This window comes from Tripterygium wilfordii, chromosome 4 (genome assembly GCF_013401445.1).
Source record: "Tripterygium wilfordii isolate XIE 37 chromosome 4, ASM1340144v1, whole genome shotgun sequence".
In the NCBI taxonomy this organism is placed as follows: Eukaryota; Viridiplantae; Streptophyta; class Magnoliopsida; order Celastrales; family Celastraceae; genus Tripterygium; species Tripterygium wilfordii.
In genome coordinates, this window is record NC_052235.1 from 15,834,641 (window position 1) to 16,108,100 (window position 273,460).

Consider the following 273,460-nt stretch of genomic DNA (forward strand, 5'->3'; position numbering starts at 1 on the left):
GTAATCAGGACCGACGTGAACGGCTTTCAATGACCCTCATTGTAATGGCAGGACTTCATATTTCTCGGAAAACGCCAGTGAATTGCTCCAAGTCGCCAATACTTCGGGAGGTTAAGAAGAATAAGATGTTACGATCCTACAACACTTCGCTTAATTAGATGTGGAAAGGAAGTGTAGAATATGAATGAGGTGAAACTAATAGGATTAGTTGTTGGACCGGGTCGTTAAATAATGACTCATATTAGAAGTATTACCTAAAAGCTCTAGGAGACTTTAGGAAATGAGAAGTTGTGAACTTCCTGCGGTGGTTACTACACTCTCCTCTCGTAAGAAACTCTAGGAAATGAGAAGTTGTGAACTTCCTATGGTGGTTACACTAGTTGAGCATACCAATCGAGCACAACTTCTTATGGTGTGACCGGGGCTTCCTATGGTGGTTACACTAGTTGAGCATACCAATCGAGCACAACTTCTTATGGTGGGATCGGGGTGGTATTACTGATGTATTATAATTGTATTTTCAACTAGTGCGTACCAATCGAGCACAACTTCTTATGGTGGGACCGAGGCAACTGGCCGTATTACATTTTTGTATGGAGTATAATTGGGTGGGACCGAGGGTGCGGTATTATTGATGTACACTACTTGAGCGTACCAATCGAGCACAACTTCTTATGGTGGGATCGGGGCGGTATTACTGATGTATTATAATTGTATTTTCAAGTAGCTAGGTAGTTGATATATAAGGGTTACAAACCCTACCCATATATACTAAGCAACTTCTTATATTGAAAAGAGTCACAAACCCTAAAGACGTAATAAATTGCCTAACCTCGTAACTCCGCACTTACAAAGGAAGAAGATGGAAAGGTTGTTGGAAAGATTGTCTTTTCCATTCTCGAAAACCCAAAAAAAGAGATCAAATGTTAACAGAAAACAAAATAAGAAGACCGAAACTTTACTATCTACCACTTTAATTTGTCTATGATAGAAAACATCAATACAAACCCAGAATTATAATCCAGTTTGGCAGCTAGAGAATGCACTCCGGAGGAGTAGGCTGCAGGTGTGTTTTGAAAATATGTCTACCTTCATAATCACCATAAAAATGAGCGATTCTGGTGTCTTGATCAACAACAATCTTGGACATAACCATCAAGGGCTGACGGAAGAAGGTCCAGATGCCAATACCAGTGAGTTGAGAAATTACCAATTGTGTCTTTCCTTGTGATTCCTTCATCTCCACCACCCCACTGATGATTTTGTTGGAATAGATGACAGTTATGTTAAAAGGTTGAGGGCCAATGATGGTATCGTCATACCGAAAAACAGTAATACCCTGAGGATCCAAGAAATCAACGGAACAACCACTCTCTAATTCTATCTCCCACCACCATTGAGGTTCATCACCCAAATCATGAATATTGCAACTCAAGGACTTGATGTTGTTTGGGATAATTCCTGTCAACTGCTCCTCCAACTTCATACCTTGTCCTTGGGAGGTTGAGAATAATAACAAAACAAATAGAGATCAAGACGAGCTTACACTTCTCCATTGTGAATCTAAATACAAATGGAAAGATGAAGACGAGCATACGCTTCATATATATTGGGGATTCCGAATCCTATTGCGAAAGAATTTGGTAAAATCAGAATTTCGATCGAATTCGGACTCTTTTTTTGGATGAACTGATCAAGAACAGCGCAGGAAATTGTTCCGAAAGCCCGAGAGAATTCACTGTGGCCCAGTTTGTAGCATAGAAGTCCATTATGTTCTTGGCAATTGGGCCAGCCTTCAGCCCAACGGAGGTTTTAATACGCTGAATTTAAGAGATCCCACACGTCGGATTTGACTCAACTATTAGATAAGAAATTTCTACACATACGGGTTTGATGTAAGTCTAGACCCAACCATAATGGTATATTTAAAAGCATTAGGTTACTAAAATAAATAAATAAATAAGGACTTCACTATAACATAATAATATTTTATTTGTGTATTGTAGCAAAAAGGGAAAAAACCATAATTAATAACTTCCTATAACAACAGCATTAGTCACCAAAAGTTGGCAATAAATCCTTTGCAAATACACCGCCCCTGCATCCAGATCAAAACCCATGTTATAATTTTGTTAGCGATGATTCCAATTACAGAATGTCATATGGATCTGTCGGGAAAAAAAAATACTTTCTTGATGCATTATCAAATCAGCTCCCCATCTAAGATTAATGCTATTGTTGGAAGCTCTGTCATCTATTCTCTCACATTCCCTCCATAGCACAACATATCGATGTTCTCACACCTAAAGTATCGGTTCAATTTCCATCCCACTAATTCATGAAAACAAACATGTTATACTCGTTTAAAGGTATAGGTGCGAGTGTAGTTCCAGTATCAAGGATACTCCACCTTCATCCTTTAGAGTTGGTTTAAACTCATCAGGATCTATTTCAAGCCTTTCCTTTCCAAGGGCTAATCGGTTATAGTTGTACAGGTGATCTGTAACACTACCAACACGATATGAGAGTTGATTAACCAACCAAGGCCTTGGGGAAGCATTGCCAAACCCAAAAACTTCAGCCCAAATACCTTGCTTTTTTGGTAATTCTCTCTTATGCAGCTCATAAGCACATTGGACACCACAACAATGTCTTCATCAGTTGCTTGGAAGCTGAGTTGTTACACATGCCCCGTCGATTTGAATTTGTAAGAATTGCATATCCGTTCAGTCAATCGTTATTGACTAATCATGGATTACGAAACGACACAATTGTAATTTAATAAAATTGAAAAAAAAGCCGAAATAAATTACTATTTACATTTCTCTTCTTTCTTCTTCTTCATTCTTTTCCTTCTCCCGTGAGCACCGCTGCTACTCCACATCAATTTTTTATCCAGCCACCAATGAAGCCCACAACCCCACAAACTTCTTTCAACCACTTACAGCTTGAGGCACGTCGAGAATTGGTCAGAAAACACGTCGAGAATTCGCCAGAAAACAAGCTTGAGACCGTGGACCACCGGACAGAAAAGGTGGCACATCCACCCAACTCTGGCGACGGATCAACACATAGGGGTATTGTAGAGGAACCCAGCAAAGCTAATTTTGAGTAGCTAAATCTCATCTTTGCAAGAAGAAGATGCTAGAAACGGTTGCTATTAAAGAGAGGAGAGCTCCGTGACTTCTGAGCTTAGCTCTTTTTCGGTGAAGATGAATAAGCCAGATGAGAGGCTAGGCTTACCGGAGGAGTGGGAGTGGTACTGTTATGGAAGGATAACTAAATTTTTTGAGTAAATATTATTTTCTTTGGTTTTTTTTTTCAATTTTATTAACCTAAAATGTTGGCGTTTTATGTTTTTTAAGTCAAATGACGGGATGATTTACGATGCAACGAAATCAAACCATAAGAGATCCAATTCCTACAAATTCTCAAAACGAGAGCTGCATGTAGAAATAACCCCTAACACAGAGGTGTTTGTGATATTTGTCCAAAAATTGTCCACAAAAAACAAGAAAAAGAAAGAAAAAAAATCAAAACTTGCAAAAACAAGAAAAAGAAAAGAAAAAAGATCAAAACTTACGTTAAAGAGAAGATGAATATTTAACTATAACATAATACTACTATCTATACTTTGATTTGTCTATGGTAGAAAACAGCAACACAACCTAACAAGCTACTTGACTCGTAGTTGATTCGTTATGCACTGCGGAGGAGTAGGCTGTAAGTAAGTTTCTAAAACCAGTCTACCATCATCTTCATCATAAAAGTGAGCGATTCTTGTGTGTTGATCAACCACAATCTTAGACACAACTATCAAGGGTTGACGGAAGAAGGTCCAGATCCCAATCCCAGTGACTTGAGAAATTACTAATTGTGCTGTTCCATTTGATTCCTTCATCTCCACCACCCCGCTGATTTTGTCGGAAAACATCACAGTTGTGTTTTTAGGTTTATGGCCAATGATGGTTTCGTCATACCGAACAATAGTAATACCCTGAGGATCCAAAAACTCAATGGAACAATGATTCTCTAGTTCTATCTCCCACAACCATTGAGGTTCATCACCCTCTTCATGAATACGGTAACTCAAGGACTTGATGTTGCTTGGGAAAATACCACTCAACTGCTCCTCCAACTTCATACCTCTCAACTGCTCCTCCAACTTCATACCTTCCTCCAACTTCATACCTCTCAACTGCTCCTCCAACTTCATACCTTGGCCTTGGGAGGTTGAGAATGATAAGAAAACAAGTAGAGAGATCAACACGACCATACCCTTCTCCATTGTCAATCTAAAAACAAGTAGAAAGATCAAGACGATCCATACACTTCTCTACTATATATATAGTAGAGATTTCGAATCCTAGTGAGAAACAATGTGATCAAATCAGAATTTCTTTCGAATTCGGACTCTCTTTTTTTTATGAACTGATCAAGAACAAGGTGCAGGAAAGCCCAAGAGAATTCATATGGGCCGAATTTGTAGGATGGAAGTTCATTATGTTCTTGGAAGTTGGGCCACCCTTGAGCCCAACGGAGTTTTCAATTTTGTGAATTTTAGCAGTTATAACATATAAAGGAAAGGAGAAGAGAAAAACATAGAGATCTAAACATAATAATAATAATAATAATATCTACTTTTATTTGTCTATCGCACCAAAACAAAACGAAACACAAATCATAATTAATAACTTCCTAAAAGGATATAAGGCACCCAAATCATGATTAATAACTTCCTAAAAGGATATAAGGCTATAAAAATATGTCAGTGTCAATCTTTTGAAGATGAACCATCCCTGCTTCCAGATCAAAACCCACATTATAATTTTGTTGGGCCATGATTCCAATCACCGAGATCTTCCTACCATCCTTTAGTGGACGAACAGACATGCAAAAGTGATCTGAATTTGCCTGTAAAAACATACTTTTTTCATCCATCGCTAAATCAGCTCCCCCAGCGAAGTGGAATGAGACTCCTGGAAACCCAGTCATCTCTTCTGTTACATTTCCTCCATAGCACAACAAATTGATATCTTCCTCACGCCTAAAGTACCGGGTCAATTTCCATCCCACTACTTCATGAACTCCTTGTTTGAGTATGTTATACTCACTTAAAGGTATAGATGTGAGTGCAGCTCCAGAATCAAGGATGACTCCACCATCACTAAACACATGAGGATCTATGCCAATACTTTCCTCTCCAATACTCATACCTTCAAGAGTTACAAAGTAGAGGTTTTTCCTCTTTTGTATAGGCGTTGGATCACCGTTCCCCGCATCACCAAGAGCCAATCGGTTGTAGCTGTATTGGTCATCCGTCACACTACCAACACACAGTATGAGAATTTGTTACGTAGTTGATTAACCAAGGCCTTGGGGGAAGCATTGCCAAGCCCAAAAACTCCTGCCCAAATTCCGGTGTTCTTTTGCTGATTCTCTCTTCCGCAGCCGATGAGCACATTGGACACCACATCAATGTCTTCATCATCAGTCAGTTGCTTGGAAGCTGAGTTGTTCCAAGGCCAAAGTTCCTTCAGTTTTACTGTTATCCATATATTCCATGCCATAGCCACATCTTTGTTGAGAGTCGCATCTCGCATTACCGAACTGTATACAAAGAGGATCGTTGCAAGAAAACTCCTTATAAGTGGAAGACTTTGAAGGGTCAAATATAGGATATGACTGTTGAAAACATTTCTGGCATGGCTCGCATTGAATCCATAACAGGTAGCTGCCAGTGTCCAGAATTGCAAACTGTGGAACTGGAGGCTGGCCTACAAAAAAGCTCACGCTGAATATACTATATTTGCTGTCGAGAATAAGATTGGTTTGGACACTGGCCTTGGAATCCAGGAACATAGAACGAGCGATTGCATTCCTCATGAGACGTTCTGCACGATCAGAAACACTCCCTGTGGAATTATGGAAAGGTGACAGAATAGAATCATGGTGAATAAGCTTCATGACCAACGTCTGAGGTGGTGATGTGTTGTTTGGGGTGGTGACAGCAGCAGCAGAGATGCTCAAAAATAAAGCTGCAAGTGTTAAGAAATGAAGGCAATGGACTGCAGTTAAACTGTCCATGGTTGATATCTAGGCAATGAATGATGGTCTGCTATTTGAAACAAACAAGAGATGAAATAAAGATGTTGAATGCAAATAAATACAGAGGATGTATATATATGAATTATGAACACACTTAAAACACACACAATGAATGGAAGACCTACTACATTCACACCAAGGGCATGGATTGGGAGAAGTAAAATAGATAATTAAGCTGTTGAATCACAGCGAAGCAAATATTTGGGTAAGGTAACCCATGCTAAAGGTGCTGGTGCCTAGATGAAAATAAAAAATGGATGGGAGAATTTGGCTACTCATGCTAATGGTGCTGCTGCTTCAAATTGCATGTTGCAATTGCATTACTTAGTGGACAACACGTAGACATTAGCTCTCCACCTATGGAAATCCAAAATCATTAGAAGGAAGCAATCAATCAGCCACTGACTTTAAGTTATGTTGTCCCAAATTCTGGAAATGACAATTATGTATATATAGATACCATCCTGTTTCATTATGATCCAGGAGTCCGTGAGATTTAATTTTTGGAGCATTGTCACAAGCCAGATTTGTTGCTCAAGGAGGGGAGGGCATAGTCAATCTTGCCATTCCCCCCTTATAAATGTTCGTTTTATATCTACAACACCCTATCAACACAGCTCTGCCATCATCATATGCCTGGAAGCTGAGTTGCTATAAGCACTGAACCAAATGGAACCCAAAACCTTACCATTCTCAAGAAACAAACAATCCACATGCTCAATGTTGCACTGTTCTTTTAAAACAATCTCTCTGTGTTTACCTATGTCGTTTGTCTACCAATTCATTCTCAGTCAATATTTTCTTAATAAAGTCTAGCTGTAACCATTGCAACCTACACGAAGAAAGTTTTTTGCTTTCATACACAACTTACACCTAACTGCTTCTAGAAACACACAAGGATAAGCAAAAAGTAGCTCTTTATAAATTGTTTCTAAAAATTTAATCAAATACCATTTGTCAAAAAAACAAAGAGAAGCACCTCAAAATTGAGATGATAGTGCTTCCAGCTCAGTAAATAGTATTACCATATAAGATACAGAGCAAAAAATGCAGGAAAAAACGTCATGTCTTCAAAAGATAGTGTTCTTAAAAATGTCAATCATCATGAGTGCTCATGAATCCACCAACAAAGCCAGCTCCATTACAATTGCCACATAGAATGTCCTTCTTGCCTCTGCATGGAGGAACATATATCATGATCTCGTAAGCCGTATGAAAAGAGACCACTGAGATGTTCCCAAACTCATAAAAGTGTGTTTAAAACCAATACAAACAATAAATTTTTGACAGAAGGTGTTTGTGTTTCTTTGGGGTTTTTTTTTATTCATTCTCTCTTTAAGCAGATAAAATGTTTGGCATTGAGAGTGAGAGAATATGGATGTTAAAGGCAATATTCTTATGATGTTTATTCAAGTGGTACCATGCAATATGTGAAAAAAATACTAAATTTTCTCCTAATTATCAAGAAAGTTTTCTATAAATTCTGTCCACCAGGGAGGAAATAGGCTTTGATGGTTTCCCAACTCTGACTATTCTTAACCTTAAAATCCACCATGGATGCTAATACACAAAAGTAGGCTTTGATGGTTATGCTGATGGAGATCATACCTAGATGGTATGTTACACTAGCTCAAGCCTCAAAGTTACATCCAAGAGAAAACGACAGAAAAGGTCCCACTTATGTGGGGAGAGCAGTTTAATGTGCACACCTGCAAAGCCAACACAGTCCACCAGCTTTAAACTGTCCATTGAAGTGGTCGACTGAATTAACACCAGCTCCTTTGCACTGAGAACATAGCACAGCACCTGTTGTTTTGGATTGCATGATAAAAAACTATGAGCTCAAGTCTTGATAGTAGCATTTACACAAAGGAAATAAAATTTAAACCAAGTACTTTCATAAGCTCACGATGAAATGAATTGCTATTTCACTAGAAATATTAATGACCCTAACAAAAAGTTACAGGAAACAAGCACAAAAGTAAATTTGGAAAAAAAAAAAAAAAAAAAAAACAAGTTACAAAAGCAACGGCAGAATGACACTGATTAGCGCATAGCCTCATAAACAAAGAGTTAACATCAAAGTCAAGTATAAAGAAAAATCTACTTCTAGTTGAATGAGGAACCAATCTCTGGAATAAGAGAACTTGAGAAGAAAAGCAAATTAAGTTTACTCTACAGTATCAAACAATTAGCAATGGAATTATTGTCAGTCTTATCAATTGGAACAAACAGATCGAAGAAAAAGAACAACAGTGTAAATTTAACTTACCATTTCCATCACAATCTTTGCAGACTATGCTATTTGGCTTGGAAGTTTGATTACTGTTCGTAGCCTATAGAACCCAGATCAAAACAGCTTTAGTTTCATCTAAGAATGTATTAATTAAGTATCCACAGTAATTATTACTGAAAAATAACATTCCCTTTTATACCTTAACCTCCAAAGTCTGAAACTTTGTAGCTTTAGAGTGCTTGGATAACTCATTTGCTCGAAGAATCTTTCTCTCAATTGAAAACCCAGTAACAGTACCTGGCTAAGCATCAAATTTCAGTTCAAAAATAGTTTGTCAGCTAAAAAAATATAAATTGGGAAGAGACAAGGACCTACCTGGCTTGTTTAGGGGTTGAAAGGAACAAACAGTTGATAAAAATAGGGAGTTAGCCATTCAAAGCAAGTTTTCTACTTTTTCGAGACAATTTGACTCGCAAGCAGATATGGTGAAGGGTGTGGATAGAATGCTTGCTTCGTGTTGATCGTTGGCAATTATCAAAACCCACAAGTGGAAAAACCATATAAAGGTCTTGCCTTCTATCCCCAAAATGAATACCGAAATTACGATAGACTCCCCAGAAACGGCATCGTTGTGTAATGAAGCATCGAGCATGTGTTGTTTGTTGGGTAAGGTATTCACGGTTCCTCAAGTGAATTCACACGTCATTCTGGCTTAAGAAGAACAAAAATAGAGAGCAGCGAAATTGCTTTGGGGAGGGCATCAGAAGAAGAAATCGAGAATGGCAACCGCTGCTCTCTTCTCGGTTTCATCCCAGTCAACATGAGATGAGAGGCTGTATATATAATCTGCATATAATGGAGAAAGAGGTGGAATAATTTTTCTTTTTTTCTTCAGTCTTGGATTTTAGGAAGGTTAATGGTATTGTATTTGAACCCTTCAAACAAATGAAGATAATGGACTGCACTTTCATGCATGAAAGATGCTCGAAAGGTCTTCGATTGAAAGATCCTTCCAAAAAAAAATGCACTTACATAACAAAATTAGTACAATGTTGTCTCGGAATGGACAGAGTCACTTAAATCCATTAAATTCAGCTGCTCTGAAACATGAAGGAAAACCTCCACTGTACTCTATTGGTAAAGTATGGAGCTTTTGGGTTACAGGGAATTTCATTTCTATTAATAATACTGGAACTGTTCTTTGTTATAGAAAAAAAATCAAACAATCAGTGCCAGTAAGAACCAACCAGATTGCATTTCATCGCCCAAAAAGAAGTGTCGACAATGCAGGTAGTTTCTGATTACCATGATGAATTTAGCATGCTTCATCAATCAGTCCTTGGTGCAATGGGCATCTGTACCATGTTGGGTGCAATGGTTGTAGCCAACAGTACGAAGGAATTCTCGGATTTCTTTGGCGCTGCTGTTGCTGGCTTGCAACAATCGCTCATCCTCCTCATAGATTAGGTACGGGGCTTCACTTTTTTTCCTTGACAGTAACTTTTTGGCTCCCTTCAAGACATGGTATTCCCACCCTTGAACATCTATTTTAAGCAGCAGCACAGGCTCTGATTCAGGAACTACATCATCTAGAGGGATAGTCCTTACTTGAACTGCTACTTCTTCATTGGACTTGAATGCCAACTTTGCCCCAGTGGCTGAAACAGCACTATTGTCAAGTCGACCGACCAACTGTTAAAGGAGAAATCGTTAACAGAAAGTTCATAAGAACTAGGTAATCTTTGATAGATGAGGAGGAGGGATATGTGTTTCACAACTGTGTGAGTCAGAAACTAAAGGGGCTAAACCCCTCGATAGCTGCATTCAGAACTTACACCATGCACCCGCATGGCACTCAAACACAGAGCAAGTGAAAGTGCAAACTTAAACATGCCTCCTATCATGTTATCATATAGTTGCATAGCTTCAAAGAATAAACATGAGCTTTGTCTTGATCAAGAAAAGTACAGTGAATAGCATTTGTTCCTTCAAACATCCAGTGTTCAGGCCTTAATTTCCAGATCGTTCCGGACTTCCTAATGGTTTTACCAACTCTCTGCAGGCTTTGTTCTCAGATCACTAATAAGTAATAACTTCAAATGGAGCAGCTAACAATAATACCTCTATCAGACAAAACACCATGCTTTCAAAAATGACTACTTTCCCAGCAAAAGAAACGAGTTAAATTGAATTGATTATGAAACTAATTTTCGAAAAAGAATAGCAACATCTAAGCCAAACTGCACCATCTGCTTGTAAATCGGTTATACTTCCTAAATTCAAACAGGCATTGATACTGATTCACCAATTAATACACCTTAAAGAAACCAACAATTCAAGCTATTCATCCCTGATGAATTGTCGGTTACCTACTGAGATCCCAAAAACACCTCCTTTATCAATGCAAAATGAAGAACCAAAGGACCAAGCCCAACACTATTCAACAAATCAGAATTGCTGAAAGTAGTAATAAGTCATACTATTTACCTTATAAAAAGTAATATTCCCGGTGCGATCAGAGGCGGCGGCCTCAAACACAGTAACCAGTTCGGCAACCCTATTGAACCAAATCCCATCACAAATCCGCTGTAGATTCTCGAAAACTGGTTCAAATGCCAAAACCCTGAACCCCATTGCGGCCGCTGCAAAGCTCGCCATCCCTAAATTAGCTCCAACATCAACTACAAACCCACCATCAACACTCCTACCCTTCTGACCCCGAATCTTCTCCAGAACCTCCTGAATTGTGGCGGAAATGTCTGGCTTTCGGAAGAGCTTTCCTTTGAGGAGGCGCACGATATTCTTATGGGGCTTGTCGGGTAGATTTCCGAGGTCGGCGAGGGAGTAGAGGAAAGGGTACCGTACGTTCTCGACGAGATTGGCGACGACGGGGTGAGCTTGAGGACAATTTAGGCAGTTAAAGGGAGGGATTGGGAAGCGATGAGGATTCAGAGAAATATAGGAGGTTCTGGTGGTGGTGATTGCGTTGGAGGTGAAGAAGAGGAAGGTTAACAGGAGGGAGAGAGAGGTGAAGAGAACAATGGTGAGCGTCTTGAACCACGAGAGCTTTGATTGTTTGTAGTTGTTCAATCTTTTCCAGGCATTTGCCATGGAAATTGAAATATGAGAATTTCCGGGGAAGTATCGATTTTTCCAATGAAATCAAAGATTTGGATCTCAGTATAGAGAGAACGAGAATCTTCACCTCACTATTCCGGAGTTTCAAGCAGAGATTGACCCCATTGAGTGGTGGCATCTGCTGCTTTTACTTTAGTAACAGCGCACCCCTTATATCTACCCAATAGTTTTTGCCACAAGCGTATATCACAGTCCACACCGTAATAAATTAAGGATCCGTTTGAACCTCTAGGATAATATAATTTTTTTTTTATCCAATGTATATTTTAATCCTCATATAAATTAATGTATAATCTAATTCTATCTGATGTTTGAAAATAATATGATATTAGATTGTATAGTATAAGATTTGAGGTAATATGTCTGAATCAGCTCCAATTAAAGTGAAAGTGAGAGTTTTTTTTGGTTATTTAACATGTTATTTCTTATACTAACACTCCATATAAAATAAAAATGAGTTAGAGGTGTTTAATATTATATAACCGACATCATATAAGAATCATTTTATATAAAATTATACTATCCCAAATATTTTAAAAATCGCTCAAACACCCAATAAATTCATTAAAAGATAATTTTATCCTATACGGAGTCTTATCCGCTCATCTAAACAAAGCCTAATTGTCTTCATTGTGGGTAGATTATTTGTTCAATCACTTTATAGCTTATTCATGCATGGAAATTTAATATATCATAATAGATTTAATGAATCTAGGCATTAAACTTTTTTCCTAAAAGTGCTTGTCCTACTTTTCAATTTTTTGCCATTTGACAAGTTAAAGTCAAAACTCAACACGCGACATGCTATTCTTAGTGGGTATTGAACTAAGAACATTTCAATCATAAAGAGATTCAACACTAAACTATTAAACAAGTGGTCTTAATTTACAGAAAACATGGAGCGATTTGATCGAGGGAGATGGCTGACATTAACTCTAACACTGACGGCATGTTAATACCCAACAATCCCTCAGACTTTTTTTTTTTTTAGTACAAATATAAATACAATATACGACACCATCAGATCGAGTACAAATACAAATACAATATACGATACACCATCAGATCAAGCCTAGAAAAGTACAGGTGTCAACAGACCCCACGCAGGAGGCACAAACCAAGCCCACAGGGGCCGACTAAGCCCACACACCTCCTTGTAAATATTCAGGAGGAAATGAGACTAGAACCTATGACCTAAGTCAAGGACATGCAAAATCATTGTCACTCAACCAATGGTTTTACATTTAAAGATAAAACCACTTTTACATATAAAGATAGAACCTAAAATGGTTAGTCACTGAACAAATAATACATGATCACATACAAGTTATACTCTATTCTATATTTATAAAACCATACCAATGCCGACACACTTTCAGGTGGAGAACATGTCATTAGTGTGAACTGAAAAGTAAGCTTAAGTCATCTCAAACAGCCAGCTTTAGTATTGTCGTTTCTTTGAGTGAAGTTACAAGTCTCTTGAACACCTTCAGATTGTGGCATGCTTTATCCTGAGAAGACGAGCAACAACAATCATAACAAGTAAATAACTGAGCACAACACAAACAATTGATCAGTGATCCCTATAGGTAGGCAAGTAAGGTTTTGACACAGCAGCACCACAAATGAGCTTTCGGGTAACAAATGCATTCAACTTGATCTAACCTATCTAGGACCTTAAAAAATATATGATTTGATAATCCTTTGAAAAGATTCCCGATTCTTTCTCAACAACAGCTCCTTTAGTAAGGTGGAAAGAGTTGAACAACGTCAACATAACTTATTCTTTCAAATAGCAGATCCATTTACATATAAGTGAAAATAGCCTATAAACATTAAAGCAGGCAGCTGCCTCTCTAATGAATTCATTTAAATGAACTGTAAATGAAATTTAATAGTCGTAGCTAGTAATAGATTGTATGACTATGCAATTTCTGGTACGCTTAAACATTTACAGCAAAGTCAAGTACATCAACATATCCTCAGAACAAATGGTATGTGACAACATCATACCACCCTAACTAGATTGGAAACGCAAATACACCACAAAAAAGTTACATACATTCAACCCAATAAACCACAAATGAACTAAATTGGCATACAACAGGAATATAGACTATATAGTAGTATCAAAAATGTAGGACATGGATAATTCAAATTCTCCAGTCCAGTAGCCACTCTGACTTGAATTTCAATGTAAACAAGGGCTCTTAAAGTTCAATTCTGCTTATGAAGTTTGATTCCTCCCAAATTAAGAAACATACATTTGGCTGTGTACTGGCAAAAGAATAAACTGCTATGCAACATACCTCGCTTAATAACTCAAGTTGTTCTAAGGCTGGAAGCAACATCCCACATAACACAGAAATGTCCTGTTCTGATTCCAACCTGGAGGTATTTGTGAGTGATTTCATATTTCCACCAGGACTTGATATAGATCTGCCAAGAGAAAGTAGACAAGCGGGAAACTATTTTTCATAAAAATGTCTTATCCAGCCTTGGGTTAACTCATAGCCATGGCTTCATGAGTAACATGTTATCAGCGCAAGTCCGCAACAAGAAAGTATTTGTCATAGCTAACAATAAATTTTTTATGCAAGACTTGCACTCAACACTACAACATGCAACCCCCAACAATGAGGAAAACCGAAACCAAAAGTGTTGAAAAGAAGCAGAGGAAAAGTACCTATCTTTAAAATGTATGATGATGATATTTAGCAGAAATTCTGCTAGTGGAAGTAATAAGGTAATTAATTGATCTCGATTGCCAGCCACTTGGCACATTTCAACCATTGCAATATACCTCCTGTACAACACAATTGGAAAATGCGAAATAATGGGTGATATGCATTGAGACAAATATAACATGGATAAATGCATTGATTTAGCTGTTAATAAAATTAATTTAATTGCTGGTGATATACTGACCAGCAATAACTCACTATAACAAGAAAATGATAGCGCTCCAATAGTAGATAGAGCTAAATAGAGAACCAAGAACTCAAAGACTAAAAATAGCTCTAAAGGTATCTTTCCAACTAAATTATCCGTGGATATCCATGCGAGAATAATATTGTTATATACCAAAGCTGACTTCAATTATAGGGGAATCAAACTTATGAGCCACAAATTGAAACTTTGGAAAAGAGTTGTAGAACAGAGATTGAAATTGATATCTACGATATTCGAAAGCCAATTTGGTTTTATGCCAAGACGATCCACAATGGATGCGATATTTTTATTAAGGGGACTTCTAGAAAAATATAGATATGCATTTTAGACTTCCCTTCCCAATCAGCATTAACTGAAATTTGCACCTATTCCACTACTTCCAACTTTAATCCCTTTGAAACTCCACTGAACTTGGAAATCAGGAACCAAGACAATCCTATAGACAAAGCCATCTACACTGTAGCACCGTCATTGTTTCAAAATACTCAAGCTATATAGCTGGTAATTTAGAATCTTTATACTCCTTATCCAATTAACATCCTACCGTGAAAGATGTTTGGAGGCATTTTGCTTTTTATTTGGGGTTTCTTACAAGGTTAGCTGGGGAGGTAGAGCAACAGCATTTTGGACTACAAATGAAATTAAAGATCAACTTCTTTCCTCTGCAGATTTGTTCCCTCTGTAATCGTCTGGGTTTTACAGCTACCAAAGAACATATATGGTTTTACTTCAAAATGTTTCTGGTCTTTTGCTTCTCTTTTCCTTCACTTGGATGACTATTTAGGTAAATTTTTTGTAATCATCCAGGATCTACTTTGTAACTACGCCATTTGCTCTGCTACAAGTGAGGATGACGACAAAATTTTAGGAAGCACAACCAGACTCTTCGATCCATATGGGAAATTTAGAAGCATAAAAAATGATCCACATAAAGATAGTGGAAACATCCAAAAAATTTCCCCCTCTTTTTCAAGGCATGAACAATACTTAAATAATCTAGGCTTATTGGGCAAATAGTTCACAAAGTACTTCCTAAAAAACATGCAGAAAAGGGCAAAGCAATAGCCCGTACAATTAATGAGAGGAAATAAACGAGGCGTAATACCTTTTCTGTATATCATCAGATGCAGAGCCATAATCTTGTCGAGCACACATACGGATGATCTCATCAACCTCCTGTCTTGAGAGTTCATTTATGTCTCGGATCTGCTAAGCCAAAAAAACTTAGTTCTAACTCAACATAGTAACAAAAATAATCAGAGAAGGAAAATGAAGAAAGAAGACATATAAATATTTAATTAATATATCTGAGATGTCGCTGCACCTTATTCAGTAATAAGAATTTCTCCTCAGCTGCTCTTTCAAGCGCAGATGTGACGGAACTAAGAAGAGAAACAAGTGACGTCAATGTAGGTTGTGGAAGTCTGGCAGGAGCATGGTAATCAACAGGGCTGCCTGAGACCTATAAGAACGCATGTTTGTAAAAAACAAATCCTTTTTATTTATGAGCAATGAGACAATCAAAGTTTTGTGCACCTACCTGTAGCCTGAGAGATTTCTTTGTGACCAGAAAATATAGGTAAGAGCTTAGGCTGAAGCATAACCGAAAGGAATCCAGTTCTGACTTCCTCTGATTCTGATCATTTCCATAAAACAATGGGGAAAATCATTGAACACGCAATAAATGCACCCAGATTACGTGTAAGTAAAATCTTTCATTTAAGCTTGTGATGAGACTTGAGAGTACCTCAAGAGTTTGTCGACGCGGGGAAAAAGCAGGAGCCTCTAGATCATTAGGGAAGAGAGAAAGCATCATTGCGAAAAGCCCTTGAACAAAGCCAAATTCATCATTCTCTTCATATGCCCAAACCTGCAAAAGACGAGGGGAAATGTAAAGTTTTGCGCAATCTAATTCAACATTTGAAAGAAGAGAAAGAAAAGCTGGCTGACATAAGAAATGGTGTGACAATTATGTCTACGCAAGGACAAGGAAAATTTAGAGGTGACAAACGACCGCAGAGACTAAACAATCATTGTTTTAGCTGTCATCTGGCCAGTTTACAAGTCCCAGAGTCCAATCGATTTTTGTATTGAGATACTGATGTAAATAAAGAAACAACGTAAAGGAATTTTCCTGAGATATCAACTAGAAAAACTCTACCTGATTCTCTCGACTAGTTATCTCCAGTAGATGTTTTGGAAACATAACCAACATTTAGGTGAAATTTGGTAAGAAATTAATGGCTTGTTTGAAAGCTACGAAATATATGAATGTTCTAGTGTTTAGAACTAGAAATAGGTCGTCTTTGTATTCAGGGGGTATGCAACATAGGTCTGTATTTGTGAAAAGCTCTTTGTTTCTAAGGTATTCCCTTCTCAATTTAGGACCAGATTCTGATCTATTACATCTGTCCAAAGAGGTGGACTCCTCCCACGCCCTCAGTCTGTCACCCCTACACTTCCGAGTTCCGACCCATCTTAATCCAATCATTACCCAAAAACCAGATTTCCTGGGCTGCTTCTGTTTAACCAGAAGTCTGGCTGCATCAGATACTTCTGTCGTCTCATTTCCAAGTTCGCAAATGCCAAAGCAAATCAAGCCTGGACTGCCTCCACCCTCCAGAAATGGAACATAGAAACCCAAGTTCTTGAATAGAATTTACCTTGCTAAGTACACCAACAGAGAGATTAACCTGCTCCATCGTCAATTCATCAGCTTCAGAAATGTCTTGGCGAAGAATTTGATCAAAGAGCAATTGATGTCCTTTGACAAAATCTATGACTTCACGAACTATTTTATTCTTCACCTACCAAACATGAAGGAAAAGACATGAACAGAATGAAAGGGGGGAAGGAGACAACAACAAAGGAAAGACAGAGAGCTAACAATATATAAAAAAATGCAGTGACCCAACCAATAATCAGTAAGTAGTCCATTTTCGATTTGTCCTAGGTCGATGGTAATTATTTTTGCTTCACATACGAAGCTCATTCCAAATGGTCCAATGGAAAAGAAACGGATTTTTCTATCAATAGCACATTAACAATCAGTTCCTAACAAGCGAACGTTTGCAGTACTCCATTTTAATGCTCAAAAATCTCAACTAGACTTTTCATGTTGAGCGGAGGAATATAAGACATTTTCTTTAGGCAATTTGACTTAGTAAGAATCGAAGCAATCTGAAAAGAAGAGAGAAATCTAACCTCAAAAATATCAGAAGTATCAACCAATGAAGTCAAGGAAAACACCAATCTAAATATAAGGGTTACAATCATCCGCTGTCTCTCAACCTCCATAGCAATATCTCTTCTAAATTTCGAATCAAATCGCCTCAAACTTCCCTGATACATAGATTAGCCTCAGTTTGTGCAGAAAAAGGGACGAATTGGACTAATTAGCACATACAGAACGTTGATCACCTGCCAATTGACTGCCTTGCACGAAGTAACATGCTCCAGTGCACCCATCGAAAACAAAATCTGGGCCCCAGATTTGCCATACTTGTGGCTAATCCTCAATAGTAGAGCAAGTTCGGCCTCAAGAGTACATGCTTGCTGCAACGACTCCAGTGTATGCCCACCATCCTAAGGAAAAGCTCAGAATGTTTTTATTTCAGGAAAATAAAATACATAAAACAGATAACCTAGAAAGTTGATAAAGCAGATTACTCTAGATTGTCATACCATCACCAATTGGTCATTTCTAACGAAAGAAAATAATTGAAACCCAATTAAATCCAATGCCTGTGTTTTGTGTCAGTGCCATATCTACACATGGAAGCCCCATACAGAAAGAAGGTGACAGAGTGAGGCTGTCAATCTTAAAAATATGTGTAGTCACAGGCTTCTCCAGACCACAAAATACAAAAAAGGAGAATGAACAAGTTGAAGGACAAGATTCACAGCAATAAGGAAAACATATTCAGCCCTACCAGAAGGATCACTTGAACATAGAGAAAGGGTAGAAATCTTTGAAAAGAGTCTCAGTGCAAAGAAAATAACTGATAAAACATTCCTGGAACGTTAAATTGAACCCCATGTGGTATGTGTAGTATACCAGTGAATCTACTCTTAGTCCCTTTAGCTTGTCCACCCAAGCAATAAGATAAAAACTACATCATCCAAATGTATGTCGTATCAACTATTCATCAAGAAATTTTGAAGAGTGATATACTAAAAATTTAGGGAAAAAATGTACTAGGGCATGCAGTCTCAATAACATTACATGCAGAAAGCGAATTTCAAAATTATTCTTCACAGCTCAAAAGTTTTTGTGAAAAGGAACCTGAAGGGAAATGTTACTGATGTTTGTAAGGCAAGACCGCAAAAATCCCCTAGCTTGAAGCTGGCTTAAGAAATATCTCTCTTGATCAATACAAATTATTGCATCCAGAACATAGAGAGATATTGTTTTCCCTGGTTCACTGCCTTGATTTGCATCCTTTATCACCTGAAGATTTCAATGACAGAAGACAATAAGTCGAAAGAAATAAAAGGGGAAACAGTAAAAGAGGGTGGCTTTCATATTAAATTAAAAGAAATAACTAGCCAAAACAATCAGACACTGGACTTAGAACAATCCTATCTTCAGCCTAGTTGCTTAGTTTTCACCAGCTGCCACCCCTTGATAAGCAAATTACGTTGACACCATCCCAAAGATGTCTAATCTTACCTCACTGGCCCACCTAAAGTCCTTTCATATTCCTTCTTAGTCATTCATTAAGTGTCTCATCTCTAAAGCCCACCCTTGATTTGCAGAAATGTGGGCAAAAGGACAGAGCCAGTAAATGTATTCATATATACCATGTGCTTCTAATGACCAAACTACTTTCTAAGATTTTATTTCCCAGCATTCTACAATATTGCAAATTAAATATTCAACAGCAAGAAACCCACCAAATCCAAGATTGCTTGAGCCTCTTTTCTTAATATGGAAAAATTGGCACGAGCCAGCTCTGCCTGTTCTCTGTCAATCTGATGAAGAAGGAAAAAGGATCATACTTGATTAAACTTCTATCAGTGGTAAAATCCTAGGATCTGCACTAAGGGTCTAGAACAAACACACCTTCTGAAGATCTAGATCTCCACCATCTTGTTCATCAAGCAACAAGAACTGCAGAACTGTTGTTGGGACATCTGGATCAAGCGTATGCTGACAATACTGAAAATAGCTAAGCAGCAATGCGTATTGGCTGAATTATAGAAATCGAATGGTCAGGTGACAAGAAGATGCTAAGGAGCAGACAATCACCAAAGTCTCCAAAAACAACTTATACCGTCTCCTTAATGCTTCAGACGATTCATGTCTAAGTATTGCCATAATGAGCTTAAACAGTATGGAGTGGCATGCGCCATTTGACAATTGCTTCACCAGGATAATATCAAGACATGTGACACTGTCAGAGTTTAAACCACCCGGGCATAAGAATCTTTCATCGCGTAGTTTTGCCATGCAAGTAAGTGCAACCTACAAAATACAGTAGACAGCAAGATGCATAAAGCAGCATAGCCAAGCATGACTAAAATGATGCACCAAGCCCCAAAGTGCAAATTGAGTGCATACCTGAGTCAATACAAATGCCATCCTCAAAGAACAATCTGGAGAAGCAGAGGAGCTAAGAGAGACGTCAAGAATTCTGCAATGATCAGGCCTGCAGTTAATTTTATAGAGAAAACCACATCATAAATAAAAAATAAAAAATAAAAAGTAGGTAAGATGATGAGGGTCCAACTGATATAAAATCTCAGATCGATTCTCGAGTGTCGATATTCTTCTAGATACAGAAACCTAACAATGAAAGTAAAGATCAATCAGCATAAACCAATGAGAAAAGGTTAACAAAATGGAAATTAGAAATACAAAATGCATCCAGAGTTTTTCAATTTCATATTACATAATATGTTAAAATGACTAAAAAGTGAATAAGAAAGAAATCAATCCACATAAATCAATGAGGAAGTTTATGGGAAGAAATTAAGAGTGCAAAATGAACTCAGAGAATTTTCAATTCCATATTACTAGCAATGCAAAAAAAAACAGACCTCAACAATCTGTGACCATCCAGTTAACATATGAAGTTGGGCCGCATGTTCCTCAAGGTTCCTATTGTATCTCCAACCCCATCTCAACAACTGTTGAATCGTCTCCCTCACGTCATTCAATTCAGCCTCACTGCCAACGTTGCTTAGCAGAGGATAAACAGAATTGAATTTCTGAAACACCAAATAATATCAGTACTAGCACACCCGTGTGGAAGTTCACAACTTAATGAAATGATAGACCCAAATTTTTGGGAACTCAAATTACATGAGACAACCTGCCAGAGTGTGTCACGGAAGCACGGAAGGTCAATTAGGCGATCACCACGTTCTGAATAACAATAAATACCACCCTTTCCGGAAGAAATTGGATCCCTGAGTATTTCTTCTGCCTATAGAACAAATTAATCAAGAGCAGGGAACGTGAAACACTACAAACACAACTTGAAAGGATTGCAGTATTACCAGTGAGCTATATTTCGTATTAGAAACAAACTGAGAAAGCTTCGTAGTGGCGTCTGGTGTTCTGAACTGAAGAATCTCTAGCAATTCTAACACCTGAATTTGAACAAAATACGGAAAATCAGCATACTATTTGCTCTAATTCAAAGCTTTGGTGCTCTTGTATCAATCCACTTGACGCTATATGTATTGCCTCCTTGTAACTTTGGTGCACGGTGCACCTGCTTTGGCGCCTTGTGAATAAAATTCTTCTCGAATCCAAAAACTATTTTATAAATGAACAAATGTGTACGTCCATATGAGATTTTCAGAGTGCTTCTGCAACAGCCAACCAGGTCAATCTTTGCCCATTAAATAAAAAAGAAAAAATTGCAGGAATAAGTTTCCTGAGAATTATTTTTCCCGAGAGTCTCAGCAGGAGTCATAAATGCATTTTCTAATTAAATGTCAAAATTGGATATCATCCAACATGGTACTACACGTTGGTCTACAGACACACACATTGGCCACCACATGTGCAACATCTACACTAGTTTCCATAAAAAAGAAAACTGAAAATTGCAATTTGCAGGAATATCATCCACCATAGTAGTACAAGTTGGTCTAAGGCCACAAACATTGGCCACCAAATATGCAATATCAACACTAGCTTCCACACAAAAAAACACACTGAAATTTGCAATAATAAAAATAGGTGAGAATAAAAACAAGAATCACTCATTCTGTTTTTCCTTTTTCCCTCCTCCCTTTAAATTCATAACATGAAACATGCAAAATTAAGAACAATACCTTACTCTTAATGACCGCTCTGGCTCCAGCCTGATTCACACCATTTTGAGGAATCATGGAATCAGATGCGAAGTGACCAGTTCCAATTTCAAGTCCATGTCCAAAAAGATGCGTGAATATACTCTGGCATGCTTCCCGGTGAGCTGAGCTACTTGCATGACCAGCATGCAATTCAATAGCTAAAAGCTTCAACAACCACGCTCTCTAGTGCACGCAACAATCCATAAAATTAGATCTAATATATTTAATAAACACTTACTCAAACCAGACAAAAAGTAGCATGAATCAAAACATGAAGTCTAGGTGTAGAAGACACCAATTCAGCCTAGTCAAGATGCATAATTCTGGTGAACAGAAAAGGCACCAGCATGAAAGAGTATCTTCCATGGAATTGAGCATTACTCCAATTAACAACCATGGAGAAGGAAACACCACAAAACCCGAAGCAATAATATTCATCCCATTATCACATTAGCACAAAGATATGCTGAGAACTTGAGGAAAAAAGCAATTTTTAACTAAAATCTAATGTCTATACCTAACATACTATAGCATGACATTGCTGGTAAGTCCCAATGAGTCATAAGTTGTCAACAAAAGTGGTCTATATGACTCATTTTCTAACGAAAATAACAGTCATCAATGTCTGTAATAGAATATCGTGATTGTTTACCTCCACTTAGTAAGTTAGTATATTAAAAAAAAATGAAGCTACAACGCATCACTGACCTAGTAAATCCTAAAAACTCAATCATAAGGAACTTCACAATTGAATATCATAAAATACAGTTGGGGTATACCTGATGCAGAGAACTGATGCGAAGTGCCTGGTTGCTATTTCGCTTAGGAAGAGGAGCCACACCAATTGTGCCAAGGTGCTGTTGTCAAAATAAGTACATTATGTGGGGAAAAAAAAAAAAAGAGATTCAAAAAATGACAGGAGCTTCAAAATTGTGAAAATAAATAAATCACATTCGTAAATAGCATTCTCATTGAACTTGAAATCTATATGCAGGGAATACTGTACCTTCACAAAGAAAACATATTTTTGATTGCTCAACAGATCCATGGTGGGACCACTTGTTAGTGGATCCAAGCACAACTCATAAATCAGCTGCAAAAGGCGAAGGATATAAGAAATTCCAAACCACCACCACCACCACCACCACCACCAAAGAAAGAAAACAAAAGAAAGGTATAGAATGAGTATTCGCATCCCAGAATTATAAACAAGAGACACCAGATCAGAGACTGTCTAACCTGAAAACCAAACTCATGAAGAAGTGCATTAACTTCTGGCTTTGAAAGCTTATCCAGGATTTCAAGAATGACCTTCAAGCAACTGCATGTGAAATTAATGAACATTAGACCACACAAGCATTGATCCACAGAATATGAACAGATTTAACAAAGTTATAACAAAACCTGTAATGGAACTTTGGCTGTAAAACTGTTCTCTCAACTGGGGTATCAAGATCAAACTTAAGCAGTAGATGTGTGATATTTGGTGCTGGCCGACTAATGTTATTTATTAGAAGCTGCAAAATATAGTAGATAAGCCAACATACAAAAAGAAAATGCCAAAAGCTACCCGTTATTTGGTGAAGAACAGTACGAGTAACCTGCATAATCAGGACACCAGGATCATCATTGTTGTTCTCTATAATCTGACACTCTTCTGTACGTAACTCAAGGCATGCTGCATAGTCCTCAACCAAACTGGTTGCAGCATTGGATTTTAGAAGCAACTGTACAAGCCCAACTATGCGAGAACTGTCACAGAGAATAACGGAGAATTATAGGATTTCACAAGGACTTTGCATTACAAACATGCACATGCAAGCATGAAATGATGCACAGGACTCCACCAGTCTACTTGATAAGTGATAACCCACAACAACACAAGAGACAGGCAATAACATATTCACATGCACAAGAACAAAGCAAAAAGAAATAGAGCACGAGAGAGAGAGAAGGGAGAGAGGGAGGAGGGAAGATACAAGCCAATAAGCATAGAGCTAACAAGCAGACTTAAATTAAATCAAATCTCAAACTATATCTACAAAATCACAAACTTACAAAAAAAAATTATAGTACCTTAAGATGCTCATGATTTTGATTGAGCATTGCTGAATTTGAGGCAGGAAATCATATCGGACATACTCTAACAGAGAAACAATTTGGTTATGATCCTGAGACAGAACAACATCCAAAGGCTGCACAGGAAGAAAAACCATGAAGTGAAAACACAATTGAATGTGGATTACTCATTATGTGCAACAATCAAACCTTTTTGCAGATCATGCATGATGCAGTCAAAAAAAATTCAAATAAGAGAGCAAAATAGTGTACTCAGATGGAAAAACTTTCATTCCAGCAACAAAAAAGGATAGTGCAGATAGAATCTGTCGAAACAGAAGCAATCAAAGGTGTATACTCAAGGGCCAAGGCCATCTGCCAGCTACATTACTTTGTTCGATCTTACTATAGCAGAAAATGGTTCAACATTGTTGAATGTAAAAGGAGGTGAGCAAGATTATAAATATCAGATTATTTTACGAATATTTCTGACGTTTTCACCTCTATCTTGTCATTTTCACCAATGACAAGTGGAGGGATAGCACCAAAAAATAAAATTTTGCTAAGGTTAGTACACATCAAACACTAAGGAAAAATTGATTCAATTGTACATGGACCAAATGGACTGAGATTTAAGAAAGCGGTTTCCAATTCATTAATTCACCTTGTCCACAGGTTATCAAACTTGACGAATATTCTACTCAGTTGCACAGTGTTCGCAGTTTTCTAAACCAACTCAAACAAAACTTTGCCAAGCAAAATTTTATCTCATTGCATCAACTCGATACGACAAAAATAGTCCATTAAGTTCTATTACCTAATCACTAAAAACTACACTAACTACTTGAAACTACAACTTAGATGTCAAACAGTCCGGCAAAGATTTGGCCAACAAATTTTCAAATTTCAATAGAGTCACCTCATCTATCATTTTTCTCATAAAAGACAATCGGCCTAGAAAAACAATGAGAGTAAAAATGAACAGCCTTCCCATTTACAAAAAAAAAAGAAGAAGCTTAAGAAATATGAAGTATGGCATGTCGGTTTCTCAGATGAGGAATTTAGAAAATTATCCTTGGCAATAATAGTCATCATCCATGGTAAGAATTTCAGATAAAGTCCAAACTGTAACTAAGAAAACTATGCAGCAAAGGGAAATAATTACCTGGTATAAAGGACGCCAGTAATCAGAAAGTAGTAAGTCCTTCTCCATGATAAGGATGATAATTTCCAAGGAAAGCTGCACAGCCTTCTCTAGAAATTGCCCATATGTTTGACTAGTTCGTTCACCAATAATTGCATCAACGCCTTGTGTAAGAATACCCATGATATTCCTAAAAATAGTTTTGCCACTCATGAAATCCTAACAAGAGATGGTTAATAAGAATTAGCCAAATTAATCAAATACAAAACAATCAGAACAGACTGATGCATTATCAAAAGACATGAGGTTAACCTGAATCTATATTTTTAGCTTCGGATAAGTTCAAGTCACAGGGCTTCAAGATCACCAAAATTAAAAAATAATAATAATCAAAATTATTTAAATTAAATCAATCAAGGAAAAGGGGTTCCGGAAACGCATACTCGTATTTAATATCTATCATTTCAAAGAAAAGATAAGATCAAACTTCGATGAATCCCACGTACTTAAAAGTTAAAAGACTGAAAACATTGTCATAAGCCATACCTGCAAATTATTCTTTTCTGATGTAGGACACGATTTAGAATATGCCTTTACTTATTATGTCCTTTTGTTATGGCAAATAAAAGCTGTTCGATTTGTTTTGCGGGTATTTTAATTACTTTGTAGAGAAGTCTCGGCTTATTAAAAAAAAGTTTCACTTCGAGAGTTTTTTTCCCTTTTCATTCTAGTGAATTCTAAGATTGATTTTCCTTGAGGATTCAAGGAGCCTCAGGCGGATTCAAGGGTTTCATCTAACTAAAACAATACCTAGTATATTTCACAGGTTCATTCTGCATCAGTTAGTTACAACCATAATCAGGCTTTAAAATTCAGCTTGAACTGCATATAAACTAACCAATACCTTCAGCAACTCCAAGACAGGGAGCTGCATCTGTAACGGAGTTTGGTATGCCACGGCAGAAACCTGTGATTGGTCGACAGCGCTGTCTATGTCCTCATCTTGAATGTCATACATGTTCAATACCCTGCATCATAAATCAAATGGAATTATAAATCCTTCTGTATTTTATATATAGAATAAAAAAAATTAAATGATTCAGAAGTTGACCTATCATCTACCAGATCTGAAGTTCGACTATTTACTTCATCTTTGAAGTTGAACTATCAGCTTTATAAATATTTTTCTATTCCAGAAAAAGCATTGAACTATAAACCACAGTATAAGAAAATTAAAGTTTTTTCAAACAGAAAAGCAAAACTCCAAAGAAAATGCAGCTTTTCATCTACCCTGTGCCGCATGACAGGTTCTATAATAGATGCAGTTTCGAATATTTTCTACACGAATTTAAAAAAAAAAAAAAAGAAATCAAACCCACAGGTTGAGATTTTAGGATTCTCACATATGAAAATGCTTCAGACAAGCAACAACCAGCTTCCATTTCTCGCAAGGATCTGCATATGCTCTTTGAGGAAATGGCCCGAACACATGATCACAAATGAATCTAAAGATGCCAATGAATCTGCCAGAAAGCACTCAACTTTACATCAGAAATGCAAAGAATAAGAAGCTGATACAAAGGAAACAATAATTGAGCCAAGGATCAATACCTACGTCCTCTATCGCTTACATCTTTTTCCTCAGCAGTAAGAGCATTTAACAGATTAAGATAAGAAATCGTTGAGGGATACTGTTCCCGCCTTGATTCTATTTCATTCAACTCAAACTGCATATCATAAACCTGTAAAAAATCGAGCTTTAGCATGATCAAACCAGCGAATTTAAATGAAAGAGGCACACCTTGCAGACATTTCATAGCAGTTATACAAGCATTTTGACCAGGCTTCGTGCAATGCAATTGAATTTTTCTATCCTTGACAAGTTTTACACAACCCAACACCATCAACTAGTCAATTTTGAATGGCCATCGAAGTGGTTATACAAATATATAGACCATACAAACAAACTGTCTCAAAATCATGCTTGCACTCTCAAAGTGGACCAAGAGAATCAACATTACGCATTAATAAATATTACTTATATACATAAAAGAGTAACTGGGTTGCGGAGAAATTGAAGGTGGAGATTCTAAGATGATTACTGAACATTTAAAATGGCGACAGAAAGAAAGCATTGAAATACAGTTTTTCTGCCAGCTTTTCATACCGGCCATTTATGTAATTTCAGTACCAAGGTTAATGTAAATATGGTGTAGGTCAGAGATAGCATTTATGTAAATTCTAATCGACTTCTTCCACACAAGAGACGAGTATGTTAAGAAAAATGTAGATAGAACTTAGAGGTGTAGCAAAGAAAGCATAGAGCAAGCGAAAACATCACTTCAGGCACCATGTACAAGACCAAGTGATGCAATCCTAGATGCAGAAATTGAGATAAATGAAAAGAAGTGGAAAACCTGATGGAATTAAACAAGAACTTCATAAAAATACAGCAACCAGAATCCGAACAGACCAAATTGTCTGGTTATTAGCCAAGTGACAAACTAAGTTAAATCAGGTAAAAACAGCAACACTCAAACAAGCAACAAGAAAGGACACTGAGGGAGCAAGGGGAAAGATAAGGAAGGCAAGAGAAAGGAGAAAGCTGTGAAAGGGGGGACAGAATAAGGTAGAAACACATAGAACTAGCAAGGACCAGCAGTAGAAAAAAAAAACAGGGAAAGAAGAATTAGGAACCAGCAGCAAGGTGGTAAAGGAGGAGAGTTGTGGCCAAGAAATACATCAACATAGTGATTGGTGGTGAAAAGATAAAGAATAAGGTAGGGAAAGAAAGACACAGTAAAGAGAACAAGGAAAAGGGCAGAAAGAGAGGTGAGGAAGGCTGCAGCAGAAAAGGCAGCTAGCACGAGAAGATTTCTGGGAAAGCTCAGCAATTTTCTAACCTCCACAAAATAGTGTTTTGAGAATGCTTTTATATGTTTGAGATGTCTAACCCTAGCTCCCATGACAGGTGTCACATTCTAAGTGGCTACATTTACTTACTTGAAAGCAAGACACTTGTCCGTAAACAAGATGTAGACAACCCCCGCATCATAGGTAAAATATAAATTAAAAATCTTAGCCAACTAAGTAAAATAAAAACACAAAACAGAACAAAGACAATCATGGGAATCATCTACGCTACATCACCGAGTGTCCAAAAATATTTCATATTCAATTCAGCCTCAAAAGGAACAAAACTTAAGGTGAAGAAATTTGGTTCCTCTCTATTGCATAAGCAGAAAGCTGTGTGCTCAACTGTCTAGGTAGGAGGATATACAGTATCCAATGTGCATAACCGACACTTGTCATCATTATCATCAAAGCTTTTATTCCAAATCATTTGGGGCCGGCCATATTGTACCAGTCACAATAAAAAGTATCCATTGTGTGGAAACAACATGAACCAATCAAGACAATTCAGGTACTAAATGCAACTTCAACCCCTTATGGCCCACCTTAGACGAAATCAACAAGACTATGTACAGCATATCAAATGAGCCCAAGGAACAAGTCCAAATAGGGAATAACAGATTAACAGGAATAGGAAAGGAAGCAAATGAAAAAAAAAATGACATAATCTCTACGGAAATTAGTTTTTTTTCAAATGGTTTCATCCACCAGAAATAAATGAAGACGATGCAGACAAAATTAACCTGTCCTGAGATCGGCTGTGAACTGTTTCCAACAACTACAGCCAGATCATACTGCTCAAGAAATCTCCATATAGTATCTTTTAGGACAGGAGAGACAGTAACGAATGTAGCTATTGCATTCCGCAATGCACCCTGTAAAAAACATGTGATGAGCTCAATTACACAAGTGCTGAAAAAAATTTCAAAAACTTCCCACCTTTGATGGAAAGTAGAACTCAGGTATTCTAAAAGGACTTCCCCCAAATAAAGCTGCATACTAAAAGAACCATCAACCTTTAGATAAGGAGGCACATTTTCATAACTTAGAAGCTTGAATAATGGTTCAATATCATCAAACCAGTTCTTTTTTTCATTGGGATCGCCATTTTCCATAACCTGCAGCACGTGGAAAAAAGGGCAAATCAAGCATTCACTTCATTTTAATGACACTCAAAAATAATTATATATATATATATATATAATTTAAAAGAAAAAGGGAAAAAAAAAAACTAACAAGTAAAGAAAGGCCGCAAGAGAGGGAGAAAGAGAGGTTTGTGGTTGGCAGACGGCAGTGCTTGAGCAACGTCGGACAAAAAGGCCCAAAAGAAACTAAAGAATTTCACGCCAATAGCATAATAGCAACGGAGCAACCCCCAGACTAAAGGGAACATAATGCACATATTGCAAGAAAATACTTGAGCATGTTCATAGAAAATAATGCCAAGTCAACTGCAATAATGTATCATCATTAAAAACATAATTTGACATATTCTATAATCACCACAGAGTCCCTTTGAAAGATCTTTAAACTCACTGATTCAGTGAAAACTATGTGTACATGTTGGGAGAACTGAAATTTCAAAAAGAAGGCTGACAAGATGAAAAAGAGAAAAGGCCGTTCAATTACTCTATAGATAAAAGTGGACATGGAAAACATAAATCATCAGGATTTTACATGTACTCAACAAAAGAAAAAAGATGGATGCAGTGGAGTGCTTTTTTTTTTGAATTTGAAATCACAATTTAAGGTTGATAATGTATTTTTAGGGTTTGCAATAGATGACTTCTGCAGGGAAAAAAGAACAAGAAAATCAGATGCAAGGTTGAAGATACATTGCCACAACTGTGCAGACTGCATAAGTAATAGATATGAACGCATAGACCTTGAAAGGATTTTAAAATGTCAGCAATCATCATCACAAGAAACTACAAGAAAATATGCAAATGACTATCATCATCACAAGAAAATATGCAAATGGCTTACCAATCAAAAGTAAACACAAACAGGCCCCTCAATAGAATTTGAAAAGAAAAAACTGGTTCAAATTTTGAAAGGTTTTAGTCAAAACCATATTTTCAAAATCGTATCAGAGAGCGTATCAAACCTTTTGTAGAACATTCAAGTAAGCAACAAGTGCTTTTGCATCCCCCTCTTGAAACTCTGGTAACATGGCCCCAGCAGTTTGAAGGGATTGTTTGAACTTCTCGTCATAAATTGATAAGCAATCAAATAAAGTACCCCACCCAACAGAGCGGAAAGCTTTACCCTGAAGTAACTCATAAACCTTAGAAGCACCTTCTTGATTGGATGCCTGAAAGGAAAATTGCATCAATTTAAGCTTAGTCACACACAAAGAATGAAGCATATTTTGCCAAGAATGAACAGTATTCAAGCACAATTCACATACCAAGGTACTTAGCATTTCCAAGAAAGCCACTAGTGTTTGAAAATTAGTATGATCCTCTCCAGCAAAATTCACGAATGTCCACAAGTCATCATTCCCAGACAACAGATCTGGTTCCTTCTGAAAACATTACCAATAGCAATGACATTATAAGAAAATAGACACTGCACAAAAGGGGGTAACAAGACAATGGATAAAGACGTACAATAACTAGGACATATCCATTACATTTATCTTCTACAGAATCGTTACTCTTTCAAATCCTAAATTCAAGAACTCTAAGTTCAACTAAACTTCTGGATTACATGAGAGAAGCCCTGCCCAGCCAAGGTATTCGTGAACCAAGCATTGAATTTATAAGGGTCTCATCAAACCCACTTTTTTAAGAAGCATCGGCAAAAATAAATTGAAGCAAAACATATTCTTCCATGTTTTTAAAAGTCAGATGAAACAAAACAAACAAACAAAAAACCCTAACTTATGCCCCAAAACAAATAGTTTGACTTGCGGATTTCGGTAGAATATGCTAACTTTCCAATTGATCAAACAAACCTGATAAACCTCACTCACAAACTTCAGCAGAGAGACAAACGGTAATGGTCCACTTTCAACAGCCGTTTCAGATTGCAAGCTCGCATCATGCATGATATCATGTGCGCCAGCCATACGATATGAATTAAGCAAGCTCATAGCCTTCTCCTTTGATTCTCTAACCTGTAAACAAGTATTATATCAGCTTGTCAAGATGACATCACAACGCACAAAGTATATAATTCTTAGGGATTATATGTCTGCAAGATTCATTTTAGTAAAAGCGCAAACATCAACCAAGTTGACTGCAAAAAAATAATAATAATAAATTGGGCCATTTGGGTAACTTAAGATAGTTAGCACAAAAAAACTTAAAAGTAACAAAATGCTTTATACTTCCCATTCATATACTCTCATCAAGCACAGTAATCTTTTCTCATCTCCACCCAACTTTCCTACTAACGTCCTTTTGAGCAATATAATTTCATTCAAAGCTGAGGCATAGATGTATAGATGAGATTATGAGAATATCAACACCAATTTACCATTGATAATGAAGGGACTAAAACGTTAAAGGGAAGGAGAAGGCGCCAATTAGGTCATGCTAGAAATAAAGTCAATTGAAGTAAGAAGCACGATCTCATCTAAATCCTCTCAATTACTATGCAGATTACAAAAAATAGAAAGCTCCTGGACATCACATAATTCATTGCCAAATTGCAGTTACATATTGCACCCTATAGAATTCAAAGATAAAATGGAAAAGGCAACTGACCTTGTCCCTAGCAAGAGGGTGTGACAGGAAGCAAGTGATCAGTTTGTGCAGATAAGCATTATACATGTGGATCATATCCTCATCGTCATTCTACGGGATAGAAAACAAAGCAGGAATGAAAGAAAGAACATGTCAATAAATAAGTACACACAACCAAGCACAAGGATCATCCCCCCAAAAGTAAATGCATGTTTTAATAATCAAAGCTTGGGCACACTATCAACCAGAAATATAAGGTGGGATGGGGGGGATAGAGTGATGCTGACAGCATGCAGACAGACCAGAGCAATGCAGTGCCTCAACAACTAAAGTACAGTACAAAAAAAAAATTTAGCCTATAAGGTATATCGGTGCAATGATGGCATTTGGCAAAGCCCAAGCAGATGATAGAAGACAAAATGAACAAAGGACTTTCCACCATTTCGAAAAATACTAAAATGTGAGAAACAAAGGCCAAATTGATGGTTAGTCATTGTACACACTACACGGACGTGTGCAGAAAATGTAGCACCAAAATGCAGCTTCCTACAATTTCTTAGTGCCAAGGGTACATTCTTGACTGTGGTTTAGACCTTTAGTTCAAGTAGATAATTTTAGCATGTCACTTCAAAGTTCAAACATCCACTAAAAAGTGAAACTTATTGACAATGAATCATAACACCCAAACTTTTGAGTTAATATACTAGTTCAGCCCACCTATTTGGGATGTAGCAATACAAATCAAGAGTTTGGTTAATATCACTAAATTTCATTGATTTACCCATGAATGAAGTAGGTTAAAATCACGAACCTGGTAGGCTGAGGTACAAAGAACTTTATCCATTAAAAACTGAAAGACATTGTTCGAGAAAATCATATCCAGGCACGAATATATGTAACCTAAATCATTTGACGTTGTGCTAGCAGCCGTCCCATCATGTATTAGTATCAAATGAACCGCCCAAGCAAGCCTTACACAACCAATGAAACCCTCCTCAATTGGATCACTTCCAGAAGCCATCACCTTAAAAATACAAGAACATCATAAACTTGTAGCTATTCCAAGAACTCACATCATAGAAAAATAAATATGGATAAAGTGAACATTACATATCTTACAATTTCATGGAATTCTTTCCTAAATGAAGCGTCTTGAGATAAAACGGATAATTTATCAGGTGCCGCACTCAGAGCGTCTGATATAAAATCAATGACAAGAGAAAAAAGGAGACTAAATGTGATCTGCAAAGAAAAAAGGTAAACAACATGACATGACAGCAGCATAACCTTAAAACACACAAAGGCAAATAGAAAGTGCACGTCCGAAACATGACTTCAGAAAGAAAAATCACAAGGATGCACATACAGAAAAGACAAAATGGCAAAGTTTCCCTCCAAGGCCAAGCTCCAAAAAAATGGTATAGAGTATCCAAGGACATACCTGACGCTTTATAATGTCATTGCTCTCACTAAGTTCAGCAGCACTATCTTTCAAAGCAGAAAAGGCATCCTTTACATCTTTTGGACCTGTAGACAGCAATTTCTATGAATCTTCTCAAGAAAACACAAAAGAAGCCACTGCATACTGGTCAAACGTTTCTTCAAGACATGGAATAATTTGTCCAACTTTAACACACAAAAGAATGCAGCTGGCTCGTATGGCTATTCTTTGGTGCTTATGGAAGGAAAGGAGCAAGAGAACGTTAGACAATATAGAATCTTTTGTTGTTTATGTTCTTCTTGAGAGTATTTGTTCTAATTAAAGCTTTGGTGCTCTAGTAATAATCTTCTTGAGGCTATATATATTGCCTCTTTGCAACCTTGGGGCACCTGCCAGGTGCCTTGAATAAAATTATTTTCCAATCAAAAAAAGACAAAAGAGTTATTTATCCATGTTTTTCATTGAGAAGCTCAAAAAGGTGGCACTAAAGTAAAGGGCACCAGGGGGGTGGTGAACCCCAAACACAGTCCAAAATACTGTCTACACTCTACAAGAGATTGGTTCTATCACGCGATCAAAGAGCTGATTTTCATTCATACCACTTCAACAATTTAAAAAAATAACTAACGAGCTCTAGGACCCAACTCCTTAGGACTTGAAACAAGAAAAGGTTTGAATCCCCTCTCATGCTGATAATAATAATTAGAAGAAAAAAAAACTATTGAACCAAGTAAGGGGAAAAAAGAAACGCCATCTCCCCTTAATAATATCAAAAGAAGTTTTTCTCCCTTAAAAAACTCTTCAATTCCTCTCTTTCCATGCTATCCAAAAAAAGCCGAGGGAAAGGAAGATTTAACATTTTTCCTGTGGTTGGCTCCCTTACAAAAAGCCAAGCAAATAATTCTTCTTTAACAAAATCAGTATGAACCCAGTTCATCCCCATGAGGGCAAACGGACGAACCTCAATAATCCATTTACACAAGGGTAATATCCCTTACTGATTCTCCATCTTCATCGCAAAGAAAACATCTATTTACCACTTAATTTCTCTCTTTTGAAGGTTGTCAAAATTCTACTTCAAAATTAAACAAGCAGACAAAAGCATGCAGAAAAATAGCTATAGCTACTATCTATGACCCAATCAAACATCAGAAAATAGTTTGGCGCAGAAATATAATGCCTAATACAAATGATCTCATGTCAATAACCAGATGGCAAAACAAACTTCTGGAAAATGTGTTTACAGCTTACTTGTCCGCACAACCAGAACAGAGAGGACAAGGCAATGTCCAAGTATCAGTCTTTCCCTACTGACCACAGCTCGCCGCGCAACAAGAGCACCTCGAGCATCAAGGACATAATTCTCACAAAGGGGCCCGCCTAAGCCAGCTGGTTCGTCCCGATTGAGTGCCTAAAATCAAAAAAATACAATCACCGCTGGAAAATTTAGAGAAGACCATTACTACAAAGCTTAGTAAATACAAGGCCAAAATCAGAAGGTGGTTTTTATTTTCAAGCAAATGCAAAGAAATCAGCACAAGGATAAAATATTCAAAAGAAGGTATTTAGGTAACATTTTATACCCAAAAAGCTTATTTTCTTGTTTATTGTCATTACTAGAACAAAGGAACATAACATATTTACCAATAACTTGGCAAGCAAAGATTTTCCTAGCAGATTCTTGCTTCAGAATCATTTCACTTCACATAATTGATAATTGTACACAATATCCACTCTAAAACCTGTAATACACCTATCCTAGGATACCTATCAAATGAGGACTTTGATTTTTCTTTATATATCTTTCTGTAACTCTTTTTAGTAGGCCCAAGCTTCCTTGGTAGACCATTCCAGTGTAACATTCGTCAATGAGCAATTTTCAATGCATCGTCTATCACAAAGAATGTATATTTTTCTTCTATGTGCCTATGTGGTATTTGAACGCAATGCCTATCAGATCCTACCTCACCTTCTCACAATACCAAGGGCAAGACACGAATAAATCTATTAAAATATAACCAAAACATAACTATTGAAAAATATAAAGAGAAGCAAGATTACGATAACCTTACAAGCATACGTTCATTCTGGATTAAACAAAGAAAATGACAGGCTCAAAAAACTTAAGGGAACATTCCAGAAGAGCAACTGACAGTCTCTCTCTATACGTGAAGGTTTGTATAAGGACACTATTTAAAATGGAACCAATCAGATTTATAATTTAGTACCACTATACAATGTGATCTCAGCTGTTATGTGGTTGTGATTATATTTGAGGAGCACCACTTGCTCAATTGGTCAAGCTCCTGACCACCCAACCCAAGGGCAGGGGTTTGAATTCCCACCCCTGTTTAAAAATCAAAAAGAATGTCATGATTATATTTAATATACATAAGGGGGGAACAGATTATGATAGCATGATTCCTAATATTGAATGACTATAATCCTCTGCATCTTACATACATCATGCACATTGCTTCAATCAGGCATGCAACATAACATAGCGCCAGTGCACAGTCTAAAAACAAAAAAGACGCACCTCAGACAACTATGATTCTTTGCATAAAAATTATACTATTAGACCAAACATTTACACAATTCCAAGACAAACGATATCATTCCCAGAGCATCATTTAGAACAGGATCACTTACCATGGTAAATCATGATATAAAAATATAACAAATTTTTAAGTATAAACCTTTATCAGAGACATCAATTGCTGTCTAAGCCCAGAATTGATAAGATTCTCCAGAAGATTCTGGATGTCAGCCATAAGATCAGGTTCTTGCCCTGGATCAAGCACAGCAGCCTGCCAAAGGAACAGTGTACGAATTCCAAAAGAATCAATAAAATCATGAACCAAGTATTAGCAAGAAAAATAAACAAAATCCTAAGTGTAAGGGGGGAGAAGTACTCTTAATAACGTATACAAGGCTGTTATTAAATCGCGCCTCTCCATATACCAGAGCCCAGCTGCTAGGCGTAAAATGTCCAACGGTTCTCTTCCCATTAAACCCCACTAAAGAAAAGGAAAGTTTTTAAATGAGAACGTGATTCACAGATATAGCTTATCAGCCAATGTGAAACTGAGATAAACAAGAATAGATAATACCTCTTGGTTGGCAGAAACAAGCAAACGAACACAATCAATTTCATTGAGATGCAGATCATCACTCAATTTCAGGGCCTAGAATCCACCACAACGCCAATCATTAAAGAAAACGTTCTACTACAAATGACTTAGGAACACAGACATAATATTGTTGTACGTCATCAAAGTAGTAACAACCTTGTAAAAACCAAAAAAGAAATATAGTGGAGCATTTCGAATTCAACAGACCCAGCAAAAGCTATGGAAAGTGGTACATTTACTTGCAACTCACAAGGTAAAAGTTGCAAAAAGATAAATCCACAAACTGGGGAAACCCATATGCAAAGAAAGAATTTCAACAAATTCAGGACTCAAGGGCTTGGGTATGCATGCAATTTAACATCCAAATTAGCTAAACAACACATAAGAGCAAGAGTGAGTCAACAATGTGGGTTTATTATGCCCCATGGTTTCAAACAACTTAAAAACACAAACTCAGTCATCTTGATTTAATTTGCATTCCCCATCTCTGCCATGAAATAATAAGACAATATTGGTTAGAATAAACTCACAATCTGTATATCCTGATCGTCAAGTGATATCGGTGGCGAATCCGGCAGCCTAACCTCTCCTGATTGCACTTGCGAACGGTCTGAGGGCTTCGGAGGCTAAAGAAACAGAACGAAAAAATCCAGATATCCATTGTTTGCATACAAGATTGAAGGTATTTGTCAAAGAAAAACATAACTTATTACACTGCCCAAATCACAAAATCATCCTAAAAGATTCTAAGTGCTTCATTGTTTCTTACAACTGCAAAAATTGCATATATAAGAGAGGATTCACCACGGAAAACAATCACAATAACCGGAAAAAAATAATGAAAACTAATTACACGACTAGAACTAGTCTAAAAACAAAACCCTCGAATCCATCCAAAAAAACACTGCAAGTTCGTCGCAGTATCTTAACAACTTCTCAGAAACCACGGTGAAGCAATATTAAGAGAGACGTTTACCGGGTAGGAGAGAAGGGACTGGAGGGAGGAGTAGGAGCTTCGAAGTGCGTGCATAAGATCGACCTTCTGCGCCGGTGAGGGAGGCGACGGGCCAAGGAGAGTGGATTCGATCGTTGATAGGAGTTTCCTTGGGGACACCATCGCGGATTTTGTGATTCTGATGCTGCTTCCGCAACCCTAACAGAGAAAGCTTGGAAACAGGAATCAGTAAGGGCGGGAAAGAGGAGCAGAGGAACAACACTGCGTGTGTAGAGGCCCGTTAAACCCTAGAGGCCCCCTGTAGTTATATACGAAAAGGATTTTTCAAAATACAATGTGGGAAAACGGTAATAATACGTGACCGCCTCTAAGGGAAATTTATTTGTCTTCTTTTTTTCCTTCTTTTGCGACGAAATATGAATTCCAATTTCCAAACGGTACTCCACATTGAATGGAGGTCTTTTGGGATCACTTTTTAAGGGTCTCAAGTATTATCCTAATATTAATATATGACCGCTTCCGAGGGAAATTTATTTGTGTTCTTTTTTTACTTTTTTACGAGGAATTATGAATTTCCAGCTCTTCTTTTGTTTCATTTTTTTTTTGTCTTTGAAGAATAAAAGAAACATCATAGCTACCATTACGTTTGATTTTTAAAATTTGTTTTTTTTAAATTATTTGCTATTATTTTGTTTTGTATTTGTAAATAAAGATTTGTCAAAAATCCACAACCCATATATGTCAATTATATTGTTCGCTTTGTATTTTAGTTATCATAGATATATCGGATTATCCTCACGGGTTTATTCCTCCCAAGCCCAGCAAATGAGTTAAGCCCAACTCACTAAGCTTGAAAAAATACCTAGTTAATAACAAATAAGGGATGAGCTTCTCCTTATTAAGGGTATTATAGTCACCAACAAAGATTTAAGGAATTTCAATTATAGGAGGCTAATTACACACATTTGATTCCATTTTGTCATTTTGTCATTCCTTTTTTTTTTGGTACTTCGTCATTTCTCATTTTTTATTTCTTTAATAATAATATATATTATTGTCACGACAACAACTATGGAATATTATTTTAATTTTTAAAATTGCACCACATAAATAATAAAATTATCTACACCTGATAAAATATATAACACATGAGGCAAGTTGGCTTAAAAACATAGGTTTATCAGAATATTTTAAGTTTTGTTTGGCACAAGAAATTGTTTTGGTAATTTCACTGTAATTGATTCCATTGTTTTTTAGAAATACAGCCTGAATAATACAAACCAATATTGTTTTTTTGGACAAAAAATCCGCACGACTTTGTCATTTTTGAATCGTTGCCATTAATTATTATGCCCAAAAAATGCGAGGGACTATAGTTTTGCTTATATATGTCACTCGGTTGAATTATGCTAATTCGATATGTGATAAAGTTTTTAACACTCATTCGTGCTTGTGCGTTGGGTCATGTCACTCTCAACAAATGAACATGTAGAGTTCATGTCCAAATGGATTGAGTTTTGATCAGATAACATGTTAGAAAATTCAACCCAAATACTACAAACCAATATTGTTTTATTTGGGTCAAACACCCATACAACTTTGTTTTTCTTGAGGTTGCTATGCCCAAAACACAAACCGATTGTGTGCGAGAAACGGAATCTTTATTTATATATCATTTAGTTGAATTATGCCTGAGATCAATTAACTAACATTCTCCCTCAAATAATTTGGGTCCAGAACTGTCGGATAAATATAATAATAATAATAAATTGTCTGTTTTGTTTCAAGAGATAATAACAGGCAATATATGCTGATACGCCATCCAAGAGAGCTTCACAAAACTTATATGCTAATAATATCCTGTATATAAAGCAAGAGAAGCCGGCCCTTGAGCTTCAATACATATACAGAGAGAAGCAACATCATCCTGGTGAGAATATATATATACATATATATCTATATATGATCATGGAGGTGAGTAATAGATACACAACCATCAAGACCCACATAGACGGCGCACCAAAGGAGTCTGATTTCGAGCTCAAGACCGCACCTCTTGTTCTGTCAGTCGAGCCTGGGTCCGGTGACATTATTGTCCAGAATCTCTATGTCTCCATAGACCCTTACCAGCTAAACCGCATGAAAAGTCACAGCTCCTCCCACACACTCTCTGATTACTCACTCCCCATCACTCCTTGTCAGGTAATTGAAGTTTATGGAGTGGCAAAGGTTGTGGTTTCTGGGAATTCTGAGTTTGATAAGGATGATTTAGTTGTGGGAATGATTGAATGGGGAGAGTATAGTTTGATTAAAAGTGGTGGAATGATAAGGAAGTTGGATCCCATGGGGTTTCCTCTGTCTCACCATGTTGGAATACTGGGTAATTAAATCATTTATTAATTCAAAAAAATTTGTTATATTGGATTTACAAGTGAAGTGTTCATATGTATGTATGTATATGCAGGACTTACTACTGGATTGACAGCCTATGCTGGATTCTTTGAAATCTGTAAGCCTAAGAAAGGGGAGAGAGTTTTTGTATCTGCTGCTTCTGGTGCAGTTGGAAGTCTGGTTGGTCAGTACGCAAAGCTGTTTGGATGCTACGTCGTTGGCTGCGCTGGAACCAAAGAAAAGGTTAATTAATTTACAGAGTTCTACCTTCCTTGGCCAATCTTTTAAATGGGTCTGCGAGAGAATAATCTCGCTTTCATCCTTGGATACCTGAAATAAGAACCAGTCAGCAGGTCCAACGGCCGCCATGATGATGGCCGGAGATGCTCTGACGCTCTAGTTAATCACTGGTTTTAAGTGGTGTTATTCCAGTAATCAGGAATCCATCCCACATTTTCCCCTCCTCGGGTTCGGGTTTATATAGTGCCCTTTCAGGAATCTCCCTTGATCGATTCCCCATTTTTAATGACTGATTTTAAGCCGATCCCATGCCTTAATTACGGGATCCTCATAATTTAGATAGTCTTGACAGGGACATGCACCCGCGTTGGAATGATTGATCAATGATTCCTCAATTTCTCCATTTTCATTACACAATGGAAAACTTCCTTTGAAATTTTCTTGGATTACAGGTAGCATTGCTGAAGGAAAAACTTGGGTTTGATGATGCATTCAACTACAAGGAAGAAAAGGACTTGAAGTCAACTCTCAAGAAGTCTGAAGACAACATTTAATGACCAAAACGACAATGAAAATATAATCAAATTGGGCTAAATTTAGTTTTTTTTTTTTAACAGGTACTTCCCAGAAGGGATTGATGTATACTATGACAATGTGGGTGCTGAAATGCAAGAAGCAGCGGTGGCTAACATGAACATATTTGGAAGAGTGGCTGTTTGTGGAGTAATATCTGAATACACAAACGATGGAAAGAGAGCTGCACCAAATATGCTGGATATTGTGTACAAAAGAATCACAATTCAAGGATTCTTAGCCGCTGATCACATGAACCTGTGCTCGGATTTCATTTCAATAACTAGTGATCACATCCGTACTGGCAAAATCCTGGCGCTTGAAGACATATCGGATGGGGTGGAGAGCATTCCCTCTGCTTTTGTGGGACTATTTTGCGGTCATAACGTCGGAAAGAAAATTGTACGAATTGCGCAAGAGTGAGTCTGTGAGGCTGTGAATGAACCGCGCGACGCCATCCTGTGATGGGCATCTTCTGTTCACTCTTGTCTTTTTTTCAGTTCTTTGTCTTCATGCACAAAAGTCGCTTCTCTCAAGAATCCAAAGTATGCTGGCTGGCAACGAATTTACCAAATAATTATATATCTTCAATTATTCTTATTATTATATTTGCCAAGTGATGGGGCGCATGGATACTTTAGCAATACTCATTCAATTGAATATATTCATCCAATTTCAAAAAACAAAAATTATGTTTTGTAATTTCATCATCCGATTAAAGTTTATGAATTTATAGTTGATTTTTGGATACAAATCATCAGGGTGAACCTAGTCTCTCGAGCATATATATGGGGTTGGGTTTACACAGAAAATATAAAACTTACATGATAAAAAATATTCGTCGGAGTTCCCTTGAAATTTTTTTTAGTTATTTATTAATCATATCTTCAAAAAGTATGAAAAACAACATTAAAAATCAAAATATGTATTGGGTGTGCTGTTGTCAAATCCAACCCATGATTGCATTGAATGGTGGAGATCAGATGGAATTGCTGGAATAATTCTAGCCCCCTAGCTCCACTGAATCATTGGAAACAATTGGATGGCTCAAAATACAAAGAAATCATGAATATTAATTTTCATTATCACTATTATTTTTACAGAAGAAAAATTCAAATAATCAAATGCAATATGAAGCATAAGAATTTCTGATTGGAATAATATTATAGCATAGCCAACTAGGAATCAAATCCATCCTTTTACTTTAAATCCAAAACAATTTTGGGTTCATTTGTTCTTTAACATATGAAAAGGAATTGATTTGGCATAGTATTCAGTCTAACGAAAAAATCAAATTCTAACATGAAAAAGACATAATTTTAGACGGTCGAATATAAACTAAGACACATTAGAATTTTAGAACACGATAAATTTGATTTTTGTCACAAACAGTAATATATTCTTAGATTTGTTGGAGACATTTATAATTAAAACAATAAAAAAAAAAGATTTGGACATGGACATCCAAGCAAACCGGGGCAAAGGTTATAATCACAACGTAGCTCTCATACAAAATTACACTCATAATTGGGACCCACTCAGACTACTTGATCAAACGATAAATACCTTCAATGATTTGATCAGACGGCTGCAAAACCATGACTAAACTAACACATTCTTCTTCTTCTTCTTTTTAAATATAAATATAAAGGAGGGGAATTATGAATTATATGTTAGTGCTGGTCTCTTTAAAACGCATTATTTTTCGCACTAATGAAGTGCTCCACCTAACTGAAAGGAACCAATAAAATAGCTTTAATTTATTTCTCTATCTCTATCACTTCTTTACCTTTCTACACAGTGATCCTGTGTAATGTGCACTCCACCATATATATAACCACTTTGCTCATATCGTGATAGTCTAATGGTAATTTTTTTTTAGTATCAAGTGGTATGACTTGAAAAGCTATGAATTTGCATAGTTTTATTATAAATAATATATTTGTAGTCATGCCCTAGATTTTTATCCACTTTAACTCACTTTACCTTATTCTTAAGTAGGAATTTTTTGTACACTCAAGCCTAATAATCCAAATTTAAACCTCTATCAAATATTTAAAGAACCAATTTATATAATTTTTTTTCTCGATTTTAATTAAAAAAAAGTTAACTGCACGAAAAGAAGCCGCGTTAAAAAGAAGAAAAAGTGAACAGCTTTTTAACATTGACTTTGGGGTTGGCCCTTTGTTTTAGATTTTCAAAATATAAATGCAATATAAAAAACTCTTTAATTTTAATTTTGTGACTTTTTAATTGAAAATCTAAAATCCCAATATACGTCGTTTATTCACAAAAAACTCTTTAATTTTAATTTTTAAAATGTAACATTTTTTTTTGAAGATAAACCGTAACGCATATTTTGTAGGGCCCAGCTGATAGGGGACACCGAAATTCCTCCAGCTGTTCAATTGCCGGTCTCCACTCCCTAAACGACACGTGTATAATCGCAATTACTGTAAAAAATATCAGCTCACTTTCCTTTTTCTCACTTGACTCCTAAAGGAGACCAGAGTCTTCTTCTTCTACTTCTCTTCCATGAACAAGCTCTGAAGCTCTAATGGAACCCAGTAACACCAAAGAAGGAAAGCAGCAGCAGCAGCTGCTGCAGCAACAGAAGAAGAAGAAATGGTTCCTTTTGTTAGTACTCTCTCTTTTATTCTCTACTCTCCTCATTCTCATCTCCATCACCACTACCTCCTCTTCCGTCCCTTCCCAGTACTTCTATATCTCCAGAGCCAAGAAGCGCCACCAGAATCAGATAATCCCTCATTTCGTTGAGTCTAAGCTACACATTTCTCCAACTCTGCGCGACCCAGTTCCTCGCCTGGCTTACTTGATTTCGGGATCAGTCGGGGATGGGGATAGCATTAGGAGGGTATTGAAGGCGCTGTACCATCCGCGGAATCAGTATGTGGTGCACCTTGACTTGGAGGCCTCAGCGGAGGAGAGGCTGGAACTGTCAAGGTGGGTTTCTAGCGAGCCGATGTTCGTGAAGGTCAGGAATGTGAGGATGGTTGTGAGAGCCAATTTGGTCACATACAGAGGGCCTACGATGGTCACCAATACACTTCATGCTGCGGCGATTTTGTTGAGGGAAGGTGGGGAATGGGATTGGTTCATCAATCTGAGTGCCTCAGATTATCCATTGGTGACTCAAGATGGTATGTGATTTTGATTCATATAATTTGTTTCTTCAACAATTGGATTAACTGCAGTATTGCAACACTAATGCGTATAACTTGGTTCGTTTGTGTAATTCTAGCTCTATGTTGCTATTTGTAGGAACTGATTTTTTATTAATTTTGCTCATTGTTCCTTGCTTCTGCTTTTGATATTGGTTATTTTTAGGAACTTCATCCTTTCTGCAACACCTTGGTGCTCTAATAAATCTCTTTTCCATTCAAAGAAATAAACAAATGAAATTTTGCCTTTCCCGGTTTTTGGTTTAGTTGTTGTACTTTCGAGAATTGGCTGTCTTGTTGTAGCCAATTTCAATATTTCATCGAAGACTTCGTTTTTTTATGTCCTTATTAGCTACAGTTAGGTGGTTTCTTTGAGGATTGAGTGTTACAGAAACCGATTTCATCGATCACTTTGTTTGACTGTTTCCTTCTTATTAACTACATTGGTTTCTTCCTTTTTCTTTTGTTGTTTTCCTTCGTTTTTTTTTTTTTTGGAAGTTAACTGTGTTGCATAAACCAATTTTATCGATGATTTCAATTGCTTGTTTGTCCTTATTGACCGTGTTGAAACATAACTTCAAAAAGTTTCACCAAATTATAATTTCACGAAGTAAAACAAGAAAATACACCCATTCTCACCTTGAGTTTCGATTTTATCATACCTCTTCTGCTGCTCATACATTCAAAAAACTACTTATTTACTTATCCAAATCTCTATTGTATTTCTAGGCCACATTTGTGCAGTTTCAGTCATATTAAAGTAATGTCAATTTACATCAAAGATAATCAATGAAGCGTATGACAGAAATTCTCTTAAATGGTAACCCTAGAGACAAATGTTAATATGTCTTCCTCCTCTTCCACTTGCTCCACCACTACCACCATAAATATCACTGCTAAGAGTCTAGAACCTTCACCCCTATGCTAAACATTGTCCCGTTGAAACTGAATAAAGACCTACCAATGCTGGGAAGCTCAGGTGGTTCCATTGAAACTGAGTAACGACCTACCTCTGTGGAAAGCTCAGTTGGTTCCCTATTCCTTGGTCAGGATATTTTGGCTACCTAGATGGCGCTATTGATGCTCTGTCCTCCCGTGGTGAATGCCGGCTTTCAATTTTCTGTTTCTGTGGCTGGATTTGTGACTGAAATCTTCTTTGACTATGACTCGAAGTTTCCCATAGTTACCATCTTGTACTTTACATTTTTGCTCATCACCTACTGAATTAAAATCGATTTCTTGTTTAAGAGGTGGGTTAAATCTCAGCTTACTTAATGGTAATCACTTTTTATCTGGTATTTGGTGGTCTACCACATGTGCATATACTTGGGGAGAAAACGGGGCCTGGTGGTGGTGATGCTTCTAATATTTTGCTCTTAATTTTTATGCAACAGATTTGCTTCATACGTTGGCGACTGTTCCCAGAAACCTTAATTTTATTGAGCATACCAGTGACATTGGCTGGAAGGAGTATGCAGTTCTTCCCCTCATTTTCTTATTGCTCTTTTGTTATTAGTTCTTTTGTCTTTGCTTTTATTGGGAAATTAGTTTCCAAGTGGTGCAAAATATCTTGCTAATTGAATGCATAAGTGCCTAAGAAACGAATTCCTCAACTCCTCAGGCATCAGAGAGCCAAGCCTGTTATCATTGACCCGGGGTTGTATAGCCTGCACAAATCAGATGTGTTCTGGATCTCAGAGAAAAGAAGTGTGCCTAGTGCCTATAAGCTGTTTACAGGTGAGTGTTTTTGTCTTTGTCCTCCTTGTTTTTTGTTAAATACGCATAGCTTTTTCCCTATAAAAAAAATTGCCATATGTGATAGTAATGTTTCTAGAAATTCAGGTTTTTGTCATGTTAGATTATCTGGTTGTTCTTAACTATTCCTAATTGCAATTATTGGGAATTGTGATTGATAAAGTAATACAAGAGAAGTATCAACTGTATCAGTAGAAACTAATTATGCAGAATTTTCATGAATTGAGGACCTTCCCCTTTGGTTGCCATGTGCTTCTTTTTTAATACCAAGGATTTGAATTGAAGGATTTTGTTTCCTTGTGAATAGGGCGCCTGCTGTAGACATCCAACAGACTACAGTAAGCCCATGTGCATATTATAGATTCGACTACGTTTTAATCATGACGTATGCTCATTAACATCCTTAGGTTCTGCTTGGATGATGCTCACTCGCCCATTCATCGAATATTGTTTATGGGGTTGGGACAATCTTCCAAGGATTGTCCTTATGTATTATGCCAACTTTCTTTCTTCTCCGGAAGGGTATTTCCACACAGTCCTCTGCAATGCTGAGGAGTTCCGAAACACAACAGTAAACCATGACCTTCATTTCATATCTTGGGACAACCCTCCGAAACAACACCCGCACTTTCTTACCGCTAATGACTACCAAAGGATGATTGACAGCAATGCACCTTTCGCTAGGAAATTTGGCAGGAATGAGCCGGTTCTTGACAAGATTGATTCTGAGATTTTAGGTCGTGATGCTGATGGATTTGTGCCGGGTGGATGGTTGAGTGGTGAAGGGAGTTTGAACGTAACTGGCCCTAATTATATCATAAGGAACACCACTGTACTTAGACCAGGTCCTGGTGCTGAAAGACTTGAACATCTCATTAAAGGTTTAGTTTCAGCAGAAGATTTTCATGCAAAGCACTGTATCTGACACCAGAGGCCCAGTGATTTGATTCTACTGCGTTGGTGGGAACTCCATGTTGTTCAAGTGAATGATGGATACAATCGATTCTCCATTCACCCAATAACACGGTGCTACGAGGGCTGCTAATGGCACAAGTAACACTGTGCTACGAAGTTAATTACTAAGAGGGGAGCGGAAACTACTTCCCGTCCAGAGTTGATGCTATACCTATACCTGTTTACCCTCGACACAGTATTTTTGTAGTTCAGTAGCTGATGATGTAGCTTGTGCTTTGATTTGTTGACATAGTATGTTAAATATCAACAGAGCTTGCTTGATTGATTATTTGATGTGCTCTGCAGTCTGCATTGTATACCTTAATAAAAGAGGAAGACTGATATAGCCTGTCAGATTCTATTAGTGCATTGTACGCTCAGGAAGTTGAGTTGGTGTTAAGAGCGACTCCTGTACACTCCCTTTGAAACCTCATTGAGCCGGTATTATTGATTCTGTGAAGTTGACATATTTCTTGAAGAAAGCTACATGAAATGATAAGTACACTTGTGTAAACTCTATTCAATCAGCATAGAAGCATAAAATTGGTGAACTATTAAATATTTTAACTGGAAAGATTGTATAGAACAGTCGATCTAAATGATTCTTGATTGTTATATATGTTTTTATCACCTCCAATGATATTAGCTTTGATTCTGGGTGTTTAACTTCTTGAAGTTGATAGTTAGGGCAAATATGTTTGTGTACTGTTTTTGGTGGCAGATACTAACTCAAAACAATTGAAGTTAGGCATCCAATGCAGAAACATGTTAGTTCATTTCTCTGAGTTCTGGTGTACATTTTAGACCCATAACCTTCCTCTTTGCCATAAAATCAAACCTTAATGAAAATCGTCGATACGATACGAATAATAAAGTAAGCAAAAGAGTCTGTAACACCAATTTCACCACCAAACTGAAAACTAACACTTTGATTTCTTTGGAGGAATTTCAAGTTCACCATTCACTTTCTGAGAATTCTCCCCACCATTCACTTTATACCTTCTAGAAACTACAAGATACAATCCAAAATTTAGGGAGGACAACACTTACACAACCAGAAGCCAATTGAAAAGATCCAATCTCCACTTGTGCCCACCATTTCTTCCTGTAACTTTGTTTACTATCATGACCAAAACACTGCTGAAATAATAACCAAATGCAACGGCTGTGAGGAATAGGTCGGTTGCCTCATTCCTTTTGGGTAGTGTGTTATGAAGAAATCAAGTCCGCCTGAGTACGTGAAGCCGTTTCCAATCCCTGCCAATACAAATTGTGGAACCAACCAGAAAGCACTTATTGGTAGTGTTGATGAGGTAGTGACTCTATTGCCTTCGATAACAGAGAATCTTTTTTCCTTCCACGAGTGCCACAGATACCATTGCTGTTATGGACGTCCCTAGCAAATATCCTCAAATTTTCCAAAGACTTGCTATGTCTTGTCAATATAGACGAGCAAAGATTCCAAAGAATATTTATAGGCCCTATTGTACATGCAATACAAACTGTTTCTTGATATACCTCAAAACATAAGTGCTGTTCTTTTAATATTCTTGTAGATCCTAAAATCTGCAATCAATTTGTTATCGTCGATCGATGTCTATGACAACCCTGCAAGATCAAAGGAATGAAATTTGGACACCGGTGTGGTGTCGGCCGAACAAGCTCCGACGGTCAAGTAAACCTTTGGATGCATATTTAGGCTGATCTAATTAGGGCTTTCGCTGGGCAAATACATATGTTCAAGTATTTCGGGTCAATGGTTTTTCATCCATACAATTCTCTTTAATTCAGAAATGATGACAAGAAAAAGAAAAAGTCAATTCTGAAATCAATGAGATTCTATTCTACAGGAACTATTCTCTTTCAGTTTCTCCATGATGTTGGTGGATCAACAGCGATTGGAAAATTATCACCATTTGACTTAAGGCATGCAGAGGCATGATAGGGATCATATCCATACAAGGTCTGAGAAACTCAGAACACAAAATAACTGTCCATTAATGAAAACCCACTTGACTAAAAACTTCTGAGAGAAGACACACAGACAGTAGAAGATACAAGAAAGTTAAAACCAAGTTGTTTCTAACTTACATATTTTTAGAAAAACATAACTATAGTGAGTCCCTAACACTGCCCCTCAGCAGTGGACACATTACCAAGAGTCTTCATCTGCATTTCAGGTCTGGGTTTCTGTGGTTTGTACCAAGCAGCACAAACAAGGAATACAACAAAGTTTATGGCACTTAGAATAGCAAGAAGCCCATAGAAACAATCGAGCCTTCCACGGTTAATGTTATCTGCTAACCATCCTTCCCCTCCATTGCTTCCTGTCACTTTCTTAACAATTGATACCAAGAAGCTGCTAAGGAAGAATCCGAGCGATAGAGTAGTGAGGAAGAGGCCAGTACTCATTGTTTTCATTCCTTTTGGGGATTGGGTTATGAAGAAGTCAAGCTGGCCTGTGTATATGAAGGCTTCACCTGAACCCACAAAGAAGAATTGTGGGATTAGTAGGAATACACTTATTGGGAGAGTTGATCTGTTGCCATTCACTGATTTCGCCACGGATAAACGTTTTCTCTCGACTAGTGCGGCTGCTGCCATTGCAAAGGATGACAGCACAAGGCCAATGGCAATTCTCTGAAGATTTGTGAAACCTGTTGAATAGAAATTAATGTATTAGGCACACTGTTCAATCAGGTACATGTATGTGTATGCTTTCATTCTGTGCTTGAAACTTTCTTTCCACGGAATCAATGATTAGGCTAATAGATACCTGGTTTGCCTTTCCATTTTTTCCAGAAGGGCATGATCAGGCGGTCGTAGACAGCGAGAGTGATCAAGATTGCTGCAACAAAGAAGACTGTGAGAGATCCTGCAGGAATTTGGAAGCTCCCAATTGACCTTTCCATTGTAGTTGCTTGCTCCACTGAGAAGGTGATCATCTGTGCATAAGTAGTCCAGAATATGATGGTTGTAGCCCAAATTGGTAGTAATCTTATCATCATTTTCACTTCCTCCACTCTTGTCACAGAGCATAGCTTCCATGGGTTTGGTTCATTTTTCTCAAAATCTCCTTCTGCAACTATAGCCGCCTTGTCCAAGCAGCTATAACAAGAAAGAAGAAAACAACATGAGCCTAATTGGGTCAATGAAGTTCTGAATCAATGATATTAGAGCAGGAGACACGACAAACTTACTGGAACTGATCTGTGTGATCAATTCTTGAAGCCTCAGGAGAATCCTCATATAATGATCCAACACTGAAAGGGAGATCCATGCTCCTCTTTTTGATTGAAGCTGCAATAACTTGGAAAATTTGAACTATAGGACTTCCCAAGCTTTTCTTGTATCTATACCTTTTAGTCCCAGAGAAGAATACCAGAATAGCAATAAACATTGACACAGAACAAATCCCATAAGCCCAGCTTCTACCAACTTCATCCTGAATATAAACGAGCACAGTGACCGCCATTAGAGTTCCCAGGCTAATCAAGAAGAAGAACCTGTTGAAGAAATAGGCCATTTGAGCCTTCTCCTTCTCATCTTTCTCATCGAATTGATCAGTTCCAAAGCCTGAAATACTTGATTTCAGGCCACCAGTACCTAATGCAATTAGATACAAAGCTAAGTACAGAATTCCCATTTGGAATCCATTTGCTTGTTTGCATACTGAACCGTGACAAGGCGGGGGGCGAAGCTGTGGCAGTTTGGTTGTCATTGCTAACATGCCAGTACCCTGAAGCATATATATATGTATCTAACCTTTAAAAATTGAAGAACTGATTAAAGCTGAGAAACATTGAAGTAATGATTGAAGAAGATTTAAGGTTACCATGACTTGTATTATGGCAAAAATGGCAATGGTCTTGTATCTTCCTAGGAAAGAATCAGCAAGAAAGCCTCCTAGCAGACACAAGAGAAAGGCTGTGCCCATGAAATCAGTAACAGTATTGGCTGAAGCAGCACTTGGAAGATGCATTGTTCCAACCAAATATGTCACAAGATTCACTGCTATTCCCATAGTCGAAAGCCTCTCACATATTTCGATCCCTGTGAGAAGATTTCAAAGTAAGAAATTAGAAATCCTGCAATCCAAGTTGTAACTAACTTTTACTTGCTGGTCATCAAGTAATCAGATATTGAGCAGCTTTAATGGTGATTTTTCAGTACTCTTGTTTTGTTTCCTTTTTTAAATATAATATTTGAGTATTTTTAAGGAAGGATGATAATCAACTTATTAGTGTTCCTTTCTAATTAATCAAATAAAAAAAAAGTGTTTTTTTTGTTTATTCTTCTGTTGGGGTGGGTGGGGAACTGGGGAATGTTAGCAGAAAGTGAAGCTTTTCACATCGAATAGTAAAGATATATAAGCATATTGGAATTCTCATGCATTAGAAACCAAGATAGAATAATTTCCATCAACTCCAAACATAAAAGGACATCAATGTTTATCATGATATTCAAAAGTTAAAAGGGACTTGAGTTCTCTCATGGGTCCCTTTCATTTTGTCCCCATTCCTCCCCCTCTCCCACCACCATGAATAAAAATAAAAAAGAAAACAAAAAAAAAAGGTATTAATAAAAAAGAAGAAGATTGGAACTTGATTTGACTAATATGTAATCATAAGTGTCATGTTTTAATACTGATTCTGTCAGTTAGCCATGTTTACTTCATTGCCATATTCAAGAATCATTCAACTCTGCATGCATGAACTACCTAACACTTAGTTCAGCTTACTGTTCCTTCTGCTCTTCTCAGATGAACCAGTAATCTGCTTATTAACTTAGTTGGAAAGGAAAAATTAAGTCTTCAAGGATGCTAAAAAGTGATCAAAATGAACTGATAAGGGAGTTAAATACAAACCTAGAATAAGTGCAGCAGGCACCCAACCACCAGTCTTGGACCTGTCAGCAGGAAATCCTTTGTAGTCAACAGCATCAGAAACTGCCCAACCCATCTTCTCATCCTGAATGGAATGAAAAGAAAGAAGAAAACTTGTGAACTTCCATTATTATTGACCAAGTAAGTAATTAAGCATCTATGGAGCACAAAGGAGAAGCTCAATACTAACCATTTTTTCTTGACTGAAGCAGGAGAAGGAAAGTAAGAGCTAGAGAATATGCAGTTTAAAGATTCTCTTTGTTTTCTCTTCTAAAGCTCACAAGTACTCATGTGTTTCGGGAGCTTCTCCTTTTATAGACAAGGAGATCTAACTAATGTTGAATTTAAAGTGACCCCTCCACTATCCCACAATTGTGACAGATCACCGATAGCTCTAAATAAAGGTGCATGGGGATTAGGTTTATCCCATTTGATTTCCATGGTGTGGAAGATTCTAGCTAAGTTTGATTAATGTAAATGTCTTCTTCTTTCTTTTTTTTTTCTTTTTTTTTTTGTAACTTTTTTCCTTTTTTAAGACAAAATTTGAAAGTTGATGTTGATTGAGGGGAAGGCTTGAACATATATGCTACATCCAATAGCATTCATTTTCAATCACAAACTCCTCTCTTTTTGTAGCAGGAAGGATAGGTTTTTGGGGTTGTGATCATCAAAGCAATGTGAACCGTACACCAACCCTAATTTTCTACAATGTTTTGTAAGTGCTTTTGATACCCCACAGAGCAAATACTGAAACTTTAATTTGTTTGTTTTCTAGATCTGTATGGACAAGGAAAATGAAATGCCAACAACAATAACTATTTTTTCATTTTCTTCTTTTTTGCATATTTTGGAATGGCCACAAGAAATGTGTTTGTAATGATTCATATATGATGTGCAATTACTTTGGCTCTTTGTACACAACTTCGAAGTTGTGTATATCTCTCATTCTTTGAAGTGTCAATTTTCCATGAAGAAAATGTTACTCTGATATAAACAAGTGGAGTAGATGTCACATTCAACAATACTTCGCTATGATATCATGTTGAAATATTTAACAAATACATATACAACGTTTCACAAGCACCGCAATAAAATTAATAAAAGGCACTTAGGTCTACGGTGAAGATCAAGTTAACAATTGAATAAACGACGTTTCTCATTGTTTTTAAGACATTTCCCGAAGTGCCATAATCCTTCAATTTAATGACGTTTGTACTCGAGCACCGCGAATACATTAATGATACCTTGTATTAAGAACATTTCTCAAAGCACCAAAAAATATATTAACAACACTTTATTCGTTTTTGTCAAACTTTTGAAGTGCCCAAACATACTAACAATATAGTGCTTTTAAGGTTTGTTGGTGATACATCGACCCCGCAAAGCTTTATTATTCATGGGCCACATTATCAATGATATTTAGGCCCATAAAACACGTTCATGCAAGAGAAAATGAACTTTACTTATAAGTCATCCGATTGAGTTATGCCAAACCGATGTGTTGAAGTGTCAATTTCTATAAAGAAACGTATCGCCGACCTTATTTAATCAGAAGAGGTGGGTGATGAAGAACACCTGCAGCAATTATTGACTAGTTGTCATCGATCACCATCTGACAAATTAAGGTCCACAAGCGTAAGAAGAAAAAGAAACCAAACTCTGTAATATATGGATGGATGGTATGTGTTTTTTTTTTTTTTTTTTTTTTTTTTTTTAAAAAGGGCTTAGCCCGGAATTTTATTAATCAAGGAAGAGAAAAAGCCTCTCTTCGATGGCTTACAAGAAACGAGGGGGGCATGAACCTGACCTCGGCAACAAGAAGAAAAAACACAGCAATGACATAACCAACCAAACAACACCAAACAGAAAAACCACTGAAAACCTATTTTCTAATACGAAAAACTGGGATCCCCAACCTATCCATTTGGAGCAAACCTTTAACAGTAGGAGGGAACCAACCTATCCAGCTGGTATGTGTTCAATGTTATACAGAGCTAGAGATTTGCATTGCCAGGGAGGACAGCATTTCTTGAAACATATTGGTTCTGACCATAAGCAATAATAATTGAATTGGTCATGATTGATATTGAGAGTTGACAAAATCATCTTTATCTCTCTTCTGTTGTGAATTGAAAGTATATGCTTATAAGTTATGATGATATGTATGGAATCTCATCAAAAAAGTTCTCTATTTCTTTAATATTTCAATGCATGACAATATCTCAACCACCCAATTATAGATATGGGTTTAATTTATACTTTATAGATGAATTGAATCCCTAAAGCCCTAGATCCTAAATAAATCACAAGCCATTCACTTTAACATCTTATTCATAAACATACTCCTCTTATATATGAAGAAAATTATGATTTGTGTTTGAAGTATACATACATATACATATACACACATGTATTTGTGTGAAGTAATTATGATTTATGGAATGTATGTACCTACAGACACCACTCAACTAAAATCATACCCACCAGCCACTACAGCAACATGCAACATGCAACATGAAGAAAATGGTCAAAGAAAAGACCCATAACCCCATTATTAAGTCCATATAGATAATTGTCTTTTTTTTTTTTTTTTTTTTACTTCTATAGACTACAATATATCTTTAAATCCTTTGACTTTCTCATTTGCATATATATCACATCTCTTTATCCAAAAAAAATTCAGATGGGTTACAAAAGTCTATGGAAATCGTACTTTCATAAACTCTTATGGAATGTATATATTTTTTTACTATTTCAAGTCATATTTTTTTAGGTTTTCCTCTTAGTTTCCTATTCTCTTCTATATAATTTTTTTTTAATTCTTCTCATTGCCTCACCACTCTCTTTATGTTATACATGCGCATAACATCTTAAATAGTTTTCTCGAGATTTATCTTCAATTTGTGCTACTACTATAGTTGCCCAAATCTACAATTGAAGAATAGTACTTGAGACGGTTTTTGGCGCCTACAACTCCTATCTTAGATCTAATAATTTTATTTCTTACTTTATCTTCTCTCTTGTGACCACACATCAAAAGAAACGTTTGTTATACGACTCGGTATATACTTTATGACGTATCTCTCCCATAATCTTCTTTAACTTCTTTTCAGACACCTTTGTACTTTTCATAACTATCATCGTCTCTATCATTATGTAACTTCCTATAACATTCTCTCTTTTTTTGATAAGCATGTAACATTCACTTTTAGTCTATTAATTATTTTTTAACATCCTCATTCTTAACTACCACCTTATGATTCAGATCTGTAATGTTGCCCTACCTTACATATCTCGATATATATATACACACACGACATTTGTTTCTACACAAATGGTGCCAAGTGTAAAGCATGACTAACCTTTTTGGCCTGGTGGAGAAATATTTTTTGCTAATTTATTTTAGCTTGATACAAGCAAAACCAAGTTTCCATGTTCCCCGGCCCATGCATATCATCAAAAGCCATAAATTTAAAATGCAAAAATTTGGTGTTATGTTTCATAATTGATAATTCCCACCTGTCCTTTCCATATATATATATATATATTGTCAAGTGTACAACCTATAGTGCTTTCAGATATGATCAGATATGCAATATATAAAATATTTTGTTGAATTAATTGTAAAATATGTAGCGTACAATGAACTATTCTAGAATAGTATACAATAATATTAGCACTATAGATTGTAAGATGTAACTCTTCTTGAGTTCTCAAACCTTAGCTTCCACTATTATTAGACTCCAATCTCTTTGAATTACTCACATATTGGGTTACCCATTGAGAAATTAGACCATATGTTTGGGTTTGAATTTCCTGTGTTAGACGATATATTAATTTATTGGCTTGAATCACAAAGTAACGAATTATAGACACAATAATCATCTATGGATAAGCTACAATTTTTATTCTGATTTTACTTCATTTCATCTGGCATCTTTCTGTCAAGCAATCACGTCCATCTCACACAATTCATACATACATATATATGCTTATATATGAGATTGATTATGTACTATATTCAAGTTGGTTTTGGTTGAAATGCAAATGACAATTAAAATATGAGATTGTGCTGCGAAACAGGAAGATCTGGTAGCCAATAAACAATAAACAATATATTTTTATATATATATCAAAGATCTCTTTAGTGGGTGATTAATTAAACATAATCGTATTACTTAACTGATTTTGTTAATGTTATAGCCTTTTTTTCCCCAAAGTTTGTGGCATGTTTGGAAAAGTTGCATACAAACAAAATCTTGTTATAATTAATTAAGATTTAAAAGTGATTTACATGACGAAAAGAGCCTCCAAGTGTGGCTTATGCGCATATATACATAATGATGTTCAAATAATGAATAAGTATATACTATATATTATAATTGCCTTCTTGGTTCATGGAATCTAAACAAATGAAGATTTAGATTGTTAATCCATTCTATTTTTTTCTTTCCCTTTTACGTTTTTGCCTCTAATAAAGACGTATAAAAAATGTCAATCAATACCCTATAAGTGTATCATGTCTGAATCTAATTAGAGTTCGTGGTGGTGGAGGAATTAGATGGAAAAAAGAGGAATTCTAGTTATAAGATATCTAATGAAACAGTATTTGGAATTGAGATCTCATTCAAAGAGAAAGATCTCAAACATCTTAAGTTTCTTTTTGTATATTATATGAATAATCCGATCCATGAGGATCACGATTGAGAATTTTTGATCGTCTTTCTCCGAGGAAGAGGTGAAAGATAATCAACTTGAATTCAGGATGGCTATCCGAAATTGTAGTGAAAGACTAGATTTGTTTTATGATGTTTGGCTGAAGAAGAATCATTCTAGGAATTTTTGAGAGAAGACAACGGGCCTATCCAAACACGGTTCTTAGTGTTATACTAATGGGCTTTTCTCAGCCCATGATATAAGTGGGCCATTGTTGGACTCGGATGATAATCAAAATACATAACGCGAGATTCTGCAATATCCGTCGTTGCTTCACTTGCTTGCGGTGCTTTAGAGGGCTTTGGCTTCTCTCTGTTACGCAGAACTGTTTTAGGGTTTCTAAAGCCACCAAACCAAATTTAGGGTTTAAGAGGAACAATAGAGCTACTAGATCGAATCGACTATGTCCAAAATAGAAGGATATAATACGTGCCCACCGGATTGCACGTGTCTTAATATGATTCGAAAGGACACGTAGTTATTATACCAGAGTGCATTCAAACTGGGAGGAGGCTGCATAGACAATTCCAGCGTTCGGGCTTCGGCAGAGAGCAAGTAACGCTTCGCGTATTCGGAATTTCAAGATGGGAATGGGATGGATTGGACAAAAAGTGGACTCTCTCAAATCAATCAAGATCAGGCAGCATCTCTCTCAAGCGATCAATATTGGTTCTCTCTTTTGTTTTTTCTTCTTTCAATTTCTTCATTTAATGTTGTGACTTTGAAATCACGAATTATGTCGATTTAGCCAATAATTTTTATATCGATTTTTGGCTCTGTTGTTTTTTTTTTTGGATTTTTGTTCATATTCCGTATTTGGTTTGTGAATTTGTCATTCAGGAGTGATATTTACATTTGCGCTGATGATATGGAAGGTTGTGATGTGCATTACCGGTAGCCAATCACCGATCGTTGTTGTGCTCTCCGGAAGCATGGAACCTGGCTTCAAAAGAGTGAGCTTTTCAGTAACTAAGACTTTTCTCATTAAGGGGCCTTTTTTTTTTTCCTTGGGATAAGTCATTGCCTACAGGCAATGATGGCATCTTTGCTGTTTGGCCTTGGAAAATTGAGTTTGTAGTTAGATTGCTTGTTCAAGATCACACAACTTTGCTGATGCAGTGTGGCTCGAATGATGATTATATTGCTATGTATTAGCACATGATGATTGCTTCCATGTTTTCTATTGTTGGTTAGTCCAGAGATCTCTGGAAGAAGTCTGTTTTCATTTAATTTCACGTCCATTACTGGCATTAACTCATCAGAGGAGCTTGTTGCTTTTCAGTGTTTATTATAATCTGTAACCATGGATGGCCTTGGCATCCATTGTCAAACACTGAACACAATTTTCTGCTCAGAATGTGCTTTTTTTTTTGCTCACGTATTTTTCATATAGTGGAGTCCCGGACTGTTAATTGCTTCTGTCTGCTGTCATGTGTTGTTTCGACTTTGCATCTGCATCTTGAAGTCCATACCTGATACCATTGCTAACACAACCCATTTCTTTATCGCAGGGTGACTTATTGTTCTTAAACATGGGCAAAGAACCCATTCGTGCAGGAGAAATTGTGGTGTTTAATCTAGAGGTACATTGTGTTCATTCCATTTTGTAATTGTCTTTGTTATCCTAGTTTATCTAAGTTCACTTTTAATATTACCCTCCAATCTTGATAAATATTCCCTTTCCAGAGTTCTTGTAATTGCGTGACCTGCTTTTTGTCTAGATAATGTTTCCACAACTGGACTACTAATACCTAATTTGGGGTACAGATACAGCCATAATGATGGAAAGGATGAATGATCTCTCTATTATGCCAATTATTATCCAATTGAATTGCTTCAATTTGTTCCTTGCCAATTAAATTTGGTCACCATAGTCAATGGCAACAAAAGAATTATGAAATATAAATGCTGTATAATTTTCTTCACTATTAGTCAGAGAGAACTTAATTTTATCAACATGTTTCAAGCAATATTTTTTTTCCTTGTAATTAGCATCCTCTCTTTTCTCCGTGATTAGGCATTGTACTCTCGCATTGATATGATGTTGAACCCTTGCTTTCTTCCACAAAGATACTATTAGCCTATAGCCTCATTGCCTGATCATGAGTTTTTAGTCGAGATTCTCAAGTAGTTCAGAAAATAATCCAGCCTTGTATTGACCTGGAAATTCTTAAGAGGAAAGACATGTACATTATGTAAATGACATCTTCATAAGCTTAGCTACATGGACCTCACAGCTTCTGTTTGCCCACTGTGCATTACGTTCTCCAGCATGCATCTTTCTCCATTGTGTCCTGTTACGTACCTTTTCAATTCCTTTTCTCCTGAGTTGCAACTGATATATTTATATTTCATATAATTGTTCTTTCTTTGTTAGGGAAGGGATATTCCAATTGTACATCGAGTTATTGAGGTAAGATTTTGTGGAATTCTATCTTTCATATATCCTTTTATAGTTTTATGCAATCTCAGTGTCATCAAAATATGAAAAACTGAAGGGCACCATTTTGTTAATTGTGTTGCACAATTTGAAATTTGGTTTCCCATGGGAACTTTCAACTGTCATTTTAAGCATTGGTGGAGAAAGCCTTATTAAGATCCTAAAGCTTATATGTTTCTGAAGCTTATGTCTTTTTGTGCAATAGGTCCATGAGCGTAAAGATACTGGAGAAGTTGATATTCTCACAAAAGGTACTGTGATGGGCATATTATGTGGTGCAATGTCACCAAGAAAAAATATTACTTCCACTTCAAGTAAAGTAACTTTTGGGTTGTGGTTGTGACCAATTTTTGCAGGGGACAATAATCCTGTGAACGACAGGGGGATGTATGCTTACGGTCAGTTGTGGTTGCAGCGGCAGCATGTCATGGGGAGAGCTGTGGGGTAATTAAACACATAATATTTGTAAAACATATAGAACAATACTAATGCATCTATTATCCATATTTCTTTAGTGTTTGTCTCGTACTAGTAATTTCATGCCATCTCTAGTATATTAATAACTTCACTTCTCCTAATCATACACTTAATCATCTTGATCCATTTGTGAGAACTTCAATTAATCTTTAGAACTTTGCCTGTGCAGGTCGGTGCCTTACGCTGGTTGGATGACCATCATCATGACTGAAAAGCCCATTATCAAGGTCTCTTTTTTGATGGAATTTAAAGACTTGAAAGTAGATGTTGATTTACCATTTCCTTTTACTGGAAAGTTGGTATGTTTCAATCACTTACTAACCCTTTACTCCCTGTCTGTTACAGTACGTACTTATAAGCGTCTTGGTGCTGATGGTCTTGACATCGAAGGATTAGGTAACAGATTTGAACTTCAAGACATAACGGTGAAAAAAGTTAAGACAAGCTTAATCCCAACACAGAATTTCAAGATTAAGAGTAGACACTTCCAATTGTTAAGACTGTTTATTGGAATGAATAATTTGATACCAGATTACATGCACAGCGTCTGCTAATTATAAATTTTGGTGAAGGAAGTGTGTTGCATTTATCTTTTGTCCCAAAAATATGAATATGGTGAAGCTTGCTTGTAGTTGTCCTTTCTTGCTCTGTATCTTTTCTACCACTGGGAATATGGCTCCAATTGAAAGAGAGAATTGAAAAATAAGCCCTTCTCAAGTTCAACTTTTAACTTGAAAGATAACAACCAGAGAATTATATACCCAACATAACCATTAACCTGCCACCAACCTACCTGTAATCATAGTATCAACGAAGTAGTATGACCAAGAAAAACAAATTTTCTTTCAAAGTGGTGCAATATGGCCGATTTCTCTCATGAACTATTCCGCAGCACATCTACTCAAAGATACTCAAATATAGATGAACTGAAAGTTTGATCAGCTTAGCAAAGACTACATAATCAGAGTCAATGTACTAAAACCAAAGCCTATAAGTTCAGACAGTGACCATGGGGAGGCGAGGAGAAGAAATAACTGTTCTTCCTCTATAAAAGGTTTCACAATTTATCACCTTGATGTTTACGAAGAAAATATTTGAAACGGTAAATATGGACATTTCATCGACATTAAAAAACCTCCCTCAAAGCACTTTCAATTGAAGAGCTCGAATACATTCTGATGCTAATTATTTTGAATGGATTTCAGTATTCTGACAACTCCTCACCCCATCTCAGAAATACCCCCAAACAAGTACAGGAGATCCTCTCCCCTTTCCTCTCCTTCCAACACCAACAGTCCACAGTGAAATTCTCATCCGCATGTATAACCTAAACACCTCTCAACTTATATGTAAATGACAAAAGCTTTATTCAACTTACATACCAGCTCATAGAAACAATGTCACTTAGCGACAAGACTACCAGCGACACATAAATGCAAATACTTCAATATAGGCACTACTGAATCTGAAAATGAAATCAGTTTATACATAATAGTAGAGGACATCATGGCCATACTACTATGAACAACAATTGACATGTATAAATTCTCTAATTACCACTAAAAGCATTCCCATTATTGCATATGATAGCAGATATTATATAAATAATTCTGCACGAAAATTCAAGGTGCATCTATAACACACCCAAGTTTCTCGAGAAAAAATATAAATGCCAAGTGGATGAAAGTAAGAAGAAAATCCATCTTTGATACATCCAGGAACCATTAACTATCATCCTTCATTTCTTGTTGCAAGTACATACCCTTCATGTGCTTTGCAAGAAGATCATGTGTTGAACATGCACTCTGCAAAAGTGTAAAAAAAAAGTCTGAACAAAAGCTTCCAAGCATTCAACAAGAGAAAGTATGATTACATGCATAAAATTAATGTCTGATTAGGCAATTTGAAAACCACAATAAACTCTTTCCCTGGTACACAAAACCATAATGCATTACTGGACTATGTAGCATCCAGAATGTAATATGAAAAAAACTTACGCATTCAGAAGGACCTTTGCCAAAAATGGACATAAACCCCAACAGCATATCAACTGTATTTTGTAAATGACGTAATAACAAAGCAAGCAAAAAACATAAAACCTCCGATGATGTGGCATAGATAAAAATGTCCAGGGTGTCTAAAACCCAAATACCTATCTTCCATGTCATAGCAAATATACATCCTATCATAGGTCTAAAAACAAAATTGTATAACTAGACTTATTTTATTAGGCTGACCCAATCAAGAGAAGAGTACACAACTCATCTTCAATGTTCATAAGATATAAAGTAACATTGACAATAAAAAATCAGAAATGTAAATTCCACCTCAACCGAAGTCATCAAGCAGCAGTAGCTGACTGATATTGCTGCAACATGTTACAGTGAGGCGTCTCCTTTATGAATCCCCACTGCTGCCTCTGCAACTCAGACCGACAGTTCTGTGCCAAAACAGAAACATAATCCCTCTCCACTTGTCTCTCAAGATTCAAACGTTCTGCAGTCCCACGAGGGTAATCCTGCTCGAACTTGGTCGACTTAACATAGAAATTCACTTCCCCCTGCGTGGTGAACTTGTATTCATATGGATACACCCTTGAGAGTGAGTAGATGGGTTCCGAAGATGGCAAAAAGTTCAGCAACAAAAACAGTATCACAGGCAGCAACTGAATAAGGGTGCGCATATTGAAACCACCAGACCCCTGATCACCCGTCCTGTGGCCCATTCCTCCCCCGAAGTTGAAAGTCCTGAACTGAGCTGTTGCAGGAGGCATTCCACCACCGAAGAAGAAGTTCCTAAATATTTCATCAGCATCAAAATCGGTGTCATAAAATCCGTTGTAACCCTGTCCGGCATGCCTAGTTGTGCGTCTCTCAAAAACAGGCTCTTCAGATCCAGTTACATCATATTTCCTCCTGTTCTCTTCATTGCTGAGGCACTGAAACGACTTTGACACCAACTTAAATGCCTCTTCGGCTCCTGGAGCTTTATTTTTATCGGGATGAACCTTCAGGGACAGTTTCCTGTAGGCTTTCCGTACATCCTCAACAGAGCAATTCCTCTCCAGCCCTAAGATCTCGTAGTAATCCTTCTTCTTCTTAATCTGCCTCACAATAGTTACCTGCTCCTCAGTATACACTGCCGAGGATGAAGAAGAAGATGCTGATGAAGCTGATGCGCCATTCGGAGTTCCACGATATCGAACAGATGGCTGATCGGAAGGTTTGGTTGAAGTATCAGCTTTCGGTCCAGCAGAACTTGCGGATTCGCCATCAGACGACTGGTTCTCGACCTTTGACAGAAGATCGTCGATGGGGAGACTGGGATCCAGCCGGCGAGCTTTGTTGAGAAACTTCGCCGCTCGACCTCGATCGCCGGAATCGATGGCGTCCTTACCGATCTTCAAGCACTTCAGAGCGTCGTCTTTATTTCCCTCCATTCCTGCACAATTCCGGAAATGTTAAGGAAAAACAAAAACCCTAGAAAGAAATTCCAGGGAATCAACGCAAAATCGGAGCGTAAGAATGTCGATTTATGAAATCGAATTCATATATGTCTGAATCTCGGAACTGAGAGAGAATTGAAAATAAGAAAATGGATTGCGAGTCAAATTACTAGTGCTTCGTCGGGAGAAAAGATTAGGTTTTGATTCTCCCCTTTTATGATTTGGGGGAAACTGTGTAGAGATATCGCGAGTAGAATTATAGAAAGAGAGACTGACGTATCTGACTGGGCTTGGCCTGCCTGAATGGATCCATATGTTGGGCCAGTCTTATATTCAACTGAAGGGCTAGAAGCCTCGAACTTAGTTGGGCTTAATAAGCCTAATTTTATTGGACTAAGCCTAAAAGTTTTTTATGGGAGCAGAAGGTTACCTAGGGCTTCGATGGGCTTGGCCTGATCCGGAAAACGCACTCCACAGTCCACAGTCCACAGTCCACAGCTTCGTTTACCTAAAAGCAAACGCATGACGCGAACGAGAGAGGAGCCTGGAAAAGAAGAAACCGGTGATTGGAAGTTATGGAAGATATGGAGATGGAAGTTCAGAGAAAGCAGTTTGAAGTAGACCTTGGGCATGTTTTGGCCTTTGATTCCTCTCACCACTTCCGCTCTCCTCCTTCCAACTGGTTCGGACCCTGTTCACCTCTCCCTTTGATTTTGTGTTTGCTTCTGTTTCTGTCTAGTTTTCATAGAATGTGTTAGATTGTTTTGGGTGCATTTGTATTAGTTTTTTGTGCTGTATCAGCAAACTGGAAATTGTTTTGCTATTGATGTTCATATACGATTCCACTTCACTGTATGTAAACACCTTTAAAAGAGAAAAAGAATGTACTTTTACCTGTGACTTGGGATTTAGAAGTAAAGTGAATAGGGTGCTGGATTTTGAGGTTCACGACCATGTGCGTGTGAATGGAAGTTCTTTTGTTGATGCAACATCTTTTTCTTTTTCATTGGAAAGATGATGTCACATTTCTCCAAACTCTTACAGAAGGGAAGTTATCTATTTTGTCCAAGCTTTGATGGAAGATATATTGCCTGCTTCTATTGACTGACATATACATTGCATGATACTGATTTTCATCCACCATGTAATCATTTATCTCCCTGTGGCTTTTGTTATTTGTAATTTGTTTGGTACTTTATGTATATTCAAAATATGAATTATTTTCTGGAGAATTCTGTAAAAGAGTGTGAAAAGCCTCTTCTTATGTGGCTAAGGAAAATAAAGAACAATTGAAAAGCTCATCAGCAGCCCAGATTCTCGTTGCATGTGAAGTCAGGAACAGGAACTGCTTACTGTGATGATGTTAGGCATCTATTAGTTATAGCATGTGTTTCTGTTGATTTAAGTTCATGGAAGTACTCCTCTAATTAATTAAAACTTTTAACACTACTAGTAGTAGAGTGTAGTAGTACTATTATATTATAACTTTATGATTGTTGCAGCTATTAAACATATCATTTAATTTCTCTCTTCATATTTGTAGGGAGGAGTTGGTAAAGGAATGTCTACAGAGGGGCACTGAGCTAGTTCAAGCGATTGCAGATGGTGTTTTCAGCTTACCTTCTACTGAAGACGTAGATGGTCCCCTTGTGAAGTTGCCACCGCCAACAACAAAACTGCCTAGGGAAAAGCATGTAAGAGCTCTTCCTCTGATAATGACTCATACCCTTGTGATTTTAGTCCGCCTTTAATGCTTGTTGACTAATGATTGGTGTGCTTCACACCTGGTATTTAAGGGAAGTGTAACCTTTTCATTATAGGTGTAGAAAATTAAATATTGCTGGTACTGCCTAGCCTCTCTTCTGTAGATTGTTTTGGTGAAAATATATTTCCAGCTGCTTTTATGGTTATCACCGCTGAAAGTGATTTTTTTCCTAGAACTGCAGCTTTGGGATTAATTTCTGTCACATGTGTATAGATCCGTAAGCCTTAATTGTTCATCATCACACCTCCTCTCTTTAACCATGTTTCCTTTCTTTTTCTAAATGTAGTGTGTGGAGGAGAATGTTTTATATATTTTGTTGCAAGCCAGCATACCAAAATCTGGTTACATATATGCTAACCCCCAACATTGGCAATTTCTTTCTAAAATTATTCTTTCTAAAATTATTGTTTGTATAAATTTATTCATGTACGCGTCATAAGCATGCTTGTTATAACATATAGTGCTTTTCAAGGCTAATGCGTCAAAAGGTTTTCTGATACATTTTTGTTTAGCAAACATATTAGTCGGGATGGAAATGGATATTGGGGGAGTTTCGGAGTGATGGATTCTATACTCTTCCAAAATGAAAAGTTATTTATTTATACCTATACATGACCTCTAGGCTCAGTGGGTGGTCAGACGTTCAACCACACTAGGTGCATATGTAGGGATGTTGATACTGAAAATATGCACTAGTCACATCTGTGTTCATCATTTACAGGATGTGTTTGATATTTTTACGTTAATGAAGGAAACCTAAGTTGATTGTGAAAGTACTAAGGATACCTCGAACTGCATGAATATTTATTTATTTTGTTTTGTTGCCAGCGTTCTCTTAAATAATTTTCTGTTAATTTTTGCCTTGTCAGAATAAAAGGTTGTACCTGGTTCAGAGAATATTCCTATATCTGTTTACCTTTACATTTCCTAGAACTCGACTTGTCAGGAGTTGGATAAGTTTATTGTTGTTATTATTATTATTATCATTATTTGTTATTCAAGCTTCGAATGAAAATTTATTTGCTCATTATTTTTGCATTCAGCTTCCAAGGCCTAAACCTCCAACAAAATGGGAAGTGTTTGCCAAAGCAAGAGGTAATTATTTCAACTATTGTCTTATGTGCATGAACTGTCAAAATTTTTGTCTGGAAGATCAGTCTTAGAAAATCTAACAAAGTTCTCGTTAGATCTTGAATTTTCCCCCCGAGTCATTAGTCAATTAAGATAAGAATTTTGGATTTGAAATTTTCATTTTTTGGTATTTAGTCGCAAGATATCTTACTTTCTGATTTTGCATTGCTGCGCTGCGTCAATATACCTTGCAGGTATACAGAACCATAAAAAGGACAAGGTTGTTTGGGATGAACAAACTGGCACTTGGAAGCGTCGATATGGACGTGATCGCGTTAATGATGATGAAGACATACCCATCCTTGAGGCCAAGGCGACTGATGGTAAAGTTCTCTAATAATTCCTTTTTGCCTTATACTATGTTCTTTTCACCGATATTACTTTAGACTATTTTTACTTGGAAGAATTATGGACTTCCTGGAATTAGGAGTACATGAGATAATATAACGTTTGAACTATAACGCCACAGCAGTGAGTTCTATGTTAAATAAAAATCTTTCTTACTCATGGTTATGACTCTTGGCAGAGCCAGGGCAGGATCCTTTTGCTAAAAGACAAGCAGAAAAGAATACACGAGTTAAGAAGCAAGAGAAGAATACGTTGCAGAACCTGAAAGAAGCTGCAAAAGTTGGCGCCTTGCCAAGGTTTGCCCTTTTCAGACTGAAAGATTTTTCAGACATGTTTAATGAGCATAAATTTTGCAAAGCATGAAAATATCCATTCACAACTTTTATTGAATGAGCATACTATTGACTCTTTTCAGTTTGTATTTGAAACATAAGAAATCCATCGACTTTAACTAGCTACCTACCTATATTTTTGGATGGCCCGTTGCATGCCAACCTAATGAATGGTTTATTTATAACTTCACCATTTTAGCACGAGTGCATCTTTGAACTCACACGTGCAGTTCAACATCCTTGAGGAGTGCTCTATTACCTCCCTCTCTCGCTTTCTCTCTCTGCCACTTTTTCATTTTTTCTTCGAGTTTTGGCACTTACCCGTTTCAAACACCATCATTTTTTCCTGGGGATTTGTTGCTTACATAGTATGATTGCACAAAAAAAAAAAAGCCTTGAATAATAGCGTCCTGTACCATTAAAAAAATAGTGATCAGATTGCTACATAATCTGATTGGTATCTGCTGCGTTTGTCGTTATGCACAAAACAAACAACATAAAGGCTTTTTCATATCAGTTTCTAAATATATTCTACCATTAATGCGACATGAAACTGGAGTGAAGAAGTGAACTCTTTCTTGCAGCCATGTACAACTAGCTGCTACAACGTTGCCAATAACAGGAACCCAGGCTGCCACAAAGAAACTAACTAAAGATGAACTTGGGAATGTCGCCAGTCTTGCTGCAACTGCCACCGCAAGTGGTGGCAAATTTGATAAGAAATTGCCTGGAGAAAAAGCTCCTAAAAAGCAAGGAAAGCATCGCAAGTTTTGTATTCTACTACCCACACATATGTTTCTGCGTAAATATATAACCTGGATAACCATGATAAAGTTTTATGATTTTTCTTTTTGTTCATTTGCTTTTCAGTTCCTTCCAGTTGTGGAAGGTTCAGGGATAGGCACACAAGAGAAGGAGCAAACTGATAAAGTACTGAGCAAGTTAATATCTAAGAATTCTCATGAGATTCTCAACGTTAATAAGGTAGATATGATACCTGCCTTACTATTCGTCTGTTTGTTACTTATGGAATTATAAATCACTCAGCATCTGGTTCTGTTGTTTTGGGAACAGGCCGTTAACATGTACAATGTGAAGAAAGAGAAGAAGCGGAGGAACGATAATGAGAAGTCTTCAACTTCAACTAGGTTGAAAACCAAAGCCAAACCCATGAAAGGAAAGAACAAATCTCTTAAGAAGCCTTTGAAGGGAGGTTCAAAAGGTGGCTTGGCTAAGAAAGGGAACGCAAAATAATAGTGTAGACAATGTTTAGTTGTGCTAAAAGCATATTAGTTTTGGCTAGGTTACTGCGTTTATTTTGATGGTGAAAGGAATCTTGTTGCATTGTTCAATCTATCCTGTCAGTCCATAATCTGCACCATTATTGACTGGTGTTGTTTCTGTCTCTCTCAACCATCTCCAGCAAAGTTTTTGTTTTTTTGGTTTGAATGAGAATGGTAAAAGAGTATTTTTCATCTCTCAAGTATTGGTCGGATTTCATTTTCATCTCTTAGTTTTTTTTTTTCCTCTTTTTCATCCTCAATCATGGGAAAGTATCATGTTTATCCCTCGAATAAATCCGGTCATTGAAAAATTTTACGTGGCATTATATTGTTCGTCAGATCAGGTTTTTCCCAACCTCAATCTCACTTAAAAGGATGAAAATGATATTTTTGAATAGTTGAGGGATGCAAATGGGAGAAAAAAAAGCTCAGAGACAAAAATGAAACTCGTCCCATAGTTGAGGGACGAAAAATATCTTTTTGCTGAATGAGAATAGTATACATGTGCATTTCCTTGTCAATGGCTTGGCCACTTCTCTCTCCTGCTCCAACAAAACCTATGAAGAAGAAAGTGAATTTTTTTTTGTCTTGACCCATTTCACATTTTACACATCATTTTTATTTTTCTTTAATTCAAAGACATGTCAGATAGTAATTGACATGTCAACTATATTTAACGGCAATTTGGTAAAAGGGTTAACGGAACCCAAACTTAAAAGTGCAGGGACTTATTTGATCCAAAAAAAAATTCAAAGGCTTTTTTGATCCAAAAGATAAAATACAAGGGCTAAATCCATACTTATCCCCTCTTCACTTCAAAGGTGCGGCCTTTGAGAGCAAACGTCAAGTACTTGCTTGCCTCCTCCTCCTCCTCTTCTCCGCTTGTTCGCAGAGGAGAAGAGGATACTTCATCTTTCATCTCACTGTCTTACAACCTCTATACATGGTGAATATATTCTTGTATTGTCTTGTCCCATACTATATTCCTTATAGTAGTTGTAGAGGTATCTGACTATCATATTCCCTCAAAAAATCGTTTTTCGATGCATTTGCGTAAAATTGACTCTTATATGCAGCAAACGTCTATTCTTAGTCATAGTAACACAACTGATTCTGGGTATACTGAGAACCGATAGAGAGCAGTTTCAGGGTTGCTAATAATGGGTAAAGAGAGTTCACAAGTTGCTCGACATGAAAACAAAGATGTGGTGTTTTCTAGTTCTGGCATTAAGCTTCAATGGTCTTGTCAAGATGGAAGTAATTTTCATTCTAAAAGCCTGTTTGGCAGTGTTACTCGGGTTGGGGGTGGTTTGGGGCTTTCTCCTCATGTGCCAAATTCGGTGGAGAGTGTTACAAAGCTCCCTGTTGCAGATTCACTGATGAAATATGTGGTTGTACCTGAGTCGGGTTTGAGGGTTGATAAGGTGCCGGAGTTGGTGTTAAGTGAGGCATTGAATGGTGAAGAGCTAGAGGTGGTGAAGAATAATAGGAAAAAGGGCGGTATTAGATTGAAAATTAAGATAGGAAATTCATCGTTAAGGAGGTTAATCAGTGGGGCAATTGCGGGTGCTGTATCTCGCACAGCTGTTGCTCCTTTGGAGACAATAAGGACTCATTTGATGGTTGGGAGCTGCGGGCATTCCACTGGGGAGGTGTTTGACAGTATCATGAAGAGTGATGGATGGAAGGGTTTGTTCCGTGGCAATTTTGTTAATATCATTCGTGTTGCACCAAGCAAGGCTATTGAGGTTTGCATTCCAGATTGCTTGCATTTAAATTTTCTTTTATGGTTACTAATACAATATGTTAAATGCTAATTGCTCTATTGTTAATTCAAGACAACCATTGGTTGGTGGAATGCTGTTTTTCGCTGGAATAAGATACGACTCCAATTTATGGTTTAAAATATCTCTTATATTTCCCTGGTTTATTGGTCAATTCATTGAGTTCTTTGATCTAGTTCTTCTGGCTGACTGTTATCTTGGAGTCCCAACGTTAAGTTATCTGATGTTTGATCATTGTGTAAGCTCTGCATCTCCTTCAACAAATCTTCCTGCTGCCATTTTTCACGGCGTCTTGCACAGCCAAAGTTTCTCTAAGTTGCTTTCCAGAAATCCTATTTTCTGTTTGCTGTTCTCACCAACATATTAGGAAACTTTGATATCCCTGATGATCTCTGGTGACTTCAGTAAATCATTTCATCTAGTATAAATGCTTTAAATCTTCACTCTTTTCTCTCATCCCCTTCCAATTTCCACCCTCTCCATGTTACCACTAAGAGCATGTAATGGCTCCATATGTCTTGTATACATCTTTGTTTCGATAAATTTCACTTCACAGTCCTTTTCTCCCCAGTTGCAGACATATAACCTGACCTGGTAATGAATCCTCTTACCTGCCCCATGTTACAGGGACTACGGTTCAAAATAACATCTTCATACAAAATGCAGTGATATTAATTGAAAATTGCCACTTTCAAGCTCCCATTTTCAGTGGAGTATGGGTGTAGCTAATCTTTATTTTTCTATTTGTGATTTATAGCTTCTGTGTATTGATGTTGTCAAGGTTGTGTAGGTTTCCAAAAGTTGAAAGAGCTCTTTCTATCTGTTGAGAAAAAAGGTTTTAAGTTTATGAAAGTCTGTCAAGGTCCACTCATTACAACCTCTCTATTCATTCATGAGAGAATTCAAATAAGGTTGTTATGTTTCCTAATAATATGTTTCATTTAGTCAAGGAACTATTTAAACATCCTTTTTATGGAATGTCTTCTATGAAAAGTCGAAAAGGTTCAAACAATTATTTTATTTATTTTTTTCGCCACAAGCTGCTTCCCCTGTCTATTTCAGTACTTTGAACTATTTTTTTCATTATTGTTGCAGTTTTAGCCAAAAAACATCTGGAAATGTACCCTAAATTCAACACAATTGAGGCTTTTGATAATATCTGATCTAAATATGTTATGTTACTAAGCTTTTAGTGGAGGCATTCAAAGAAAAACCTTTATATTATCTGATGATAGATGTTATATTGACAGTGAGTTACATCTTTCCGCAGTTGTTTGCTTACGAGACAGTTAAGAATCATTTGACACCTAAACCCGGTGAACAGCCCAAACTTCCTATTCCTGCCTCTTCTATTGCTGGTGCTGTGGCAGGAGTCAGCTCAACCTTATGCACATACCCTCTTGAATTACTTAAAACCAGAATAACGATCCAGGTAAGCTCAAACCTTGAAAGAAGTAAGTGAATTGTCCTCCATGTTTATTTTTCCTTATAGGATTACCGGATTTGATAATTAAAACTTTCTCCTGATAGCAGAGAGGAGTGTACAAGAACCTTTTCCATGCGTTCTTTAAAATTGTAAGGGAGGAGGGACCAGCAGAACTATATCGAGGCCTCACCCCAAGTCTCATAGGAGTAATTCCATATGCTGCTGCTAATTATTTTGCTTATGATACAATGAGGAAAGCTTACAAAAAGACTTTTAAAAAGGAGGGAATTGGAAACATCATGACCCTTCTAATAGGAGCAGCAGCTGGTGCAATCTCAAGTACAACAAGCTTCCCCCTTGAGGTGGCTCGGAAACATATGCAAGCCGGTTCCCTCAGTGGTAGACAGTACCAAAACATGCTTCATGCTCTTGCTAGCATACTCGAGAATGAAGGGCTTCTAGGTCTTTATAGAGGACTGGGGCCAAGCTGCATGAAATTGGTTCCTGCAGCAGGCATTTCTTTCATGTGCTATGAGGCATGCAAGAAGATACTGAGTGAGTAAGCTTGTGGTTCATTGAGAGAGGTTGGAGATTAGAATTCTTTTCATTTACTTCAGGATATTTTAGTATTTGTACTTGGTCGTTTATGTTTGCTTAACATTGTCATTTTTGAGGTTACGCATGTCAAAACACCACAAGTAGCTTTGTCTGGGACAGTTTCTGAAATTGAAAAAATTCAGCCTCTTTGATTTTGCCTCTTAGTGCACTCAACAAGGCTATTTACACTAGCTGCAGAGAAGATGCCATACAATTTTGGTCCATTGGTTGGACTAAAATTGCGCTAGCTTCATCATCCAAAACCAATTAAATTCTAAGGTTCTTAATGCAGAGAGTGCAGTAGTCATCCTTAGTGCCAAGTCCAGGCCACACAAAGCAGCAGCAAAATCGTTCCAATATTACATTAAAAAAACCTAGTAGGCTCGAATCAATAATAATAATCCATAGTGTTAACAACAATGAGAAGATTAGAAACCAAAGAATCTGGCAACGAAATCAGACTATGAGCGCAAAGCTCCAACAATAAATTAACGATTAATTAACCCGCTACAGAACAAAATAACTCAAGAGTTAACTAATAGAAGTCCATCCAACAGTGAGAACAGGTACAAACAAAAACCATTTGCAAGACATCAAATCCTCACTCTTTTCTTTTAGCTCTGCTCTTCAGCAACACCGAATTGCCTCTCCTCTGCAGCAGCAGCCATCAAGTCATCAAAGTTTTCAGTCTTCCCCAATACAATCTCAATCTGAGAAAAAATTATCAACATTATGCAGCCTGTTTCACTTATAATTACTGCTACATATTGAACATGTGGGAACACGTCATCCAATGACACAATGACCAGAGAATAATAAAGGTTGAACATAAGTTGGAAATTTTCTAAACTATATACCAAGTACTTTTGCTGAAGTTGGGGGCGGGGGAAAGAGAGAAAGAGGCTAACACATGAAAATGCCTAATTCAGTTTTTTTGCTGCAAACAATAACGTATAAGAGGGATGTCATGCTTCACAATCCCACTCTATAACTAACAGGGCGAATAAGCACATGTTGCATTAGCTTACCTTGGCTTTTTGAACAGGCCGCATTCTTGATTCATCCTTTATATCAACAGTAGAGGTCATGATCTCTGCAGAGAATAAACATAGAAATATGATCTAGGTATACTTTCTTTTCCCTTTTTTCCATATGAATAATAATAGAAGCTAGATAATCTTACTCTTTTCAACTGCCAATCCATTGTTTTTCAGGATTTCAGCAACAGTGACAACTGTGGCAATAGCTGCATATACAGTAGAGAACAACCGCATTGATTACAAGGCTCGTCATTGTAGGGTGTAAGATTGATCAGAATCACAAACTAGATCACATAATAAAATATTGGCTACATCCACCAATGATGCATGCACGGGATTATCCACAAGGAAAGAACTTCGCAACTTAAATAAGCTCAAAAGTGCAGACCCATCAATTGTGATCACAAATGCTAACATCTTATTAGACATAAATGAAATTGTGCATCCCAAAAGAGTACACAACTGTAGGCCAAAACCAGAAGAGCAAACATGTTCACTAGACAACCATTGCCAACTGAACAGTAATTCACTTGGCCTCAAGAATAAATCAAAAGGATAACCATAAACCCTTGTGAAACCAAGATCTTATCATCAATAAATATTTTCGGATACTTCCAGCTTTAGGGAAGCCAAGAAATTGCAATTCACAACAAATCTCAAAGCATAGTATCCTCTACAAAGAAATCCACATATAGGGCGATGTTCTTCGCTAGGATAAAAGCAGAAAAAGTATCAAATTGAAAAACGTGAGGAACCGCAACAAAAAACGGAACAACGGGCTGTTTTCAGATATCAATGGGTTTTTCATCTACAAGCATATAAAAGTTCAAACCCATCCTCAAATTCAATATGCACCTAAAAAAACAACTTTTGAAAAAATAAGCAAAAGTTCAATAAATTCGGAAGCATAAGAGAGGCAGAGAGCACATAAATACACAACAAAATTGAGAAGTAAAACAGTACCCATTCCAAGGGCAGAAAGCTCCACCTCGTTGTATTGCTGCATATACCTCTGCATCACCAGAACGAAGAGGGATTAGATTCACAGATGCAGAACGGTTAGAAATACAAGATAAAAACTTTGACATAGGGAGATACAGATATCACGTCCCAGAAACAATAATTCCATAAATTTCCGAATTGGGACGAGTTTGCCCGACCAAACAGAGAGATATTCATACCTTAGCGAGATTAACATAAAAGAAGAGGGGCTTCTTGGTGTTGGAGACTTGAATCCGGTTCCTCTTGCTAGGGTCTACGCCTATGTTGATGTTGTTCACTCCCTCGGTAATTTCTTCCATTGAACGCGAATGATGAAACCCTAAACTCCCTCTGTCCTCCTCTCTCTCAATCTCTTGTCGATTTTTATAAGAGGAAAGGAAAACTAGACTTTAATTCGAGTTCTTAACTGAATCCAATATCTATCTATTATCTATCTATTACTTCTATTCTAAACTTGGAAGGATTGGGGTGATTTGGTGGCGAGTTGGGCGTCTTTTATTTACTCGTGCGAATGGCTTAAGCAAATGGTCAGAGTTTTGCACTGACTGGTAGAGTGAAACGACGTCGTTTCGTTTATCTTTCTTTTGTTTTTTTCGTCGTCCAATACACTCGCGCGTCAACCAGTATTTGTTGGTCATCTGCATCAGCGGACGTTTTTGTACAAAGATCCAGAAGAAACAAAAACTCTTACGTTTCTTCCCTCCCTCTCTCTATGATTCTCTACAACTCTTTTGGTCACTTTGCTTTTCCAAAGAATTCCAGATCCTACTAGAGTGTCACTGTTCTCTCTTCGATTCGATGCATGCGCTGGTGTGCAGCGGAGGATGATCTTACCTTTCGTCGTTTCCACTTTTTCCCAAGCTCTCTTCTCTCATTCCCCGTTTCTCTTTCTCCTCTGGTCATCGCTTTTCGACCGATATTCGAAAAAAATTCCGATCACGTAACTCTATATGAGTTTTTAGGTGATGATTTGAGATTTCGTTTTCTAAGGTTGGATTTTGCTAAGGTTGAGTGCGATCTGGATATGCCTTTAATTTTCTGCTCTCTTATGATTCACCTTAATTGTTTCGATTACCTGATTTTGCTTCAGATTTTATGGCTCGATTCCTCGATTCTTGACGGGTGTTTGGCTCGGGGTTTTCATGGCGTTTCTTGGTGGGTCATCATGTCCGTGGACTTGATTGTTTCATATGTCTAGGTTTGCATCAAAAGTTTCTCAATTGAAAAAAAAGGTCAACAAATTCCTAAGCATATCGTGCCTTTTTTTTTTCTTCCGAATTTTGTTTTCTTTGGTTGTGAAAATAACTTAATTTAAGCTTAATCTTAATGGAAAAATGTTTTCTTCCTTATGTTATGCAGGAAGGTGGGCTCAATTTCGAATCATTCACTTCCCTCTTACAATTCCTCCTCAGAAAATGCAGCCTTTTTAAGAAAAATGGGTATAATTCACATCTTTCTGGAGGTATGTTTGTGTTGACAATGATATATTGTGCCAAACATTGTGGCATCTGTTTAATTTTCTTTCATGTTCTGCTGGGTTCTTCTTATTGGAGATTGGTACAAGACTAATCACTCGGTAGGTTCAAAATGTTGTCTGTCTTTGATAGTCTGTCATGTGCAAATGGTGAGTTCTGCTCCCGGGGGCGCACTTTATTCCAAGGTAGTCTCTTAGTTCTGAAAATTGTTCTCCTTTCAGGACTTATTTTGTTTCATCTTTATCATATTTGAATGTAACAGGCTAAGTTCTCTGGGACACTGCTAAATTTTAATTCAAATCATGAAGCGTCTAAGTTGGACACAAAAGCTACTATGGTATATAAACCACAAGCTAACTTTGTGTCAAAGATGACTGTTTCTCTCTTGGCAAATATGGTTAGCATCTAAATTCTGACGTTTGTAATTATGGAACATTCGTGAACTTTGATGTGCATTCGATTAAATGATTTGTTTTACACAGGGCAACTTCAATAGTAGTTATCAACAGAGGCTACCATCAGTGGAGACTCATGTTCCATGTCCAAACAAAGATATACAGAATGTCCCATCCCAGCTAGGCAAAACCCTTCAGATTGCATCACATACCGAAACTGATCAGTCAATTGAACCCCAGAAAATAGCACTGCAGAACCTAGAGGAGGTTCCAAATCCTCCTCCTCTTGCACCAAATGGGATCGACCATCTTATGATGGATATAACTGGAGAAAGTATGGGCAAAAGCAAGTCAAAGGAAGTGAATATCCAAGAAGTTACTATAAATGCACTTATGCACCTACCCAAATTGTCCTGTGAAAAAGGTCGAAATATCATTTGATGGACAGATCACAGAAATTGTCTATAAGGGTAAACACAACCATTCAAAGCCTCGGCCTCCAAAGCGCGACTCATCACCAACGCATGGTTTAGTATCTCTATCTGATCCTTCTGCTCATGAGACAAATGCTACATCGATTCAAGACTATATTAGATGGTGGTCACAGACTTCCTTCCCCTGATGGTGTCCTGATTAGCAGATTGTTATACGTATCCTGTCCTGTCACTGGGAACAGAGACTACACTTGCATGGAGGTTGTCAAAGCCTACTTAGGTGCCTTTTCTCTTCTTCTTCTTCTTCCAATTGTCATTTTTTTAAGAAAATATTGATGATCTATGATATGCTTTGAAAAATCAGGAAGAAGAATGTACATGTTGTGTGGGCTGGCACGGTATGGAACCCTGTGTTTGTTCGCACTCAGCTACACAATCACCACTTCAACAAGCATGGTGTGAGTACTACATATATACCATATTATTTAATTTTACATGATTGATTGATTATTGATTGTGGCTAATTTACTTTCAGGGCTATAGGGAAATCAAAATGTTTTCACAAGGAAGGTCATGAAGCCAAATGCAAGTTTTCCTACAATCCATACATGGTTGGATTTGGGATTGCTAAGATTTTTGTCTCTCAGATCCCAAATCTCCACAACCTATGGTGGCTCTCTATTTTCGCTGCGACCATGTCTTTTGGATATGCATCAATAGGGATGCGACTCTCATTTACAAAAGTTGTCTTTGGTGATCTTCAATTTCCCAAAACAGTTGCGGCAGCAGTGCATCTTTCACTTTTCGACAAGGTATGACTTTATGAAGCAAATCAGTACTCTGGCTGGAAATCAAATTCCAAGCTATTTTGTCCCGGAAGTCCTTTTTACCATGCCCATTATTGGACTGGCCCTCTTTCTCTTTGCTTTTCTAATAGGAAATATGTAGGACTTTCTACAGCCTCTTTGACGAAGATCAAATTCAACAAAGGTCCTTTTTGTTCTTTTTGTGAAATGGTGCTTATGTTATGTAACTCAAATTTGGTTTTTAATGCTCAGAGCTTCAAATTTTGATTTTGTGGTTGCCAGGAAAATCATAGTGTGCTCCACGTGTTTTAATGGCTTTCTACTATTTCTTATGAGTTATTCTATTTTGCATTAGCTAATTAGTCTCTTTCCGCTGCTATTTTTTCCTCTTTGATTAAATCGTCAGAGTCTGTTTTGGACAGTTATATTGAATTCCTACGGAGAACACAAACAGCTGTAAAATTCCAATGTGTTTAGATGACTGTCGTGGTATGGTTGGCACAAAGAAAAACAAGAAAGAAGAGATGCCCTGGGAAATTCAAAGGCTGTTTTTCATGGTCTTGGATTTGCTACGTGTGTTTGGCGTGGTTCTTAGCTTCCATATGATTATGCAGCTCAGGTTAGTGGCAATCATAATGTTTTGTGGGTCTTTGCGTTGCTTCTTGAATTGGATTTATTGATGTTCAATTGACCTCTTTTTTCCTTGCGTGGTTCTGCCGCTCTCCTGGACTTCTCTTCGTCATCTTGCACTCTCTCTGTGATCCAGTTATCCTTTGTTATTTTTGCTTTCATTGTGAAAATTGTCTTAAACTAATATGATAGGCGGATAAATTTAAGCTAGCATACTCTCTTTCCATGGGGCTCATTAGTTTTAGAGCTGAATCCTTAACTGCAACTCATCTTTCATTCTAGATATATATTATAGTTCCCATAAATTCTCAACACATGTACACTTCTGAAGATGAACAAGATGAGAAAACCTACAACATATTTCACAACCATTACACTCATGGTATTCCATTCAAGGTATATAGCTTTTAGTGTTCAATTCGGGTTCTTTTGGTTGCTTGGCCTGCTGATATTTTGTATATTGGGTTCAAGTGTTCAACACGGAAGTATCTCTTTCAGAGAGCTTGCAAAAGATTTAGCTGAAAGGGGTGTCATTGTATTCGCAGATCTGGAGCATGTTATCCTGAAAAGTAGTTCATTTCTTCTCTGTATTGCTTACATCTCTAGATCTCTCCATCATGGTCAATAATTGTCTTTGGTTTGGTTCTACATGCAGAAATCCAGTTCATAGTTCTTACACTATCGTCTTTCTTCATGGTTTTTCATTGTCTTCTCATTTTTCTTTATCGATTGTTTGTGTTGATATCTCTCCTTTTTTCCTAAAGGTTTCAAAGTCAAAGTCCCAATGTCCTTCCTGTGCCTGCAAAATTTTGGTGAGTTATGTACTTTCTTCTTTCATTTTTTATGTGGATTATCTGTCGTTGTTTTGGTCAACTTAGTTTCAATTGCAAGCTTTTTTGTAGAACATACACTGATCAATTGGACTTCATCTAATTTCTTCAGGTATTAATCAAAAGATAAGCTCTTTTTTCTATATTGTAAACCAAAAAAAAGCTTATTGCAGGATCGTTACTGCAAAAAAAAAGGGGATTAGATGAGAGCTATCTCATATACAAGTGGTGAAGTGCCTTCTCAGGTTTCCAATTACCTGCCCAAATGATCAAATGGGTAACAGGTCAGGTTGGCATGCAGGAAGAAGCAAGTAGATTAAATGGGTCATCTCCAAAACACCTATTAAGTAAGCTTTTGTGTATCTTTTTGACCTTTTTTCCTGGGAAATATGCAACTTTGAAACTCAATTTCTAATTTTTTGGGGGTGGTTTATGTTGTTTCGTTACAACGGGTTTTTGGCTTGGTTCATGTACGTACATAGCCTTAAAATCTCACCAAATGTAGTTTTCTGAATGGAAAACAACAACTCTCAAAGTGCATATAGATGTGAAATTAGCTCTTATGAACATTGGCTTTGTTCTTTTTAACGAGGCTACTGCTTAAGGTACGTTATCTTTTCAGGGCTTTTTCTCCCCAATTTTTCTTCCTGAAAGGAGTGCATTTATATGTCATCAAATAATAAATTGGAAATGGTGTAGAGAAGGCTATCCTTCATACTACTTGGAAGAACTTGCTCAAATTTAACGTCTTTTCAGCTATTCGATGGAGATTTGATGGAGAACACAAAGCATGAACCGTGGCACTTGAAAATCATCTAAATTTGAGTTTTATTGCTTGAATTTTGCTTCTTCTGAGCTCAAATGAGGGTTTTGTAAGCCATTGTTCATTGTTCAAATGAGGGTTTTTTCATGTATCTGTACCGTGTTTCCTCAGATTTGGTTCCTTTGCTTTGCCACTTGGTATACCGATGTTGTAGTGCTGCGTTTGGTTATTTATCAACGATTAATCGTGTGTCTAATGTTAGTGACCTTCAATATAAGATTTACTTACTGCCTATGTCTTATATATCAGTTTACCATTGCCTAATGCAGGTGTGTTAGATAGATTGATGAAATGTAGAGTAATAGTTGTCATCAGAGCTTGATCTATATGCTCTATTTCTGTCTATTTCTTTTCTTTTGTGAAAGTAACTTCTGCAAATGTGAGTTTTATGATACCTATGCGTGGCTATGTGTGGTTGAGATATGAATTGCAATTAGAAATTTCATATAAGCTTTTATGTATTTTCCAATGAATTTACTTTGCCTTTCAGCTGGAATTTACTTTGCCTTTGGTATGCCCTTAAGTCAATCGTTTTGCAGCTTCCATAGGATATTGAGTGGCATTTTATTGGGAATTTGCTGAGCAATAAACTGAAACCTTTATTAAGTATGTTAACTTCTTTGTACTGTTTAAATTCCAAAACTTCGTTAATTTTATTTTTGTTTCATAATTTTTTTGAGACGAATTTGAATTTACCTTTATTGTTTGTGCAGCTGGTGTGGGAAACCTTGGCATGGTAGAGAGTGTAGACGATGAGAAGGTAAAGATCAATATGACATCCAAAGTGAATTCATATTACTTTTGCTGTTCGTCCTAGAGACCGTAACCAATGTGCATTAGTTGCCATGCAGAATTCACCTTTATTCATGTTTCTATTTTTCTCTTCAGCCATTTGTACAACAACGAGAGAACAGTCAACTGAAACTGACCCAACTTGATCAATAGCTACAGCAAGGTCATAAATGGCACTGATGTTGTATCTTAAATCTCAAGATAAGGTAATTAGATAATTTATTTACTGGGTGATTGAACTTCTGATAAGTTGAGGGTGTTTTTCACAGGTTTATAAATTGGGTTTAACCACTTGGTATTGTGTGTTGATTCATCTATCTCTGCAGACTTGACTCAATAAGTTTGCATCATGTGTATTTTTATCAGCTTTTCTTTCTAGATCATCCAGTATATGGACCATTGAGGTAAGTTCCTTTCTATGCGTCCTGCCTTTGTTTCATAGGCACATAACTCTGGTGTCTTTCTATGTGTGCACATATGTTATGCTGTGGCTATGGCCAAAATTTTGAGGGAACATCGTTGGTATGCAATTTGAAAAAAAATTACTCGGGTCTCTGTCACCACTTTAGTGGAGTGTAAATGCAGATTTCTTTCATAAATAAACTTTTTAGGTGCCTTTTCATTGTTCCTGTGTTATTTCCATAACAATTTCTGAGCTTTGAGAAGTATCACGAAAATTCTGAGAATTATGTTTTTCATTTGTTGCATTGATAATTATTTCAAAGGTTCAACATGTGCTCCTTCAGTTTTTTCAACATCTTAGACTCAGGTTATGTAAAATTAGTGCAGCGAGGGCTGGAAGCACAAAGGCAGTATGCAGTTCATGTCAGCTTTATCGCTACTACATGTTTCTTAAATCTTTGGACTTAAGGTATATAGGATTTCTATTTTCGTATGCCTATGTCATCCAATTTAGTAATACGCATTATTACTTAACCTGCATAGTTGCTCCTAAAGTCATAGATGCTTGAGTTATTTTTCCTACTGTTTACTTTCTCTATGATTGCATATGAGTTGCCCACTTACTTTATTTTGTCTTTTTATCAACTTATTTGCATTATTAGCTTTTCAATGCTATTCAGTGTTTCCTCCATGAAGCATGTGGCATCTATGTATCATGTTCTCTATTTCATGGATCTTCGACGGGTCAAGTGAGTAAAGTCGATGCAGTTTATGAGTTGCTTTTCCAGCTATGCAGTAACATGGACAGATGAATACAAGGATGAAGGTCAAAGAAGTGGATCAACAACAAATCAGTTTCCATCATGATCTTTTATTTACTTCGTCTTCCTGTTCTTTCTTCAACTGATAATACAGATGATTACTAATCTTTATTAATGAAGTCTTGCCAAATATGTTTGCAAAAGTGGTATGCTTATATATTCTCCAGCGCAAATTAGAATACCCGTCGCAAGGCGCGGGCTGTTGCCTAGTATATATATATACACATATATACTAATAAGTAGGGACTTTTCAGTAATTTTACTATAAAAGGGAACCATTATTAAAGTTTGGAGCCGGTTTTAATGTGATTTTTTGGGCTAAAATATTATATATGTGCTTAGACTATAGCAGTTTTCTTGATTATGTCCTTAAACTATTTTTTTTCTTCATTCTATCCTCAAACTATTGTTTTCCACATGGTTTCTATCCTGAGTCAGCATTCCGGTGTTGACTCTGACGAAAATGCTGACGTGACATCCATGTGATTATAAAATAAAATAAAAAACTCGTCGGAGTTCAGATGACACGTCAGCATTTTCGTCGGAGTCAACACCGGAAAGTTGACTGAGGAGAGAAACCATGTGGAAAATAATAGTTTAAGGATAGAATGAAGAAAAAAAATAGTTTAAGGACATAATAGAGAAAAATGTGATAGTCTAAGGACATATTTAATATTTTAGCCTGATTTTTTGGTTAATTTAACCATTGACACAGTAGCTCAAGTTATATATTAGTGACCATATTGTATTATTTCAAGTTTTGGCATGAAGTACCCATTTTCCAATTGACATCCATGGATTTGGTTACAAGTTCCCCTTCAAAGGCCCCTAAAAATATATGATGCGGAGTAAGTTCGGTCTGAGAGTTAATCCCAAGGGATTTGCCAAGTTGGATCCTAGCATAACATTTCATGTAAACTCATGTATCTTAAGTTTAAAACCTCTCTCGCCGACAATTTAAGGTCACACCCCCGTAAAATGCTAGTGTAGAAAAACTCCCAAGGATGCGATGCACAAGTCCGAGAGCTTACTCCGCCGAATGCCGCATTGGAGGTCCATTCATCTCCAGAGAGAGGAAAAAAACACATTGTACACTAGAAGATACATTGGAGAACCAGAAGACTACTCATAAACTTATCATATTCACAACAGAAATACATTACTCCATGACGAAAAGGAGAAACCTTTTGCTACCAAGTAATAGAACTCCCTTAACCTGTTGGAAAAGCCCAAGGCCCTTTCATCAAATAAAAAAAATGAGGTTGCAATCGGTCAATTGCATGAAACAACTTGTATCAGTACCTAACAGTATAGGGAAGCTGGAAAAACAAAATTAATTACACAATCAAAATGTTTGCACGATGACATCGCAATCAAAAACATTCAAGCAAACATAGTTTAGCCAGACCAACTACATTGTACCAAAATGATGTTCGATTAGATGTCACAATCTCCAATCAGAGACCAAGAGCATCCATCATAGTCGAGGTTTCTTAAAAATGATAAATAATATTCAAGAAAAACAGTTCAGCTCCACTCGATCACAATGATCAATCAGAGGCCAAGATCAGTGCTACGGTTTCTTAAAATAAATTGGAAAAAAATAAAGCAAACCTAAAGAAACACATCATGGTGCAGCGACAAGAATAAACACAATCACGCATAAATATGAATACAAATAAAGATTTGCAATGGGATGAACACGCTCATATCATAAGGTGTCTTGACAGAGTTTGCTGTCATACTCTGACTTGATGTCAATGAACACAAAGTTTCCTAGCAAAAAAGCTGCCTATGTAGAAAATTAGAAATAGCTTTCTTTCTCATTTTTTATGATACTATGAAAGTTTTCTACAAATAATCCTAAGTTTCAGGGCACTGCAAAGCCTTTTTCACACCCAAACAGTAACACCAGATCATGGCTAATTAGACATACTGATAACAAACCAAAGAAGCACCTCTTGCAATTCAAAATTTCACAGCAGTTGTCCATGTACCCTGTACACTAGGATGTTTGGTTACGTGCCTTGTCTTCAGTTTCACCACCTTTCTTCCCAATGCATTCCTTAGCCTAGTTGCATGAAGAAGTACGTCTTCTGGAGTCATATTCTTGACACATACAACTCGCTCGTTCTTGTTTTCTGCACATATGCAGATTGGAACTAGTGTTAAACTAAGAAGACTAATCATCAAGCTGTAAATGTACTCACAAAGAAGGGAAGAGAGAGAGAGAGAGAGAGAGAGAGAGAGAGAGAAATTAACTGTAATAGGCCTTCAAATGTGGATGCTGACCACGAATGAGTTCAGTTACCACCTCCAACTGAGGATTGTGCTCTTTAAACGCAGGCAGATTCGACTCCATAAAAGCCCTACCATATACAACGCAAAATTTCAAGGGTATTGCTTGCAGGTGATGGGAAGACGTACTCCAAGGGTACAACCATCCCCATAAATGCGACTTTTGCAGTTTGAAATCACATAAAGAGTGCAATCGTAGCAACAATCATATGTTCAACAATTTCATATTTCCATATTAGAACGAAAAAGCATGTCCTATTCTATTTTATAAAGTAATAGAAGCAGACCCCAAGAAAGCTTATACTAATCATAAAAGGTCAAGTCATTCTAACAATAACAAATGTGCATACAAGATATCTATCTACAACTGAAATATTGTTTGTGGTTTGAGGGATAGGTACATTCAAGTTATTTTATGAGGCATAAATTTGTAAAGCTTAATCATATATGAAGCATGTATGGAACTATCATTGTTGCCAGAAAGTTACGAAGAACTAAAGACGCTCTAAACTGGAACAAAGAGTGGAAAAATGGGAGCAGAAAGAAACTGCAATTAGTTCAAGAACGAAATAGAATACGACATCAAAATAAGTGCATGGTAAACCAGATCAAATAGCAACACGCACTGCAAATACTGATGCGAAACTCTACAAATTTTGCTAGAGACTACTATAAGGTTTTGGTTGAAGAATACTCATCCTTTTGCAGTTCTGTTAACAAGGAATTAGTGGTTTGGAAGGCTATGGGCATTGGGCAATGACAAACAGCAAAGGTGTTTCATTCAGCTGATTCCTATTTCTGTCTTGTGGATGCTGTGGTTGGAAAGAAATAACAGAGTGTTTAACTACAAGGAATCCTCCATAGATACTTTCCTTGCCAACTGGTTGGATTGCATTAGATTGTGGGTGTCACCCTTTTCTGGGAACTTGTTTGAGTTTCTTACTTTCTCTACTTTGTAATTTGTTTGGGTTGCGCCCCCTTGGCGCTTGAATAAATTCTTTTTCCATTCAAAAAAAAAAAAAAAGGTTCTGTTAACAATTACGAACCAGAAAATGCTAATTGGCTCAAAAATCGTACCTGATACCCCTACTACTCCCTCCCCAATCACAGTAGCTCACAATTAGCTTTCGTAGTTGCCATACACCTCGTTGAGCCATCTGTACTTGAAAGTCGAAGAGTAGAACAAAACAACAAATTCCGAATGCAAGGAGACAATCAATAATAAAACCCTTGGACGCATCTCGATTTTTTATGAATATAAATGCTAATAACAATAATTATTATAGTAAAGGCTGATTTGACAATCACCATTAAAGGCATCGAATCGAATCATTTCGAAGAGAGAAGTAATCAAAGGCAGGAAAATCAAAGTGAATAATGCAAAACATGAACAGAGGAAGCTCAAAGACAATAACAAAGAAAGAAAATTGAGAAAATCAATACCGAGCCTGCAGTCTTTCTCCTTTGGCTTTGATAGGAGGAGGTTTTCGTCGGCACTAATAGGCAGCCCAAGGATTTATCATCAAAAACGGCACGCAGGCAGGGTATCTTCAGGGAAGGGAAGGTGGAAAAACGATGTCGTTCTATGCAAGACCGATTCATTTAACTAGTTTAGTCTAGTCCATATAACCACGATATGAGCCCAAACTCTTGGGCTAGAATCCACTGGGCTTGGGCTTAACAACCCATTTAGCCTTTTTTTTTTCTTCCCTCCCTTCTTTGTAAGCCTGTATGAATTTAATAATTTGCTAAAAAATTGTCAATTTTGACTGTAAAATTAGTTGTACATTTGACTAATTACTTAGTGAGTCTACTACTCGTCTAATTTTCTTCGTCGTCATATAATATTAGCATGAATGGTATGAGCCAATGAGCATGCATGGCATTCTATATTTCTTTCGTCGTTATTGTTTAGCATTCCATTCGTATTCCACCCTTGATTTTATATATATCTCTCGTTATTGGGCATACATCTCTACTGATGATGACCAGCAGTCTGTAGCGTGACCTCGAAGAGCTAGGGATACAGTGACCGGGGGTTATGAGTAGTAGCGTAGGAATTCATTGTTATTTGTTGCATTATATTGTTATTCTAGTGCGCTATGGAGGATAGTTTACTCTTTTCGACGATCCCTTGTCATCCCTTGTTAGGACGGGGTGTTACAGTAGATATAAGAGGTTTAGGTTCAAGTGTCCATCGACAATATCCCATGGGCTTCACGACACGCATGCAAGACTGGTCAGTAGACAGTAAGTTGTTTCATTTTCAAACTATTTGCAGAAAATTGTAGTAATATGATGTGGTAGGAAATTTTGCCAAACGTGTAGCATACAAATATAACTTCCATGTAGAGCCAATCCTCCTCAAATTCATATAACTTCAATTCAGTCTTGATAATTAAATAACTAAAAAGGAGCCTCCAATCAAAGGGCTTTCAATCAACCTAAAAAAGAGGGGCTTGCAAAAAAATCATCTCCCCATATAATCAAAACCTGTGAAAGCTTCAAATACTTGTAAAGAGAGCATCATCTAGATGCAAACTGTGAAAGCATTGTATGGTAATCTGTAAGTTTTTCTTCAGCAGCTGTTTGTCTGGTAACTAAGTCTTCAGCAGACCATTTGTATCTTAAACTAATGCCGCCTAGGAGGATAAGAAACAGAGATTCATTGAGACGAATCCACCTACTCCCAGCCAGTAGCGACCACAGATTCGTGACCAAAAGTGCTGAAAGACTCTGGTTCAGTGTATGTGTATGAATCGTATTGATTCTCAGTTCGAAAATCATATCCACCAAATGAGCTGCCACCATATCTTCCAGATCGATTGGATCGACTGCTGCCACCACCATAGAATGGACTCGCAGCATATTCGGTAAGCCAAGCAGGAACTTCTTGGTTTGATTCCTTCATTAGCTCTGCAAGGGCCTTCGCTAGTGCCATATTCTTCTCAGCGAAGAAGGCAGTTGCTACACCAGATTTACCAGCACGACCAGTTCGGCCAATCCTGTGGACATAGCCATCTATGTCTTGGGGTAAGTCAAAATTGATCACATGTGCAACATGAGGAATATCTAGACCTCTTGAAGCAACATCTGTAGCCACCAGAATTGGAGTCGCGCCACTCTTGAATGATCTCAAAGCATGTTCTCTCTCCTTTAGATTCAAGTACACATACATAAGCATTACCATAGCGAGATAATATTCCATTAAAATTTATTCAAATGCTTTACCATCATCCCTTAAGAAAAATAAAAGTGGACAATCAAACAAAATTATGAATTTGGTATTTAAAAGAACGAGTTATCTCACTGCTATAAAATTAAATTTATACATGCACAAAGGAAATTTGTGCAAGCTATTTCTGATCATTGTGCGGCAAATAAGAGAGCTAGTGTGAAAAGCAAAGCAAGAAATCAGTGGCAGAACTTGAATGGGAGTAATGAAGCACAAGAGTCGAGATTGAATGAGAACAAGGGAAAAAAAAAAAAACACAAAAGATGAGCCTACCATTTGAATCTTATCACCATGAATTGCTATTGCTGGAAGACCATTCTTCAACAGCCAATGCTCAAGTGAATCAGCTCCCTTCTTTGTCTCCACAAAAACAAGGGTTAAAGCCTGCTTCAACACCATCAAAGATATTAGATGACCAGGTTACAAAGATTTAGGTGTACAAATCATCTGACAGAAACTTTAAATCAGCTTCTCAGCAATGAGATAATCTTCAAGGTAGTATACCTTGCCATTGCTCCCATTTTCCCTTTCGGTTTGAAGAAGTTTTATAAGATGGGCCCTTTTGTCTGGATCCTCAACTAATTCAACCTTTTGTGCAATCAAATTAGTACTCGAGCCAACCCTTCCAACAGTCAGAAATATGTAGTTTGAAAGAAAATCAGATGCAAGCCTCTGCAAGGAGTAAGTTTGAATTCTATAAAATCAGCCACATCAATCAGGCTGTGGACTAGATCATTTCATCCAAAAACCAACATACAACTGAAAGGGTCAAACAGAAAACCTGGATTGTGCTAAGAACATAAAAAATAAAATAAAATAAAGAAAACAGTATATGGCCAACGACCACCCCACTGAACAAAAATATGATTGATCTGATATACCTCAAAGGAGAGAATCAAAATAATAATAAGCTAAATAACGTCTGTTGCTACTGTATGCTAATAAAACTAATTATTCTCCAAAGGAGGGTCAATGAAAATTGATTCATCCATAGACCATAGTTATGAACATACGATCTGGCTAATACGTATGCTAATAAACAGTAGCAACAGACATCACCTGTCATATTCAGAAGATAAAACTAACAGAACAAGCAAGTATTGTATAGTAGAATTTCTTGTCCACGTGCTTGAAAACTAATTAACTTCCCAAAATTGATGATTAGTTTAGTAGCTCTGAGCAATAGAACCAAAGCTAAATTCTGGTCTACCCAATGTGTAAGCCTACTGAACGCAGCTTTTGCTGTTACTTTCTTACATTCAAAGATGAAATCACTAGCAGATCAAGTGAGTAAAATTATCAAGTTGCACACTAATTAAATTCCAAACTAAGGAAATATATCATCAAGTTACTTCAGTAATTTAGTCCAGTGCAACACAATTCAAAGATGAAATCAATAGCAGATCAAGTGAGCAAAATTATCAAGTTACACACTACTTAAATTCCAAAGAAAGGAAATAAATCATCAAGTTACTTCAGTAACCTAGTCCAGTGCAACACAGAGATGGTCAGCCCCATGCACGCTTGCTCTATTTTATCCCTAGAAGATGCAGGCGTTTGAACAATGTCGTAAAAAAGGCAAAAGAGAAATACTAGTTCCACAGTAAAAAGCAAGCATCTGCACATAAGTTTACGTTTAGTACTGTTGGGAAAAAACAACGGGTTTTGAACGCAGGCAATATAAGCTGGAAATTATATTTCGTCATCTAAAAGTGTCTTCAGTAAATTGAAGTTCAGATGTTTAGTAAAATGCTTACATGAAAAATAAAGTGCAAGCTAAAGCATCATCGCATTCAAGTGAAAGCACCAATTGTGAATATGCAATTTCAAGTCTTTAGCTGAGAATATATTGCACTTCTCTTTTTGTCAAATTCCTTTTACAATTCAAAACTGTGTTTAGCTAGTTCAAAGTGAACTTGAGAGCTACACACACTCCCAGACACATAGTATGACACTCAAAGAGCGATGTGGAAACAAATAATAACTTGGACTACGTTTTTTTGTATGAGTTAATCACACAGCCTAAATAGTGAATTTGGAAACTCGAATCAAAGTATATAGCCAATGAATCATTTAAAGACTGAATTTAATGCAATCAACCTGATAAAAATTAGAACAATTAATGAATTGTGAACAGACTAACAATTTATGCAATGTTTTCCATATTCAGCAAAGAATGTTACATATATGCCAACTCTGTGTAACCCCCCTTCATGCAACAACAATTAAGCACCCACAACTTTGAGAAGTTTACAGCAAGGAGAAAAAAACCTGAATTTCTTCAGGAAAGGTTGCACTGAAAAGCAATGTCTGCCTTGAACCAGGGGGAGGCATGCCCATTTGCTGGACAATTTTGCGAATCTGAGGCTCAAAACCCATATCTAACATTCTGTCAGCCTCGTCTAAAACCAGGTATTTAACCATTTTAAAAGAAACCTTTCCTCTCTCAACCATATCAATTAAGCGCCCAGGGGCAGCAACCAAGATGTCAACACCTTTATCTAGGTTGCGAAACTGCAAAAAATAAAATGCTTAGAAAGCACATCAACGCAAATTATTCAAAGCCCCATCATTATCAAAGCTTTAATCAAAAAAAATTTGGGGTCAATTGCACAAATCCAACATAAGAAATCAATTTGGAATCCAGACCACAAAAAAACTATTATAATACAGCACAAATTCGAAAATATTAAAAATAAATACACACAACAAAAACAAAGATAATAACCTATAGTGAAACTCCAATCTGTCATGTGAAAGCTGTTTTCAAATTAGTCCCACACTGAGAACTGAACAATGGACCCAAATCAATAATCCCACCATCAAAGCATTGCATCCAAATCTCTCTACACCCAATTATGGTAAATACACCAGAGCATATAACTAATTGAAAACATTCACACAATAAATGAAACAAAACACCCTCAATAATGTTTTTCTTTCTAGGTGAAAAAAGAATTTCAGTACTTCATCAAAGAGTGGAAAGCGCAACTGGGGAAAAAAATCTTAGTACCTGCTGCATGATGGGTGCTCCTCCATAAACAACAGCAATCTTAATCGAAGTTTCATAAGCAAACTTCTTAGCCTCATCTTGTATCTAGAAAAATAAAAATAAAGAAAAACAGAACAAGAAGAATAAGAAGACAAAGAGCCCAAAACAAACCCCACAACCCCATTTGGAAAGGACAACAACCACCTGACTCGCCAGCTCTCTGGTCGGTGACAAAATGAGAGCAGTAGGGTATGCAACCTGGTTCCAACGACCCAACACCATACCCTGATTCTTCAGAATCCCGCTGATGATAGGGAAGCAGAACGCAGCTGTCTTACCAGACCCGGTCTGAGCGCAGGCCATCAAGTCACGCCCGGCGACCGCTATGGGTATCGCATGGCGCTGGATTGGAGTGGGTCTCACATACTTGCAACGCTTTATGTTTCGGTTCAAAGCATCTCCAAGGTCGATATCAGCAAATGTATCGACCGCTGGAGGCACGTCCGAGCCACTCGCCTCCACTGGGATATCCTCATATGCATCGAAGTTGATTGCAGTGTCCGATGACCCATTTGTGATACCTTCTCCACTAACCTCCAGCTCGTCAAATTTCTCAGATAAATCGTTAAATGGGTCTTCCCTGTTTTGATTCTGGTTAAAGGGTCCTCTAAGGTGGTTCCACCCACGTCCACGCCGACCTCCACGTCCACGTCCGCGACCGTAACTTGCCCCATTTCGACCCAGTTGATGCCGAGCTGACTCATCAGAAAACGCAAACGAGTCAGAGCCACTGTTGTGGGCTCTGAAAGGCGGTGGGACGTAGTTGGGTCGCGTGGGGCGACGGTCTGAATCGACAGTGCGAGGGACCCAAGCCATTATCAGTACCTTTTTGTGCTTTTTTTCTACAGGTGAAAGGGACCACGTACAGGCGCTACTCAACAAAACGGAGGGCAGCGGAAGCAGGTGAAAACGAAGAGACGTTGTGGGCCTGTGTGAGAAAATAAAGAGTGACAGTCTGTGTGTATATATATACGATAAAGGTGTGGGGCTGCCTGCCTTTGCCTTTAAAACGATTGCCGAGGAGGAAGAAGGCCTTTCCGACGTGGTGGGAGAGCACCTGAGATTGTTGTTTGACGAAATTAGCCCTCTCTTTTGTCGTATTACATCAACTAAATCTCCTAGTTTTGATCACGTGGAAGAGTTAGGATCAAGGTTGTAAGACACAAGATATAGATATGGCTGCAGGGGATCATGACTTGTTAAGAAATATATATTCGAGGTGCTGATGTGGCAGGTGATTATTGGTTGTATTAAAAGTTAAACTGATAGGGGAATATTTATGGGGCTGGAGAGCAACTTTAATTTTGTGCGGCGAATTGTTGATAATTAGGATAGTTAATACTTGATTGATGATTATATTATAAGTAATTATTGTAACGTATATGCAAATATCACCCACGCCAAATGCAGTGATCCGAGTCTTCCCCAACCACCACCTACTCATAACTCTTTCTTAGACCACTTCTCAAGTAACAAGGCAGGGAATAGCAGCTGGAGCTGAAATCGTGTGATGACATAACTATTACTGATAAGCAGACAGACTTACTGCCCTGTTTTGCTTATAATGATAGCACATAAATTTCATAAGACAAATTAAAATCTTGAACTGACCAAGTTGAAGTGGCTTACCTTCCATATCCTAGTCACAGATGGAAAATGCAAAATGTTATCTAACTAATATACCACTAAATTATACACAAGATAACCAAGCTCAAGCTTTCATTTTTTAATCAAGATGATGACTCAGCAGGAATGGGGTAAGGAAGATTTGTTATGGGAATCTCAAAAAGTTTCTATTCTTGCTCAAAAGATAAGCATACAAAGTCAGGCTACCAAACCTCTAAGAAGAAGCGATCCATATGCTATGGCTGCATCAGCATGTCCCCTGCCTAAGTGTAGAAATGGTGAGATAAAGTCTTAACAAAATTGGTGCTCTAACTGAATATAAAGGAGACGAAGCATTAGTCAGAACTTTTGTCCTTTCAAAATGTTGTTCTATGAAGTCCGCTAAAACCATGGCATCCAAGCCAAGCAAATGCAAACTAAATGCAACAAAAACTCTTTTGATGATGTTTCATCAACATTTAATAGGTTAACCAGAGTTCATCTTCATTTCAAATTTCACTAGTTTTGAGGTGCAAAACTTTTGAACACTAAACATTATTATAAACTTTAAGAATTAAGATACTGCTAAGATTAAGAAAAATGTCAAGCTCAGAACATCCTAGAACGTAACTCTCCCGCATGATCTGTAATTAATCACTCTAGTCAGTAAGAAAAACCATGTTACCTTCTCTGATGCCCTACGAAAACACCATAGAGCTGCAGCAAGATCTTGTTTCACACAATCACCAGTCAAATATACAGCACCTAGAAGATAAAGAGCATCCGGATGCAGCTAGAACATTGAAAGCAAATGTCAGGCTTTGAAAAATATGTTGGAAGTATCATTGTAAGTGTTGGCATTAGGGTAACATACCTGGTCAACTGCCTTCTCCAAATAATAGAAAGCTTGTAGATCTGATCGACATAATCATTCTATCCAATAGCCAGACCATATAATTGAACAAAAAGCTGTAATCAGCATACTGAACATAATACCATAGCAGCACAGTTTCAAATTGTACTCTCTTTCACGAGAGAGAAAAAGAAGAGTCAAAGAATCTGGTGGAGATGAAATGAGAGACTGGCATGTTAAAATGAATGGACTGGAATGGAATGGAAGTTGCATAGAATAAAATCAGGGCAAAGATTGTTGCCTATCTCATTGTACTGTAGTAAGCTTTATTAGATCCTTGCTTATCGCCTACAACAGGTGCATTCACCACTGGCTACAAAGCATTGAATATATCCTAATTAACTATTGCCTAAAAGCCTGAATGCAACAACATTACCTTGTCTGCTGGTTTTGGCAGTAAATGAAACTTCGCTGATTACCCTTTGAAGCAACATTATAAAGCTGATCATAAATCCAGTCATAATATGTAAAGTTTGTGCAAAAATATACAAAAACAACTGTTGAATGGCATCACAAATTAACAAGTAAACAGGAATGGTAATCTCAAACTACTGAACTAATACCAGTTTCAACATAAATTCTATTCATATTAAAAAGGGAAAGTAATTTCAAGAAATTACAGAAAGTCCGGATAATTTTCTCATATTTTTTTTTTCAGTCTTTTCATTGACACACACATGTAATGTAAGGCACTCAAGATAAACTTAGTTTTGAAAAGGAAAAGATGGTCAAGATAAAGCTGCACACTCAAACATTGTTAAGTGGATCTTAATAGGCTTCGAGGAACTAACTTTTCGGCTTCCAATAAAAACCAGTGAACAGAAGCTAGATGTAATGTTGAGCATGGACTCACCTCCACTCTCATACGAGAACCCAATTCATACTGCGCATCTGGGTCACCCATATCTGAAGCTTCCACTAATAATGCAGCTCCTCTATATCATGATGAAATAAGAAAAAGCAGAATCAATCATGCAGGTTTTTACAATTAAAGGCAATAAGAACATAACCACAAATATACAAACAGTAATGAATGACCAAGTAACAAGTAACAACAGATGACACCATGCAAGCCAACTTCTGCTATCAAGAATGAACTTGGATATAGTCATATATATAACTGTAGAAGTTCTTTTCTTTTCTTTCTATCTATGCGTGCGTGTATATATATATATTCCTTCTAATTACACAACAACTCATTTAATAACATCAAATTATTAATTGGGCAACATCTTAAATAAATAAGTTCACGGAGAGCATCATCTGAAACCAAGCAAATCAGGTTCCTGTTCTTCATTAAAAGTAATTTATAATCTTAGTGCATTTTGACGACTTGGTCCATGTGTTACGCATCTCAGTTGCCTGTATTTCATTAAAGATAAGCGCTGAGGACGCCAAATAAAAGTAAATAGAAAACAACTTAGAAAGTGCTAAAATCACTTACATAGCTTTACATCCCCCAGAGACATGGTATTTCAAATGCAATTTGGCGAGCCAATACCTTGCATGGGTATTGGTATTGGAGTTGTCAGCCTCTAAAGCCAACTCAAAGTTTTCCTTTGCTGTGTGATATCAATCTCAAATTAGACAGATGATGGAATTGTAAATAACACATTAGTTCCACGAAATAAGCGGACAAGTTATGTGACAAAACTATATATAATCGGAACAAGAAATCTAAGAAACAGCCAGACTCTAGCAATGCTTGGAACGACCAGACTCTCAAACTCTCTAGCCCCTGAACAAAAGACCCATCTTGTTGAATTCTGAAAACGAGAGAGAAACTCAGAAACCGTGCTTCGAGCCTTCGACTTCGCGTCAGTGATAGAAGAACAGATGAAGGTGGTGAAGAGGGCTGGGCTCACTGAAGGCCGCAAGTCCACTGCTAAGGGGCTTCTGTAGTAACGAGCCCATTTGCCATCATGGACAGCCCAAGCCCAACCCAGGCCCAAGCCCAAGCCCAAGCCCTTATATAAAAGAGAGCTAGAACCACGTCAGCATAAGAGGTAAAGACGAAAAAGATGCTTGATTACTTTTAAAAAGGATTGTTTAATAGTTAGAATAGATTACGAATGAGATTTGAAAAAAAAAGCGTTTGGTTTAGTTTAGAATCTTAGATTGTGTTGGTTGTTCACAAATCGCTAACTTTGATTTTTACCCTTGGAAAAGTCGTCCAACCGTCCACGTGTCTTTTTTAATTTGACATTGTCAATACTATCTTCAAAAGTCAAATGAATAGTGTGAACATTAATATCATGATGTCGACGAAAATTAAAAAAACTGACATGAGCCACGAATTTTGGAAGATGAAACATATATCTACGTTTCCTTTGGTTTGGTAAACAATTTTATCATTGCAATCAAGAATAAAAATAGATTGTTTGACGGATTGGATTTTGACTTAAATTATTCTTATGACGAGAAATGTCTATGTTATGTCCGCATGTATGATGATCGAAATTTAAACATATATAGGATATCTAAACAATAAGTTTGTATATGGAATACGTGTATCTTGTCGGTTTTCGCTTTTAAAAAGGGAGAAAAAACGTTACATATACATTATATTTTATAACCATTGAGGGGAAACAATAGACATTACACAAGAATCTCAGGCACATATCCGTCGTTCCGTATTTATTATATTTCCCACTTCGCAGTTCTGCACGAGGTTTGGCTGTTCCCGGTTTACGTGGGAAGATTAGCGTTTCATTCGCTCGGCATTTGAATTTGTGGACGGCTAGATAGGCATAAAGAGACGAATGGGAGCAGTCAAGATCTGGAACGAAATGGAGGTCGCCGAGGAATTTTCAGAGAAGAACTGCAGCACCGAAATCAAATCCTCGTCCCTCACCGTCGACACCTCTCTTTCACTGCCTGATATGACTCCTCGCGTCATGTTCGTTCCGGTTTCCATTTCTTTGGTTTCTGGAATTTCTTTTTTATTCACAGATGTTAACTTAGCCTTTTGGATTTCTTTTAAGTGTTTGGTTGCCGAGGAAATGAAGAAAAGCTTAATTAAGCTAAAATTTAGATTATGCACGTCGAATACTATCTTTATCTTCTCTTTAGGAAATTTCCTCTGCAACTCTAGTTCACTTCTTGATATGATGGGAGCAAGAATTTCCAGGAACATTTGGAACATTTCATTTCTTTAGGAATTTTAGGCTTTCTGCTCTACTTTTGTCTGATGCTTGGTTCTGTGCGTATGTAATGAAGTTTTTTTAAGCTAAATGAAAGATTCACGCTTCTCAGTGGAAACTTTTTTCTGCTAGATCATAATGTCGGTTTGTTTTTTCCCTTGACAGAAATTTGTGCAAGGATCTGTTCAAGAAGTGGTCAAAATTGGATGATTCACGCTTCTCTGTGCAAACTGTTTCTGGAGGCATCACAAATTTATGTGAGTGTACAAGCTTTGTTGTTTGTTGGGTTTGATATTGGTGGAAAAGCTTTACCTATTACACAAATATCTGCTATGAAATTTGGGAAGAAATCATTTAGTTTCCGTTAATTTCATTTCAAAACTCCATATCATGCTTTTGCTTCCTTATTGCACCACATACCAATTATTGCCTGAGTAACTGTCTGATTAAGTGTTCCAGTGCTCAAGGTAACTGTCAGAGCAGATGATGGAAATGAAGATTCTGTAACTGTGAGATTATACGGACCTAACACTGATTATGTCATTGATCGTGAGCGGGAGTTGCAGGTGATTTATTCATCTTTCTGTATGATTTCTTGGTTCTGGTTCTGTTCCCATTCCTTGCTTGCCAATGGGTACTATGTTCTAATATCATTAACATGTACCTCAGCTTTAGTCTGTATTAGTGATGGCATTAATCTGGTATTTTGTTTTGTTGTACCTCAGCTTTATACATTGTACTGACAACAAGGAGCTAGAATTTTGAAAATTCGAATTAACAATAAAACAACCTATCAAATTTTGCCATTTTCATACTAATAGAGAAATATACCCCTCAACCCCGTTTTGAAAGTGCTGTTTGCTGCAGTCAAAATGAGTTTCTTTATGCTGTATGATGCTGATTGCAAAGAGTTCTAACTAAGATTTTTGTCGACAAAAGTTTGTCGACTATTGAAGTAGTAATATGATGTTTGCAACTTTAGGACCTGCATTGTGTTTCAATGAATGTGCCTAGTTTCCATTGCATTATTGGAAGCCGATCTACTTAATTTTCTTGGTGAGTCAAGTAACTCCATCATACAGAATTTCTTGGACCTTGCCCATGAATTTTGCTGCCAGAATTTGGTGAACTTTCTACATTCTTGTTCAGCCTCTCCTAAATTGGATCTTTGCAATTGGCATCATGTTCTGAATTTCAGAAACAGTAGGCTAGCATTTACTTCCATTGGAATGTTCCTCTAGGTTTAAAATCATATATAATTTCTTTTCAAATTTGTAGTTTTCTGTTCAGACACAAGCAAGTTGCGTATTTCAAATATAAAATTCTGATGCTGTGTTTCTTTGAAAGTTTCAAAACCAAGTTTAATGTAGTCTGGGACTCTTACGGTTCATTCTATTTCTGGCTTACCTTTTGCTTATGTTTAATATCTTTAGCAACACTTTCTAGTTGCTTACTATGTACTGTTATCAGGCTATCAAGTATCTCTCAGCTGCAGGATTCGGTGCCAAGTTGCTAGGAGTATTTGGAAATGGAATGGTGCAGTCCTTCATCATTGCACGCACGCTAGAACCATCAGGTGAGGATAAGAAAGATCAAGTGTTATGATTTAAACTAAAAGAGTTCATTCTTCCCCCTCCGTTTTTGTGAATGGTTTTGGTCAATTGTCCAAGACACCAGATATGGTTTTGGTTTGGCTTGCTAGATAATTAATTTTATTTCCAAAACTGGTGAGCAATTTACTTATTTCTTAGCACACTGTTGAGCTCAAGGTGGGTGTTAGAAAACTCTTACAATACCTTTAATCTGTAGCAAGGTCACTAGGAGAGAAATTTCAGTTTCCTGGTGTTTGCTGTTACTGGGTTTTAGCCTGTCATAAAGGAACAACAATATCTGAGAACCTAAAGTCATGATTGTTTGGTAGCACATAAAGTCCTTGTCCATGAATTTATAGGAGGCGATCTGTTTTTATTTGTTCTAATAAATTGGTGAAGGAAAAGAAAAAAATTTGAACATTTGTGGAGTCAAGTCTTTCACCATGGAACATCTTACCCTATTCTGCATGTCTGTCTAGATAGTAGCACTGCTCTTCTCATCAATTTTTTCCCCAATGGCAGACATGAGAGAGCCAAAGCTGTCTGCTGAAATCGCCCGACAGCTACATGAATTTCATCAAGTTGAAGTTCCTGGTTCTAAAGAACCTCAATTGTGGAATGACATCTTCAAGTTCTTTAAGAATGGTATGTTTTCAGGGTGATGAATGGTATCTTAACTAGTTTTCCATGTTTAGTGTGCTTACCCATGGTCGTCTTAAGGTTTCTGCTGGCGGATTGTTCCATATAATCATTTATCAACTTGATTTCCCTCCTTTTTCTATACTTTTCTCATGTTTTCCTCGCATCTCTTGTTGTAGCGTCCAAACTTAAATTTGATGATGATGATGAGAAGCAGGAGAAATATCAGAAAATTTCATTTAAGGAAGTTCATAATGAGATTCTTGAACTCGAGGTATTCTCTCCTCTTATAACCTGTGGCTTGCAATTCTGTTTTGTCCTTTTGTTCTCATTATCTTTCTGCCCTGTATTTATTTACTGAAGAATTAGGATCAGCTGCCAGCTTTCTATAGTTCTCTAACAAAACTCTAAGTGAAAGAAATAACTTTGACTTCTTAGTTTTGATGTTTCATGGGCTATTTAGGGATAGGTGCAGGAATTGAGCAAAATTTAACTTCTTAGTTTGCTCTCTCTTCTTCCATCGGTTGCTACTTATGGTACATTATGGGACTGATTGTCATATGTTTGAAACATTTCCGTAATAGCAGAACATCTGACCTCCCATCATTTTTTTTATTCCTAGCGGTCCTAGCCAATATGGATGCCCTGCCTTTAAGTTCATTATAAAAATCGGCTACATATGGTGAATGTAGGCAGAAGACGGTCATATGTTTGAAACATTTCCTAAACAGCAAAACATCTGACCTTCATTTGATTACTTGATGATTTAAAAAGCACACCTTGAGGTTCTTGATCAAACCCATCTAGATATACAAGGCAAATGAGATGATACGTGTCTAGAATCATAATTCAGAAGAATCCCTAGATTGTAAAACAGAGTTTGCTAATTTGATATCCTTGTGGTCATTGCCACAGCATTTTGTATTTAGAATGTGTATGTTTTTAAGATTTAGAATACCATTCCGATTCATAAAAATGTTTATCTCCTGATAATGAAACAGGAATTGACAGGCCGCGTTAATTCTCCAGTGGTTTTTGCGCACAATGACTTGCTTTCTGGGAACATAATGGTCAATGATGATGAAGGTGTGTATAACCGCTATTTTGTTATCATCTTTGTTCATTTTTTATTATTTGGCAGTTTCACTCTGTGATTTAATATGGGTTGAAATACTTTGTCAGTTGGTATTACAATACATCCTTTTGAGCTCAAATTCGCCTCCCTACCCTAGCGGCCCCCCCCCCATATTTACTGTAACTATCATGGAACATATAACTTAGCATCAATATGAACAAAGTATATAGGAGCGGTACATTTGAGGTTTAACTTTGTGAGTTGCATAGGGATTACTGCATTGAATTCATCTTGACAGGAATGTAAGGTTATTAGGTCAACCTATTACAGGAATAAGGAATTTTAATAGAATAAGTTTGACACAAAATACCCTTGTAAATTTGTAATATGTTTTTTCCAGTGGTTTATTCCACTTTGGGCTGCTTAGGTACTATTGTGGGTGAATATTAACATATTTTGGGATATGCCATGGTTGTGAGTTGTGACACCAACTATATCCAAGAACTGGCTCTCTAAGAGTAAATGAAATATAAATTGGGTTTTGGTGTCTGAACTGCTGCCCAATATGCATGGAGGGAGTTATGTTTCTAGACGAGGTGTCTTTTCTTTAATTGTTGTTTGATTTTGATGGTGGAATCTTTGGCTGGTATTGTTTTTCATTATTTCCTCATATTTGTTCATTGTTTGTTTTTGTTTGGCATCTAGGAAAACTCTACTTCATTGATTTCGAGTATGGTTCATACAATTACCGGGGTTATGACATTGGAAATCACTTCAATGAATATGGAGGCTATGATTGTGACTATAGTTTGTATGTACTTGTTGTCTTGTTTTTTCTCTGCTCTTCTTTCAAATTATTTGTTACATGTTAGATGACAGTTTTTTGATTGTTGAACGTGGCCTTTGTTGTAGATACCCAAACAAGGATGAGCAATATCATTTCATTAGGCATTATTTACAACCTGACAAACCTCATGAGGTACGTTAGAAATGGTAGGTTAATTATGTACAGCTTATGTTTGACATTTTGCAGTATAACTTTTATGATTTGAATATGTAGCCAAAGTGAATGATACTTTGTCCTACTGCTTGATAATCTGCATAACGTGAAAAGACGATTTATTTAACCCATCACTGAAGAATACCATGAAATTGCTTTAAGTGAAATAATTGGCATCTGATATGAGAACTTGTGTAATAATCTGCAGGCAGGGGATAAACACTTTAATTTCTGCAGCATTATGCTGCAACACTATTTAAGAACTGTATTTAGGGTTTTTATCCTTCATCCTTGGAACGCATTATTTTATTATGTGCATGCATGTAAATTTGATGATTGATCTGGCCCTTCCTCTTGACTTATATAGTTATATAGCAACATGGTTCCCTTAAATGTACCATGCCAACCACCTTTTGCTGTTATGTACATTTCGTTCTATGTCATTTCACTGACAAACTTTTGGATGCACAATTTTTTGTTGGTTGGGTGTATGAACATGCATGCTGTAGTGGCCCTGCTATAGTTATCTTGTCATAGACTATATCAGTATGGATTTGTTTTCTTGACAGGTATCTGAAAAAGATATTGAAGCTCTCTATCTTGAGGCCAACGTATTCATGTTATCTTCGCACATATATTGGGCTTTGTGGGCTCTAATCCAGGTATTTCTTCTCATCCATTTACTGGCAAAGGCCAATAGAGTTGTTAACATAAACAATTAATTCTGTTCCATCCCCACTGTTTTGCAGGCAAAGATGTCTCCAATCAATTTCGATTATCTTGGTTACTTTTTCCTGAGATACAATGAATACAAAAAGCAGAAAGGAAGATGGGTCTCATTGGCACGATCTTGCCTTTCAGGAAAGTGAAGTGAGTAATACTGTTTGCACGTTGCATTTGTTTCAAAACAGAAAGGAAGATGCTTATCACAGGCACGATTATGCCTTTCAGGAAAGGGAAGTTGAGTAATACTGTTGTTTTTACACATTGCATCGGTCTTCTGTAATTTGTTACTAGGGAGAGGTCCTTGGCCCTCGGGTCCGATATTCTTGTAAACTATTCTTTTCGTAGTCTCTTGCTAGCTATTATAAGCACGTAGAGAGAAACGGAGATTTAGAGACCTGCATATGTTCTGTTGTAACTTTTGTCAATACGTGTACTAATCGTGTTGTGTACTTCTGTGATTCTCAATGTTGAATGGTTAAGTTGAAAAATAAACTGTGTTTTAGAACTTGAAATGTTGCTGCTTAAAAAGAATCTCATTATAGATCCTTTGCAACAACTTGCTTTTGTTTCTTGTTTTCTGGAAGGAATGCTTGCCAATTGTTTTGGAGCTGTACTTAATATGTTTGGAATGCTGACTTTGAGCAATAGTGTGCCATTTGTTCCCTACCAAAGGAAGCAGTTCAATCAGTGGAAACCTAACAAAATGATGTATAAAAAGATTGCAAGGAAACGAAGGGTTTTAACTTAAAATGACAACTATATAACACATTGATATTTGTAAGTAACACTTGGAGTTTATCAAAATATTCTCACTCATCTAGCACCTCCTGGGTACATGATCCTTCCTAAACTTCACTTTTGAATCCTACTACGCCGGACCTATGGGCACCCAGGCCGATCATCCCCGACAAGCTGTCAGTCTTCATCTTCCAAGCTGTAACAGCAGATGCCAGATCAAGCAAAACCAAAAGGCACAAAAACAACCAAAACCCACATTAGGATTTTGATATATTTTTCCAGTCTTCATGCTTGAAGAACTTGGCTATGAACAATATGACTCTTTAAGCGGTTCCTGCCAGCAAGACTAGACCAGAGATTTGTGACCAAATTCTTGAACTGTCCTTTCCCTGCTATGGTTTCCCATAAATGTTCAGCAGTAGGCCCTTTAACGTCATCAGATTTCGAAACATCAACCAGTGATATGCTCATATTATTTCGGATGATGCACAATTTTCCATTCAGTGGAACGAGCGCAGCTGCCTCCAATGCCTGAGAATTCCCCAAATGCATCTTACTGTCAATATGCTTACTCCAAGAGTCCGTCGCTTCATCATAAACCCTAAGTTTGCAGCCATCCTTGCAGTTCAAAGCATATAAATGCCCATTTAAGGATGCACTTGGGTTCCTCCAGCCCGTAACCATTCCATCGTATACAGGGTCCCAACTGTCAGTTCTCGGCTGGTAAACTTCACTCAGAACTTGTCGGTGAGAGCCAAGCCCCTTCAGAAACCATTTTCCCTCATAAACTACCCCAATGAAGGGCACCATTGCTGTGCTCATATCAGCAATGAAAGACCATCTATTTTTGTTGGGATCATAAACTTCAGCTGACCTCAAGGAATGATGCACACCCTCGTTCTCACCACCGGCTACATACAAACAGTTGTTTATGACACATGAACCGAAAAAATGCCGTCTACGAAGCATATCTGGTGCACGGTGCCATTTGTTAGTCCTGGCACTATAAAAAATGACTCGCCTCATTGATCCCTTTATCGGGTCCTTTCCACCAAACAAGTAAAGGTGACAGCCACTTAGAACAGCACAACCAAATCCAAGAGCTTCAGAGTATTCCTTCGGGACAGGGGGAAGGGTTTGCCACAGCTGGTATACGGGATCAAAAGCATGCCACGCGATTTTCCCTTCCTTGTCTCTTTTGATTATATATATCCATTCCTCAGCTATTCCAAGGCTCTTTCGAAGAGAGTAAAAGAAATTGCCAGCCAAAAGACGGTACCATCTCTTGCATACCAGTCGAAGCTTACGGTGTTCCGTCCTGGGAACACGTATTAGACAAGCAATTGCAAGATCATCGGGGAGTCCTGGAAGCAAAGGAGATTGGTTCCGGCTCCGGTCACCACGGGATGGCTTGGTCCTAGTTGGATGAATGGACGGTTTAATGTCAGGCCGGAGACAAAGCTTACTACCAGGGACGTATCTTTTAGCTCCAGCAACAGTTTTCAGGCCAGCATCTACTCTACATAAACAGGCTGTTGTATCAACCTGAAAAGTTAGGTGAATATAATCAATCACACTTTTTAGCTTCTCTTTCCTATGCAACATCAGGAAGCTGCCTGATAAAATATTATGGTGGCAGCACCATATAACTACAAAACAAGTTGCTGCACCAATAATTTGTTCCATTATTGAACCGATTTAGGCAACCTAGAAGCTAAAAATTGCTCGTAAGTTGCAAAATGTCAGCATAGGAGCCAAAGAAGTCCACTTTTCATGTTAAAACTCTTACTTAAACAGCTCAAGTATCAACCAATCTCAAGAAACTGGGATAAAACACATCTCAAAACCGTATCCGCTAGGCAGACCCCGAGGGGGAGTAGCCCATCGTGGCTCAAGTAGCAGATTCAATCCCATTTTCCATTTCCATTCCAGTGCTATTTATACTCATATCATTGTGCACTTGGAATGCATCAATCTTAAAAAAGGTTTGTATCATATCTGAAGAAGATTTGCAAGTAATCATCACTCATCAGTGAAATCCTTTTGGAAATGTTTTGCCAAAGATGGAATATTAGAATCAGTAAACAAAGCAGATTTTAATGAATAAAAAAACAAGAGATTCGCAAAAGAAAAGTGCGAAAATGAGAAGACGAATAATTTACCAGAGGAGGTTGAATTACTCTGTCCATTTCCCTTGAATCAAGACCTTGCCAGTGCCAGATTTATCACAAGACACCTGCAAATTTCAGCATATATTTCTCAACCAACAGCCCCAAAACAGTAAATTAAGTACCAAGAAATCATACCTGAACAATCAGCATTAGCCCATAACCAGAAATCACCGACAGCACATAAACCCCAGCTTCATAGAACCCTCGTCGATTTTCAAGAGATTGGCCTCTTGATCTTCCAAATTTCACCACCAAATCACAGACCAAGCTCAAAAGAAGTCACGGATGGCTTTAAAAACCTAACTTGAAGACTCAAAAGCTGTTCGTATTGCAGAAAATCTGGAGCTGGCCAAAGAAGGAAACCAATTAATCCTATCATCAAAGCCCATATCAAAAGTCAAAAGACCCACATCGAAAGAACCTCACTTGTAATGGCCTCCACAGAGAGAAGTCAAAATCATCATATTATCTCCATCCTCACAGAAAAAGTAAAAACCCAAGAAACGCAAATGCGAGACAGCACGAAAATGGGGGACACGAAGAGCACTGAGAGGAGATAAAGACCCCTTCTCTCTTACACACCCATTAATGTTCAGTGGAGTTCAGGGCCCATTAACTCAACGGCACAAGCTACCAAGCACAAGAGTGTGCTCAACAAGACAGAGAAAGAGTGAGAGAGAGAGAGAGAGGTGTGAAAAAGCAAAAAACCTAAACCATTAAAGGAGGAAAGAAAGAAAGGGTGGTGAATGATGACATTTGGTGGTTGTTTTATTGGAGAAATCAAGAACAAACTCACTCCCCTAAATTGGAAGATAGCTCTTGTTTGGGCTTTGGGCAGAGACACAGATTGAAAGAATCAAAATCCATTAGGTCAACACTCAACATAGACATGGGTTTTTCACAATAGTTTAGGACAAATATTCAAACACAAAATAAGTGGACCCACATCTACAAAATCCCACCTAATGTTCTCTTCTTCAATGATAAAGATACATCAAATATATATATATATATATATTTTCTTGCATGTGTTATGAATTATGACCCACTCCACTGATGCTAATCGTCCTAAAATGATATATCTTGCAAGGAAATTTTTTATAAAAAACATTATTTTGATTGGTTTATGATAACCATTGGTCCATTGCCATTGCCATCACCATCCAATCAAACCTTTTTCTTGTTGCTTTTTTTTTTTACAGGGCTTCCTATTGTTTACACCTTGTTTCTTTTTGCTATCACTGACATGGAGATTGAGGGTTCTTTGTTGGTATTATTAATTATTTTGAACTTGATTCTGGTCGAATTGAATTGAATCCCTCCTCCAAGGCCAAATCGTATGAATTTAGGAGGTTTGAAGTTTGATTTTCACTTAAAATAATATTTTTGTAACGATGTGTTGGACTTTGACCCAATTTGTTCTATCGCGTATGTGGGTTTGATGGACTCATGTTGAATGTCTAAATGATAAACTTGTATAGTGTTCGATTAAAAAAGTCCCCAATATTCGATTAAATATTCAAGCTTGAAAGAATTTATCTCAAGTAACTTCACCATTACTCCCTGTGGACTAGAGAGGATGGTCTTAGTTCATGGTTTAGATAAATAGCATATAATAAGATGTGTATATGGAGCATCTTTTTTGACCATAATTGGGTATTTTTCCATGATTAAAAATCAACGTCGACTTCTCTCCTAATTCCACAATAATTCCAAACACCTCTCATCAGTCCAATACATGTGAGATCAGCTAAATAGAATAGACAGTCCAGCTGTTCCCCCCACACGCTATATTCAATGGCATGCCAAGACCACCTGCAATCTGCTTGACTTCAAACCCACAAAAAGGAATAATGAAAAGAAAAAAAAAACCCAACAAGCAAAAGAGGGATGAAGGAAATCATTGAAGTGTTTGGAAAATTGTGAGCCTTTTTCTTTTCATCTGTTTTTCTGGACTCCTTGTCTTCAATTTGTCCATCTCAAGTGAACTTGCACTAAAATATTCAACGCCTATGCCTATAATTATGACCATTCTAATTCACAATTTCACAGTTCAAATGGGGTATCTCAGAATCAGATGATATATTTCTACACCAATGTAATGTTGTAACTCTTTAATTATGACAATTTATATGATGAAAATTTAACTGGTTAATCATCACAAGTATCATCATCTTGGAACAGTTGTGTTGTGTTAGGTGAAATTGGAATAAAATGAACAAAGAAAGTGTACATAATCATAAATGTGATGAAAAATAACTCATAAAAATATTGTTGATGTTGAAAAACACTAAAGGGGGGGTGTGACAGAGAATTATGGGACTAATACTACTTTCCCTTTTTGAGAGGGGAAGATGTCTTTTTCCCAACTTGAGAGACAAGACACGGTTGGCGTCTTTGTGGGGAATAACAAAGTCATTCAAGTGGGGTTGGTTCACATTTACTTTGAGTTGATTTCCCTGCTTCAGTTCAGACTTCAGACAGATGTATGACATTTTGTTACCATCCCACAACAAAGGCTAAACTCTCTAGATCCCAGAACTGTCGATTTTCTTGAGGCTACACCACAGGCTTAGACCAACAATCAGTTTTCTTGAGGCTGGACCACACACAGGCTTATTAGACTTGCAGGGATCGATTGTTATACTGGATCTCATGGGCCCAGTATAGGTTGGACTTGGGAGGACAAATCCATGCAAGCCACACACCCAAAACGAACAAAATATTGTTTGTGAAGAATGCAGCATTTCCTTATCACCCTTTTAGATTACTGACCACATCACAGTTTCAAATTATTAACAAGATCATTCTTCCTGGAATAGAGTTACAGAGATGCCTGAAAACAAAGATGACACTACATTCAGAGTGCAAGTGTAGTTCCAGCTTCATAAAAGGAAAAAAAAAATGAAATGAATATGATATAAACGAGGAACAACTAATGAAAGATGATTCGACGACCATTACATTACTTGTCAATATAAACTGGAACCACAGCAAACAGCCTTCTCAATACAAAGAATTCATCAAAGAGGCTGAACATCTACATTACTATCTAATGTCTCAGCAGTATTCCGGTCCAAGCAAACCTGTGCTTCCAACTGGTCATTGCAATAGAAATCCAAGATCTGCTGTTCAGGTGTATCAGGTTATGGACATGTGCAAATGAAATCCAATGATTAAAACAACATTAACAATTGTGGTTAGCATGAAGTCTCATGGCCATAGAGTAACATAAAGCTTGTATTGGCCAATCTTACCAAACATCCATGTTTGGTTACAAACACTTTCGTCTAAGTCACAAATGTTTCTTGCTCGGAACCCACAAGGCTTAATCTATACGGAATGAGTCATTGGGTGACCTGAAATTCCCCATCACAAAACGTGGGAAGATTACCATGCAAGCCATAAACAGCGTGAACTGCAGCAACACATAGAGTAATTAGTCAATTACAACATTAAAATATCACAAGGAGAAGAGAAGTAATGAAAGGAAAGTGTGTAAGGTGTACCACAAGAGGAAGGGTCAAGAAACTCCAAATAGGCCACAAAGCAAAGGAAAACCTACACAAACAAAATTTAGCCGAAGTAAGATAAGCAGCCCAAACAAGTCAGAAATAACACTTCTACAAACTCAAGAACAAACAAGAAAACAGTCTCTCTTACAAGCAGAAGGAAACAAGCCCCAGTAGGGTAACAAACGGCAAAGCAGATATGCTTAACAATTCCCATTTCTCATTGAACCTCCTCAAACTCCAAGAAAAAATGCTCGTATAAAAGAAGATGACAATGTTCACACCAACACAAGCCATCCCGAAGTACAGAGGCAATCTGCACAAGTTTCTCAAAACAAATATCAGATTCATTAAGTCGAAGCATGCTCATCAGTTTTTACAAAATACTTCCATCTTAAGCTAGAGAAAATATGTAAAAGACAATCATTTCCTCCTCACGGCCAATCTCCTTATAGCCTTCAGTGCAAAATCTGGTTCATGAACCCTCTAATTTCTGATAGCAAAAATGATTGCACATATTCACTTGGCAAAAATATAATAACATGAACATGATAATACAAGACAAATAGAAGATTTTTCAAATATAATAAATCTTCAGTCTCGTTAACAATTTTGTTGCTACAATAACTGCGACCTTTAAAGTCTTATTCAAGGAAAAAAACCCGTATTGAAAAAATAATATGGATACCTTAAGGCTATTCCTTGGTCAATGTCTTAAACAAAAACCTGATGGCATAAATCCACACACAGATTAGAGTGAAACTTATAATAGTATTTCTTCAAGTGAATGTACTTTTGTTTTGTTGCATGCACAGATCTCTGAAGAAAGGTCATGGAGATTCAGTTATTGGTTATACTACTCATGCACCATTTACGGGAGGCACAGATGTGCACTGGGTGTAAAGCTATTACAAATAACCAGTCATAAATGAACAGAATAACAAATTATTAGTCTAACATGTGACGTTAATAATGAGTTTCTCTCATATGTATCATCGTCGAATGTAAACTATCTCACCCACACATGAAAAATCATGGTTTCACGAGAATGTAATCATTTTCTTAATGAAGGCTAGCAACCTTTTCGCTCCATAGTAAGTATCTCGAGTTCCTACTTATAGTTAGATTCAAGTTAACTGAACTCAAGAAGGCCTCCCCCTAAGATAGCTCATTTTTGCCACTTTAATCAACCCTAAGTGATTATAGTCGGGCTCCAAGGACTCCTGCATGAATTGCCAATACCTTCTAAAAGGACAAATATACATTTTTGTATTCAGGTACAACGTTTAAATCAGCCCTCAGGATCTTAAGGAAAAAATTTAAACCCCCCCACCCCTTCCCCACATATAAAATCACTATTGTAAGTTGTAACCTATAGGATATCTTATGCAAATGCATGCTTTAATAAGCTTAAGACTAGGAAAGGCATCAAAGACAAAAGGAAAAGGAGAACACTTGCTCTCCAGGATACAGGGGAAAAAAGAGTAAAAGGAGCACACAATATTGTTTCTTCTATTGTAACAGATAGACATTTTATACTTCTTTGAGAAATTGCATGAAAAACCTTATATAATCTGTGGCAAAGTTTTATCAGACTTGCATCACCATTGAACCTATGCATACATGCATAGATCATGCACATACTGACATAAATACTTATAAGCCAGAGAAAAGGAACGAGGTCAAGGACAAAACGAAAAGGAACAAACCGCCTTACAAGTTCTACATGAAAAAAGTAAAAGGAACAAGTTATAATGTTTCTTCCATCATTGCAAATGAACATCTTCTACTTCTCTTAGCTATTGCACGAAATCTTATTTAACACGCAACAATCTTTTATAAAGCCAGGTTAAGCATCAACATGTGAATACCCAATATATCTTTTTTGATTCCCAGCAACTCCAAGTTCTTAGCCACTGATATTATGTTCTCATATCTTCCTAAACAAAGTACACACAAGAATTTGAACCTTCTCGAGGACTGTAATGAAACGGCAACGATGCAATTGAAAATAAATATCTCATAAGATGGACAACTGTTTAACACTGACCAACCAGATCATAGTCTCCAAAACAATACAAGAACAAGTTTATCTTTCATTTGCGCTCTTACAAATTTTAGGGCTCATGAAGTTTTAGTGGCTTTTCCATCAACTCACAGTAATATCATCTGTTCTATTCTATTCTCTCCTAGCATGAATATCGAAAAATGAATATCCCTCTTCAATCAAACCAAAAAAAATCTTTGAACATACAAAGTGAAAGCACTTGAAATGAACTGTAATTTACCTTCTGATTCGGTCATCATGCCACAAAAGATAAATGAAATTGGACTTCCTGTCACCAAAGTACACAATAAAAACTGCTGAGGCAACCCAAAGCACATTCTCAGCAATCTCAACCCATGACCGAGCTCTCGGACTTGATGGTGAAAAGGACTGTGGCCTAGAGCAAGCATCATCTTCGAGGTCATCACCACCCGAGGCATAGCCTTGGCTGTGTCTCTGCCTCATATATCCACCTCCAACCGGTGTCCCACCAGACATAATTCCACCCCAAAAAAGTTGATGTAACCAAATAACCAATGAGCAAAAGAAGAATATCGCCGCAGAATCAACAAAAACTCTCCAAATTCAGAACACAGCAGTCAATTTTAGCCCTCTAAAAGAATCTGGTAAAGAATAGTACGCCACTCAAAATCCCAACAAATTGTCATCTAAAACTCACGTTCAATAAACAAGAAATATCCAATAATTGAATCCACATAATAGGTCTGGGTCTGCTATCGCCATCGCTCAGTAAAGAATTCAAATAAGTACATAATTCTCATTTACGTATATAAATCCGATTCCATAACCCATCAACGTTTGCCTTCCAATCTCCAAAACCCCACATAGGAAAATCGAAAATTCACAAAAGACCCAACTCAACAAAAAAGAAGTCAAGAAATAGATAGAATCAAGAGAACCAAAACGAGAATATCACAACGAACCCTCGTCGAGATTCGGATTCCCTTCGATACCCAGGCAGCAGTTCGCTTCGGTTCCCTCCAATCCAGTCACGGTCACCAACGCAAGTAATGAGTGAGGAACGAGGAGGGTAGTTTAGTCTTTCAGATGGACTGCGGCTGCGCATGAGTCATGACAGGGATAGAGTGCACAGTAGCTGTTTGTGGCCGTGACGAGAGGGATCTCGCGTTTAGGAAATTAAAATGATTTTGATTTTGATATCTGGGAGAGAATGTTGTGTGATTGGATTATTGGAATTGGAAACTTCCATTGCAAATTTTTTTCTTATAGATTATAATACTTGACGGGGTGGCAGATCTAACGGCTAAAACCAGATGAAGTTAGGACGTGTCAAAATATGATAGGTTGTATGATTTGGATAGTCAAGGAGAGCAGTTTATTCGGTTTTGAATTTTGGAAGCAAAGATTGATCTTGATGGAATGCTTGGTCACCACTCCATTGCTTATTCTTCCAACCCAAAAACAAAGTGATGTTGCTTTTCGAAGTCAGCTGGCATTGGCAACACAAAGACTTTTATGCAAATAAATACTTGGCTTGTGACTACAGAGAAAGCAAGAGTTGGGTTTTGGTATTTAGTCTTCACTACGACTTTCACTGGGAGAAATGTTCACTGAGAGCAATGTCCTTGCGTGTGATGCAATGCACTACCCTTACGGTCACGCTCTGTCTTTGACTCAACTTATCAAGTTATTGTATGATGTGGTACTCAGTTTAACAAAATTGTTTTTGGAAGGTGAGTTGAATATGTGGTGACGAGAGGGATGAATATGAAAACATTTCTATTCTGATAACTCCACAACCTCCGGACAATTGCTTGACCAAGAATAACCAGAAAAATTCAAAGATTTGCAAACGGTTAATGGCTCCCACCTCCATTGCACAAACTAACCAAGTCCACGAGTGTTGAGTATAAAACTTCAAGCGATAAATGCCCCAAGAACCTTCTATATTCAAACGGACAATCAACAGTGTCCATATTATCAACCACCAGGAGATACACCCCTGAGTATCTTCTGGGTCCACACGTGCTACCAAACTGAGGAGCTCACCTTCCTCTAGTTCAAATGACAAGCACAAAAAGTCGCGATTTGCTTTTATTCCCACCCTTAGAGCTTCCTCGTGAAGCCAAAGGACAACTTGGCTCACAACCTACCACCAAAATCAATAACAATGTTAATTGCACTTCCTGATTGCAACACAAAAGGAACTGCGATAAACAGTACACAAGATGCAGGATGATTATTTCTTTGTTTTTCCAAAAAAGCATTGTATCATACCATTTGTAAGGCTTAATAGATAGATACAGTACAACCCAGAAACTTAAGTGGACTAGCTTCACAGCCAGTTACCAGGTTAAAAGTAATGTGATATGCCAAGCCCAGTCATTGGCCTTAGCATGCCTTCCAACAATTAGGCTCAGGCCTAAAGACTATCTGCAGTCTGCACTACGACCACAGAAGACAAAGCATCGCATTCCCAAAGCTTTTTAGACCAGATAAGGATTCCACAGCATCCATATTAGAAGAGTAATGCTTTCCAAGTTCATCTAGACTAATTCCAGGAGCATGTAGTCCATCAAAATCTATGAACTCTGTAATGCCCTAACTTGGAAATAGTTTCTTCCATTACAGTTTCACCTTTGTATTCTATCTTCTAACATCCTTTTATTTCCTATAGTACAAAGGCACCTCAATTTTATTATCTATGTCCAACAACCTTGATCTCGTGACTCCCAGATACAGTAATCAAAATTTCTTAATGTCAGCATATAAGCAGTTAATGTTTCATTAAGGCCACCCAAAGGCAAAAGAAACAAAAAAAATCCTCAAATGAAAGGACCAAGTGCTTTTGAGCATCACGCCATCACGAGTGCTACACTGTAAGGGTGAGCAGTTGGCCAATAGTAATCTTGTTTCACCTCCTATGGGCTTCACTACTTAAACAACTGCACAAGCTGACCGGTTCCGAGACTCCCAAATACCAAAGAATTTAAAGATTTGGCTATAAAAAAAAATTCCAGGAATCTATTAATGTAGGGGCCCACCTGCTGCAGGACTATCACAGGAAGATCTGCCAAGTCACAGTCATATTTGTTTGTAGAACACATGTTTTCAGAACTTCCCTTAAACAGACCAACGACATTGGGAGCGCCTTCTGCTTTGACACTGATGCAATCGTCGCTGACAATGACCTTAGTATGATTCTCTGACTTAATGTCATTCTTGATGCTATGGGGATCTGTTTTTCGGTGTTGAGATTCTGTATGAAGATTGAAGAATGGACTGAGGAACCTTCATGCAGATAGTCCATGAAGATGTCTGAGAATGCCAAGTTGGATGAGTTACCAAATGAAGATATGGGATTCCAAGTACCTACACAAATTAAAGAATATTTACTGAGGAGAGATTTCAATCATACAAAATTTTCATAAGTCTATGTTCAACGACAAGCAGGCAATACCACATTTTCCAGCTCCATAAGCACCTTTGTTGAAAATATCCTGTGCGCTAGAGACATGCAGAAATGACCAAGGAGATTGGAACCTTCTTTTACAAGTTGACCAGATATTCGAGTACCAGTGGACCTGGGTTTCTCCCTTGGTCTTACTAATACTTGCTCAGTTGCTCATGGAAAATCTGTTGCAGATAAATTTCATAACTACTGCGATTAGGAAAACCACACTTCTTAATAAGAGTGTCACATTTTGCATCTGCCGACTTCACTCCATCAGATGAATCTACAGGTAAACCATTTGACTTGAAACTCTTAGTACATGCACTATCAACTGCTTGATTGCCATGACTGGATGGCACAAGTGAAATGAACACACAGGCTGCTGCTCCTATGCTTAATTGCAGAAACTTTTCTCGTATTCCAGTAACATTAACTCCTAATGATTGATTAAATGCCTCACGGTTCACCATGTCAAATACCTATAACCACGATTAAAAAAAGGTACAAGACAACAATGAAACACCAGGGGTTATAAAATTGTAGAGAAAAACAAGAGAATATCCACCTGCTCATAAAAAATGGCTTGATGAGCTTCTCGAAGGAGTGAATGTGCTTCTTTGATACATTCATCATCACTTGCAGATTCTCGTTCAGTATCTCTAAGTTGCTTCTCATGTGACCAATTAATCTTACCGGATTCCTTCAGACTATTGCCCGAATCTACCCCAAGAAAACCAAAATGAAGATGGTGACATGAATTCAGAGGTAAATTTATAGCCAACATGCCAGCTGGGTCATGGTCGACACGAATAGTAGATAGATTAGAAGGACGAAGTACAGCCGCTGAATCATATAATGAGCTCTCAAAGAGATCAAAGATAAATCCTTCGTTGCTAGGAACTGAAGCTGCCAATCGCTGCCGTTTAACTTTCCAGTTTTGCTGCAACCTATCAGTTTGTCAGAGAGATAAATAGATGGGGAATGTTTCTGAAGACATCAGCAGTTAAAGAATCACCCTTACTCTATTTGCAGATGCAAGAAAATTCAGAAAATACACAATAGAAGAATAATTTACAATATACACCACCCATATAGAATAAACCGCTCTTGACAATCCCACTCTCAGAACCAATTATGTTTTGAAACAAACTAACCTTTAGAATTGATGAGCATTAATTTTGACAATCGAAAAAAGTAAATAAGGGACATTCACCTTATTAGAGCACCATAAAATCTTGCTTCCCGAGCAGTCTGCTGTTCCAAAGCTTTGGCAGACTGCTGAAAGTATTTACCAAGATGCTGTGAAGATATGAAATGAAGTAAGAAAATAATGATAAAAAAGAGCAGTTGTCCACCCATAATTTCAGTAAGGAAGATAAGCTAATGTTCAACAAATTTCATTTTCGCTTGAGAGAAAATAAGCTCATGAATACTATGGCACTCACTCAAAGGAAAGGAAGAAATAAAATGAACAAAGAAGGAAATAATGATACCCGCTAGCATTGTAACTAGGTGGCTACAGATACAGCAAGGTCAGAAAGAACTTCTTTAGGCAAAGGCTTTGGCCTGGTCATACTGGCTACCGTTACAGCATCATTAGCTTCCACCTACACAAAAAACCAAAAGCAGAATCACGAAACAAACTCATTTCAGATTCAAAAATTTTGAACTCACAGCAGCAGTGCCCCTTTTGGAAAGAGTTTTCAGAAGAAAAGGCTAATGAATCCATAACATCGAGCAAGAAACCAAACAAAAGCACAATGGAGACACTAATAAGAATTTTGTCAAATCATTGAACTTAAAGTGGTGAAGAAATTCAGGACAGAACATGAACATCCCGGGAGTTGCTCCAAATTAAGAAAGAAATTCAAAAGCAGTAAGCAGTAAGAGGCTCACAGTGCTGATGAGATCTATGATGACAGACAGTTCTCGTTGAGCCAACTGCAGATTCTCGAGCATGCTCTGCCAGGGCCATGGCGTAGACGCGGTCTGCTTCTTCTTTTTCTTCTTTTCACCCCCCTCCTCGCTCTCTTTCTCGACCGCATTCGCCGAATCAGCGACACTCGCTTCTCGTCGTATCCCACATCACTACACAATAAAACTACGAATTCATTTTTTAATAGCTATGAAACAAATACGAGTCCAGGATGAAATGAGATGACAATAATTGAAACGACAAATACGTGCACAGGAAAGCGTTCGGCGCCGCTTTCCTCAATGGCCTCTAAGCGCTTAACTGGAAGCTTGTCGAGTGATATTTGCAGATTTTCATCCATTTTCAAATTTCCTTGGAAGTAGGGCAGGGCAGGACGGGGAAGGTCCAGGGTAGTGACAAATGTCAGGAATCGAAGACGATGAAGCTCGGGAGACCGAGACCAAGGAGGCAGCTGAGGATTGAAATTACTAAATTAGAGTAGGGACTAGGGCTAATTTTGTCATATGCTCATTACTCAAGGCCTAAAAGATCCTGGACTAGGCCAGTTTGGGCCGAGGCCAACCCAAGCAGAGACTTGGCCCAACCCAAATGACTGGAATCTAGGTGTAATAAGGCATTATATTTATTCCCTCGGCTGCCGGAGACTGCCGCTGCTGTCCGATCATATGCTCTAGCATCACCTGCAATCTCCAAGAACAACAACAAGCCAACAAACATATTCAAGAAGCACAGACAATGAAAATCTTGAACCGCCAAGATTTATTAACAGAAAGTGTTTTCATAATTCGGGGGAAAAAAATCCAAAATAGTAGGATCTTCTAGAGGAGGTCCTTGGAGACAATGGTCGGTCCCATGTCTTGGAACTCATGATCATAGATTCATAGATGGTCTAACATCACTTTGAAACTAAAAAACTACTAGTCAATGGGTTGTGAATTAAAAAATCTAAGAAACTGAACAATGCAATGCACATTCTGAAAAAAAGAAAGACCGCATTCACTACTTGTTTTCAAATCAATCACATATATATCCAACAAAGAAGGGAAGAGAAAAGTATTAGAAGCAGCAACACTTCAAGTTGTGTTTTTTCAAATCACTGCTTCTGCAATTAGTGAAAGGAAATTCAGAAAAAGGACTTATGGTGATTAATTGGTATTTCCTGCTGCAAAAAAGGAATCCTGAATGCTTGACAAGAAGTGAATAATCATATTCATAAAACACAAAAAGACATTCCTTGGCATTTAATCTGTATCAGCTTAACACATATGATATGGCTTAACCTGTAAACTCTGTTCGCCACAAAATAAAAGCAACTAAAAGCATACAGATTTTCTTCTCAGTTGAATGGAGATGCATGAGATATAATATAACACTCACAATGTAAATTCCATGGAGATATCTGTTATAAGCTCTCTTCAGAAGGAAAAGAGAAGAATTAGGAGCTCCCTTCAGTCCAAAACCAAAAGCAAGATAACTTCTACTTTCAATCTGTTTTGGACTGCAAGAAACCCCCATTTCTTCAAATTTTCAGAATGTTAAGAAAGGAATTCCATTTCTTAGAGTTTCATCTAGGGAAGTTACTAAGATGCAGAGACGACTTAAGGAAGAAAACAAGTTGGAAAGAAGAAGTTGCATTTATAAGGTTACATAGACACTTGAAAAGAACAAGTTAATGCAATTGTCACCAATTATTCTGAAGAATAATATGTTATGCTTTTCGGTACATAGAGACATAGATATCATATCAAAATGTTGAAGCTACTTTTACCAGTTTTAGCAGCAATGACACAGTTGGCTATAGCATTCCTTACCCACCCTAAACTTACAAATTACGTGCATGAATATCAAATACTCAAACTAGATCCAAAACAAGAACAAAAAGCTAGACCTTCTGTGGCTACAACTACTGGCAAAAAATTGAAGAAGAAACAAAGGTAGATCAATGTTCTTTTAACTTTTCATTGTAAGTTTCTTCTTCAGTTGCCTATAAGAGAGACTGATTCTGTTACTACTCATGTTATATTAATATTTTCTTGTGGTCCCTAATTTCTCTGAAGGTATGTTGATGGGCTTGTTTTCCCAACCATTATTCCATATTGATATTGCGATCCTTTGAATTTGAACTTCAACTCTGCTTTCTGGCTCCATATTTTATACCAAACATTTAGCCATCAATGTACATAATTGCTCAAAGTGGATGAATCCTAGCACCATAGTAAGACTACCCAATTTAGTTTAACGAGTTCAAATCATGAAAACAACCCCACTGCAATATGGATTAGGCTATATACATCTGCCCTTAAGGACAGAGAAACTAGTTCAGATTACTTCATTGATGCCAGATGATGACTAATCATTGGTAACATCCCAACTTTAGTTTGGACCATTTAGCATATATGTCTTTGCGCCTATGTGGTCATCCAACTATAAGAAATCTTTTCCTAAGCCAATATCTAACCCACTCCCATTTTTGAAGATTGCAAGTTGAGCCCTAAAAAGTTGTTAATTGATTCTCCAACTATAAGAAATAGTTTTTCTCGGCTCTCTTACCTAATAAAAAGAATACAAATTTTTTGAAGTAATTTACAAGTGGTCCGGCCTACCAAAGAACAAATCTTCTTTTGAGATCTATATAAACTTTCTTATTTTAATTACAAAAAAGGGTTAAAGTTCATGCTTCCAACACAAACAAGGTCACCATCTCCATGAATGGATTATTGCTGTGCTTTTATACCACAAAATCCTACAAATAGGGGTGGACAATCAATGGTTCAAAGTTCAAACCCCACACGAATAAGAAGAATACTAATTAGAAAATGGCCCCAAATAATATAACAAACTGAATATAATAAACAACCATCATTGTCATATGCATCAATATAACAGGCATGCCATCCCCACAATCAACATCAGCATTTACTTGGAAAGAGATGTGGGAAGCAAAACTCTAATCTAGATGAGCATACGTGCTTGCATCTATGGATTCTAAAGCCAAATGACCCCCCATTGCACTATTACTTGTTGGAAGTATTATAGCCTCAAAAGTCTCTGAGAATGAACAGCACCGCAAATAATTGCTCATAGCGAATTTTTCTAAGCAAGAAAGTTTGAGGTTTGAGATGCTTATCATGAATTAGTTAAGAACCAAATAGAAAACACAAATTTTATGGTAGAAAAGCAAGATATAATTTATATTTGATATTCAAAAATGATTTTTAAAATGGAGTAATTGTTTAGGATTTTCCGTCACCTTTTTAGCCGACTGGTGAACATCTTGCAGCAGAGTACTTGTATTTAATTATGTGGTTAAAGCTAGACCCTTGGAAGTTGGAACCAATTAACTTCTATATTATAAATACTGTTAATAAAACGATTGTGCATGCCGCGCCCAAGCTAGGAACAAGGTGGGTGATTAATTAATGTTTATCAATGCTATAGAGCTCTATCATTCAGCTTAATAAGAAGTCAACATCACAATCAGGTGGATCATGCTTCCTTTTCAGCATAACAGAGAGCTGCAGTGTTTAGATGGAAAGAGGACTCTACAAAAACCAATAAAAGCATTGATGGGTCGATCACAAACCACGTAAATAACATGAACATAGAAAAATCGCTGAAAGTTTAAGGACAATTCATTTTAACCAACCAAATTGAGGTGCCCTTCTACTGAAAATATGGCGAATGTCCCTTTTTCAGATATGAAGTATTCATACTCAACCAACTAGTCTCATTGGGAGCTAATGACATGACGCCCAAAATGGATAATACTTGGCAAGTGTTGAGTCAGGAGGTAAAGACACAAAATAAAGTTGTTAAGAACCATATCAAAGCAACAACTCATAACTAAAACTGGTCTGAGGATGGACAGGAATTGGATTGAGCCTTGACAGAGGCCTAAGAGATAAGAGCCCTATGTTCGGTTTGTAGCAAATGATTGATTACAGGTCTCAATTTTGTCTTCAACTATTCAATTTCTAACTACTAACAGTACAGCAAAGACAAGGAATTTTTTTTGTTTTCTTCCAATTGAAATATTACTAGGCGGTGGGGGATCCTGGGTGGCCATGTGCTGCTTGCTATCTTGAAACAATCTAATTGAAGACAAATATGCCCTAATAGACTCGTCACTTTTCCACCACACAAAAAACCATTAATTACTCGGATAAAACTCAATTTTAAAGAAAAAAAATCAAATCTTTCATTTTTGTTTAATCCTTGTTCACAGGCAATATCACATGGGTTGTTGATACAAATACTAATTCAATCACCAATCAATATTTGTATTAAAGGTTTCTTCCACCACAGAGTAGTGCACCATAACTAGAGAGACAGCTAGCTTAGTCAGCCCAAGAAAACAATCATGGCATCCAAAGAGAAGCAAAAGAAAGGAAACAAAATCATGAGCTTCTACAAGTTTTACAGCAATAAGCCAATCAAATCAGAGCCAACCACAAAGACTCTAGATAAACCCATCTCACAGAGCAGTCCAATGTCAACAGTGAAGGAGATAAGGGTCCAAGAAACTGACCATGGCGGCGACCAACGGCGGAGAGGAGCAGAGGAGATTGTGGAGGCAAGGAAATCAGTATCTCACGTGGAGACAAATCTATCGTCGGTGGCTGCATTTCTTCAAGTGAAGGTGCTGGTGACGGACATGCCCGGGTTCATGCAGGTGCACGCCTTCCGTTCTGCCAGGAGAACATTTGACAGCTTGGAGAAGTTCAGCTCTAAACACATGGCTTACAACATCAAGAAGGTACGTTTTTTCTTTTATGGAAACTTCACAGAGGCAAAATGCCGAACACCTAGAAGACCCATTATGCCATTAAGTTTTTTCCTTACGTTTTAGGGCAGAGTGTCTATAAGAGATCAACAAACTGCAGATGATTGGATTATAACATATTGGATCTATTGATTTCAACATAAAATTTGATATTGTGAAGAACCGAAGATTTGGTGCCAATGCATAAGCTTTGATCTTTTTTTTCTTCTTGAGGAACCACACATTGATGCTAGCCTTATTGGATCAAGGGAGATCCCAACCCATGTGTAGACTTACAATGACCTTGGAATTTGCAAGAATGGTGAAGCTAATCATGCACTAATAGTCAAACCTCCTTCTCTCTAGACTCTAATCATGCAATATTATATATGACAAAACAATATGCAGAGTTGATTTCTCACCTTATCATGTGCATCTCTCTGTCTCTCTCGCAAAATAAGACTTCTCCACATAATGGGCCTTTTATTACATGCAGGAGTTTGACAAAGTGTATGGGCCGGCCTGGCACTGCATTGTGGGCTCAAGTTTCGGCTCATTTGTTACCCACTCAACAGGTTGTTTCCTTTACTTCTCAATGGAGAAACTCCACATTTTAGTTTTCAAAACAAAAGTTCAGAAAGCTAATCCACAGTAAGAAAAAAAAATTATAAATATTTTATAAAGTTCCTGCCTTTCTTCAGTTTCCTTTAGCAATTTCTTTTTTCATTGTATTAATGTATTTGTAAATGACAGAAATATTTTATTTACAAGCCAAATGACAGAGAGATATTATTTATCAATACACTAGGCAAGTTTTCCAAATCACACCCCAAAAAACGATGGGGTGAGACTCCATCGCGTTTCTTTTTTCTCTCTTTGAGTACATATATTAACACATCAAAGGGTTGGATGAGGGTGAGACGGGATTGGGGTGGAACTTGGAACGGTCCGGCCCGTCTATGTAGGCTTACTGGTTTTTGATTTACGTAAACATAATTTGCTAATATTCCCAAACAAACCACAACTAGGAAGCTTCCTAGGAGGAGAGTCCGCATGATCATCTGCTGGTTGGTGGACCTTCAGTGGTGATTTTTCTCTTCCTCCGCCTCCTGCGGTGGTTGATTGGGTGGTGATGATGGATCCAACACTATGTGATGGCCGAAGTTGTCTATATTCTAGCTTGTCTTGGTCATCCAGTGGTAGGTTGTGATCCCACACCAACTGCCCTGATGATCCTCGTCTCCTAAACTTTCCAGACCTCTGTAAATTACGAAACGTCATCTCTTTCTTCTGATGGAAAAAAGAAGAAAAACCCAAAAATGGTTGTTTGGTAGGTGAGAAATATAGGAATGATCAAAGAGTGTGTGTATATATATATATGGGAAAAGACTAGATAAGAGTGGATAAGAGTGAGAGGACTGAGGGAAGGATTTCTAAAATAGAAACATCATAAATTGGATTATTGAGATTCATAAAAAAAAAAAGATACAAAATTAGCAAGTTCATAAATTCTTGATCGAATATATACCATATTTAGATAGATTCAAAATGTTAAAATATAGAAATTCTGAATGAATAAGTATCCAACTTGATTTTATGCATTGGAATTGGATATTAAGGGTTGAGTTGATTTCTTATTGGGGCATTTATTTGTCATAAATCTTGTTGTTTTGGGGAAAGGAATATTTGACTCAATATTTGTCCATATTTAGATGGATTGAGGGTAGGTTGGTGCACCAAATAATTAACTTTTTTTACAGAAATATATTACATCTAATTAATATATATATATATAAACACCGTTGAATCTTAAATTTATCTTTAAATCTTTAAAAAATGGATTTGTTACATAACTCCATCCTACAACTCATATTTGTTATCATACATGATACGTATATATAATATGTGGAAGATGCAATGTAAAATCATGAATAATATCTATATAGGTAAGTGAAATGATAAATAGATCTACTATTTTAGATTTCATATGTTTCGAATCGACGGTGAACATATATAGATCCACATTTTAAGTTCGTAGTTTAAATCTGCATTAGAGAATTCCTCTATCTATCAACCTATTGTTGCATAGTTTAAATCCACATTAGAGAATTCCTCTATTTATACACCTATTATTTGCAACATGAATGAAGCCCAAATTGGTGGGCTAACATGGGCCAAAACTAAAAGCACAGCTCCATAGACAAAGCAACTAGATTGAAATTTCAATGCCAATGCATTGGTCGGACTGAGTAACTCACACGGTACAAGAATACCAGACAAAATGGCAGGAATAAGAGAGTACTCTTCAAGCAACAGGATCCCATCACATTTAAGAATATCACTCTCAGTCTTATCACCCAAAAGGCTAGTAAAAAAATAGCACTTGAAACTGAATTCTCCTGTTTCCTTTAGGTACAGATCTCCACTTAGCTGCTGCTAATATCACCATCCACAACAGAACATAGCCTCCTTTTATTCTTGAGGATCTCAGTCAGAGGTTTAGGACCCTGGAAATCTGCAGATGCAGTTGTATTAGAATGTTCTACTTTTCTACAGCAATCCCTGTTTTCTTCCTTTTTTCTCCTCTCTTCTCTAATCTGTGAAAGGGTCTTTGGTCCTGAAAACACACTAGATGCCTGAGTTGATATCCTCTCACTCGTAAATTCTTTCCTTGAGATTTCAGATGCAGGATACCGCGGTTTGGCATTCATTTTTGCCTCGTAGCGCTGCCTCAACCTATTCCGCATTGAATGCCTAGGAAAGCCGCGACGCTTGTCACCATTTGAAAGAGCTCCAGAAACTCCAAGTGATTCAACAGAATTGTGTCCCACCTCTGATCCCAATCTTCCATGAAGCCGCCTAGTTACACCGTGCCTCCGACGCCCTCCCTGACTCTCACCATTCAGCTGAGATGATTTATGCCTTCTTGGTAATCGAGCTGTTGAAAGACCATCAGTTATTCGACTTTTCCTCAGACATTCTCGAAGATCCCTAACCCCGTATTTATTAGCATCTAATTCAGTAGGAAAGATTTTCCTCTTCCGGGAGGATATGGTGTCAATTATCCTCTGCCTTGAGTGCCTAAGAACCTTTCTGGCATTGTCAAACAAATGCTCGTTGTCTAAACAATCAAAAGAATCATCTCTCTTACCCTCATGTACAAGTTCCACTTCAGTGTACATATGATTACATTCAATTGGGTCTTCAAAGTCATACCCCAAGAAGTGGCTATTCAGTTCCGCGCATTCTCCATCATGAACCAATAAGTACTCTGGATTATCCTCATAACCCATATGCTGTGATTTGTCGTCATCCACAAGAACATCAAAGCCCGGGGAAGATTCCCTCAAATCTTCTGGATCAATATGGTTATCCAGTTCTTCCTCTGAACTCTGATCTTTGCACCAACCAGATCTCTTTTGGATAAAGCCCTGCACTGGAACCAAGGAGTTAGACATGTGCATAGCAGCTTCTTTGCTCTCAAATACATCTATCAGTGGAGATGGACTTTGCTGCAGAGCATCAATGGGGACAGGAAGCTGGAGAACATTTTTGCATCGTAACTGGATGTCCGCTGGTACCTCTGGAACATTTTCAGATGGATTAAGATGAGCATCAATTAGTGTAGAACGAATATTATTTCCTGCTAGCGACTTATTTTCAGAGGGAACTACATCAGGGACAGCTGACTTTGTCTTAGAAGGTTTCCCAAAAGCTACATTGCCATCAGGACCATGCAAAAATAGGCATTTGTCACCTTTATTGCAGAATCCATTGAAGAAAAAATAACAGGGGATGCTGCCCTTGTTCGCAGGAACAGACGACTGGTGTGACAATGAGGCCGATTCAGAAGGTTCTTCAGTATGAACATCCAGTGGCTGCGGAGATACATTACTTCAGATGATATGATGAGTTAAAAACACAGAAATTTAACTCAAAGCCGACTAGTATGAGTTAAGCCTCCAATAAACCTTAAAGGTCATACGAAACAACACAATTTGAGCATTTGTGCATGGTCCAAATACATCAAGGTTCCTCATCCCCATAAACACCAAACTAGACAGCCAACTAGATAAAGGACACTTCAGTGAAGAGCAATTCAGGAAAGGGTTAGGACATATTTTGATGCACAAAGGGATGATAACAAGATGGTATCATAATCAAACTGACAGTAAGAGCCTACAGTCCAGAAAAACTATTAATCAAGTCATATACCAAACCCTAAATTTTTCCTCGATATGGAACAAACACATTTGAATGAGAGAACTTACTTACTGAAGAGAACTCACTTACTGAGACTTTATTGCATCATGATGACTATCGTATGATGTCATTTTATCCTCCTTGACAGTCTTATGGATTTGATAATTTAAGAAAGAGCAAAAGTGGCCAAAGTATTAGATTAAGAGAGCTAGAAACTCTCCAGGATTGTCAAAAAATATAAAGCACAAAACTGAACTTCATGAAGATATAATTCACAATGCGCCAGCCTCCATCTTAAAGGAACACTATCTTAGCTGTTAGCTGTTACATTTTATGAAACAGACTCTGGAATGCCATCCAAAGAACAGTAGTGAAATTGCAGAAACATGTACGAAATACTTCAAAACAAATCCATTCCAGCTTCCTCTTCGAAATTAGCACATGATATTTCTAAAACTGTGTTTAACATTCTAGTAGAAACACAAACGGAGAATAGAATGAGCTTACTGGATGTCTAAAAGCGCAGGTTGGATTAACGCAGGTGCCAGCCAACCAGTACCAACAATCTCTCGGGTTGAGCCTTGCAAGCTCGTTGTGTCGATACTCACAATCAATCCCCTACCGAACAATCAAAACAACGTCATTCTTGTTATCAAGACATTCCACAGCATAACAGAATACGAATACACGGAAAATTGGATTCAAACTAAAACAAGAGTCATTACATGCGGGGCAAAGAAAATTAAAAGAAAAATGAAGAACAAAATTCCCCGACTGAAACGCGACCTAAATCATTCAGATTTTTAAACGAATTTTAAGAAAAACAAAATTAAATTCGGATTTCAAGTTTCTAATATTCAAATGTCTTTGAAACAACGAATGCAGAACCCATAAAAACGCACATTCATCGCTAATAACAAAAGAAATTCAAAGCAAGGAGATGATTTAGCTTGAAACAGAAACATCGGAGAAAGGCTAAGGAAAGTACCTTCTTGCATGTGAGAGGAGAGGCCAAGAAGTAGACGCAATCCGTGTTTCTCTTCCTGAATTCTTCCTCCTCCATTTCCCTTTCTCCACACCTCAATTTAGTAAACTAGGAGAACGAGAGTTGAAAGAAGAGATGATCAATAAGAGACGACGAGTGAGCAGTTATGATCTGGGCTTATTAGGAACATTTGTTGTTTGGATTTTCTTTGGTTGTCTGACTAAGAGATCAGACTGGAAAATCCGGTAGACCGATCTTCGCCGATCACCAAGTGCCGGGCTCCGTGATCCCGAAATGGAAGATGTAGAGCTATGAATCGCCGCTGGAAGTCGAAGGAAGATAAAGAAGTAAAGAACAAGGCAGGGCACGGCAGGGCCACCACAAGGCCCACAAAACCTATACTTATATTATACGTATATCATGAATGAACGATTGAGATTCGACTGTAGGAGTTCGAACTTTAATCTTATCAGACGGGCCAGACAGAGTACTTGGGCCAAAGCCCAATTATCTGATTAGTCTCTCTTGTATTTAAAGCCCAGACGATATTGAACGAAATATACCCAGAAAATGGAAGATATAATCTTTTTTTTCGTAATACATAATATAATGAGCCCAAACTTGAACCGTTAGACTCTCACACACATAATTTTTAGTAAAAGATGACACTTGAGCTATTAAGATAAAACGTGATATTTTTTCTCAACCTCTACCAAATATTAAAATATGACACTTGAGCTATTCAGATAAAAAATGTGATTTTTTCTCCACGCCTACGAAATATTCAAACAAGAACATGAACATGGAATTTGAGAACTATAAACTAAGGAGAAGATTCTTCTAAAATAATCTCCCCAAGACATGAACAAAAGTGCTGAAAGACAAAAGTTCTATGTTTCTCCAACAGGAAAAATGAATACATATCAGAAAGTGGATGATATTCTGGATTTCAAGTAAAAACTTTTATTGCACAATGTTTTAGTTGAATATAACCAGTGACAATGCTTCTGCCAATTAGAATTTGTAAACCATTTGCTCAGTATAACCGACTTCTTTAAGTGTGCCTGTGAGCTGCAACAAAGCAACAAAGATAACACATTAAGAGTTTATAACATGTCCATGGTTCATTGACAAAGAAGATTACAGTAGATGCTGTTCCACACCTCCCCTTGGGACCAGTCTTTAGCCTTGTCACCACATACATGTTTCATCATTCCAGGAGGACCACAGACCTGAACAGGTTGGACACACGGAATGTAAGGTTATTGAGTTAAATCAGTAGAAAATCTCATAGTTTTTCCAGAAATACTAAATGTTTGTGAGTAAATTCAAACAGGCTAACATAAGCAGCTTGGAGCCACACTTTCCAACTAAATTGGCAATTCACAACTTCTGTGCCCTAACCAAGATTTTTCTGATTACAATGTCATGGACTCATGCGGATAATTTCATTAATTGGGTTGAACTTCTCTAACATCAACTCTTTTCCAAGACCTCATTCTGGTTCCCCATAAATAGATCAAGAGGTCCTAAAGTTCTTTGATTAAAAAACTATAGGTGCAGATTGACAGGGTGATAAATATGTTTGTTTAATTGCTAGACATAATATCCAAAGAAAAAAACAGTACCCAAACACAATACACACACACACACACACACACATATATACACAACTAACAAAGTGTATACTTACAAGGATAAGGGTATCATCGCTAGGACTTGGTAAGCCTTTCATAACCATATCCTTTGATATGTAACCTGCACCTCCTCTCCAGTTCTTTGATGGATTGTCTACAGTGTAGAATACCTGGTTTTTTTCTCATATAAAATAAGCTGTTACCATCTGAACAAAAAGTCTTTTCAACAAAGCTCAGTGTCTAAACGCTGAGGTAAATGGTACCTTAAAATTTGGATGGCTGGCAGCAAGTGAGTCAAGCTTCTGTTTAAGCAGTATGTCATCTGGAGAGACATTGGCATAAAGCAACGACACCTGTTATAAGAAATGTTAAAAAGAATTTACACTCATTTATTTAAATAAATTAACATCAAAAACCATCAAACATAGTTCATCCACAACAAATTGACTGATTTTTATGCATTTGCAACAAAGGTCCATATATATCAATTAAAAGAATAGGACACAATAACCGACTGCATTTATGTTTGGCCCACTGATGAATCGTTGTCAAATAATGGCAAATTCAAAGTGAAAATATAGAGAGAAAAAAGAGACATAACCATTGAGAAAAGACCTCTTCTGTTGTTTGAATGGAAAACTTACCCGAGTGTTGTCATCCGGATTCTTCAATATGGCCTCAACTACCTGAAGCATTGGAGTAATGCCTGTGCCTCCTGCAATCTGAGTGATAGAATACACAAGTACGCTTTAGATAAAGCAGATACGGAATTGACTGAAATAGGACAAGGTAATGTGTTATGACAACTAATCTTCCAAAGAAATTACAATATGCTTAAGGTAGAAATTGAAGATAGAAAAATATACTAGTCAAGGAGTGCTAATGAAACAAGTATGATAATATGTTTGTTGGAAGTAAAAGAAACGACTTATCTTAAAAGCACATCTTAGCGATGCCATTGACCAACAATGGTACTTTGCGCAAAGGACAAGTATTAAAAATTTTGCCGTACCATTTTCATTAAATATAGAGTAGCCTGCATACTATATCTACTCGTTACAGTATACTGTCCCAATTAACTTCATTTTCTCCTACATATTAGGTTTGATTTCACGATAACAAGCTCTTACCATGCCAATGTGTTTCTTCATATTTGGAGAGTATCTTAGCTTCTCAATGGGCCTGAAAGAAATAAATGAATTAAATGCTTATTACAGTATAAAATACCATCACCGCTGATACTTGTAGTTAATCTACCCTTTCACTTCAACGACGTCGCCAGGCTTCAAGCTAGCAAAATGTTGACTCATTTTCCCTTCTGGATACACCTGAAATAGTTTTGACCAGAACGGACAAAATAAATTCAACTGATGAGCAGCACGTAATGAAAGGACTAGACATAAAAGAAATAATAAAAAAAAAAAGTAGGCCCTGTAATGACAGCAATACCTTAATTAAAAGGTCAAAGTATCCCTTAGCATCTGGATCTGATATAGGCGTATATCTGCATATAAATTATCAAGTATGCACCGTGGGATCACTTCAGGGTTACGGTATAGAGAATGAAGGAGAACACAGGACATGGAAACAAAGGGAGCATCATGTGATCACTACAGAACATCACATTCACTGCAAGTATCACCCAATTAAATTTCATTTTCAAATTCTCATCTTTTATGTCAGAGGCTATAATATATGATCGAACCCAATCTATAGAACTTAATTTAGTAACTGAGGCAAAAGTAAGCATTGTATAATGTCATAACATCATCCACTTAAAGTTCTCAATTTCTATGATGATCCATTAACTGAATTTTAAGACGCAGGAAAATGTTATTATTCATGAGAAGTGAAAAACATGATATCAGTATTTTAGATACACGGTCATTTATTAATTCCAATGGCTTTTGTTTAATCCAACTCCAAAATTGACATACTTAAAAATCGAAACAAAATATAACCAATTTAATGGCCTCTGTGAAAACTTACAAGTGCATTATCTCTACAAGTTGCTCAGCATAGTTGCCAAGTAGTTTCCCTTACTTCATAGTCGGAAAAAAATATCTACTGAATTATAAAAACAAATGATGTCTGGTTCGCATGCAAATACAGGACATGGAAGTATGTATAGTAGAAAGTGGATAAGCACTCCAAGAAAATGACCCCTCACCATATAATAATACAATAGAAAGAACAAAAACAACTTTAGATGCAATATCAGGAAACAAAAAGGAAAAAGACAAAAGCAATTGATTGAGCATTTTAGAATCTGAAGAAAACCACTCACGGCCGTATGACATATTTCGTTTTTCCTTCAGGATCTAGTTCTGTTGGAGCCCTGCCATCAAAAGCACAAAAGAATGTAGTGGCCACATTGTCAAACCATTAGAAAGTTCATCTTAATTCCACAAATTCAAATTTTCACTAAAGTGGCAAGCTTCTCCATCAGTACCTTGTAAGGATGCACGAAGCGATGTCTAAACCCAACTTGGCAGTGGGATCAAATGAAAATCTATCAGAAGAGGAAAATTGCCCATAAGTCACTCTGAACAAAATTATTGAAGCTTACATTGAAAGTTAGCACTTCTAAATGAGCGCTTGACAAGTACTTACTTCAATACTAAACTTGAAGTTATATAATTTGTGCATTTGAAGGCAGTAAAATGTCTATTACCAATAAAGAATATAAGAAATCCCATTATTTAAGTGGAATTCTGTCCAATACATAGTTTCGAGATAATTTCACCATTTAACCTACCCTAGTCGCCATTTTCTTGTCTGCATTTCAGAATACTGGAAAATATGTCCAAGGAAATATTTTTTTGCAGGACAACATTTAAGACAAACACCCTTCAAAGGCAAATATATATTGCCATATGGGCCCATCGTCAAAAGCCAAACAAATGTTCGGGATTAATTTCCAATTTTGCATAAATGAGCATTGCATTGTTATATAACATATTCTCCGATAAAGTTCAGAAATCTTAAAAGGTAATACAGGGAAGTGAAAGTTAAGTTCTAGAAACTTGGTTTGTTATAACCTTAGAAAGTATGAGAAATATGCAAGTTCTATAAGACTGATACGCAAGTCGCAACAAAGTGTCAGAAACCAAATGAGCACAGAGAGTATACCTGAACAACTGAGAATTGTGACTAACCCTTGCAGTGTCTTGTAATTTAAATTCAACCCATTTATCTGGACTGAGAGCTGGAAACACATGAAAATACCTTAATATTATGCCAGTACGATATGAAGGTATGGATGAACAGTGTAATTTCGAGTAAGTTCTCAAATTGAAAGTATTTAAGATTATCAACATCCAAATAATAACTACATTTTTCTTACTTATTGTTTTCCAATATCATATAACAATCATCTATGAATATAATTTAACTACTGAAGTAGTCTGATGATTAAATTTCTTAAAGATTTCCCTCAATAACTTTTATTTTCTTCAGAGTAACAAAGGGAGAGAGGCACTCACCAATTTTTGGGCCTGGCTGTTCATTGATTTGATCTAGATGAACCTGTGATGAATATCATAACAATATTTGAGCTCCCATATGCACTAAAATCAAACTGCTAGATAGACAGATAATGGAAAACACGAACATGCACGAACAAACTTGTTACTCAATTTACTGCCCAACCCAAGTATAAAATAAATTATTCCAAATTGCACGTAGAAATAACAAATCAGATCAAGCATACTCAAACTAATAAAATCTACTCAAATGAAGCATATGATCATCAACATGTATGCCAACTAACAATCTTATCACATATCATAAAAATGAACTTCGTACCACATATTTACTGGACATACCATTACTCCCCATCGATACTCACTGTCTAAAACCCAAATTAAACATAAGATTATTCATAACAAGGAGCGAGAAATTCACAATCAAAGCTGTATTTAATATAAAATAATCGATAATACGCAATGTAAACCTCCAACAATACTCTCAATCATCAAAAAAAAATCCCAGAAATTAAAAAACAAAGTTGAGTATGCCACTTTCCAGGGAAAATAACAAACGCGTGGATATATCCACTAGTCCACGTTACACAAACGATCAATAAGGGCGAAACTAACATAAAATCAGATTAGAGAATTTACCAAGTTCGGGGAGGAAAAGTAGTAGAAATAAGAGATCCCACCAGAGACTGCTGCCATTGCTCCAAAGGGAACGCGGAAGCCAGTGAAACTGGAACTTGATTGGCCTCCAAATGCATTGTTGAATGCAATCGGAGTGGCCTTAGCGAGTCTCTTGAAGAAAGTTGCGGCCATTTTCAATCGAGAAGCAAAGAACAAATACTGCGAGAGACTCTCCTATACCCCAGAAAACAAGAAATGGGGGCTTTCCAGGTCGCGTCCCGCGTGATCGAGACTACAATAAAGTTCGTAGAACCTGTGACGTGGAGGATTTCTAGTGGCCGCTGGTTTCTGCATATGGTGGGCCGAGCATTGAAGGTTTGACGACCCCAACAAAGCCCAGGCCTAGTAAATATGAGAACGGGCAGAGCCTGATCCCAACAAAGAATTCGGCCCGGCCCATTATTACCGAGTTAAAAACTATGAAAGAACATGTGAAGACAGACATGGCCACGACGTCAGTCCCCTTCTCGGTTTCGGGCTCACGATCTCTTCTATCTGGAGGCTCGCACCTAGAAAATCTGTATTTTCTTCAAAGAGGAGAAGATGGATCACTACAAGGAATTGGGTCTGGAACGAAACGCAAGCAAAAAAGAAATAAAGGAAGCTTTTAGGAGATTAGCTCTGGAATTCCACCCTGACAAACACTCCCAATCCTCCAAGGCCGTCAGGGACGCTGCTGCCATCAAATTCAAGCAACTCTCCGAGGCTTATCAGTTCCTTATCGATGACAGCAAGCGATCCTATTACGATCGCGTTCAATCTCAGTCTACTGCCTCCACCTCCTCCACATATGGATATGGCTATTACGACAATAACTATAATCATCGTCAAACTTATAGACATGCGACCTCTGAAGGATTGCTCTACAAGTTGGGGATTGCGCTTCGCTTAATCACCCCGCGTGCCTTTCTTCTCAATGCCATCTTCGCCGGGTACTTTCTCTATTGGATTTTTCGTGAAAATACCTTAAGGGTCGTTTGGTGAATAATTTGATCTATTGATGGCTGTGATTTATTAAACTTTCTTTCGCCATGCGGTTTCCTTCCTATTTTTAGGATGCAAGAGTTAGGCTTGATAAATCACTTGCATGCACTGAATGTTGGTGAAAATTTCACTGAGAGTGGCTTGGAGAATCAATTGATTTATGATTATAAAGAATGGTTCTTCCTTGTCACGTACTGTTGAACTTTGGTTCTATGATGGAAAGGCTAGTTTTGAAGATCAGTCTCCCTCTTCTAGGAATGGTATTGGATAAAACACTTACGGGGCATTTGGTTGCTAATCCAATGAGTGTGAGTGTGAGTGCGAGGCAAGCTTAAGGTGAGTATGAGATGAGTGTGAGATGAACATTACCATGTTTGGTATGAAATGAAGAGTGAGCATGAGTGTTACAATTTTAATTGATACTACCCTTTTTTTGTACATAAAAATAAGAATAGATTAATTTAATGGTTGTGATTACTTCTTAATAAGAGGTATAATAGTCTTTTGAGTATCAAACTCGTTCTCACTTGTGGAGATTAGCCAATCTCACCATTTTTGTGAACTTGGCTAATCTCCATTAGGAGGGAATGAGGGTGGGATTCCACCCTCCCAAACTCAACCAAACGGGGGAATGAGTTATTCTCACCCTCGGCTCGCCTCATTCCCCCATCAAAATGCCAACCAAATGCCCCGTTAGTGGGCTTCCTTTTCCAATGAACTATCCAGAATAGGGAGAGTAATAACAAGGGGTAGGGTTATCAAACTTTTTAGTCCATGGTTCATCCTATATAATTTTATTATTGTTGTTTCCTTAAGTAGCTTATGGGGTACCTCTTAAGCCCAATTTATGGGGATGAGTTGGATGTTGTTTGTTCTTAACCTTCAACTTCTTTCCGATCTTGAGATGTCACGCTGATCTTAGGAACTTAAAATTGTTTACCATCAAATGAACATGGAACTTATCAGTATCGTCCACTCTAATTAAGTTTTCGTATGTTAGAATTATAATATTTAAATATAAAAGGTGAAGTTGTCATGATAAGAATTACATACTATTCCGACGGTCGTCTAATTCAATTTATCTCATTACGGAAGTGGTTTATGAGTTGTTTTTGACACTTAATCTTATTTGCAGTGCCTTGTTTGGTGGGATTTTTATGGTCGATGCGAGTGGGAAGGCCCTATGGCAAATGCGTAACTCTGGGGTACGTTTGCTGATTGTGAATATTTATGTAATTTCTTTATTTTGGTTTATTTTTCGAAGTGTGACTGTTGACTCAACTCTATCTTCTTGGTGCCTTTGCTACTGTGCTATAGGATCTTTGCATAACTTATAATTCAAATTGTGATTTCTCTAGTCATACATCATCTTGAAAGTTAGAAACTTAAGTTTGTTATTTTTTTTCTTTGATTAGAAGTAGCATATATGAATCATACCATAAAGTCTAAGATGAAGTGTGAAGAGATGTAGGGGGCTGCTGTAGTAATAACTACAGCAGCCCCCGCTGTAGCCCTTTTGAGGGATAAATTTTTTTTTATTTATTTTCTAAAAATCATATATGTGTAGTATTCGGAGTAACGATTCCATCGACATATTTTTTGTTCGAAACAAAAATTAAATTCATCGCGATCGAAACATCGAATGTTTTGAGTTTATATTCAACGGTTTAGAATTGTTATGCATTTTTTATGTTAAATTTGATTTTTGTTTCGAACAAAAAATATATCGTTAGAATCGTTACTCCGAATACTACACATATATAATTTTTCAAAATAAAAATAAAAATATTTCCAGCCCAAAAAAGGGCTACAGCGGGGGCTGCTGTAGTTATTACTACAGCAGCCACCCAAAACCCAAGTGTAAATTGGTGCTGCACAAATGTTGGCACATAAAAAGGGATGTTTTCTAGCATAATTCTTGCCCATGTGTAGCATACGAACTTTCCTTGTAAAGCTGCTTACACTCCTACTAAGGAACAAATAAGACTTAGGAGTATGAGATCTACTCTTTTTGTAACCTCTTTGTCATTTGCATGCATCTAAGGATTACTTCCCATCGTTTAGCTTTTTTTCAAAGAATAAATGACGGATGTTGGAAGCATACGAGTACCTGATTACAGGCACTTTGTGGGCTTTAATATGATGTAACTGATACACATATTCACCCATGTAAGCTACAGATGGGTTAATCTGAAGAAAGATGGACATCTTGTGATTACGCCTTTCGTTTCTCCCTTGGATCTTTGTTTGCGTGTATGTAATCTAAAGAAATAACAGCTGGTAAAAATTGCCAAACTCTCAGACATTTGTTTCTGTGCAGAAATCATTTGAAGAAGCCATGGAGTCCATTGAGAAAGCTAAAGCTCATAAAGATAAGACTTGAGAAGGTGTATTGTCGTGTTTCCATTCTGTGAATCAAATGAAGCTTTATGTGACTTGGGTCAGAGCACTCCTTGATATAGTGGCATATGGGGTCTAGAATTATTTCTACTAATGAGCATTTCTAGAATTTCAGGTTATGTACTCAACTTTCTGTCTCTTTGTCGCCTTCTTCTGCATTATTGTCTTTTGCTGTATAATATCTTCTACAATTTATTTTATTTGTAAAGAGTAACATTGTAGTGTAAGGAATTATATTGATAAATGATATGCCCCCTTTTGCTAGTTCCTTCGGATTTCAGGAATAAGTCTCTCTCAGTCCATTTTTTGTTTTACTTTTGTTTCCATCACATTGAGAATTAATAGAAGTGCATAACAGAGGATGTTGACTGTATAGGGTTAGCTGAGACTGTAACTTTTGGAAATGAACTGCAGAAGGGTACATGTGAATTTCAACAATTTTTTGCATAGATTTATATAGTCGACCATGAATTGTTTTTGGTACAAAGCCTGATGATAATCATTATCATTTTTGCTTCTTCTAGTAGCTTCATAAATCACCTTTGACTTTGACAAATGAATGTTCCTCTCTTCCAGTGGTCAGTCAAAACGTTATTTAAAATTATTACTTTTCAATACTATTGTCATTCAATGGCGTGCTATGATGTACTTTTCTTTTCAATTAACTCACGGAGAGATAAAAGTTGCTGTATGAAATGAGGGAACGAATGATTAGCCTTCAAAATGAGTTCACAAAGAGACATAACAGTCTGGGTTTCAGTTTTCTTTTCCTGTTTCTTTATCCAACCATCAATTCATGCAAAAGACAGCCTCGGGCCAGGAGAAACCTTGTACTACAACCAAACGTTGGTCTCAGCGGGTGATGTTTTTGAGTTGGGTTTCTTCAGCTTCACTGGTTGGGAGAATCAGTACTTGGGAGTATGGTTCAAAGACGACAAAGACAAGAAACCAGTCTGGGTTGCCAACAGAGACAATCACATCTTGGATTCATCAGATTATCTCTCTATAAGGCGAGACGGGAACTTGGTGATAGTGGACGAATCCACTGCAAATTGGATCATAAACTCTGGATCACTTTCAACAACCAACAACACCATAGCAAAAATTCTAGATACAGGAAATCTGGTCCTACTTGATGGAGATGATGATGGCAAGATTATATGGCAAAGCTTTGACTACCCAACAGACACTTACCTCCCTGGGATGAAAATTGGCTATTCAAACTCAGACTCAAATAATAAGAAATCCTGGTTTCTTCTGTCATGGTCAAGTCCATCGGTACCAAGCAGTGGAACCTATGCTTTTGGCGTGGACAGGTTTAATAAGTCACTTTTCAATGTCGGGAGAAGAGGTACTGGTGTTTATCAACCGGTTGGTCTAGGGGATGGCAGTAGTTTCAGATTCTTCTTTCAGAATTCATCAGAGGGGTTCAATTTCAGCTTGGTATCTAATCCCCAAGAGGATTATCTTACCTTCAACAATATGGGAGATAACTTTTCGGCATGGTTTGCTCTGGACTCAAATGGGTATATAATCGAGTACAGGAAGTTGCAGGAGGGAATAACAAGGGAGATTCATTCACCGTGTGATACGAGTAACTCCTTGGGAATCAATAGCCAGGGATGTTTGATACCAAGGCCAAGTATGTGTGATGCTGGAGATGGGTTCTTTGAGCACAGGGGGGTAAAGCAAATTTCGTCAATTGCTACAGTTTCTGCAACTGTTGGTTATGGAGATTGTGAGCTGATATGCAAGAATAATTGTTCATGCATGGCATATTCTTCAGTTGATGATGGAGGTTCTTGTGAATTCTACTATGGAGATATGAATGATCTTGTCAGCAAAATGAACGCTGGAAATAGCTCTATTTATGTTCGTGAAAATGGTTCTCAGACGTCAGGTATACTACCAAAAGCCAAAACTTAAGTTTTGTTGCTGCTTCTTGATGATATTTTTTCCAATATAAAAGTACCTTTTTTTCTTTGTTTGCTTGTTTTGGAATTAGACAACGGAAGGAAGAGGAAGCTCTTGGTGGCAATTATAGTCCCAGTGGCAGTGGTTTGCTCCACAGTGTTCTGTTTGATCTTCTGGTTGTATTATTTCCGAAGAAGAAAGCACAAGTTTTTAGGTACTCTGTCTAAGCCACATATTGACATACTTTATTGTCCCTGGAAAATTGAAGTTGAGTTGATCTGTGACAGGCATGTATGGAAGTCAAAGAAGCAAGAAATGCAATTTGCAATGTTTTCCTTGGAAATCACAGGACCATGAAGGTGCAACTCTTGATGCTAACAACCTAAATGAATTTGGCGCGAATGATTGCGATGACTTACCAGAGTTCAGCTTCTCAAGAATTAAAGCTGCCACTAATCAGTTCTCTTACCAAAATAAGCTTGGACAGGGTGGTTTTGGATCAGTATATAAGGTATCATGTGTGTTGTTTTTCAATGATAGAATTTTCTTCTACAAGAATACAAATGCAAAGTTAAGGCCACTGAGATAATACAGCATTTAAGGAACTACTCTTCATTGAATGATTACGAGGAATAATTAGCATTTGCTCATTGTTGCAGGGCATGTTATTAGGAAATGAAATTGCAGTCAAAAGACTTTCTAAATACTCGGGACAAGGGCTGGAGGAGTTCAAGAGTGAGGTGCAATTAATTTCGAAGCTTCAGCACAGGAATCTTGTTAACCTAATAGGATATTGTGTTCGAAGAAAAGAAAAGATTTTAATCTATGAGTACATGCCAAACAAAAGCTTGGATTCCTTCATTTTTGGTTTGTATCACTTGCTTTATGTGAATTCCTCTCTTTTTGTTAATTTAGATTTTACATAATTGATTGATTGAGTAAGAAACTAATGCAGATCCATCAAAGCAACACCTGCTAGATTGGATACAGCGACTGCAAATTGTGGAAGGGATTGCTCAAGGTCTTCTTTATCTTCATAAATACTCTCGATTAAAAATTATTCATCGGGACCTGAAAACCAGCAACATACTATTGGATGCTTTTATGAGCCCGAAAATATCGGATTTTGGAATGGCTAGAATCTGCCTTGACAATCAGTCAGGAAGGAAAACGTCAAGGATAGTCGGAACATAGTAAGTGACTGCCAACCTAAAGCATTTATATAACCATTGGCGCTTTCTCTTTAACCCTTACTCCTTTTCAAATGCTGGAATCAGTGGTTATATGTCTCCAGAGTACGCACTCCATGGCCTTTTCTCTACAAAATCTGATGTATTCAGCTTTGGAGTAATTTTACTGGAGATAGTGAGTGGAAGAAGAAACACAGCCTTTAATGACCCTGATAGCAATCTGAACTTACTAGGCTATGTAAGTGGGGAAAAAAAAAACTAGTTTTAGTTTTGAGTTCCGAATTTAGTTTATTATTTGTACTCTTTATCTCTTCATTCTAAAGTTACAATGTGGACCGATCATTACAGGCCTGGGAGGTTTGGAAGGATGGGAGATTCATGGAATTGTTGCATCCAAGGTTGGCTGAGTCGACCTCAAAAAGTGAAGTTTCATTGTGCATTCAAATAGGACTACTGTGTAGCCAAGAAAATGCAGATGACAGGCCAACCATGTCTGATGTGGTTTCATTCCTTAGCAACAGAGAAGAAATCTTACCAATGCCGAAACAACCTGGATTTTATGCTCTTCTGAATATGGGAGGCGCTGATTCAAGCAGAATAAGACAAGAGCAATCTGTCAATACAGTTTCGTTTTCAGGAATTGACGGTCGCTAGCAGCTATGAATTTCTACCTTGAGTGATTCCTGGTAAAGGACATTAAAGCTTTGTTGATTTTAAAGTATTTCCTTATGGCTTTATGCCTTGTTATTATGGTATTTATAAGCATTCGGTTAAGTTTTTAGTGAGGGCATTGAAGTTGGGATTTGTAAATACACGCACCGGTGATCTTTATCAGTTCAAGTTTGTTCAGTTATGATAGGATCCCAGTCATAGCAGCTAGTATCCCATTTATCTCAGTTATTGAATTGTACACACAAAATTTATGCAAACTGTTTTGTTAATATGATTTGTGGAGATTAGAAGTAGGGGTGTTCAAAATCAAATTGGAACCGAAATAAACGAAAATTTTTAATTCGTTTTTGTTTTATGGTTTTCTGTCTGGTTTTGGTTTTAGAATTATTTTTTTTTACCATTAAAGTGGTATCTGATGAGCTGTGCTTTGGTTTCCTAAAAAAGTGTTACTGTTATTGTCAGTGAAATATTATGAACTTCCCGTGGTGGAAATACTTGAAGCAAATTGGACCGAAAACTAAATATATAACGGAAAGTTAACACAATTTTTTTTTATATAAACATCACATTTTTATATATATAAATGTAAACATCTTCTAATGTGTAAGAGAGGGTAAGAGCAGTTTCAAAGTCTTGTGAAAGAGATACTTTGATAAAAAAGTCTTTTTGATGTAGAATGTAATAGCCTCATACATCACCTTCAACAAATTAAGATGTTCGTCTCTTCCTGGGTCAGTCTAAAAAACCATTTAGAAGTATGACTCTGTTTGAACAAAAGATAATAAAATCGTGATTCAATGGCGTGTTATGGTGTAATTTCTTTTTCAATTAGCTCAGGGAATGATAAAAAGTTGATGTTTGAAATGAGTGAAGGAATGAATGATTAGCCTTCAAAATGAGTTCACAAAGAGACACAAAAGTCTGGGTTTTTGTTTTCTTCTCCTGTTTATTTATCCAACCATCAATTCATGCAAAAGACAGCCTCGGGCCAGGAGAAACCTTGTACTACAACCAAACGTTGGTCTCAGCGGGTGATGTTTTTGAGTTGGGTTTCTTCAGCTTCACTGGCTGGGAGAATCAGTACTTGGGAGTGTGGTTCAAGGACGACAAAGAGAGGAAACCAGTCTGGGTTGCCAACAGAGACAATCACATCTTGGATTCATCAGATTATCTCTCTATAAGGCGAGACGGGAACTTGGTGATAGTGGAGGAATCCTCTGCAAATTGGATCATAAACACTGGATCACTTTCAACAACCAACAACACCAGAGCAAAAATTCTAGATACAGGAAATCTGGTCCTACTTGATGAAGATGATGATGGCAAGATTATCTGGCAAAGCTTTGACTGCCCAACAGACACTTACCTCCCTGGGATGAAAATTGGCTATATATTCTCAGACCCAAATAATAAGAAGTCCTGGTATATTCTGTCATGGTCAAGTCCATCGGTACCAAGCAGTGGAACCTATACTTTTGGCGTGGACAGGTTTAATAAGTCACTTTTCAATGTCTGGAGAAGAGGTACTGGTGTTTATCAACCGGTTGGTCTATGGGATGGCAGTAGTTTCAAATTCTTCTTTCAGAATTCATCAGAGGGGTTCAATTTCAGCTTGGTAGCTAAGCCAGAACAGGCTTATCTTACCTTCAACGATATAGGAAATAACACCTCGGCATGGTTTGGTCTGGACTCAAATGGGGATATAATCGAGTACAGGAAGTCGCAGGAGGGAATTACAAGGGCGAGTCATTCACCGTGTGACACGACTAACTTCTTGGGCATCAAAAGCCAGGGATGTTTGATACCAAGGCCAAGTATGTGTGATGCTGGAGATGGGTTCTTCGAGCACAGGGGGGTAATGCAAATTTCGTCGATTGCTAGAGTTTCTGCAATTGTTGGTTATGGAGATTGTGAGCTGATATGCAAGAATAACTGTTCATGCACGGCATATTCTTCAGTTGACAATGGAGGTTCTTGTGAATTCTACTATGGAGATATGAATGATCTTCTCAGTAAAATCAGAACTGGAAATAGCTCTATTTATGTTCGTGAAAATGCTCCTGAGACGTCAGGTATAATATCATTATATCGAAAGCCAAAGCTTAAGTTATGTTGCTGTTTCTTGAAGATATGACTCTGCTATTGTTTATGGGTTTATATGTCCAATATATATGCGTTTATTTTTTCTTTGTTTGGGAACATAGACAATGGAAGGAAGAGGAAGCTCTTGGTGGCAATTATAGTCCCAGTGACAGTGGTTTCCTCCACAGTGTTCTGTTTGATCTTCTGGTTCTATTATGTCCAAAGGAGAAAGCACAATTTTTTAGGTACTCTGTCTAACCACATATTGACTATACTTTATTGTTCCTGAAAAAATTGAACTTGACTTAATCTCTGACAGGAATGTTTAAGGATTATTCAGATGCTACTCTTGATTCTAACAACGTAAATGAATTTGACACGAAGAACGATTGCGATGACTTACCAGAGTTCAGCTTCTCAAGAATTGAAGCTGCCACTAATCAGTTCTCTTACCAAAATAAGCTTGGAGAGGGTGGTTTTGGATCAGTATATAAGGTATCATGTGTGTTGTTCTTCAATGATAGAATTTTCTTCTACGAATAAGAATAGTAATGCAAAGTTAAGGCTACTGAGATAATACAACATTTGCTCATTGTTGCAGGGCATGTTATTTGGAAATGAAATTGCGGTCAAAAGGCTTTCTAAATACTCGGGACAAGGGCAGCAGGAGTTCAAGAATGAGGTGCAATTAATTTCGAAGCTTCAGCACAGGAATCTTGTTAACCTAATAGGATATTGTGTTCGAGGAGAAGAAAAGATTTTAATCTATGAGTACATGCCAAACAAAAGCTTGGATTCCTTCATTTTTGGTTTGTATGACTTGCCTTGTGTGAATACCTTTTATTCTCCTTTTGTTAATGTAGATTTTACATAATTGATTGATTGAGTAAGAAACTAATGCAGATCCATCAAAGCAACACCTGCTAGATTGGAGAAAGCGACTGCACATTGTGGAAGGGATTGCTCAAGGCCTTCTTTATCTTCATAAATACTCTCGACTAAAAATTATTCACCGGGACATGAAAACCAGCAACATACTACTGGATGCTTATATGAACCCGAAAATATCGGATTTTGGAATGGCTAGAATATGCTGTGACAATCAATCAGGAACGAAAACGTCAAGAATAGTTGGAACATAGTAAGTGACTGCCAGCAGCCTATATCATTCATTTATATAACCATGGGCACTTTCTCTAACCGTTATTCTTTTTTAAATGCTGGAATCAGTGGTTATATGTCTCCAGAGTACGCACTCCATGGCCTTTTCTCGACCAAATCTGATGTATTCAGCTTTGGAGTCATTTTACTGGAGATAGTGAGTGGAAGAAGAAACACAGCCTTTAATGACCCTGATAGCAATCTGAACTTGCTAGGTTATGTGAGTGGGGAAAAAAAACTAGTTTTAGTTTTGAGCTCCCAATTTAGTTTATTATTTATACTCTTTTATGTCTTCATTCTAAAGTTACAACGTGGACCAATCGTTACAGGCCTGGGAGGTTTGGAAGGATGGGAGATTCATGGAATTGTTGCATCCAGGGTTGGTTGAGTCGAGCTCAAAAAGTGAAGTTTCATTGTGCATTCAAATAGGACTACTGTGTAGTCAAGAAAAAGCAGATGACAGGCCAACCATGTCTGATGTGGTTTCATTCCTTAGCAACAAAGAAGAAAGCTTACCAACGCCGAAACAACCTGGATTTTATGCTCTTCTGAATTTGGTAGGCGCTGGTTCAAGCAGAAGAAGACGAGAACAATCTCTGAATACAGTTTCGTTTTCAGGAATTGACGGTCGCTAGCTAGAGCTATGAATATCTACCTTGAGTGATTCCTGGTAAAGGAAATTAAAGCTTTGTTGCTTGTAAACTATTTCCTATTTCCTTGTGGCTGTATGCCTCGTTATTATGGTATTTATAAGCATGAGGTTAAGTTTTTAGTGAGGGCATTGAAGTTAGGAATTGTAAATACCTGCACTGGTGATCTTTATCAGTTTTCTGCAAACTGCATTGTTAATCTGATTTGTGGGGATTAGAAGTGGAGGAGTTAGAGTTTAGTCCAAATTGTTTCGACTTTTTATAGGGACTTTCCCAGAACAGAAGAGAGGAAAGATCCAAAAACTCCGATCAAGCAAATAATACATGTATGTTTATGTTGCCATATCTTTATGACCTATTCCATGCTATATATATTTGATAATCAAATTAAGGCTATATATATATGTATGTGATATGTCTGGTCGATATGGGGCATTTTTAGCAGAAAATCAACGTTTCGTCATGTAATATTCTTGACCAAGCATGAATTAAGCATGTGCGGGACAGATTAAAATATCATAAAATGGCTAGCATTCAAACCAATATATATAGCAATAAAGAAGGAAAAAAAAGTGTCTTGGAGCTGCCCATGATGATATGTTCTCCAAGACAGACCATATTGAGAGCATAAAGGGTTCATATTCGGTTCCTCAACAACATACATATGCAACCAAATCCAATTTTGTCTATGTATTGGTCAGATGATTTCGCTGAATTTTATGCTGCTTCTTTGAATAATGTACGTTTCTGCAGTAAGAAATATGGGTTGTGTGGAAACACTGTCTCAGTTTGGCCATCTTATATATAAAAATGAAAGGTGTGGGTGGTTGGGAGAAGAATGTATGGGGCAAGTGATGGAGCTCTGATTCTTCCTGCATGCTTGCCTAGTACTCTACACTACTGCAACTTTTGCTTGCTGAGTCTGCTGCCTGAAATACCAACCAAAAGTGAAAATTGATAACATCTTGCAGATCAAAAGTGGAGCACTGAATGTAATCAAACTATATATATATATATATAAATTGAATATCTCCAAATCCCACGAACTATGGGAAGAAGATTTTGATTTTGGGGTACAAATAGTAAAATATATATAGTACTGAATATTACCTTTAATAACGATTCTTAATTGGGTTTGACCAGGTAGACTGAAAACAGAGCTTTGAATTCAGTCACACACTTCTGCTGAAGTTTTCTTTTAAAAAACACATGCTAAGAAATTATCCTTATATAATTGTGTGTTTATTTCTTAATTCAAATCCTTATACGAGATTGTGTCACTCATGTTATGTGCTTTGGACATTCCTTACTGGATGTCACTGAGTTGTGAAAGAGCAAAATGTGGTGGACCTACTGGTTGTCACATTCTGTTAGCATGCCTAAATATATCCGCAAAGTACCATAAACCTTTTAGCTTTGTTGATTTTAGATTTTTAGTGCTTCAATTCTTCCACGACTCGGGTGTGTTTAAAATTCCACCCATATATATTGTCCGTATTGGGTTTATCTATTTCTCGTGGATACATCAGGTCTGCACGACTTTATTTCTCTTTTGGCTATCTCACCTAATGGTATTTTAGCCAATAAAAATATTAATAAAGATCCATGATGCACGTGAAATCATGGATCTTTATTAATATTTTTATTGGCTAAAATAACATTAGGTGTACGTACGTGTATCTCATATATCAACTGTTATTATTCTTTAAAATAAACAAAAGTACTATCACTTTGTAACCTTCCTGGGGATTGGGAGGACTCGCTCTAATTTCTCATTTTGGACACAAAATATTATTAAAATTTTTTAAAAATAATAAATGACAAGTATGCATAATTTTGGTCGTTGAATCATGTATTTGAAAATTGATCATGAAAAAAGAAATGAATGATATCCACCGCATCTAAATGTTCAAAAATATAGTTTAAATTCATCATGTCTTTTATCCTATGAATTTGATTTCTTTTTTTCCTTTATATTCATAATATTGCATACTTATTATATCTTATTTTTTAGAATTTTTTTTAAAAACAATTGAAGACCAAAATGAGGGATTAGATTTAGAGGCCCCCCTCCTCTTCCTTTAATTTCCCCTACCTTGTTTGATAAAAGCTTATATGCTTTAAAAAGCCGAAAACCCTCCTCATTCACACACAAACACTTTACTGTCTGTCCCCAACAATGGCATCCATAGCCAGAGATGAATCCGACTACGACAGCAGCTCCTCCTCCTCCATAACCGTCCCAGACTCCAGTCGGAGCTGGATGAGCAACACCAGCTTCGGCAGTCGCCGCAGCTCAGTGTCTGTGGCTTCATCATCAGCTGAAACCACCCCCAAGCCTCACAAAGCAAACCAAGCCGCTTGGGAGGCCATGAAGCGCCTCCGATTAACCAGAGGCCATGTAGGTCTGGACCATTTCCGGCTCATTCGCCGTCTAGGAAGCGGAGACATAGGAAACGTCTATCTTTGCCAGATAAGGAACCCAATGGTGGGGTTGCCTCAGTGTTTCTATGCCATGAAAGTGGTGGACAGGGAGGCTCTTGCTGTGAGGAAAAAGCTTCAAAGAGCTGAAATGGAGAAGGAGATTCTTGGAATGCTTGACCACCCTTTTCTTCCCACTTTGTATGCTGAGTTTGATGCTTCTCACTACTCCTGCTTGGTTATGGAGTATTGTCCTGGTGGTGACTTGTACGCCGCTCGCCAGCGCCGACCTAGCAAGCTCTTCAGCATTGCTTCTGCCAGGTATGTATTTTCCTACACCAATTATGATAGGGATCCCAGCAGTTGGATTCTAGTTATCCCTGTAACTGAATTCCAGCTATCCCAGTTGCCAGATTGTAAGCACGGAATCTCATATGTATCATGTGGAACCCACAAATTTACTTGAATCATATATGTCTAGCTCAACAGCTGAGATACCAACTGCTGATCGATCATCTTTATCATTTTCACACACTGTGAAACATCGTTTATCCTAGAAGTTCTAATTGCATATTTCACGAAGTTTAAGATCAAATGAGATATATATATGTTTGTGTGTACAGGTTTTATGCTGCGGAGACCTTATTAGCTTTAGAGTATCTTCACATGATGGGAATTGTCTACAGAGACCTTAAGCCAGAGAATGTGTTGGTAAGGGAAGATGGGCACATTATGCTTACAGATTTCGATCTCTCTTTCAAATGCGACGTCGTTCCGAAGCTATTAAGGTCGAGAACCAAGATGGATGAAGCCATTATCAGTGACATTAAGCATGCAATGATCAAGTGTTCAACTCCTTCTTGTGCTCGCTATAGCACTACTCCCATGAAGCCTGTCCTCTCTTGTTTCTCAGCCAGGAAAAAGAGAACCACCACAATTACAACAACAACAATCACGGAAAAAATTGATCATGATAACAATCATGATGATGGTGATTATCATCATGAAGTCAATTATGATATAGAGTTAGTGGCAGAACCCATCAATGCAAAATCAAAGTCATTCGTTGGGACCCACGAGTACTTAGCACCAGAGGTGATTTCAGGACAAGGACATGGTAGTGCAGTGGATTGGTGGACTTTTGGGGTGTTCTTGTATGAAATGCTGTACGGAAGGACACCATTCAAGGGTGAGAACAATGAGAAAACCCTAATTAACATCCTCAAGAAACCATTGACCTTCCCAAGAATGTCATCAGCAAGCTTTAGTAGCAGTAAAGAAGTTGAAGAGATGGTCAAAGTTCAAGACCTTATAAGCAAGCTTTTGGTGAAGAATCCCAAGAAGAGAATTGGGAGCTTAAAGGGTTCAGCTGAGATCAAGAGGCATGAATTCTTCAAAGGAGTAAACTGGGCTTTGATTAGGTCAGTTAAGCCTCCTGAGGTACCCAAAAATGGTTGTTTTTACAAGATCAATAGGGCTAATTACTTTCCAAAGTTAAGCAAAAAAGAGAGAGATGAGCCTTATCAAGTTCCTCATTATTTCGATTACTTCTAATTTATTCAATTTACATGTAAATATTGTTAATTTATGAGTTTATCTACGCTTTTATTTTATTCTTGTAATTAATTAAAGACATATTAATTGATTTTCAATTTATTAATTATAATTAATGTTTGTATTAATGGGTTCCTATCATCTTGGACTTGGTTATTTATGTAATATAATTAAATGTGTTTGCTTACGTGTAAAAGTGGGAGGACCCACAATTGTCCGATTGTGATTCTCGTGGAAGTGCATGAACTTTCATGTGAGTGATAATAATGACACTTGTGCAGATCAAATGATGGTAAAAAGAATAATAAATGAAGAAATTAATTAAAGCATATACATACATGCATCTACATCTCTACATTTTAATGGCATTCACATGTCATTCCACATTTCCACCAATCTAACTAAGAAAACTAAAAGTAGAAAAACCCACTTCATGAATGAATCTCTTCTTAATTTTTTTAATTTGGGGAGCATAATAATTAATAATAAGACATTGATTTCTGTTTTTCTTGTTTTGGGTTTTTGGGTCCATAACCCGATTTGGATGATCCACATGAGAGTCATAACCAGCTTGATCAATGAAATTACTAATATTAATATTACATAGATAAATGGATATTAATTAGATATTGTGGGGTATATAAATAATATATATGTAAATGGGTGAATAAAGAGAATAACTACTTGGGTGATAATTTAACGGTGAATCTCTATAAAGTTAAATTACGACCAAAATGATGTGTCCATAATTGTCCATAATCTAGGTGGTATGAGGAGAAGTGTGGGGATCATTTCTCCTCATGCCACCTAGATTATGGATATGTAGTGCTTCCGAAATTATGGTTACTCATTAGACTTTGGCCCAATTTACTAGTTTACTCTCATATGAAAAACTTCTATATACGCGGATTTGACGACTTGAATTTATACTCTATCGAATATCTAAAATGCAAACTTTTATATGATGTGATTCTCGATTAGTAAGAAAAAATAATAATAAAGAAAGCAAAGATCATGTGTGGACCACTTTCAAAAGAAATTGAAATAATCATATAAATAGTATCCAAGCATCGTAACCAAGGAGATTTAGACAACAATGCAATTGAAATTAATTGCCATTCCTACACCAGACAAAAATTTTATTTCTATATTTATAGAAACATTTTATGCACATTATATGTCCTAACAGTTCCCCCTTTCCCAATAATAACATTTTGTCTCCATACCGACCTGCAGAGCTTTGTCTTCCCAAGTTTAACACTAGTCCATATTAGTTTGATTGTAGAAAAAGCGTTTGTTATTAGTTTTGTAGTTTGATCTATTATATTATGTTTTTTATATCTGCATTTGGACAATATGAAATAAGAAATTTAGTCTCATCGTCAATCGATAATTGATCAATCACCACCAAATTTAACACTACAAAAGCTTGTGACACCGCCTACTGGAACTAAGGATCCGTGATATATAAGAAAAGATATTGTCATGTGATATGTTAATGACATGATATTGATAGATTGTAGTCAACGATGGGGAAAGGTGAGTGAATTGAGTGTAAGCTTTCTTTCTTTTGAACAAATTATATTGATTAATTGATATGATATGATATGATATGATATGGATAAAAGCCAAATCGGGTGATCCATTGATGGTTTGTTGGAGTCAGGGCACGCGAGCCTTTTCCTTTCCTTTCTTTTGTTGGAGTCCCCACTTACCAACAACAAAGTGATAGGAGAAAGGAGTAGTAGTACGTACCCATCATTGTATGCTTTTATACCACCAAAATAGACAGAAAAAGTGAAGAATCAAAACAAAGCTTGTCATACCATAACCAAAATAAGCCCTTATACCATATATGCACTTAAAAACTATATATAATGTCATATACATTATGCTAGTAATTTAATTAATTAACAAGTCCATTAAGATTAGGAAGATGAGGCAAAAAGATGACCAAACCAGGTGCAGTCAAAACCCACCCCCCACAAAGCCCATGACTGACTCACGGGCCATCCACTTTAAAAGCTGCGCAAACCATCTACTGTCTCTTCTTTCTAATAAGCCCGTCAATCTCAGCCCTTCATGAGGGACGCGTGTCTCAATCCTTTCAACTGTTGCAGGTTTCCACTCACTCAAAGCACGTGACTTTGAGGTGGTACGGGTACCCATGGTTTTTCACTTTTTAAGGCAGCTCTGGACCAAACCATTGGCTTCACCAACCTACACACAATATTTACCTACCTACCTATCTAATATAACTCTCCTCTGTCTGTCTGTCGTTTCTTCAATAACTTGCCTAAAAATAAGACTACTAAATTGTGTGTCCTTTACTTTCACCCAACCATATATAGCTACTGTTGTCCCAATATCACAAAAGTAAACAATTTATGTAAACAAGACTTTCGCAGTTGGATGAGATCGAGAACATCTAGGAAGGATGTACGTAGATTTTACATTCATAAATATGTAGAGAGATTGTTTTTAAAAATTAAATTTGTTATATATTTATAAGTTGCATCACTGCAACGCTATCAATAGATCACATGTTCTTCTACAAATTAATAATTCTGCACAAGACTCTCGTATTGGACGGGATCAGAGACAGACAATATACACGTACGTAAGCCTTAGTCTAACATAATATGATGAGAGTATGTTTCTTTTGAAAAATTAAAGTTGTAAGGCCTCTACATGCCCCAATATGCTACAAGTCGGAAAAAAAAATAAATATAAACTGTCACAAGTATTAAAAAAACAAGGGACATAACAGAAGAATCAACCGACCATTATCAGAAACCTAGGTCAAAACAAGTGTCTCTGACGTTAGTATTCAAATGAAACCATCAAACTCCACTTAACTTCCCCCAACACCTTAGGCATTTTCTTTCTTACTAACCTAATCAAAGAAAATCCTTATAAACACCCATTCACAATCTCACTTTACTCTTCAAGTTAAATCAAATCTTCAAAAACCCAATTGAGTTTTCAGTTTTTGTCATCTGCATTGTTACTTCATAAATTAAGGCATTTAGAATGGCAGAAAAGATGACCAAGTACTCTCCAGTACTTGAGAAGACTAGCTTAGCCTCACTTGATCAAAAGCTAGCCATGGCAAAGCGTTGTTCTCATGGTACCCTAGCTTAATTTCTCTATCAAATTTGGTTCCTGGTTTTTTACATTTTAAAGAAATCTCACAAATTAATTAGTTGTTTTTGCCTTTGAAATGGGTCAACAGAGGGCGTGGTTGCAGGAGCTAAGGCAGCCATTGTTGCCAGCATTGCTGCTGCTGTTCCCACTGTGGGTCTTCTTTCTATCAATCTTGCATTTTAACCTTTCTTTAATTAATACAAAAATTAGATATATTGAGCTACTAATTACGTTCTTCTTTTCTTAAATGCAGTTGACTAGTGTGAGGATGCTGCCATGGGCAAAAGCCCATCTTAATCATACTGCTCAAGCTCTCATTATCTCCACGGGTAAGATTACCAAATACCCCTGCTGTTCTGTTTCTTTCTTTTTCTTGTTAAAACCTGATAATAGGATCTATAATGAATTGCAGTGGCTGGAGCAGCATATTTCATTGTAGCAGACAAGACAGTTTTGGCCTCTGCAAGGAGAAACTCCTTTAGGCAAATCCCTTAGCACTGAAAGCATAATTAATCATGACAATATGGACTTATTTTAACTTAATTTGGTTGTATTTCATTCCCTACCTCAGAAGCAGTTTACTAGTTTAGTATGTAAACCCATCATCTATCTATGTATCAATAAAGATGGTTCAATATTTTTCATTTCTAAGAGCATTGGAGCACTTTGTCTCAGCAAAATCAGCCAATTTGAATCAGTTACTACTCACAAAGTTGATTTCTTTTTTCAAGTGAATAATGTTTCACCAGTAGTCATTACATGAGCAAGACCCATCCTTGAAATGGTGGAAAGGATTCCTATCCCTTGCAATGATTTCCATGTTGAAGATCTTGGATATCAGTTTTGTAGCTGAACGGCAGTTTCCACGCACTCTTAAGATTCTTGACATTTCTAATTGTTGTCCCTGCCTTTGTTCTGATCAAGCCAAAAGCTACTGCCAACTTTTCACTACGATGGCTTCATGCGCCTCCATTCCAGTCTTCATCCATATCATAGAGCACCTCAGATATATCAGGCAGAAACCCAGCCTTCTCTAAAATCCCATCTATTTCATCCAACATTTTGTAAGTCGCTTTGCGCTTGGGATGTACTCTGTCTCCAACAAGGAATTCATGAACAACACTATCAACCTCCACATTTGGCATACATGTCAAGGAGACTAGTCCGAAGATTGGTGGTAGTTATATCATTTAAGTTCTAATTTATATAAGCGTGAACCCATTTGTCAAGATCTGGAGCACCCAAGTGAGAAGAAGCTAGAAGAATGCTCAATAGAGTTGCATCATTAGGCTTTGTATGGGATTGTAGAATTAGCCCAAACAGCACCAATGCTTCTTTGTATTGGCTCATGTAAGAGTAACCACCGATCATAACGTTCCATGAAATCACATCCTTCTCATGTAAATCCTCAAACAAACTGCGAGCTTTGTCCAAAACACCACACTTTGCATACATATCAGTAAGCGTATTAGCCAGCAAAGGGTTGAACTAAGTCCATGGTTCTCTAACCAGGAACGAACCCAATTGTGCAGTTCAAGGGAACCCATATAAGCACAAGCTGAGAGGACAGTAAGCATCGTACTCTCATTAAGTAGGACATTAGCTGCACGCATCTCGTCAAAGAATGCTAATGCCTCTGAAAATTGACCACTTTGAGCATACCCTGCAATCATGGTATTCCATGACACGACATCTCTGCACAGGTATTTCATCAAACAGTTGTCTAGCCTTGTGTACAAAACCCCTCACAGCATAACCAGTCACCAAAGCCGTAAAGGAAACAGCATCTCTCATAGGGCTTTTATCAAACACTTTCCTTGCATCACCCAAGTCATCAATCTGCGCATACATATTGATTAGAGAAGCGTGCACGTAGACATCAGAATCCAGCCCAGGCTTCAAGACATATGCATGGATCTGTTTCCCTTCAAAGGCAGCCCCAACTTTAGCACAAATTTCAAAAGGAAAGGGAAAGTATACGAATTTGGCTCAACACCGGAATCATGAGAACATAAAACTCCACAGCCCGAACATGGGACAAGCTCAGTGAGTATACTCGAATGATCGTGTTCCAAAGTATCAGATTGGGGTTATCAATGGATTCAAACTGTCAGATTGCATAAGAAATATCTCCGAAGGGACAAATGGCACAAAAATGCATTGAGCTTGCTCAAGGCGAACTGGGTGTTGTGGAGACCGGTTTTGAAAATCTGGGAGTGGATTTGCTTGAGATATTGGATGCTTTTGCAACGGGCGAGAAGGGTGCATCTCAAGGAGCTTGTATATGGAGGATCAGAGGAGAGAAGAATATGGAGAGTGGAAGGAGGAATGGCAGAGACCACCATTTTCGTCGTGGATGCTGATGGAGAGATAGAAGTCGTTAGGATTTTAGTTTTTGTTTTTTTTTTTTTGAGTACAAGTACAAATACAATATACGACACACCACCAGATCAAGCATATGAAAGTACAGGTGTCAACAGGCCCCACGTAGGAGGCACAAATCAAGCCCACGCAGGGGCAGACTAAGCCCACACACCTCCTTATAAATATTCGGAGGAGGTGAGACTAGAACCCATGACCTCAGTCAGGGACATGCAAAGTCATTGTCACTCAACCAATGGTTGTTATTTCTTATATTTGTCTCACCCGCCAAAAATGGCCGTTGGCTTTAATTCGGTAAGGAAGTCAATGACTAGCAAAGGTAATAATAAATATCTCGTTATGAGACCATAGACTAGCAAAGGTAATAATAAATATCTCGTTATGAGACCTACCTATATGTAGGTGAAATGGTCATAGAGCAGCAGCGTGACCAAAGAACGCTCTACTTGAATCTATTAATTCGAATACCAATTATTAAGATCAGAGCTTCAACTCTTTCCTTTTAAAAACAAAAAGTTTCAACTCTTTGTTGATTATAACGAATATCAAGAGTTGAAAAGAATTAGAAAGATGATTTGTGTCTTCAATATTACTACAAAATCAAAATTGAAACTAGCCTCAAGAGATTATAACTTTAAATAGTATGAAAGTCAAAACCCTAAAATAATAAAGAAATAAAATAATGAAATCCCTACAACAGTCGAAAATAACGTAAAGGTCCAAAATAGCAATAAAATGTTGATTCGAATGATCAAACTATGAAATACCTACGCACCATTTCGATTCAACCGCGTGATTTCAGCTCAATCCGACACAATCAATAATTGTCTAAATGACCGCTAGCCACGTCCTATTTTCCACCCGATCATATATATTTCTCTAAAAATGCGCTGGCCCCATATCAATTTCCTAAATAAGTGCTTGGGTGCATGTACTATTTTCTAGGTTATTTTGAATTTCATCTTGTTTGTGAGGAAAGATTAGCTAAAAAGGGGATTGGATTTATGTACCTGATGTATCTCATCACTTATTAACCAAAAAATGATTGAAGTAGTTAGTTCAGTCATGTAAAATGAGCGAAATCATTACAAGTTTAACATTATTGTCCAAGGTTAATTATAATTAAAATGTAGGAGCAAGTCCTAGTTCAGATAGCACCCACACCATGCACACCCCTAAAACTTACATATAAAAGAAAAGGTGTAAAGATGGATGTATCAATTCATCCACCAAGGGGGAAGAGAATATGCAAAAATTGATCAAAGCCACCAGCCATGCATATTTGTTTTCTTTTAGCTGAAGAAGAAGATGTGGATTCTCCTAGCTAGCTAGTATTATTGAAGAGAGAGAGCATGGGGATAATATATATAGTTTCTTTTCAGGGCAGTCACATATTTAGAATCAAAGCGTGAAGGATGGGGATCCCTCATTGTCTGGTCATTATGGAAAACAATATGTATATATATATATATTTCAAAATGATGATTAGGATTCCTCCTTATCAAACGCCAGGTCAACCCGTAAGCAAAGCATATATATGTTCCCAATCACTGAATGCTTACCTGGCTGGCGTTGAATATCTTTGGTGCCATGTCAGCATGTGCTGACCCCTACAAGTCATGGTCATGTGGTTCATGCATGATTAATATCTTTGGTGTCATGACAGTACGTCGATATTGCAATATCAGCTTTTAGTTATATATTCACCTCTGCATGGCGGCTGGAAATGAAATATATATATATATGAATCTTCCAATGGCTATATATGTCTTTTGAATTATTGTATAGGAAACAAAATTATATAAAAAGAGGAATCAAAATAAGTTAAAAATAACAAGGAAGAAAAGAATTTTGCAATGTATGTGCATCAATTCTCATGGAATAAATTCCTACTGAGTGAAAAATAAATAATTCATTTCAATTCTCTCGTTTTACCTCCAAGTGATGATGTGGACTTTGACTATAATCTATATATTGCTTGCTCTAACTAGGGAGGGTTTATTTGCATTACTTGCAAGTAGCATGCAATTAGCCATTTTTATTTTTTTTTAAACGAGAGCGAAATCATACAAATTAATTTATACTTTTGACATCCAAGATGAGTCTAACTCGCGAGGGTATAAAAATTTCTTACCAAAAGATACGGTAAATTGTGTCAAAGTCTAACACGTGACCACAAGAGTATTGCTGTTAGTGGAAACTTAAGACCTCCCAAGTCCATACAGTTTGGACTCAGATAGATTCACCAACTAAATTATCATCCAATTGTACGTGGATAGCATGCATCAAGCCACTCTAACAAATGACAGCCTTCCCCTCATAACACCTTGGACAACAGAAACGGAGATATCGTAGAGAATTCAAAAAGTATTAAAACTTCAAAAAGTTTTTTTTTTGGTTGATATTTTTTAGTACAATAATGAGAGAGGAATCACATAAAGGAATGTAAGTTGAGAAATCTTTCGCATGGAAGAACAGTATGTGTACATGAATTGACTAACATGTTCCCTTGAAAGCATATATACAAGAGAAGCCGCTGGGGATGGCTGCAGGTTTATCTAATTTTCTCAGAAACCATAAAAGAAGAAGAATAATAATTGTGTGCTTTTGGAATCCCTGCACTTTTTTGGTGTCCCTTAGCATGTATGTTTGTGTATAAAAGCCGTCCAATCCTCATTTGCTAGAATCACCAACTTCTCTTCCTTGACAAGTTCCTCACTTCAAACCTTCAATCACCACTAACACATTATACTTGCTACTTTAATTAAGGTGTCTTCATCTTCTTCAAGGTATCATCCATCATCAATCACTCCAAGCTCAAGCCTTCATTACAATTCTTCAATTTTCATCTTTCTTTGTTGATTACAAGTCATGTCATGTGGTTATATTATTATTAATTTATTGCCAATGATGGTTACATATATATATGATAGGATACAAGAAAATATGAGCTGGACAGGCGGAGACTGGATGTGTGCTGCATGCCAACACCAGAACTTCAAGAAAAGAGAAGCTTGTCAACGTTGCGGATACCCGAAATATGGAGGCCCTGACGTGTCGACATATTTGTACAATCGGACGGAGGTTTTGGCCGGAGACTGGTACTGCACTGCCATGAATTGTGGAGCTCACAATTACGCCAGCCGTTTGAATTGCCATCGTTGTGGGGCAATGAAAACTGGTTATGATTGTGGGTATGGGGGTAACATGATGAATACTGGAGGATATGGATCCGATGGCAGCGTCCCGCCCGGATGGAAGTCCGGTGACTGGCTTTGCAACAGGTGACTAGTTCACATTCTGATTAGAAATATTGTTGTTTTTTTTTTTTTTCTTTTCTTCTAATAGCCGGCATTGTTTGGTACAATAATTCCTGGTATGTGCACCTGTCTTTTGGACAGAATTGGATGTGGAGTGCACAATTATGCTAGCAGGGCAGAATGCTTCAAATGCAAAACACCAAGGGACTATGGTAATAAAGAAAAATCCATACTTGTTCTAAATTATCTCTCTGTATATTGTTTGCTCACATTATTCTCATTCGTATACAATTCAGGCGGTGCAGTTTGAAGAAGGTGGCAGTTCTGGAAGATTCTCTCTTGCAATATCGAAAATAGAAACTTTAATTAGTCTTTCCTCTTCGTAGAAGATAAAATAAGCTTTAGGTTGTTGGACCACGGTCGAATACCTGTTTGCAATTTTTTTTTATTGTTAAGTAAGCACGATGAGGGATTCGAACTTGGATTCCACCAAGTCGAGTATATGTCTTGACCGGCTAAGGGGTTGTTGGCTAGCTGCAAAATGAAATATTGCCTTGTATTTGCATTTGAATTTATAAAGGTTTCTCCGGCTTTTCGCATATGAAATAAATTCACGAAACCATGTACTGTTCTTCTTTCTTCTTATGAGCAAAATCATTATCATGTATGGTGTAGTGAGACATGGACCTGGTGGCAGGGTCCAAGGAATGTTTTGAAGGGGCTAGCGAGACCAAAAATGGACCACACCCAATGGAGCTAATTCCATTCAACAATTAATGCATGCTACATATAAGATTCAAGGAATCGCTATATCTATATATAGGATTGACAAGTTTACATCAATTGAAAAGACTGGCCTAGCTCTCTCTCAGAGCAATAATTTATGATCCCTTTAAGCATCAAATCTCCATACACCAACTACATGTAATTATTATATGCAGATAAGAACCTGATGCTGCTTCCTTGCTTTCAAAGCATACATGCAAACTTTTGCTTCGTCTGCTTTTGTCCTGTAATCACCTTCAGTTGATGACTAAGTAACCACACTCAAGCTTAGAAAAACTGCATTTGCTTATGTATCTGGTTCTTTCAGTTGACTTAATTGACAAGTCTTGTATTGGTAGACAAGTAAGCAGACATGAGACCGGACATTATATATATATTCTCCTCTCTATATGCTTTTTTGATGTTAAGCAAAATCATGCACAGAGAGTTTCATACTTTCATGTGAAGTTTTTTTTCCCACAGCATAACTTTTATGTGGGGCAATGGAGGGTCCAGACAGCTACCATGATTACTAGCAGCATTTCCCTAATTGAATCCCTTTTTATGTCATTATGTGGCTTTTCACATCATAATTTAAGGACCTAGAGATAATCCTTTAACAAAAATGACACTAAACACGTTTGCCCTTTGAACATCCGATATGAGTCTAAACTCGGGTCGTCAGGCTGGTGCTCATAGAAATTTCCTACCTAATGAATGAAAGAGTAAGTTGGGACGTACAAAACCCAATGCGTGACCACAAGAGTAGAGTTACTCCTTTACCTCTAACACATAAAAAGATTCCAATAGATTCTTTTAGTTCAAAAGGTTTCTTTTGAGGTCTCAACTTCCATCATTTTTTCTTTATGTTAGAGGTTAATATACAATGCCTAACTAAGAGAATTCATAAAACTTAATTTGGTCTGTCATTTTGTTGTGTTCTTGTTAGTATTGAAGTGGGCCTTTCTAACTCTTCGCAATGACATGCATAAGAATTCATTGATAAACCTGCTAATGGACTTGCCCAGGATATTGATAAATGGGCCCCGCCCACAGGCCTAATGGACTGGGTTTCATGAAACATGACCTTGCTGTCCTTTAATTAGTTTGGGCTGGGCCGAATGTCATCTTGGACCGAAAATAAAGAAATAAATCCGCAAATGAAAATATTAATGGATTAATTAATTAATTAGTCCATAGCGTCATTGTCTAGGAACGCGTTCAGGGGTTTAACCGTTTAACGGGACTAGGGCTCTAGCTAGGGTTTTGTACTCTCAATCAACGCCACCAGGATTTGTGCAAAATTTTCCTTCTCCAATTAGGGTTTCATATTGGCGGCTAGGGCTATTGAGAGCCTTTTGTCTGTATATATATACTTCTTTCTTTTAGTTTCTCTAGCGCTAAACATTAAAATCACTACAACTTAGAAGAGAAATTCTTGTTTGATTGTTGCCAAGATTGAAAGTTATCATTATCTTTGACAGTCGATTACAATTTACAATCTAATCTCATCTGGTTCCCTTCTGACATCCTGCTTCAAACTGAATTTCGGTCTGTTGATTCTGTTCTACGCAATCAGGTTACAAATAGCTTAATGGTTTTTCGATTGTTCTTTGATATTTTATCATTACCCCGAACATCATCATATTCAGTATAGGTTTACTGCTTTTTTGGATTTTAACTCGCGTAGTCGATTGATCATCTTCTTGTTCGTTTTCTTTGACATTCCATTGGTGCTTATATTGACTCAATTTTTGTTAGGTTTAATTGGACTTGTTTGTCAATTACCGTCTTGATTTGTTTGAAGATTATAATTGCATTGCGTTCAATTTCGAGACTTGAGATTTCCCATTATGAGTTTCCCGGATCCTGTCCCTCCTTTTGGTCCATTTTCTGGAGCTAGTGATGCCATTACGATTGGTGTCTGGCCTCAGATTCAGAACAATGAACAATTTGATACACATTCTCAGTTTGAACAGCAGTCTCCTTTCAAAAGACCCAGAAACTCTGAGGATAACCCATCCATGAATTCTAGGATGCCCCCACAAAGCATTCCTGTAAATAAAGGGATAACCAACATTTTCTTCAAGACCAGAATGTGTGCAAAATTTAGGAATGGGACTTGTCGCAATGGTGAAAACTGCAACTTTGCTCATGGTATGGATGATTTGAGGCGGCCTCCACCCAATTGGCAAGATCTTGTTGGTGGACGCGATGAGGATAGACCACCACAACCACCACCGTGCAACTGGGAAGATGATATGAAGATAATTCATAAGATGAAACTGTGCAAGAAATACTATAATGGGGAGGAGTGTCCTTATGGTGATAGGTGTAATTTTCTCCATGAAGAGCCATCTAAGTTTAAGGAAGATTCAGGAAGATTTAGAGAGAGCTCTGTAATAAGCATTGGCACTACAGGACAACCAGTGGTGCAGGGAGGTGGGTTTGATCATTGTGATGGTAATTGGTCTGTCAACAACTCTGGCCCAGATGCCTTTCAAGTAAATATTAAGCCTGTGTATTGGAAAACAAAGTTATGCATAAAGTGGGAAACAACAGGGACGTGCAGTTTTGGTGAGAAATGTCACTTCGCTCATGGACAAGCAGGTATAATTCTTTGCTATAGGAGTTACATTTCAGTATTAAGTTGCATGATTTCTATGGTACCTTGCAAGTTTCTGCTATTGTTTTCGTTATACTTGGCGTTGTCTTCATGATATTTCTAGTCTTCATCTTCATGTTGAAATTCATGATAATTCATGATGATCCATAACCAGTGGCACAGGATTTTATCCAAATTAATTATTGACACTATAAGAAAGTAGAACTTTATGTTTAGATGTAGAGCAGGATTTCTTTTTCTTCTAATTTTATTTGGTCATCTTCTTTACTGTGCAACGTGGAGCAAATATCCTTCCAATTTTTATGATGTATCAGCTTCATAAATTCCTTCTCCCTACTTTGTTTGTGTAACAATAAAACGTCCAGTTTCTTACAGGCTTCCCTGGATTGTTTGGTTGGTTGTAGGGTTCATCTTTTAAAATCACCTTCCGACTGATAGTAGGGTTCATCTTTTAAAATTTATTTAGGCAATAATTGATTCTCTCGAGTTAGTTGTCCAAGAAAGGCAGATGACTCGATTTTCTAACGGTATATTTGGCAAAAACATTTTGCCCATGGTGACTCTATACTATATTTGACAAAGTTACCGTGTTAAATAAGATGTAGGTTTTTCTTGTGCACCTATATCTTCACTGCTTATCCGTAAATGCCCATGAAGGAATAATATATAGGTGAAATTTCCATCATGTAACATTAACTTTTCTTTCATGACCTAAGTTAAAACTGAAGTGAACAGATTAACGCTAGTGCTAGATTCTCCATAGTCAATATCTTATGTTTGAGAGGGTGCTTTCTAAATACCTTTATACCCAATATTTATAGAGTCCATCTTTGTTTGAGTTTTATGTAATTTTCTTTTTTCTCCCATGAATTGCTGCAACAATGCCCACATGTTTCTTTGATAGAATGTTTTGAAAGACTAGTCTGAGATGGACTTTTTTCATTATGATGCTATTAAAATCAGAGTTACAGCTGTCTGCTGGACGAATTGAAGTGGAGGCAGGGAATTCAAGCTTCATCTCGACTAAACCTCAATCCATTCTTCCTGTTATTGATGCATCTGTAAGTAAGATGGTTGGTGTCCCTGCTTTTACCGAAGAAGGGCAAGGGAAGAAATGCTTGTTCAAGTGGAAAGGACATAAAAAAATCAATCGAATTTATGCAGATTGGCTTGATGATCTGCCGTTAGTGCAGAGTTTGCCAAGCAGAGTTGGGAGCTGAGTTTACATTGAAGTTGTTCGGTGCTGCGACATATCAAAAGTTTTGGTCTATAGAATTTCTTGGTGGTCTAATGGTCTAATTCTAAAGTGGTTTTTTCTGCCATTGTTTAGTCTGGACTCTGGCCATAGATTTTGTTTTTTTGTTTCTTTTTTGGCTTTTATATGGTAAAATGTAGGGAGTTTTGACATACTGTTGTTTCTAGCTAGCTAGATCACAGTGCATACAAAAATTGGTTATTCAAGGGAACCAAGACCTTACCTGAAGTTCATTTTATATATAGAGAGAGAGACATCACCTGAAGTTGTGTATTTCATTTATTGCAATTTGTCAATTGTCTTTAGATATCATGTAATTAGACAAAGTGAATAAACTAAAATTTACGTTCCAAATCCCAATTCACCGTTTATTTTGTACAAAAAGCATTATTTTGGGAATAACTAGTCTAAATCAGGACAGTTGTCAATAACCCAGATCGTTTGACCGGCTGAGCCGCCAGCACCTAACTCTCTCTCTCTCTCTAAACATACAAAACCAACCAACCACCCAAGACCCGCCATGCTCTCGCTGTCCTCTTCCTCCTTCTCTCCTCTTATTTCCTCTATAGTTCTCTCCAAAAGAATCTACATCCTTACCACCATGTCCATCTCCCTCCATACCCACGCCTTTGCTGGCAATCCTATAAGATCCAAGACCCCAAAACCAACCGACCCATTTTCACCTACATCTGCTCTTGAAATCCTCAAAACTCGCCTCTTAGACACCAACCACCAGCAAACCTTTTCACCTCCTGATTTCAAGGTCTTGCCTTTCCGGAAGGGTAGGCCTCTGGCCTCTTCTTCTGGTGATACGTCACCGAATTGGCATCTGGGTTGGATCAGTTTGGCTGATTGTAGGGTTTTCTTGTCGGAATGTGGGGTCCAGTTGAGTGTAGAGTCTTTGGTGTATCTGGGTTCAAGGGCGGAGGAGGATGAGGTGTATTGGGCTATTGATGTGTCGGAGGTTAGTGCTTTGGTTTCTCAATTGGGGAGTAGGAAATTTTGTTTTGTGGAGCTGAGGACGCTTATGGTTGCCACTGATTGGGCTGACGAACGAGCCATGGGTGAATTAGCTATTGCTGGTCATGTAAGTGATAATGATGTTTATTCAGGTGGTAATTATGTGGTGTTTTCTTACTATTGATTATCATAATCGATTGAGTAATTCTGTGTTGATTTAGTCTATATATGTTTATTGTTTCATGTTAATATTTGGTCCTTTTCTTCGTTTTCTAGTTGAAAGGCTAATCAATGATAAAGATGTTCACATAAAGGGAGTTCATGCCATTTCCTTGAGCAAATGATCATCCTTGTATAAATATGAATGAGCATTTTTTTAGAGAGCAAAAAATAGATGATGCAATGACAACTAAAGCAACTGTTAAGAAGTAACAGAAAGATCTTTTAAATAATGTTCTTCCATCTGTTTTCCCCAAATCCTTTACACGGGAACAGTGCCCTTGGTGGGACTATTTTATGCATTTTCTTATGGATATATCAGTCGTGCCTTTATGTGGGGAGTTCATGTCCTGTAGAATTTGGTCTTCCGCTCATATCATCCTTCACATTCTTACTATTAAGAAGCTGTTTCATGGAGCATGCAATTTTTTTACTGACAACTATAAATGCATTTTGAATTTGATCAGGCCAGGGCATTGTTGGAATGGCATAACATATCACGTTTTTGTGGACATTGTGGTGAAAAGACAGCCCCCATGGAAGCAGGAAGGCGGAAACAATGCTCAAATGAGCTTTGTAAAAAGAGGATTTATCCTCGTGTTGATCCAGTACAGTGATATCTACCTTTTTTATTTGGTTGCTTAATGATGTAGGATTATTGTGAAGAGGGTGCAACGAATGCCACATTGCTTTTCTGATATATCTGCCCTTACAACAGGTTGTCATCATGTTGGTCATTGATAGAGAAAATGATCGTGCACTCTTAAGCAGACAGTCGAGATTTGTGCCACGGATGTGGAGTTGCTTGGCTGGTTTCATTGAGGTATGTGTTTTACCAACTTAATTTTTCGTTTCAAGTTGGAAATACTCCTAGTGAAAAAATGAATTGTGCAAAGATAAATCTGCTTATGTGATATTACTGAGCAGAGAACTTTATTGGTGACAGACTAGTGGTAGTTAGGTGTCTTTGTAGTTGGAGAAGAAAGTGGCTGCTAAGCTTTTGCTTATTAGTCAAATGACTTTGATTCTGTAGTTTCTTACCCGAGCAAAATTTGTTAATATTTCTCCTTCACTCCTATAAATTGAATATTTCCTTAGTTTGAATAACTCCATTGTCATTAGCCAGGAGAAAGCTTAGAAGAGGCCGTGAGGAGAGAAACATGGGAAGAGACTGGTATTGAAGTGGGAGATGTCATTTATCATAGTTCTCAGCCATGGCCTGGTATCTTTTTTCCACCATCTCTTTTTTCTTTTTCTCTTGAATTCCCTTATCTATGATACAAATGGTGTATGTGTCATTTATGTGTAATAAGACTGCATATCATTTTTATGATTCATGAACTTGGCAAAGTACAGGGTCATGATTTGCCTGAATTTATGTCATCTTGTCATTCCATTATCTTTTCTTCCCATCCATCTTACTTTTCTCTCAGGTCATCCATCTTGCTATTTATAGTAATTCTACTACTACTACGATAAATATTCAACTCTTTAAATATGGCTACTGGGAAAAGTCCATTCTAAATTTTCTGAATGCTTTACCATCATTTTATTTTGTCTGCCTCCCTGAACTTGTTTTCTGGATGAGTTTAGGATTCTCTTTCTGAAATATGTGTACTACTGTACTCTGATGATATGCTAGACTTTCTACAGCACCTAACTCTTTTTCTTCTTCTTTTGATGTACTCTTAAATGATTTGTTTTCAGTTGGGCCAAGTAGCATGCCATGCCAGTTAATGGTGGGGTTTTTTGCCTATGCGAAATCCCTTGACATAAACGTTGACAAGGAAGAGTTGGAAGGTACCTCACTGTTGCTCTTTCTTTTATTTGTTTTTCTTTTTTGGCAGGGTTGGGGAAGGGTGTGCAAGAAAACATACGCTACTTAAACAATACCAATGTTGTTTAGTGCAATTTGTTTTCTTATCATGTTGTGGAGGTGAGGTCTGCGTACCCACACTACTAGAACTTTGTGTATGGGAGTTGTTTACCATTATCCTTGGCCTTTCAGCTAGTTTTGAAAATATGGTATTGCTAAATGTCATTTTTCTGGCATTTAGCTTTATATACAAATAAAATGGAAGGCAAAGGTTTGCAAAAGTGCTTTTTGCAAAAATATTCTTCCAATGAGTCACTTAGCCCTTGAGTCAGTGAAGTCATCAATACAAGAAGCTTCAAGCTGCAAATTCCGTGGCGGTATTGCCTTGGCACCTTCTGGGTAAAGCATGACGGAGTTGGGCTCCTATACGTATTCTTAAGAATATTGCACATGTATTCATTGGAGTTGCTGAAATTTGAAAGTAGAAAATGAATTTCTGTGCGTATACCTATTCTGTTGGTCTCCCATCTGTGGCTAAAATGTAAAACCCAATACATATAAATGTCCAAGGTGACATATTTGAATCTTGAAACAATCTTTATTATTGCCTTGCTAAATCATTTACATTTTATTCTAACCTTTCTGGCTTGTTTTGTTTTCATTTCTATTACAATTTTTTTCCTCCTGATAAACTATGTTTATGTTTGTATGTGCTATAATTTTCGTCTTGCCATGCTTAAAGTCATCTCTTTAGCGTATTTTATAAATCATATAGGTATGTTGCTATCAATCATTTACTCATTAGCATAACATGATGAAGCAACTTAATATATGGGCTGAATGTGCTTGATGTGTGCCTATGAGACAGTTTGGTGATCCAAATGAAAACCAAGGTTGTGGATAAGATGCAGTCCGCTAGACAGCTTTTGACCCTTGGAGTTGGAAGTTACATAGTCACATATCATCTTAAACAGCATTATATGCACATAATTCACTATGCATGAAGCAGTATTTGAACTGCATTGCTAGCGAAGTTTAGTTGGGTTTTTGATCAATTGGATGGTCTTTGTATGGATCCAAATCTTTTGTCATGGGTGCTGGCTTTTTTTTTTTTTGTTGCACTTTTTAGCATATGGCAGGCAAGTGCATATCAGAATTCCTGTTTGTGTAGTTCCTCAATGGCACAGTAGAGAGGATGTCAAAAAGCATTGGCATTTGGTGATCTTTTGTCATTGTGTTTGCCGCTTCTTTTTTTGCACTTTTTAGCATATGGCAGGCTAGTATAATATCAGAATTCCTGTTTGTGTAGATGCTCAGTGGCACAGTAGAGAGGATGTTAAAAAAGCATTGGAATTTGCTGAGTACAGGAAGGCACAACAAACAACAGCAGTTAAAGTAGACCAAATGTGCAAAGGAGTTGAGAAAGGACAGAGTCTAGCAGCAGATTTTAACGTGGAAAGCGGTGAACTTGCACCAATGTTCATCCCAGGGCCTTTTGCAATCGCCCACCACCTCATCTCTTCCTGGGTCAATCGAGGATCAACCATCGGTGATCAACTTCGGTTGCAGCAACCTAGTAGTTCTGTATCGAATTTATAAAAGTTTCATCGCATAGTTTTGATGTAGATAGCTTATGCTATTTATCTTTCATACCAAAATAATTTATTTTTTTTGGAGACAAGCATTTCTTCATGCCAAAAAATCCCAATTATCGAAAGTGTTACCTGTCTGAGATATGATCAGTTACATCTCATGTCTGTAATTGGATTCCAAGTTGAAGTCAAACTCTTCCTGTTCTACAACAAGATTGAATGATTGATGCTTTGTTTTACAAGTAAATTGTAATAAGAGCTATTAATCTGGACGTCTTCTGTGGCTCTTTTTTTCTTTGAATTTCAATGCGAGGATATATGAAAAAAGTAGAATTATTTCACAAGGTAAACTGTAGATTCTTCAGAGCTAGATTTTGTACATATTACTCTTCCGATGGATCATAAATTTCATTGTTCTTTTTGTACCTTTCCTGTAGACTTGGCCCATTCTATAGTTGATCTTGCCAATGAATCCATGGGGTCAATACATTTTTTGAGAAGAGGATCGTCCAGAGGCAGCAGACCCTGCATTTCATCAGAGCAAATAATCACAGTGTTCACAGCCCTCACCAATAGAACCTGCACTGCTATTCTCAAAAGATTTCGGGCTCCTTCCATGTCCCTTCTATTTTTCGCTTCAATTGCAGGGTTCAGAATGTGCTCCATGGTTCCCTTGTCTGGCAAAACTACTTCAAAGCCCTACACATATTTGTTTACCAAACAGTTTATAATTTTAACTGAAAAAAAAAAATGATCATTAACCACTAAGCAGCATCATGTTTGGTGCACTGGATTGCCAATTTTTTTCCTGCATCAATCTGCATAACAGATCATATAACCTGCAGCAAGACACAATAAACTTCTAAGAGACTGGTGAAATAGGATACCTGACTCTGCAGTTTCTCCTGATAGAAACCAGCAGCTAAAGTTGCATCTGCCGCGAGCAACCCTATACGAACATCACTCCCAGCTTCAAGTGGCTTTAACTTTGCTTCTTTGAGTTCCCTGGCAACACAATCACCAACATGAAAGAAAGGTACCGAACAGCCCTCGGATACCTTACCGTGCCAGGCATGTGATATATGGCATGGCATAACAATGCAACGAGCTCCGGACTGCTCAAGAAATCTCCTTTTATGCAGCAAATTCTCGACAATCAATCCGTGGTTTAATCCAACTAGAGCAGCCTTGCCATTGAGAAATTGAAATGAACTATGACTATGAGGTGAAATCTCCTTGTGTAACACCGGATCACTGCAGACAGTAAAAGGGAGGCTTTCTTTGTCATCTCTTGAGCTCCACCAAACAAGCTTTTCCAGGAACACAAGAGTGGACCACACAGATACTCCTCCTATGATGCCAACTGTATTTGCTTGTTTTAGGGGAGAAAAAGGGGCCTGACATCTTTTCAGAGATCTAACTGAACCCAAATTCTTCTTGGATTTAGAGAAGTTGTCACTCTCATCAGTTTGTACAAGAACTGAAGATATGTGAACAGCTCCGGGTGGATTTGGTCTTCTCCTGTAAGGACTCATTTTCCTGTTTGCATTTCCAAGAACAGCTGGTGGGCAATTTAGTGCATGGAAGGACACAGTCATGCCTCCATCCAACATCCCTGAAAGCTGGTGATTCTGTAAGTGAATCCCGCTGGTTTAACAATTCTCACCTGCCCATCTGAAGAAAAGAAAAGCTAGGTCAGTTTCACAAGCAATTCTCGGTCACCACTACTACAAGCTGTGTCCATATCACAAGATCTAAAACCTTACCTGAAACTTAGAACTTGCTTTGTTGCATAACAACTAAGAGGCCAAAACCCAGATGTGCTATTCTAAGCAAGAAACAAAAAGGAGTCGACATCAAAAACAAGATCTTTTTTCATTTAAGATCCTGTAGAATCCTCAAAGGCATATAAGGACATGATCGTCCACTTTGGTTTGGGGATTGAATGACCAATCATGAAAGTTGGAAGGAATCTGCATTATTGTCATCCTTACCAACAATTGGTTCTGCTGCTGCATGATTATCTATCATTTAAAAAGCTGATAAGTTTTAAAAAAAAAATACAGGAATTAGTGAAATGTTACCATTTACCCATATGAAGACAAACATCTGATTTCTGGGCCATAATCATTTTAATTATCCTTTACTGACAAATATGACAAGTATGGCACCCATGGCAGTACTAGATAGAAAATATTCCCCTAACAGCAGCAGTACTTCAAGAAGGAAAAAAAAGACAAAGAGGACTGCTGTCAAATTTATAGGCCATTGATCTTGTCAATTTCTCATGACAGTGAATAACTCAACTATTTATTTTGAAAAGAAAGAAAATTGGAAATTCTGGACTGACTGCTACTGTCACCGTCAATGGTGCTGAAATTCCTTCATGGCAACAATGATAATCCAGGGTACATATCAATTTTAGCCAAAGAAGTGGCTAGCTAATGCAGACAATCAAAGTTTATGGTCAATAAACTATCACAAATCAGGAGATAGCAAGCCTTATCATCACTTGATGTGAATACTGTGTGGCTAGCTTACTTGTGCAATTACTCTACTGAGTGCTGTCTTGAAAGAAACGTACGTTTTTGATCAATAATTTAGTGAAGTTGACACAACTTACTGTGTGTCCACTCGTAAGATTTCTAATTGCCTCTAGTGGATCTCTCTTATGGGATGAAAATGATGTTTTCAAGCTCTTGATGATCAATATTAACATAAATTAATCACGTAAGTGGCCTAGCGTTGAAAAATGACCTTCTCTTGTGCCATAGATGCACATTTACAAACTGCTGTCTCCATTACCACCTAATCTTGAGCTTTTTGATTTGTCTTTTGCAATAATTTGACCAAAGAAAGGTGTCATACATACCATAGTATAGTAAGACTAATCAAAATACAAACTCAGCTATCAATACAAAAATATCTTTGTCACAGGTTTGGGGAGGGGGAAGAAAAATACACATACACACAGCAAGTTTAGTCAATTGTGCAACAGAAATCGTACTCGCAAAAATGCATATGAACATATTCAGTCGATACAGACAACCGTATAGAAAGATCGGTTGCATGTATTCTACTACCACTATACTGCCCTACAGGATGCATGTTAGGACTTAGGACAGTCAGTCACATTGAGATATCTATCAAACTCTTCTGGTTGTGTAATACATTTGAGCTATTTATGCTGAAGCCTAATTAGGACAGGAACCGTATGCTAGTTAGATTAAGGTGACAGACAGATGGGTGGTAAGTTCCCTTCAACCAAGATGATTTTTCTTCACTAAAACAAGTTTCCAAAACCTTCTCCGTTCTTATTACTAAGCTCTCTCTCTCTATATATATGCACAAGTGACAGACATCTTTTTCTGTGTGAACTTACAGAACAGGAATAGCGAAAGCAAAGCAGGAATGAATCAGGGGATGCGGTATGTGAGCCTTGTGTTTAGGCCCAATTACAATGGGTCTTGGAGTTTAGGCCCATGGTAATTGGACCCACCAGAACCAAAACCAGAAATACTACTGTTAACGAGAACGTATAAGCTACGCGCCAAGTCCCACCCCCGCGGCCCACCCCACCAATTATTTCAAATTTTAAAAACCAAAAATAAATAATTAAATATAATAAGCTCAGCGAAGCATCCGCGTCAGCTCAAGCCTATGTAAGTATAACATATATATAGTACACACGAGACCAGACCTAGACGAGCTCAGCTGCTCCCTCTCCCTCTCCCTCTCCCTCTCTAGGAACTTTCACTCTTTAATCCGAAGATAATTGCCGAGTCGAAACGATTACGACGACCGACTTTTCGCGTTGAGGGAGAGATTTCTATTCTTCCGTAGACTGACTTCCGGTAAAATCTTCCTTTGATTTTCTAGTTTTTACCCGATTATGGCTGGATCTGAGACTCATCTTTCTGTAGGGCTGTCCTGCTTGCACCGATTGGGTTTCTTCGGTGTTGGCAGATTTATTTTGGGTTTCTGTTTGATCTTGATATTCAGGTTGATGCTTGAAATAGTTTCAGGATGAACTTTTTTTGAGGGAATAAATTGGGCCTTCTGAGCTGGTGCTTCTCTCGTTTTCTCATGGTTCTTCCTGTTTAATTTTCTGTTTTCCTAATGAAACTTCAAATTCTCTAAATTTTTATCTGAATGGGGCTTCTTGATTTGCTTTTGTGTTTGCTCTTTTGGAAATGGGTATTACTAGCTTTTGGTGTTTTGGTGAGTTAGAGATGCTCGGATTGCATGTATGAATCAGTTGGCATAAGACTTGGAGTTAATGTCTTAGCTGAGTTAGTATTTCCGTGTCCTAAACACTCTGATATTACTGGACTCTTCTTTCTAGGAAGTAGGAATTTTTCTTTTATAATTATTATTCCTGTAACCCCAAAAGTCTAAAACACATCCTGGTAAAGTATAGATCGCAATATATATTGCACAATCAGTCCTTTGCGTGGTGTACTGAGATGTTAAACTTAATACATATATTAATGCAAGAGGGTTATTTTGTAGTGGTTGAACATCAGATGGTGGTCTTGTATAACATGCTTATGCAATGCCATAGTATTTTAATAGTGGTTGTGCTAGGGTGAGTGTTGGCATGTTGTCACAGTTGCTTCTCTGCAATGTGGGTGTCATAGTCAAACCATTGAAACAACTTGAGCTCACTGTGGCGGTAATGCTGTGCATGTCTTCTTTTTCCAGACACCTGCCACTATTGCATAAGCTTTCTGTTTATTTTTTCTTTTTCTCCTCTCCCAATACACTGCCATTTATTTGTATCGGGTGCTGCTATTTGAGGTGGATGCTATGAAGTTGGTTTGTTTTCGCAACTCATTTTTCCATGCACTAAAATCTTATCATGCTGCATCACGAAGTGTATTTCTTTGAATGTACTATATGGCAACCGAAAGTGTATTTGAAACAATAGATACTGCCTCATGTAATAGTTAATTTATGAAGGAATTGTTCACTAGTCTTTTATACAATAGAATATTTCAGCAGATTGGTTAATGGTTATGCTTTAGAGCCTGTTTACTGTCAACAACTTTTCAATAAGTCTGTTCATATCTGAGAGTTACAAGACTACTTGATATCTTATTGTTAGTTTTTTAACCCCTTTTTGTACTATTAGACCCTTGAAGTGTTCTATTTAAATCAACTTGTCCTGATGTAAATCCAACAATTAAGTTTTTGAAGTATGTTTCTGACTAATTTCTTATTTTGACTTGATTTCTCCTGGATGCAATGTTCTTCAGTTGCCTAGTGGAAGCGTCAAAGTACTCTTTTTGTGTTTGATTTTGATATATAAACATGCCAAAGGAGAGAAGAGACCGTTCTGTGTCTTTTGATAGATTCCGGACCTCTTATCCGTGTAGTTCTAGTCATGCTGGACGATCTTCGGCCCAAATCCCTCTAGAAACTGAAGAGAATTTCAAGGAATGGGAAGAAGCTAGGTGCCCTGTCTGCATGGAGCATCCTCACAATGCAGTTTTACTTATATGTTCTTCCCATGAGAAAGGCTGCCGCCCTTACATGTGCGACACCAGTTATCGCCACTCCAACTGTCTTGATCAGTTTCACAAGTCATTTGCAGAAAGCTCATCCACAACAGCATTACCAGAAGAAACTCAGCTCCCAACCGTCAATTTATCTGAAGTTGTACCTTTAGAGGCCTCAACTACTGATTTGCAGCAAGAAGAAAGAAGTGAGGGAGTGTCTTTGACCACTCCTACTACTGCTTTTGAGAGCAAGACGCAAACAAAGCTAGTATGTCCCCTTTGTCGTGGGGAGATCAAAGATTTTATTGTCGTGGACCCTGCTCGACGTTTCATGAACGCAAAGTCTAGAAGCTGTGCCTGTGAGACATGTGATTTTAGTGGTAGCTATACAGATCTCAGGAAGCATGCAAGGCTTGAGCATCCCCTTGTGCGACCATCTGAAGCTGACCCGGAACGGCAACGTAGTTGGAGGAGGATGGAGCGGCAGAGGGACCTTGAGGACTTGCTAAGCACTCTACAATCTTCATTTGGTGAGGAGAGGAGTGATGACAGCATTTTGCCCATTGGTGATGGGGGTTGGCTTACTGTCTACTTGCTTATTCGTGTTTTTCGACCTGGGTCCAGTACGAGGAGCAGCAGCTGGTCTGGTAGCTCAAGAACCAGAGCGCAACTGAGTATTAGAAGGAGATCTACCCGACTATGGGGAGAGAGCTATGATGGGGAAACCGTATCTTCTTCCCGAGATGAGGACAATGAGTCTTCTGATGGGGGCTCAGGCCCTAGGAGGCGCAGTGAGCGTATCCGACAACGACGGACAATGCCAGACCAGCCATGATGTTATACATGGGTTGTGTTCCATTGATTGTGGTTTTAATTTTTTCAACTGTAGGTCCTACTAGCCACTTGTCTATGACATGCTCTTGTAAGGCTTGTCTGAAAGGCTTAACTTGTTTTGATCTGTATTTCAGGTGGAACAGGAGTGGGAAGTTATGTTGCTGGAGCATTGGAGTCCGGTCTACTTGAAGTCAGACAATTGTGCATGGAATTGATGGCATGTGATCATAGAAGTAAACTTGGAAGAGAATCAATTTATACATCCTTTAAAAAAGGGACAGCTTGTCCCTTCCATCTTTCGTTGTGTTAAAAAAAAAGTACTTACTGTTTCTAAAACTACTTTTGTGGTGGAAGAAGTATTAATATGGTTCTTATTTGGAAGATTGGTGCGCTTAAAAATGAGTTGAGGTTGTTGCCCGAGTAGTAGTTGCATTTGCTTCCAGGGCCATGAGAGCTCGTTCCAGTGGGAATGCTTTGTAGGGGTTGACGAAGGTTTTATGGGTGTAAAATTGTGAACTCTTGTTTATTTCTTCACTAAATGACACAGATTCTTTTCCAAAAGCAAGTGAGTTCCCTTCTTATTACATATATCTACAAATTGAGCTTTGTATAATTGTCAAGTGACAGTGGTCTCGAAGAATCATCTATTTTTCTCTTTGTTGATTCTTGTAATTTGAACTAGCCGAGTCAACACAGGCTGGCCGAGTTTCCTTAAATCATTGGAAAAATTAAATAAGTTGCCAATAATTGCTTCGCAAGAGTCTCGATCGAAGTCGAAGCATGCCGCATTGCCGCCCGCCTGGTTGGTCGTCTTTCTAAAAAATATTATTTGCCTCTTTTGAAAAAAAAAAAACATTAAATTTTTTTGTTAGAGGAAAAAATTCGCCTTCTTTTCCATGAAGGTTTTTCCTTCTCTACCTTTTTCCCCCGACCCTTTCTCTGTCTTTTCCTGGTTGCGACATGGATATCTGAGAGGCACTTACCCTCATATGAACTAGAAGAGGAACCATTTTCTGGGTTTAAAATTTCTTGGGGAATTTGGTGCAAACTTTACCGGGAAAATTGGGGTGCCCGGGAGCATGTCAAATTCAAGCACGAAGTATGAAAATATTGAAAATAGTAGCGACACCCAGGTGGTTTTGAATGTGTACGATCTTACCCCTATCAACAATTACACGTATTGGTTCGGTCTTGGGATTTATCACTCGGGCATTGAAGGTTCGCCGTCTCTAATTTTGCTTTATTTTACCGTCTTTATTGTTTCTGTTTTGGTGATCTTGGTGGTGGTCGATTTCTTTTTGTGATTAAATCGTCTGTGGATTTTCTGGGATTTGTTTTTCCTTAAAAAGAGAGTTGTGAGGTGTTTTGGGGTTGTAATCATGCATTTTGTATAGGGATTTAATATTGAGCACGCTTTCCTTTTCTTTTTCGTTTTTCGTTTTTCGTTTTTCGTTTTTCGTTTTCTTTTAACTTATATGCATATGCAAATGGAGGTAGAATTTGGATACATAGCTGGGATTTAACAATAGATCTTCATTTTAACAATATTATCTCTTATCCTCCATGTGGGTATTAATGTTTGCCTAATGAGATAGTACTGGTATAATTATTCTCAGCTCATTCTTATGATTTTTGATGAAACATTGGAAATTGGAGTTATCTTTTGATCACGCTGAAGTTTATGTGAAATTTTTTTGTGCTGCTTAGTATTTATCATTTGTTTCATCACGTTGACGCAATTACCATCAAGTGAAGCAAGAGATTTCATTTTCTTGTGATGCACATAAGAATGTTGTTGCTAGTGGCACTTGTTTCAATAGCTACTCCTCTAAAATGAAGTAGGGCAATTGTATTGGTTCCTTCCAAAGATCACAGTTTTAAGGGTATGAAATATATTGTACCTCATTTTAAGTAGATTTATTTTGTTGTTGTATGCTCAAACAATACCTCTTCAATATTCGGGCATTTTAAATGATGAGGCAGTGTATGTAACCTGTGAATCGACTCCAAGATTTTGGTTGTTTTTCTCTGCTTTGTGATTGAAAGGAAACCAAGTAAAGGCTTCAAATTTTTTTGTCCACTTTTAACTTTATTGGTACGAACAGCAAAAGTTGCATTCCCCTGAATGCCCTGAAAGCAACTTTTAATATGTGCCTTGTTGATAGAGTTGAGCTTTGTAATTCCGACAGTGGGTGAAATTTAATGGAATTAATTTTTTTCAATGAGAGGACACTAAATTTGCGATAAGAGGACCGAATATCCAACCTGTATCTGTTATCCCAATAGATGGGATAATAGAAATTTTAGAAACTTAAAATCTTCACTTTGAAAAAATTTATATTGTTGATTTAGCGCCCTTGGTTCTTGGCTCCTAATGCGGCTCATAAGATCCTAGAATACATTCCATTCAAAAAAAAGATCCTTTAATACATTAATTTGCATCTCTTTGATGACATCTCACACCTAGGGGTGTAAACAACCTGATTTGTGAACAAGTTCGATAATGGCTTGTTTGTTTTTGACCTGTAAGGTATATGAACAAACTTGAACAGGCTGATACGTTTGGTGAACACTTGTCAATGAACCCGACAAGGACTTGTTTATGTTTGACCTGTAAGGTATATGAGCAAACTCGAACAAGATTCTCATGCTTGTTAATATAAAATGTAGCTTTAGTAAAGGTAAGCTTGGCTTGTTTTTGTTTATGACCACACTCATTTGGCGTTAATTAAAATTTTTTTGTGTTTTTCGTGGATATGCTTACTTCGCATGTTTTTCATTGATATGCTTAACAATGCTAAAAGCTTAGCTTGTTTATGTTTATGAATTTTGAATACGCACATTTGTTATGTCATTTAAAATAAGGATAAGAATAAGCATATTTATCCTTCTTCTAGAGTGGGGCATGTTTATGAACACTAAATGACTATGGATTGAGGCATGTGATCCATTGTCTTTAGCCATATTTGTCGCACATGCGCATGTATGTTAGTGATGGGATGGTTTTCCATAACTGGTATGTTAATTTACTCCTCTCTTCAGTTTCATTTTCAGCCTTCCTTAATTAAAACCACTTATTTAATGTGTATACATAGTTCACGGAAAGGAGTACGGATTTGGTGCCCATGACTTCCCAGTTAGTGGGGTTTTTGAAGTGGAACCAAGGAGCTGCCCAGGATTTATTTATCGATGTTCCATAACATTGGGCCGCATAAATATGTCTCCCTCTGAATTCCGAATGTTTATCGAAAATACAGCTTCTGAGTATCATGGAGATACTTATCACCTTATCTCCAAGAATTGTAACCATTTTACAGATGACATCTCATTGAGATTGACGGAAAGACGTGTTCCTGGTTGGGTGAATCGTCTTGCTCGGCTAGGTAATCAGTTTTCTTATCATTTATGAAATCACTCTACTGTTTATTTATCTTTTGGTTTTTTCATATTGTTATCAGAACATGGCAGTCAAATTATTTGCTGCACTTAAAAAGTTGACGTCCTTAGCTTCATTGTCAACCCAGCTTTTTGAATCATTGTATTATCATGATGGGGCATTAATTTTCAGAAACTTTGTTCTGTCAATGTAGAATACAAATTTTATCCATTCTGGTTATTAGTTGACACGAAGCCAGTTGTCTTCTACTGTTCTACCTCAAATGGAATAAATCAAAGCACTAACCAGTTGTAAATTTGTTCAGCATTTGTGAGATCATAGATTAAGTACTTTTTTTATCAATTTTTCGAATCTCTTGGAACAGACGGGTTAGATCTCTCAGCACTGTTTGCTTATTTATCTATGCTATACTTCTCAATCTCCTCCATTGGTTGAGTAAAACGATGACAACAAGAACCAAGTTTCTTCCATTTCTAACTCGTATATTTTATACTTGTGCTTCTGGAAGTTACAAAACCATAAAATATGAAGATTTGTTCCTTGGCCAAAACTGCAGGGGGGTTGTGCAGTTGTCTGCTTCCTGAAAGCCTTCAAGTGACAACTGTTAAGCAGCTACCTGAATACTACGAGTGTACCGGTTAGAAATTTGTTTCTTGCATCCTTTCTCTTTCTAGCATTTACTCTGTCGGTAATTTAGCTGGTTCCACGTGTGTAACCGCTGTTCGCTTGTTTTGTGTCATGTCCAGAAGAGGATGGAAGCGAATCTCATGCTACCACAACACCTCGGCAGTCGACAGAAGTTGATACAGATCAAGAAAAGCACCTACTATCACCTTCATCTGGAGGAGGGGAAGTGTCTTTTGTTAAAGAGGCCCACAAGTGAAAACGAAAACGAAGCACCTACTCTCCCAACTGTTGTTTGGAATCTTTGTCATGGTTGATTGGAATTGAAATGCGCTTGCATATCAACATATGATTCTTTTGGGTGGGGACTTTGCTTGGAGTGCTTGCATGCATGAATCTCTATCTGATTGTTGTAACATACCCTGATTCTTTCTCATTTATTCTAATTTTCTTTTTGGCCTCCCCCATTTTCTTGCTTCATTGGCTGTATCCGGGGAATTGGGACATGGATGATCATGCCGTAATTTGATGTTTGATGGAAATGTATTATATTAAGCTTTTGGACGAGGGACATGTCAGTTTCCTAATGACTTGCAAAACTGGAATGGATACGTCCTAGTTTTCTCTGTTTCTTTTTTAACCTCAAACGCGCGGCTCTCGAATGTGTATTGTTAGTCCAAATACTTCTTTATTATGCTCAATTGCTCATTAACTGCAGTGTTTCACCATTTCTTTTCCCTCTTCAGCGTTATATTATCATATAACTAAACAGAAATGGCTCAAGAAAAAAGAGCAGCAGCAATCTTATTGCATATTAGGACACCAATGGAAATGTGTTTTAAACATAAGGTTCAACACACGGTCGAAGTACAAAGGACCAAATGGGTGTGAATAAAGCAATAGTGATCATATATAACAAACTTGAACCATTTTTTACCACTTCGAGGGCTTAAATCCACCAAACAATATCCCTTTCATGTAGAATGCATCTTATCAAGAAGAGCACCCTTCAATCCCCAGTTTTGAAGTTAACCAACCACAGACTTCATCCATCTCCTCAGGGCTTGTGTAGTGTCCAAGCCTGGATGGGATAAAAACAAACGGTCCACACAAATCGGTTTATCAAAAGAACTTTTATCATACAAGTTTAACAGCGAATCAAATCATTACATACCCATTGTATGCCTTGAAAGTCACATCCCGAAATCCAGCTGAGGTTAAAGCCTGAGAGGACTTCTCACAAAATTTGTAAGGAACAACATCATCAACTGAAACCAAGTATCAAATTCATTACTGGCACAGATCACAATTAACAATTCCAACAGCTATTGAAGTATTAGACAAATTATATCGTTTTTGCCAAGGCCGGCTCCTCCAGTTTGCAAAAAAAATAACATAGCTTTTGTTAAGACCAGTGGTCACAGGTTGTTAATTGTTTTATTACAAACCCAGAGGTCACATGTTCAAACTAGGAAAACAGCCTCCCCGCTTGTGGGGTAAGATATATACATCTGCCATTCCCTTACCGTATGTCCATCATGATGAGAGCCTCGTGCAAGGAAGTTGTTTACTTTTTACTTAACTAACTTATGTTAAGCCTGAGTAGCTATCCTAGATTAGGTCGAGTTCAAGCTATCTTAGTTGGCTTGCTATGACTAAGTTTCAGCCACAGGAGCTCCTCATGGCACAATGGTCAGAAGTATATGCTTAAGACTAAAGCCACTTAAAATCCTCCTAACTAGGAGAAAGTTCAGAGAAATTACATCACATGCTATGCTGAGATGATATGCGTACCTTTGCCATGGCACAGCAAAATGGGCAAGGATGCAGCACGCCTTGCTGCTTCTTCCACTCCTTGTATTTTGTTGTTCAAGGTCCTGAAGAAAAGTACAAGTCTTAGCTGAATGTAGCATACATAATTCAAGGGAAAAAACGAAAGAGAATGTAAGAAGCCAAACTTTGCACATGGAAGCCAGCCACTCAGCCCTACTACTGCACTTAAATTGGGAGGATATGGGTTTCCATCGCCATATTTTCCTGATGCAACACAGGTGGAAGAGTACAGGGAGGTTGCAGCCCCCATACTGAAGCCCCCAAGTCCAAGTTTAACTGTAAAAAAGGAAATAATAAAATCAAAGGGATTATGAATTGTAAACAGATCTGTTGTGTTCTCATTGAATCAGTATCCACTTACATCAAAAAATGGAAACAACAATTTATTAAAAAAGAAAAAAAAAACAGAAAAAGAATAAGAGTAAGTGAAACAGAGCCAATTCACAAACATATAATTGCACATGTGATGATGCAGATGCTATAAATAGAAGAGTTTCAAAACATTCGCACACCCCAATGGAGCGACATCACACCCACTACAGTGCCTGATATTTTAACATTAGGTTCACAAGAGGATACTGCCATAGAAATTTCCCAACACAATCACACATCATGAAGACATGCCTGCCCAACTATGATGCAAACAGTCACAACCTTCTGATTTTGATAATGGAGCTTATAATAGTACAAGGAGACTCCCACAAAGCTATGCTCTATTGTCTTGAAAAAATAAAGGGAAAACAGGGAAACCAAGGACCTGCTGATATCACGTGTAGATCAATCATGAGAATTAGGGGGGGGGGGGAACATATTTGAGAGAAGTCTAGCACAGAGTTTGCTGAAAATAGTATGACAGGCCAAATCCGCTCAAAACAAGCATCTATACAAATGATTGAAGCACTCAAGTCCCCTCCGATTACAAAGAAACATAAAATTTCTTTTTCCTGAGAGATTAAAACCAAGTGCCCCATCTTTGGCTCGTACTTGAGCTAGGATTCCATGGATTGCAAAGAAAAGCCAATTGCAACAGAAAATTTGCAACTCATAAGAGATAAGAATCAGAATAACTATTTTAAAAAAGTAGTTGCCTACTTGCCTTCTCATTATTTCCCAAGCTATCAAATATACGATTAGTGTTACAAAATTTTCAAGTTAATAACAATTGCAATTATAGAGCATTGACAACAAGTCAACAATAAACTACTTTCAAATAATTGCATCACCAAATATTGAACAGCTGAAAAGAATCATACTATCGGCTGGCTCAGTCGACAGCAGATTTGCAACATGCGCAGCAGCAGCATCCAGGCCCTCTAAATCGTCAGGAGCATCTTCTGAAAGGTCTCCAACATCAAACCCTGGTTTTATCCACATTAGCCTTTTTCAGTTGATTTTGATGAACAACAAAGACATCAGTTGAAATTCAAAGCATAGCTTCACTAATTCACACAAGTGAAATTCTGATTGAATTATTGAAGAAGACACCACATTATATTCCCTATGTCTTAGAGGAAATTCTAAACGATACCAAAATTTTAAAAAACATCATGTGCAACTTTTTTAAAACAGGGGTAGCTTTTTCATTTTGATTTAAGATCAAAGTAACAGGCTAACATATGACCCAATGTTAGAGTTGCAGGGGTGCAACCTGGAGGTCACAACTTCAATTCCTGGAAACAGTCTCTCCACATATTATATAGATACGTACATCCTGCATGTCCCGCCCCACCAACTACGGGAGCCTTGTATACAGGAGTTGCTTACTTTTTTATTTCAGATCAAAGTAGAATTCCTAGAGTTTCCTTCGCTACAATACTTACAAGCCGTTGATGGAAAGCCACCAAAAATAGCTACTGGCTGGGTTGGAGCAGTCGGACAAATCCACTTAATCTGCATTACATTTTAACGTCCATAATAAATGATACTCACAAAAGATGAGTTATCAAAATACCAAATTTAAAGTTACTCAAGCAAGGACTAATGATTATTTGAACATATATATACTCACATTTGGTAGAGGAAGGGTCTCCAAGAGCTGGGACCAGCTGCCAAAGAAAAGATCGGAGAGTAAGAATTCAAGGAAGATATTAGCAATTAAAGAATTGCGTCTGCAAGTAGATATTTAGATCTTTTCTTAGTTCTCTATACTGTTCTTGTTGGCACCATGAGGGTTTTGAGGCAGTTTGAAGATATTCAAGCCTTCTATAAGCTTCAAGGGTGTAAAAATATGAGGGTGATGGATAGACATCCAAGAGGGTGATAGGTAGACATCCTAGAACAAACACTCAACAGTACTGAATGTCGATTTCTGGAGAGGGGAGGGAGTGGATATCCTATCTAGTTCCCTCTGCCAACACTAGTGCCCCTTTAGTTCTTAAAGCGAGCTCTATGCACCAAGTGTAATAATATTCACCTCGACAATGAGAAGCAGGATAAGTCAACAAGATAAACATGATTATATTCGTACACAAAAGCAATAGGAAGTTGATAGTACCTTGCACCATTATCACCCAGACCATGTAGCCAAACAACAGTGGCTTGATGTTTACCTTTGGGCTTAACCACATAGGTCCTTCCAAACTGCAATGCCCTTCTAACAGTTTTACCACCTGAACATAATATTGCAATAAATTTAAATGAGTAACAATGAGCAAAAAGGAAAAGTTACTTTTATGTGTTCAAACAAACCGCCCAGTATGGGTTATTTTAACCTTCAAAGTAACAAAGTCAGGAGTTGAGAAGAACAAGAATATCAAAAAGGCACATGTTATTGTACGGAGCAGCTATAGTTAGTTGCTTCTGTTTTTTATCCATATAGAAGCCTAGAAGGGGGGAAAAAAGGAACAAGCTAACCAGAACTCATGGAAGGGCCAGTGAAGCTCATATTGACCCCCAACAGAAGAGTACTAGCCAGACTGCCAATTCGAGTGACCGGGAGAAGCTTAGAATCTGCAACACGGCCAAAACTTAACCTCACCATCTAACCAACAACAATTCTTAAAATAGAGAATACCATATCCTTATCCATTCAAATTAAAATAGAGAAGGTGGAACATCATGGTAAATCAAGCCATCCCCAATTCTCACACACTATAGTTGCAACTAATTTTTTTTTAAAAAAAAAAAGAAATCATCTCCGTGATTTCACGTTCTAAAGAGTCACTGGCCAAAGATGACCGACAAAAGCAGTTTTCTGAATCTTGATAAAGAACAAAACCATCAAATAATCTAGACTAAAAGGAAAAATATACCCGATTGTCACACAATGTTGTTTCAGCTTATTGTACGTTTTTTCCAGAATCATTTCCTGGATTTCACACTCCTGAATTACAAACAAATAACGAACTAGGGCGAAGTTGACTGACAATAGCAGTTTCTTGATACAAAACGAGACCCATCAAATTATTCAAAATAAAACTGTAAGACTGATTCAATTTGAATCAAAATAAATCATACGAGAAACCCTCAATCAACACATCAAGACTGCAGCTTGATCAACAAAATTTTCCAAAACCACGCCGCACATCAATCGACAAAACAGAGTAGGAAAGAGTACTGGGGATTTGTAACATTACCCACCTGAAAGCTTGATATGAAGACTCACAAAGGCAGAGCAGCTCTGGTTTCGTCTCTAGGTCGGCGATGCCAAGGTTTCTTGGATATCTCCACGTTTTTTTTTTTTTTACTGTTGTCTTTTTTAAACTCCGTGTCTCAGCTTGCACGCGTGCCGAGCTCGGATAAATAAGAGAGGTTGCGGAAGGTCCACGGATGCTCTTCGCGAAACGCTACCCCAGCCACAGGTATATATATGGTATGAGTTTGGCAGTGTGTTGTTCAGTTGCAACACACCTTACAGCACCACAGTTTTTTATGACACGTCAAACAGTTTTTACGTTCGAACTCACCTTACAGCACCACAGCTTTTTACCTCACAGCACCTCACCACACCTCACAGCACTCCAAAATGCTTACAATATGTGTTGAATTATCCTACGTAATCAAATTAGATCAATTATTTTATTTTAGATTAATGTACAATGTAAACCTTAAGTGATTTTATATTAATATTATTAGTCATCTAATATAACCATAATTTAGATTAGGGTTGTGCACGGTCCGGTTAATCGGACCATCAAGATCAAACCATAACCAATCCGGAAAATACGGTTTTGTATTTTGTGAATCCAAAACCAATCCAAAACCAGTCAAAACCGTTGATTCGGTTAACCGCTTTATCCGGATCGGTTTCGGTTCGGTTACGGATTTATGGCAAGCAACTCACAAAGTTGTGAGTGTGAACAAGTAACTCTGCACTGCAGAACTACATTCTGCAACCTGCAACCTGGATCACAGGATCACAGATAAATACCACACCAATTCACCAAAAATGCCAACATCAAAAATCAGTAATCTACTAATCTTACAACAATTGCACATATAAATAATGAATTAAATTGATAATGCTTTTTATCCATCAGTATAAAACTATAAATTATAAAATTATAAATACTTAGTTACTTAGTTCAATAACAAAGCATGAGTGCATGACCATCAGACATAAGTGACCATCACTAGATTCACTATGGTCTTCCGCATTCAGTCATTCAAATCAACACTACAGCAACAGGTTAACATTCAGCAACACTACAGTAGTACAGTTCACTATCAACATTCAACACTACAATTCAGCACAATACAACAATAGTACAATACATATTACATCCATACATCCTGACTCCTACCAGGCTACCACAATACTATATAAGATAGTCATGGACATAGAGCCATAGAGTATGCCAAAATAACAAAATAACTAGTAAACAAGAGTAACATAAATCTGCTGCTGCCAAATAGTCAAAGACTGCCCGCTGCCTCCTTGTTTGCCAATGCCAAAGCCAAAGCCAAAGCCAAAGCCAAACTTAATCAGCCATGCGTGACCTATCAATATGCCATAAATGATGAATAGAGTAAGATAAATTGGAAATAAGTTGATTTTCTACAGCAAACAGATTAACAGAATAGGTGCAGGTGCAAACAGTCAAAAATATCAGATGCCAAATTGGCAAATTCCATATCAAAAGACATGTATTGAATATTATTACATTATTCATTTTGAAGCACTTACCTAGGTTGGTGAAGCTGTGGTGCCACTAGAAATGCCTCCAGAATTTTGCAATGCTTCCATTTCTACAAGTCCATAACATTTTAAAAAAGTCAGGAAGATAGAGACAACATTTTTCTAATTCACCACATTACATTTGAGTACAACATTATGAGATAAGAACAAACCTTTTTCTATTTGCTCGCACCATTCATATAATTCAATTGCATCTTCACTGGGTTCCTTGTAAAAGTTGAAAGGTTCACATCGGATCCAATCATTGCAACAAATGAGTGCCTCCACTGTTTTGGGAGTCAAACAAGCCCGAAAAGGATTCACAACTCGCTTCCCAGCACTAAATGCTGATTCTGAAGGCACACTTGACATCGGTGCAGCAAATATATCCCTAGCAATCTTGGATAAGATTGGATACCTTGGCTGGTTTTCTTTCCACCAATCCAATAAATTAAATCCAAGATTTTTAGGGTTCTCAGCTGCCTCCAATAAATACTTATCAACTTCATTTCTAATTTGAACCCCATCTCTCTCTTTTCTTCTTCTCATGAACATCTCCAAATTTGCATCTCCCTCCTCTTCATTTACATCCCCCTCATTATCATTAGTAGCCTCCATACTCCATTGAGCAACTCCCGGAGTATCCTTTTTATAATCTTCATACATGTTGAATAAGAGAGTTTTCACCCTAAACACCAACCCTTCAATCATTGTAGGTTCATCTTCCAAGAATTCAAATCCCCATTGGACTAGGTCCATTTTGTAACGAGGATCAAGGACTATCGCCAAAATCACAACTTGGTTGACATCTTTGATATTACCCCAATACTTGTCAAACTTTGCTTTCATTGAAGTTGCAACCTTCTTTAAGAATTCATCTTCACTTCTCATTGCTTTTTTCAATGCATCAGCCATCATATAAATCTCACGGAAAGGCACATTAGCTGTCACTGTCTTGTAGGAACTAAGCTTCAAAGTTGCATCATAGAATTTTTTTAGGAACTTGACAAAAGCCCTAGCATAAGACCAATCTGAGGCACTAGGAGGCATGAGTTTCCTCCTTACATCATCAACCCTTCTTCTCTTACTAAGCTGATTCTCATCATCATTATCATTACTATCAAAATAGCGCACATAATCGGTGGACTCCTCCTCCAATCTCTCAAATGCTCTTTGCACCTTCAACGCTGCCTCTAACATCAAATAAATTGAATTCCACCTAGTTTTGCACTCCAAAGGCATAAGACCTTTGCTATCAATTTTCTCCAATAATAAACATTGTCGAAACTTTTCCAACCTAGATGGAGAGGATCTTGTAAACTTACAAGCCTTGCGAATACTCTTAATTGAGCTATGCATTTCACTCAACCCATCTGAAACAATTAGATTGATGATATGTGCACAACACCTCATGTGTAAAAGATCCCCTTCAAATTGTAAAGTTTTCCAATGCCTCAATTGTCTTCCAACATACCTAATAGCACCGTCATTAGCCGATGCATTGTCAACTGTGATGGTGAACACTCTTTCTATACCCCAATCACTCAAACACTTCTCAATAAGTCTCCCAATGGCATCACCTTTGTGGTTGGTAATTTGACAAAAGTTCAGAATTCTTTTATGCAACTTCCAATCATCATCAATGAAATGGGCTGTTAGAGCCATATAATTGACGTTTTGAATGGAAGTCCACGTGTCAGTAGTAAGAGAGACTCTTTGGTTGTTGGCAGAGAGGATACTTTTGAAGGTAGCCTTACGATCTAGATAAACACTCCAAACTTTCCTAGCAACGGTCGAACGAGATGGTGGATCAAATCTAGGTTGGACCTCTTTCATAAATCGTTTAAACCCTATCCCTTCCACAAACCTAAATGGGAGCTCATCAATTATAACCATCTCCACACATGCTAGAGTACTCCTCTCCTGGCTAAATGAATGTGCAACTAGGTTACCTTTGCCCTCAAATGAAAGGGTTTTTTGGCTTTTGTCCTCTTTAATTGGAGAATTAGGACAATAATGAAGCAAATGAGTCCTCAAAGTTGAAGTCCCATTAACCATTGTGTTACATGCATAATCATGCTTACAATGCCTGCAAACTGCCCTTTTGCCCTTCCCCTTTACCACTGCTGTATCAAAATGATCCCATACAATAGATTTTTTCTTACCAGGATGTGGGGGTAGTTTCCCTGAAGCACCTTGTGTTTCTGCAACTTCTGATTGTGTTACCACTGGTTCAACACCTTCTATTGTTTCTGCTGTATCTCCAGATTGAGAAATTGGAGGGGATAGTGATTGGGAACTATTCCCCTCCACAATTGTCATCCTACAATACATATTACAAAATAAATTCCATCCATTATGATACAGATAATTACATATAAGAATAGGTTAAAAATTGAAGACCAAATAGGCAATTACATATAGTCATATACACACAATTATCGAAGACCAAATAGGCAATTACATATACACATAATTACATATACACACAATAATCGAAGACCAAAAAATCAAGAAGAATGAGAACCATACCTGTTCGTAAGAGATGGAAAGGCTATGTGGCTAGAAGCGGCGATCGTGCTTTAGAAAACCTTCAATCTTTTATTGCACAGGAGAACAAAAATCAAAGAAAACATGAGCTCAAATATAGAGATGCCAATAAACGAAAAGGAAGAAAAACAAGGGCACGTACCCTACCTGTTCACAAGAGATGGAAACTGGAAAGACGGCAAGCTAAGTGGCTGACTGGCTATGTCGCTGTGCTGTGCGAATAGAGACAGAGTAGCAGGAGCGACGATGGTGTGGACTAGTCCGGTGGCTTGGATAGCAAGAGTGGTGACGAACTTGTGCTATTGTGCACTGCGACGGCGTCTCGCAAAATACGACTGTAAACTTTCAAATGAACTGAAGTGCCCTAACTCTCAGTTTCTTGTTTTAGAATTTTTAATTACTTATTTTAAAAGTTTAATTTTAATGGTGGACAACTGGACATTGGAATAGATAGATATATCAATGGTAGATATTTATTCATATCATAATATTATATTGATATCATTCATGAAATATATTATATATAATTAAATATTAAATATAATTATATAAGTATACTACCGGTCCGGTCCGGTTAATCATGGTTTAAAAAATATGAATCCGTTGACCGGACCGATGTGTATCGGTTATTCTCGGTTAGAATAACCGTTTGACCAAAAAAAGTCAAAGACCGAAACCAAACCGGACCGACCGGTCCGGTTCCCGGTTTCGGTCCGGGTTTTGGGTTCAGTTGCACAGCCCTAATTTAGATACGTCAAACGCACCTCACAGCACCGCAGTTTTAAAAGTGATGTGTCAAATAGTTTTTTGCATTCCAACTCACCTCATAGCACCACAGTTTTATAACTCACAGCACCACACCACACCACACCTCACAACACCTCACAGCATTCCCAAACAAATATATGTAAGGGCGTTCCATTAAGTAAATAATGATAAATGTGCTCTGACAAACCTTGTTAAGGCCTTAAGATGTTTGCTTCAGCTTATCAAAAAAAGATGTTTGTTTCAGGAATGGTTGATTGTATGTTGTTTCCGCTGTGTTTTTTCTTATAGTTATAGCTAAGACTACTTGGATGCGGATCGTTATTTTAAATAACTCGGTGTGTCGTCTTTAAAATGTAAGACTACTTGGGTGTGGATCAGTATTTTAAATAATTCGATGTGTCATCTTTAAAATGTAAGTAGCATCAACATTCAATAACCTGCAATTTCTGCAAAGTTTGCACTTTGCAATAAGCATACCTGATCAAAGTATCAAAAACCCAAATGTAAGACCATAACTTAACTATTTAACTACAAATAATCAAATATGACTAATAACTTATCAACTTAAGCTAACTATAAATATTAAACATATATATATAATTAATAACGATGGATTTTAACTGATCAGTTTTGTATAAAATCCAAAGACTGACAAAACATTTGATTTTTTTATCTACAAAATTGATCGGTCGGTTTTTCTAACACATTAATAGTAAAACTGGTCAATCAGTCGATTCGGTTCTTTTAAGACACTCGTCGTGAGAGAATAAGGAAGGAAGAGTAGGGAGTACAAACCTCTTATTGTCAACATGAGTTTTCAATATAGAGTTAACTCCATACTTATGATGTAAAACTTGGGCCTCCATCCCATATGACGGTACGGTTTTGGGTTCAAGGAACCCAAAGTGGCTCTAAAAAAAAGATAAGATACAAAGTATTTGAAGCATATAATATAATAATAATTTTTAAAAAAGAAAGTTACAAAATATTTCATATCAATCTTAATCTTTTTAACGAATTTAGTTTTCTAATTGAAAATTTTTCAGAAAGTTCCAGTTATTTTTCGTTTTATAAATTTTTTTTTCGTCAACAGGAAGCAAGCTACTAGTGCTACTTGCAAAGGAACTGAACAGGTTAATAACCTGTTCAATTGTGCACCGTCAGATCTTGGGGAGCAAGATTTGACGGTGCCCCCTAATTTCATCTTTTTTTTAACCTTTTTAAAGTTTTTTTTTTCAAAAACCTGGATTAAACAACCATATCTGCATTTTCACATTCATCTACTCTGTGAAATACAATACCAAATCAGTAACCAAAGGCAAACCTCCATTCTTCCCTTGAATAGACAAAAATTAAGAACTGCAATCGTTGATGCTTTTCTTGTATAGACCCACACAGACAAAGCCGGACATATCAAGTAGTAAATACTGGAAATCAAGAAGAAATCCAATTGAAAACAAACCCAAACCTGCAACCCATTTTTAATTTACTTGTGAAACAACATCTTGATGTCACTATAATGTTATATTGGGCATTAAGTGAAGCAGGCTTCCGTGCATTTAGAGATGGTTGCATGCACTTTGATTGCACTATAATGGATGGCTCCCTTGACGACACCGGAGATGGGTCGGAAATCTCGATTTTGGGACACATATCAGCATCTCCCAATAGATCTCCCTAATCACTGGGCTAGCATAAGCTGCAAAGACAGCCTTAGGACAGCACATTTGACGGCACCAGAGATGTTGTTGAGTTCTTCTTCCCTCTAGAGACAGCCCTCTTGGCTGTTGCCATATATGATAACCTCTGTGTCTCTAGTACTTGCCTTGACGAAGATGCGGCGTTAATGGTGAGATAGGGAAGGAGTGAAGGTTTCCCCAATTTTTAACTTGAAGGTGAAAAAAGTCAAATTAACGGACACCCTTAGATCTTGCTAGATCTGATGGTTGACAAGTGAACAAGTTATTAACCTGTTCACTTGTCAACCGGCCCTCCCCCAAATCCCACTCGCAAAAGGTTCCCATTCTTTTTCACCGAGCAGATGGCAGCTGAACCCTCCTCCCCTTCAACTTACCAACCCAAATAGGTAATGCTATGCTGCCCTAATTATCGACACTCCCCTAAAAAACGCTGCGCTGCAGTTCACTTATGAGGAACAGCTCCATGGGAAGCTTTGGAAACGCCGACCGTACTGCCCCCACCAATGGCGGCTCGGCTCCTCTGGTCGACAAGGAAGTCGATTTCGCGCAATATTTCTGCACCTACGCTTTCCTCTACCACCAGAAGGAGATGCTTTCTGATCGTGTCCGCATGGACGCTTACTTCAACGCCGTCTTCAAGAACAAACACCACTTCCAGGGCAAGGTACCTCTACACATCTTTATGCACGATACATGTTTTCTGATTTTCTCTTGCTCTGGCTAGAGATGGGGAGTATTTATTTTGGAAGTCTAGGCCACTGAGGATGGACGACTGAAAGTGTTTAATCTTTTTCCTGTAGTAAAGTCTTGAACTTGGTATGTATTATTGCGATTAGCTATGCTTGTACAGTAAGAAATCAATGGTGGATGAGTTATGAAATATGGGTTATTACAAGTTCAGGAAATTACTTCTAAAACTAGAACTTTTGCAGCGCTTGATACCAGGACAAGTATTTTCTCTTCTTTTTAGTGGTTTCTAGGGCGTTACTTAGATTTATCTGTGTATTAGCTTTGTTTCAGTTAGTTTTGACTAATTCGGTGAACCTGTGGTGAAGACTGTGCTGGATGTAGGAACAGGAAGTGGCATTCTGGCAATCTGGTCGGCGCAAGCAGGTGCAAGGAAGGTTTATGCTGTGGAAGCAACCAAGATGGCTGAGCATGCCCGTGCGCTTGTCAAATCAAATGGCCTTGAGAATGTAGTTGAGGTGATAGAGGGATCGATGGAGGAGGTTACCCTGCCAGAAAAAGGTTAGTATCATTGCGCTTTTTGGTGCGGTGCCATGTAAATTTGATGCTTTTTTATGTTGTTGTTCTTGTTTTATGTTAAATGTTTATGACTTTTAGGGTTGGCTCGAATTGAGGTGATTAAGGGTGTTTAAAAGTAAGGTGTTAGGACTCTTCATCTCACTGAACACCCCCCCCCCCCCCCCCAAAAAACACCTTTCTTTAAAACACCGTCAATCACTTCCAAGCTAGCCCTTAATTTGACTTAAGAGCTAAGTTGATTGCCAGTTGATGTTATTATCTCGGAGTGGATGGGATACTTTCTTCTTCGTGAATCTATGTTCGACTCTGTGATATGTGCTCGTGATCGCTGGCTGAAGCCAACTGGAGTCATGTAAGTAATTTAATATCCTGTTGTGATAGGTTTACATATCCCCTTAGTTAAATGATGGTAAAGACTCAAGAAAGGTGGAATGCATATGTTATCTTTCTGGTACTATGATTTACCACCAACTGGTAGTGACTTGACTGTTTTGTGTAAAAGAAATTAATGGCTAATGTGGCCCCTATGATAGAATGAGTTAAGTGGGTGATGCATCGAAGAAGGTTGCAAACAAGTATCTGATTCTAAAATAAAAAAATCATTCTACGCAATGATGTTTGAGTTGCAACTTGCAAGCTCTCTCTGTCGCAATAAAGGCTGCTACTGCTAGGCTAGAATACACTTAGTTGCCGGTTTGAATGAAGGACACTACTTGACTGGATTTGAGGTCAACGACCCATGTCGCAATTGAACAGAGCAAGCAAGTTCAAATTATCAATTGACACCAGCGGGTAAAATCCCCTTGTGCTTCGGGACCCCATAGTAACAATAAACTATTTGTAGGAGTAGAAACTACGGTGGTTAAGAAGTTGGAGCCTTCCAATTGCGTCCATGCGTCCAATAGGATTTGATCTATTAGACAATGGACGCCTTTCATTCCAATTTTTTTGCTCATTTTGACTTTGAATTAAATTTATGCGAGATCATTTTTAGAATTGCCTATTTAAGTCAATGATGGATTAATTCTTCAAAATTTATTCTATTTTTTTATTAAATTTATTCTTTTCTGTCATTAAATGTATTCTATACTTTGTTTTAGAGAGGTTGAGAACGAATCACTTTCTAGAATAGAACAAAGAAACCGGGCAGCTATCATACGTGTGTCGGTTTATTATTATATGTTATCTGATATGAGACCAAATACACAGAATAAATCGATCTATCATTTTTCTCCTGCACTTTTTTCTCGTGAAGAAGATGGGAAACATGTTCAATCTCATTTGATTGAATAGTTGACCCAGCTCCTTGTTGTTTGCACGCAAATCCCAAAAACACGTAGTTTCACCTCCATAAATAACTTCTCCGGTCAGGGAACGCAAATAGAATAAATTTTGAAGCAATGCAAGAGGTCGGAAATCCGGTTGTTTTTGATGATGAAAAGAGCTTTTTTATGTTATGTGAAGTTGATGAAAACCCGATGTTTACGTACGGTTCTAGAACGGAGATTCTTTGACTCGAATGACGACCGTAACGGATGTCGGCTCATATGTTATAATATGAATATACCACGCCAATTCATTATGTATGGATGAGAATCCATTAATACAGAGCCAATTCTGAGAGACTTATTGGAGGGTTCCATGGGCGTGGTAGTTAATTCACATCTATTCAGTCTTTTGATGTTGTCTTAAGTTAATCAATGTGAGGCCCTTAAGCATTGACCCAAATGATCTAGAGTTGGAGAGGGTGGGCCTTAGGTATATACTCCATTTGAGCTGGTTCCAAGCTATGAAATGGAAATTAAGTTAATCAATTGCTTTTGTTATCATTTGTTAATAGCTTCTTGTAAACTAAATAGTTAACTAAACAAGCTTCTATCTTACAGGTATCCTAGTCATGCTCGCATGTGGTTGGCACCAATCAGATCTGGTTTGGTGGATAAAAAGTGGACTGAGTATGAAGGAGCCATGGATGACTGGTATGGTTTTGTAGATGACACCAAAACTTCGTATGGAGTTGATATGAGTGTTTTGACAAATCACTTTGACGAAGAGCAGCGGAGATATTATCTGCAGGTATTTCATCAGTTTAGTGGTTTCTTCTATACCAATTTGTTTTTTTTTTGGTTTTTTCATGCAACCAATGATGTTTTTCTCTACTTTCCTCTTTGGTGCTACATAAATCATATTGGAAACACTAGTTCTATGTAAACCTAAAATATAATTGTATCCATTTTGAAACAAATACTTCTGTTGGGTATATATTCATTGCCGTGCAACTACTCAGTTCAAACATTCCTGTGATGTGTTGGAAGTTTTGTCACATTGTGGTCTGGCATAGCCGAGTTCCTGAAAAGTGTGTTTACATTGATTCATATAACTTGCCTATGTCATGCTTGTATTTGATTCGATCTGCCCTAGGTTATAGTTGTTTTTTTTTATTTCGGATAAATCTTATTGTAACACAATATCTGTAATTCTAGGACATTGGGTGCCGGAATCTATGAACATTTTGTTCTGGTTCTAGGGTTGTTTCTATATTGATCGTCATCTACTTGCTTTGGCTGTTGCTTTACCCAGCTATAAACTTGCTTAGCCTTATTACTGCTTTCCTTTTATCAGATAATATAGATCATAGAAGGTTTTCAATTTGAGCTTTAATTTATGCTCGAGCATGCTCTCTCCATTTGCAATGTCCTATATTTTAAAAATCTTTGTTATCTGGCCTGTAGACATCATTGTGGAACAACCTTCATCCACATCAAGTTATAGGGGCAGCTGCCATTATAAAGGAAATTGATTGCCTCACTGCCACTGTGGCAGACGTGCTTAATGTCAGAGCAAACCTTACCTCGATAATCACCTTACCAAACACAAGGCTCTGTGGATTTGGGGGATGGTTTGACGTCCATTTTCGAGTAAGCTGATCTTAAGTACCTGTATTGTTGACATGAATTTCAAGTATTTGCTTCTGAATGGACTTTAACTGTTATTCATGTTTTTGAATGCTAGGGGAGAAAAGAAGATCCTTCTCAGCAAGACATTGAGTTGACAACCGCTCCTAGTACAGAGGATAGCACCCATTGGGGGCAGCAGGTCTGTATTTCTGAAACACTGTATTTTAGAAGACAACTAAGTTTTCAAATAGAAAGTCTTAAGTTCAGTGAAGCTAGTATTGGGGTTAGTTTTTATCATCTAGTATTATGGTTTAACCACCTCCTGACTATATGGCTCAATGGCTGTACTAGTGTACTCTTCCAAAGTTTAGGCTAGTGATTTGTATGGTATTTTCTAAACGAACCAAAGCCAATCCAAATTGATCTTGTAAGAGATCCGCAACCGAACGAATACGCTTATTTTTTAAATGATTCATATCATCAAGCGTGCCCATTCCAAATTTCATTCCAATCAAATAATCCGCAGCCGCCAATATATCTCTCGGTAACAAAAATGTATTAGTGGGAGGTAGATCTCCACGCTACCACTGACTAGGTGACCAACCACTCCTTCCCTTCCTTCTTCGCTTGACCTTGCTTCCTATATTGACTGTTGATGGAACTGCCGAAGCTCTTTCCTTCCCACCTCTCAAATGGGCGTGCAATCCACTTGCTAACGGACTCAAGTGTAGCGGACGTTTTCCTTCTGATATCCGCGCATCACCGAGCACTTTCCCCTACTCAACACAAGTTGCTGATTTCGCAGTGTAATCGCTAATTGACTAAAACCTCGAGATTGCATACGTGACCGCTCAACCAATCTCCCGATCTCGAGGGAGATAGACTCAAATCGAGTTACGAGACCTCTCAGCTTGCTTCTCAAGTTCTTTCTAACTAGTGTCATGGTGAAAGCAGAATCGGGTGAATAGTCTATAGCAACCTTCATTCCTATAACCTCCTGCCGTTGAAGCCACGGTCCAGTAGCCTCTGTCGATACTATAGTAAGAAGAATCCCCATACCAACAAGCAAGGGTCCGCAGGGTCCGAAGGAGTTGCGCGTTAGCGCATCTGGCCTGGGTTTCGTATGATTTTTGTTCAATGATGAAATTACATGGTCGCAAGGTTGTACAAGGCCGCTTCTGTGCCATATAACTTATAAAACCCTTTTGCTTCCGACATTTTTTGGTTGATTTTTCTTTCATAAATTGTTCTGGTGTTGGAAGATGCTTCAAACCTGTTTACCATGGATGAAGCGTGTATTGTTCCATGCGAAACTGTTAAACGATGATGACCTGTTCTATTTTTTTTTTACAATACAGGTCTTCCTTTTGAATCCTCCTATTCATGTTAGCGAAGGGGACGACTTGGACATAGTGTTTGCGATGGATCGTGCTAAAGAAAATCATAGATTGATGGAAGTTGAGCTTGGCTGTAAGATCAGAATGTCTTCTGGCACACCAATGCCACCATTCAGCAAAAAATTCCATATAGAATGAGGAAGCAGCTAGATCACATGTTTTTGGGAATTTTAACGACACCCAAGTTACATATTTTAGATCCTCGGTGTTACATCAACTGTGAAAATAGTATGCTTGTACCTCCAAAGTTCTGGGGGCGGTAAGTGGTTTTATTTGTTATAGTGAGTTTGGCTTTTTTCTTGCTTGTTGAATCAGGTATCTTACTTGGTTGCTGTGTTTGCAACAATTTTACAAAATCACACAGAGGTAACTACAGCTTGAAATGCACTTGGTATGATCAATTTTTGAAGGTGAGATGATTATAGCTATATTGAAATATTTCTTACAACCTTTTTCTCGTGCTTTAGGATTTATTTAACATGTCATAGCTACTGATTGGATTATTAACAATAGCTATTCATAGGAAATAGTGAAAAAAGAAAGATCCTTTTGACTTTTCTGTAGCTGCTGCACATGCATGAATACATTTGGGTACATTAGAAGTTGCTTCTGTTACGAGCTGGCATCTCAACTTGTCTGAGACTCGTGAAATCTACATTATCTTGTATAAAGTCCAAGACCAAAGCTCTTTCTTTAACTTTATCATTACAACGTTACTGGTTCTGAAAGCAAAGTTCTTTCTCCTTTACTTGAGGCTTTAAAAGATCCCTTCAATGCGAAATATTTCATCTTGGGAAGAAATTTTTTTTCGTCGCTGGCTCAGATCTTCTATAAAGCCTGCCTGCTTCAAGTTTGTCCTTGATTTTGGTTTTCTTGTGTCTGCTTTCTGGTGTTGCGTTCTTAGTTCCAGTCAAGATGCATCGACCCTCAAGCACTTCCCGAGGCTTTTGTGATGAGTTCTCGGTGAATTTATCACCACTGGCTTCTTTGGTCTCTCCTGTGAAAGTGGCAGCTTCCCCTGACCTGCCAATGTACAACACTACGTTGCCTGATGGTTCCAAAAAGGATATCCAAAAGTCGCAAGGGGAGAGAGCCATACACTTTATCCCTCTCATTCTACTTGTCTGTGCTTTGATTCTCTGGTTCTTCTCTTACCCACTCCACCCAGGTAAAAATGTGGCATAAGTCCATGCAATTCTGTAATTCGTTAAATATCTATGGAGTCTCGCTTCTTCAAATATGTAATATACATACATGCGGATGCTGAATGGATACATGTTGAAGGCATTTGTGTGATCAATTTGTATATGCATGCACATGTTATATTATGTGTTATATTCAAACTCGAAAGACAGTCATTGAGTAGCAAACGTGATCTGCCACACTTATCACGAAACTATCATGAGAAAACAGAGACTCCATAGCAGCAGACAAACGTGAATAAAGGTAATCTAAAATGGACGCAGGGTTAACGCTTTGCTTTGCTCTGCTCTGTATTTGGTGTAATGTTTGTTTTACAGTTATTCCTTTACCTTGTTTGTCTAACAAACCTTTAAATTCCTCTTAAAGGAGACATACACGAAGGAAACAATAAATTATAATGGTATTTCGGATAAACTTCATGACAATATATATAATTGAATCACAATACACATGCCTGTTGGCTGTTGAAATGTTCAACATTATGTAGTCAAAGTAGTACAATTTGTGGCTGCCGCTGAATTTCTCATCAAGTGAAGGAGGTTTGACCCTTTTGGTCACTTGGAAACTGACTATATCTATATATATAAGTATATAGTATATGCACATTCCCACTCTGACTCTCTCTATCAAATGTTAAATTCTAAACTTGAAATTCAATTTATTATATGGAAGAATACAAGACGAGACAAGCCACATACAAAAAGAAGAAGAATACAAGACAAACCATTTCATGGCATAACATTCATCATAATAATTACACCAATCAAGACTTGAACCACGGCGTGTGATCAACTTAAATATATATATATTTACTTATCTATCACATTGATATTCAAATCAAGGACTACATATGATCTTTGAATTAGTAATAATGAAGTAAATTAATTAAATCAAGACCTAATCAGAAAATTTAAGTGGCAAATCTAACTTCAATAAGTATTTCGTATATGCCAATAATGGTGTTGGTGTGTTGCATGCTACTCATGCTCTCCCATAAGATTTAGATAAACATTATTTGCACCCCATTTTTTATTAAATACACCCCACTCTAGTATGATTTTAAAGGATTAATAGGGTGTATTTAATGAAAAACGGGGTGCAAATAATGTTCATCAAGATTTAATCTTCTCCGGAGAAATTAACTCACATGCATTTTTCATGTGCTTGGCTAGAAAATTGTACTGGGCCCATACTAAAAAAAAATAAACAAATAAAATGAAGAAATAATTGAATAGAAATAGAAAGAAAAAAAAGAATTAGGGAAGGGTGCACAGAGAGGAGAGTACACACAATAACAGGGAAGAGTTAATCCGGTAATCCCCACCCAAACAAGGTATTCTTTGGCAGTTGGCAACTTAATCCTACCCAGAAAGAAAAGAAATCACACCAAAAATATTCGTCGATTATTAAGCAAATAATAATCAGAGCAAATATTCACCAACTACTACGACGACCTTGATTATCTCAAACACAATCGATTAACAAGGTTAGTGTCCCTTTTTCCTCCTTTTTATCTTCTCTTGGCGATCAATTTCGTATTTTTTATTCACTTTCATGCGCTTTTTTTGACGTTGTTGTTTCTGGATTAGTGGGTGTTTTGCCGGAGCTTGAAATCACTAGTTGAGTCAATCCTTATCTCTTGAACCTCTGCTTGGTTGCTGAGATAATGGAAGAAAAAGAAGGGAATTTGTTCGGTTTCTGTGTTCTCTCTTGGGCTTGCTTGTTTTGAGGATTAAAAGAGAGGGGGAAAAAAAAGATTGTAAGGAAAGATAAGAAATTGAACTCAGTGACGAAGTTGCATTTAGATTATTTGATCTTGTTCCGTTAGAAACGTACAGAAAAGAACAATCATAATTCTGATTTGTGTCTTGTTCCTGCATTTTCTCAGTAGCCAAACCTGCTTTTGTCATATTATTATTGTGTGGTTGCACCTGCAAATGATGGCTTGATTTCATGTCCTTCTTTCTGTTTGATTAAGATCAAGAAAAATAAACGTTTTCAGGATTTAAATCCAATAGCTTCGCTTGACTGAATGCGGCTGTGCAACTTAATTGATATATTTTTCCTTTCCTATTAACTGAAATTCAGTCCAATCAATCATTCTCAACTTTTCGTTTCTATCAAATAAAGGGCCTTGATCGGCCTTCTGAAAATGTGATATGCAGATGCTAATTAATTCCTCTTCCATTTACATATCTTCTGAACTAGTTTTTTTTTTTCATTTTCTATGGATTACGTTTTGGTTACCAAACTTTTGTTTCTATCCAATGACAGAATATTATTGTTTCTTCGCTTCACCTCTTCCCCCATCCCCTTGCTTTGTCATAAAAAAGCTCTCCACAATTCATTTTAGAGTTTGATTGATTGCATATTCATATCTTGTTCCAATCTATTTCCTATGTTGATTATTTCATTCAACTATAGTTTTCCTGCTGCAGAATTTGTGAATAGTGCAATACCAACAATGAGATTTAAGAAAGGAACTAAAGTAGAAGTACAGAGCAAAAAAGATGTGCCATCGGGCTCATGGAGATGTGCTGAAATAATCAATGGCAATGGTAAAAATTATACAGTGAAGTATGATGGCCATGTTGGAGCTGCTGATGAAACTACTATGGAGAGGGTATCAGGGAACATCATTAGGCCTCGCCCTCCTCTGTTGGAAGTTTCCGAAAGACCGTTTCCTTCAGATGTCGTAGAAGTGTTTGACAACTTTTCCTGGAAAATGGCAGCAGTTTTAAGTGTTTTGGGGAAAACTAATTATTTGGTCAGGCTACTTGGATCCTCTTTGGAATTAAAAGTTGGCAAATTTGACATCCGGACGAGACAATCTTGGCAAAATAACAAATGGATTGCAATCGGAAAGGTAGCTTCCCATCTATTGTCACTTCATTGAAAGTGTCTTTTCTTATCTTCCGAGTCATGTATATATATGTTAAACTCATTGTAGTTTTTTGAAGCGCTTGTCCATATGCAAATGTGCCTGCCTGACAATAGTTCTGCTGAATGTTTTTTATGTTGGTTTTGTAAAGTATAACTTACATTATTTTGTATGTTCCTGCAGGGTCATGGCAATTGCGAAGATGGGAAACGTAATGATATTGTAACTCTTGAAAAAAATCCTACTTTGAGAGCCCGATTTAAGCAGATGAACGCAAGAGTTAATTCACGTACAAAAAATAATCACTTTCATAACAACAGTGAAGTAAATTTTGAGGTAAATAATATTGGTTTATGCAAGTCTCTGAAGAGAAGGTCACCTCCCCGCCATTCTCAAGCCGAACCAAGTGCAGAAGCTCCGCGAAAAATTGAGCAAGAGTGCAGGTTGTACCGATTGGCCTGCATAACTCAACCCACATTACATGCAAATGTAGAGGCAGTTGCTTTCCCTAGAGAAATGTTCGATGAAAAATGCATGCGTTCTTTCTTTGACAAGAGAACAACTGGGTTTTCTGAAGTAGATCCTGCAAGGAAAAACCCAACCGGCACTGCTGGGTGTTTGTTTCACGCTAACCTAGAATCAAATGATGCTGATAGTATTACTTGCTCTGTTGGTAGTTGTAGCATCACTAGCAATGCTTCCTATAAGTTTCCTCGTCGTGAATTTGCAGGTTTTACCGAAGATGTAGATGTTCTAAGTAGTGATGCTGAATCTTCTTGCCAGTTAGGATACGAGGAAGGAAATTGTCTCCTTCCCAAACACGAGGGAGTAGCAGCTGAAATCCATAGGTTAGAGTTGCATGCATACCGTTGCACTATAGAGGCATTACATGCATCGGGACCTTTAAGTTGGGAACAGGAAGAATTAGTAACAGATCTTCGACTTTCACTTCATATATCAAATGATGAACATTTGATGGAGCTTAGAAATTTGGTTTCTGCAGATAACATCATTCCTAGTAGATGACAGGACACTGGACCCTTTTTTTTTACCCGTTGACTGCATTGTTTCATTGTAGTGTAAAGTTTGGCAAACATTTGTTATAACTATTTAGTTCCGTTGTAAGATGCAGAATAAGTGTCGTTTAATTCTTTACTTTTGATTTTGTAAATTGGCCTAGAAGGAAACAAGTAAAGCTTGAAGTCTACAAGGCAATGAATATTAGTGGCACTGTAGTACTGCTAATGAATGATTGATACATTTGAATCAGAAAGCGCCATGTTTTTACCAACCGCTCTAAAATATGATATCGTCTTTTCTAATCTTCCTCTAGTGTTGATGATGGTATGTAACTACTAAGCATGTGCATGCGCCATGTGAACTTTCTATTGGCATTTGAACCCTTTGGATCTTTAATGCTTTTGTCTCTGGAGGCATGAGGTTATTGTGATTTACGACACTCCGTTAAGTTTGTCATTTATGCATTCTCTCTTTTTGTTCACAGTTTTTGGTAATCCCCTGAGCAGTAAGAGAGCTGTTTGATGCTTTCTTTTCTCATATGATTACCTTGTGGAACTTATACTGGTGTAACTTGATATTCTCGGTATCATTTGACAGTGCTATCAGTTCCATCTGGGGACATTGCTAATGCTTCCCCTGCGTTGTCCCAGGGCTGAAGCTGGAAGCGTGAACACATTGGTTCCAAATGTCTAAAGGTATCATATGGTTTGCCATCCATCTTTTTATTGGTCTTGAAAATGTGGCTGTTTTTGGAGGGTGGATGATGATGATCTAGTAATATTGCTTGTTTATATCGATGCTGCATTCTTCCCTTTTCAGGCCTTGTGAGCCTTTTTAAATCTCTCCTGCTGAAGAATGCAAGACAAGAATCTTGTGGATGTCCCAGGATGAGTTGAAATGCAGATTCTTGACAGGTTTTGTTTTGAATCTTTTGCCAGCTTACCTGTGTTGTATTTTGCTTGTTTTACATTACATGCAAGAGTGTAAACATTCCCTGATTGGTTCTCTCAGAATGACTGCTATTTTTAAGCACTTTATGCTACGTAGGAGCCGATTAGATGAATCTTTTGTGGTGACGTGGAGCCGATTAGATGAATCTTGTGTTACTATTGATGTAGCTAATCTTAAACCATGAATTCTCATTTAAATGACTTTTAATGTTCCAATTTAGGAAGTGAGCAAAGGCAAGTGGAAATTTCTGCAGATAGTACACATGCTACAGAGAATTTTTGGAGAAGTAGAAGTTTTTGTATATTTCCTATTATGATACTATCATAATAGATTGAAACCCATCAAACCTTGTTATCATAATAAAGCTAAGGTGATATAAACAAAAAGTTTTGTTATGCACTATTCAGTCACTCCAAACTGAATCTGAAACTTCATGCAAGCAATCCTGTTGTCCTAAATAGCTTCAGGCTTCAGCTCGAATATGCCTTGAAGGAAGGACCAGAAGAAAACTGGCCCCATTGGGCCATTGTTATTTTTGCAATGCCTGGGGGCTCTAGGTTTCGGGAGTACGCAAGCCCAATATTTCCTCCCTCAATTGTCTCAAGTCCATACTTTTGGCTTTTCTCAGTGTGGGAATAATGATTTGTTTTTTGAGATATAAGAAATACTTTGCAACATGACAATGGAAAGATTCTTGTTTTTCCTTAATTTGTAAATATAAAATCTTGAAGGAATTAAGACATGAAAAGAACAAGGCAAGAGAGAGAGTCAGATGGTGGTTGTCACTAAAATCACCAACAAACTTCCAAGAGCTGCTGCACTGATCGCAGTTTCTTAATAAATTAATGTTGTCCTTTTTTTAAAAAAAAAAAAATGATTTGAGTTTTTCACTTTTCACTTTCCAGTTGAGAAGAAGAAGAACAGGTAGCTGATGATAGAGAGGAGAGGAGAGGAGATGAGAATGAGTTAGTGGCTCCACCAAATCCTCTACCATTTGTCTCATTTGCATGATTGCTACTCCCATCCCATCCCATATTCCCATGTGATGATGCCTCTTCTTTGAGACAGGAGATTTATTTTGTCCCTCATATCAATTCTCCATACCATTTTTCTTTTCCAATTAATTGCTTTCATCGGTGTTTGTTTGTTTGTTTGGATTTTTTTTTTCATGAAATGGGTACCCTTACAACTCCAAATTTTTGTGTTTCATTGCAACCTAAACATCATGGATTCAATTTCTGTAACCAATATCTCCATATATTATATTATATATTGATAGAGTTTGTGTATATTTCCAACTCCGTCCAATGTGAAAATTTTGTGAACGAAAGTTGTTTAGCTTTACATTTAGAACTCTTACAGTTGTTATCGTGTGTTGTCCCTGATTTGTTAGACAAGATCCCCATCGCACCATATGATGTGCTTCAAGATGTTTGACTCACTCTGCATATATGCCTATACATTGTTTTCAATCAATTCAATTTCAGACTAGTAAATTAATCCTCTCTTCCAGCCTTCAAAACTAATTTATATGTACATGTATATTAGAAGAAGAATAATACGCACACATGTATATATATACAAACAGACAATCAAGTGCCGCCATGCATCCGCTGATTAAGGCATGAAAAATGAATTAACCAATCATGTTAAGAGAGAAAGAGGAGACATTAGCCAGCTCAATAGTCAATAGCTTTGGCATGAGTGCGTAAATAGGAGACATATATAAGGGATTAAATTAATTAATGCAGGGTCTTGATCGATTACGCATTTACTAGCTAGCTACGCCAGCCAAGGCTACTTAGTAACCTATATATTAATCATATAGACTTATATTATATTACCTAGCTATTTCAATGGAGTATATCATATGTGCTGTCCAACTTGAATTCTTTTGTCAGTAATATTATTGTCTTTTTATGTTCGCTGGAATCCTAATCATAATTTAAATAATCAAGTTAAATACTGTATGCATAATATATGATGCATGTAATCACATTAATTCGCATGTAATCAAGTTATATATATATATATATTACTTAATTACTTGATAAATACAAACTCAAAGAACACACATTAACATGGGACACATCATGTGATCTCAACCATATCTAATTAATTATCTCAATATGTGGCATCTACAAATATCTATCTAAATTAACTAAACAAGTTGGGAGTTCGTGGCTTCTTTATTATTAATTGATTGATCATTGACTTATATACACACACAAATAAATAATTAATTCACTTGCGTGCGTTACTTTCTTCTATCATTTGAAGTCTGATCAAGAGAGCAATCCATTTGAAGCCCAAAAGTACGTTGTTGTTTTGATCTTGAACGTACGTACACTAGAACACCATCTTAGACTTAGACCAACAAAATTTAAGCTTATCGCTTCATTCATATATATTACTTTTAACCTTCTCGATCATTTTCCCTCATGCATGCATACATGTATATATGCAAACTAATTTGATTGGATTTACCTTACGGACCTTTTACATCCCAATGCTCGCACGTTAAGTATGTCACATGAACACATTCCTCGATACAATATAAAATAATTAAATATAATTAAGTGGGACCGTGGGATTAAGTAAAATTTTGAAAAGCACGTAAATAGCTAGCTTCTGTATTTGGAGTGTTTTATTTGTCGTTTAGTAAGGTAAGGGAGACAAAGACAATGCTCCCCGATATTATAGATACTAAGATTAAGACATACATTACAGTAATAATTAATTAGTTAATAAGAAGCTTAATTAAAGCAATAGAAAAATTAATTAATATTGGTATTGGTGATTCCCATGAAGGATCGATCATGAATAGTACGTCAATCAAAGGGTTGTACTTATCTCTTACATTATACGACTTGTAATTCAAAATTAAATGATGACACGACATCCAAGATTAATGTACTTTTTTTTTCTGATAAATCGGAGAGATTTTATTATGATAAAAAAGGGGGAGAGAAGAACAACCACCAAAAACCAGACTCAAAAACAACCCGAGGTTGATGAAATTACCACCTCTACAAAGAGAACCCACCAACAACACCCATCCTTAACTACTGAACCTGGACAACCAGATACAAACATATACCAAACAATTATAGCTCAAGAAACCATGCTACATTAAGACCCGTGCTTTGAACACCTTTCTTTGCCAAGAAGTCGGCCACACTATTAGCTTCTCTCCAAATATGAGAAAAAGAGATAGGAGCTAGGTTGTCCGTGAAATCTTGATCTAACCTCCAAGGGTTGGTAAGATGGTAATTAAGGATACAATCACATGACATGGCATGCTCTGTCTTTGATTCCTATGAACAAAAGCTAAAAATAAACGAGAGAGCAGAAAAGAAAGAGCTCATAAGGGAGGGCCGCATGCCTTTCTTTGGGGACTATTAAAGTTCCCTTAATTCCTTGATTTGCTAGGGTACTGGGTGGGTAGATATTTACATAGAAGATCCCAAAAGGTAATTTGATTGTTAAGTAATTGGAATTAATGACAGTGATAGAGGTAGCCCCAAACCCCATAAAGGGTTGTGTTGTGTTGCATTTGCATTGCATGCTGTATCGATCACAGTACAAGTTTGTTTGGTTCATAAGACAGATAATTGTTAGTTTCCATGTGTATTGGGTACTGCGAATGTCCTTTAATTTCGGGGTTGCTTTTTGTTTGGTTTAAAAAATGTAGTTTGTAGTAACACAATGCTCGCTGATTGTGATTTGGGTGCCCCTCTTCTTTCCATTAATGCATTTTCCCATGAAAATCGTTTGTTTAATTATCTAAAGAATGTTTGGATTTATATATAGCAGTCCAAAATTTATACTTAAATACCATCCCCCTACACTTCTTGTTTAAAAAGTCTATGAATTATACTACTATCGACTTCACAAAGCATTAAGTGATCTATGTATTTATGTATGTACGTATGTGTGTGCAGCTTCCATGGGGTTTCCCAATCTTAATTCTTAACTGGCTGCAAAATAACCAAACCATTTATATATATATATATACGAAACATGTTGTCGTGTGATTTTAATGTACAAATTTTGAACAATTGAAACAACTGTAGCATGCGTTGATTAGACTTTAGAGAATTAGGAGTAGATCATATCACAAAAATAAGCAAGCACCCACTTTCAGTTCATTCAGATTTCAAGACGAGACAGAGAGAAAGACAAGGAATAAGAAATACTCTCTTGACTTGGTGAATTTGGCATGTCTTCATTCATTTACATGCCTAGCCAATTAAAGAAAGCTCTACCTAATTCAATTGTTAGCCATGCATTCACAATATTCCCCTTAAAACTTCAAAATTACTCGCCAAACCAACAAAATTTTTTAATAAAATACTATCCTAAATGTTAATCGTAGTGCAAAAACCAATATTGATCATCCGAAACACTCCAATCTCAGAGGATCTCTTGTTTAATTAATTAAGCTTAAGCTAGCTCAATTTAGGATTTAAGATTTAAGATTGTTTGGATGATTTTTTTTTTGGGTGTTTTTAGCAACTCATCAATTTAGTAAGGTAGGTACACACATTGGCACAAAATGGGGATGAATGAGGAGCTAATATTATGATTTATGATAAATTGTGGGGCATACGACGAAAGATGAGGGGGGCACCATATTGTGGGTGGAGTAGCATTTGAACTGTGGGAGCATGTTGATATGTTGGGGCTAATCGAAAGGAGGAGCGTTGCAGTAGGACGGCTAATGCTAACTTGGCTTGCAAAATTGCTAGACTTTGTCCTATACAAGTCCGCACACCCAACCCAAACGGGATGAAACCCGCCTGATGCTTCACTGCGCGGGCCACACCCTTCGAGAAACGCCCCGGATTGAATTCCTTCGCATCGTTGCCCCATAGGGTCTGGTCATGATGAAGGGCTAGGATCGGCATCAAGAGCTGGGTCCCGCGTGGGACCATGTGGGTCCCCAACTCCACGTCAGCTTTGGCGCGTCTGATCATGGCAATTATAGGAGGGTACAGCCTCAGGGATTCATTGAGAATCATGGACAGCTGCAGCAACATATCATAATTCACCACCGCATAAAAAAAATATGAAATGAAATGACAAGATTGTCATTAAAGATAGCAGAGGAAAGGTGGGGGGCTTGTTTACCGTTTTGAGCTTGACAAGATCATCTTTGGAGGGTGGTAGGTCACGTGATCCGCACACCCTGAGAACCTCGTCACGTGCTAGCACTTGCCACTGTGGGTGCATAGCCAGCAGGACGGTGGTCCACGTCAGCAGATTGGATGTGGTCTGTTTGCCTGCGAAGAAAAACCCCTTGCACTCTTCCACGATGTCGTGCACGGTTATGTTGGGGGCCTGAATCATCAGTCCCAGCAAGTCCTTGGGTCCCACTCCCTCCTTGTCTAATTCGCATTGCTGCTGCTTCTTCCTGCAATCTATCACCTTCATCAATGATTTCTTTATCTCCTTGTCCAGCTTCCATGAATCTATGTTTCTCTTTGTTGGGAAAAACTTGCTGAAACCAGGAACGAAGACCTTTTGGAAAGCATCGGCTGCGAGCTCCATTTGCTGAGCTTGGAGCTTGAAAATGGCCTTGCCATCTTCATGGCTGCTCCCGAATGTTGTTCGAGTAATTACGTCTTCTGTTAAAGTCTGGAACCACTCCGAAACTTCAAGCTCCACCTCTGCCGAGGACGACATTGGTATAGATTTGTCCAACAAATCGATCACACTCTTGGCCACCACTGGCACCAGCAACTATATATATATATACATGAATATATCAAAGAAAAAAAAATGGAATCTTAATTAATTAGCTCAAAGCTAATTAAAATGACTACTTACTTTGAGATTCTCGATGTGAAAGGTGGGGGCAAGGATTTTCCTATGGTGTGCCCATTTTTCACCTTTGAGGCTTAGGAGTCCATCGCCTTCAAGCTGTTTGACAAGTGGGTGAGCCTCAATTTTCTCAAAGAATTCCGACTTGGAAGTGAAGACTTCTCTGATGAGGTCCGGATCAGAAACAGCCAGCCGGACATTGGGACCAAACCATATCAGAAATGTTGCGCCTGCAATTAATTAAATCGAATTAACATGAAAAAAAATTAATTAGTGTATTAACTAACTAGTAATTAAGAAGCAACAAAAGCAACATGTAGAGGTTAATTTTTACGTTTTACAACAAGGAAGCAAGTAAAGTATTGCAAGTTTATGAAAACAGAACATGACAACCATTAATTCAGAGAGAGGAGAACATGGATATGGAGTAGACCCTACAATACAGAGAGAGACACAGGAGCAATACAACTCACATCCCAACTTCATTATCAACAAGAAACAAAACCCTCTCTCTTTAACAGAGCAGAAAAGGAAGGAGTAAATGACAGCTGATTGTTCAGACTGTCACTGATCAGAAGATTGTGCAAAAAACGCACAACAACCTTAACTAACTTATAAATCATAAGAAAATTAACCAAAGTTTCAATTTTGATAAGAAAAGAGGAGAAAGACAGAAGTGGGAACAGTCCAAACTCTCAACTTTAGTAGCATCAAAGAGAAAATACACCCAACAAAAGCCTGAAAAGTTATGTAAAGAAGTACCTGAAACTCAGAAAAACAGGGCCTCTATAAAGTCATAAATCTTGGAGGATATGGATGATCACAAACAAAAACAACAACAACAAAGCAACATAAACAAACAAATCAACTTTAATCAATTTACGTCAAGAACCCCAAAAATTTAAACCACATTGGACACTCACTACTACTAGTTTGATTAAACCAGAGGAGAGAAACAAATATATAATAAAAATGAGTACCATAGATTTTCTTCCAGTGATGGTGGAAAGGAAGGACTCTGGGAAGAATGTTGTGAGAGAAAGACATGGGTTGAGAGGAGGCAGCCATCATCATCCCCACAAGCTCCTTCACATTTCCTATGAACAACTGATATGAGGGTCCTCTGATTCCTTGCTTTGAGAAATGCTCTTCAAACTTTCTGGGTCTCCACCATACCAATTCTACCAACTTTAACACTAGCACTAAGCCCACAAAACTCACGACTAATAGTTTAAACCACCCATAAAACAAACCAACAGGCTCCTCCATGACAGAAAGAGAGAGAGCTTTTTCTTTCACACTCGAAACAGAGTCTCTGTCCCTCTGTGTATATGCTACTCCTTATATATATATATATATAGAGAGAGAGAGAGTGGGGGAGCAGCCTTTTCTGTTTTTATTTTTTTCCCCTCTTATCTTCTTTGCTTTTGTTGGTTTACTTGTTAGCTTGCGTTGGCTTGGCCTGGCTGGCTCTTTAATACTTGAATTTTGGAGAGAGAGAGAGGGGGGTAAGCAAGACCAACGGCGTAGGGGCCGCCATTGGAATTCTAAGGGTCAACGAATGAAATTGAAAATTCATGTACAACAATAGGAAATTGAAAATTCGTGTATTAAGCATAGATTTTATCTATCTATATCTATTTTCCTTTTTTTAGGAATATCTATTTTCCTTTAATCCCTTATATTCATTTTCCTTTAAATAGACAAATATTTATTACATACATTTGTTTGAAAACACATACATCACATATATGATAACTTTTTATTGAAAATGAATATATTATTACAATTATTGGAATTTGCCTTTTAAAAAAGTTAATTCATTGTATTGTAAAAATTCAATGTATGATGCACAATCTAATTTAATTTTTATGCATGTATTATTATCATAGTGTGGATGGCCACTTCAGTTAAATCCCTTATATAAATTTTTCTTTAAAGAGAAGAATATTTATTATATACATTAGTCTTAAAACAAATACATCACATATATGATCACTTTTTAATAAAAATGAATCTATTATTATAATTATTGGAATTTGCCTTTTAAAAAATTAATTCATTGTATTATAAAAATTCAATGGATGATACACAATTTAATTTAATTTCTATGCATATATTATCATCATAGTATGGATGACCACATTAGTCTAATCCCTTGTATCGAATTTTCTTTTAAATAGAAGAATATTTATTGCATATACATGTCTTAATTCAAACACATACATCGTATATATGATCACTTTTTAATAAAAATGAATATATCATTACGATTAATATAATTTGCCTTGTAAAAAAGTTAATTCATTGTATTGTAAAAATTCAATGGATGATATACAATCTAATTTAATTTCTATGCATGTATTATTATCATAGTATGGATGACCTCATGAGTTTAATTTCTTATATCAAATTTTCTTTTAAATTGATGAATATTTATTGCATACATCTGTCTTAAAATACACACATCACATATAGGATCACTTTGTAATAAAATGAATATATTATTACAATTAATGGAATTTGCCTTTTAAAAAAGTGAATTCATTGTATCGTAAAAATTCAATTGATGATACACAATCTAATTAATTTCTATGCTTGTATTAGTATCATAGTATGGATGGCCACTTGAGTTTAATCCCTTATATTTACTAGATTTGTCGATGTGTTCATAGGTTACTTTTCAAAAATCCGACGTGGCTGCAAGAACATGGTGTTGTGTAAGATGCGCATTCATTCTAGCTAATATGGGAATGTGCAATTGACATTAATTTATAATAACTCATTCATTTGGATATTCTAAATAAGTTTTCCAAAATTAGGGCATGATTACATATGTATGTATATCTCTATTCAATTCTTTCTTTGTCTCTAATTAATATGCGTCACGTAATCGAAATGAGAAAGTCAGAGAGTAATTTCAATAACAATATTCTAGTCTACTACTCCCTCATGTCAGTCAATAACAAACCAAATTATTGTTATATATGCATGGATCAACTCCTAACTCCTAAGTCCTATAACAACATGGAAATTAATATTGTTACGCATTACGCAATGAATATATATATATATATATGATGTTTATTTCTTATTTCTTATATATATGAGCTAGGAGCCTAGGATTGAAAGTATTTATAGGGTTGGGAGCAGAAAAGAGGTAGGAGGCAGGTTGTTTTGGAATGTTGCTTTTAAATTGGTGCACATGGGAACAAGGGTGTCCATTTGAAGGGTTAGTTTTGCAAGGAGGAGTTTAGGTAGGGAAATATGCTCTAGTTGACCCAACAATGGGGGGTACCCACCCAAACCCCAACAATCCCCTAATATTGTCTGAATACGCCCAAGACATTTGGGGCCATGTGCCCCCTCTTCATATTTTCAACCAAAAACTTTGATGTTAAATGAATCTCCACATATATATATATATATATACATATAGAGGATAGATTAAACAACAATGATAATGATGTAGAGTAGTTTTATTTATTTATTTATTCATTTTGTGAATGAAGCAGCACCATTGGCATTAAATGCTGACAACTTTCTGGAATTGAATTATTGAGTTCCAATGATAAAAAACTTGGACTCATATGAGAGCCAAATAATTGGACCACACATTCCTAATTAATTGTATTACTTATTTTTAGTATTAGTTTTCTAGTCACATGTATGTAATGTAATAGAGAATAAAATTAAGCTTTTGAAAGTGTGTATGAATTAATATTTAGATGGTAATGACAAGCTTCACAGCAAAACTAGGGATATGCAAATAACACATCGATCATATTCTCCCAAAATTCATCCCATAAACAAGGATTGCACAAAACCCATGATCATTTGTATATAGTTTTCAACCAATTTTTCTGGGTATATATGTCACATGTGTCCTCAAAACCTTTTATTTAATTATAATTACGGCACAATCAACCAATAATCTCCATTTTTTCCGTACCCAATTCACAAATCTTTCTATTTATGGCATAGTTGACCAGAAGGTCGATGAGCCAATTTTCTTGCACCAGAAAAAGTTTTTGACCTTAATGATTAAAGCTTCAAGGATCCATAGCTACTCAAGTGACACGTCCATTAATTTGAATGGAATCTTCTTCAACGTAATAATTCCTCATTATTCATTATTTTATTTGTTTAATGTTAAACATTATGGTTTGGGAAAATCAGATTGAGGTGGTCAATCCATACATCAATGAGTCATTTCCACAAGCTACTAATCTAGCTTTTCTTTCCAATTCTTCTTTTCCTTTCATTGTAATATTTGATGTTGAAATAATTCCCGGCGCCCAAACGCATCAACAATACTATCATCTTTGGGGCTAAGCCCGCAAGGATTTATTTTTCTGGGCCATTTCAATTAAAGGTATTTTAGCCCAAAACTTGCACATTGTTGAAGTGAGAGGGAATGAGCTTTGCTTATAAACTAGTCGGCTGGGTTATACTAGATCAATGTGGGATTATAGTCGACTCTTGACACTCACCACATTTGTGGACTAGGTTACGTCGGATCCAATAAGTGGAGTAGAGACCATGTACGTCCAATTGGACCAAGACTATGTTGAAATTCGCAACCTAAAAATACCAACAATATTGTCCTCTTTGAGCCTAAGACCGCAAGATTTTGTTTCTCTGGATTGTCTCATTTACAGTACGTTAGCCCATAAAACACCTTATTGAAGTGAGAGAGATTGGGTTTTGCTTATAAGGCAGTCGATCGGATTATGCCAAACCTATATGTAAGATATCCCACATTACTTGGATAACCCAAGTGATGTGGATTTATAAGATAACTCAAATCGATATTATTAGGATTAATCAATAAATACATAGTCGATTCGGATCGTGTGTGGAGGCGAGGTCTGTTGTTGGAGTTGTCGAATGGACGGGGGGTATAGTTTTCTGGACAGCTCGGGTACGTGAAGTGACAGAGGGGTCTTACTGCACGTCTGGATCGAGGAGGGTAGAAGAAATGTTCGGACAATTGATAGGGGTGTCCGGACAGCCGCATTGGAAAACACATTTGGAGTTTGTTACCATACGAGCGGATTAAATAGGTGTTCGGACAGCTGATGGAGCTTCTATTTTTAAAAAAAAATTATAAATAGAAGACTTGTTTTCTAGGGTTGCAAACTAATAATAAAAGGGATAACATTGTGGTAAATCTCTTGGGTTCAATTGGGCTCAAGGTGTGAGAGAAAATTGAGTGTGTGATTGTATAGATTTTCTACATTGTGAATTTTCTCTGATTGTCTTTTGACAATGCCCATGCCTTTTCTTCCAATCTTAGAGGTTTTCCAAAGAAGCTCAATTCCTTTGTTATATTATATTATTTAAGTGGAGTGTCCTCTTTTTAGTTTTTACATTTGACCTACATTATCATGAGATTTCAAATTACATGCATAGAATAGGTAGCCATTTGTTGTTTTATTTCGGTTTTGAATTGAATATATGTAACCCGAATCATTACAACATTAAAAAAAGTGTATAATGTGAAACACACGCACACACACACATATATAGGAATGCATGCATGCATATGACATAATAATTAATGTATATATATATATATATAGGTTAAGATTGTTTTTGCTTTTATATGTAAAGGAGTTATTGGGTTCTGAATTCTGATTTTGTTTGTGCTTGTGTTTGTGTAGTTACATCAACCAGCCTCTGCCTCTGCCTCTGCCTGGGTGGGATGGATGGGGGTTGAGTAGTAATGCAAATACAAAGGCAACCAATAATTTTGTTGTATTTATTTTTTGTTTTGACAGAGAATAACGAGGGAGTTATCGTCCACGCAATCTAACGGTGTGACGGGACCTTCACGGCTATTTCTGTCTTCGTCAGCCAAGTCAAATCAAGAATCGCCACGTGGCATCGATTGATTTTACGCTTTCTTTCCTGTTTTGTCCACATTTGGAACACCACCCCCCCCTTCTGTTACATGAAGAAGATTCTCTGCTCAAACTCCTGCCATATGCGCTTGCTTATTTACCTCTCCTCTCCTCTCTGTATTCATGCATGTTTTTGAACATCTTATTCTTATGCATCATGCATATCAACTATAGTGTTACTGTTAGTGTTAGACTGTTAGTGTTGGTGGAGGGGAGGGACAAAGCTGTCAAAAGGGCAGAATTGGGAAACACAAATATATCACATGCATCAATAAAACATTTAGACAAGGGGGAGTTTTGGGTTGTGGAGGCCAGGAGGAGTACCACAAACAAACTCTGCCAGGATTTTTCACTTTCCCTCTTATTTATTTACAATTCACTGCATCTGCATGCCTCTCTTCAGACTCTCTCTCTCTCTCTCTCATCATATGCAGCATATGGTACATACATACATATCTATATATATATAATGTTGAATGTTGAATGTTGAAGGGGAGGAAGTAAAGACAAGGTAGTCCATTTGATGGCACATGTTTTGTCCCTTTAAAACCATCCTTGTCTTTCCATGCCTCTCTCTCTCCCAATGCCCAATCTTCTCCTTTTTCCTTCTTCTATCCAAATATTATTATTATTATTTTATTTATAACCCACTTTTTAAAGGTTAAAGCAGCATGTACTTTATATATTTCACATGATCGATGACCCATCTGCTCGGGGCCCAATAGCCCTTAATCAATCAAGTTAACAGAGAATTGCTCTTGGACAATATTCTAATGTGCCATCCCAATATCCCATCCTTTTAACATGCATGTTCCATTTGTATGTAACCCATTGGGACATCCATCATTGAATTTGTGTTCAGATTAATTTCACTCAACTGTAATTGTAACTGCCAATGGAAATAGAGAATCATGACCACAAGGAACAATTTCCACATATGATGAATTTGTGTCACGATATCGATCTATGATTATTATATATACTTGTACTTGTACCCCAGCTGTCGCAAAGGAAGCAAAATATATACAAACATTATCATCACCTGCAAAATGTCATGGAAATGTTGTAGCTCAAAATGTATGCTAATAATATTAACTGATGACTACTTGTGCTAAAAGAACTAATATATCATATATGTGGGGGATCCAGGTCATCCCGGCCAGCACAAACTGGTAGAGAGAGAGAGATGTTGAAACTCAACATCAATGGGGTTGTGCAATAAATTCAGGGTTTGAGGTATTCCAATATATATGTACACAACATTACAACAATATGGGAAAGATAGTGACATTTGCTTCCTATATATATATATATCCTCTAGCTCGCACCATTTATACATATAGATGCCCCTATGTCCTAGCTAGCTAGCTAGCTGTTCCTTCTAAAACCCCTTAACATATTACATATATAGCTTCCATGTCCTACCTTACTCTACACATGTATGTGTTCTTACCTGGGCTTTTATAGTTATAAACTCAATGAATGAATTTGGTGATGATGGGCACCTTGATTTTGTGAACAAAAAGAGAAAATGCATGGGTATCGATCGATCGTTAAAGAGAACAAGACAGGAGCTAGCACTAAAGCATATTTGGTGAATTAATCACAAGTAGTGTTATTTTCATAGCACTATGATTCTGTCTCCTCCTCATATATATATATACCTAATTAAGAAGAGGAAATAAAGAAGGGGAGAGAGAGAGAGATGTTGTTTCACACTAGATGGCTTTGTGTATGTCTGTCCGTCTGTCTGTCGTGATAGGGATGGATCTAGCAGCTAAATGGAATTGTGTGATACAAATAAACCAAAATTGAAAGATGCAAAGCAATAGAGCATAGGCAGGACGATATATCATATAAATAAAATGGGGTACCATTGCATAAAAATCCACTAAAAGAGTGATCATAGTAGAGAGAGAATAGCCAATGAAACCAAAAGTAGCAGGACAGGAGGGGGAGGGTGGTGCCAGAGAAAGGCCCATGCCCATTAAAAGATTAATGTACTAGCTAGGGGCTACTAGCAATAGCATGGCAACACAAGGCGACTTTTTTCCAAAGGAAATGGGTGTAAGGCCCTTTGGGATTGGGTCACCAACCCATATAGCCCAACCACCCACCCAACTTTCTGCTGAAAATGAGGACAAATTATCGCCCCCAACCCCACCTTACCTTGGTCCCAGTAAAAGAACCAGGCTTTTCAATGGGCCCACTTGCTCGTTGGAATGATGTGGATGACATTGTGGGCAATGAGCAATGAATTCAATTGAGTCCAGAGTGAGAAAGGCCAAATGGGCCTAGTGAACCGACACCGAGAGAGACAACTCCATCTCCATGGCCATGGGGCACTTTGGACCAGGGAACGGTGTTCCTGAGACACGGTCAAGTGGGGGGTGTGGTGTGCAATAGTAAGGGGGTGGGGGCCTCCTCTTTGTTGGCATGTGAATTTCACATGTTATGATGAGCCCAATTTTGTGTATTCATCTCTTAATGCTGCTTTACAATACAGTTGTCCGTTGTGCTCTTCCTTATTTATGGCAATCCACTGTTGCTTTCTACAGTCGACTCCTCCATATCGTTGTCGCAAATTAATAGCTAGGCTGCTCTCGACTAGCATGTTATCACGGAAGTCGGCACAATCTGCAGGCTCTTCACCACCACCTTAGACCCGATAGCTCATGTGTCTACAACTAATAATGAAGTCAAGAAGAGAGGGAATATGAACCCACATCACACCACAGGAAACGCATGTCCAGATTAATCACTTGAGTCATTTCATTGCTTTTAAGGTTCAATTGCATGCATATGTTTATTCCTCTTTGGATTGGATTGAATTGTACGCGAAGGATTTCTAGTTTTTCTTCTGTGTGTTAATTGCCATGAAGGAAGGTGGTATTCCTACACTCCTACTCAACAAGTGAAGATTAGCAACTTATTAAAAAAGCAGTGTAGTTTAGGGTCCCTAAAAATAAGTCAAACTATATTATAACCTGTTCATGTTGCTAGATCATAAGCTCTGAAAAAATCGAATTTAAATTTAATTTAAAAGGAAGAATAAAAACTAGAGAAAAAAAAAAAAGAGAACTGTTATTAAATTTAATATAAGTTTAAACTTACAATTTACAAGATTAATTATATTCCAAAAAATTTATAATAAGAAAAGAACAAAAACAAAAACAAACAAATGAAAAAAATTATAAAAAAGCTTCAATCCAGAATTTAACAAAATTTATAAGCTAGTTATCTAAGTGTTCGGTAGAACAGTTGGCCCATCTTACAAGCTCTACCAAACGGACCATAGAGACGCAGAAATCCAGCAAGATATGACAAGTTGCTCTTCACTAATAATAAACCCCTTCTAACAGCCAAACCCTAGTCGGCAGAATCTTCAACACCACCTTAGATCTTGATTTCAAAAACCAATTAGTTATGGTCCCAGAAGACTAAAATTCAACACACAACAGACCTACGCCCCCTTCGTGGTTGCAACATTCTTTGATACGCTATCAAGCATTAACATCAGGGCCAGCTCGTTCAAGCTGGCAAATATCCTCACAAAACAATAAAATGAGAACAAATTTTCAGGGTATACTCAAACACACCATAAATACTGATGTTTAATCCGGGATACACAGTCTCAAACCAATCATCATATATCATATATGCCTACACCAAAACTTCATGCACAAGCAGAAGTGTATTAGAGCCAAAGAATAACAAGCTCTATCATAAACAAATCACAATATTGACTCACAAAGCAATGGTAAACCATCTCAATCTTTAGTCCCTATCTCAATAACCAAATATTTTAACAAGTACGGGAACATGGTGGTGCAAGACATACTAGAGAGGGTCAACTAAAACACGACAAAAAAGCCGCTCCACGATTATAGACCTCTACTCAAATGTATCATCATCGTCGTCTGGCAACGGTTGACTAGCAGCAGCTGCAAGTTCTTGCTCATGCCTGCAGGATGGGGAAAAAAATCACATTTTTTACTAGGGACCTGATTAATTCTAAACACCGATAAGTATAGTTCAATACAAACATTATATTAAGTTTCTTGCCAGATAAAAGATGTCAAAGGGAAGGAAAAAAATTGAATGCCGACATATAAGATTGATACAGCCTAACAACCATCATTTCAAGTAAAAATGTCAAAGTAGACAGATACAAGCAAACAATCAACTAACTCGGAGGGCATCAATTCAAGTTATCTACCATGACCACACTTCACAAAATACTTACAAATGCTGTGCTGCCATATCAATCTGAACTTCTGGTGGAGCAAGAGCAGGAGACTCCACAAAATGAAGATTTGGGTCCCTAAAACCACCAAAGCATTGCAAATGTCAAGTAATTTTTTGACAGTATTCATGAATATAATCACAAATCAGAGAATATGGCACTATTCCATACCCTGCAAGCTTACGAGCAAGGTACAAAAATGGTTTCTCAAAATTGTAGTTGCTCTTGGCTGATATCTCATAGTATTGTAGATTCTTCTTCCTGTGGAATGTCACCTGCTTTGCCTTAACCTGCCTGTTCTTTACATCAACTTTGTTTCCACATAGAACAATTGGGATATTCTCACACACCCTGACATTGACCAATTGTTACAAAAACAAAAACAAGAATAATCCACTGGAACATTATAGAGTCCAAAAGCCAATACTGGAACATTATTAAGTCCAAAAGTGAGTACATAAAATTCAACATATTGAATCACATACCGGCAAAGATCACGGTGCCATGTAGGGACATTCTTGTATGTCAAACGAGCGGTGACATCAAACATGATGATGGCACATTGTCCATGGATACTACAACCAATGAAGAATTTCAAATAAGATAACAGCTCACGGAGTCACAAGGAGTATGATGTCACAGCAAATCATCACAAAATATTCTCACACAAATGTACACTTCCTACAAACCCGCTTTGAAAAGTCTGTCAAAAATTTAATAAAAACAAAACAGTACCAAGCTATTAGACTTTGAAAAAATCTAGTAACATAAGCAGCATCAAATAGAATGGTTCGACTTCAAAATAAATATTCACTTCTAAGACCAAACCAAAATTCCTGACTACGAAGTACTAAATGTCATTGCAATAACTTCTACAATTATGTTTTCATCTATAAAATCCATGCCCATTTTATTCTGCCAGACCTCAGCCATGAATCACTTCATGACAACAATAAACAATGACTAGAGAAGAAGTTAACAAAGACAATAAAAAAACCTATTGAAGTATCAATCATAAAAAAATACACCAAAAATGTTACTAATCCATTGGAATCAGAGCACTTCCCAGAGCCCGACCACCGTGGGAGCCTTGTGGATGGGAGGTTTTTTTTTTATTTTTTATCTTTTATTATTGAAAACAGAATATGAAACTTGATGAAAGCAACACGAAAATACCCTAAAAAATTCATGCATCAACAACAAGACAGTTGCTAATTATTACTTACTAGTAACCATCTCTAAGACCGCCAAACTTTTCTTGCCCAGCAGTATCCCAACAGTAAAATCGAATTTTCCCACAGTTGGTGAAGAAGTCCAGAGGATGAACTTCCACACCAATAGTTGCTGCACATTGCAAATAAAAATCAACAAAAGCACAGTGGACAGAAAACCAAACAAGGAATTTGGCGCACACTCACGCTCATATTTCTTCTCAAACTCCCCGGTAAGATGCCTCTTCACAAAAGTAGTCTTTCCTGCACCAACCCAGGTCATAATAAGTTCAAATCATTTGGCACGATGAAAACAAATAGTATACACTAACAAACTGCTCACTTTAACCAGAAACTATGGGTACTTGAATAGCTTTCTTGTGTCAACATATAACATAATACTGATACAGTTCAAATTCTAAGTTCAACATTATAAATTAATTTTAACCAAGCGACTTGAAAAATTATATTATAATTAAGGAATCGACTAGCAACAGGTAACATCCTAAAAAGGAGCCATTGAATGAAGTAAATATGAGATACAAAGTTTCCAGAGATTATGTTCATTCTAGCATAAACATTCTTGTTTCACATGAGGTGAAATGACATTCAAGGAAGGGAAATGGTTTCACCAACCTATGCCAATGTCTTATAGAAAATCATTTACAACAACATATTCCAAAAACAATTCATCCAGTGACGATAAGATTTTTAATAATGACAACCAAAAAATCTCCCAAACATTTTATAACATGGACAGACAAAAAAACTCAAAATCTGATTAACAAAACAAATCAAATAAAAAAATAAAAACGAATATTAAACAACAAAACGCAAAAAATAAAGAAGAAGAAAAATTACCAGTGCCTCCGTCACCAACGATCACGAGCTTGAAGTTTGGGTAATCGACAACTTGTTGACCAGGTAATGCCTGCGAAAGATAAAGATAAAAAAAACAAATCATCGAGAGATCACTAACTATAAACACTAACCCTATAGTTAGCCGCTGAATACAAACGCTTAACGAGGATAAAAGATCAACATGAGACAGAGAGAGATGGAGAGGGAGACCATAGCTTTGCGACGGAGCTCGAGATAGAGAATGTGAGTAAAAATACGATAATAGCAGAGGAGAGCAGCGAAGTGAGCGAGACGGCGAGGAAGGTGAAGGGTTTATAGATGAGAGTGCTCCAGGTCATGGATCATGGCTTTGATATAACGCAGTAAACTGGACCGTCCGATTAGGTTTCTACATTTTTCTTTGAAAAGAGTTAGAAACGCAGCATTTCAATTAATGAGGATTATTTGCACCCCTTATGTAATTATGCACACCTCATTTTATATAAATCAAAAAAAATATAACATTTATGAGTATACCACAATGTGCGTTTTTACCATCTACACCTCTTAAACCCTAATTCCCAAATCTCTTTCCTACACCTGCATACTCCTTCTCCCTTATACTCCTACCCTTCTCTCCTACAATTCTTCTCCAAATTTCCCTTCGAATTTAAGCTCAATCAAAAAGCATCCTTCCATCTCTACACCACCACCACTACCCAAAAACAGATCAAAATGAGAGAGTGCATTTCAATCAACATCGGTCAGGCCAGAACATGGAGCCGACTGTCAGGAAACATGTTCCTCGTGCTGTGTTCTTGGATATGGAGCCGACTGTCATCGATGAAGGAGAATGAAGGGAAGAAGGAGAAAGGAGGGAAGATGTGGTAGGGTCATCGATTGAATTGGGATTCTTGAAGGATGAGTGAAGATGGGATAATTGTCGTCATGTAAGGGAAGAAGATGAAGGAGATGAAGGAGAGAAGGAGAAGGGAAAGAATTTGAGGCATAATGGTAGGGTCAGCTGGGGTGTCATTAGATTGAGTGATTTTTGAGTTTTTTGGATGTACTTAGTTAATTTTGATGTGCAACTAGTCCCCATCATTTCAATTCGATGATAGCAAGTGTTAGAGTTTAGAGCAACACCATGCTACACTAGATCTTATGAACATCTAACAACACCATACTACACTAGATCTATATTATATTGGGATTTATATGGGCATATTAAAAACAATTCTTGACTTTCTAAAAAATAATCGGTGATCAAGAAATAGAGTTTTAGATTTTGAATTAAAAAATAAAACCTAAACCTAAATCTAAATCTAAATCTAAATCTTATAGCACAAAACAAAGATTACTACATTTTGCCTTTGTCAAGAATATCTTGGCCCGTTGAGTATAACCGTGACACAAAACGTAGTTATAAAACGCACTGCCAAACCCGATCCTTATTTGTGAATATTGTTAAGTTCACGTTACATGGATCCCACTAAAGACACAAGCTATTGCGTACGTTCCTATGATTTACCAGTATACATTCAAAGTTCATGCTGCAATTCCATGGTTTTAATAAGAATATAAATTTGTGTAAATTTTATGAGCATTGAATTTTGTTATTTTTCATAAAATTACTAAAAATATTTATTTATTTTTTCATTTGTTATTTTCACATTTATGAGATACTTGGAATAATAATTTCTGACAATATTATATTATTTTAACATCTAATCTATAATTTGGACTCAAATGATTTTAATATACATGTGTGAGAGCATGGAAATGGTTTCTTTTAGTAATTGTTTTATTTTTTTTAATATCGTTGAAAAATATGTTTTTTATTGAAATCAAATATTTAACACATATATATCTAACCCAATCAATTTTCAACCGAACCACCTCTTATTGGATCCGGGGTCATCCACCTCTTATTTATTGATAGTAATTGTTCTTTTTACTTCTTCCTCAATTTTCGTTTTCAATATATAAGTTTTTAAGGCTGTTGAAAATTACAAGGGTAACAAAATAATTATATATGCCTTTTATTTTCTATAAGCCAATAATAAAATGATTTTGTTTCATTTTTTAAGAGGAAAATAATAGTATGTAATAGCACAACCACCCCTAATTTCCTCGCTCCCGCAAATTCATCAACCGAAGACCCGACGAGACCTTTATCGAAAATCTAAAATCCGCAGCCACTTTCTACTCTTCGACCGATCGTCATAGTCTTCGGCGATTCATGGCCCCTCCATCCGATCCCTCTCGCTGGTGAGTTATGTCAAAATACACACGCTCATGCCTAGATGCGTTTATCATGTCTATGGATCTATGTATTTGCCTATATGTGTTTCAATTCGTGTGCACGATTTCTGTATAAGGGAGCCTAATGCTGCCGCGAGGAGGCAAAACAGAGGACCCCCGTTCAAGTTCTTGGTTCCTCTGGTTTACGCTCCAATTCTCCCTCTTAGTAAGTTCAATTCATGAATGTTTTGATGGTTTTTTTTTCAATACGGCATTGATTTTATGGTATTTGATTTTTGTTTTCAGTACGACTCTCTCTGAGGAGGAATCCAGTCTTGAGGGATCGCTTGTTTTTCGGTGTCTTGGTTGGTGCATTTGCTCATGGCGCTTATTTGGTGTATCCTTTTCTCCCCTTCAATTTGGTCGCGTTGTAGTGCTGTTTCATTCTAACCTTTTTGGTTTTTCAAAAATTTGTCTCCCTATATGCTGTGAATTTAGTCAAACTAGTAGCTTAGCTTTGCCGCATGAGTTATTGCTGTATTTTATTTGCGTATATAAAGTCTAGATTCTCATTCCCCACCACTGTGGTTATCAATATGAGCTATTCGTTGCATATTCTCCTTTTTTCGTTATTGTATTGGGAAATCCCATTTTCATTGGCAATCATTTTCAAAGGTTTTATATATCGGCATGTGTATATATTTATACCATTTGGCAGATACAACAACGAGCCAATAGTTGATATTGAACTAAGGAACGCCTGAATGCTGGCCTTAGCTAAGCTGAGGAAATGTCAGCAGTCCAGAGCGTATTGATTGTGGTAAAAGATTGAAGGGGTAGTTTTGGACATACTTCTACAGTGAATTTATACATGGCTGTATATCGTTTTACTTTGGTACATTCTTGTATATGGGATTTCTTGTTGTGAAGAAAAAATATTTGGGTGGGGAAGGGGGAAGTTTGTGGGATAATCGGATTTACTTCTACAAATGTAGGTATTTTGTATTGACATTTTATTCTTTAGATGATTTTTGTGATATATTTTCTTATCCGGGAATTGATTGATATTCTATATGATATTTGTTCATATTCTTAAGATGGTTTTATTGTCACCTATACGACATCATATTATTTATCATTGTCGTCCCTGCACACATCTAAAAAACATTTTAGATTGTTTGGTTATTTGCCCTTTTTCTCAATTGTACTGAGAATATGATTACCTTGCCTTTCTGTTTTCTTCCACCATAATCCTTTGGCAGAAGTTTGTAATAGATGCAAGTTTAAGGTGCTTTTCACTACCTTATATTCACTTAAGCTTGAGGGCTTTGTCAGCAGTTGTAATAATTTTATCTTTTACTTTGCCTTGGTTGGCCGTATGGCGAGCCAATCAGACCCTTTGTGACTGTTTATACTGCTCTCTTGAGATGCGACTTGCGAGCAAAGCATATTTATGTGTTTTTTTTTTTTTTTAATTTCTTTGCTCGAGTACGCTCATTTTCAAGGATTTTTCCAGTTTTGTTCCTTTTCCTTAATGGAGTTCATCAGATCCGATACGTACGATGCTGAGAGCAAGTGAATTCTGTTGAGAATATGATTGCTCACAATTCTTCTACATTTTTTGTATCAATTTAGAAGCCAAAGCAAAGCAGCTGGTTGTTTTGGTATGCAAAGAGTAACTTAGTCTCGATTTGGACCATACATTGCTTATTTAAATTTGGAAATATAGCGGCATATTATACACCCCTTGGGATCACAGGTTTTCCGAAGGAATAATTATTTGACAAGCAAGCTATGTGGAGTTACTGCTTTCTCTGTGGTTGATATGTTGCTACTATTTGTTATTTTTTGGTTCAGAAAATAAAATTTAGGCATGGCGTGCTAAATTGCGCTATAGTGTTTCGCAGCGACATATCTTACAGTCCTTGTGAGTTTGTCATCATTTTAAAATCAGTTGATTCTGCTCATTATGAGAAATATTACATTGATTTATTATGGTTGCCAATAGCTAGAAACTTGATTGCGGTAACTCTTACGCAAATAGGAGGTCGTGAGTTCAAGTTACATGAGTGTTTTCATTATCGCAATATGCGAGGTGGGCCTTTGCTCAGCTCAACGTATTGGTGTTATCTTCCCGCATTGGGCCTTGACCTAGGTCTCAATTGGTCCATCGGGGTTGCGGTTTAGCCATGTGGCTCGAGGTTTACCAGTCAGTTGTCCGGTTGATAGCTTGGTGGATTCCACGTTACCAAAAGGTGTAAAAACTTTCGGGACCAGGATCACCTATACCTCTTTTTGGGCTGGAATGACAGATTCTTTGGCAATATCCTTGTTGGAGATGGTGAGTTGGAAAACATAGCACGAGTTCTATGCTCTTGTAAGTGTGTTATTTGCTTGGGCGAGCTTTAGAGGTTGGGGATCCAAACCTTGCCGCATGGCGCAGGTTGTGAGGGTCCCAGCAACTTAAGTTAGAGGAGGCTGAGGAGTTCACTGTGTGCTTTTTTTTTGTAAGTTGGAAAAAGTCTTGCAAGCATGAGGACGATGGGGGCATAGGGCTATGAAAGAGCTGCTGCTCTCTTGTTAAGTTAGTAAAACTCTCCCATTGTCAACGACTCTATGACTGTCACCTACTAAACACTTGTGCAGATTATCAATGACCCCTATCAACAAATTATTGATTGTAAATTTTGTCCCTTACGTTTGAATTTCATTCCTATAAGGGTATGAGGTATACATATAGGGTATGAGGAAGCCACTCCTGCACTGTACTTTAATACCATCATGTGGATTTCAGTGGTCATTTGGATCGGTCTTGTTTCAAATCCAGAGATTAGGAATAGATAAAATTTGGTTCATTTTTATTGGATTTATTGGTATGTACAACTTTGTTAAGAGCATCCACAATGGTTTAAAATTTAACATTGTTAACAACACTTTTTGAAAAAATATAGTGCTATACCATCACAATGGATAGAATGGAGTGTATTTCAAGTACTTGAAATGTTACTTTTTTGATAAGTATAGCGCTATATGTACACAATGAGTAAAAAATGACACTTGGTCAAGTTACTATGTTCTTGGATTTAAGGGTCTGCTAGTTCATCAATTGTTGTTGAACTTGCAGAATTGAAAATGTATGGTGGTTAATTTACTTTCTACCCTAAAAATTGTATGTTTGATTATGAGATATGAATGACTTAGCCTTAAAATTTTCTTTTATCCTCTGTTTCTTCTATGGTATTGCCTGAGATGCTTAATATTTGTGATAGTATTTCTTTGACATTAAGGATTTGGGTCCTCTCCGGTATTTTCTTGGTATTGAGGTTGCTCGTTCTCGCCGTGGTATATCTCTATCCCAGAGAAAATATGTTCTTGATCTTCTACAAGATACTGGTATGCTTGGTTGTAAACCTGCCTCTACTCATATGATTCCTAAGAAAATTTAGTTGTAGACAAAAGATACTTGAGAGTTGGAGTATGTATATAGTTGATGAATAGTGAAGAGAGTGATGATGAAAAGGAAGAGAGAGATGATGAAAAGAAAGAGAAAAGATGAAAATGAAGAAAGATGATAAAAAAGAAGAGAGAAAAAATAGAGAAAATGAGTATGGAGTGTTGGAATGTATGGAGTGTTGATGAGTAATGTATATTATGGGATTCACTTATCCAATTAAATTGTGTCACGTAGGAGAGAGGAGAAGAGAAAATGATTTGGGAGTGCTAGATATTATAAACACTACTGTGGATGCTCTAAGTAGGTTGACAACACTTGTTAAGTAGGTATGATCCTGACAACACTAGTGGGTGAGCATGTCGGTATAATCTAAAGAAAATATCCTTTAGATCTGATTGTTCACATTTACCTACTTTTTTGAAATTAATTGTAGTTTTGACCATCTCCATTATCAAACGAGAAAATGCTTGGTGGGTTATCATGAATTTAAAACACCTCAATTTTATTTTCTTTTTTTAAATATCACATATAATTATGTTTTATTTTTTTTTAAATATCACGTAGAATTATGTTTGCGATTGAAATTAAACATTGAACACATATGATTAACTTAATAAATTGTCAATCAAACCAACTCTAATAAGCTAAAACACCTTAATTGATTTATAATTAAGGCTCTAGAAAACGACATGCAAAATTAAGCTTGGAACTCATGTCCAAGTTGGTCTTGTCCTTTCATGAGGCGCACATAGAGATTGACTCTACTTTATATTCAATTTGAAAGAAAAGACAAAAAACACCCGCACCACCTCACCACACCACACCAAAATATCGTTGGTTTCTTTAGTTTCATTTCATTTCAAAGGTGCAATTATATGAATTGTCTAGCACCTACAATATAAAGTAGTTATGTTAATTATGTTTTTGACTTGAGTTTGTGTAAACCAAAATACCTTTTGCTGCAAAACTTTACTTTACACGTCCATTAATACGACTACTACTAGTGTATAAGGTCCAATATTGACTACTAAGTACTATCTATCTGACTATCTGGTAGGACCAGTGTAATTAATCCTTCTTCCTTGTTTCTTCGACATCCAATGGTATATATGCAAGCCTACCAACAACGAACTACGCTACCAAATAATAAGGTGTTAGGTGCATGCACGGACCTTGTTTCTCATGATCAAGGGAAGGCAAATTATCTTGAATAATCTATACTTCATACGCATTCATGTATGATGTATGCATATGCTTTCTTTGTTAAAAGAAAAAAGAAAAAAGAACGGAGCTTGACACAACACAACTGTTTTTGGGTAGTATATATATAGATGAATGGTTGCGCTTTAGCATTGAAATTACTAAGCTAGACAATGATAAATTAAATTAAAATTTTTCATACAATTATATATGGTGATAAATTATAATTCTTTCCCTTTCCTTTGTGTCTTTCACCACCCACAAAAAAGATTGGTTCTAGTGCCTCACTAGCTAAATTTATGATTACACAACTAAGTCTAGCTAAGATGTGGCAATTAGCCATAGGGATTTGCATAATTAATTGGTTTATTATATATATATTGCTTCCATCCATCAATAGGAGATTTTAAGTCTCCCACTCCTGAGTAGTGCACTCAACTTGCTCTATTTTTAAATTACAAAAGAGGCAGCCATACATCATTCAACATGTTCTCTATCGACCATCTGCCTCCTCATAAAACTAACCAAAAGTCTAAAGGGCTGGCTGTTCATTTTTATTCTTTATTGATTAATTAATAAATACAAAGTATGTGAGATTTTGATTATTAGATAATGTATTCAACAACTATTTTTTTTTGTGTACAAGTACAAATACAATATACGACACACCACCAGATCAAGCCCAGGAAAGTACAGGTGTTAACAGGCCTCACGCAAGAGACACAAACCAAGCTCACGCAGGGGCAGACTAAGCCCACACACCTTATTATAAATATTCAAGAGGAGACACAAACCAAGCTCACGCAGGGGCAGACTAAGCCCACAAACCTTATTATAAATATTCAAGAGGAGGTGAGATTAGAACCCACGACCTGAGTCAGGGACATACAAAGTCATTGCCACGCAACCAATGGCTCATTTGTGTATTCAACAACTATTGAATCTTTAAAAAAAAAAAAAACACGTCATATGCTTTGTATTCAACGGTTAAGAATCATTCATATTTTTCATCCATTTTGTTATTAATGAATTTGATTTTTTTTATCCAACACAAAATATAACATTAGATTCAAAATCATTGACAAATTATCATTTATTATTATTATTTTTAGATTTGACAATGAAAGCTTGTTGTTAAATTGCCAAATTATTGGGCCTAAAATTGGACTTATATACGAAATGGTTGGGAGGTCCTCGCAACCATGCATGACTGGTGACTCGTGAGTTTGGTCCTTTTCCTTTGATACATTATGTATATCTCTATATCGAATGGTCAAATTGGTCGTGGGATCGATCTTAAATGTACAATAAGTCAACTATGCTACAGAATTGTGCTTCGGGTTTGACATTTTTTCAAAAAAACATTATAAAAAAAAAAGAGAATAGGTATAGGTTGCGAAGGGATGACAATGTCACATGGGTTTCCAATTTCCATGTGTTCCCTACTGATATGTATTAATTAACGGGATAAATACACAGACTTATATGTATATGTATGTGATTTTTATTTCACCAAACAATTAATGGGATAAATACACACACTTTTGAGTAACTACTAGTCTACTATGGGCAAGTTCAAATTTTTTATTTTTTATCAGAGGTCAGTTCAATTTTATATACACAATTATTCTTTTAAGATGACCATCATTGCCTATTGGTTCCTTTTTGTATAACCACTTATTAACCACTATTCACTTTTAAGTAATTGAGAGTATTAAATTTTTGATATTCTACTTTTAAGTTTAGGGTACCCGAATAACAATGTCATCGATTAACTCCGAACAGACTAAACAAAAACATAAAGACAACAACACATATGGATTGAACCAAGAATCTTGGATTTCCCTGCATTAAGAAAGGCCATCTCCACCATATCTAAGAGTCACATCACTGTGTGTCATGGAACACACCAGCAGAATCGGTATTGTGAAGAATCCACGACACTTGAATGAGAATAACCATAGCTCATCTCCATAAGAGACGGTGTGGTGAATAAACTTTACGTATTCTTTATTGACCATAACAATGATTATAGACTAGATTTATGAACCAGCAACAAATCAATAAAACTAAAATGATATACTATAAAAGGTGTATGGAAGAGGAGATGGTGGTCTCCTCCTCATATATGTGCAACGGGCGAAACTTTGGTTGAGAAAAAACTGGGTGGCTGGGACCTGCTATAAATTTTTTACAGCAGGTCCCGCTGTAATGACTCTAAAGGGATTAAAAAAAAATTATTTTATTTTTAAAAAATTATGAATGTGTTTTGATCAGGTTTACGAGTGTAATGGTATATTTTTTGTCTCATATAAAAATTAAATTGAACATGAAAAAGAGATGAAAATTGTAAACCGTTGAATATAAACCCGTAACATTATATGTCTATCTTGTGATGAATTTGATTTTTGTTTGGGATGAAAATTATACCGTTAGATTCGTAAACACGATCAAAACACATTCATAATTTTATTTTATTTTTAAAAAAAATTTAAACACTTCTTATTTATTAAAGTGGGGTCTGCTGTAAAAAAAATTACAGCAAACCCCCGGTATCCAAAAAAAACTTTAGAGAGAGGGGAGGTGGTTAGGGTTTGTAAATTATAGGAATAAAAAGGGGATTTTTTTTTTAAATACAACATAGAATATATAAATTGAAGCAACAAATATATAAATTGATGATGGATAATATTATTTACCAAAAATGACATGATCGGTGTATTCCACGGTCGAGCCCGCCAATAGCAAGAATGCTTCCACCCTTTAAGGCACACTTGACGAAGTCGGATTGAGAAAAATTTGGAGATTTGGTGGTTTTACTTTTTTTTTTATTTTAATGAGAATAATACGTACTATATTATGTATGATCATCAATTCATCACATATATATATATATATATTTATGTTGAAAGGAAATCAAATGACAGAGTTAATTAATAATTAATATTGGTAAATGACGGAAGAAGAAATTCAAAAAATGAGTCGTAATTAACAAAGATCTGATTGATTTGGTCTTAATCTGTCACACAAAATTGGAAACAGCCCTATTAAACCCAACAAAAAAGGCAAGCCTTAATTTTCGGAAAAGAAAAAAATAAAATAAGTCCTTTAAATGGGTTTGGTTATTCCCATCGGCAGTCGGCGGCTAACGTCACAAGACAAGCACGTGACCTCAAACTCCTTTTCACGCCCTTCTGGGGTCTGCGTGAACATTCAATCAGCGCCAAACCCAATTGGAAAGTCCGTTATAATCGCTTCTATCCCAAAGGAAGTAGGGGCAAACAAGTAAATCTACGAATCCTAATTTGGACCCATCACAGGGAATTAACTGTAAATTTAAAACAAAACCAAAGTTTGCTTGTATGATTTTCAAGGAAACGACAGGGGCGTGCCACTCAATAGTCAATTCTCAATATAAAGAGGAGAAACCAACAACAACTAAGAAGAACAAGGAGGAGAAGGAGGAAAACATAACATAACGTATTATAGAATAAGAAGAAGAAGACGAAGGTTTTATCGTCTAATTAGCAATATATGGATGGCCTGCGAAACAGAGGAGTGTTTGGGGTGTCTGTTTGTGGGCAAGAGGGGATAGAGCAGATGTCAAGAGATGGAAGCCATTACAGTCTCTCTAATGGGATTCTGCCGTCTCTTGGAGCCAGGAGTAACCGCCGAGTCAAGCTCAGGAGATTCATTATTTCTCCTTATGACCGTCGATACAGGTGACCATCAACAATGCCGTCTTTGTTTTCCCTTCTTCTTCTTGTCTTTCTTCTCGGATTCAAATTTTGTCCTTTTTCTAGCGCCCTCTATTTAGTGACATGTAACTGACATAGCTGGCTTCTTCTTCATATATTTTTTTTAATGTTATTATCCTTGTTGCATTATTTTGGTGAGTACATGTGGCAAAGACGGTGAAGGACATTAATTGTCTTGTATACTATAGTATTTTGAGATTTTGACACTTTGTTTGTATCAGAAGTCGATGAATTTCTTTAGTTGTTTGATTCCATCTGCGTTAATTATTTTTTACACTGCTTCTTAAAGTTTGTTCTTTTGTTTTTATTGGGATTTTTTAAGTGACTTCAATGTGTTATTTATTTTCTACCTTTTCTTTTGCCCCTTTTGGGTGTTTAGGGGGAAAGATCACTGTAGATTTTCTTCCCCCATTTTGTTTTATGATGAGAATTAATGTCTTTCATCCGCTGGGAAGTATGGGGATATTAAGTTTTTATTTCTAAGATCCTCTGTTTCTTTCAATGCAACGGCGTATGTATTAAAAACGTTTCTCCACACGGGTTTTGAATGTTGAAACTGTATTTTGTTGAAGTTTCCCAGTTGGTGGCCATGAGATTTTTCTGGTGGACTTCTTTGGAAAAAGGGACGCATTGTTTTGACCCAGAATGAGAGAGAGAGACTGCTGACTGCAGTGAATTTTAGAATATTTTTAGGTAATAATTCAGTTCCAAAATTAGCTGAAATTCAAACGATTCTTGCAGGTTATGGGAAACATTCTTGGTTATTCTGGTGATATACACTGCTTGGGTTTCCCCGTTTGAATTCGGATTCCTCAAAAAGCCACAGCCGCCACTCTCCATTACAGACAATGTTGTCAATGGATTCTTCGGTATTGACATTGTTCTCACCTTCTTCGTAGCTTACCTTGACAGAGCCACCTACTTATTTGTTGACAATCCAAAGAAAATCGCTTGGAAGTACATACGTTCCTGGTTGGTCCTCGACGTCATCTCCACAATCCCTTCAGAGCTTGTTCAGAAACTCTCCCCTGAATCATTCAGGTCTTATGGCTTGTTCAATATGCTCCGACTTTGGCGTCTCAGAAGAGTTAGTGCTCTTTTTTCCAGGTATAGTTCCAGTTCATCTCAGTGGCACTTGGATCCTTTTGGTTATGATTCACCCATATAATGTTTTTTCAAGCAGATTGGAGAAAGATAGGCACTATAACTACTTCTGGGTTCGATGCGGTAAACTTATTTGTGTGAGTTAAAGACCTTTGCTTCTTTACATAATAGAGATGCATACATTTTCTTATGCAACGCAGTATCCTATAATGATTTGGATTCTGTATACAGGTCACTTTTTTCGCAGTTCATTGCGCCGGATGCTTTTACTATAACATTGCCGCAAATTATGGTGACCCTGCAAGGACCTGGATTGGGTCATCCTTGGGAAGTGATTTCATTCAAAAAAGTGTGTGGAGTCGGTACGTGACTTCGATTTACTGGTCTATCACTACCCTGACGACTGTTGGCTATGGAGACTTGCACCCTGTCAATACAAGGGAGATGATCTTTGACATTTTCTTTATGCTCTTCAATCTTGGATTGACAGCTTACTTGATTGGAAACATGACCAATTTGGTTCTCCATGGGACTAGTCGAACTAGAAGATTCGTTAGTAAACTTGTTCTAACTTTTTTTTTATTTGGCATTCGACGTATTTTCAAACTAAATTCTCAGTAACTGTCTGCTTATGACGTCCAGAGGGATACCATACAAGCTGCTTCAAGTTTTTCCCAGAGGAACCAACTGCCTCCTCGCTTGCAAGATCAAATGCTAGCACATTTATGTTTAAAATTTAGAACAGATTCAGAGGGACTGCAACAACAAGAAACTCTTGATTCCCTTCCTAAAGCAATTAGATCAAGCGTTTCACATTATCTTTTCTACTCTCTTGTCGATAAGGTCTACTTATTTCGTGGGGTTTCTAACGACTTGCTTTTTCAGCTGGTAAGTTTACTAAAACATGCTCAGTTTTTTCTGTCAATATTTTTATTCATGGTGGATGGTGGATTGTGTTAGTAATTACTATTTTTATTACATGAAATTTTTTTGAAGGTGTCAGAGATGAAAGCCGAGTACTTTCCTCCCAAAGAAGATGTAATCCTGCAGAATGAAGCGCCAACAGACTTCTACGTACTTGTCAGCGGTGCTGTGGTAAAAAATTATATCCCCTTCACTTTGGTTACCATTACTTTACTTTTTTGTTCCTTTGGTTACGTTGTCTTGAATTCATATTTTCATTTCATACAAAATTTCCAATTTATAAGCTCTCATATTTGAATTTCTCCAACAGGATCTACTGGTTCTGAAAAATGGTGTTGAACAGGCAAGTTTAATCACTGAAACGTGAAAAGATAGTCAGACTCATACATATCAGAGAATTAGTTCCACCACAAAGAATATGCTGGATTAAATTATGTTGATTTATTGCAGATTGTAGGAGAGGCAAAAACTGGTGATGTCTGTGGTGAAATTGGTGTCCTATGTTATAAGCCACAGCTCTTCACAGTGCGGACCAAACGACTGAGCCAGCTTCTACGGCTGAATCGCACTACATTCCTGAATATTATCCAGGCCAATGTTGGAGATGGAACCATAATCATGAACAATCTCCTTCAGGTCTGTATATTTTAGTTCTCAAGTCAGTAACATCTGATAGAAACCTCAGCTGTATTCTTGAGTTCTTATTTGACTAGTGTGACGTCCTTGTAACAGCATCTGAAAGATTGCAAGGACCCAATTATGGAAGGAGTTTTACTGGAAACAGAGAACATGCTTGCTCGGGGTAGAATGGACTTGCCACTCAGCATATGTTTTGCTGCATTAAGGGAAGACGATTTATTGGTGCATCAGCTGTTGAAACGAGGACTAGACCCAAATGAGTCGGACAACAATGGAAGGACAGCTCTGGTATACTAGACAATGTTCGCTTCACATTTCGATAATGCATCAAAGTCTTATAACAATCACATAATGATGTTTATGTTTGTAAAATTAGCATATAGCAGCGTCTAAAGGTAGCGAGAACTGTGTGCTTCTTCTGCTGGATTATGGGGCAGATACGAATAGTAAAGGTATTTTCTAGTCCATTACTAGATCATAACCAGTTTCAATTATACTTTAAGTAACCAGTTTCAATTATGCTTTTTCATTGTTGCTTTTTTTCTTTTTCTTTTTAGCTTCTTTTATAATTGCTTCCTTGCTTCTTCAACTTTTAATTATTTGAAAGTAGTTGTTGGATAGTCTATTTGAGATTATATCAATAATCAAACATGATTATTTTCAATAGAAAGCTTCAAATTACACATAGTGGGCTCCTTTATCAGTAATCGTCCATTACGATTAAGACGTATATCTGTCTCTTTTCTGGCCTTGAAATATTTGGATATTCATTGTTGTTATGTGTTGACCTTGGCAAATCTAAAAACTGTAATTTTTGCTGTTTTCTTCAAATCTTACAATACTAGTTGACAAATATGCGAGGCATCAATGAGGTTTTGCTGACATAACAATGGATTTCCTCATTGATTATCATATGATGTGATGTAATGCATTAGTCCTTCATCGTACCTCTTAAGTTTTCTTACACTTGTAACATCTTTATCTGAAATTTTAGACTAATCTTGTCGGCTTACCATAATTTTCTTTTGTTTAAACTTAGTTTTTGATGTCCATTATGTATATATCAGATTTTGATATTTTATACATACATTATTGGTCTAGCATGCGTGTCAAATCCAGTGATTATACTGTCGTTTATACACAGAACATGCATGATTTAGCCATCTTGATAATTTTTCAAATGTATATGTCATCTGCAAAGGGTAGTAGTAAGAAGTCTTCTTCAGATATTATTTAAAACCTTCTAATATCAACTGGTTGGCAACCTGTCCGTTCTAAAATATCATGTGTGCTTAATAAGTCAAAGCAAATGAATCTATCTTCTCTTGATATGTCAACTTTTGTTACAAAATTTATTGTCAAGTTGCTATGAAATGTTTGTTTGTAGCATGCCTTGTGCACCAACTGTTATGGGGAGTTATTACAGTTAATGACAGAATCCTGAATGATAAAAGTTAATTTACTGACAGATTAACATATATGTTTTTTCATTGTGAACGTTGCTTTGATTGTGCTCTTTAGCAGTTTACTTAACACTTGAAACCAGTTACTAAAAATGATTCAACAAAATTTGCATTTTAAGCAGATTCGGATGGGAATGTCCCTCTATGGGAGGCAATGCTGGGTGATCATGAACCAGTAATCAAGTTGTTAAAGGACAATGGTGGAGACATAAACTGTGGAGAAGTGGGTCAGTTTGCTTGCACTGCTGCTGAGCAAAACAACTTAGACTTGCTCAAGCAAATTGTTCTGTATGGAGGGGATATCAGATGTCCTAAAAGCAATGGAACAACAGCTCTCCATGTTGCTGTTTGTGAAGACAATGTTGAAATAGTGAAATACCTCCTAGACCATGGTGCCAATATGGACGAACCAGATGTTCATGGTTGGACTCCAAGGACTCTGGCAGATCAACAAGGACATGAAGAAATAAAATTTATATTCGAATCTCGTGAAGAGCCGAAAACTCAGTCTGTTGTCAAAATTCCAGAACAACGGCCACAGCAGCAGAGTATTCGCTTCCTTGGTAGGTTTACAAGTGAACCAACCATCCGTCCTCCATCCCAGGAAGGCACATTTTCGAATACGGATAGATCTTGGAGCCAATCCCGTCCGAGGCGAAGGACTAATAATTTCCACAACTCACTCTTTGGGATAATGTCAGCTGCCCACAATACGGAGAAAGACACGCTCTTTTCGCATAATGAGGCTAATGGCACCGGAAAGTATGGTGGAAGTAACCCTTGTAGGGTGACCATTAGTTGCCCACAAAAAGGAGAAGTTGCAGGAAAATTAGTCTTACTTCCTAAGACCTTTCAAGAGCTACTTGAGATGGGTTTGAAGAAATTTGGATTCTATCCAAGTAGAATTCTAGTCAAGGATAGTGCTGAAATTGATGATATAGAGGTTATTCGAGATGGTGATCATCTTATATTTGAAAGCAATCAGGGTATGCAAGAAAAGAATTGTCACGTCTCCCAAAAAGAAGGGGAGTTGTAGTCGACTCATTTCCTTTTGTTTTTTTTTTTTTGCATGGTTCTTCTCTGTAAGTGCCACTGGAGATGTATAAGTTCGTCTCAAAAAGAAAAATGAAAGAGAAAATTTAATGAAATTCATGCAGTGAAATGTCCATATTCAAACTTACAACTCGGTAACCACATGCCTTTAGATTTCCATAAATCTCTGATATGTGATATATTACCTTTGGCAACTTTTCGCTTCTCCACGTAAACTTGATTCGTAGATGATTCCAGGCCTAGTCATTAGTCTTCTCCTGATTCTTCATCCAAGGGCTGAACCTGCATCAATGCTGAAAAGATTCACTTGGCATTGTTAAAAACATTGATTTGTTTCCAACCCCAGTTTTTTGCTCAAACAAACATGCAGAGTGGGAGCAATATATCAGATTCTTGCCTGAATGTGCTTTTCTGCACCAAAGCTTCTAGATCTCAGCTTTAACTCTCCTCTGCTGCTTGTCAACTCATCCAGTATCTCAGAATCATCTGATTCTGCTTCACTGTCGTCATCTCCTGAGTCCTGATTGATTTTCATATGAGACCTGCAACCGGGAAAAACAGATGTTCCAGCATTTTACTACAATGTCTCTCTTTTCCTGTACCATAAGACCATGTTCTAGCCTTTCTACTCTTTATAGCACCAAAGAGTAAGCCAAAGGTGAATAGAATACCCAGCAACCCATTTACATATAGCCATGGATATTGGTACATCACTGAACTTGGATCCTCATCTTTAGTGATTTTGAACTCACTTACAATCCCATGCATTTCATGTACAAATTTTCAAATTTCAATCGACCTTACTTTTCAGCCAGTACAGACTGATCAAGACACTAAAGCATAAATATGCATACCTTCAGAGCTTGTTGAAGGAATAGAACTGCAATTAACGTGCCAAAAGTTTCCCCAGCAATCCTTGTAAATTTGGTGATGACTGTGCAAGCATTAAATATTGCAAGAAGAAAGAGTAGGACAGCAGGCCAGACACATACCCTACAAAAATTTTAAAGTTATTCCTATACTTATATATACAGGCTATTTGCAACTGAAGAAATATTCCTGTTAATACCATCCAGACCAAGCCAATAACAACTTCTTTCCAAGATCTTCCCTTCCCTTCCCTTAGTAAAACTGTATAAGTAGGTATACATTATAAGTTATAACAGTGGGCTCTGCAACTCCAACAATCAAGAGAGGCTGCCCACCCAATATTGAGTGAATGATGCCACATATAGCTGTGGAAGCCCTGTGCTCAAGCTTCCATCTGAGAAGAGCCGGGAAAAAAAAAATGAAGAAGAGGAGTGCATTGATGTCTACACTCTACACAATGTGATCGATCAGATAATTCAAATGGCAAAATGTAGAGGACCTATTTCTCTCCTTAGTTGCTCTCGGAAAGCAATAACTGGAAGAGCAGATGCAAAGAATATGTACATAGCCGGAGCCAGTAGCCTGACAAACAGATACCACCAATATTACATGAAAGGTAGATGAAGTTTACACAACAAAAAAGAAAAAAAGAAAAGATTGAGAAAAGAAATCGAGGGGAACCTGGGACCGGAGCAGAGTGCAGCAGGCCAATCTTGTTTATAACAGGCTTTTCTCCCTTTGAAGTCCTCAATAATCCCTTTGAAAGGGGATCTAACATTGTCCGTTGCTGAATCCAATAACACATAATTAAAACAACTGGTCTGTTTTTTTCCTGTGTAAATATAAGAAGGAACTTCCTCTACAAATGCATGATCCATGGACAGTCTATACTATATATTAAAATGGGTGAGGCAAGCCTGGCTTGCCCACACCTGTCCAATTCTCTTAAGAGAGCGAGTGAGAGTTTTCGCACTCACGCAGGTGGATTTCTTTTGTTGGGTTTTTATATGCATTTGATTTTGACGCAGTATAGAAAAAATTATCAAAACCCACTACATTTTTTACTACTATAAAATTGAACCTGATCAGAAGATGATCGGAGCTTGGACAATGTTGTGGATGATCAAAAGGAGGTGAAATTATTTCTTTCTATATATATGAACTTTTAACGAACTCAAGAAGAAGCTTAACTGGAAAATAGATTACATGCTCTGGTTGTTCTTATTACCAAAATATTCATCACGTTTGATGTTGGGATGTCCGTCGTTTACTATACCAAGACTAGACAACATAGAAAAGCTTCACAAATGCCCAGGCCTGTTCTATTAGTTGTTACCACTTCTATTAGTTGTTACCACTTCCGGTACTGGTGGCCTCGGAACGCATGGTCCGTTATCAAAAACTATCTGTAACTCTAATTGATCTTTCCTGCAACTTCCTAAAATAATTTCTTATTGTCGAGCACAGTTACTGTTATCTATAGTAGAAAGGTCAACCCAAGTCCGTACAAACGAAGTCCACATCACGAAATGGGAAATTCCATCAGAAGATCATCCCCGTTTGGCTTAGCGTTTAGGACTCATTAGTTGATGGAAGGTTGCTTGGCGTCTTTAAACGACGCTCGTGAAATGTGTAAAGAGCAGTGGCTGACAATCAGATCAAAACTCGAAACAAAAGTCGAACCACATTCAGTCATCACTCAAGCTTAGAACAATGTTTCCCGAGCGTCAAGTAAAAGGAGAATAATCTGTGACATAATTCAAAAAAAAAAAAAAAAAAAAAAACACCGCCAGCGGCAATTTCTCCCAAGCAGGAACTATATGTTCTCAAAGATACAGGAAGGTTGATTCCCAACTTACAAAATGATTTAACCATCGGACATCAGGAAAGGACTGTGATTCCATACAGGGAATATAAGTAGCACATAATATCGTGTTCCTTCAAAGATAATTCTACAATTACTTCCATAGCTTCCGCAATGACATGTTCTTCTCTGTCTCCTTTTTCATCACTTTGGCCACTGCCATCTCAAAGTCTTCTTGTGTCACATGAACCCGCCTCTCTCTTAAAGCAAACATCCCTGCCTCTGTGCACACAGCCTGTAAGATAGAAAAAGAGTAACCCGTGTTCATATCAATCAAGTTCAGCTAAAGAAAAAGGCCTGGAACTTGTATCAACCTAATAGCGATGGAACAAAAAGATACGACCACCCTTGAATGTTAATCTAAGCTAATCATGTTTGATCCATTCCCTAATCTTAAATGGAACTCACAAGTCCATTTTGCCCAAAGGCTGCAGCTATATAAACTAGTGTTTCTAGGTTAATATCAGCCATTTCTCATGTACACGCTAATTTCCATCATTTGGGTTTCAACTGAGATATTAGATCTAGCAAAACAGCAGCTGCAAAAATACCACCACCTATGAAGCACGGACATGGACACGAGTGTCGGACACGACACTGCACAGATACGCCGACACGGCAATTCTCAAAATTCTAAGGATACGACACGTCAAGGACACGGCAAATAAATATTAATTAAATATATTTTTAAATTTAATTCATATAAATATCCAACTATAAATCAAAATATTATAACATCATATTAATCAAAAGATCCAAAAATAATTATTAATTTCATGCATCTAAATCTTCAATTGGATATTCTTCAATATTCTCCATCCGTCGGTCATCAAAAATAACAGCTTCTAACTCTGGTTCATCAAGTGACAAATTGGCTATTTGAAGAACTCCAAAAGGGTTAGGAGTTCTAAAAGTGTTTAAGAGAATATTGTTCTTTTTATCAATTTCTAAAAGGGTTAGGAGTAGTCGTTTTGATCCATTTTTAATAGGATTAGGAATTGTCAACTTTAAAGTTGACCATTTAAAATTAAATATTTTTGTTTTGGAGTGTCGGACACGCTTGCACCGCGTGTCCGACAATAAATTTTAAAATTCAAATAAGCAAGTGTCGGGCAAGTGTCGTGCAAATGCAAGTGTCCGTGCTTTCCTGACCACCACCAAGCCCTCCATGTCAAAGGAGAGGCAGATCAACAAACAAACAATGAAAATCAGGTGTGTGCTTTGGGTGGCACGTGTCAAACATGGCTCAAACAACTTCATAAGTATTGGCTCTCCCCATCCACCACAGAAAATCCAAGTTCAATTGGAAACACTGAACCTGAAATGGACATGGGCAGCTATATCTGAAATAGAACACCAATAAATTAGATCCAAAAACCTTTTCGTGGAGAAGCTTTTTTGATAGCCATATAATTCACTGTTCTGTTCTAAATTTAAGTTGTTTCCACTCGGTCCTGACAAATTGTGAGATACATTAAAACAAGTTCAACCAAGGTTGTTAAAAATGGGACTCCAAGGTCAACTTCTCAGCAAATCAATGCAAACAGTGGCACTGCTCTATTGGGGCATATGAGTTTTTATATGGCTCCAATTTTAAAATCATATATTTCAAAAATCAAAAAGATAGTGCAAGCCAATACATGAAAACATGATTGAAAAAAAGAAAGATCAACAGCTTTCTGTGATGAATAATCTAAAAGGTAAACAACTCTTGTGCATGAGGCTCCCGCCGTGAACGAGGTTGGGAACAAGCAAGATGTACACAGACCTTACCCCCACATAATATGTACTGAAATCGAACCTATAACCTCTAGATTGCACCCCTGCAACTCTACCACTAGGTCACATGTTCGGCTTTGGGATGAATAATCTAAATGCACAAAAATTCAATTTTCATGCTCATACCAGCCATTATTGATAATGATGGAGAAGGCTGAAAGAATTAAAAGCAAAGACAGAATATGGTCATAAAAGGTCGCACATACCTTGAGCTCTGCACCAGATGCACCATTCATCTTCTCTGCAATTTTCTTCAAATCAATCCCACGCATTAAATTCATCCTTCTTGAATGAATTTTCAAGATATCAAAACGCGACTGCAATACAATTTCACCCACAGAATCATGCATCACATCAGAATGTCATTCTTATCGAGAAAAGCTCACCACATTGAAGACAACAGTGACAACAGAGTTTTCCAAGGAAAGGAAGCATCTTTACATAAAATTGACTGTACTTGGTGTTATATGCTTTTCTGGTTTAAAGGCTCTGTAGGATACGACTGATAACTTAAAGGAGGTAGTTTGTGACCTGACACATCTATAGTGTGCTTCTGGAACCAACCTAGTGCGTGTTCAATAAACTTTATATTTCCATTAAAAAAAATTATGAAACCTAACCACCTATCAAATTCATTCAACCACAACTCACTTTCTTACTAGATCAATGAGAACCATATACAATGTACTAAGAATACGGGACACTTAAAATGTCAATGATAAAAGGACATACTAAAAAAGAAGCAAAGTGTACTTTAAACTTAAAAATCACAAATTTGGCAAATCTATTATACTCTCAATTAAGCACTTTAACTTTAGTCACATAAAAAGCATTTGACTTTTCCAACCCAAACATATAACCTATCAACTGACAGACACTTCTATTGCATAATGGGGATGTCAAAAATTTTAGTTTGCCAAATACATTCAAAGACACCCCCCCTACTAACAATCATGTAGAAGCTACATATACAACATATATATACATCTTTGAAGCTGCACATACAATGCATAATTTTGACACTTCTGTCTGTCTCTGACAAAATTGGCAGATCAAACACTTCTGAGTTTTGACATTAACATGGAAAAATGTATGATAATTAACTTTCTTTTGAATGGTCAGTCAATTTAATTAAAACATTAATTCTTTCCTCAACCAAGCCCAGGGGAAGCAAAACAAAGCAAGGTTATCTACACAGAACCCTTCAATGTTAAATAAACATGATAGGCAGAACATCCATTTCTTCATTTTCCACACATGCTTAATTCCTTACTAAGTTCACAAAGCACATTGTTCTTTGCAATAGAGGGTTAATTTAAAAAAAAGAAAACAGCAGAACAAGCTTATTTAGATCTTCTTATACCATTGTGAGAGTAGGCAACTAGGCACGTACCTCTTCATTAGGATTTGGAAATTCGATCTTTCTGTCAATCCTCCCTGGCCTGAGGAGAGCTTGATCAAGAATATCAATCCGATTAGTGGCCATTAAAACCTGTTACAGAGAAGTGCTATGGTAGGTAACAGGTGATTTGAAGAACCATATTCAGATGATCTATTGTTCAACAGTTCAGTTTTATGTGCACTTCAAAACTATTTAGCACACCTTGATCTTGTTAGAAGCTTCAAATCCATCCAGCTGATTGAGAAGCTCCAACATAGTTCGCTGCACCTCACTGTCGCCATTGCCACTTCCGGATTCCATTCGAGCAGATCCAATGCTGTCTATTTCATCCATGAAAATGATTGACGGAGCATGCTCTCTGCGCTCAATTGAGAAAATAAGTTGATTACGTTACATATATAACCAATGTTGCAAAATAAGAAGTAGAACGTAGTTTTTCAAATGCAGCATCAGGTTATAATAGCATGCAAATACTTCAAACATCAGTAAAAAAAACCAGTTTTGAGGTTCAGCTTTTTTTCCCCCTGGGAAAGCAAAAGAGGTTCAACTGTAGTATACCTTTCCAACAGAAACTAGTTCATTTATATTATCCCATTCAAGTCATAAGCATAATATGACACAAGCTTCAACAATATTGTCAATATATAATACTAACCGAATGAACAAATCCCAATTCCAAATTGTCAACCAAAAATAGAACCCCAATGCCCATAAGGAACCAACCAAAAAATATATATTAGAGTGAATAGGAAAGCAAATAATCAGCGAAGAACTGGCATATAAATGGTCAAGCCACTGAATCATTAAATGAACAAATCAGCTGAAAGTAAGAAGCAAACCTTGCCATAACAAAAAGTTCTCTAACCATTCTAGAACCTTCTCCAATGTACTTCTGGACTAATTCAGAACCAGAAACCCTGATGAAAGTACAGTCAGTATGATGAGCCACCGCCCTAGCCAAGAGTGTTTTCCCTGTACCAGGTGGGCCATACAAAAGCACACCCTATCACACAAGACAGATGCAGCTAGTTAAAGCAATTAAAAAAAGAGAAGAAAATTGAATCAGCAGATGAAGAAGTTCATAGAACTCACCTTTGGTTGGGCTATTCCAAGACTCTCAAACAATTCAGGATGTTTAATTGGAAGCTCTATGACCTGAAATATTAGTACCGAACAAAATAAAGAATAGGACCAATCAACAATGAAAATTATAATGAAGCGATCATATCACATGAAGAAAATCCACAGCACAAAATGAACAGCATATATCCAAAGTAAGAATTTGAAAGAACAAAACCTCTTTAATCTCTTTAATTTGCTGGTCAAGACCACCAATCATGTCATACGTAGAATCTGGAACTTTTTCAACCTTCATAAGGTTGACCAAGGGATCAACTTTGCTTGGCAATACCAAATGAAGAACATAGCTGTCATTACGGAGGGCAACTCTTGTTGATGGAGTGATCTTTGTAATATCAATACTTTTATCAATATCAACAACATATTTCCCCTCTGGATGAACCTGAAAGCAAAAAAGAACATCAATGGACAAATTAGGTATTATACGCCAGTGGTACGCTCCATATAATGCATCCAAAGATTGAGGAAATAAGGTCACGCCATCTTCAAAAATTGAGTTCCAAAATCATTGTAGAATATAAATCCTATATTGCTTAAGGTGGGTCTATTGTTAGTCAAAGGCAAAACAGCTCAACAGTCATAAGCCTGGAGGGCCTTAGATCGAGAAAACAAATACCAGCCGAAAAAATAAAACACTAAAAGAACCTTTAATTGAATGAAACTTTCCTCTCGCCACAATGATTGTTCACTAAAAAGGAACTTTAATTGAATGAAACTTTCCTCTAGCCACAATAATTGTTCCCATCAGCAGAAGTTCACTATTATAATTGGGGGTCACTGGTTGACAGGATAGACACGAACCAGAGACAAAGCATGACTCAAATATGAAGATACGCAAAAAACAACACCAGAGTAGTTAAATGTCCTAGGCACCAACCACACCTAGCACCTTAAGGCACGCCTAGAGATCACGGGTGCAAAACAGACAAAGTAATGACATACAGTATGAAACCCGTTGCACCCAGCCACCCACTATCCAACTACCACAAAAAGACGTATGATTGGCCTCCCTTACATGACCAGAGCTTTCAGAAGGGGAAAAAAGAAAGAAAGAAAAAGTCCCAAAACAATCAAACAGAGCACAGCAGCATGAGATAGTTTATAGAAGATGAAGAAGAAGAAGAAATGAAGGACCAAGTGCTGAAAATTCTTCTGTCAATGATGAAGAAGAAGAAATGAAGGAGAAAGCGCAGGAAATTCTTCACCCAGTCACTTCTGGTCAAGGCTGTGCAGCAAGTGTCATTATCCTTTGTCTACAGCGTGTTCTACTCGTCGAGCCGAGTGAGTGTTTAGGGCAGCTCATTCTTCTTTTGTTATTTCTTTTGTTTTCCCATCAACAGGGCTCAAGGTTCAGGGCCCGCCCATGCAAGTAAAGACCCATTCTTACAAGACGCCATCCTCGCCTTGTGTGACAGGCACAACAAAGCACGCCTAATCCACGCCTTGTCAAGGCCACGGGCCTCGAACCAGGCAAGGTGCTGATTCCCTTCAGTGCCTCACCTTAGCCCTAGTCGCGCTTAAGCATGACTTTGACTACTCTGAACAACACAACCGATAACAGGATCATATGAATAACTACAATTGCCACGTTCTTGATTTCTATGCCATAGACACTGCATTTTTATGTTTGGATGAGTTGTAATCACTATTGGCGGTGATAGTAGGCTGAGTGAGCTCAAAAATGCCTTTTTTTCCTGAAAAGTCTGGTTTACAAAAAGGATATTTAGGAATAATTTTTTTGATTGGAAAGGAAATCGAAGAACCAAAGTCGTGCATCCCAATAATTTCAAGGTCGCAGGATTACCAAGCATATTTGAAATTTTGAAAAGGATAAATCCATATCACCAGAGCTAGTGGCATTGGCCCAATTTATTGTTCTTGCATTCAAAGATCTTGATGACACAATAGCCACAAAGTTGCAAGACTGTCCGTCAGTGCTGAAGTGCTGGGAAGAAAGGATGAATGATGTAGAACGCATTTTGGAAATCTGAACTATGCAAATTAAGAGTTGCTGCAAATTTAGGTTTCTAGACGGGAAAACTTGGCAGCAAGGAACATATGTAATTTTATGAGGTTTTTTGGGAGGAAAAGTATGAAAACAACATCGAGATCAAATGAGAAAGTAAGGGAATGATATTTGGAAAAAAAAATTTGAACCAAGAGAGAGAAAGAGAAGCTAGGGTTGCTGCGAACACTAGCCCAAGTAAATTTAGCAAGAAAGAAAGGAGGGGTGGAGAAAACCCTAGACACACATCAAAATAACCAAATAATCAAATTCTTATTATCAAAACATTTACCTCATGATATTAAAGCACAGATAAATTTCCAAGGTCATATAATTGAACTTTACAGATTGATGCTTCTTATCCTGCAAAATAATGGTCTGCATTCCATTGTAGAGGAGAGTGCTCACAAAACCAGATATGGGGTAGCATGTCTTAACAGATACAAGAAGGCAATGAAAATGCACTAGTAAGTGGAGAAAACCTGATAGGTAAAATGTGTCATTTAGTATAAAAGCTTTAAAATCTTGTATTCGAAAATTATGAATATGCTTCGAACATTTGTGGCTTCATATATTCACATATTTTTCCGCTTTGAACTTTAAAGTACATTCACCAATTTGTTAAATTTAGGGTGCAAGGAACACTGGAACAGGGATCTTGAGAAACAACTAGAAACATGTTATGGGAGAATATGCTTGGAACTAAAAGGGACCACTATTTTGACTCGAAAGATTGAATTGGAGGAAGCTGTGCTAAGGAGATCTACCTATGTAGGGACACCACCAAGTAAGGAAGACTAACCAAGACGTTGGATGGGAGGCGCAGCATCTATACAACTGATTTAGGTCTATGATTACTACTCATCCAGAATGGAAATAACAGAGTAGGAATTTTTCTCAGATTAACTTAACTTTCTAGCTCATTGTATTGTTTAGAGGAAATACAAAAGTGAAGGCATAGGGAATAAATGTTGGATGGGAAGGAGAAGAAATGAGTAGTTTTGTGCACCTTTCTCTGGCAGTTAACAACCACATATCTACACTTGAATCTCATGTTTTTTCTTTGTGACATTTCCATTCATTGATTCTCTCCAAAAAAAAAAAATGTGAAACACACTTATGCAAATTACAGAACTTGGCACCATCACCACATGGGTTGAAGGTACTGTACCTTAACCAAAACCTTGTTTTTTCCCATTACTTTGACAACTTCACCAACATACGATCCAGGCTCTTGAAGCAGCTGCAGTTCCTCCCTAAGCATCCTCACTGTCCAAGTTATAAATTCAAATAATGTCAGCGGCCCATTAAGATACAACGGAGACAGAAAGAGGAGGCCATAATGAAAAAAAAATACAGTTTAGATAATAGCTCTGAGTCCTACAAACCATCATATCAAGGTCCAAAAAACAAAAACAGAGAACAACATATATCCTAGTGAGTAGCTCAATACGCAATTACGCATGAAGAGCAGCCATCTTGTTCTGAGGCTTCAACAACATCCATGTTAAATGCAAAAATTCCAAAACCTCATAATATTTGGGATAGAACGAAATATCCAATTCATTCAAAATCCCAAACCAAAGGAGTAACTAAATGCCGCTACATTCAAAATCCTAAACTAGAGGAGTAACTATATGCTGCTACATTTTCCCCCAACCTATAGCATGGAATTAGGGCTATCTTGTATCGAGGTAAGGAGGTTTCGAGTCAACCTGATACCACAACATTGTTAATGTAAAACCGAACTCAATAAAATAGGGTGCTTTGTCTCTTCTATTATATTGCGAATTGCTGAAGCTGAAAAAGGAAAGTCTTGAGGATATGAATTTTTCGACCATGGCAGTTAATTAAGCTTTGGTATCTCTTTCATAGTGATTTAACATAAACTTTGTAACCCCAGAAATTTTTGAAACAAAAATATCAAGAAATATTTACAATCGTAAAAACAACAGACGGAGAAATCGAAATCCAAACCCTAACCTAATTAAACAAATCGGAAAACAAAAGGAAAAAAAATTCAAAATAAAGATCCACCGAACATGAACGAATTAGGGCTTAGTGATTGCCTTTGGAATTAAGGTCGTTGCGCTGTGCTTCAAGGCGATTCAGATTATGTGTCTTCTGTCGGAGGAGAAGCTGCAGCTTGTGGTTGTGTTGATAATAGTACTGCCTCAGCCCCTCACCCTGCTTCGCGGCCCCCTTGGCCGAGCACATCTCTTCAGACACCGCCAATTCCGGTTGCTTCGTCTCCACTCCGACGGTTGCCATAGCCAGCGAACTCCTATTCTCCTCTTTCCAAGTGCTGGAGATGTTTCTTTCTAATCAAGCTAGTGTGGGAGTGGGAGTCGAGTTCGGTTGAGATCTGCGACCCGAAGTGAAGTATATAGGCGGTTCGGATGGACGGGAAGAGTTTTGAGCCAGGCCCAGGCTCAATAAGGCCTTTATAAAGTACCCATGGGCCATGGGCCATGGGCCGGGCAGCATGATTGGTTGAAAAACAAGGAATTTTTGGCTCCTATACGAAAATTCTTTGTGGCTGCATAAACCAACCAAGTCACTAGTGATGAAGCCAAAAAAATATTAAATATGCGTTAGTTTTACAGAATTTAGTGCTCAAATTTGAGTAGGACTGCATTTCCTGTCCTTTTATCTCATGGATCCTTCAATTTGATTGTGATAATATTCATTCTAATTTCTAATGCATATTATATTAAAATTTCCGGCCCATATACACATGGGCAATATTGTCCACTTTCGTGTCCAATTCTCATGAATACATCGGACCCACATGACTTTACCTTTCCAAGAGGTCACCCATCCTAATAGTGCTCTCATATAAGCATGTTTAACTGCAGAGTTACTATGGGATGTTGTGATTGTTGTCCTTCAGAGTTATTACGGGATGTTGTGATTATTGTCATTCAAGAAAATTGTCATGGGTTATGAACTGGATTTATCTATATATATTAAACATATTATATTGACATCTTTTCATTTAGGCGGACAGCACATCAGTTTGGTCCTAGAAATAACGTAAATTGTTTTGGTAAATTTCATGTTGATTCTATAGTTATTTATTTATAAGGACATATATAATCACAACAAATTCTCTTCACTGTGGCTCCTATATATAATCTTGGTTTCATTTTCTTCAACTTCTTTCCACTAAAGTCTGTTTAGTCATGCATCAATTTATCTTTTGCGATTGCCTCCCTCATACTCATACTCTCTTACCTTGTCAGCCAAAAATAAACAACAAGAAACAACTTCCATTCCAATAATCTAATTGCAGTCATGAAAATACAACCACCCTAACATTGATTGCTTCTAACTCGAAATTCTTGACAACAAGTTGGGCCCTTCGGCCCTCCCCCTAAAAGGCCTATTAAGGGGAGGAAGGCTTGCCTCATTTATACAAGACAACAAGAGCCATCCCAGCCGATGTGGGATTTTTAACACGCCCCCTCACACATGGGCTGGGCACTCCAGTCCCACCCTAACATTGATTGCTTCTAACTCGAAATTCTTGACAACAAGTTGGGCCCTTCGGCCCTCCCCCTAAAAGGCCTATTAAGGGGAGGAAGGCTTGCCTCATTTATACAAGACAACAAGAGCCATCCCAGCCGATGTGGGATTTTTAACACGCCCCCTCACACATGGGCTGGGCACTCCAGTCCCCCATTTTTTGGGCTTTTTCCATGTGCGGGATGATACGTGCCGGCTCCGATACCATGACAACAAGTTGGGCCCTTCGGCCCTCCCCCGAAAAGGCCTATTAAGGGGAGGAAGGCTTGCCTCATTTATACAAGACAACAAGAGCCATCCCAGCCGATGTGGGATTTTTAACAATTCTCCCCTCAATGAATCAATAGCCAAACAATACCAACCAAATACCACATGTGAAACAGGATTACAAAGAAACCCCCCCGATCCCAATAATGACTGCTAGAGTACTAATCTGCCTGACTAGGAATGGAAGAATAAATCCTAACACCTGAATTCCAAGACAATCACTGCCTTTGCACTTCAGATTTCAGATAGTTGATACCTTTGGAACTTCCACAGGGAACTGCTTGATTTCATCCATCCATGGGTTCTTTTCCTTCGCAGGGTTAATGGTCTTTAGAGCTTTCCAGACCGCACTATTACACTTGAATCCTGAACCAAAAGCTATTTGCCATGTTCTATCTCCTTTCTTCACCCTTCCTTTGGCTTCTGTATAGGCCAATTCATACCAAAGAGAACTGCTTGAGGTGTTGCCAAACCGGTAAAGTGTCATCCTTGATGGCTCCATGTGCCACTCAGAAAGCTGTAGGTTCTTCTCCAATTCGTCCAAAACAGCTCTTCCTCCAGCATGAATGCAGAAATGCTCAAAAGCTAGTCTGAAATCTGGGATATACGGCTTTACCTTCATCTTGAAAAGTTTCCTCCCCACTAGCGTAGCGAAGAAAAGCAATTGTTCGGACATTGGCAAAACAAGAGGCCCCAATGTGGTGATGTTGGTTTTCAAGGCATCTCCTGCAACTCCCATGAGCTCCTTCGACAATGTTACACCAATCTTCCCATTGGGGTCCTCTTCTTGGGTAACACAGGCGAAGCACTTATCATCAGCACCCTTGTGAGTTCGGACAGTATGTACCAATTGGTATTTGGATCTTCTTCTGTCAGATCGTTTGTTAGACAGTAGTATTGCAGCCCCTCCCATGCGGAACAAACAGTTTGAGACAAGTTTCGATCGATCATTTCCAAAATACCAATTCAATGTGATGTTCTCCATGCTAATCACCAAGGCATAGGAGTTAGGATGGACCTGAAGAAGATCTTTAGCAAGAGCAATTGAGATCAAGCCAGCACTGCAACCCATCCCACCCAAATTGTAGCTGACTATATTTCCTCGAAGTTTGTAATGATTGATAACCATGGCAGATAGAGATGGTGTAGGATTAAACAAGCTACAATTCACAACCAAGATTCCAATATCTTTGGGATTTATACAAGTCTTAGCCAGAAGTTCATCAACAGCACCAAACATCACAGCCTCAGCTTCTTTCCGAGCTTCTTTCATAGAAGGGTTTGGAGGAATGTTCAAGACAGCCTCTGGTAGATATGTAGAATCACCGAGGCCAGATCTAGTTAGAATCTTGCGCTGAAACTCAAGATTCTGTTCAGAGAACACACCAGCCATCCGAGATTGATCCATGAAAATCCTTTTGGTGCATTTTCTTGCCTCTTCAGGCTTGTAGCAGGAGAAGTTCACGAGGTATACAGGACTGGGGCGAGTGAGAAAGTAGAGGGTGAATAGAAAAACAAGGAGAGTAGTGCAAAGGATCACAAAAATAAAGTTGTACTGGAGATTCTCCCAAATGTTATAAAGATCTTGGAGTGAAAATGTTGAGAGCTGAGCAGCAATCACAAACACAAGAGGGGAAAGGAAAAGGTACATTCCATGGGTGATGAGGTAGTGATATCCAAGCTTCACATATTTGAGCTTGACTGACTTCTTGAAATCGGGGAGTTTTCGGGATGGTGAAGAAGAGGAAGTTGGTGGGATCAAAGGCATATCTGGTCTAGGCTCTGCCATTTTTTCCCTGCCAAAAATCTCAATATCATTGGTGAGATATTCTTCTTCTGAATTTTTTGGGGACATGGGGCAGATCAAATCAAAAAAACTTTTAACATACGCACTTCAAAAGAAAAAAGAAATTCAAATTTTCTTAAACTCATAACTGAAACCAATCAGAAATTCTTCCTTCTTGATTAATATATGACACAGGAATATAAAAAGAAGAAACTTCGGGGCGTTCCAAAGGGTACCTCAAATGAGATGCAGCAGAAAATCTAAATCAATGTGTTGAGCGTACAAACATCATTACGATGAAAAAGGAACTCGAATGGATTAAAAGCTTGTAGATTGACGTTGCACGAAAAACAGATCACGTAATTCACATCAGAAACACATCTTCAACTAAACACCACGATGCACGAAAAACAGATCAGCATTCAAATCTGGGACTAAATAGATTGAGATAATATAAAATAATCATAGCAGAAGCAAAACCCGGATCAAAACGAATAGTATTAGAACATCAGTCAATTCATAAAAAAAAGAGACTAACCTTGAATGCAAGTTCCGTCCAGATTCTCGTCGGAGAGAGCCAAAGGAAGAAGATGGAGAGAGAGAGAGACAATAGAAGTATAGCGATCTAATAAACTAAACTATAAATAAATAGAGAGAAAAGGAACTTGAGGAGAAATGATGACGGAGAAAAACAAGGACGATTTGAGGAGCGAAAGTGGAGAAGAAACCAAGGGACGTGGAGAAATATACACACGTTTTTGAGAGAGAGAAGTGAAGGCGGCGCGTACTGGCTTTGAATGTTTCGAGTTTTGACTGCAAATTACAAATTTACGAGTCACAATGATAACTAACATTATGGAGACTCTTAAATTTTTCAGTGATAGCTCTGGACAGTACCTCAATCCGGACAAATCATCTGTTCTGTTTAGTCCAAATGTGTCTCCCCAAGATCAAGAAAATGTGCTAGCTGTGCTGGGCATGAACTGGTTTACTGAAAATTCCTCTTATCTCGGGATGCCGGCTCTAGCATCAAAGAATCGCAGACAAGTGTTTAGCTTCCTCAAGGAACGCATGTGGTCAAAAATCAAGGGCTGGAAGGAGAAAACCTTATCCCAAGCAGGGAGAGGTGTCTTGGTAAAATCAGTACTACAGGCGATCCCTACCTATGCGATGAGTATATATAAACTGCCATATGGGCTAGTTGATGATCTCAACCAGTTAGCCAAAGGGTTTTGGTGGGGTACATCTGGCAATGGTGCACGGACAAATTGTTGGGTTAGTTGGAAAAGGATGTGTGCTCCTAAAACGAGTGGCGGAATGGGGTTTCGTGATTTTCGAGCTTTTAATGAGGCCCTACTAGCCAAACAAGGATGGAGAATCCTCACAAATGACTCATCTTTTTGCTCTCGAATTCTTAGAGCTCGTTATTTCCCAAGAACCTCTTTTCTGGAAGCAACTAGGGGCTCTAATCCCTCCTTTGTTTGGTCTAGTATCTTATCAGCTAGAGATACTTTGAAGAAGGGGCTTCGGTGTAGGGTGGGAAATGGGAATTCTCTCCGAATTGGGAGAGACCCATGGCTGCGCACTGAATCGGGGTATTTTGACATAGAAATTGCTCAAGAAGTGGCGGAACTCCCTGTTTCCTCTTTGATTGACCATGATGGAGGAGGATGGCGAACTGACCTTGTAAATGAATTTTTCCCCCCAGGGGTAGTGTCCAATATTACTACTGTTCCCTTACGTAATACTATGGCCAGGGATACTTTCTACTGGACCTACAATCCCTCGGGTCTATTCTCTGTTCGTTCGACATACAAGATTGCGTGTGCTTCTGATGAATCCATGGAGGCTACTATCCCTCAGCTGCAAACAGATGTCTGGCAAAAAATGTGGAAAATCAAGTGTCCCAGTAGAATTAAAATTTTTGCATGGAGATTGCTTCATAATGGTCTCCCCATAAGAGAGAAACTTATCCATCGTGGCTTCCCTATTGATCCTCATTGCTTGTTTTGTGGCAGAGAAGTGGAAACTAGATCCCACCTCTTTATCACCTGCCCATGGACTTGTTTCATTTGGGAAAATCATTGCCTGCGAGGGAAGGTCCTTCACCAAACAACAGATTTTTTTCAACACACCTTTCCTTCTCTTTCTGTGGATGATATGGGGAAATTCCTTGTGGTAGCCTACCATATTTGGATGGCCAGGAATGGTTTACTACACAGCTCACGGGTTTTATCGCAACAAGATGTGATGTATTGTGCTGAAAACCTGCAAGAGTCCTACATTGCTGTTTTTGTGGAGGAAATTGCACCCCTCTCTGCAAATACAATCTGGTTTGCGCCACCTGAAGGGGTGTTTAAAATTAACGTTGATGCTTCTTGGGTAGATGGGGGGCTCCCTGCTGGTGTAGGGGCGAAAATCCGGGACAATGTTGGGCAAGTCTATTGTGCTGCTTATAAACAGATCAAAGCTATTAATGTGCTAGATGCAGAAGCTCAAGCTTTGTTATTTGGGATCCAATTGGCTGGGAGTTATCGACTGGACAAAATCATTCTTGAAGGTGACTCTCTATCGCTCATTGATGCACTCAATTCCTCTGCCGAAGTCCTAGCTCCCCATGGGCTGATAATTAGTGAAATTAGAAGGATTGTGGCTGTTCTGGATTGTACTTTTAGTCATATTAATAGATTGGGCAATGAAGTAGCAGATAGGCTTGCTAGTTTAGGAAGACTATCAAACACTATGGTGGTTAAGGAGAGATCTGTGCCTCCTTCTGTAAGGACTGCTTATGCAGCTGAATGTATTCTGACTGATTATGGTTTATCTTAATATATTGTCTTTTTTCAAAAAAAAATGATAAGGCCAAGGCTGGTCCTTCTGGTCCATAGCTCCTCTTTCACACCATTTGGATTTGATCGCCACTTGTCCTAATTAATTTTATCCCACAATTCCTGTAAATTGAAAATATGTTGGACTTATTAAAGGTTTTTTTTTACCTCATATGGATAGAGTAGCCCAATATTTTGCAAAGCAATGCCATTGGGCAGTGACTCTTGTTTTTTTTTTTTTGACACAATGAGTGAACAAAAAAGAAAATGATACCACTTTGCTGAAGACCCTTAATTCCCATGATTTTTCTAATATTTTTCCAATAGTAAAACATTTGATTTCAAGAATATAATCCTAAAGATAATCAGATATTATAAACCCCAAATAAAAAATTCTCAAGTAGCCAGCACAGCAGGCCCAGCACTAACAGAGCAGCTGGGACCTGGGCATGACATGTCATTCTTGACAGATACAGATGCGCAAAGCAACCAACCTGGTTATAGCATATCAAAGCTACTCCACGTATTCCAACTTACAAGACCCACCAATAATGGTGGTAACAGAAATACTGGATAATTTTAGTAACAGATATGCTATATGAATGCTGGGTAGGTGTTTGGTTGAATTTTTATTGATAACAATCATGTTTTGTAGCATATTGTTGACAAATTACGCACAGAGTTATTAAACATTTTGTTGTAGGCTAAACATATAAATGTATTTAAACATAAAAGTTAAATATATGTATATAAGCAAACTCGGTGACGCAGTGCGGAAGTTAGAACACTTGAATTCGAAATCAAAAACTTGGAATCCACCAAGAACAATTGAGAAAACTTCAAGGAATTTTATTAATAAAACTGAATGTATCAATTACAAACGTTTATGAGACTATTTATACACTGAAAAACAATCAAACCTTAATTGGACTCCTAATTAAACTAGAATTGGAAAATTGGGAACATAAAACGTGCAAGAAACTTAATTAACTCCGTTGGACTATAAAACGATGCTTTTTTAAATCTCCTTCCAATTCTAAACTATAGGTTTTCAAAATCAATCCTCGGAAATATATTATAATAAGGAAACACACAAGGTAATCAAAAGTTATGGACGGTCAAAATTGGAAATTGAAACTTTAATTTTCAAAAACAACAACTTCAATTCCGATTTCAATTTGGATTCCTTCGAACATGTTCCAACTTCTCAAGGAACTCTTCCGTGGATCGTTCTACGTCAGGTCTTATATGCAATTGAACACTGTCTTTGCAGAGCGCAGGCTTCCATGAAAGGGGTCGGGGCAAAACGCCATGAGCTTTTTGACAGCGTTCGAGCGGGCTCTGATGGATCCCAACCCTGAACATCTGGGCATGGATTTGTTTGAGATGAGCCATTGATCTGCAGTTCTTTAGAAGAGCTATGCATGATTTCTGGTCGTGTTCGTACAGTAAAGGTGAATCACTGAATCCTCGAGAGTGAGTGGTGGGAAATTAATTCAAACAAAGGAAAGTTGCCTCCGCTACGCATGTGAGACGGCAGCACGGGGGTCGCAAGACAAGACAAATGATGCATAGGTTTTGTAGGGCTGTTGAGGGCCTAGTTATTTCTTAAAAAATATGGGCTGGGCTTCGGCCCAAAATTGGGTCAATGTCAATGGCGTGCGCCGAGGGTCACTGAAGAGTGAGGAGTGACTTAAGAGTTTTATAAGCAATGGGCCTAGCTTGTTGGGCATCTTGGATCTTGTTCTTTCATATAAAACAGAAACTTGTAGCTCCAAAAGCATTAATTCCTGGGGAGGCAATTGCTGCTTTGTTAAATGTACTACGTAGTTAATCCAATTGTTATTGGCTAGTGGAAGTGGTGTGTATCTCTATTAATTTTTTTTAAGAAGGTTTGGGAGATGGGAAACTTGAACCCATTATTTCATTCACGAATAGCAGGCCCAATAGGCAGTTTCATATCTTTTGAAGAGCTATTTTAATGAGTCTAGTAAATATGTTAAACTATGGAGCAGTAGATTACATAATATGTTGTGTTCTCCATATTATTAGATTGAGAAAAAAGAATAAAACTTTTTTCCAAATACTCTCGTATTTCTGGACAATCTCATTGCCAGTAAATCAAAAAAAGTTGTAAGATGAAGATTTGGCTTTCGTAATGATGAGAGAATACTTATAAAAAAAAATGAAATAATAGTACAGTAAATACTCCATTTTGGACGAAATCGTAAATATCAAAGAAAAGAACGTGCCATCTTCTGCAAACGAAGATCCCCGTTTTTGCCAATAAATTGTCTCGTTGACTGTCATTGGCCAACGCCATCTTCTGCAAACGAAGATCCCCGTGTTTTCGACTCTTCACTGCGTTCCCTTCCCTCTCGTTTGCTCCATCTCACACTATTTACGTTTACTTTGATTCTGAATGCGCAAAAGCCTCTCTTTTCATGCTTAAATCTCGCTCTTTTCCCCTTTCAAGATCTGCTTTCCTCTTCGTGTCGGTGAACTCTAATTCCATTTCTTTTCTAGGTTTCTTGATTGCTTCTAATCCTTCTTCACTTTGATTCCTCCTATGTTTTCTTCTCTCACTTAGTCTTCCATCTCTAATTCGATATTATTCTGCATTAATTTGAAGCAGCAGATCGGATGATTTGAGCTTCTTTACTTCTTCATTTTCTTCTTACATCTCAAATCCGTTCGAGAATGTCTCTTTAACTTGTTAGGCAGATCTAGTCAATTGCACAAGTGATCACTGTAAAAGGAATTGGAAAGCTGACATGTCTTCTGTTCGATTTGATTCTACCAAGCAGCACTATGCCACGAGCAGTCTCGTGGTGGGATATGCACTCTGTTCGAGCTTGCTTGCTGTGATCAACAAGTACGCCATTACCAAATTCAACTACCCTGGTCTCTTAACTGCCTTACAGTACCTAACCTCTGCATTGGGTGTCTGGGTTTTGGGAAAATTAGGGTTTTTGCATCACGATCCCTTCACATTGGAGACCGCTAAGAAGTTTCTACCTGCTGCAATCGTGTTCTATCTCGCGATTTTCACTAATACCAATCTCTTGCGCCACGCGAATGTGGATACCTTTATAGTGTTCAGATCCTTGACACCCCTTTTAGTGGCAATAGCCGATGCCGTGTTCAGGAAACAACCCCTGCCGTCAAAGCTCACCTTTGCGTCCTTAGTGATCATTCTGGGTGGTGCTGTTGGGTATGTTGCTACTGATTCAGCTTTTACTTTGACAGCCTATTCATGGGCATTTGCTTATTTGATAACGATTACAGCAGAGATGGTCTATATCAAACATATCGTGACAAATGTTAGTTTGAACACATGGGGTCTTGTGTTCTACAACAATTTGTTGTCTTTGATGATTGCACCTTTGTTTTGGTTGCTAACGGGAGAGTATTCTGAAGTGTTTGCTGCTTTGGGGTCTAATTCTGGGAATTGGTTTCAAATGAGTGCTTTCTTAGCTGTGTCTTTGTCCTGTGTGTTTGGTTTGCTTATCAGTTTCTTTGGCTTTGGAGCCAGGAAGGCGGTCTCTGCGACTGCATTTACTGTGACTGGTGTGGTTAATAAGTTCCTTACTGTTGTGATCAATGTTATGATTTGGGATAAGCATGCAACACCATTTGGTTTGGTCTGCCTTCTCTTCACGCTTGCAGGAGGTGTTCTTTACCAGCAATCAGTTACTAGAGGAGGAAATGCTCCTCCACAACGGGAGTCCACTGCACATAAGGAGACTGACAGTGAATTTGAGGCTGATGATTTGGAAGAGGATCAAGAGAAAGGCACAACTGGTAAACTTGCTTCTATATGAGCAAATTTATATTGTATTTCCTATTTATTTAGCCACAGTGATGACTTGATGGGGCTGATTAGGATGTTTCAGCCACATTTTCACTTAGTTATCAAACAAAATTATTGCTTTTTCCTGTATGAGATCTTCACATATACTACCCTTAGAATTTGAGTTCTTAATGCACTCTTGTTTATATCTTTCCAAATTGGTGTACTTTAGCTTTTTATATGGTTGAAAGTTTGTTTTGCGCAATCAGCTTTGATCTGAATAACGTACCAATATCTCTCTTAGTCTTCTTCAGGAAATAAGTTTGAGATGTTGGTGATATTAAGATGGGGTTAGGACAAGGCAAATAAAAGATCTCTGAATTGATTTTAGCGTCTCTGCGGTTTACCGCGAAGGCCTTCTATTTCTCCTAAAGAGTATGGCCTTAGAAGGCAACTGTCCTAGCGTTTGATAGGAGCAGGGTTTACTTTGCTCCCCCAGGTGGTGGGTAAGCCAAGTTGTTGTATCAGTGCTACAGAATTCAATAAGAATTTTCCTTGTTTTCTGTTATCAGAACATGAAATTTCACTATTTTGCTCATGGACCATATAGAGCAAAAGCAAACTATGATCTTATGCGCCCGCTGCATGTCATAGTTTTTGAGTGTAGATGAGTTCTTAATTGGAGGTGGACAAATTCTGTCCACATTTAACATGGCTTGAGGTTTGTTAGGATCCTTGTTGGTGAACTTAGAAGGCCTTTGGTTGTGAATGGTGATACCATATGTTTTGTTTGCTGGCGCCTAACATCTTTATGGTTTGTGGTTGATAATTTAGATGAAAATGCAAAGGCAAGCATGTATAAGTATCTGTGATTTTATGAAGTGTAACATATCTTGTCATACCAATTTGTGTTAATAGATTGTATCAGAAGTGTATAATCAAGATGGTACTTTATTTGTTGGATTCCTTGCGATTGGGTTGCAGTTTTAAAGGAGATGATCGTTGGATTAGGAGGTACATTAGGGCAGTCAGCAACAAAGAAGGAGAGGTGAATCCTTGGATTATGATATATTGATAGAATTATAGAAGAGAAGCTCTGTCTTGATGCAAATTCTTGTTCTTGTAGTCTCGCTGGTGTAGGGGAAGGGGAGTGGTGGGATTATGAGTAAGGGAGAACACAAGAAGAGGGTCGTAATTGAAGGGTGGTCTCTGTGATACTTACTGATGGAGTTGACTTTTTCCTCTTAAAATATTTAATGCAATCATAATTGAAAATAAAAAAGGAAGGGAAAAAAATGGGGAGTGTCTGGGTCATGCCCTGTTGTTCCTCTTTTAACTAATCCAGTGAGTGTGAGCGTCCACTAAAGGATGCTAAATAAGGCCACAAACATGATAGCTTAGTAGAACCTTCTCATTTTTTTTTATTGTCTACCCACCGACCGTGACGACGATTGGCCCTCCCCCTCCGCATGGTATGCCTTGTCATCTATCATGTTGTTCTTGTCATTACATTATATATATTTGACAAATCAATTATTGTAGTATAATATTACCCATCGAAAGCCAGACTATATATAAATAAGCCTCCAAACTGAGAGAGTGTAGGATTCCCTATAATTTACAAGCAAAACTAAAATAATTTAAAAGCTAAGGCGGTATGGAAGATCGCCGGCATTTGTCCAATTCCGTGGGGTTCTGCCTCCTTCCTTCCGAACTCATTCAAAACATACTTCTCCATCTAACTTTCCCGGAGATTGCTCGTTTGAAACTGCTCAACAAGTTCATTGCCTGTGTTATCTCCGACGAAAGTTTCGTGCGCGAGTGCAATATCCGATCAACGTCGACCCCCTGGCTCTTTCTCTGCAAGAAGAGGCGACGCTCTGATGCCTGTGTTCACGGTTTCACGGACCAGTCTGATCGCTGGTTCAGAATTCCTGTGACCGATTTGTTGAAACCAGTGATGTTCACCGGCGAAGATCTTTACCTTCTGACGGCGTGCCGCAACGTTTTTCTGTTCGCCTCCAACACTAGCCAGGAAGTAATCGCCGTTAATTTGGTTAGCAAGACTGTTATGAGGATCCCGCCAAGCCCATTGGGCCCTCGAGGCACCTCTTCATGGAGAAGATCCGCAATGAAACTGGTATCTGGCCCACAACACTTTCGTTTCTTGTTCGCTGAGCTGATGGATAACCGGCCCGTTTTATTTGAGTATGACTCCGAAACCAACACATGGAAATCTGTGGTTGCACAGGCACAGGACAGCGAACCCAATTTGCTGCCTCAAGATTACGTATTCCTAAACCTGATTAATAGGCCTAATCATGATGTCGTTATTGCGGTAGGATCAAGGGGGAGGGGCAGTGACCCTGACCCAGTAATTGTAAGGCCCAGATATGATGGAGAAGGAAATGTGGGGCATGGATTGTTACATGTGTACGGTGATGGGCACATGATGGTCATAAAATCAAATCCTGCAGGAAGCGTGAGGATGTTGAGTAGCATACAACTATGGGGACTGAGCTTAAGCGGTAGGCGATGGGAGTATATTTCAGAGATTTCAGGTGAAGTTATGGAGGAAATGAAGAGGCCATTTGGGGTGATGATTGGGTGCTTAGAGGGCAAGGATGGGATGGTAAGGGGGGCTTTAATGTCCAATAATGAGGGTTCATGGGGGATAATATGGGTGAGTTATGATAAAAGGACTAGTAAATGGAGTTGGGTCCTCCTCCCTGATTGCAAAATGAAGGGTCTAAACATGGCTGGTATTGCCTTGTCTTCTGGCGTCGTGTTGCCATGACATATCATGTATACTGATACATATGCTTTCATTCAAGGCCCAATGCTAAAAAGTGGTTCAGAGTTGAAAACTTTTTATGTTCTTGAAATTGAAAGCCCAACAATCCAATTCTAACAAGCCGCCCAACACTATTCGTTTACAGCTCTGCTTCTTGTACTCTATGTCATAGATTAACATCTTCACCTAAAGGTCATCTGCTATTGGACCAGACCCACCTCACCTAAATTCTGCAATTATTATATATTTTAAAGTACGAATTTTTTTCTACTTTTGTTCTCAACAACTTATTGCCAAACTTCCGTGAGCGATGTTCATCTTCAGTAATTTCAGTCTGCCATTTCTGGGCTTGTTCATATGGTCCCCAAATTCATCAACTTGATTGAGTATGAAGTATGAACCCCACCCCAATGTGAATACACTGTTTAGGGATGGCAATCTGCCCTGCGGGTCAGGGTACCCGCGGGGACCCGATCTGAAATTTCGGGTTTGGGTACGGGTAAGGGTTCGGGTGTCACCCGAATGCAGTGTTGTGGGGACGGATAGGTATGGTAATGCCATACCCGACCCCGACCCCGACCCCGACCCGAACTTAATACTTTAATAAATAAATAAATATTTATATATTATGTAATATGTTTAGGGTTTAGGGTTTAGGGTCTTTAAACCCTAGACCTTAATACTTTAATAAATAAATATCTATTAATATAGATATATCATATATATTATATAATATATTTAGGGTTTAGGGTCTTTAAACCCTAAATCTTAATACTTTAATAAATGAATATATATTTATATAGATATATCATATATATTATATAATATATTGTACATATATATACTATATAGGAATATTAATTTGTATTTAGTATACTTATCTTCTCATATTTTTCATAATGAAATATATGATATGCTCTCCTACTCTCCTACTCTCCTAGTCCATCTTATATATAATTACATACTCAATACTTCATTTCAATTCATTAACTCAAATATATTTTTTATTAAAACATTTGATCATTATAAATTTATAATCATATAAACCCTAAACCCTACTTCCTAAACCGTAAATCCTACTTCCTAAACCCTAAACCTTATTTCCTAAACCCTAAATCCTAAGTAAATAACAAAAGCAAAATATTTTTTTTTGTAATTGGGATCATTATAATCATATACGTAAACCCTAAATTCTAAACCCTATGTAGTCATAACTCTAAGTAAACCCTATACATTATATAGTATACATAGTTAAATACTTTATACTACGATGTATATATTAGTATAATTTCATTTTAAAGTTTATCCCCATCCGCGTCGGGGTCGGGGACGGGGATCCCCGAATCTCAAGGGGTGGGGATGGGGATGGGGTTGGCGTACCCGCCCCCGCCCCCGCCCCGTTGCCATCCCTAGATATGTTATATGTTTCGGAACTTCAAACAAATAACATTTCATTAAAGACATATAACATTTTAACAAGACATAACATTTAGGAAGACATATAACATTATTATAGATATCAAATTAATCGAAACATATAACAAATCACCTGCAGATCCTAAATAAGAATTTTAAAAAAAATCACGAAAATCACCACAGAAACTGTTAAAAATAATGATGTGTTGACAGATTGAAGGAAAACAACAAGATCTATAAGTCTCATGGTGAGTATGAGTAGATTTAGTTTGAATACAACAAAAATCGAGATGAAAAATCACTAAAAAATGTCATAGAACTGTCGAATTAGCCATGAAGGGCGGAGACGGAGCTTCCAACAGTGGTTATAGATGAATCATGTGCAAGAGGCATATGTCATATTTGAGGACGAAAATGAGGGTATTTTAGATAATAAAACCATGTATTTTAACTTTTTGTCCTTTTTGAAATATTAGTTCAAACTACATAGATTTTATGGAATAAGACTTTTGAAGAGTGTCATTCTTAAAACAAAACTCTTCAATGAGAAACTAATATTTAATTTTCCCTACTTTCTTTTTGATAGGCAATTGTTAGTACTTCTCTATATTATTCAAAGTTTGATACTTGATACAGTTTGTTTTTGAGTAGCAGCCCATGTATTCTGCCTACGGGCACTTTTTTTTTTTTTTTTTTCTTTTCCCTCCTCTCCATCAATGAAATTGGAGGCGATTTAATCTTTATTTCCTCTACAGATGCATTAGGACTTGCTTGCAGGAGCCTATGAACATAATTTTGGTATATTGAAGACTTGTCAGATACATTTTTTATATATATTAGAGAAGTTCGAGAGCGCATATTATGCTAAATTTCTGACAACAAATTTTTAAATTCATTATCCAAATTAAGGTGGCCATTTGGGTCAGGTACTAATGCTCCTGAAGAACAAATACTCGACAATCGCAACCCTTTCTGCTTTAGATGTAGAAGGTAAAAAAAAAAGGCACAAGTTTTGTAAGAAGTAAGGCAGACGCTTTCGGTGCCTCGCTTGGTTCGTGGATGTCTCCACTCTTTCATCATTTACAAATTCAAATCAGCAATATTTCATCTTTCACTTTTCTGCAATAGTTTTCTTAGTGATAAACATTACCAATAAATGTAAAATTTGTTTCCCAACGTCCAATGAGTATCACGCTTAATTTGAACCGTATACACTAATAATCAACCTAAAATAATAAATAAATAAAAAAAAAAACTTAATGGATTCAATGAAAATAGTATACACTAATAATCAACCTGAAAGTACTGAAACGTAATAGAAACAACAAACTCATCTTATTTGATATTCAAAAATAAAAATTTAAATAAATAAACCTAAAACACTCAAATTTCAAATAATAATTTAAAATCACCTGCTGAATAATATGTCTTATGTCTCAAGTTAAGCAAATCTGCAAAGAAAAAAAAAATAGTAACAAAGAATCAATAAGAAATTATTGAATTAAAAATAGTAGAAAAGGTTGAATATATTTTTTTAGATGTTACAAGTTACGTACAACCTAGAGTAAATACCAATGAGAATGGAGGTAGCCTGGTTGGTTAGGTTGTCTGCCCAGAACCTTGAGGTCAAGGGTTCCATTCTTATCAAGGGTTAGTTTCAATCCGCTGTGGTGGCCTTTATGTCTCTCGAGCATGACTTAACATGTGTGTGGCATATGAGCCTTTAAAAAAAAGAGAGTAAATACCCATATGTTTTGAGTTCTTGTGATATTATATAATTGGCTTGTCATAAATACTATAAATTTCGTTACCCAGTTGAAAAACTCAACTAGTATTTCCATTCCACTTGAATTTAATATTTATTTTATTTATTGTATATTAACTTACAAACGTTTAATATTCAAAGTAATGGAAAATCTGCATAAATATAAAAATTCTTGAAACTAAAACCAGTTCAATTTAAAATAATTGTTATTTGTGTCTAGAATATTGATTCAATATAGTTTTGCTTAATTGTGAAACTTCACGAAACGAAAGAATATATATATATATATTCAAATTAAAATAGTTTTTTGTTAATTTTTATACTGTAGTTATTGTGGAATAATTACAATATATTATTTTAAGATAATATTTGCTAAAAGAACATGATATTTGTTTTGTATAAAAATACTTATAAACGATTTTTATAGTTATAATTCAAGTCTTAAGTCTAAAAAGTCATATGTAAAGAATTAGAGTCTCGAAATGGGACACATGATACAATAGAAACGTCAATACCCTCTTTTACGTCTATATGTTATATATGATTTGTATAAGAAAAAGAGAGAAAAGTAAATAAAACAAACACCGACTTTTTTCATTTAAAAAAAACTCTATTTTAAATTTTCACATGAAAATAATAATAATAGAATTAAACAAAAGAAGAATTGGTAGACATGCAGTAGACGGTCCCTAAACCCTAACCTAACAATAAAATTAAGTGTGATAGTTAGAACTTGAGAGTGATTTCACTTGCATTGCTATCTCCACCGCCATCTACCCTGAGCGCAGCCAAGCCTCTTCTTTCTCCACCACCATTTTCACCGCTCTCACCCTTCCAACTACTGCTCTCCGACTTGCCATCCTCAATGCTCTCAGACCGCTCTCCTGCGCCCCTCGCATCAGATTCTGGAGAGCTTTGGGTGGTCTGTGAGGTGGCCTTGTACATGTAGAGCTGATGCTGATGCTGCTGGTGGTGGTGGAGGAGGTGGGGCGCCGTTGTCGGTGTTGCGGCTGTGTAGAAATCTTGCGGCACGGGTGGTACAGGGGCACAGAAGTGTGGCGGCGGATGGGAAGCAGGGCTTGCGCCGTAGAGTGAGGGGGCCCCACTGTGTGCTGCTGCTGTGGCATACTCAGGTGGGACCCAGATGCCACCTAGGACCACAAGCTGAGGTGCTGGGGCCCCTGCTGCCTGTGGGCTTGGACTGGGTCGTCGAGTGTGGAGCCTATATTTCTGTGTCAAAAAAGGAAAAAAGAAGATCAGAATCAGTATCGTCGGTGTGACTACTGACTAGTCTTAACTCTTAAGCTGTTGCATTTTTGTCCAATTGTCAGACACAGACAGACAGTAAATAAGTAGTAAGTAGTACCTGCAGATGGCTTTTAACTTCATCATTGGTCAAACCGTCAACCTTCATCAATTCCCTGATTTGTTTTGGTGTAGCCACTGCTTTTTTTTTTTTTTAAATAAAAGAAATTATTAATTATACTAATGATGATGAGGATATATAGCTGATTATGACAATGATATGTGTTTTATTTTAATTACGTACCTTGAGAGCCACCGAGCATCTGGAGTGCATTGACGAATCGACGGTGCAAGTCCGGTGACCAGCACCTTCTAGCTTTTCTATGAGTGGTTTGAGTAGTAGTAGTAATAGAGGATTCTTTTCCTTGTTCATTGTTGGCAAACTTAGCAGCAGAAGAGCTTTCTCTGATTCCATTATTAATATTGTTTTCATTTTCAGTACTAGTAGTGCATATCTTGTTGGCCTTTACCTGATGATCAGTCTCCTTGTCAGCAGAAGCAAGAGCCAAATCACTGAGAGACCGCAATGTTGCGTTCCTTTGTTGTTCTTTGGAGAATGGAAGAAAAGCTCCTCCTCCTCCATTTCTGGTTTTGGTGTCCAAGGCTAGATTTGGACTTAGGACATTGAAGCCAATACTAGCGTCATTTTCTTTACAAGAAGTAGGAGTGGAAGAGGTTATTGTGGATTCTGGTTTAGTTGCATGATTATGATCAGCTGCCGCAGGCTGGCTCCACAATTGAGCACTTGTCATCCAGTTGGCCTTATCACAACAAGTGTTTGAACACTTATCTGAGGCTTCATGAGGGGCAGAGTTCTTGAGGGGTATGAATTCTTCAAGAACTGGTCTTGGCCCTTGATTTGCTGATCTAGACGCTTGTAGCTGCTGCCTTGAAGCCTCCACAGCTGCATGTAAGAGATACAAATTAAAGGCAGAGGGAGATTAATGTGTGATTCTTCTACTTGTACTATATATATATATATTTATTTATTTTGATGAAATGACATATAATCAAGAGTAATATCTATGTATTAAGTATAGTAAGCAAGTGAGTACCATTGGTGAGAAGTTGCATGCAAAGGGGAAGCTCACGCTTGAAAACTTCGATCTTGAGTCGTTCTTCCTCGAGACAAGCAAGGACCTCTTCCAGCCTTTGGGTTTTATCGGCAGCTTGGTGATGATCTCCAAATGATTTTAAGAGCATAGAATAGGTGTTGAGATGTGGTTTGCATTCAAGGCTCAGTTCAGATGGTGATGCCATTTTATTTTGCTTCCAGGTACAAAAGTAAAGAAAATATCTCTACAAACAATTCAACAAAACCTAGCAAATTAAAGCTTCCTCTTGTTTTCGGCAACGTTAACGTTGATGCACATATCGCTAGCTAGGAAGAAAACAAACAATAACAAAAAGAGGTTTTGTGGCTTTGTTTGCTTTTTAGAGAGAGAGAGAGAAGATGTTGTTTGTGAACACAAGGAGGATTCGAGGGAGGATCGTCTTCTTTTTTAAGGGTTGAGTTGAAGAGAAGAATAAAGAGGCCAGGGTGGGGGGAAAAGAGAAAAGCAGAGAATAGGTGCAAATAAAGAGTGGATATGGTAACTTCCTACAAAAAGAAGAATTGAAGCTAGGAGGCATGCAGACATACACACCAAAAAGCTATAAATTAGAGACTTCGTTGTTCTTTTCGACAAGGGAATCAAGACTCTGCCAAAAGGATCATGTGCCTTAGGCCCTGTTTTCTCTGTCTAATTCTACTCTCCATCTCTTTTAGTCTTTTTTATACCAAATTCAAAAAATCACTAATACACATATGCAAAAGATAGATTCTTCTTCTTATTACTGTTTCGTATCCACTTTTTCTCCTTTTTTAAAATTTTTTCCCCCTTTCAACTTTAGATTTAATTGAGCCAATGAAGCTATGATTCTCCTCTTGGGTATACCAACTTTTAAAACGTAACCCTCATCAATTAACACTAGTATACGTATAGCTTTCAAACCTAACTCTTCTCTTATGATAAAAAGTAGCTTCTCACTCTTGCTTTCAATTTATTTACATTATAGGTTTTCTACATACTATAATAAACTAAAACTAGGTTCGATAATTCCATCCATCGAACTAACACTAGTATATATGAACATTGTTTTTTTTTATGGAAAGATTTTGTAAACTATAACTTAATCACCAATGGTAATGATTAATGAGGTAAGCAACCATATTTGGCCTAATGGTGACCTGCTCATTAATTATAACTTGTATAAATTGATTGTAACTTAAGTTCCATTTGCTTCTCTCTTAAGAAAAAATAACGGCATAATTCTACAATTTATTGAAGGAAAAAGTAGATGAGCATCCTCACCAATGTTTCGATTCTTCCATGATAGATTAATAATAGATGTCAAAAAGACATAGGGAAGGAGCATATACCATGCAATTTTTCTAATATATACACATAATGGGTATCTTTCAGAGGCAGAGAGGCACATATTCAAAATGAATGGTTTAGTGCTTAGTATGAATGAATCCAGAGCATGCAAGTTTCTTTTTGGTTTCAAAAGTAGCATAATGGTTGTGAATTTGAGTGCATTCAGAGAGGGAAAAGTAGATAAGAGAATATTTAATCTGCAACCAAAACATTCATTCATAAAGAATATAATAATTAAGGGGTGTAAGGAAGGAATATCTGTGTGCCAATTCTACGACCCTAAATTAATGACAAAGCACAAATACACAAAGCTTAAAGCTTTAATAAAGGAGCATGGAATCTTCTTCTTCTTCTGCGCGAGCGCTCCTTTAATGAAGTGGCCACCAAGTTAGCAAGATTCGCACTATCTATCTATTTTTTAACTCAATATCCTTGGCCTATCTCACGATATAGCTAGCATACATTTATGTTTATATATATACACATATAAGGACTCATGATTCAAATATACCAATTTTTGGCTAGGTTTTAGGGTGCCTCTTTTTTGAACCTGCAACGTCTAATATTGTTTATAATAATCCGACCTGTTTGAAGCCAAAGATACATCTATCTTTGGCCTATGGGCTTAACCGAGCGTAGGAGACGTACTTTTCTTTATTTTTCATGAAAGATAAAGTAATTAAAGGTCAGAGAAGAGAGAGTCTTGAAGTGCATCGAATTCCCTTGAGAGAGATAAAATAATGATGGGTTGGTGGCTTTCTAAAATCAGTCTTCTCGTACAATACTCCCAACACATGCCTTTTCTGCAGATTCTCACCATTTCTTTTCGTTTTTCTTTTCTTTTCTTTTCTTTTTCTTCCTTTTAGGGTTTGAGTTTGGGTACGTACACGAAGAGATATTATGAACAACGGGATAGTGTACTCGTGACACGTGTTGTAATATTCTTCCATATCTCCCTTCTGAATATCCCTCTTGTCTGGTGTTAAAATCGAGGACCGAATATTCTCCTCTTGTGTTTTATCTCTCTTTTTATTCTTTTATTAAAGTTTGCTCATAGTTTTATTATTATTTAATTGTTAGAAATCGACTATGCATAATCTGTCTATATACATAAATGCAAAAGCAAAAGAAGCAACTGTATTAAGGTAGTTAAGGAGACGGAGAGGGTCCTAATTATTACTTGAGACATTTGAGTTTATGTATGTATAATATGCATAGCAGCATACAACCCAACTATACTACTCCTACCTATACGTTTGAATTTTGACAAACAACACATATATCCTTGACACATAACATATATAAAAGCCCACCATCATTCAGTTTTCCAAAAAGTCCCCATACACTAACACTGGGCATAATTAATTTTCATATATATGGTTTGTGTTTGTATATATATATATTCATAAGATAAGCCACATGCATGCTATAGTTGTTCGTAAAACAATTACGTACCACATCATTCAACAACTATATATGTGTGTGTATATATTCCATGCTTTGGGAAAAGTTAGATGCTTAATTAGAATATATCAATCAGCATAGGTTTCTACCAAGGATAAGAAAACACAAGATTCTCGTCTTCTGAACCCAGTTAATTATACATTAAATATGTATATATATATTCGATTCAGGCCCTTCAAACAATTATAGATAGAAACAACTTTATGCATGTTGAATTATTTGAAATATTCTTCATTACTAATTGAGCTTTGCGATGATGGGTACCGTATATATAATACCGGTGTCAGCGGATCGGATTGCTTCTCCTGATTGAGAATCATCAACTGGATTTTACTTTCTCGATGAGGAGCTGATTTGAGGCATTCAATTCATTTAGGGATATATATTCGTTCGTCTAATTTTTATTCATTGATTGCTTTGCTAGCTGTTTGGATTCCGATTATTTTGGATACTCATCGTGCATGCTTATCTTAATTACAAAAAGTCTCTGCTTTTCTACATTAGTGACCTTTGGATGAATGGTGGATGAAGACAAAACATCAAATGAAAAACAACTGAATTCTTCTTTTGAAGCTAGTAATTGATCACATAAAGTTTCGCCCTTCTTTAAAAAAAAGTCGAATTGTAAATCTTTTTATCAAAAAAAATTAAAATATTTTTCAGAAGTTTGACCTTACTTATAGAAGAATATATAGATCGAAGATGTTGCATTAAAAAGGCATTGGCAGTGGAGCTAGAATGGAATTAGAATCACTTTGGTCGGCCTCTTCGATCGTAGAAAGACCATGTATAAACAAAAGCTCCGGGCTAGGGTGTTATTGAAGATTGGAATTTCCTCTGAATAAGTTTTTTATGGATGGATTATATATATGATATTCATATACCTAGCTTGTTTGACCTATATATATATATTATTGTTATGATCAGTTTCTTCAACGCAAAGGGGGAACATCATCAATTACCAAACAAATTAAGCGAATTCCACACGTAAAATATAAGTCACTTTGCAATCGAATGTGTCATCATCTCCTTAACAAAAATCATGATTTAAACTCTCTCTCGAGATTCTTTATTATTATTATTACTATAAAATATAGGTTGGTCAGAAATTAATGGACACCCTGAGTTCGGCGATTAATCACAAAATTTATAACTACACTTAGGGGTAGCAAATTTCGTGAGGTTAAAATGTTTGAATTTATCTGATTCAGATTAAATTAAAATTTGATATTAGTTATATGTCTGAAATTCGAGCCCAAACACATAAATTTTGTTTAGTTTAAAATCGAGTTAGGGTCCAAACAAAAAAATCTTATTAGATTTAAACCCAGACCCAAATTTTGAATATACAGCTAATGTATCTTCTCATTATTCAAACCATATAAAAATTGATCGTTGGCATATGATGTTTGTACGTGGCAAGTTGGTTTGGAAATTTTAGAATTTGGATCAAGGGTGAGCGCATGTTACATGGGCCTAAAACATGTGGGTTTACTTGACAATGGAGGAAAGTACATCTAACTCAAAAGCTTAAACCAATGAGTTAGACCTCCTCCATACTTTATAAACCACACACTTTCTTTCTATTTTTCCAATGTAGGACTTTGTGTGGGTTCTAACACTCCCCTCACACACAAGTCCCTTAAATCTCATCTCACTTCTTACATCAAACTCATGCTCAGATGTGCTCATGCACTTGTCACATACATTGAACTCAGACATGTGTTCAGAGGTGGTGAAACACGTCATGGTTGCGTACTCAAAGGTGGGAGACCTCAAATCTTTTTTTTTTTACAGACCACTTTTTCGGGCCTTAAACACACACCCCCAATCGGGCTCCGATAACACGTTAGAATTTGGATCAGGGGTGAGCTCACATTACATGGGCCTAACACATATGGGTTTACTTGGTAATGGAGGAAAGCTCATCTAACTCAAAAGCTTAAGCCAATGAGTTGGACCTCCCACAGGCCTTATAAATCACACACTTTCTTTCTATTTTTCTCATGTGGGACTCTGTGTGGGTTCCAATAGAAAATTGGTATTATTTCATGTTATTGACTTATCATAATTTTCTTTTCCTCTCAACTTGAAGGTTGTGTCATTATTAACTTATGTTGTATTTTTTTTATTGATTACAAGGGAAGGGGATGGGAGACTCGAACTCGAAACATCTATGAGATACCACACACATGAGCGCCATCTGAATTACTCATGGTTCTCTATTTATTTTGTATTTTACTTTATTTTAAAGTTCAATAGATGGTTTCAATTCATTGTAATTTCATTTTAAGAAAGAAAAAAAAATGTGTGTCAAGTCATCCAACATTATGTCCCAAAAAGGGGCATGACATTTGAATAATTGGACAAATCAAACAAACACGGATTTAAATAAATTTGGATTTGATCAATTAACTACATCAAAAATTCAATCCGGATTAGGGTTTGAACATGTAAATAATTTATAAAGCCTAACGTTATCCAACCTGAATCGACTCGGAACTGGTGTTTTTTTTTTTTTTTACTATACTAAGTAAACATATTAAACGACGGGAGATGACATGTTCGTGGGCCATTCTGATCCACTGGGCCACGGATTTCAATTACTAATGGAGTATATGCCCACAACAAGTGGGCCAATTTGTTTGCTGAGTTTAGGGCCATTTGAAAGCTGGTGGCATGGATTGAAGTCTGTTATTGTTATGCCTTAATCCGATCGGCCCAAGTTAAAGTATGGAATCCAACGGGTAACTTTGCAGCATCGATCTACGCCGGCATTCAACAGCGCGAAGAAAGATTGTTAAATTATGTGTTTCTAATTTTATGGTGTTTATCATGACCAAAAATTGCCATCCATCTTAATCAACATTGATCAAGAATTTACAAGCAGGAACGTAGCTAAGATTTGAGATGGGTCAAGAATTTACAAGCAGGAATGTAGCTAAGATTTGAGATGGGTGCAAGGGGTTCAGGATCATTAGCGTCCCGAAATTTTTTTCCCAACTATTTATGTCTTTTATTAATATATAGTCTAGTATAAACTTAATTTTGCAACACTAGAATCATTCTAATTGAATTATATATATTATTTTATATTACTAAGAGAATCACAATTGTAAACAAAGCAACTATAAAAAATGAGACTCTCCAATTTCAAATATATAACAGAACCATCCCAAGTTCAAACCTAAAATAAAGAAAATCTTGCATCCTGAAATTGAGATTGAGAGGCCGCCGTCCGGTACATAAAGTACCGGACTATAGTCATGTGCAGATTCTAGACTATTGGATTTTATAAAGTAAATCCAATGGTTTTGATTTTTTTTGACCAAAATTCTTTCCATCTCTCCAACTTAGTTCATCTCTCCCCTCTCCTTTACACTTTCTTCTTCGACCACAACTTCAATCGACGACCCACAAGTTGTTAGGCTTTGATGCGGGGTGAAACTTTTGCAGTGCCATTGCCATCTCCCCTGCAATTCTGCAAACCACAAAAAGGCATTGCTCATCAAGCAAGTAAACCTCATCTTCGTCACCGCCACTTCCATAGCCTTCCTAAAATTTCTTGGAACCATCTTCAAGAAAGCCTGCTCCCATGCTCCGGCTCATTCGGTCTAGCATGAGAAAACACACAATCTTCAGACAACCTGTCCTCAACATCGTAGGGCTTGATTAAATTATTGTTCTCATCATCATCATCTTGTGAAACAAATCTTTTAAAATTGTGCAGTGCTAAGGAGAACCTTGCTTTGGGGATCACCTTCGAACTAGGCTAAGGAGAGTTGCAGCATGTGTAGCAAACGTAAATGCCTGTTACAGTGATTTGCCCCAAATTGGGGCAAAGGAGGAGAATCGTTGTTCAGGACTATAATCTGGTACCTTGTGAACTGGATGGCCCTCGGGTTCCTAAAACTATTGTGCAAACAACTAAAATTTCGTCGCAAAAAGAACTACAATAATAAAGACTGAAGTAAAAGTGAGACAAAATAATTTTTTTAAAAAGAACCAGTCATAAAAGTTTAATTTAATTTTCATTTTTTGCAATGGCCATTGGGAGCTCTAAACTATAAGAACAGAAAAAGACAAGATAATAAAAAAAAAAACACAAAAAAGTCCTGAAGTCTCGAACTTGAGCCTACAATAAAAGTTGAATTTATTTTTTTATGAAAACGATACATTTTTTGAAATGGCCATTGGGACCTCGAAAGTATAAGAACAGAAAAAGACAAGATGATAAAAAAAACACAAAAAAGTCCTGAAGTATCGAACTTGAGCCTACAAGTAGAGCAAAGGAGTTCTTACCATTGTCTGTTGCAAAACTACTATAGACTAATATGTATATATAAGTAAAATATTTTTAAAATCCTTAACTCTCTCTGACACAAGTAAAGCCCACTTGCTACTAATTTATCATTACTAAGCTCAATGTCCAAGCACCTCCCACATGGTCCCATAAGTCCGGACCATGTCAGCACCGCAATTAGTCAGCTGCAAACAATTGGCAGCACATGTCATCCACATAACACCTATGTCGACGACATGAACGAGTTCTTTTTCAATCTAACACTGTGAGAGAAAATATATCCTAATATAACATTGAGATATTTTTTATAATTTTTATACAATCAAATGACGTGATTCATTTTTGAGCATTCACACTTCTAACGATGACGTGAATAGTGTAAAAATATCAATCACATCAACTAGGTTGACGTGACTATAGAAAATCTTATAATTACGCCATACTAGTTGGCGTGACTTCTAAATTTTTTTTAAAAAAATTAAGTCTCTCTGTTAATTGGTACGGTAGAGAATTCTAGTCCATGTTGGATGGCTTGGACGAAGAAGGCTACATAGAAGAATCCATCCATATCTCAGAGAAGAAACGAAGACTAAGCGTCGACCAAGTCAAGGCCTTGGAGAAGAACTTTGAGGTTGAAAACAGACTTGAACCAGAGAGGAAAATGAAACTTGCTCAGGAACTTGGGTTGCAGCTAAGACAAGTGGCTGTGTGGTTCCAAAACCGCCGTGCACTGTGGAAGACTAAGCAATTGGAGAGGGATTATGGGGTTCTTAAGGCCAATTATGAAGCCCTCAAGCTCAACCTTAAATTTTTCTCATTGTTTATTAGTCAATTTTGTTCATTCACGCCACTTCAATTGGTGTTAATGAACAAAAATGATCAATATAGGCGTGATTGAAAACTCTATTAGTCACTCCATCGGAATGGAGTGACTAATGAAAAATGGATCACGTCATAAAAATTATAAAAAAAAATGTCATTCTGAATGGCGTGTAATGTTATATTGAGAAATAATTTCGTCCCTATATTATATTGGGACATATTTTCTTTGACAATGTTATATTGGAAAAAAAACTCCGGACATGAACCCTTATATCGATAGCCTAAATTCTTATCTCCTCGAATATCATCATCCAACCACCTCTGCAACCCATTCCTCAAATCAACTCACATATGACATCATTAGTTAGTTTACTTGGTCAATGCCCTTTATATATAGCTTACATCCCATCAATCATTTCATAATCTCCAAGAAACACATCAATGATGACAATAGATCTAAAACAATTAACCTTGTTCTCATAAAAGGCCAAATTCAAGGGATTTATTCTAATATGGATTTAGGGGCTTCACAATTTGTTTAACATTATAAAGTGTGCAATTTGAATTTAATGATTTGAAAGATATGTCACATTACATTTTTATTTTTTATTCATTTTTAAAATTTGCTTATTTTTTATCCATTATTAGATGTGAATTGTATAATTTAGGGAATTACGGAGTCTCCAAATCCTTCTGACACACGCCTAAAATCCTCTGAACCAAATCAATTCTCAAGATCCTTACCTTGAGCAATACAAATCATTCTCCACTATAAAAGGAGGCCTTCAATTTCATGTAAGAGGAAGAACTTAATTGACAAAACTTATACTTCTATTTGGAGAGAAAATACATGACTGATTTAATCATCGAAACTTCCTTGGTTGGAACCCCTCTGACCAAAGAACCTTTAACGTCTCTTATGGATTTTATAGAATTACCGGTGGCCCCATATGCAAATCTTTGATTGTGTAACTTTTGTCCCATGGCGTTTGACCCCTCCTATCCTATGCTTGGCTTGCTATATTCATTATTCAGCATCAGACGATTACTTCAAATTTGATTTGTAAGAAGCCTTCGAGCTTACATTTGACCTTGTCTCTTCTCACTCTGGTGGTTGATATTTCAACATAATATCATTCCAGATCCATCATATAACATTAGTAGGTGGTTCTTGTCTGTCCTATCAGATTTAGCTAAAAACGTAATGTAATTAAATAAATTATCCTTCTAAGTTCCAACTCAACTGAAAAAAAGAGTGATCAATATAATATGCACACTAAAAAACAAAAGGGGTAAAAAAAGAGGAAGAAAATCCACGTGCTTTTCCAGCGCAACCAATCATCTTCACAAAAGAAATCAACTCTCTTTTCTCGAATAATGTTGCGTTCATGTCAATTCTGTCTCGCACCAAAAGCTTAGATTTTGTTAATAGACAAATGGAGCCCACATCTAGAATCATGTTTGTAATTCTCTTCAACCGCTTATCAATTTTAGCTGGTGATAAACTATTCTGACTATTATTAGGATGACTGTTGCATATAAAAATATATCAAAATTACATCAATGCTATGTCGTACAATTCGTTCAACAAGGGTAGAAGGAAATGGTCAGGTTGAACAAGCTAGGGACCTGAATGAAGATAGATCGGTCAAATAGTTAATGAGCTATCGAAACAAACGTCAACAGTTACACAAACACCTCAATGTGTAAAAAAAGTGGCCAATGTGTAGGGCTCGGCATCGGACTGAGCCGGCCCAGAAAGATGAGACCCAAGCCCGGCCTGAGCCCAAGTCCTAATTTATCATTCGGGCTTTGGGCCGGGCTTAGGATGAAAATGGAAGCCCAAGCCCGGCCCCAACCTAAATGAGTTGGGCTAATGGGTAGGGCTTCGGGCCTCAGGCCGGGCTTAACTATTATTATTTTTTGACAAATATTACATACATACATACATGCATACACATGCAGACTATATTAGACACACACACACATATATATATGCACAAGCATTACACACAGTTGATATATATATACACATATAGACATATATATACACACACAGACAGGGCACAACATATATATATGCAGACAGTGCAGTTGTGCACTATCTTCACATGTATATATATGCCTCTATATATATTATATACATATATATATATAATATTTGTAGATATATACATATTTTATATATAAATAAATAATGTATGGTGTCTAGTCGGGTTTCGGGCTTCGGGTCGGGCTCGGCCCTAGAAATGGAGCCCAAGCCTGCTCTAGGCATCGGGTCGGGCTGCCCAGGTCCGATATAATTTCGGGTCGGGTCAGGCCTAGGCCCACGAGCCAAATGGTGATCCCTACCGACGTGGAAGTTATATTTCAACAGAAATAGAACAACACTAGAACATGGAGTACACGTGTCGGGCAAATAGAAATTAGTTATTCTACACTATCAATCAATTGAAAGAATGTGGGACAAACCAACCAATCCAATTGTAAATATTAGTGTTAACAGTTTTGTAAAGGACATATATATAAGTCTAAATTTTAGATTTTACAAGGTATGATCAATCAAAGACTCAAACAGAGCATGTAATTTCCGTTTCTTAGCTTTTAATCTAATTAGCCCTTTTTCCGTTTTCTTCCTCGTGTGCTTGAGCCCTTGAAGGCCACCCTCTATCTTGCGTTTGCGCGCCTTTTTGAGACTTTGTTCCAAGAGGTTAATTAATCCTGCAAACATCGTTTGATCTTACTTGTTCGCAGTCGCAAACAATGACATTTTTGTTAGCTCGACTAGAGTGCACATTTCAGATACATTATACAACTTTTTCCTCTTTTAAACTCTCAACTACATCATATAAGTGTGCCTTTTAGGCATTCGATATGGACATAAAATTAAGTCGTCACGATAAATTAAGCCGAAGCCTAACGTGTGACGACTATTATATTGCTCCCCGAGGGAATCAAATTTACGACCTTCCGAGTCCATACAATTTGACATTAGAGAACTTCACCACTATGTTATTCTAGATGCATTTTTGCATCAAAGAGATTGTCCACTCTAGGGAATCTCTACGGGCGTTCTCACTCTATCCTCATGGATTTATTTCAAGAAATATGGATGCATTTTTGCATTCAAGGAATTATCCGCTCTGAGGTACCTCTACGGACGTTTCTACCCTCCCATCACGGATTTATTTCATGAAAATATAATGCCTCCCCACTTGAACCCTAAAAAAAAAGAACTTGTATTTTAATGTTATGAACATTAGAACAAATATTCTGATGTAGTTATTGTTGAATAGATATATGTAAATTGTCAAAAAGTGATGACTGAGTAGGTGAATTAGAGAATTTGTCACGAGACTCTTATGTAAGTGCTCTAACAAATTCCATTGCACATGTATTTTTGACCAAATCTGTAGAATTAACGCTATTTTAACTAACAGATCAAAATTTTATACTCTGATGCAAGGGCTCTTAGTTGAGAGCTTCAAGAAGGCTGTAATAAAACTGCAGATCCCCTTGGTCCGATCCGATCCCTACCAGGGTTCCACTCAAGACCATGGGCGTGGGTTCAATTTCCCATTCCACACACTACATGCCCGTTGGAAAAAGAAGTTAAGGTCATGTTGGGTACTCGCAATAAGTTCCAACGATTGCTTGATGAAAGTAGTTCACGCTTCACACGGATTGCATTTGCATTATTCTAAATCCTTTTAAAACAGTTCACACCAAAAGTAGCAAAGTAGCTGTTGGTGCAAGCTTCCACTTTCGGTTGGGTTTGCCTGCCCACGTGAATCAGGGAAGCTGCTATATACAAATAATATAATATAAGTGTGTAAAAGAGGTGCGCTCAGTATTAATTTTTATATAAAAATGTGTGCGTATGTTGAAGTGAGTACTATTTTAAACAAATTGAGCCAACATGAGACTAGTCAAACATCATTCTCCCATGCGTGGCCCATTAGAATTGAGACAACAAAAAATCATTGTTGTGTTAGAATTTAAGTTCATGAGCCAACATTTTTCTAATATCTAAGATAATAGGATCCATGACATTTAAATCTTGAGCATTACATTTACTCGGCAGATGCTTTGGTATAATATTTGCACGAGGAAAAAGAAAAGATACCCCTTTCTCTTTGATTTTATTTTCTCAATTGCCAAATTAACGGCTGAGATCCTCCCACGCGTACCATACTTTTTTCGTCAGAAAAGCGAAGTTGCCCGGCCAGTCTGTCTCCCTCTCACCACACCGGCCCCCTGCTCGGCCTTCCACAATAATATACAAACTCAACTGAGCTCAATAGCTTGGCCCCTTATTAGCTGGAAATTATTTAATTGTTATTTACGCACAACAATGCAAAACAAACATAATAAGGAGTTGGAATTTCTAAAATCTCTTCTTTATTTTATTTTCTTTATTTACCCAGTAACTCCTCTTTATATTCAAGTTTATTTACAAAAAAAAAAGAACCTTCTGTAATAAAATTTAAACAAGACTCCTCGTGCTGTACAGCGTAACAGCAATAGCAATATTAACTGTTAAGTTAGGAGGCGAAGGAAAATAAAGAAAGACATGCATTGAGCACGGAAAAAGAATTGTAGTACTCTACACCCAACTAATAATCCTTCAGACGGATCAAATCCCAATCAGTTCATGCAACTTCCGAGTTCCCAGCGCCACAGCTGCCTCCAGTACCACCCTTCAAAAACAGTTCAAATTCCTTGATCTATGAAAATCAATGAGGATTTTTTTAAAAAAAAAACCCGAAAAGAAAAGAACAAAGGAAATATTAAACAAAGAAAAGAAAGAGAGAAACCAGAACATAACAATCGGGGGCACCCAGCAGCAGGAACCCGCCCAAACAATTTGTTGGAGGCACTTTACAACAGCTACTTACGCTCCTCTTTTGACATGTAATTTTCAAAGTCAAGGTGTAGGTGTAACCCCTCAAGGTGGAGTCCTGGATTCGGTCGGAGGTGTCTGACCCTCAGACCCCTTTGAAGGATCATCTGACGACTGCCGTAACCCATCATCCGTCTCTCCTCTATTAATATCCTCCATCATACGAACCACCTCCTGCATGGCTGGCCTCTGATCAGGCATCGTTGACACACAAGTCATTGCAATTTGCAACAGCTGTACCATCTCCTCCTCTATGCTGTGGTACCTTATCAATTCCACGTCGAATACCTCAGCCGTCCACTCCTCCCTGACCACCGACTGAACCCACCTGGGCAGGTCCATCCCTTCCTCACCCAGCGAGGCTTGATTTGGCGCTTTCCCCGTCAGTAGTTCCAGCAGTAAAACCCCCAAACTGTAGACATCGGATTGGAAGGTGACTTTTCGGGTCTCCACCACTTCGGGGGCTCGATATCCCGCCAGACGGTTGGGTGGGGTCGAGGTACCGAATAGAGGATTGAGCCCGAAGTCCGAAAGACATACATCATTGTCGGGTCGGAGTAGGATGTTGGAAGACTTAATGTTGCCGTGGACTACCTTCCCCGACATGTGGAGGTGGGCTACACCTCTTGCCGTGCTCAATGCTATCCTCATTCTGCTGTCCCAGTCCAGTGGCGTACGACCTGACCCTCTGCTACCTGTAAACTAATGTTATAAGAACAATATAAAAAACTAAAGGCTGTCATTAACAAAAACTCTCCATAATCATTCAAATACCATTGTTGCTTTCTCATTTTCACTTTATTTTGCATGGAAGATGAATGATCAATGTTACCCCTTCAAAGTTGAAGGTTAAAGTAGTGGCCAAAGCAACACCACAATGTGATTGCACTGAAAAAGGGTACTGTGACACTCGGACAGTCCATGGGCAACCGTGCTTGGACTGATTGGGTGGGCTTTTAGAGTTTTTCTTGCGAACTCGGTAAAGGAGGAAAGAAACAACAAAGGACCAGGACCCAAATAAAGAGA

The 273,460-nt window shown here is 37.3% G+C and overlaps 47 protein-coding genes, 1 long non-coding RNA gene and 3 pseudogenes across 76 annotated transcripts in view; 26 read left to right on the forward strand and 25 right to left on the reverse strand.

The window, feature by feature from the left end:
• Positions 1–4,755: 4,755 nt before the first annotated feature.
• On the reverse strand, positions 4,756–5,464 carry LOC119997046 (aspartyl protease UND-like). Its single transcript, XM_038843817.1, has 2 exons — positions 5,370–5,464; positions 4,756–5,326 (listed from the first exon to the last, which is right to left on the reverse strand). The coding sequence occupies exons 1-2, from the start codon at positions 5,462–5,464 to the stop codon at positions 4,756–4,758; spliced, it is 666 nt and encodes a 221-aa protein (XP_038699745.1).
• Positions 5,465–5,490: 26 nt separating this feature from the next.
• LOC119997047 (aspartic proteinase CDR1-like) lies at positions 5,491–6,087 on the reverse strand. Its single transcript, XM_038843818.1, has one exon. The coding sequence runs from the start codon at positions 6,085–6,087 to the stop codon at positions 5,491–5,493; it is 597 nt and encodes a 198-aa protein (XP_038699746.1).
• Positions 6,088–7,008: 921 nt separating this feature from the next.
• LOC119997748 (protein BUNDLE SHEATH DEFECTIVE 2, chloroplastic-like) lies at positions 7,009–8,903 on the reverse strand. The gene is made up of 5 exons (XM_038844933.1): positions 8,720–8,903; positions 8,544–8,641; positions 8,381–8,444; positions 7,818–7,914; positions 7,009–7,282 (listed from the first exon to the last, which is right to left on the reverse strand). The coding sequence occupies exons 1-5, from the start codon at positions 8,775–8,777 to the stop codon at positions 7,204–7,206; spliced, it is 396 nt and encodes a 131-aa protein (XP_038700861.1). The 5' UTR covers positions 8,778–8,903; the 3' UTR covers positions 7,009–7,203.
• A 451-nt stretch (positions 8,904–9,354) lies between these two features.
• Positions 9,355–11,610, reverse strand: LOC119997747. Its single transcript, XM_038844932.1, has 2 exons — positions 10,832–11,610; positions 9,355–10,036 (listed from the first exon to the last, which is right to left on the reverse strand). The coding sequence occupies exons 1-2, from the start codon at positions 11,453–11,455 to the stop codon at positions 9,677–9,679; spliced, it is 984 nt and encodes a 327-aa protein (XP_038700860.1). The 5' UTR covers positions 11,456–11,610; the 3' UTR covers positions 9,355–9,676.
• Positions 11,611–12,485: 875 nt separating this feature from the next.
• On the reverse strand, positions 12,486–37,435 carry LOC119997193 (nuclear pore complex protein NUP205). Its single transcript, XM_038844052.1, has 45 exons — positions 37,104–37,435; positions 36,658–36,753; positions 36,107–36,181; positions 35,909–36,013; positions 35,693–35,803; positions 34,245–34,404; positions 32,994–33,079; positions 32,672–32,794; positions 32,364–32,576; positions 31,574–31,663; positions 30,820–30,981; positions 30,271–30,387; positions 29,968–30,174; positions 28,877–28,978; positions 28,604–28,735; positions 26,559–26,689; positions 26,351–26,470; positions 25,852–25,975; positions 24,969–25,166; positions 23,822–23,940; positions 23,347–23,497; positions 23,150–23,262; positions 22,985–23,066; positions 22,752–22,838; positions 22,525–22,602; positions 21,725–21,928; positions 20,939–21,031; positions 20,752–20,865; positions 20,477–20,647; positions 20,167–20,222; positions 19,998–20,070; positions 19,711–19,901; positions 19,500–19,626; positions 19,331–19,408; positions 18,720–18,884; positions 17,855–18,019; positions 17,639–17,776; positions 17,098–17,241; positions 16,182–16,304; positions 15,975–16,070; positions 15,759–15,896; positions 15,540–15,640; positions 14,169–14,288; positions 13,792–13,921; positions 12,486–12,993 (listed from the first exon to the last, which is right to left on the reverse strand). Exons 1-45 carry the CDS (start codon positions 37,242–37,244, stop codon positions 12,910–12,912), a joined length of 5,634 nt encoding a protein of 1,877 aa, XP_038699980.1. The 5' UTR covers positions 37,245–37,435; the 3' UTR covers positions 12,486–12,909.
• Positions 37,436–38,922: 1,487 nt separating this feature from the next.
• Positions 38,923–40,886, forward strand: LOC119997536 (2-alkenal reductase (NADP(+)-dependent)-like). The gene is made up of 4 exons (XM_038844634.1): positions 38,923–39,462; positions 39,547–39,716; positions 40,166–40,248; positions 40,331–40,886. The coding sequence occupies exons 1-4, from the start codon at positions 39,045–39,047 to the stop codon at positions 40,707–40,709; spliced, it is 1,050 nt and encodes a 349-aa protein (XP_038700562.1). The 5' UTR covers positions 38,923–39,044; the 3' UTR covers positions 40,710–40,886.
• Positions 40,887–42,768: 1,882 nt separating this feature from the next.
• Positions 42,769–46,670, forward strand: LOC119997785 (beta-glucuronosyltransferase GlcAT14B-like). Its single transcript, XM_038844972.1, has 4 exons — positions 42,769–43,447; positions 44,863–44,938; positions 45,090–45,205; positions 45,631–46,670. Exons 1-4 carry the CDS (start codon positions 42,844–42,846, stop codon positions 46,146–46,148), a joined length of 1,314 nt encoding a protein of 437 aa, XP_038700900.1. The 5' UTR covers positions 42,769–42,843; the 3' UTR covers positions 46,149–46,670.
• A 1,485-nt stretch (positions 46,671–48,155) lies between these two features.
• On the reverse strand, positions 48,156–51,389 carry LOC119996537 (protein NRT1/ PTR FAMILY 6.2-like). The gene is made up of 6 exons (XM_038843208.1): positions 51,253–51,389; positions 51,045–51,147; positions 50,013–50,230; positions 49,378–49,916; positions 48,954–49,285; positions 48,156–48,834 (listed from the first exon to the last, which is right to left on the reverse strand). Exons 1-6 carry the CDS (start codon positions 51,253–51,255, stop codon positions 48,302–48,304), a joined length of 1,728 nt encoding a protein of 575 aa, XP_038699136.1. The 5' UTR covers positions 51,256–51,389; the 3' UTR covers positions 48,156–48,301.
• A 4,662-nt stretch (positions 51,390–56,051) lies between these two features.
• LOC119997063 (signal peptidase complex catalytic subunit SEC11A-like) lies at positions 56,052–59,326 on the forward strand. The gene is made up of 8 exons (XM_038843842.1): positions 56,052–56,447; positions 56,619–56,731; positions 57,290–57,361; positions 58,156–58,191; positions 58,424–58,469; positions 58,575–58,662; positions 58,865–58,922; positions 59,041–59,326. Exons 1-8 carry the CDS (start codon positions 56,363–56,365, stop codon positions 59,089–59,091), a joined length of 549 nt encoding a protein of 182 aa, XP_038699770.1. The 5' UTR covers positions 56,052–56,362; the 3' UTR covers positions 59,092–59,326.
• A 793-nt stretch (positions 59,327–60,119) lies between these two features.
• On the reverse strand, positions 60,120–62,411 carry LOC119997062 (chaperone protein dnaJ 49-like). Its single transcript, XM_038843841.1, has 3 exons — positions 62,311–62,411; positions 61,023–62,136; positions 60,120–60,500 (listed from the first exon to the last, which is right to left on the reverse strand). Exon 2 carries the CDS (start codon positions 62,132–62,134, stop codon positions 61,037–61,039), a length of 1,098 nt encoding a protein of 365 aa, XP_038699769.1. The 5' UTR covers positions 62,135–62,136; positions 62,311–62,411; the 3' UTR covers positions 60,120–60,500; positions 61,023–61,036.
• Positions 62,412–62,647: 236 nt separating this feature from the next.
• On the forward strand, positions 62,648–67,199 carry LOC119996311 (ribosome biogenesis regulatory protein homolog). 2 transcript variants are annotated; one of them, XM_038842899.1, is made up of 8 exons: positions 62,649–62,822; positions 63,684–63,834; positions 64,949–65,000; positions 65,231–65,359; positions 65,563–65,680; positions 66,301–66,484; positions 66,587–66,700; positions 66,791–67,199. In XM_038842899.1, the coding sequence occupies exons 1-8, from the start codon at positions 62,716–62,718 to the stop codon at positions 66,968–66,970; spliced, it is 1,035 nt and encodes a 344-aa protein (XP_038698827.1). In that variant the 5' UTR covers positions 62,649–62,715; the 3' UTR covers positions 66,971–67,199. The 2 variants fall into 2 exon arrangements, with proteins under 2 accessions (XP_038698826.1, XP_038698827.1); XM_038842898.1 differs by having other exon boundaries at positions 62,648–62,822; positions 66,301–66,700.
• A 643-nt stretch (positions 67,200–67,842) lies between these two features.
• Positions 67,843–70,920, forward strand: LOC119995945 (adenine nucleotide transporter BT1, chloroplastic/mitochondrial-like). Its single transcript, XM_038842429.1, has 3 exons — positions 67,843–68,747; positions 70,054–70,215; positions 70,317–70,920. Exons 1-3 carry the CDS (start codon positions 68,160–68,162, stop codon positions 70,770–70,772), a joined length of 1,206 nt encoding a protein of 401 aa, XP_038698357.1. The 5' UTR covers positions 67,843–68,159; the 3' UTR covers positions 70,773–70,920.
• A 250-nt stretch (positions 70,921–71,170) lies between these two features.
• Positions 71,171–73,254, reverse strand: LOC119995946 (uncharacterized protein At2g34160-like). The gene is made up of 5 exons (XM_038842430.1): positions 73,028–73,254; positions 72,810–72,858; positions 71,990–72,052; positions 71,835–71,899; positions 71,171–71,516 (listed from the first exon to the last, which is right to left on the reverse strand). Exons 1-5 carry the CDS (start codon positions 73,145–73,147, stop codon positions 71,421–71,423), a joined length of 393 nt encoding a protein of 130 aa, XP_038698358.1. The 5' UTR covers positions 73,148–73,254; the 3' UTR covers positions 71,171–71,420.
• Positions 73,255–73,593: 339 nt separating this feature from the next.
• On the forward strand, positions 73,594–76,866 carry LOC119997048 (annotated as a pseudogene).
• Positions 76,867–76,878: 12 nt separating this feature from the next.
• LOC119996339 lies at positions 76,879–80,412 on the forward strand. Its single transcript, XR_005467848.1, has 4 exons — positions 76,879–78,847; positions 78,955–79,001; positions 79,130–79,437; positions 79,823–80,412. It is a non-coding gene; the product is annotated as an uncharacterized LOC119996339 (long non-coding RNA).
• Positions 80,413–81,899: 1,487 nt separating this feature from the next.
• Positions 81,900–84,149, reverse strand: LOC119996236 (54S ribosomal protein L51, mitochondrial-like). 4 transcript variants are annotated; one of them, XM_038842797.1, is made up of 4 exons: positions 83,998–84,149; positions 83,632–83,711; positions 82,519–82,697; positions 81,900–82,397 (listed from the first exon to the last, which is right to left on the reverse strand). In XM_038842797.1, exons 2-4 carry the CDS (start codon positions 83,709–83,711, stop codon positions 82,225–82,227), a joined length of 432 nt encoding a protein of 143 aa, XP_038698725.1. In that variant the 5' UTR covers positions 83,998–84,149; the 3' UTR covers positions 81,900–82,224. The 4 variants fall into 4 exon arrangements, with proteins under 4 accessions (XP_038698725.1, XP_038698726.1, XP_038698729.1 ...); XM_038842798.1 differs by having other exon boundaries at positions 82,519–82,625; positions 83,998–84,144; XM_038842801.1 differs by having other exon boundaries at positions 82,519–82,625; positions 84,003–84,136.
• Positions 84,150–84,887: 738 nt separating this feature from the next.
• On the reverse strand, positions 84,888–93,308 carry LOC119997895 (DEAD-box ATP-dependent RNA helicase 52-like). 6 transcript variants are annotated; one of them, XM_038845124.1, is made up of 11 exons: positions 92,804–93,308; positions 92,213–92,294; positions 91,321–91,379; positions 91,132–91,239; positions 90,680–90,726; positions 88,983–89,898; positions 88,803–88,886; positions 88,061–88,303; positions 86,294–86,461; positions 86,063–86,173; positions 84,888–85,708 (listed from the first exon to the last, which is right to left on the reverse strand). In XM_038845124.1, the coding sequence occupies exons 6-11, from the start codon at positions 89,655–89,657 to the stop codon at positions 85,238–85,240; spliced, it is 1,752 nt and encodes a 583-aa protein (XP_038701052.1). In that variant the 5' UTR covers positions 89,658–89,898; positions 90,680–90,726; positions 91,132–91,239; positions 91,321–91,379; positions 92,213–92,294; positions 92,804–93,308; the 3' UTR covers positions 84,888–85,237. The 6 variants fall into 6 exon arrangements, with proteins under 6 accessions (XP_038701052.1, XP_038701051.1, XP_038701053.1 ...); XM_038845123.1 differs by having other exon boundaries at positions 90,680–90,730; XM_038845125.1 differs by having other exon boundaries at positions 88,983–90,730; positions 91,132–91,211.
• Positions 93,309–93,943: 635 nt separating this feature from the next.
• On the forward strand, positions 93,944–100,046 carry LOC119995985 (probable ethanolamine kinase). 2 transcript variants are annotated; one of them, XM_038842468.1, is made up of 11 exons: positions 93,947–94,258; positions 94,668–94,759; positions 94,962–95,068; positions 95,973–96,078; positions 96,617–96,739; positions 96,913–97,007; positions 97,735–97,819; positions 98,514–98,619; positions 98,721–98,787; positions 99,378–99,470; positions 99,558–100,046. In XM_038842468.1, the coding sequence occupies exons 1-11, from the start codon at positions 94,122–94,124 to the stop codon at positions 99,675–99,677; spliced, it is 1,131 nt and encodes a 376-aa protein (XP_038698396.1). In that variant the 5' UTR covers positions 93,947–94,121; the 3' UTR covers positions 99,678–100,046. The 2 variants fall into 2 exon arrangements, with proteins under 2 accessions (XP_038698397.1, XP_038698396.1); XM_038842469.1 differs by lacking the exon at positions 96,617–96,739 and having other exon boundaries at positions 93,944–94,258.
• A 207-nt stretch (positions 100,047–100,253) lies between these two features.
• On the reverse strand, positions 100,254–103,330 carry LOC119997336 (F-box/kelch-repeat protein At1g55270-like). 3 transcript variants are annotated; one of them, XM_038844277.1, is made up of 4 exons: positions 102,870–103,330; positions 102,579–102,782; positions 102,435–102,508; positions 100,254–101,817 (listed from the first exon to the last, which is right to left on the reverse strand). In XM_038844277.1, exons 3-4 carry the CDS (start codon positions 102,459–102,461, stop codon positions 100,558–100,560), a joined length of 1,287 nt encoding a protein of 428 aa, XP_038700205.1. In that variant the 5' UTR covers positions 102,462–102,508; positions 102,579–102,782; positions 102,870–103,330; the 3' UTR covers positions 100,254–100,557. The 3 variants fall into 3 exon arrangements, with proteins under 3 accessions (XP_038700205.1, XP_038700203.1, XP_038700204.1); XM_038844275.1 differs by having other exon boundaries at positions 102,579–102,788; XM_038844276.1 differs by having other exon boundaries at positions 102,579–103,330.
• Positions 103,331–105,228: 1,898 nt separating this feature from the next.
• LOC119996746 (transmembrane protein 128-like) lies at positions 105,229–109,239 on the reverse strand. Of its 2 annotated transcripts, XM_038843503.1 has the most exons (5): positions 108,947–109,239; positions 108,244–108,625; positions 106,107–106,271; positions 105,953–106,004; positions 105,229–105,861 (listed from the first exon to the last, which is right to left on the reverse strand). In XM_038843503.1, the coding sequence occupies exons 2-5, from the start codon at positions 108,498–108,500 to the stop codon at positions 105,772–105,774; spliced, it is 564 nt and encodes a 187-aa protein (XP_038699431.1). In that variant the 5' UTR covers positions 108,501–108,625; positions 108,947–109,239; the 3' UTR covers positions 105,229–105,771. The 2 variants fall into 2 exon arrangements, with proteins under 2 accessions (XP_038699431.1, XP_038699430.1); XM_038843502.1 differs by having other exon boundaries at positions 108,244–109,239.
• Positions 109,240–109,478: 239 nt separating this feature from the next.
• On the reverse strand, positions 109,479–116,631 carry LOC119996749 (annotated as a pseudogene).
• Positions 116,632–116,671: 40 nt separating this feature from the next.
• Positions 116,672–118,905, forward strand: LOC119996748. The gene is made up of 2 exons (XM_038843505.1): positions 116,672–118,130; positions 118,633–118,905. The coding sequence occupies exons 1-2, from the start codon at positions 117,735–117,737 to the stop codon at positions 118,789–118,791; spliced, it is 555 nt and encodes a 184-aa protein (XP_038699433.1). The 5' UTR covers positions 116,672–117,734; the 3' UTR covers positions 118,792–118,905.
• Positions 118,906–120,317: 1,412 nt separating this feature from the next.
• Positions 120,318–123,710, reverse strand: LOC119997677 (zinc finger CCCH domain-containing protein 34-like). Its single transcript, XM_038844839.1, has 3 exons — positions 123,328–123,710; positions 122,847–122,957; positions 120,318–122,014 (listed from the first exon to the last, which is right to left on the reverse strand). The coding sequence occupies exons 1-3, from the start codon at positions 123,400–123,402 to the stop codon at positions 120,563–120,565; spliced, it is 1,638 nt and encodes a 545-aa protein (XP_038700767.1). The 5' UTR covers positions 123,403–123,710; the 3' UTR covers positions 120,318–120,562.
• A 355-nt stretch (positions 123,711–124,065) lies between these two features.
• Positions 124,066–129,346, reverse strand: LOC119995895 (NADH-cytochrome b5 reductase-like protein). The gene is made up of 13 exons (XM_038842365.1): positions 129,086–129,346; positions 128,447–128,489; positions 128,094–128,169; positions 127,414–127,473; positions 127,249–127,299; positions 126,411–126,465; positions 126,219–126,289; positions 126,092–126,143; positions 125,606–125,683; positions 125,225–125,314; positions 125,018–125,131; positions 124,488–124,556; positions 124,066–124,395 (listed from the first exon to the last, which is right to left on the reverse strand). The coding sequence occupies exons 1-13, from the start codon at positions 129,254–129,256 to the stop codon at positions 124,339–124,341; spliced, it is 987 nt and encodes a 328-aa protein (XP_038698293.1). The 5' UTR covers positions 129,257–129,346; the 3' UTR covers positions 124,066–124,338.
• Positions 129,347–129,555: 209 nt separating this feature from the next.
• On the forward strand, positions 129,556–132,772 carry LOC119995897 (chaperone protein dnaJ 72). Its single transcript, XM_038842366.1, has 3 exons — positions 129,556–130,056; positions 131,244–131,313; positions 132,429–132,772. Exons 1-3 carry the CDS (start codon positions 129,668–129,670, stop codon positions 132,489–132,491), a joined length of 522 nt encoding a protein of 173 aa, XP_038698294.1. The 5' UTR covers positions 129,556–129,667; the 3' UTR covers positions 132,492–132,772.
• A 151-nt stretch (positions 132,773–132,923) lies between these two features.
• LOC119995891 (G-type lectin S-receptor-like serine/threonine-protein kinase At1g67520) lies at positions 132,924–136,553 on the forward strand. 2 transcript variants are annotated; one of them, XM_038842359.1, is made up of 7 exons: positions 132,924–134,408; positions 134,514–134,636; positions 134,710–134,933; positions 135,082–135,289; positions 135,378–135,615; positions 135,700–135,850; positions 135,961–136,553. In XM_038842359.1, the coding sequence occupies exons 1-7, from the start codon at positions 133,232–133,234 to the stop codon at positions 136,264–136,266; spliced, it is 2,427 nt and encodes an 808-aa protein (XP_038698287.1). In that variant the 5' UTR covers positions 132,924–133,231; the 3' UTR covers positions 136,267–136,553. The 2 variants fall into 2 exon arrangements, with proteins under 2 accessions (XP_038698287.1, XP_038698288.1); XM_038842360.1 differs by lacking the exon at positions 135,961–136,553 and having other exon boundaries at positions 135,717–135,847.
• Positions 136,554–136,761: 208 nt separating this feature from the next.
• On the forward strand, positions 136,762–140,520 carry LOC119995892 (receptor-like serine/threonine-protein kinase SD1-8). 3 transcript variants are annotated; one of them, XM_038842361.1, is made up of 7 exons: positions 136,762–138,356; positions 138,489–138,611; positions 138,686–138,861; positions 138,968–139,175; positions 139,270–139,507; positions 139,597–139,747; positions 139,857–140,520. In XM_038842361.1, the coding sequence occupies exons 1-7, from the start codon at positions 137,180–137,182 to the stop codon at positions 140,160–140,162; spliced, it is 2,379 nt and encodes a 792-aa protein (XP_038698289.1). In that variant the 5' UTR covers positions 136,762–137,179; the 3' UTR covers positions 140,163–140,520. The 3 variants fall into 3 exon arrangements, with proteins under 3 accessions (XP_038698289.1, XP_038698290.1, XP_038698291.1); XM_038842362.1 differs by having other exon boundaries at positions 138,707–138,861; XM_038842363.1 differs by lacking the exon at positions 138,489–138,611.
• A 1,792-nt stretch (positions 140,521–142,312) lies between these two features.
• Positions 142,313–144,219, forward strand: LOC119995893 (protein kinase PINOID 2-like). Its single transcript, XM_038842364.1, has 2 exons — positions 142,313–142,919; positions 143,222–144,219. The coding sequence occupies exons 1-2, from the start codon at positions 142,357–142,359 to the stop codon at positions 144,150–144,152; spliced, it is 1,494 nt and encodes a 497-aa protein (XP_038698292.1). The 5' UTR covers positions 142,313–142,356; the 3' UTR covers positions 144,153–144,219.
• Positions 144,220–147,064: 2,845 nt separating this feature from the next.
• LOC119995898 (early nodulin-93-like) lies at positions 147,065–147,943 on the forward strand. The gene is made up of 4 exons (XM_038842367.1): positions 147,065–147,282; positions 147,388–147,449; positions 147,553–147,628; positions 147,712–147,943. Exons 1-4 carry the CDS (start codon positions 147,186–147,188, stop codon positions 147,792–147,794), a joined length of 318 nt encoding a protein of 105 aa, XP_038698295.1. The 5' UTR covers positions 147,065–147,185; the 3' UTR covers positions 147,795–147,943.
• Positions 147,944–148,102: 159 nt separating this feature from the next.
• LOC119995894 lies at positions 148,103–149,656 on the reverse strand (annotated as a pseudogene).
• A 2,689-nt stretch (positions 149,657–152,345) lies between these two features.
• Positions 152,346–153,540, forward strand: LOC119997961 (zinc finger Ran-binding domain-containing protein 2-like). The gene is made up of 4 exons (XM_038845207.1): positions 152,346–152,470; positions 152,615–152,965; positions 153,089–153,153; positions 153,238–153,540. Exons 2-4 carry the CDS (start codon positions 152,628–152,630, stop codon positions 153,249–153,251), a joined length of 417 nt encoding a protein of 138 aa, XP_038701135.1. The 5' UTR covers positions 152,346–152,470; positions 152,615–152,627; the 3' UTR covers positions 153,252–153,540.
• Positions 153,541–154,953: 1,413 nt separating this feature from the next.
• Positions 154,954–157,852, forward strand: LOC119996631 (zinc finger CCCH domain-containing protein 39-like). The gene is made up of 3 exons (XM_038843333.1): positions 154,954–155,285; positions 155,468–156,316; positions 157,296–157,852. The coding sequence occupies exons 2-3, from the start codon at positions 155,560–155,562 to the stop codon at positions 157,550–157,552; spliced, it is 1,014 nt and encodes a 337-aa protein (XP_038699261.1). The 5' UTR covers positions 154,954–155,285; positions 155,468–155,559; the 3' UTR covers positions 157,553–157,852.
• A 203-nt stretch (positions 157,853–158,055) lies between these two features.
• LOC119996629 (nudix hydrolase 19, chloroplastic-like) lies at positions 158,056–162,416 on the forward strand. Its single transcript, XM_038843330.1, has 6 exons — positions 158,056–158,674; positions 159,234–159,374; positions 159,485–159,589; positions 159,889–159,988; positions 160,474–160,566; positions 161,892–162,416. The coding sequence occupies exons 1-6, from the start codon at positions 158,108–158,110 to the stop codon at positions 162,179–162,181; spliced, it is 1,296 nt and encodes a 431-aa protein (XP_038699258.1). The 5' UTR covers positions 158,056–158,107; the 3' UTR covers positions 162,182–162,416.
• Positions 162,417–162,493: 77 nt separating this feature from the next.
• LOC119996630 (broad specificity amino-acid racemase RacX-like) lies at positions 162,494–164,359 on the reverse strand. 2 transcript variants are annotated; one of them, XM_038843332.1, is made up of 3 exons: positions 164,259–164,359; positions 163,062–163,848; positions 162,494–162,873 (listed from the first exon to the last, which is right to left on the reverse strand). In XM_038843332.1, exons 2-3 carry the CDS (start codon positions 163,785–163,787, stop codon positions 162,583–162,585), a joined length of 1,017 nt encoding a protein of 338 aa, XP_038699260.1. In that variant the 5' UTR covers positions 163,788–163,848; positions 164,259–164,359; the 3' UTR covers positions 162,494–162,582. The 2 variants fall into 2 exon arrangements, with proteins under 2 accessions (XP_038699260.1, XP_038699259.1); XM_038843331.1 differs by lacking the exon at positions 164,259–164,359 and adding an exon at positions 163,941–164,176.
• Positions 164,360–165,869: 1,510 nt separating this feature from the next.
• Positions 165,870–169,070, forward strand: LOC119997720. 3 transcript variants are annotated; one of them, XR_005468070.1, is made up of 3 exons: positions 165,870–166,028; positions 167,433–168,560; positions 168,644–169,070. XR_005468070.1 is itself a non-coding variant. In XM_038844898.1 (3 exons), exon 2 carries the CDS (start codon positions 167,488–167,490, stop codon positions 168,508–168,510), a length of 1,023 nt encoding a protein of 340 aa, XP_038700826.1. In that variant the 5' UTR covers positions 165,870–166,028; positions 167,433–167,487; the 3' UTR covers positions 168,511–168,523; positions 168,656–169,070. The 3 variants fall into 3 exon arrangements, 2 of the variants coding, with proteins under 2 accessions (XP_038700826.1, XP_038700825.1); XM_038844898.1 differs by having other exon boundaries at positions 167,433–168,523; positions 168,656–169,070; XM_038844897.1 differs by having other exon boundaries at positions 167,433–168,522.
• A 239-nt stretch (positions 169,071–169,309) lies between these two features.
• LOC119997722 (deSI-like protein At4g17486) lies at positions 169,310–173,156 on the forward strand. Of its 2 annotated transcripts, none has more exons than XM_038844903.1 (4): positions 169,310–169,727; positions 171,605–171,892; positions 172,463–172,543; positions 172,656–173,156. In XM_038844903.1, exons 1-4 carry the CDS (start codon positions 169,589–169,591, stop codon positions 172,787–172,789), a joined length of 642 nt encoding a protein of 213 aa, XP_038700831.1. In that variant the 5' UTR covers positions 169,310–169,588; the 3' UTR covers positions 172,790–173,156. The 2 variants fall into 2 exon arrangements, with proteins under 2 accessions (XP_038700831.1, XP_038700830.1); XM_038844902.1 differs by having other exon boundaries at positions 169,330–169,727; positions 172,653–173,156.
• Positions 173,157–173,305: 149 nt separating this feature from the next.
• Positions 173,306–178,102, reverse strand: LOC119997721 (acyl-protein thioesterase 2). Of its 3 annotated transcripts, XM_038844900.1 has the most exons (11): positions 177,943–178,102; positions 177,217–177,312; positions 176,858–176,972; positions 176,372–176,408; positions 176,184–176,253; positions 175,617–175,721; positions 174,489–174,639; positions 174,325–174,407; positions 173,705–173,798; positions 173,511–173,611; positions 173,306–173,479 (listed from the first exon to the last, which is right to left on the reverse strand). In XM_038844900.1, exons 2-10 carry the CDS (start codon positions 177,245–177,247, stop codon positions 173,524–173,526), a joined length of 774 nt encoding a protein of 257 aa, XP_038700828.1. In that variant the 5' UTR covers positions 177,248–177,312; positions 177,943–178,102; the 3' UTR covers positions 173,306–173,479; positions 173,511–173,523. The 3 variants fall into 3 exon arrangements, with proteins under 3 accessions (XP_038700828.1, XP_038700827.1, XP_038700829.1); XM_038844899.1 differs by having other exon boundaries at positions 173,306–173,611; XM_038844901.1 differs by lacking the exon at positions 177,943–178,102 and adding an exon at positions 177,615–177,870 and having other exon boundaries at positions 173,306–173,611.
• Positions 178,103–179,488: 1,386 nt separating this feature from the next.
• Positions 179,489–181,801, reverse strand: LOC119997049 (zinc finger BED domain-containing protein RICESLEEPER 2-like). Its single transcript, XM_038843819.1, has 2 exons — positions 179,653–181,801; positions 179,489–179,550 (listed from the first exon to the last, which is right to left on the reverse strand). Exons 1-2 carry the CDS (start codon positions 181,799–181,801, stop codon positions 179,489–179,491), a joined length of 2,211 nt encoding a protein of 736 aa, XP_038699747.1.
• A 2,999-nt stretch (positions 181,802–184,800) lies between these two features.
• LOC119997962 (protein arginine N-methyltransferase PRMT10-like) lies at positions 184,801–190,502 on the forward strand. Its single transcript, XM_038845208.1, has 7 exons — positions 184,801–185,161; positions 185,553–185,745; positions 186,010–186,115; positions 187,650–187,839; positions 188,496–188,681; positions 188,776–188,859; positions 190,019–190,502. Exons 1-7 carry the CDS (start codon positions 184,946–184,948, stop codon positions 190,193–190,195), a joined length of 1,152 nt encoding a protein of 383 aa, XP_038701136.1. The 5' UTR covers positions 184,801–184,945; the 3' UTR covers positions 190,196–190,502.
• A 2,032-nt stretch (positions 190,503–192,534) lies between these two features.
• On the forward strand, positions 192,535–196,507 carry LOC119995863. 6 transcript variants are annotated; one of them, XM_038842323.1, is made up of 6 exons: positions 192,535–192,746; positions 193,699–194,126; positions 194,325–194,989; positions 195,812–195,856; positions 195,981–196,075; positions 196,333–196,507. In XM_038842323.1, the coding sequence occupies exons 2-4, from the start codon at positions 193,725–193,727 to the stop codon at positions 195,852–195,854; spliced, it is 1,110 nt and encodes a 369-aa protein (XP_038698251.1). In that variant the 5' UTR covers positions 192,535–192,746; positions 193,699–193,724; the 3' UTR covers positions 195,855–195,856; positions 195,981–196,075; positions 196,333–196,507. The 6 variants fall into 6 exon arrangements, with proteins under 6 accessions (XP_038698251.1, XP_038698253.1, XP_038698252.1 ...); XM_038842325.1 differs by lacking the exon at positions 196,333–196,507 and having other exon boundaries at positions 195,646–195,856; positions 195,981–196,233; XM_038842324.1 differs by lacking the exon at positions 196,333–196,507 and having other exon boundaries at positions 195,759–195,856; positions 195,981–196,233.
• A 3,722-nt stretch (positions 196,508–200,229) lies between these two features.
• LOC119996561 (cytochrome P450 734A1-like) lies at positions 200,230–203,349 on the reverse strand. The gene is made up of 4 exons (XM_038843236.1): positions 202,919–203,349; positions 201,945–202,168; positions 201,246–201,857; positions 200,230–201,142 (listed from the first exon to the last, which is right to left on the reverse strand). The coding sequence occupies exons 1-4, from the start codon at positions 203,205–203,207 to the stop codon at positions 200,702–200,704; spliced, it is 1,566 nt and encodes a 521-aa protein (XP_038699164.1). The 5' UTR covers positions 203,208–203,349; the 3' UTR covers positions 200,230–200,701.
• An 8,063-nt stretch (positions 203,350–211,412) lies between these two features.
• On the reverse strand, positions 211,413–214,524 carry LOC119995951 (GTP-binding nuclear protein Ran1B-like). The gene is made up of 8 exons (XM_038842433.1): positions 214,373–214,524; positions 214,163–214,232; positions 213,509–213,565; positions 213,317–213,434; positions 212,576–212,665; positions 212,262–212,441; positions 212,091–212,168; positions 211,413–211,808 (listed from the first exon to the last, which is right to left on the reverse strand). Exons 1-8 carry the CDS (start codon positions 214,373–214,375, stop codon positions 211,739–211,741), a joined length of 666 nt encoding a protein of 221 aa, XP_038698361.1. The 5' UTR covers positions 214,376–214,524; the 3' UTR covers positions 211,413–211,738.
• Positions 214,525–216,243: 1,719 nt separating this feature from the next.
• On the forward strand, positions 216,244–218,297 carry LOC119996467. 2 transcript variants are annotated; one of them, XM_038843111.1, is made up of 4 exons: positions 216,244–216,412; positions 216,523–216,611; positions 216,692–216,782; positions 217,934–218,297. In XM_038843111.1, exons 1-4 carry the CDS (start codon positions 216,384–216,386, stop codon positions 217,962–217,964), a joined length of 240 nt encoding a protein of 79 aa, XP_038699039.1. In that variant the 5' UTR covers positions 216,244–216,383; the 3' UTR covers positions 217,965–218,297. The 2 variants fall into 2 exon arrangements, with proteins under 2 accessions (XP_038699039.1, XP_038699038.1); XM_038843110.1 differs by lacking the exon at positions 217,934–218,297 and having other exon boundaries at positions 216,692–217,830.
• Positions 218,298–224,407: 6,110 nt separating this feature from the next.
• On the forward strand, positions 224,408–230,107 carry LOC119997960 (potassium channel AKT1-like). The gene is made up of 11 exons (XM_038845206.1): positions 224,408–224,761; positions 225,539–225,904; positions 225,981–226,038; positions 226,133–226,453; positions 226,544–226,789; positions 226,898–226,996; positions 227,136–227,168; positions 227,276–227,461; positions 227,558–227,752; positions 227,841–227,916; positions 229,050–230,107. The coding sequence occupies exons 1-11, from the start codon at positions 224,574–224,576 to the stop codon at positions 229,961–229,963; spliced, it is 2,682 nt and encodes an 893-aa protein (XP_038701134.1). The 5' UTR covers positions 224,408–224,573; the 3' UTR covers positions 229,964–230,107.
• Positions 230,108–232,555: 2,448 nt separating this feature from the next.
• On the reverse strand, positions 232,556–241,418 carry LOC119997641 (26S proteasome regulatory subunit 8 homolog A). Its single transcript, XM_038844785.1, has 9 exons — positions 241,110–241,418; positions 240,212–240,309; positions 237,193–237,417; positions 236,988–237,050; positions 236,735–236,898; positions 236,097–236,253; positions 235,887–235,985; positions 234,700–234,810; positions 232,556–232,949 (listed from the first exon to the last, which is right to left on the reverse strand). Exons 1-9 carry the CDS (start codon positions 241,309–241,311, stop codon positions 232,809–232,811), a joined length of 1,260 nt encoding a protein of 419 aa, XP_038700713.1. The 5' UTR covers positions 241,312–241,418; the 3' UTR covers positions 232,556–232,808.
• Positions 241,419–242,907: 1,489 nt separating this feature from the next.
• LOC119997314 (3-ketoacyl-CoA synthase 11-like) lies at positions 242,908–245,427 on the reverse strand. Its single transcript, XM_038844239.1, has 2 exons — positions 245,160–245,427; positions 242,908–245,008 (listed from the first exon to the last, which is right to left on the reverse strand). Exon 2 carries the CDS (start codon positions 244,688–244,690, stop codon positions 243,077–243,079), a length of 1,614 nt encoding a protein of 537 aa, XP_038700167.1. The 5' UTR covers positions 244,691–245,008; positions 245,160–245,427; the 3' UTR covers positions 242,908–243,076.
• A 4,248-nt stretch (positions 245,428–249,675) lies between these two features.
• On the forward strand, positions 249,676–251,460 carry LOC119997635 (GDP-fucose transporter 1-like). Its single transcript, XM_038844777.1, has one exon. It carries the CDS (start codon positions 250,224–250,226, stop codon positions 251,271–251,273), a length of 1,050 nt encoding a protein of 349 aa, XP_038700705.1. The 5' UTR covers positions 249,676–250,223; the 3' UTR covers positions 251,274–251,460.
• Positions 251,461–252,479: 1,019 nt separating this feature from the next.
• On the forward strand, positions 252,480–254,296 carry LOC119997852. Its single transcript, XM_038845054.1, has one exon. It carries the CDS (start codon positions 252,900–252,902, stop codon positions 254,037–254,039), a length of 1,140 nt encoding a protein of 379 aa, XP_038700982.1. The 5' UTR covers positions 252,480–252,899; the 3' UTR covers positions 254,040–254,296.
• A 3,390-nt stretch (positions 254,297–257,686) lies between these two features.
• LOC119996539 (myb family transcription factor EFM) lies at positions 257,687–259,970 on the reverse strand. Its single transcript, XM_038843213.1, has 4 exons — positions 259,578–259,970; positions 258,767–259,426; positions 258,584–258,660; positions 257,687–258,447 (listed from the first exon to the last, which is right to left on the reverse strand). Exons 1-4 carry the CDS (start codon positions 259,780–259,782, stop codon positions 257,944–257,946), a joined length of 1,446 nt encoding a protein of 481 aa, XP_038699141.1. The 5' UTR covers positions 259,783–259,970; the 3' UTR covers positions 257,687–257,943.
• Positions 259,971–267,214: 7,244 nt separating this feature from the next.
• LOC119997050 (homeobox-leucine zipper protein ATHB-5-like) lies at positions 267,215–267,607 on the forward strand. Its single transcript, XM_038843821.1, has one exon. The coding sequence runs from the start codon at positions 267,230–267,232 to the stop codon at positions 267,605–267,607; it is 378 nt and encodes a 125-aa protein (XP_038699749.1). The 5' UTR covers positions 267,215–267,229.
• Positions 267,608–271,915: 4,308 nt separating this feature from the next.
• The window catches only part of LOC119996159 (probable inactive receptor kinase At2g26730), a 3,479-nt gene continuing 1,934 nt past the window's right edge, over positions 271,916–273,460 (reverse strand). Inside the window, exon 2 of the mRNA XM_038842697.1 lies at positions 271,916–273,129. Within this exon, the coding sequence (XP_038698625.1) occupies positions 272,480–273,129 (650 nt within the window). The 3' untranslated portion in view covers positions 271,916–272,479. The remainder of the gene's footprint in view (positions 273,130–273,460) is intronic.

Coding starts and splice junctions, on each gene's coding strand:
- LOC119997722 (XM_038844902.1), top strand. CDS start 169,589: ATGTCAAATTCAAGCACGAAGTATGAAAATATTGAAAATAGTAGCGAC. Junction 169,728..171,604: donor TTATCACTCGGGCATTGAAG/GTTCGCCGTCTC, acceptor GTGTATACATAG/TTCACGGAAAGGAGTACGGA. Junction 172,544..172,652: donor TGAATACTACGAGTGTACCG/GTTAGAAATTTG, acceptor TGTCATGTCCAG/AAGAGGATGGAAGCGAATCT.
- LOC119996748 (XM_038843505.1), top strand. CDS start 117,735: ATGGCATCCAAAGAGAAGCAAAAGAAAGGAAACAAAATCATGAGCTTC. Junction 118,131..118,632: donor TGGCTTACAACATCAAGAAG/GTACGTTTTTTC, acceptor TATTACATGCAG/GAGTTTGACAAAGTGTATGG.
- LOC119996746 (XM_038843503.1), bottom strand. CDS start 108,500: ATGTCTGGTGGGACACCGGTTGGAGGTGGATATATGAGGCAGAGACAC. Junction 106,272..108,243: donor CATGATGACCGAATCAGAAG/GTAAATTACAGT, acceptor AAACTTGTGCAG/ATTGCCTCTGTACTTCGGGA. Junction 105,862..105,952: donor TCTTGACCCTTCCTCTTGTG/GTACACCTTACA, acceptor GTGTTGCTGCAG/TTCACGCTGTTTATGGCTTG.
- LOC119997635 (XM_038844777.1), top strand. CDS start 250,224: ATGTCTTCTGTTCGATTTGATTCTACCAAGCAGCACTATGCCACGAGC.
- LOC119995863 (XM_038842321.1), top strand. CDS start 193,725: ATGAGATTTAAGAAAGGAACTAAAGTAGAAGTACAGAGCAAAAAAGAT. Junction 194,127..194,324: donor AATGGATTGCAATCGGAAAG/GTAGCTTCCCAT, acceptor ATGTTCCTGCAG/GGTCATGGCAATTGCGAAGA.
- LOC119997193 (XM_038844052.1), bottom strand. CDS start 37,244: ATGGTGTCCCCAAGGAAACTCCTATCAACGATCGAATCCACTCTCCTT. Junction 36,182..36,657: donor ACGATCAGGATATACAGATT/GTGAGTTTATTC, acceptor GGTGGATTCTAG/GCCCTGAAATTGAGTGATGA. Junction 26,690..28,603: donor CACAGCCGATCTCAGGACAG/GTTAATTTTGTC, acceptor GATTTTTTACAG/GTTTATGATATGCAGTTTGA.
- LOC119995897 (XM_038842366.1), top strand. CDS start 129,668: ATGGATCACTACAAGGAATTGGGTCTGGAACGAAACGCAAGCAAAAAA. Junction 130,057..131,243: donor CTCAATGCCATCTTCGCCGG/GTACTTTCTCTA, acceptor TCTTATTTGCAG/TGCCTTGTTTGGTGGGATTT. Junction 131,314..132,428: donor GGCAAATGCGTAACTCTGGG/GTACGTTTGCTG, acceptor GTTTCTGTGCAG/AAATCATTTGAAGAAGCCAT.
- LOC119996539 (XM_038843213.1), bottom strand. CDS start 259,782: ATGGCATCACCATCTGAACTGAGCCTTGAATGCAAACCACATCTCAAC. Junction 259,427..259,577: donor CATGCAACTTCTCACCAATG/GTACTCACTTGC, acceptor TCTTACATGCAG/CTGTGGAGGCTTCAAGGCAG. Junction 258,448..258,583: donor AAGTTAAAAGCCATCTGCAG/GTACTACTTACT, acceptor TTTTTGACACAG/AAATATAGGCTCCACACTCG.
- LOC119996311 (XM_038842898.1), top strand. CDS start 62,716: ATGGAAGATATGGAGATGGAAGTTCAGAGAAAGCAGTTTGAAGTAGAC. Junction 65,360..65,562: donor TGAGGCCAAGGCGACTGATG/GTAAAGTTCTCT, acceptor GACTCTTGGCAG/AGCCAGGGCAGGATCCTTTT. Junction 66,701..66,790: donor AGATTCTCAACGTTAATAAG/GTAGATATGATA, acceptor TTTTGGGAACAG/GCCGTTAACATGTACAATGT.
- LOC119995892 (XM_038842361.1), top strand. CDS start 137,180: ATGAGTTCACAAAGAGACACAAAAGTCTGGGTTTTTGTTTTCTTCTCC. Junction 138,357..138,488: donor AAATGCTCCTGAGACGTCAG/GTATAATATCAT, acceptor TTGGGAACATAG/ACAATGGAAGGAAGAGGAAG. Junction 138,862..138,967: donor GTTTTGGATCAGTATATAAG/GTATCATGTGTG, acceptor TCATTGTTGCAG/GGCATGTTATTTGGAAATGA.
- LOC119997536 (XM_038844634.1), top strand. CDS start 39,045: ATGATCATGGAGGTGAGTAATAGATACACAACCATCAAGACCCACATA. Junction 39,717..40,165: donor GCGCTGGAACCAAAGAAAAG/GTTAATTAATTT, acceptor CTTGGATTACAG/GTAGCATTGCTGAAGGAAAA. Junction 40,249..40,330: donor TTGAAGTCAACTCTCAAGAA/GTCTGAAGACAA, acceptor TTTTTTTAACAG/GTACTTCCCAGAAGGGATTG.
- LOC119996467 (XM_038843110.1), top strand. CDS start 216,384: ATGGCCCCTCCATCCGATCCCTCTCGCTG. Junction 216,413..216,522: donor CCATCCGATCCCTCTCGCTG/GTGAGTTATGTC, acceptor TTTCTGTATAAG/GGAGCCTAATGCTGCCGCGA. Junction 216,612..216,691: donor CGCTCCAATTCTCCCTCTTA/GTAAGTTCAATT, acceptor TTTTGTTTTCAG/TACGACTCTCTCTGAGGAGG.
- LOC119995951 (XM_038842433.1), bottom strand. Junction 212,666..213,316: donor GGTCTTAGAGATGGTTACTA/GTAAGTAATAAT, acceptor CATTGGTTGTAG/TATCCATGGACAATGTGCCA. Junction 212,442..212,575: donor TGGCACCGTGATCTTTGCCG/GTATGTGATTCA, acceptor GGTCAATGTCAG/GGTGTGTGAGAATATCCCAA.
- LOC119997063 (XM_038843842.1), top strand. CDS start 56,363: ATGGGAATGGGATGGATTGGACAAAAAGTGGACTCTCTCAAATCAATC. Junction 56,448..56,618: donor CTCTCAAGCGATCAATATTG/GTTCTCTCTTTT, acceptor TTTGTCATTCAG/GAGTGATATTTACATTTGCG. Junction 58,923..59,040: donor CTGAAAAGCCCATTATCAAG/GTCTCTTTTTTG, acceptor TGTCTGTTACAG/TACGTACTTATAAGCGTCTT.
- LOC119997962 (XM_038845208.1), top strand. CDS start 184,946: ATGAGGAACAGCTCCATGGGAAGCTTTGGAAACGCCGACCGTACTGCC. Junction 185,746..186,009: donor GGTTACCCTGCCAGAAAAAG/GTTAGTATCATT, acceptor GTTGATTGCCAG/TTGATGTTATTATCTCGGAG. Junction 188,682..188,775: donor GGTTTGACGTCCATTTTCGA/GTAAGCTGATCT, acceptor TTTGAATGCTAG/GGGAGAAAAGAAGATCCTTC.
- LOC119995985 (XM_038842468.1), top strand. CDS start 94,122: ATGGGAGCAGTCAAGATCTGGAACGAAATGGAGGTCGCCGAGGAATTT. Junction 94,259..94,667: donor GATATGACTCCTCGCGTCAT/GTTCGTTCCGGT, acceptor TTCCCTTGACAG/AAATTTGTGCAAGGATCTGT. Junction 96,740..96,912: donor CTTCAAGTTCTTTAAGAATG/GTATGTTTTCAG, acceptor CTCTTGTTGTAG/CGTCCAAACTTAAATTTGAT.
- LOC119997049 (XM_038843819.1), bottom strand. CDS start 181,801: ATGACAATTGTGGAGGGGAATAGTTCCCAATCACTATCCCCTCCAATT. Junction 179,551..179,652: donor GTGCGAGCAAATAGAAAAAG/GTTTGTTCTTAT, acceptor ATGGACTTGTAG/AAATGGAAGCATTGCAAAAT.
- LOC119997720 (XM_038844898.1), top strand. CDS start 167,488: ATGCCAAAGGAGAGAAGAGACCGTTCTGTGTCTTTTGATAGATTCCGG.
- LOC119997852 (XM_038845054.1), top strand. CDS start 252,900: ATGGAAGATCGCCGGCATTTGTCCAATTCCGTGGGGTTCTGCCTCCTT.
- LOC119996630 (XM_038843332.1), bottom strand. CDS start 163,787: ATGTTGGATGGAGGCATGACTGTGTCCTTCCATGCACTAAATTGCCCA. Junction 162,874..163,061: donor AGGAGAAACTGCAGAGTCAG/GTATCCTATTTC, acceptor AAATATGTGTAG/GGCTTTGAAGTAGTTTTGCC.
- LOC119997785 (XM_038844972.1), top strand. CDS start 42,844: ATGGAACCCAGTAACACCAAAGAAGGAAAGCAGCAGCAGCAGCTGCTG. Junction 43,448..44,862: donor TCCATTGGTGACTCAAGATG/GTATGTGATTTT, acceptor TTTATGCAACAG/ATTTGCTTCATACGTTGGCG. Junction 44,939..45,089: donor AGTGACATTGGCTGGAAGGA/GTATGCAGTTCT, acceptor TCAACTCCTCAG/GCATCAGAGAGCCAAGCCTG.
- LOC119997050 (XM_038843821.1), top strand. CDS start 267,230: ATGTTGGATGGCTTGGACGAAGAAGGCTACATAGAAGAATCCATCCAT.
- LOC119997747 (XM_038844932.1), bottom strand. CDS start 11,455: ATGGCAAATGCCTGGAAAAGATTGAACAACTACAAACAATCAAAGCTC. Junction 10,037..10,831: donor GGAATATTACTTTTTATAAG/GTAAATAGTATG, acceptor CTCCTTTAACAG/TTGGTCGGTCGACTTGACAA.
- LOC119995898 (XM_038842367.1), top strand. CDS start 147,186: ATGGCAGAAAAGATGACCAAGTACTCTCCAGTACTTGAGAAGACTAGC. Junction 147,450..147,552: donor TTGCTGCTGCTGTTCCCACT/GTGGGTCTTCTT, acceptor TCTTAAATGCAG/TTGACTAGTGTGAGGATGCT. Junction 147,629..147,711: donor AGCTCTCATTATCTCCACGG/GTAAGATTACCA, acceptor AATGAATTGCAG/TGGCTGGAGCAGCATATTTC.
- LOC119996629 (XM_038843330.1), top strand. CDS start 158,108: ATGCTCTCGCTGTCCTCTTCCTCCTTCTCTCCTCTTATTTCCTCTATA. Junction 159,375..159,484: donor TTTATCCTCGTGTTGATCCA/GTACAGTGATAT, acceptor CCCTTACAACAG/GTTGTCATCATGTTGGTCAT. Junction 159,989..160,473: donor TAGTTCTCAGCCATGGCCTG/GTATCTTTTTTC, acceptor ATTTGTTTTCAG/TTGGGCCAAGTAGCATGCCA.
- LOC119997046 (XM_038843817.1), bottom strand. CDS start 5,464: ATGTGCTCATCGGCTGCGGAAGAGAGAATCAGCAAAAGAACACCGGAA. Junction 5,327..5,369: donor ATGCTTCCCCCAAGGCCTTG/GTTAATCAACTA, acceptor GTGTGTTGGTAG/TGTGACGGATGACCAATACA.
- LOC119996561 (XM_038843236.1), bottom strand. CDS start 203,207: ATGGAGGAGCCTGTTGGTTTGTTTTATGGGTGGTTTAAACTATTAGTC. Junction 202,169..202,918: donor TCACTGGAAGAAAATCTATG/GTACTCATTTTT, acceptor AATTAATTGCAG/GCGCAACATTTCTGATATGG. Junction 201,858..201,944: donor TTCACATCGAGAATCTCAAA/GTAAGTAGTCAT, acceptor ATATATATATAG/TTGCTGGTGCCAGTGGTGGC.
- LOC119997062 (XM_038843841.1), bottom strand. CDS start 62,134: ATGGAGGGAAATAAAGACGACGCTCTGAAGTGCTTGAAGATCGGTAAG.
- LOC119997960 (XM_038845206.1), top strand. CDS start 224,574: ATGGATGGCCTGCGAAACAGAGGAGTGTTTGGGGTGTCTGTTTGTGGG. Junction 225,905..225,980: donor GTTAGTGCTCTTTTTTCCAG/GTATAGTTCCAG, acceptor TTTTTCAAGCAG/ATTGGAGAAAGATAGGCACT. Junction 227,753..227,840: donor ACAATGGAAGGACAGCTCTG/GTATACTAGACA, acceptor TTGTAAAATTAG/CATATAGCAGCGTCTAAAGG.
- LOC119995946 (XM_038842430.1), bottom strand. CDS start 73,147: ATGGAAGAAATTACCGAGGGAGTGAACAACATCAACATAGGCGTAGAC. Junction 72,053..72,809: donor GCTTTCTGCCCTTGGAATGG/GTACTGTTTTAC, acceptor CTGTATATGCAG/CTATTGCCACAGTTGTCACT. Junction 71,517..71,834: donor GGCCTGTTCAAAAAGCCAAG/GTAAGCTAATGC, acceptor ATTTTTTCTCAG/ATTGAGATTGTATTGGGGAA.
- LOC119996537 (XM_038843208.1), bottom strand. Junction 50,231..51,044: donor GCCTGCTGCACTTATTCTAG/GTTTGTATTTAA, acceptor ATCTTCTCACAG/GGATCGAAATATGTGAGAGG. Junction 49,286..49,377: donor GATCACACAGATCAGTTCCA/GTAAGTTTGTCG, acceptor TTCTTGTTATAG/CTGCTTGGACAAGGCGGCTA.
- LOC119995893 (XM_038842364.1), top strand. CDS start 142,357: ATGGCATCCATAGCCAGAGATGAATCCGACTACGACAGCAGCTCCTCC. Junction 142,920..143,221: donor TTCAGCATTGCTTCTGCCAG/GTATGTATTTTC, acceptor TTGTGTGTACAG/GTTTTATGCTGCGGAGACCT.
- LOC119997677 (XM_038844839.1), bottom strand. CDS start 123,402: ATGGAGGAGGAAGAATTCAGGAAGAGAAACACGGATTGCGTCTACTTC. Junction 122,958..123,327: donor CTCCTCTCACATGCAAGAAG/GTACTTTCCTTA, acceptor ATTGTTCGGTAG/GGGATTGATTGTGAGTATCG. Junction 122,015..122,846: donor CCTGCGCTTTTAGACATCCA/GTAAGCTCATTC, acceptor GTATCTCCGCAG/CCACTGGATGTTCATACTGA.
- LOC119997961 (XM_038845207.1), top strand. CDS start 152,628: ATGAGCTGGACAGGCGGAGACTGGATGTGTGCTGCATGCCAACACCAG. Junction 152,966..153,088: donor GGTGACTGGCTTTGCAACAG/GTGACTAGTTCA, acceptor GGACAGAATTGG/ATGTGGAGTGCACAATTATG.
- LOC119997748 (XM_038844933.1), bottom strand. CDS start 8,777: ATGGCTAACTCCCTATTTTTATCAACTGTTTGTTCCTTTCAACCCCTA. Junction 8,642..8,719: donor TCAACCCCTAAACAAGCCAG/GTAGGTCCTTGT, acceptor ATGCTTAGCCAG/GTACTGTTACTGGGTTTTCA. Junction 7,283..7,817: donor GGACTGTGTTGGCTTTGCAG/GTGTGCACATTA, acceptor TCCTCCATGCAG/AGGCAAGAAGGACATTCTAT.
- LOC119997721 (XM_038844900.1), bottom strand. CDS start 177,247: ATGAGCTTCACTGGCCCTTCCATGAGTTCTG. Junction 174,640..175,616: donor GTCGACTGAGCCAGCCGATA/GTATGATTCTTT, acceptor CCTTTTTTACAG/TTAAACTTGGACTTGGGGGC. Junction 173,612..173,704: donor ACTTTCAAGGCATACAATGG/GTATGTAATGAT, acceptor TATCCCATCCAG/GCTTGGACACTACACAAGCC.
- LOC119997336 (XM_038844277.1), bottom strand. CDS start 102,461: ATGGACAGAGTAATTCAACCTCCTCTG. Junction 101,818..102,434: donor GAGTAATTCAACCTCCTCTG/GTAAATTATTCG, acceptor CTAACTTTTCAG/GTTGATACAACAGCCTGTTT.
- LOC119996236 (XM_038842797.1), bottom strand. CDS start 83,711: ATGGCTCAACGAGGTGTATGGCAACTACGAAAGCTAATTGTGAGCTAC. Junction 82,698..83,631: donor GGGAGTAGTAGGGGTATCAG/GTACGATTTTTG, acceptor TTTATGGGGATG/GTTGTACCCTTGGAGTACGT. Junction 82,398..82,518: donor ACATTTGAAGGCCTATTACA/GTTAATTTCTCT, acceptor GCATATGTGCAG/AAAACAAGAACGAGCGAGTT.
- LOC119997641 (XM_038844785.1), bottom strand. CDS start 241,311: ATGGCAACCGTCGGAGTGGAGACGAAGCAACCGGAATTGGCGGTGTCT. Junction 237,418..240,211: donor AAAACAAGGTTTTGGTTAAG/GTACAGTACCTT, acceptor TTTTGCTTTCAG/GTTCATCCAGAGGGGAAATA. Junction 234,811..235,886: donor TTCCAAATCCTAATGAAGAG/GTACGTGCCTAG, acceptor ATTGTATTGCAG/TCGCGTTTTGATATCTTGAA.
- LOC119995891 (XM_038842359.1), top strand. CDS start 133,232: ATGAGTTCACAAAGAGACATAACAGTCTGGGTTTCAGTTTTCTTTTCC. Junction 134,637..134,709: donor AAGAAAGCACAAGTTTTTAG/GTACTCTGTCTA, acceptor GATCTGTGACAG/GCATGTATGGAAGTCAAAGA. Junction 135,851..135,960: donor ATCTGAACTTACTAGGCTAT/GTAAGTGGGGAA, acceptor CGATCATTACAG/GCCTGGGAGGTTTGGAAGGA.
- LOC119997047 (XM_038843818.1), bottom strand. CDS start 6,087: ATGGACAGTTTAACTGCAGTCCATTGCCTTCATTTCTTAACACTTGCA.
- LOC119997895 (XM_038845125.1), bottom strand. CDS start 89,657: ATGGCTTGGGTCCCTCGCACTGTCGATTCAGACCGTCGCCCCACGCGA. Junction 88,304..88,802: donor GAGCACCCATCATGCAGCAG/GTACTAAGATTT, acceptor TATTTTTTGCAG/TTTCGCAACCTAGATAAAGG. Junction 86,462..88,060: donor CCTTTCCTGAAGAAATTCAG/GTTTTTTTCTCC, acceptor TACTCCTTGCAG/AGGCTTGCATCTGATTTTCT.
- LOC119997314 (XM_038844239.1), bottom strand. CDS start 244,690: ATGTCCCCAAAAAATTCAGAAGAAGAATATCTCACCAATGATATTGAG.
- LOC119995895 (XM_038842365.1), bottom strand. CDS start 129,256: ATGGCCGCAACTTTCTTCAAGAGACTCGCTAAGGCCACTCCGATTGCA. Junction 126,290..126,410: donor ACTTTGACCTTTTAATTAAG/GTATTGCTGTCA, acceptor AAACTATTTCAG/GTGTATCCAGAAGGGAAAAT. Junction 124,396..124,487: donor AAGACTGGTCCCAAGGGGAG/GTGTGGAACAGC, acceptor GCTTTGTTGCAG/CTCACAGGCACACTTAAAGA.
- LOC119995945 (XM_038842429.1), top strand. CDS start 68,160: ATGGGTAAAGAGAGTTCACAAGTTGCTCGACATGAAAACAAAGATGTG. Junction 68,748..70,053: donor CACCAAGCAAGGCTATTGAG/GTTTGCATTCCA, acceptor ATCTTTCCGCAG/TTGTTTGCTTACGAGACAGT. Junction 70,216..70,316: donor AAACCAGAATAACGATCCAG/GTAAGCTCAAAC, acceptor TCCTGATAGCAG/AGAGGAGTGTACAAGAACCT.
- LOC119996631 (XM_038843333.1), top strand. CDS start 155,560: ATGAGTTTCCCGGATCCTGTCCCTCCTTTTGGTCCATTTTCTGGAGCT. Junction 156,317..157,295: donor CTTCGCTCATGGACAAGCAG/GTATAATTCTTT, acceptor TATTAAAATCAG/AGTTACAGCTGTCTGCTGGA.